We start from the raw sequence: 253,176 nt of genomic DNA, 5'->3' as shown, positions 1-253,176 counted from the left end.
AACTACGTGACTTTTACCGACAGAACCAAAGAGTACGACCATTTCCATTGATCATGTTATACAGAGGTGTAGTAGCTTACCACAATCTGCACACCCCCTATACTGTAAGAAAAAATATGGAGAATAGGTAGAATTTCTCACTCGGTTGTCAGAATCAGAATCTTAATTTAGACTAGAGGAATCCGATGAGCTATGAAGTTCTTCGTCACAGATGGCCTGGTCCCCATCCTCGAGGGTTATACCTGTGTAGAATGTGTTTCAGCCAGAAGTGGGTGGGATGTAGGGTACAGGGTGTGGTCACAGCTATCTTAAAGGGTGGTTTGAGGTTGCCTTGCAATCTGCATGGGATGTGTTGCATACCTTCGTGGACCGGACGCAGAAATAATCAGCCAAGTTCACCCAGAATGTCCAAATAAAGCAAGCAGAAATCATGTGTAAGCAGTGGGAACACTGAGCCATGTTGTAAAGAATTAAACTTTTTTTTTAAAAGCAACCTCATTCGTATTTAATGCCATTTGCAACTGAATACACAACGCCCGTTGATGTTGCAATATCGAGTGAGCCAGTGTTGGCGTGACAGCCGAGTACGAGGGTGCAGCAGGTCGCTTGTCCCGACGAGGTCATCTGCGGTCCGGTGCGTGGATCAACGTTGCGCAACAGGGTGGTCTCAGTCGAGCGTATGGGCGGTGTAAAGGGGGCTTGGAAGGCGCCGGGCACAAGCCGAGCTTCAGTGCAGAGGGCCTCGCTGGCGTCGATGTTTACGTGACCCCAGTCGATTCCGATGCCAGTGTTCTTCACTAATTTTCAGAGGGGGAGGCACTTTTGCCGATAAAGTATCATCAGTGTGAGGGCCGCCACACCGCCTGCAAGGGGTGTTTTCGCATGTGTATTGTCGGGGACCTCACTTAAGGTGGCCGCCAGTTTCCCACGGGCATTCCAAAGAATCTAGATTTGAAGTTTTCGTGACTGCAGGGATCCATACATATCCCAAAGAAAAACACTGCGCTCGGACTCTTGGGAAACGGTTCCCAAGCATTTCGAGTGTACGGATCCGTTTTTCAACTTCCAAACATTATTATTTCCATTTAAAGCTTTTGTTACTGCAGGGATTCATATTCTTGGTTCTTTCGGTAAAGTCACGTAGAAGGGAAATAATAAAAAAAATAGAAATATATTGTTTTATATTTATAATATATTGCTTTCTATTTATATTATTTTATTATTTCCCTTCTACGTGACTTTACCGAAAAAACCAAGAATATGAATCCCTGCAGTCACGAAAGCTTTAAATAAAAATTACGCGAAACACCAAATGCTAATACTTTTTTTTAATTGTACAATTCCTTGGTGGAGATATTTTTTGTTCTTTTTTTTAATTCACGGACCCACCTTTTATTGGCTACCACAAGGGAATCGCTGCCCCGAGGAGAAGCTGGCGAGAGTGGCGCTCAGTGGCTCTTCTTCACGGGGGCACAGCGCCACCTCGCGGGTCTCTTCACGCGGCGATGCTGGTTTCTTTGCGGGGTGCCGGTCTCTTTGCGGAGTTCGGACCTGGGCTTCTTTACGAGTGCTCTCGAAGCGATTACCGACCGTCACGTCGATTCGCAACAACGGTGGCGTGCCACAGTAAATGCCTCATTCGAGACCCAACCATTAATTTTGTCCCTCGTTGTGGCTTTGAGATTTCTCAACCATCGACCGCATCGGAACATTGGGCAGGCTGATGTGCAATAGAGCTGCTTTTATGTGATTAGTTTGTTGTCCTTCCACCCCATATCCGATTAACACGGTGCGATAGAAGTTCAACATACATATAATAAATGGAAAATTCAAGACAAGCCACCTTAGTGCGAATGTGGCCATGAAACCCAAACTATGGGCCATATACAAGGCGGTCCAGATGTCTTGTGACCCCGATTTAATTCTCTATAGCTATTTTTTTAAAGTAAGGTTTCTTTAAAACATAAATTAATAGGCAAAGTAAAAAAATGATGAGGGGTAAATTAATTATATTGTCACAAGGAAGGAGTAGCAAAACGACACGAACTGTCTCCCGAAGCCCTCTCGTGGCTTCGAGAGAGAGTGTATCCCTATGAAAATACCTCTTCTGTGTTTGTGCATTGCTTCTTTTTGAATCGTTATGCGTTGCACGGTCTGTTCTGGTGACCCCAGGTACACCGGAGAAATTTGCTCCGGGCAAATGAGGTAGATTGGCTGTGTCCAGGCGCGGCTGCAGTCAAGAGTCATAGCCACAAGTTGCAAGGGGATTCTAAGAGTGGGCCTGAGGCGACATCCTGTCAGGAATAGTGAGTGCGTATTACTCCATTACTCCACAAGGTTACTATGAGGAGGTTAATGAGGTTAATAATGAGAGTGAGACTTCTTTGGTGGGTGGGGGTGTTGGTTCATTCCGGAGCATCACAAAAATTGGATCAGTTTAAGTTGCAGGAAATTTACGGTTAAACCCGGTTTTCATTTCCAGTTTTCGATTCTACTCTTAACATAAAACTACCCAAACATTCCTGTAATTTTAAATAATTAATATTGGGACAGTGTGCTTAATTAACCAAATAGAGGATTCACGATTTACCCGGCTGCTCCCTAGGATTTATTTTACAGAGCTCCTCTTGTGCAAACCCTGAGTAAGTGTTTCAACATACCCACGCCAAACAATGTGAAACCTCATTGGCAAGAGCAACGAGCTTCTAATTATTAACCTATTGTAATTTCTAAACACTATCGTTTATTTGACCAAGCACCAGGTTTTTCTCCATTCATCGGATGCGCAATTCTCCATTCATCGGATGCGCAATTTGCAATTACTTTGTTTGCATTTGAATGAAGTAAAGAATTTAGAAAGGTGGCCAAGCACGGTGGGAATATGTTCAGCTCTCCCGTGACGTGGGTGTTGCTACAACTCATTTGCAACATAATGGGGATTCATTTGAAAGCTTTAATTAAATCAAAAGTCGTCTTTGACCTGTGGGAACACGCGACCTATATGATGGCTATTACACATCTCTCCATTATACCGATATATTTAGCACGGTATATATATATGTGCATGTTCTTGTACATTTTAAATCACTATAAATTACCAACGTGAAAGCTATACAGTACATAATGTACCGTAGCATGTGTGATTCGTGACCGGCATGTCTCAGAATATCACACTTAACAGTGATTATTTACAGCTCGTTATCATACCAATGCTTAATCAAGAGCTCCCAAAGCCGTCGCCAACTTTCACGGGTCTGCGATTTGCTCCTAATCCACCTCACATACTCACAGCTACACCCCAGCTGTGATTCACTCCATCCACTCCATGGACACCCTGTCGGAGATGCTTTGCAGTACATTAATTGTCCGGCACCAACTATTTTATTGACCCGTAATCAACATCCTCACTTTAAATTTGTTTAACTTCATTAACCTGCATGGGTGCATCACCTAATCCACAAGTTGCAATGTATTTGTGACCGCTATCAATACAGTAATCTTGTACACATCTCTCACACACACACACACAAACGCACCCAACGACTCTTGATGTTGAGCAACGGAGGAAATTGGGTGCGTTGTTATAATCGATATTCAGTGTCTTTATCAGCAGCGAGGCTTTGCTTGAACCAATGCTGGTGAGTGAACTTGCCAAATGTTTATACCAGCACTGGCTCACGCAAAACCTGGCTGTTGAATGTCGTAACCGGTCCAGGGTGGTTGTGCTTTGTGTTGTGCTGCTAATAATTAATTAGACGCGCCCCCAGAAGGCCGTGTGGGCCGATGGGATTTTTTAAAAAAATGTGCATATTCATGCGCTGCGAAGGGTCATTGCCCAAAGCGTCGTCTAGTACGTGTGTGTATATATATTTCAAAGCAGTGATACGGGGTGTTGGGATTGTTTGTTGTTCGTCCTAAACGTGAAAATCGTCGTGTCTGTTTAACACGTAGGCTTTCGCGACCAATATAATTCATAATCAAAGTTTTTGGGTTAGATCGCGTAATTATAAATGTGTCGTAACCCTCCACCACAGCCAGGTTTGTCATGTCAACAACGCGCCACTTAGTTACAACTTCAGCCCACCGGTGTGTTCGAGAGTACATCCACAACATTTACAATTTAAGTACGACGTTTCGCTGGTAATTACATCCAGCATCATCGGGCGATTTGCCAGAATAGTGAAGCAATCCACCTGCTTCCGGTCTTTCAAAAAAAACTTTCTTATTAATAGTGCCTGCTCATTTACGTCGCGAGTCCGCGCTACAATTAATTCTCCACCACCAAAAAAAACCCTACGGAGGTGCTGTTACATTTTGAGCCCCATCCCATCGCCACCTCTTCTGCTCGTGTCAATGCGGTAAACACGTGGACTCCCCAACGCAGCTGCCGTGACGTAGCACGCTGGACGAGGGTGACGTCACCGCCCCCCGACCACGCCCCTTGCCACGCCCCCCTCGCGGCACACCGCCGTGTAAACACGCGGCGCCCGCTGCGTGGCCATCAGTGGTGGCCGTGATATAAGAACGCGCTGGTTGGTTAGCGGGGTAGTTCGTATCTCGCACTCGGAGGAGGGAAGAAAACATCCCAGCAGCAGCCGTGAGACGATGAACGGTACGTGAAACGTTGTTCCGATCGGTGTTGTTATTATTAATAGTACGAGTGTAGTTTTCGTGGTGGTGGGGCCCTTTCGTGTGGTTCGTATCTCGAATTTGGAGGTCGCATAAACAAACCCCGCAGTAGCCGGCGAGAGACGTACATGACCGCCGTTCCGATCGGTATCATCGTCATCATCTTTATTATTGAGTAAGACGACGGCTGTTGTCCCGTGTGCTGTTGTGAGCGTGTTGCCACTTGTAATCGCGCTTGCCTTGCCTTACATACAGCGTGGCGGGGAGTAAACACGGTGCGATCGGATGGCCCCTTTCTTTGTTGATGTTAACTCGGGAGGATGATGATGATGGGGGGGGGGTGTCGTGCTGCTTCGTCGTCGACTGTTGTTTTTAACGGCCTCGTGTTTGTTTTGCTGTAGCAGTAAAAAGGTCACGGCGTCTTTCCCCTACCCCAGAGAAGCCACTGTTCTTGAGTTACAGGCGCTGTAAACAATTTCGCTGCCAGGGACTCAGACGTGATGTGTTTTTTTTTACACCGTTCGGTGTTTTTTGTTTCAGCTCCGAGGTTGTATCTGTGTGTAACAGTACTCGCGAGTACAGTATTAACATGCAATTAATGATTTGCTTGGATGATTTGCTTGTCCACTGCGTGTTCGCCACTGATATTAATCGGGACTTTATAAAGGTTGTGTCCTTGTGTTTTATTAAATTGTATTATAGTCGTAATGTGTTTTTTTACTCGTCTGCTGTATATATTGTGGTATCGAGATTATTTGGCTGTAAAGGCTCTTTGTGTTTCAAACATGTTTACTGTTAACAAGTCCATTAAAACTGACCCCCACCTTCACTCGGCCTGAAATTAAACACGTGTGTAGATAATAATAATACATACCGTAGTCATGGATTTAAAACAGACTTGTATGCTTGTATTTTTATGGACCAGGCCATAAAGAAGGGCTGAGTCTGGTGTAGGCCAATCCGTTTAAAAGACGATGCTTACATAATTTATTATCAGACCATGTTTTGTTTGCATGTTCACCACAGGTACGTGCGCTTAATGCAGACTTGATTCCTTGCAAAAGGTATCTCTGGTATTTTAATATATTTACACATTTTTTATTGCCAGAAATGGGAAAACGGCTGTTATTTTCCATAATACTCGTAGTGTTTGTTTGCCGTGTCCTATGGGATTTGGGGATGTGGGTTTCTTTGGGTCTATTTCTGGGTGGTGAAAAGAGAGGGGGGGCACTCAGTCACTGAGTCCACGTGTTGCCACAGTTGGGAATGAAATCCTGCGTGTAGGGTGCGCTTGGAAACATGCCTCTAGATTTCATATTCTTTGGGTCTTTAGGTAAAGTCACGTAGATAAAGTCCCCTATCTAAGAAACATTTTTTTGTTTATTTTATATTTATTCTTTTATTAATTTGTACCTATCTACGTGACTTTAGCGAAAGACCCAAAGAATATGAATTCCTGCAGTCACGAAAGCTTTAAGTCAAGATTTATGCATTTAGATTATTTTGCTGCTATACATCTCCCACACAATAATCCACTTTGTTGAGCTATTTGTGGCAAGCTAATCGACTCGGTGGGCCTTACTTGGTAAGATAAAACATAGTTTAGTTTTATTTGTATTTATTTATTTGTTTACGTTTCCTATACTCTGCACTCCTATCGTGTATTTTAGTTGTTGTGTAACGTTCTTATCCGCCCCGACTGAACATCTGTTTAAAATCCGATGAGCTCTGTAGCTCATCGGATTCCTTAAGTCAGAGGTGTGGACTCGAGTCATGTGACTTGGACTCGAGTCGGACTCGAGTCAGACTCGAGTCATGAATTTGATGACTTGCGACTCGACTTGGACTTGCATAACAATGACTTTGTCCCACCTATGAGATGTGGACTCGAGTCATGTGACTTGGACTCGAGTCAGACTCGAGTCATGAATTTGATGACTTGCGACTCGACTTGGACTTGCATAACAATGACTTTGTCCCACCTCTGCCTTAAGTATAAATGCATATTCTGATGCAGGCTTCGAGGGAGGGCGGTGGGGTGGTGGCATGGGAGCCTAAGCACCACGGGACAATGAGGGCATTTGCATTCGTTTGTAATGCACCGTGGCAACGTGCGTGTACGACGACTTGGGGGGTAATGGGCTGAAAATATTCTAAAGTACTGGCTTGGCAGTACTGTATGAGGGATTTTACGTTGAATACACCAGCAGTGTTTAAATGCAGGTTTAGCGTGAGTTGTATTTACATACAGTTAATTATTACCACTCACCTGCACACCTTGCTCGAAGCACAATGGAGGTTGTGCCAAAAATGCGCAATTTATTAACTGCTTCTAAGTGTACAAATCCCTGTACAGGAGTTCACTAATTACAATGGTTTAATATGTTAACCGTCTGCTACAAATCGCTAACGTACTACTGTGTATGCATATATTGTAATGCAAATACAGTATAACGGTGCAGCCATGCAACTTACTTGCGCAGGCAATACTGGGTAGACAAGAGGCAGGGAATAAAAAAATGCCGATGTAATTGTTTCAACTTCCGCGCCTGGAGATGATTGAAGCCGGGTGAACCTGTGGAGTTCGGTGTGCTCACCATTACACCATCACGTGGTAAAAAGTTAACATTTGTTACCTCGGAAAAAAGTCTCGAATTAAGTCTCAAGACTTGAAGGAAAGTCTGAGTTTTAGTATTCAGTTTCAAGACTTTAAACAAAGTCTTGCTGAATTTCAGCACTTATTTTCAACTTTCATACAATATTATGTACGTGGACATTCACGTTCGTCTTTCATTTAAGTCTAAACTGCTACACTACAATATACACACGTGCATACACAACGCCAAAAACAAGCCTTTGTGCTCAATTGTGCATATCGAAGTTAGAGGGTCTGGGAATGGAAGTGATTGTGTTATTTTTCACCGACCTTCAGATTCAATGGATTCAATGGATGCAATGGAGTTTCACAACATACAAGATGAGAGTCAAGTTCAGCGAATTACTCGCGAATTGCATGGTAAGTAGCACAAACTCTCTTGTGAACATATGTATCAGTCCCTTCAAAGTAACGGACATTACTTTTAAATGCTTCCAATTTAAATTCGTTGTTCTTTATTTGCTGGTAGATTGTGAACTATATAAAGAGAAATATTTCCTCCAACTCCATGATTACTTTATTGTTTTTGTTTAACTGTTTACAGAATAATGTATATTGGATGAGGGCCTCATGCCTCTACTGGTTTTGAGGGTTATTTGACCATACTTCGGTACACGGGTCAGTACGTGCTGGTGATTTTGGGGAACATAGAAGCACAATGCAATAATATTTTGCTGTAGTTTCTTCTACTGCCCATGAACTTGGCTCCACAAGCCTAGTGACCTGTTTTTGCATGGGCAGGCATCAGAGCAGTAGCAGGATAAAACCGCTTGGCTAACTTGGGATCGGGTGCATTGATGGTGATTTGGTTTTCGGTAAGATTTGCAGAATATAGTATGACAATGCCTAACATGCTTTTTACTCTAACGATAAATAAACTGTACTTCTTGTATGTGTGCCTAGATTGTGTGACGGAGCTCAGCAGAGAGTACAGAGAGTGTGCAGACCCTGTGACAGACGATAATGCCAGCCTGAACAAGTTGTGCACAAAACTCGAGTACATGTTACAGGTATCCCAATGCTTATCATACTTATAACACCGAGGTATATTTATAACCCGTAGAAAATGTCAGAGCCTAACTGGGACAATACAACAGTCCAGGACCATCTGTTAGGATATTATTTTTGATAAATGGATGTTGGCAGTACTTATTACAGTTTATAGTTATACATATTCTGCCATGAATCTCTGCTGCAAGCTGTAAAGATGTAGCACTGCTTTAGAAGGGATCCTCTTTAAATACACGACTTGGAACTTTTTGTATTTTGTATGTGCTCTTTCATAAACTCTTTAAAATAGTTGATTAACATTCTGTTTACATACATTAATGAATGCCTTTAAACTTTTGTGTTAGTGTTATGTTTATATTGAGTCTACATTGTTATAAAAATGGAAGCTGGGTTTTCCAGGCTTAGCTTGGTGATTATGCCATAGGTGTTGCATCTTTTCCACATCTGTTCCAGCCAACAACACACTGTAAATGCAAATAGATGACTTTGTATTACATAATCAAATTACTCACCTGGGTTAGTCCTATTTAAGAAGAAAACCCCATGGGCTATTTCCTTGAAATGTAATACTCTTATCACTGCAAATTTTAGATCCTTCCTGCAATACTGCAGCGCAGCCCAAGGCTTGTTCTCTGCTGTTGTCGAGCATTCCCGATTCCCTGTGCAGAATTTGAAGGAGGGAACCCCACCCCCATTCTCAATTAAAATGAGGTCACATTAAACTGCAGTCTGTATTTAATAAGGGGTGCAGCTGTAGCACAGCGATTTCCATAATGTGCTATAAACCCGAACAACCCGAGTTTGATTTCTGTCATTGCTGATGTCAGTGGCTCGTGATATCTGATCTGGTCGTAAGAGGCCCCTCAACTATATCTACCAGTGCGGTGAAATATGGTCAGCCCACTTACCGAAAAAGGCATGGGGAGGATATAATCTAATGGTGGATTCATCATTGATTATAAAATATAATTACGAATTATTATTTAACGATTAGTAGATATATGCCATTGTTATTATGGACTCTAATGTGACTGTCAATGTAAACAGGTAAAGTATAAATACAATTTACAGTCCTTTGTCAATGATTTGCTGGATTAAGGAATTGGGTGGTGGACTGAATCCGTCCAGATATCATTCGCCACTGATGTTAACCCTAGCGGGGAACTGCAATTGTTTTTCCAGGTTCAAAATACAGTGTGCTAACCGCTGCACCACTGCTCTACCCATAGATACAGCATATCAGAGGTTAAATTCATGGTCGTTTGAGCACGTTTTTAAGCTCGCAGTTAAAATGAACCGGAGTGCTCTTTGGCGTTTATTTCTTCTGTACGTTATATTGCAGCATTTTCTTTTCTACATTCCATTAATACCATGTTGTGTGCTGTATTTTCAGTTTGGTCAAAAGGAGAAACGGACCCTGATGGGCATTCGAAGGGAGTATTGGGACTACTTTAACGACTGTCTTGCCAAACAGAAAGGAGCTAATGATGGAATCCGTTTCGTCAAGTCGATCCCTGAGGTGAGAAGGCACATCTTTCATGCTACAACAGATTTAGAATGCCATACTTGTTAAGCCTATTGTGTTCAATGGGAGACTGGATTGTTGACCCAAGTGTCTGGCATTTATTAATCTTCAATTTTAGGAACCTGTGGATAATGTGACACTAACGTTTCCTTTCGTGGGATCAAACGAGAATGCAGTATTTTCTTTCACTGTGGGGAGTTCTCTTTCAAACAGGAAAGTTAACGGTGAAGATAGGTGTAAACGACTTACCAAACTTTAGACTGCAGTAAATAAAGCTGTTGCGTTTTTTTACAGTAAAATATACTGTTGTTAATGTATACATTTCTTAAAGTGTTCTTATTGTAATAGTCCATGTAAAATGTATTGTAAATTTATATTTCCTTGAATTGAAAAACCGTTCTATTTAAACATAGAATGGAACTTGATACTTGTGTTATTCCATTGCATGTGTGTAAGGTGAAGCAGATTTCAGTGTCCTTTTGCATCTATTTATATCAGACGCTTGGGCAAAGTCTCCACCATTTTAATGATTTACAAAAGTGTAGCGACTTCCTAGAAATCCTTATTTACAATTCAGGAATAAAATACATTAGCATAATCTAGAGAACGTTTCACCAAATTTCAGATGGGGGTGGGTTTGTGGATTCGGGGTTTTAATAGCGAAGAAAATAATTGGGCAGAGTACAGTATGTATAACGGATGCTTTTTAAAGCCATCAATTTGATGGCAGGCATTTTGTCAGATAAGATGATATACCTTGAAATTAAGCTTTATCTCTTAGGGGTGGAATGAGTAACCCCCTGCCCAGATTTGATTCAAGGATTACATTTTGGTGAATGGTAGTTACTGTTCCTCTTAACTGCAAGGGTGATGTGAACCCACCACATGTAAGTTGTATGAATTGAAAACATCGATTCTTACACGTGAAATTTTACGAGCAGGAACCCATGGAACTTCCACGAATATGTACGTTCTGTCCACACTCTCTCTCCGACTCCTCACCCGTGTCGCGTGACGTCATCACCCCCCCCCCCCCTCTTCACAACATCACTCCAATCTTGTGTGATGTTGGAACTCCTCTTCCCAACAGCCCAGTGTCTGAGGTCATCGGCCCCTCCCCTCCACCTCACAAGTGTGGTGTGACGTCATAACCCCCCATCCCCACCGGGCCAAACTTGTTTTTCGTCTCTTGGATGTACCAGTGCATTAGACAGACGAACGAGCATATAACATAGAGATACAAGTTTGACTTGACCATCTCGCGATATAAGTATATTCCTCCACTAAATTTTGACTTAACTTTCGTGAGTGCAGGAATTCATATTCTTGGTTCTTTCGGTAAAGTCACGTAGATTAAGATTTATTGTTTTTATAATAAAAGCAAAAAACCCACGACGTTTTGATCGCAACACAAACGGTCTTCATCAGGCGGAGAGAAAAGAGGGGGCAAGCCTATACATTGAACTGCTTATAAGGGTTTCCAAAGTGAGTGGTGGGGGACGATTGTTGGGAGGATTTTATTTTCTATCTACGTGACTTGACCTTTTCGAAAGAACCAAGGAGAATTATTCCTCCACTAGTTCATGAAGCCGGTCTTCGCCAGGCAAAAATGTTCAATAAATATAATAATTTACCTGATGTGATTTTTTTTTTTTGACGATCAAACACTAACACATTCCAAAAAATATATTTTTCCTCTAAAAAACACATTGTTGACGACTTGATTCAACTTTTTATATTTAAAGACGTACCCATCGGAAACTTAATACTCTGAGAGGAAGCTCCTATCTTTACCGTTTTCGAATTCAGTTTTTGAACATAAAATGCGTATTTTTTCATGAAAAACCGCTTGAATTCAATATCTAGTTTTGTTTGCTCTTTCATGCTCTATCGAACGAAAAAAACTGCAATCTTATATTTAAAACGGTTTCTGAATGACAGGCACAAACATGTGTGTAGGGCACTTAAAATCGAGATTTGGAGGCCTGTTGTTTGTCCTAAAAGCTACCTATGTGTACCAAATTTCAGCTTTCTACCTTGTCGAGAAGTACCCTGGAGGTTTTTGAGACATACAGATTAAGGTCTTTATTTATATCGATGCTTCCTTACTGATACTTTGCCTAGAGTCATTCAGACAACAGGAGCAGTCATTCATTACACGTGTTACTTTTGGTAAACATGATAATGAGGTCACATTGCTGACCTCCACAATGCTTTCTCGCACTTTGCAGACAGTCAGCAAACATTGGCACACACTTAAGGGCCTGAGCTTAAAATGCAATGTGTGGACCTGGTCTGGATGACACATTGGAATGGTGTTATCAAACTAACTAGAAAGGGTACCCAGTTGCCAAATGAATGGCTCAGATACATGGGACTTTAAATCTACTTTTAAAAATTTCAAAACCCTGCTTAATAAAATGAAAACTACGTTATGAAATTATACATTAAATTGGTGGCGTTCTTTGTACAATTGCCACATCCCATTCATATTGGCCCTTGAGCAGAATATAAATTATTAAACAAAAATCGTTATTTTTATTACAATAGTTATATTTTTAACATTAATTTTAGCATAAAGCCTCCCCTGGCTTTTCTTCTATTTGGGATTTTATACATAACTGCTGTTGTGACGTGAGTTTGGCTCCGCATGTTCCTAGACGTAGTATGGCAGAACAAAATACAACTATTCGCATTACAGTATAGAAAACATTCTTCAGTTGTAAATGCATCTTGTAGAAATGTATCTGCTTTTAAAGGTCACAGTTATATCATCTAGTGGCCAAGTAGAGTATTGCAAATATTACTTACGTTTACCGTAATGTAATGTAAAAAAAACATCTGTGGGAATTTTGTCCTGCGTTTTGTTTCAGATAATGTGTTCTTCATTTCAAATCACCAAGTCAGACTTTTGATAGTTTTGTAACCCATACGTTGAATGGTTGTGTGATTTAAAATATTAAATGATAATGTCAGAGATGTTCTACTTGTTAATTTATATACATTTGGCTTTTGGCATGGTTTGCTTTTATTTACAGCTGAAGACTGCGATCGGAAAAGGAAGGGCATTTATTCGGTACTCGCTCGTTCACCAGAGGCTTGCAGACACTCTTCAGCAGTGCTTCACGAACAAACCAGTTACAAGGTATAGTGTTTCACTATTGGCTCTCCATGTAATCTAAGTACGTTGAACTTTGTTTGCACTCTACGTGGCTAACTGCTAATATAATGATCATCATACTGTGCTAGTTTACAGCTGGGAATTTCGGTTGATTTCCTTTGCACAATATTGAAAATAAGTGCCCAACGATGCATTTATTAACATGGTGATTGTGATGATTATGGCAATGATGGTGTGGAATATTGTCTTTTCTGATGGCAGTGACTGGTACAGCTCAAAGAGCCCTCTGGTCAAGAAAGAGTTGGTGACAGAGATGATTAGCCACTTGTACGAGTTAAACCAGCTCCCTTTCGACCTCGCACCCAGAGGATACGACCTCGATGCAGAATGGCCATCATACGCACGGTGAGTAATGGAAGATCAGCATCAGGCATAGACATGTCCGCGACGAATCGATGTTGTGTTGCAGCTGTAAAGTGGTGTAATCTTGTGATGTTTTTTTTCCATCTAGGAGGACACTTGGAGCTTCAGCATCACCAGCTCAGCTCTGGAAGGCTCCAAGTCGTAGCTCCAGCATTAACAGCCTAGCCAGCAGCTTTTCACCAATGGTAATTGTGCATTTGTCTGTTCGCAAGGCTTTAATATAACATTGACAACAACATAATTGTATATGAAAGTATTAACTTTTCATATTTAATTTCTGCAAAATAAATAGTGTGGACCCTGTTTGTAGGTACATGGTGTGCTCCTGGCTGTCTGACATTGGTTTAGAACTTAATGAGAAAAACATTGTAATAACCTGGGTGAGTGTTCTGGTCATTGCATTGAGTGTTTTAAACTATGGAGTTATTTTACAGTGCTTCTCACTATAACCTTTTATGCTTATTCACGAAGAACAAATGATTGGATAGTCCAGGATATATATAGGATTATAGCAGTTGTGTTTTTTAAACAATTATGACAGTAGATAGACAGTTTGCTGATAACATTTACACCGATTAAACTTGGTTAAATCATTCATCAGCCACAGTCATTTCACTGTTGGTTGAATACCTCCCAAGCTGCCAGCATCTTAATCTTGTGATGTCCTCATCCATCAAGCACCCGCACACTCGCCAATTTCAATGCTCCACATTCCTATTTGAAATAATTCCGCTACTTTTGACACTTGCAGCACATGGAGGCCTATGCCAAGCACGACTCTGCTTTCATGCAGCCACTGGACATGCCCGGAAAGCTGGACGCTGCCGCTCACGGCCACCCCTACCTCGATCATCCCGTGCTCCAGCTGCACCACAACGCGGAGCAGCAGGCTCTGGAGGAGCAGGTGGAGAGCTTGCAGATCCACCTGGACCAGGCCGAGTTGCGGCTGAGACGGGAGCAGGATCGCTCTGACGCCCTGGAGGGCGAACGGCGGGACGTGCAGGCGACGGCGCTGCTCACCGAGCGGTCCTTGCTGCAGGCGGTGGACGACGCGCGCAGGGACAAGCAGGGGCTGTTGCAGGAGAACGGGGCACTCCAGCTGAGGCTGTGCGATCTGCAAAAGATGCTCGACGAGAGCAAGCGTGATGTCGTCATGCTCGAGGGGAAAGTGTCGAGCTTGGAAAAAGGTGTTGCGGCGTGTGAGCCGCGTGCCGATCGCGCTCGGACGGAGGCCGCTTTCCTGCAGGGCGGTGCTCCGATTCACCCCGGCGTTGCGGTGCGCGATCGCGAAGGTGAAGACAATGTCGGGGAACTTGCCTTGACAGCAGAGGACAAACGTCAGGGTGAAGTGTTGGAGGGTAATCAAAGCGACTTTAACCCGATGGCTCGGAGTGAAATTGCCAAGCTGCGCTGCCAGCTTGAACTGTCAGAGCAGCAACTGCAATGGAGGCAAGCTGACGTCACTCGGCTGACGACAGAGGTCGGTGAGTTGCGCTCCCGGCTTGGTGTTTCCAAGGAGGAGGTTCAGAAACTCAAGAGGAGTGCGACCGAACAAGCTCTTTCCAGCAAAATGCATAGGCAGGAGTTGGAGAGCCTAAAAGTGGATCTGGTGAATGTAAATAGAGTTCATGTTGAGCAACTCCTGCAGATGAAGGAAGAGCTTGGTGACCTCGAGAAAGAGAGGGAGTTTTTGCTGAAGAAAAAATCCGATTACGAGTTAAAGCTGTTGTCAAATGAGGAGGAAAATCTTCAGCTCTCTCATTGTTTGGAAGAGTATGAAAGGAAGAATTTGGAGTTGGAAGAGCGCTTGTATAAAGTTCACGAAGAGGCTGACGAGCTTCGTTCCCAAATCTCTGAACTGGCGTCTGAAAAGGACCTATTGGTGGAAAAAATCGATTCAACGATTTCCGAATTTACAATGAGCGTGCAGCAACATGAACAAGAATCGGAAGAGTTTAAGCTGGAACTGGAGAGACTAACCGAGGAAAACACAGCATTGATGGAGCACGTGCAGAGCCTGCAGTGTCTGAAGGAAGCAAATGATGACCTGCAAACTCACCTGGAGAAGACCAAGGAGAAAATCCACATTATGGAGGAATCCCAACGTCAAGAGCTGTCATCCATGAAGTTTAAAATGAGTTTGGAAATCATCGATTTCCAGACTCGATTAAAGGTAACATTTTATTTATTTCATAATGCTGGCCTTGTAGTTTTTATTTAACTGCAGGAAAACTCCTCATCCGCGGCCCTATTTTCCCCGACTCCTGTTATCCATGGCAGCTGTAGAGGCCACAAATACCCAATTATCTGCAGGTCCTATTCAAATTATCCACAGTTGTCCCTTACTTTTTTCCCATAAGTCTTTGCAGAATGGCATCCTGTTATTCTTGATGTTTTCTCGGACAAGAGGAGTTGGTTGGCAAATACACGCTCTTCACAATTTGTTGTTTCTTAAGAAATGCGCTGTGATGAAAGAGTGCACACGTGGTACTCTCTTTGATCACTCGCTGCACCAGACAACACTGGCACTCGCCGACACAAACACACTTAGAAACACACACACAGACGCACACAAAGATAAGGAGACCCACACAGTTTTATGCAGACACGGAGATGCGTACAAAGACAGTGAGACACACAGACATGGAGACACGAATCCAGATGTAGAGACAGACTGAGACATGGAGAGACATGGAGACACACAAGGAGATGCACAGAGACGGTTAGAGAGCCAAAAACAGACACTCCCACTAAGACGAGGTGCACACAAAGACAGACACGGAGGCAGACGAGAATACACAATAACAGGGAGACGAACAAAAACAGAGACAGAAACCGATACAAAAACGGACGCAGATAAACACGTATTGAGTGTATGTGTATATGTCTGCAGTATACAAGTCCACGCAGATACATGGACATTCGTACTTGTACACACTTACAAAGATTCCCCATATAGCCTTCAGGCTGCAAGAACAAGTGCGATTAGCGAGCACGAGGTGTTTGCACTCGCACGCAAACACACGTTGTGCTTCCTTGACCCCCGGTGCGCTTTGAAAACTCCGATTATCCGCAATGTTTCCTTGGAGACTTACATGGAGTCTTATTTATTTTCGTGGATAAGAGGAGTCTTGTGGCAAATTGATCCTATTATCTGCGAGTTATTCCCCATGCTTTACCCCACTGACTAAGAGTAAAATCACTGATAACCCCACTGATAATAGGATCCATGATATTGATGCCCCATATCACGAGTGGATAAAAGGTGTTCTGTTTCAGATCAAAATGTATGCTGCTGGGATGTCTTTATAGAAATGTTTTACTTTGATGTTTGTTTTGAAATTGCAGATCAACATACTGTATTGAAATCGATGTGTAGTCTCGCGTGTAAATGTGAACAAACAAATCTGATTATTTTTTCAGAGACACACAGAAGAGAATGATAAATTAAAAAGTGGCAACAGCAATAAGGATACGGTCATTTCCAATTTAAATGCCAAGGTGAAGACACTAAAGGTAGGATAATCCTCATGGCTGTGTAGCCTCCACTCCACACAAGACCCACACTATTAAACAATCACGTAATTTGATCTTCAAAAATGAGACATTACTCCATAAGGAATGCACATTTTTTCCCATAACGACTGGTAACTTAATGTATTTTTTTCAGATTAAACGTTGGTGTGTATAATTATCACAAAGCAGGCTTTGTGTTACTGTGCTGTGTGCTGACTAATGTGGTCTATTTCAAGGCTGATTACCAGCTGCTACAGGACCTGTCGATAGCTCAGGAAGAGAATTTCAACCAGCAGCTGCGGGAGCGGGTTAAGAAAGAAGAGGAAGGAATTGGCCTGAGGAAGGCACTGGACAGGTACACTGCAGAGCATGAAGTTCATGCACTGACCAAGGAAAATGCTCCTGATTCTCACTACAACACAACCCCCCCACCCCCTTACGAAGCGAGTTTGTGCATCATGAATGTGGGGCTACACTGCATGTCGATCGTACCTTACCGTTTCATACGGTAACCACCAACCTGGTGCAGTTTTTTTTTACTCGGTGCATGTTGTCGGTTGCATGCTAAATAAATCTGCTTGTGAAAATGTTGCTTGTATTAAGCTATAAATACTTGTGGCTTTGCCTGTTATAATATGTTTTTGCTTTGCATTGCATTGTTGTCTTGCTTGCCCATCACTGCTCCTTGTTTGCTTTTTTGCTGGGACGTTTTGCTTGCTTTTGTATCCGGCCATGCCAAGGTACCCTTTGTAAAAAAAAAAGAGAGACAATGGACCAAAATTCACACATTGGCCACTACTATTAAAACCCAGTTTGGGATAATAAAAAAAATAAGTTGGAAGCAATATTTTAATTAAAAAAAAGTTTTAACCGTAAGGAACATTTTGCTTCGGTGGAGATTTGGTACATTGCATTACAAAGGGACATTGCATGATGGCATTAATTTTTTTCTGCTTCATTTATTTTGCTTTTGAAACAGGCAATTCGGCTCCTGGTTCTCTTTCAGTGGTAACACGAATTTGCAACAAATCGACAGGTGTGCATAAGAGCTATCAATGTCTTCACATTTCATGCTGCTTCTAATGCGAGTTCTGTATTGTGGCTGCTGTGTAATTTGTTTAAACTCTCTAATGCGTGATGAAGATAACTACTTAACCTAGTTGTGTCCAGACTTGACTGTGCATGCTAAAATACACAGGGCTATTTTTTATTATCTTACACCAAGTAAAGGAGTGGCAAATGACTGATTAGTGTCCTGACACCAAAAGTCTCATCTCTTGGTTCATTATCGGGCGCGCGATGATGATATGGGCCCGGTCTGTAGCCCTGGCATGGTCATCTACGATGCACAACTCTTCCAGGAGCCGACAGACCACTAGATGCTATGGTCTGCGTTTCACCGCAGTGACACGTGTCGGTATCGATCGTAACACCTACGACCACAAATTATGAATGTGACTATGCAGCTTCTTAACTCTGCAAGTTGCAGTTTAACTCGTTTACATCCATCCGTTACCTGCGGAAATCCATAATGTAACTTGAGACCAGCAACTTAAACTAGACTTTTATTAAACTTTATTTTATTTTACCTGGTAAGGCCCACTGAGCTATATAGCTCCTTTTTATAAGTGACCTGACCACACTCAACAAAGTGGCCGATGTGGAAATTTATAGCAGGCAAATACTCTAAACGCACTTTGGTTCTTAATGTGGAGGGGAAAAACCGGAGGACCCAACCTCTATACTAGTTGAAGTAGTTAGCATCTCGCCAATTTAGAGAGGGAATACTGTTGAAGTAGTTTTATAAACTATTGCATTGATTGCTATTATTGCAGTTTGTAATGAGTGTTAAAACTCATGATAAAGCCTTTGGAAATCTTGGCTAAATAAGATATGGCCAGTTTAATAAATGAGAAAAATGCACTATTCTCCAGTGAATAAGTGATTTAGTTTGTTGTATATTTTTTGCATCATCATCCTTAATTTTGTTAATCGCCACTTATCATTTTGGCTAGGAAACTGCAGATCTATTTTTCGAACCCCAGGCTTCTTCATGTCAACCATTGCAGTCTCTTCACTTTCTTACTTGAACAGTCAGGATCACTCATTTACATGCATCTGCAGAATAACCAACAATGAATCTAGGATCATGTCTATTAACCTGGTGTTGCCCATCCCTATGGTGTGATGTTGTATTTATACTTTTTTGCCAAGCGCAGGTGTAAGGAAACACTTGAATCTGAACAAAAGGATCATAAGAATCTCATGAAGGAGCTGGCCATTGTGAAGAGCAGAGCGGAGGAGGAAGAGAAGAACCTCCTTTCAGAGATTCACGAGCTCAAGGAGACGATGGCAAACATGTCAGACCGACTCATAGAACTGCTCAAGTGAGTCATACACACACAGCACCTGCACGTGTCACCGAACATACTTTCGGTGTTTTACAGTTATACAAACATGCGATGAACCCTCCCGATAACAATATTGACACTCCTGGGGTACACAAGGGTTATTGATCCTCGTTTTTGTTTGCATTTAACCGTTCAAAGGTACAGTTATTATAAAAGCAGAGTAGTACGAACACAGTGTAAATTTGGTATTCTCTGCTGCTGAACATGTTTGTGACACGGCAAGCAAATTGATCGCATCATTTGTACATTTGTTCTTTGTGCCAATCTTATAGCGAAAGGCCATCACGAAGGCGCTATGAATTACACATTATAGTCTGCAGTAGTTTAACAGTAAGACGCTGATGTTGCAATTCACTATAAAATTTGGTAAATGTGACCTGTGACACCGGCTTGCATTGCTTACTCTTTTTTTGTGAAATAATATCGGATAGATAACATTCATTAGGGAGAAAACGGTGCATTTGTTTAAAGTTCACACACTCCTATAAATGCATGAATTCATCACTTAGCATAAACCACATTTTAAATAGATTTTTTGAACGTTTAAATGCAAGCTCACTCAATCATATGCTCCAGATTTTGTCACCATTAAATACTCATACATCTGTAGTTAAACATAATCTAAACTTAAATTTGCTTTTATAGCCTTTTCCAGCCAATTTAATTCCAAATGTGACATTTTAATAATGGAGTCAAAATTCAATAAAATCAATGTCACTCAAATTAATATTTTATACTCCAAAACCTACTTAAATTGTAATTGGTGTGTTTTTAATGGTTTAGTGTTCATTCGAGCAACAGGACATTTTGACTCAAACATAATTCCATGTATAATAGAGGTTTTTTTGGGTTAGATCGCGTAAATATATAAATGTGTCATTAAAACGCACCACCACCCAAGACCCAACACAGCCAACTAGTAAGGGTTGTCACATAAACAGAACGTGGCCAATTCGTCACTAGTACAGCACACCGGTGTGTTGGAGAGCCAAACCACAACATTTACAATCTGAGTACGACGATTCACCAGTAATTACAACTAGCTTCATCAGGCGACAGCCAGATTTGTGGAGAAGTCCACCTGTTTCGATCCTTCTATAGAGGCGTCGTAGATGTGGGCACCACACTTCTGCGCTCTTACGCCACGTGGTGGGGTTGGGGGATTACCGAGTCAACGCACATTATGCATGTGCATTATGCGAGCCCTTTGAACTTGTCCTTCCTATCTATTGTGTGTATTAAAATAGCCGTGCCAACGGTAATCCCTATTGAAGTATGTTGTCCTTTGTAGGCATGCATTTAAAGATATATTTATATAACGACACATTTATATATTTACGCGATCGAACCCAACAAACGTATGGATGATGTTGGTCGCGAAAGCCTGTTACGTGGTAATTCCATGTGTTACCTGCAGGTGGCAACATACTACCCTGGTCCTCTTTAGCGGGTGCTTCTCAACCTCTATCGTATGAATGAATACTGGGTAGTGGCATTATATAAGTGTCTGTCTATAGTAAAGCAGTGGAGTAGGGAGCCGAATATTGCATAGACTCTATCCTAGCTTTCATCCCTTTCCTATAATTCCGAAAATACTGCCGTACAACTGGGCCTTTGCTGCAACAAACCGGTTATGAACCGCTGTCATTCGGTGTGATTTCTCTGGCCAGGAACCCACATTTACCACTCCTTAACGTAACTCCGAGGCTCTTCGCATTTTGCTTTTTCATCTGTTAGAAACGGAGATTCGGCAAGCCGGTCAGTAGTGGGAGCAAGGCCTGTAATCCGGCACAGTGGACGGTGAGGGTTGGTGGATCGACCACGCGTGCTGCGACTCGTTTGCCAGGGGTGTCCAGATGCTGTACAGTAGCTTGCCAGAAGAAGGCGTTGTAGCAAACTGTGAACTGCACCTGTTCCATCTTTGTGGGATTGAGTGTTGCCCCCTCGCGCACGTGGGTTTTCTCCAGGTGCTCCAGTTTCCTTCCATATGTAAATTCTTATCAAAGGATGGTTTAAAACCCATCATAGTCGGTTAATTTTTAGTAAGCAATCGATGTAAAATAAATCATGGGGGTGAGATTGTTGGAATTTGTGTAATCATTTATTTAGTCACTTCTGAAAGATTGATTGAAATGCAGTGCTTCAGTTGACCAAGTTATCCAGGTCACCAAAGTCAAATGAAAAAAAACCCAAGAAGTAAATCGGAACCCCCACGTTACGGGCCAAATATAAAATAATTCGCATGCATATTGAGTGAAATACAATTTCCCGAAGCAAGCGGGCTCTGTCAAAATACTTTGCACTGTTGGTCGTTACAAACGCAGAGACAAGGACGTGCTGTGGCAGAAGAGCGACATGTTGGAGTTTGAGCAGCGGCTGCGTGCAGAGGAGCGCTTTGAGAAGGATGTTGGAGCGCAGCACTGCCTCGACTGCAAGAACGAGTTCTCCTGGATGCTGCGCCGCCACCACTGCCGGTCGGTCCCCTAAGAGAAGTCCCTTTGTGCCACCCCTGGTCCTGTCCCCCAAAGAGAAAGTCCCTCTGTGCCACCCCTGGTCCTGTCCCCCAAAGAAGTCCCTCTGTGCCACCCCTGGTCCTGTCCCCCAAAGAGAAGTCCCTCTGTGCCACCCCTGGTCCTGTCCCCCAAAGAGAAGTCCCTCTGTGTCACCCCTGGTCCAGTCCCCCAAAGAGAAGTCCCTCTGTGCCACCCCTGGTCCTGTCCCCCAAAGAGAAGTCCCTCTGTGCTACCCCTGGTCCTGTCCCCCAAAGAGAAGTCCCTCTGTGCCACCCCTGGTCCTGTCCCATAAAAGTGTCCCACTGTGCCACCCCTGGTGGATCCTTTTTAGAGTGTCCTGCTGTGCCACCATCAGAGAAACAGCCATCACAGTTCACGCAGCCGTCAAGTGTTGACATGTGTTCTTCACTTAATGTAAATTTTTACGATGGTTTGTAAGCTATGGCTTTCTTTGACGTATAATAACTGTGCTCTGGCAGCCAAATGTTATTCAGAATGATGCATAAACGTGTACTCGCCACCTCATTTCTTCCGTCAGCCTAAATGTACATTAGACGTACAGCAATTTGTCTAAATCCTCAACAATTAATTCTCGCGCACGTGATTTGATTCTTGTATCGTGAACTTGAGAATGGATATTAAGTGACGAATCGATGCATTGTTTTACCACTCTTCCCGCTCGCAATGCAGGCTGTGCAGCCGCTCCTTCTGCTACTACTGCTGCAACAACTGGGCATCGCTGAGAACGGGCGAGAAGAAGGAGCGCGTGTGTCGCTCGTGCTTCGCGTGCCACGGCCCGTCGGCCGTCGGGGGGACGCCCAGTCCCTCCGAGTCGCCCTCGACGGCGTCCAACCCACTGGTCTCGCCGGCCGGTACGGGCGCGCACCCCGTGATTCCCCGTGCGGTTAACTCACCAGTGAACCCACCGGTGAACCCACTGATCTCGCCGGCCGGTACGGGCGCACACCCCGTGATTCCCCGTGTGGTGAACCCACCGGTGAACCCACTGATCTCGCTGGCCGGTACGGGCGCGCACCCCGTGATTCCCCGTGCGGTCAGCTCAGTGGTGAGCTCACGGGTGAGCCCAAGGGTGAGCCAACGGGTGAACCCACGGGAGAACCCACGGGAGAACCCACGGGAGAACCCACGGGAGAACCCACGGGTGAACCCACGGGAGAACCCACGGGAGAACCCACGGGAGAACCCACGGGTGAACCCACGGGTGAACCCACGGGTGAAACCACGGGTGAGCCCACGGGTCTCGTCGGCCGGTACGGGCGCGCACCCTGAAATTCCCTTTGCGGCGGCCTCCATCAGCCGTGCGATTTTAACCGATGAACGAGCTGGTGCAGTGCCAAAGACTAAACCTGCCATGATCTGCATGCCTGTTGGAATAAAAAACATGACAAGTGCCTAAAATGTGAATATGAAATGCAGTTATGTCCTCTGGTATTTCTGTGGTTTTTTTTTATTCGGTAGAACGCGACACTTTGTTGACCACGTGGTTTTGGTGTCATTTTATTTGTTAAGTTTTTAAGTCTAGGTGTTTTTTAATAACTTGTCACATTGTGTTTTTATCATATAATTCCGTGCGCATGAAACTTGCCCCATCATAAGGTTCTGAATTGTTTCAAGGCTTGCCTTAGTAATATTAAAGATGAGGTCAACTCTCTCACATTATATTGGCAAAATGTCTTCCGAAATTTCATAAACCTACGCAAGCGGGGTCGAGCTGTTACGTAAATCCGCATGGAAATCTAATAAAGTGATTCATCCCCAAAATCATACCTCCTGTGACCTGTTCAGCTCATTGACGCAAAACGTGAAGGAATTTTATTTTGTACCCAAAGACGCACACGCGCGTATCTGGTTTGATGCATAACTGCCTAGAAAGGGTGAGGTGTCACTTCTGTTTCCCGACATTACCGTATCTTGCTCATGAAGCGATGGATAACATCTATCGAATTTTGTGCGTTAGCCAAGGAAAACATAAGGAAGGGAACCTAACATTGCGCAGTAAATCGTTTTGTAAGACCTTGTTTATTACGTATAGAACATTAAAATATTTTTTTACCTCAAATCTTGTTCGCACTGTTTGGTTGGCCATGATGTTTTTGTGTCAATAAAGTACTGGCAGTAACATTATAGTCCTTGATTTACTCAGGAAAGCTGTTTTGTTTATCTAGACTTTTTTTCAGCATGGTCCTGTTTGGGATATTTGACCAATTCTCTCAAACAATTTTTGGTATTGGCGCGAGGATGGAGTATCCGGTGAAACGCCACATACACGAGGAGATAGTACACAAATCTGCACGAAGGTCAGAATTCTAGTTGCTATACCGTCATCTGCAGGGTCATCTTTTAGTTTTGCAGGTGGGTATGTCACACACAGGTCACCAACTGTTTTATAGGCATGCACCACAGTGCCCTGACATGATCTCATTGATCATTGCTTGAATGATAAAAAAAAACTATAGCAATGGGTATTAACGTGATGTCAATTCTTTATTTACATCACATCGTAACTAAATGTGGTGTCTTAACACATTGTCTTGCAGGTGAACGACCTGCACCTGATGATTTAAATTTTGACATCATCACCGAGGAAGAGGTTGGTGAAAGCAGCCAACTGACATCACCATCTGAGAATGAGGAAGCGGAAAAAGAGTGAGTTTATACAATTGCTTTGTCTTCCTGCCTCACGTTTTGTGCCGCTTTGTTACTTATTTTTACACTTTTTCATGTTTCAACATTCATGCGGAGAAAACATTCACTTACCGTTGTTTCACATGGACGCAAGTAACATCCTCTTCTTTTTCGTTCGCATTTTACTCCATAGAATAAGTTTTGGCAATAAATACAGTTGACAATAGTGTTTATCGAATTGTATCTTTATTTCACGATGGGTCCATACAATGTAAAATGACATGCAACTATCTTCGTAACAAATTCATCATTGTCCTTTGTCAGTACAGCATTACCCAGTGCTTTTTTATTTTTTTATTTTCTGAATACCGTTTAAAATATTGAAAACCCGTGCAGTTCATTGTGAAAAGGGAGGTAAAACACAAGTACAAATTAACCAATCAAATCACATCAATTGATCTTCAGAAAATGAGTGTTTATAACTGAGGAATTATTGTTAGGGACTGTGTCCAAACATCAAACATAAAAAAAACTCTTTAAAAATAATATGAAGGCATTTTGCTTTTTAAAAGGTTTTTTTTTTTACCAAAGCTGTGGTCTGCATAGCATCCATATGCAATATATTCCGTCAGTGGTATATAAGCATGGGGAGCTCCGGTGGTGCAGTGGTTCATGTACTTGGCAATGGACTTGGTGGCCTAAGTTCAGTTCCTGCCAATGGTTAACAGCAGTCACCAGCTCGCAGCAGTCACTTGAGTTAGGTGTGTCAAACAACTCCCACGAGCTCCATGGTCGTGGGAGTTGTTCGGGCAGGCCATGATCCAGCAGTAGATTAACAAAGGGCTGTAAATGATTGGTCAATAACCACCGTTGTTCAATCTTCATTTTGGAGCTTTCGTGACTGCAGGAATTATTCTTTGGTTCTTTCGGTTAAGTCACGTCTAAAGATAAAATAATAAATTAAATGATAGCATATTACGACGTTTCGATTGCAACACAAGCAATCATCAGGCATAAAAGAAATAGCAACAAAAATCTAACTAGAAAACTATAGACAGACATACAAGCACAGACATCACAAGGACACACAGAGAGAGGACACATATCAGCACAAAGAGAGGGGTCGTTTCTGTGACGGTGCCTTAATATGCTATTATTTAATTTATTATTTTATCTTTAGACGTGACTTAACCGAAAGAACCAAAGAATAACCACCGTTGTACTCTTAAGTAAATTGTTATTTTCACATGTATACCAGCAAACATTGCCTGCAACTGATGTGGATTCTTGCATTTGTTTAATTCTGGTAACACTTGTGTAAAACCAAGCTGAACCATGGTCCTCAATAAAGTGTTGAACGGCGATGCTTTTGTAAAATAAGCTAAACACATTTGACGTAAACTTAAAATTGTACGTAACCAATAAATAACGTGAAAAAAAATGTAAACAGGTTTCCTAAAATTCAACTTCCATTCTGGCCTTCTGGTCCTCTCAAGGCATTGCCCAAACATGTCTTATCAGTGCCACCCAGGGCAGCATAAATCAAACAATGCTTTTCTTGAACCATTTTATGTCTAGATAACAAATAGCATGATAGCAAGGTGACCGTACTAGCTTTTTTATGAAAAAAAGTATTGTTAAGCTAGGGTACCATAATATGAAAAATAATAGAAGGTTTTATTTTGATACTGGTAAAAAAACAAGGTCCAATTGTTGTCTACCATAGTGTTTGAAAACTATTATTTTGGGGAGGAAGATTTATGTGAAATGCAACATCTACAGAATATGAAAATAAATAGGAATTGTGTACTGTATATGAAATGGTCGGTATATATACGGTCAGCATTCTGCTTTTTGTGGATACTGCCCATGGTGCATACTTGACAGCATTTGTCACCCAAAGTGCTGTTGACCAGCACTCATGGCCTACTCAGCTTGTTGTTAATACAGTGTGGCTTATTGCGTCTTAAAACCTTGCAATGTTACGACAAATCTAATATGCATTTAAATAAAGATATTTAAATGTATTTCTTTAAAAAAAATTAGATTTCTAAGAAAAAAAACAATAGAACATACAGAACTATATTATAAACTTCAAAGTAAAAAAACAAGTACAAAAAAATCAAATTTTATCTGCTCTGGTTTGTACACATAAAATCAACATGTATTTACACATTAAATCAATTGTAGCCTGTTTTGAACATGATTTACATTTCCAGAATCACTTCCTGCAAGTCATGTGTTCCTACTATGGTAAAATAAAATAGCAGCTCAAAGATGACACAGTTATAATACCAACATGAGTATTTGGAAGTCACGACCAACAGCGGCACTTGTTTTGAACCATTTTGATTGCCTGTTTGCGATGTTTCTAGCAGTATGTAGATCTTATTTTGGGTAGGTTGTATATTACTGTTATTTCTCCATGGTTTTAATGTACAGTAAAACCTTGGATTGCGAGTAACTTGGTCTGCGAGTGTTTTGCAAGACGAGCTAAATTTTTTAATAAATATAAATTTGATAAACGAGCAAGGTCTTGCAATACGAGTAGTACGTGTATACGCTTTGTCTGCCGAGCGTCACGTGATCACAACTGATATACGACTGCTTTGATATACGAGTGCTTTGGATTACAAACACGTTTCCAGAACCAATTATGCTCGCAATCCAAGGTGTTACTGTATTATGCATTGTGACTGGTAGTTCAGTTAATGTATTCTCTGAAATAAAAATGAAAGAGTACACACATTTTGCAACCACATCAAGGTGCAATATATATTTGATGCACAATAGTAGAGCTAGTGACAGGATGTAAACACAAATTGTAACTTGTGTAAATCGGCATTGAGGGTTTGGGTCCATTAGCTGCTCTTGACCATAGATATAAAATAACCATGTGATCTTTAATCCTTGTTGATGATGACCTTGCTCCATATGGCTTTAATCTGTGCTTGAAACCTCCTTTTGCTGAGCACATAGATGTAAGGAATGAGGCAGCAATTGATGGTGGCCAGGCTGCGTGTGAGTGGGATGGCGTATCTCTCTCTCATCTGCTCCATTTGGCACGAGGAATGTTCCTGGACCCAGGAGTTTGCCCTCCACAGGAGGCAGATGTTATACGGGAACCAGCAGTTGAAGAACATTACGACGATAATGGCGAACTTGAATGCGCGTCGTCGCTGTACGGCTTTCGCGTACGCCAGGGAGCTCGCGATGCCCAAATACGATGCAAGTATGATGACGAACGGGCACAGGAAACCGATGATGAGCTGTACGAACACCGTAGTGGATGAAAGCACGTATTTATCCAACGTGAATCGCGTGCATAAGTCTATTTGGGGGTTGTTGAAGAGAATGATGTCCGGCACCGCGAGCAATGCAGCGAAAATCCAGATCAAGGGGCATATGGTCGTCGTGTACATGATCTTGTGGTATTTCAGAATGAAGTTGGTGTGTGCTGCCGTTAAGTATTGATAGACGCTCAAGCAGCAAAGCGAGAGGCTGTGCACGTAGAGGCACGTGGTGAAAACTGCGTTCACGCAGACGCACGGTATTACACCCATGTATTCGGTCGTCATATTTTCCGCGGCAAAGATGGGCAGCGTCAAAGCAAATAGTATGTCCGAGATCACCAGATTGATGATGTATATGTCGACTGACACCACCCTCTTGATGTTTCGAGCAAAGAGCATTAAAACGAGCCCATTTCCAATTAAAACTGGAAGGAAAAGTAGGCAGTCCAATATGGGTACTATCGACGGCGGCTTTTCTGTGACGCAAAAATCTAAGGTGACTTCCGATGTATTGAAGTCCAGCGAGTTGTTGGTCATGTTGAAAGTTGAAATATAAGCGGTTGTATTGGAAGTCGTCTCTGCAAAGATGTTGGCATAAGTTTGATTGATGTTGGTGGAGTGGTTGTCATCCAGGTTGTTTTCCTGTGAAAAAAACACATTTGTTGTAAATTAAAGTTCCTAATGCACTGCATTGTAGTCTATTCGAACGATAGCTTTAGTGGGCACATTCGCGATTGTGCAATATGAGTTTGAGCAAGAGCAGCATCCCTTTGGTGTCCTGCTAGTCGTATGATCTATAAATATTGATCTATAGAAAACAGAATCTGTCATTCAGTGAAGTACTTTGGCATGCTCATGCTCGCGTTCAACAGTCGTCCTAACCTAAACACGTGTAGTGGACAAGCTTTTAACATCAAACACAGTTTATTTGAGAACTTTTTGAATTTTCATTGGGAGGAGATAATTCATGAACTTGGATGTCCCATGGTCTCCAATCCACACAACCACATTCAAAAGCTTAGAAATCTTGGCAAAGTTGATATTCTATATCCAACCTTCAACACGTTGGAGTGCACAAAAGTGCATCGTCGTCAGAAATAATATGAAGTAAAGGACAATTTTTATAAGGATGAGATGACAGTCACCACGGTTCGCTGCATACTATTTTAGATTGATTTTAAACTGATGTATAATTTATAGTTTAGACGTAGAAAGTCCCATTGTTGACTGTCGCGTTGCCAAGTGTTTTATTACAGATGCTGTTTGCTCTCGTGACTCTTGTTTGCTTTTTCAAAAAAATGTTTCCCAATTTGTTCTATTCCTGTCACGTGTTGGATCACTCGCAGAGCGGGTGCTACACTTTGTATTGGAGATCAGCCCATGGAAGCGGATATTGGAGAGCTGGCTCTGAGATCACCTTCGGGTGTCCTGGTCCAGACAGTAAGGGGGGCAGCACTTTTCCACCTTCCGTGCCACGGAGTATAACGTTTCTTTCATCATCATGATGCAAAGGTTCGACAAACCTATTATTGGAACGTTTGTTGCGTGACAGTCAAACCATGGTCAGTAATGGTCAAACAAGTACTTTTTAAAAATCCCATGCTGGAATTTAGCCAAATTGAAATACAGTAACAAACTTCTTATTTCGTATGGATTAATAACAGCAGATGAAAGATGTAATTTGTTATTTGTTTTCCATTTAATTGTCTGTTCAAAAGGAGAGTGGATCTCATCCATTCCTCCTTTCAAGGAGTGAATACAACAGCAGCGGTGGCGGAGTGTTTACAATGTGGTTGATGGTTTGGAATTTGTGGCCACACTCGCAGGCTGTCGAACCTTTGCATAATTTGAGCATCAGTTGACCGCATCGGCCATGCCAAGCCCTGAATCGAATGATGGTCGACTATTGGCGATGTTTGCTTTGTGGAATAATTCTTGAGTGGGCTGAGACCATAAACTCGCCACTCGAAACCAGTTTAATCACAGGTGGCTTCCTGGATTATTTCGATTATTTTGTTGCTACAATTTTCCACATGATAAGCCACTTTCCTTTGTGGCCAGGTCGCTTCTGAAAAATAAGTTAATACTTTGTTTGGCTTTACCTGGTAATATTAAAAAGATATAGTTAATTTTTATTAGTATATGTTTGTTTAAGAGATTCGTCTACCTTTAACTTGGCACTCCTATCGTGTTTTTGTATTGTCTGTTGTAACGTTCTGACTCGCCCATACTGGACATCTGAAAAAGAGCTTAATAGCTCATCGGATTCCTCCACTATAAATAAATATTCTTATTCTGAACCTTGTACTCCGTGGTGCCAGCTCAGTACTGTGGCCAGCCACTTGGCTTAAAGGCCACAGCAGCTGACTTAAAGGTTTTTAAAAAGTCCGTGTTACTTGTTATTAAAAAAGCTGAAGTCAACAAACATCTAAATTTTGTTAAAATAATGTAATTGAACACTTTTAAAATGTCATTTAACAGTCATGGTTGCACATTTATAGCTCATCGGATTTCTCCAGTATAAGTAAATATTCTGATTTCGATTTTTAAAAATATAAAGTAGGTTTTTAGCGAAATTACTCTTAACAGTTCAATTTGACATTTTAAATCATTAGTTGTGTGTGTAGGCGTTAGGTTTTTCCATAAGTTGAAGTGTTTTCTGGAATTGTCTTGCTTGCTGACATCACTGCTTACTCATACATATTGTAAATGGTAAGCAAAGTACTTTTTGGAAATTGAAGTTACAAAATAATTATTGCATGTGAACTAATTTTATAACAACATAGATACTTGGATATTCTAAAGCAATTAAGGATTACATTCTGCATTTTAAATGACAAACAAGCTTTTGTATTTTCATTGAGGTTATAAAAACACTCCAATGCTGTCGTAACTAGCATAAAAAAGCAAAAACTCACCGTTAAGTTTGTCATGATGCTCGCATTCATGTTCAGAAAATGTGGTGGAAATACGGACAGTCTTGTTGTTGTACGTCCCTTCAGAGTCTGTAGGGATGAAAATGTGTTAAGAAATGATGGTACAGTTTAACACGTAGGCTTTCGCGGCCAATATCATCCATAATATAGGTTTTTTTTTTGGGTTAGATCGCGAAAATATAAATGTGTCGTTAAACCAGCCACCACCCGACACAGCCAACTAATAAGGTTTGTCACGTAAACAGAACATGCCAATTCGTTACTAGTAGAGCACACCGGTGTTGGGAAGTAACTTGCATTATAATACAACAATCGTAGCGAGTCGTTGCGACCAAAATAACAATTTTTTTCATTGACATTTTTAAGTGTAATATGTTTATAGCTTAGCAGTCATAAACAACCCAATATATATTCTTGGTTCTTTCGGTAAAGTCACGTAGAAGGCAAATAATAAAATAATACAAATTAACAATAAATTTCTCACGACGTTTCGATTGCAACACAAGCAATCGTCATCAGGTGTGAAAACCACAACGTGAGAATTAAATGTTTTATTTTTATTATTTTATTATTTCCCTTCTACTTGACTTTACCGAAAGAACCAAGAATATTAATCCCTGCAGTCACGAAAGCTGTAAATCGAAAGCCAATATATAGTCAAAACATTTTAGATACTTTTTTTTACCAGGTAAAGCCCCCCCCCCCCACTGAGCTATGAGCTCTTTTTCAGAGGTGATCTGACCACACGTAATGATAGCTCATTGAAGTGGCTTATATCATCATCTTCACACGTGGAAATGTATAATTATAACCAAATAATCTAAATGCATGCATCTTAATGCGGAGGGAATAACCGGTGGACCCTGAGAAAAATCCACGCGACCACCACGGCATGAAAGAGAAAATACAAATTCTACTAAATATGCAGGCATCATCGGGATCGAACCCACAACCTCTCCTCCATACCGGGCCAGGGAGATAACTTATTACCACCGTGACACCCCACTTACCGAGCCATTCGTAAAGACTGTCAGAGTAGAAGATTAATTGATATATCACATGATATATCACATGAATATGAACAAGTGTATTAATGCATTCGGCACTTTATAATTTCAGTAAAAAAAATCTGTCGCTGAGTGAGTCAATCCACGGATGTTAATCAGCATTGTGGCTAGAGCTGTTGGGGAAGATAGCGCCAAAGTTTTTTTGTTGCTCTTTTAATCCTGATGGGAAATTCATTTTCTAGCACAAACACGTTTTTGAAGATATACAATTTTATTGTATTAATTGAATACATGTCCACTTTTATTAGCGTTCAATACGTAAACAACACGTGTAACCATTGGTTTACTGTAGCTCGAAATCAATCTGAGTTTATGCTCCGCAAATTATAAATAGGGCAAAATTCTCACGTTTTTTTCTCCATTGCATACACAATCTATTTTATATGGTATCGCTGTAAATATATAACGGTACACTTGACATTACTTTTAAAATATTAAATTACATTTCATATCATAGCTTAGTCATCTTTTCTGTAACTACATAAGGTAGGCCTTACTTTTTGGTTGTTGGGTCTTTCATGCTGCAGTTCACAATTTCATTTCCTTTGTCAATCCATTGTTAGTTGAAAGCCTCCCCTAGCCTTTCGGTTATGGACCTTTTTCGACCACTCCTCACCACGCTGGCCAGTGTAGGTTGTTGAAGGAGTTTCATCACTCAACTGTGGCCAGGAATTGAACTCCCTCTACCAGATTTACTGACCTGCGCTAACCGCCACCACAACACGAGAGCCGCTCGCCTTACAATAAACATAACCACGTAAATAAGCTGAATTGTAATACCGATTTTTGAAACGCGAAAAGCTCTTACCTGAGCTGTAGGAGTTGTTCTTGTCTGGCCCTTATGCACAGTAAGTGGGGACCCTCTGAAGTGGTGTGCAAGGGCTGGCCAGCCCCGTAAGCCAGGCGTACAGACGTGCCCATAAGAGTCGCGCGAAAAAAAACCCCTTGCGTGTGCCGCTTGACGTCAAACAGACGTCATCTTCCCGTGAACTCAAAAACAAATTGCCGTGGCGCTTTTTTTCCCCAGGATGCTGTTTGCCTCGTGATTATAAGTTGTCAGATGACAGATTAAAAAAAAGGGAAGTCGGAGAGCCCATTTGGGTTTTGAGAGTCCATGAAAATAGGTAAACTTTCTGAAGATAGCTTTTCAGTAAATTTTGTCAGTTTTTTTTATTTACACCATTGGTGTTTTTTTATTCCGGTGTAGTTAGATGACATGAAATATGATGAATGGGTAGATAATGATTGGCTAAGAGAGTTTGTGTGACATTCCTGGAGGTAATGGATATAAATAGTCCATAATGCAGGTTTGTTTGGGTTATATCACGTAAATATAAATGTGCCGTTAAACCCGCCACCACCCGATGGCCAAATAGTAGGGTTTGTCGTGTAAGCAGAACATTGCCACTTCGTTCCAAGTACAGCACACCGGTGTGTTGGAGAGTAGATCTAACCCAAAAAAACCATTGCTGCTCCTTCCTTTTGTTTATAGAAATCACTTTTCCACAAGAAATAGGTGTTCTTTAGACAGTGTTGAGCTATATCATCATCACACCTGATGATGATTGCTTGTGTTGCAATCGAAACGTCGTGATAATTTTTTTGTTTTATTTTTATTATTTCCCTTCTACGTGACTTTACCGAAAGAACCAATAATAGGAATCCCTACAGTCACGAAAGCTTTAAATCGAAATTTAAGTGTTGAGCTATTCGTGGGATATCTGTGGCTAAACTTGCGTTCGCTACTCGAGTATAGAGTAATTGACTCATTGACCGGAACCCTTATGAACAGAGAAGTAGCATCGAAACTTTTGAGAATATCATTCGGGTTAAGCTTAATATCTTCAATTGTTTTTACGAGATGTTCTTCGTTTTTAATGAACGAAGAGGTCCTACCGATGTAGAGCTTGTATATGTTTTGTTACGCGAAAGCCTACGCGTTAAACTGACGGTGTAGGCCTCGCTTTTCTTGTCCTGTAATGTTGAAGGGTTTTGGATTATAAGTTCATTTGGAAAATTATTCAAAAGTGGAATCGTTTTCCCCAATTAGTTTTTTGTTCTCAACAATTGTGGCAGGGGGGGGGGGATTAGTAGCAGTGTGAATATTAAAAGGTAAAAATCCTTCACAAGCTTTGTCATACTCTGAGAAATGTATTTTACCAGCTCGCAGGTGGTTAAGCAGCCTTTTAATCTTGAGTTTGTCTTCTAAACATTATTATTATTTGAATTCTTCGGCTCTTGAACTTCTCCATGTAACCCACATGATAGTGAAAGCACGTCGGTATCTACGAATCCACTCCAGACTAAACTTTCTTGACAGTCAAGCTGCTCACTCATGAGTAGATGGTGTAACAAGTACAGAACAAGTTTTATGCATTGTTAGCTTTGGGCATTTATGCAATTTCAGCCTGTATTTTAAACACTATAAAGATGATGTTCATTATTTGAAGTAAGTGGCTTTTTCACTTTGGCTTAGTATGTCAACCAATTTGCTCTTTAATTCGGATAGATATAACTTGTTTCCCTTGATATGCAAATATAATTATTCGGTGCCAGACACTCCGACTGATTTTCACTTTTTCATCCACTGATGGTGCGCATCCATTTTCACGTCTGACAAATCATTGAAAAAAATCTTATTTAGTCATATTTGATTAAAGCTTTAGATGATTACTTAAAAAATTACTCCCCACATGTATGATGAGGATTATTTTTTAATTGTTTACTGTGACATCGCCTAATTTGTGCAACTGCCACCCCCCCCCCCCCCTTTCTTAGTGGATGTGCCTTTAGTAACAGAGTCTTATAAGTCTTATCAGCCCATTAAATTATTATCATTTATTCTAGATTTGAAGCTTTCGTGACTGCAAGGATTCATATTCTTAGGTTTTTTCGGTAAAGTCACGTAGGTAAAACATTAAAATTAATAAAAGTAAAATAAAATAAAAATCACGACGTTTCGGAGGCAACACAAGCTTCCGTCTTCAGGTGGAACCGTCACAGCCACGACAGCTGTATTTACTTGATTACTTGATACAGCTGACGTGGCTGTGACGGTTCCACCTGAAGACGGAAGCTTGTGTTGCCTCCGAAACGTCGTGATTTTTATTTTATTTTACTTTTATTAATTCTAATGTTTTTTACCTACGTGACTTTACCGAAAAAACCTAAGAATATTATCATTTACAGTCCTTTGTCAGTCCACTGCTGAATGAAGTCTTCCACGTAACATAATTTGCCTCCTCCCCCCCCCACGTACGATTCCCACTTGTTTAGTCGCAGCTTGGAATTGAACTCGGCTGGGTTCATAGGGCTGTCGGCAAAACCATTGAGCGAATTCGTCACCCATGAGCCAAATAGTTTATCATTTGTGTGCGTGTATATATATGTAGCCGTTGGCGTGCTGCGCTATGAATCTTCGTTCGATCCCCTCTCATCCGTGACGATTGCTGTATCTGAACCGGTGCTGGGCCTCCCCTAGGTCGACTCGGCCTCAAATGAATGCCTGTTGCGATGTGTAAGCATCGCCACTGGGGTGACAGTGGCTGCGCATGGTGTTGGCCACACCACCCCCTCGTGTGCCGTTACGACTTTGATAGGTGTCGCTATAACAGCACTTGCCCCCAACAGTCTGATAAGACGAAACGGGGGATGTTTGTTTTTTGTGTATATACATAATGTGCTGTTTGGTAACAAGCCACTCAATGTGAGGATTTACCAGACTTGTGTTGATTGATCGGCAGAGGCGCTTCAGCGCCAGCTGTTGGTCACGTGTGCTATGGCAGGGAGTTTGGCTGGGCTTAGGAAGGTTCTCTGCAAACTCGATAGAGGGCATCATTTGCATGCAAGAGTATATTTCATTCCGTTTATTTGACTATTAAGGGGCCATCCATTTAGTACGTATGCATGGAGGGGGGAGGGGGGTTAACCCAAATGCGTACGCTTGCGTATGGGGGTCTACTGACAATGTACGTACGCATAGGAAACGTGGGGGGGGGGGGTGAAGCCTCGATAATAATTTGTATACATTGGCCTTCAAATGAGCCACAGTTCAGTTTCTTCAGCTGTCAGACAAGAAGTTGGACTGTGGGAGAGGTGTCACTTGTGTGCCACCGTGCCCCTGACTGCAGCTATCACGCAGCTCGGCAAAATAAGTGGCCAAGGTACGCAACTTAATTCTTTAATGCAGCCGGCGGTGGACTATCTGTTTTCTTAAACACGTTAATATTATTAATCCTTGATCGTTTCTGCGTGGATTAAATATCGGCCGTTCTATAGGATTGGGGGGGGTGCGTAAAGTGTACGTACACAGGTGGGATAAAAAGTTTGTGCGTACAGGGAGTGGGGGAGGGGTCAAGTTTTGACAAATTTTTGCGTACCAACTAAATGGATGGCCCCTAATGGCAGTGCAGTACATCAATATTGTTGCATAAACAAAACAAGGCAATACGAAACATGCATTTTTTTACTTGGAAAACGAATGCATTGAACAGTGATGTATTAACATTCTATCAATCATCACCCAGTGGCCCAAACTGTTTCTTCTCAACTTTTAATGCAAGATCACACAGCAAACGTATGACATATCTTGTGTAAGGTACGAGTAATATAATAAAAGTGTAAAACAAGCAGCATGTACTATATGCACAACATTCTGTCAATCCTATTACAGGCATGGGTTAGTTAGCCATGGCATGGATCAGTGGTGCTTAACCTGGGGTGCACGCAAACCCGGCGGGTGTGAGATGCCCCTTTTCTTGGGGGTGCCAGGAGTTTTTAAAGGGAGATCATCGAAACAAATTAAGCACGTAAGTCCAACAACTTTTCGATTTAAAGCTTTCGTGACTGCAGGGATTCATAATCTTGGTTCTTTCGGTAAAGTCACGTTAGAAGGGAAATAATAAAATAATAAAATGTAAACAATAAAATTATCACGACGTTTCGATTGCAACACAAGCAACACATGGTTGCTTGTGTTGCAACACAAGCAACACATGGTTGCTTGTGGTGCAATCGAAAGAACCAAGAATACAACTACTTAGTTTCATCAATCCAATGTGTTAACATACACTTTTTAACGCTTGAGAACCAATGGGGCGCAAGGCTGCTGTAAAGGTTAAGAACCACTGCCGCGGAGGTAGCCAATAGGGCCCTTTTTAAGCTATTGGAGTCCATAATTCGGTGCAAATGCCCATTCCACTTCTCGCCCTCGTATTTCAATGCTCTATTTGAGATGTAATACTTTTTGACGTACAATCATTTAAAAATGCACACTAACACTACGCTATACAAACGAGCTTCATGTCTCCATGTAAAAACGATTGATCTTGGTTCTAGTATATTTAAAAATTTGCTCTTGTAAAATCGGCTAACAAATATGAAATGTCATGCCTCAACTGTAGGTGGCACACACAGATAAACGTTCAAAGACCACCATTTTATATGTTTTTATAAACCTTTCTCTGTTATTTATATAATATACTTGTTTAAATAGCTTTCAGATATGGTAAACTTAACTCACACTTATTGTGCCTCTTATAAAACACAACACTCTTCAACAATTTATTGCATTAAGGTACATAACAGCTCGGAAAATATATATTTCTAAAGCCATACCATACAGGATTGTCATAATACATTGTATAATACTTATAAATTGCAGCGAAGTAAAAAAAAACGATTTTCACACTCAAAGGTGGGTGGTGTCCATCTCATTTATAGAGCTAAACCACTAGCGGAAATTCCATAGTGTTATGATGAGGCCAAGGATATGCATATGATAACCACTGTTGACTACCATCAAATGGTACTTATTTTAATGACCCTTGACTGGGATTTCAATTATTTGAATTAATTTCGTCTTTGTCTACAATTTTTGTTCACTTTGTGCTGTCAGTATAATGTCATGAGATGGAAAAAACAAGATATCCAGTCTGAATTCACTGAGCCCAGCGTTGTTATCACCTTGTGCTAGAGAGCAGTCCATGCAAGCAGATGTCACTGAACCGTTTCCGAGATTCCTTCTAACACTGGGGGGCAGCACTTTCCCACCCATCCTGTTGCAGAGGTAACGGTTAGTCACCTGACGGTCAAGCCCTATATTTTTAGTTCTCAGAGCTGGTAGTTATCCCAATGAAGTGCCAAACCGAATGTAATATGATGGGGTGTTTTGTCTAATCATTGTTCACCAGGCTAATATTTTTATCGCACTTAACTATACATTTCGGTTTGTTGGCATCGTGTTTAGAGATGTCATTTATATTCAAAACTTCTTCACAGTTGCAGAAGGGGTCATCACAACACTACTGACGTTCCTTAACTATGCCTCCCTTAAGCATACTAGGGGAACAACTTTTATTTAACCTACAAAGACGGTTCATCACATAACAAATCAAACTCTATTCTGTCAATTCAAATGTAATCCTGGATAACTCGATTTGAACCCATTATCTCACTGGTGCTCTTATATGGCATGATTTCCAGAACCACTGAATCCCCAATCACGATTTGATCTCGCCGCCTTCCAATGTAGAGCTGAACGCCTTTTACACAACGGCAAAACAATAAAACATCGTGAAAATGCCATCAATTTATATGGACATAATTTTAAACCCCTGTAAGATATGTTTATGAGTGACGTAGAGGTAATTGTTTACGACTTAATTCCATGGTTAATCACAGTTTTCTTTTTAAAAAAATTATTCTATGTAGCATTATGGATTGGTGAGGACGTATTACCTTGATCTGCACATGTATGAAAGTTGCAGTGAAAAAATATTTAAGTGCATTAAATTGCATTCACCGACTAAACATCGAAATATTGTTTCCGAGAATAACATTCAGAAAAGTGTATTGAATAATAAAATATTAGCGGTGCATGCTTCATCTCTCATAGCATCCAGTTGTATTGGGACCGATCACCACCTTAGTCCAATCCTGAGCTATTTGATTACATGTCTATGTTTTCTCACAAATGATCACTTGGCAAGAACATCCATTCCCAGTGGTACGTACGATGATACGTCAACACGAGCCCCCAATGGTGAGCACTGTTGTGGTGCTGAAGGTGAGGCCCCCCCCCACCCTCCCCCTTTGTTGAATTACAAAGTGGTGAATGTGATTACATTTATCAGTCAAAAGAGCGTTTTTGCAATTGTTAATAGGATTAACAGTAATCTTCAATCTTACAATTTTGAGCCCCTTATCAAGCACCGAGGTGGCAGGGTTTAAGCAGAATGCGCTAAACACCGTGCCACCATTCTCCCCAATTATTCATTTTGACCGATAAATGTAATATGCATTATTTCGTACCAAACAAAGATTACAATGTCATATCAAACTGAAAAACTAAATTAACCTCCGGATTGGACAATTCAATTCAGGATATTGTAATTCGAGAGGATGCCTAAGCATCACGACACCGGTGGTGTTTGGGAGCTACTTTTAATGGTCCAGCAGCCTAATTGGTCAATCCGGGTTGTGACCCAATCTTGGGTGGGTCACAACCCGATACAATACACGAAGTTCGATGCACGATCTGATTGGCTGACGAGATCCAAACCGACCGTACATTGCATCCTGTCAGCTACATTGTTACTATGCTCCGTATTTGATATTTGTAACTGATGTGTTGCTCTCGGCATCGGAAGCTTGCGATGACCGTGTAAAACTGGGCTGCCTGGTCCGCCTTCGCTGCTTCTGACTGATCAATCTGACTTCGCTGAGTAGCCGCACGAAATCATTTTTGAACTTGATGCCGATGAATGCATAGAGGAATGGGTTGAGGCAGCAGTGGCTGAAGGCAATGCCCTCTGCAGCTTGCTTGGCATACATTAAGCTTGTTTGAGCCTCGCATGTCATCGCATCATTGTATCCCAGGTACGCCTCTATGAACATGATGACATTGAAGGGCAGCCAGCAGAAGAAGAAAGCCAACACCACCGCCAGAATTACGTAAAATGCCTTTAACTTTTTGTAGTTTTTGGTATGCATGAGGGTAATTGTTATGCTGGAATAGCACGAGAGCATGATTATAAATGGTATCAAGAAACCAAAGATGTTTTGAACAATTGCCAGTCCCAATTTCCAGTCAAGAATGTTGCTGTCAATGTTGTGTCCGCAAGTTATTGTAATTCCATCATCAAAGGATTGGGCTTGACATAAAACGATATCAAAAATGCTCAGGGAAGATGCAAATCCCCACACAAATGCACATATATATTTCACATTCTGCAGCCTCCTTATTTTGTTGAACTTTGTGGCAAGGACCACGGCATTAAAACGGTCAATGCTCATGCACACCAGGAGAAAAATCCCGCTGTAAAAATTAACACTGTAAAAAGCGGTGACGAGTTTGCACATGATGTTACCAAAAATCCACGTGCCATTGGCCGATTCATGAGCCCAGAATGGCATTGTCGCTGCAAAGATTAGATCGGCAATGGCCAGATTTAAAAGGTAAAAATTGGTTACTTCTTTGTATCTCTTGTACTTGACTAATATCAGTATAACTAATGCATTGCCTATGAAAGCCAGGATGAAAACAATTGAATAGATGATTGGTAGAAGTGTCTTGCTGAGCTCCTCTGCATCAAAATTACATGAAGTTCCACTTCTTCCCGATGCGTAATCCGATCCATTATCTTCAGTGGACATATATTCAGTCGTCACCGTGAGCATATCGTCAGTGGTTGACTGTGTGACGTCACCCTTTAAAAGATAACAACATGGAATGGTTATTTCGAGAACAACTGTAATATTTATGAAATAATCAATTTTCCCAATAGTAACAACATTTTTTAAACATAAGTAATGTCCTTAGAGGCTAATCATGCTTTCAAGCAGTTTCAGTAAATACATTTATCATCCTTGGGTATATTGCAAGTATTTATACAGCACTCTGAACGAGGACTGATGTTAAATATAGCGCAAGCTCTTATCCGGCACTTTACCATCCGGAATGCTCTATTTACCGGCATTTGTCATAGACGGAAATTCAAATCTTCCTTCATTTGTGCAGAAAGATACTGACGGTCGTCCGGTATCCTTGCTGTGCCTCTCATAGCTCCGTTGTTGTTTACGGGAGCTTTAGGTTCGCTTCTGAGTGGTAAGCCAAGTGGCAGTCTGCACATTACAGTATTATACAACTGTATACTGTACTCTAAACGGCCCCGCTGATTCTCTACAATAATCCGAGAATGCTCTAGAACTGACCTTTTTAAAAAAGTATAATTTCTTATATCGTAGTTAAAATGTAGGCTCAGATTCTTTCTTGAAAAGTTTTGTGTACTTCGAAAATTGATGAGCTGTAAGTGTAACTCTCAGATAACCGGCTTATTTTATTAACCGGCACCCCGCCCCCCCCCCCATTTCGGATGGATTCCAGATAACAGAGCTTTTGCTGGACAGTACATAATGCTTAGTTTCATATAGCATCGTCGTTCACACAAATTGCATCTCACAATTGCTTCAGGACCACACAAACTGGAGGGGAACGAGATGGTGAGCTGGCGCCAACAATCGCCAAAGCTCTGCAGTCCACTATATATCAAGATATTATCGGCCAATTCATCTACCTGATAATTACGAAAAATACCTTTATAGTTCATCGGTTCCTGTATAAATAAATATTTTGATTCTCTGATATTTATATGCATGTGGGAGGAAACCAGAGCACCCGGAGAGAATCTGTGGCGTGTGGGGCGGCAACCTCTCATCCCATACAGAAGGGACAAATTGTATTAGTCTGCACTTTGCTGTGCTCCATTCTTTTGGCAAGCCAGGGTATGGCACCTCACCTCGACGCCCATGGTAAAGTAACCACCAACCCTTGCCTCCACAGTGCTGGATTAGAGGTGTGCGCACTTCCAGTGCCAGGCTACGTGGTGATGTGTTTTCAATGGCAACACTTGAGAGACAATAGATACGGAATGAGTGATTCATCCTATTTATATATTTCAATAGGAATAAAAGTCACTTTTTTAATGGGAACGTACTGCTATTCTGCCACATGAGTCCCTTTTTGAAATGTATACAACAAAAGGCCCAATTCACATCTTGATGAAAAGGCTGAAACACCTCGCCTTGGCGATTTGAATCATTGTTTGCTGATGAAGACCTTGGCACATTTTTCAGGGGAGAAAACACTGCACAAACAACTTTAGACGTTAAGCCAGAAATGCCGCTTGTTAGCTGCATCATTGAAACAGTTAATTTATAAGCTGACATTTCTCATCGGCGTTTAAAAACCCACAATGTATGCAAGATCACAATTCACTGTATTCCATTTGCCTCTTGTAAAATGCTCCAGATGTGTGGATCATTTCGGAGGATTAGTGTGAGATGAATGTGGGACGCGTGAAAGATGAGTCTGAGCATAAACGACTTTATAATTTGCAGTTTAGATACATGTGGCAATCATGATTTTAGCAGTATGTTGATTAGCTGTAATGCAGTAACTTAGCTTTAATGATTTCACCAATCTTCGTCAATACAGCAGTACATCTTCAGTATTATGTGCGTGTAAAAATAATGTGCAGTAACAAAAATAATCACCCCCATTGCAGTCTCCGATCGCCGTTAAATCTTCAAAATCTCTTCTGCAGTCTTGTACCGCCAGTTGGCATCTGCAAGAGTATCATATCGTGCCACTATTATATGGTGTGTTTAAATACAGCTGTCCAAATAATTACCAGGGCATGTATATCCATGCCGTGACGGTGCCGTGATGCTAAACACATTTCATCATTCATTCTCATTGGTCGTAGTAAAGACTGTCATTGGCAAATCTGAATTGGGTAACATTTTCTCCAATTGTAGTTATGCTTTTGTATCTCCAATTCACTGGACACGATTTAACTTTATAAAGAAGGCAGGACATTGTCTATAGATAATTATGAGCAAGATAAACAACATGTACAGCAAGTTTTTATAAGAATTTGAGATATTTATCAGAGGGACACTACTGGAAAATGTCAGTGTGTATACCTGTGCTAAGCAATGAAGACGGATCGCCACCAAACGATTAAATAGAGAGGCACGAGATAGCAGTGCTTTTGGAAAACTGAACTTAACTTTTGTAAAGCAACATACAAGTGGGCCTGAAGAAGAACGTTTAATTGACAAATGAAAGCTTAGATGTCTGCACATAAGCGTAGAGTGGTGCGTGTTTGGAATGCACCGACAGATTGGAAGAGTAACACCTGGTGATTAAAGAACATACGCAAGTTAAAGATAATATTGTTAGTTCTTTCGGTAAAGTCACGTAGAAGGGAAATAATAAAATAATATAAATATATTTTTATACTTATATTATTATTTCCCTTCTACGTGACTTTACCGAAAGAACCAAGTCACGAAAGCTTTAAATAAAAAGATAATATAGTTAACTATGAGAACTGGTAAGTGGGCTTGGGCACAGCATGTTTTCAGAAGGGATGATGGTTGGGTGGTCAAGGCTGACGGTGGAATGGTGTCTATCGCAGAGAAGATACAAAAAGGTACATTCAAACATGATGGAGAAATTAGATCTGCTTCTGTGCATGTACTCGATTGATTGTTACATTGCAGGACCGTGAAAGATGACAACATCTTGGGGAGATCTTAATCCAGCAGTGGATTGATCATGGATGGTGGTGATGCAATGAATCCCAAAACGTTGGTCCCACAATTGGTTGTTGAACTTTTGACCTCAATCCTGTGGTAGAAAGTGACTTACTCGGAATTGTGATTCAAGTTCTCCAGAACAAATTCAGCTGCGTTTCAAAGTCATATATGGTAATGTGGCAGCCTTGGACATTACTCACTGTTTAACTCGCTGTGATGCAGTGGAATATCCACACACTTACTGTGGCAATTTATTATTAGCTTTGCTTATCGCATATGATGTAGTTCATCAATAAAGTCTTACATTTAACTTTTGTAAAAAATATACCAGATGTTGGCTGAATAATTTGTAAATGTTTATACTGTAGAAGTTCTGTGAAAATGTGAAACTTAAGAAATACATAGGAACATTTATGTAAGAAGACACTTTTGGGCATGAAGCTACAGCTAAATATGTAACAGGATAAAATATTCTTTGTTAAATTCACTTATTACTATGTTTATTTATCCATAGAAACCTCAGTCTCACGACTCATTTCCCAGAGGGTTCTGGCAAGTTTTCACAGTTCAGAATTCCCTCGTTATTCACGAACTTGCTGTCCACGATTTTTGGCTCTCCGTGAATCGCATTTGGAACTCGACACGACTGCATCGAGAAAGAGAACATGATGAGAGAGATGGAGAAATAACTTATCGAAGCTTTCAGAGGCATCTGCGGACGTTTGCGCGTGTACGATATTCGTAGAGCCGATGTCGTTATCCACGAAATTTCATATTCCACGAGCATCTCCGGAACATATTTCTCGCGAATAACGAGGGAATACTGCAATGCCAATCAAGTGTATCTCGCACTTTTCGAATATGGACCATTACGCTGGCATGATGGGATCTTTCATCTTCTTGGTTCTTTTGGTAAAGTCACGTAGAAGTGAAATAATAAAAATAAAACATAATAAAATAATTCTCACGACGTTTCGGCCACAACGCAAGCAGCCGTCCTCAGGTGAAGAACAGGTCTGTCGGAAAGAGAGTGTCTGACACTGTCTTTCCGACAGACCTGTTCTTCACCTGAGGACGGCTGCTCGCGTTGTGGCCGAAACGTCATGAGAATTATTTTATTATGTTTTATTACCTTATTACTTCTCTTCTACGTGACTTTACCGAAAGAAGCAAGAAGATGAATCCCTGCAGTCACGAAAGCTTTAAATCGAAAAATGATGGGATCTCTTTAATCTGCGCCGTGAAGCCGGCGGCGCACCTCGTATTTTTAGGCTCGATGCAACCGCATTCATGACCACAACGGCTCTTGGATTCGAAGCGTCAACCTGCACAGCGAGAGCAAGCAGGGAACGCGTGCCACCGTTGGCCATGTAACCACCTGGGCTGCCGTTAATATAACAATATACTCGTTTTTATAAAGCGCCTTTAAAATTGGTAATCTCAAAGTGCCGTACATCCAGAGGTGTCCACTTTTTTTACCATGACTGAAATTACATTTGGTCATTCGCGACGTGCCACTCTGGGTTTTACCGCACATCTCAACAGATCCGGTAAAAAGTCAAATTCCCCCCCCAAAAATGTAAATACTGTAATTTCCACATACATTTTATTTACATTGAATTATGCAAAAGTTACATTTAATTCATACTTGTAGATGTTTAGTATTGGGGTTAAGGCAAGGTTACTTTAATTTCTATATCCCTGTATCAATGTTTTATTGTATTAAGCTTACAATGCACGCAGTAATTATCACATTTCAAATGTTTATCAATCACAATAAAGCATCATCCTTTTCATCAAAATCTTACCAGTAATTGGCCAAGTTTTCAACACCTTTTGCCTTGGGCAGTCTTTCCATGAAAAGACGTGTTTCCCACGGTGCAGGCTGGCTTTTTAAATGATCTGGGAGGGTCTTAGGCAGGATGCACAATGCAAGCAGTACCAAATTGTTGGTTTATCAGCAGGAACCTGTGGCACTCAGTTCTCTATCTAGCCACAGCAGAAATGTAACCAGGATTTTGGGTAAAAAGGGAACCTTCTGGATAAGGAGTGAGAACTTTGGAGGTGTGGTTTGTAATTAATAAAAAAAATTAAGGCTTTTTTGTTTTTTGTGATTGTGAAAAGGGTTTGGTTTTCAATTTTAAATTTATTTTGTGTCTTTGTTAGTGCTATAATTTTCAATTTCGTTAATGTATGCATGATTTAAAATTCAGTACAATGGTGTAGTACCACTGCTATATTTTTAGAACATGTCAACGTAAACTTAAGTGAATAACAAAAACTGGTAATGCCGTAACCATACACATTTACATATCAATTTATTTCATATTTTGCATGTATGTTTAAAACTATTTGAATTTACTCGCATAAATGAAGAATTAAGGATGCAGAGTGGGATTGAACCACAACGATTGTAATGGAACAATGCCTTTGTAAGGTTTTACCCAATTTAAAACAAATTTCATGGCCTATGAACATATTATCCCTGAAGCATCGCATGCATTGACAGAGGAGATCAAATGTTATTATTGCTACTGAACTATATGGCTCATTCTTAAAGTATAATTTTGTACGTGTAAATTCTAAGTTTTATATTTCTTATAGCAGCTCTCTACACTTTCAAAACTGATGCATGATCCGTTAGCTGCTTTATTTTGATGTTGCCAAAAGCCTTAATGTTTAGCTCCGCTGTTGGTGTGTAATTGTTCCTGCGTACAGATTTTGCACCACTAACCTGTACAAGGTCTTGAGTGTGCCAATCTTGGCTCTGCGGTTAGTGGACTCATGCCCATGACTGTGGTATGTGAAATGTAGATTATTTTACACAACCGCAAAGGTGTACACAAACGTGCGTGGCTTTTGATGATTGTTAAATTCTTCTGCGCTCTCACTTGGATGACATTCTTAAATGTATTCTCACGTAAAATGTAATGGTTATTGTAGCTTTTGCAACCCTTTGTCTATCCATTTCTGTATGCCGGCCTCCCGCCAAGCCTTTTACTGCTCGTTGTGGTTGTTTTTCCATACCTCACCACTCCGGTCAGCCTTTGTGGGTGGCAAGCGGGGTGCTGTGGCCGGTTTGAATACTACTTGCCACTGTTGTATGTATGTTGAACTTCTGTGCTCAGCAGAGGTGCGGGGGAAGGTTGGCTACGTACGGTGCGAAAGAAGTTCACTGTACATACAAACACAAAAAGCAGTTAAAAAGGGATTCGTTTTCAATTAAGATTTCAAAGTGCACAGGCTCCAGTGGCTTCCTAATATCGGAAGGAAAGAGCGTTCCAGGCAGCAGCAGCAGAAGCGCATCTGAAAGCGCGTAATGCATTGACCGTCTTTGTTCGATGATTCGCCAAAAGCCGCTGCTGCGAGGATGACCAGAGTTTGCGTGATGGGGTTATGCTCCTTGACGAGATCAGTAAACGTATTGTGGTTCATTTGTGGCAGGTACTTTGTGTGTAATGAGCGTGACCTTCTAGTAATGAGCACAACTACAGTTGTTAGCTATGGACGAAAATCTAACTTGGCAGCTTCATAGTTCATTGCCTGAACCACTTCACCACTGTGCCACCTGAATACAGAATAAACAGCCGACCATTGGTATAAAACTGCAAGCACATTACGATAAATATTTGTACGAGCGTGCATGCCACTATAACGCCGGTGCACAAGTCTCTCCACTTGTGTTGTGTCAAGTGCATCGCTCTGGCTTCTGTCTTCCACCAATGGGGTGGGGGGGGGTGCCAGGTTTGGGAAGCCCGAGTCGCGTGTTACACACGCAGAGACACTGCCATGAAGTGGCGGCGATGCACGCGGCCTATAGTCCAGCACTGGGGGGGAGCGAGGGTTGGTGGTTCGCACAAATGTTGTGACACTCTTGCCGTGGGCGTCAAAGTGGTTCCTCCATACCCCGGCTCGCCAGCAAAAGGTAGTACAGCAAGTGAGCTCATGGGCTTCCTTTACTATCTTTATGGGGATCGGGTGTTGCCGCCGCCTCGCACGTGCGCGTTTTCTGTGGGTGCTCCGGTTTCCTCCGACTTGTACAAACACTCGTCGTTAGTTGGCTGAAAACATCGTGAAATGAAAACTCAATGGCAGGACCCTCCCTGGCTTTTATGAATAATTAAATAAGGAATTATTTATAATTGAGGGTTTATCTGTTTACACATCTCCCATGTAGTCCACACAGGTTGTTGGGAAAAGTGTTATTAGCCGCTGCGGCCCGATTTGTGACTTACCGTTCTTTTTTTACCTACACCTCCATGCTGGGATCTCTCCTCCCTGGTGAATGATAGAGGCGTGACTGATTATTTAAGATCTGAAAAAAAATCACCTCCTAGGCTACATCCTTTACACCTATATCATTTACTTAGACTGGATTCCTCCAGTCTACATAAAGATTCTGATTTTGATACTTTATTTATTGTTTCACCCTTAACCATTATGCATTATTACTAACGTTGTAAATCAGTCAATCAGTTCCCTGGCTGGTGTGAGGAGTTGAGAATTCACCTCCCCGTCAATTGTTTTTATTTGTTGATTTTTGTACGTAATAGTTTTGTTCACGGGTTCCTTCTTTGGGATTTGGCTGCTTTGATGTCAATTTGTGATTATTGTTCAGCATTGTTTTGATGCAGTTTCATGAGTGATGCCACGTAACATTAATTGTTGTTAATATCAGGGCGGTGCAAAATTTGAGTTCCCCAGCACAACCGATAACCTGTAAACAAAAACATGTTTTCGCAATGTTTGCCGCCTGTTTCTTCGGTTGCATAGAAACCGTGCGAGAACACCTGTGTGCCATTTGCGTGGCTTAAGTCTTGTGGCTCAAGTCTTGTGGCTCATGGTTGTGGTTGGTATCAGAAGTATTACAGTTGTGCAAGAAGAGTTCCTGGACACATTTTTTTTTAAATGTATGCAGTTTGTAAATAGAAATGGTTGAATGTTTTCATTTCATTTATTTGATATAACCCTGTGAGCTATTCGGTCCTTGAATCCGGGTGCAACCGCAACAAACAAAAAACAAAAATATGAACAAGAAAACATCTTAAAGTGACTATGTGACGATGTGCAAACAGAAAATCCAGGAATGAAATGGCAAAATATTGCAGAAAAAATACCGTACACCAATGCTGTGTGCAAAAATCCCAGTGGGATGCAAGTCAAACAACAACCACAAAATAACTTAGATTAAGGCCATCGGTCTAACTCCGTACTACAACAAACTTCTTTTTACACTTTCCAACTGAGCTTGACATCGCCACACGAAGTATGATGTCTCCTTATATATGTTGTCTGTGTGTTTATCGTCACCTCTCGGTCTAATTCCAGGTTTCCACCTCTCCTGACGGTTCTTTGTCTACATTTCAGCTTTTGTTCTTTTCGAAATGCCCATGTTGCCAATTCATGTACCATAATATTCTCCACATAGAATGGCCCGGCTAGTAATACACAACCCATATTTGTGCCCCGTGCCAATTAAACTACAAATCATAAACACCTACCGAGTTACAAGGTGCATCCCCCCAACCTTTGCTTTAAAATACATGGAAAATTGTGTGTCTTTATAATCTGGAGAATACAGCAATTGTTTATTAATTTGTTTAGGTAAATTGTTGGTCAAAACTTGGAAAAACAAATCCTCATGATCACACACATTAATTGTTTTCAAACATTATTGGGAACAGGATATTGTATTGGACAATTTAGAGGTGAACCATCACAAAGGCAAGCCGGTTATAAGACAGATATACACATCTGGAGATGAATAATGAAGTAATTACTGTTAGACTGATAAATACATATCGGTAGGAAGATATGCTGTCATTTTGGAAGATGTTTTCTGAAAATATAATCGTAGAAAGAGGCATAAACACTAATAAATAATGATTTACCATCTCAGATTTGCAGATCATGTAGTTGATAGAACAACTAGGTTTGTTTTCTACCTGATGACGATTGCTTGTGTTGCAATCGAAACGTCGTATTCTATTATTAAATGTATTTTATTTCTACGTGACTTTACCAAAATAACCAAAGAGTAACTAATGGAATGACATACAGGAAATTGAGTAACATGATAAAGGCTCAAATCGTGCTCAAGATGAGTTGAGGAAGTTAGTTACAATGTCTATATTAATAAAAGTGATACATTAGTTTGAATCCTACAAAAAACAACATTTCCAAGCAAGCGTTTTTCATTAATGTTTATCTGATTAAAACGTACGTTCAGTCGCGTGCTCTGTGCTTAATGGTGGCAACGTCGCACTTGGAAATTAGTTGCCACGTGCACAGGTCTTTGGACTTCCAGGAGTTGTGAACAGTTAATTTACTTACCGCATTGACGCATGAGAGTGCTTTGGGGTTTTTTTTTGCATGCGCGTGTGTAGTGGGCACGAGCAGCACGTGCCCGTCTGTGAGTCAGTGCGAGCACGATTGCGTGCATTTCTTTTTACGCTTTCAAACTGAGCTAGACATCGCCAGTGCGCATTAGCTCCGTCCATCTGGCCTTATGTCTGTCTATCTCTGTAACGAGAGGTAATTTTAACTCCCACCAAAATAATTCATTATAAAGTAAACAATGGTTGGGTTGCTATTAGGGACTATTTATAAAACTAGCAAGAGTTTATATGTATTAAACGCTTAGCCGTTTTTCCGTGGTCGATGACGTTACATGTCGTGCCAGCTCAATACAAATTACGTAATCACATGACGTGATCTCAAGACTTTAACTGTGATATCGTCTCCTTATCAACCTCGAACACGAATGTTATTCATCATCAATGATCAGTCTACTGCTGTTCGGAGGCTTTCCCAATCCGTCGCCATATCTCACATATGTGTGCGCTGTTGAAATCCATCCCGACGCCTGTACACAAGCTGATTTCAATGCTCATTCTCCCCAGGTGTCGTACTCCTGGACACGTTCGCTATGTCGCCTCTGCTGTGATTCATATTTTTTTTTATCATTGGCCATCATCTCTCCTAGCGTCATGTCCGGCCCAAGCCCACTGGCTTTCTAATCTCTGATTGGTGCAAGAAAGATGTGGCCATTACTTGAGCATATTGGCACAAGACAGAGGAAAGTGGAAACAAATAATACAATGTGCAGTGGGGATACCTAAGGGCTAATCTGCCCATAGATCGTGATGATGAACCTTTTGACCATTTTAAAGAAAATCCAACAGTTTTAACTACAGTTCATCTCTACGTTTTATAACACTTGTCTAGATTTTCCACCCAACATAGCGCATCTGAAACGTATTGTTTAAATATAGTAGAATGTTTGTGGATATTTGCAAAGCACCACTTTTTTTTTCGACAGCACCGTATTCTCCAGATTATGAGAGCTTTCCCCCCCCCCCCCTGTATTTTAAATAAAAAGTTGGGGATTCGTCTTATAATTATTATAATCTGGAAGGTGTGTGGGTGTGTCACCAGATTTGAACAAGTTTAGTGACGCCAAGCATATATTTGGGGTGTGTCTTACTTCCAGGAGCCCATACCATGGCATGTATCTACCCCAACAACGAATCTCTAGTGTTCAAAACATGCGATTACTTTCATTTACAAACATTGAAAGTCCACCACTTCTCATAGCTGCACAACTCATAACTTCCCTTTACAAAATAAGGAAATTGTTATTACAGGTATCCTATGCAATTATAAAACAGCTTCACACTGTTTTTGTAAATGTGTAAAATATATATATACATGGGAAGTCTAAGAGGATGCAGCTGGTGATTGAAAACATGATACTGGTTTAGTTGTTAACTTGTGTGCAAACACACCCACGCACGCACATGTGACATCACAATTCAGCCCGAGAATATTGATTTTCCATCTTGGAACGTCCACGTTGTTGATGATGATGATGGAACTCGCCGTAACGGGCTTTGGCGCCTTTAGTGAACGATAACGAGTTTTCATTCTTGTCCCTTGTGCGCAGTATCTCGATAGATCGCGCAGCGGAAGAGTCCCCGCCTGCCCCCTTGGCCTTGGAACCAGAGGTTCTACTTCTCAAGAACAGCGACCCTTCGTGAGCAGTGCATTCCGCGTTCCGTGATCGTCAAAGTGGACACTGCATGACTGTAGTTACTTTCATCCGAATTCACAAGAAGGCGGCAGTAGCTTTCATCTGCATCTGGTTTTCAAATGTCAGGAATGATGTGCGATCACACATCTTTTGTGCAAATGCTTTAGGTAAACTTGTTCATGAGAGGCTTTGTAATTTATGAACCAAATCTAAAGACATTGCCCAGCCATTTGCTGGACTCGGTGACTGTAATTGCACATTTAATGCGCCGACATGTCAGGAGTATATTTGTCAATTAATATTTGTTACTTAGACTTATTATGCTGAGGGTTCATAATGCTGGCATATAAATGTCCCCAAGTTAAAGTTGAGTGCTTACAAGAATATTAATTTGTAAACGTACAGCTCTATTCGTGAAGACACTTGTTGAAGAGAGCCTCCCAACGCCATACTTCACCATGCTGGTCATGCTCGTCATGCAGGCGCATCTGTACTCCCTGCATTGCGGTCGGCTGATAAACTTCGCTCCGTGGCAGCCCACGACGCGCGATTTATGCATGGTGGTCAATACTATCCAGGCTGAAACTTGCTTATCTTGTGAGATATGATGAGATCGGCACACACTTGTGGTTTGGTTATTGGGTAGTTAAGTATTAATTTTATGTAAGTAACATTTTGCACTTACGTTTGATTTGAGGGTGCGTAAAATGTAACACAATTGACGGTTTTAGCATGCCAGCAATATCTCAAGGTGCTGCTCTCACTGGTGTCAGTAAACACATTGACATTAACAGGACAGTTTAGGTACAAATTTCGATTTAAAGCTTTCGTTACTGCAGGGATTCATCTTCTTGGTTCTTTCGGTAAAGTCACGCAGAAGGGAAATAATAAAATAATAAAAATAAAACATAATAAAATACAATTTTCTAGTGAGAAATTCTAGTGAGAATTGTATTTTATTATGGTTTATTTTTATTATTTTATTATTTCCCTTCTACGTGACTTTATCGAAAGAACCAAGAAGATGAGTTTAGGTACAGTTTATTTAAGAGAATTGGGTTTGTGAATCGGATGACATGTTCTTGCACACACCAACATTCCTCTGCTGGCCTTCGCGTGAACTCTGCTGAACTTTCATGAAAATGTGGAAAGATGAAATCACACTTGACATTTAATTATCCTAGGTCATGTTGAGTCATTGCATGTGAAGGTGCGCACTTGGTATAGTTTGCTTAGTTGGTAAAATTAAATAGGCCCCCTGACAACGCATGGGGAAGTAGAACTATTTCACTTTGTGCACAAGCCTGGTAATGTAAGTTTTGCTCATCGCTAATACCAGGCTGTGCTGTCCAACTTTTGCTCTGGCTACGTTGACGTTGGTCTCGCTCCTGGCTCCTGCCCTGGTCTTATCGGGATGCCTCGGTGGCAATGTTAACTACCTCGCCTGGTATACAGGAGCTCATGGGTTCAATTCCGACCCTGATGCCAGTATATTTGGAGTTTGCATGCTCTCCCTGTGGTCGCATGGATCTTTCTCAGGGTCCACCGGTTTTCCACCCATATTTAGAAACGTATCTAAAAAACTTGGCTACGATACATTGCCACAAGGTCATCCAACTTATTGAGCTATCATTCGTGACCGGGTCACTTCTGAACAAAGGATATATAGCTCAGTCGGCCTTACCTACTTTATCCAGGGCAGTTTTACCGCTTAAAATAAGATTAATTGATTGATCTGGAAAAAAATATAGTAAATCGTTAAATAGTTGTCGGGCATGGCTGTGACGCCGCAATGCCACATGGCTCTTGCGTCAGCTGCCCACTTGCTTCGTCCCTTTTTAGTTGCTGAATACATTAAAGTTGTAAGTCTAGTATATTCCGTTTCATTTGATCATTGGGTTATTTTAACTAGAAGCTATTGGCTCGAATACAAGGGCCTGCAATAGCATGTAAAGTTTATATAGCTTCAGAGGTCGCGATGGCGTGGAGGAGGCCGTGATGGTGGGGACGAGGCCGCGATACACTCACTTATCATACGCTGACTCGCACATCATACACTCATTCACACTACCCCTGACTCACTCACACATCATACGCTGGGAGTGTCACGCTGCCAGATATGGCTGCAAGTTTGGTCGTACATGTTATGTTTTTCGTTTATTGTTAAATTTGAATCAAAGTTCCTATGATTGCTGTTGTTACATTGTATTTTGTAGCTTTATTTTGGTGATTTCGAAGGCATACGGTTGAGCCGTGTTCTTGCGGAAGTGCGGAATTGGCCTAATAACTTGAATCTGGGTTGTCTTATGGTCGTTGTTGTTTGTCTTGCATCACACTGGGAGTTTTGCACACAGCCGTTGTAATACGGTGGTTTTTTTCTGTAAGATTTGCTGCATGGCTCACAGAGCTATACCTAATGAATGAAACTTGAATAGATTCTTGCACAACTGCATTAGGCGAAAAGGTCCAAAGGCTGATGGATTTTATTTTGTATTTACGTGGTGGAACCGGACCCTTGTTTAATCACCAAGTCATTGCCCACAATCAACATGGCTAATAATAATGGAACGTAAGAATAGCATGTTGCCTTTATGTTGAAGGTTGCGTTGATTGTAATACTTCTCGCGGGCGCGTCAAAGGCCTTGTGCCAGCGCGCAGGCCACCGCCATGGGTGGCACTAATCGCACGAGGTCAACACGAGAAAAGGGGTCGAGGAACCTTCATGAAGAACTTGCATCTTTTATCCCCCTCCTCCAAGGTTTCATGTGCCCCTGAGTCCCGAGGATGTGCGTTGCTTCGGCGAGTTCCGGCGCGAGCTGCACGTCAAAGCGGGGGCCTACGCGGTCATCACGATGAACGTGACCGAGAGCGGCCTCAGCCTGGCCTGGGAGTTCTCTTCCGAGAGCCGCAACGTGTCTTTCAGCGTGGTGTGGCGTGACGGGCCCGAGCAGCCCGTGGAGAGTTCCGTGGTATGGAGCAACCTGCTTTTGCACAGACACGCGCTACTCGATGGTGTCCGAGGCTAGTCATTGTGTTGAACCGAATTCTGCTGGTGTGAAAAAAATGCACCCCCCTTATAGAGGGCTATTTGGGCCGGTAGGATGTAGAACAAACAAAAAAAATAAAAAAATTATTTATGCAGAGACCAATAAGGGAGGGGGGAGGCATTCAAAGCTCTTGGGATGAGTTTTGTAATTAATTGTTTACATTTTTAAGGGCCACTTTTAGATTTCATTCAGGGTTTTCAGATTTAAACTCACATAATTTTAATTGTTCGCACAATGGAATAATTTTAATCATGTATCATTAATTATTTTTAATGTAAACTTCCATCAGTAAAACAGTCATTTAAATGTCATTTTTAAAATACTTTTTTCAAAACATTTCTGGTTTCTGAAAATCTATAACACATCCTTACCCGACTGGATAACAGAAGTTGCACATAATGATGTTTCTGTTAAACAACTGTATATACATGTGACAACAATGTAGCTACTGATATTATATCTGCCAAAATTATGTAGCTCAATGCACATATTCCATTGTGTATCAGTGATTTAATCGCTGTAATTCACAAGGCTCCCACACCACCTCGTAAGAGTTTTGCATGCAGCTGTGTTCAGGCTGGAGACATGAATCACACTTCTGAGTAAGCTACTTTCCACCACAGGATTGATGTCAAAAGTTTAACAAACATTTTTGTGGGACCAAACAACGTTGAACTCATTCACACGATCTTTATCCACGATCGATGCAGTGATCGACGAAGGCCTTCCCAAGCTGTCCCCCCCCCCCCATCTCTTACGGATCTTGCGTTGCCGCAATCAATCTAGCCCTTGCAGACGAGCTGAATTTCTTGCTCGATCTCCGCAGTAGACACATCCTCTTCGACTTGCTCCGTTTGTTTGGCTGTCGCAGTCTTGACCAACCAGTCATATATATAAAGTCTATACGGAACTCTGTCGCAACCACAGGCTGCCTGATGGTGCGTCATGCAGTCATGTTTATTGTCACATTTTTGGCTGTTTTTTTCTGCACGTTTCATGGACTGCAACGATGTGCCAACAACGTTTTGTGTAGTTCTGCAACTTTTAAGTCGGTTCAAAATTATTGGCCAAAATATTGTTGCAACGTCTCCTCGATTGGCCCGAGGGAAGACACATTGGTCTTTCTCATATGGTGCAATCATTTAACGTGGTGTATTTTCATTACCTGTAACAGCATACACATGTTCAATGTAACTAGCATTGATCTGTCATTAAATATGTAAAATAACACGACAGCTTAGTTATTTTTGAGACCAGAGCTATATTTGGAAAAAAAACATAATTTTACTTTGGCTTTGACAAGCAGCTTTAAAGGCAGCTTATTGCATCTTCTGGCTTGTAAGATAATATAATCAGAGAAGTCATGTCAACAAATGTTCTTATACTGTCTCATTGTGGATTTACTCAAAGTAAACGTTTACTAAAAGCAAACATCACTTATAGATGTGTGACCACTACAGCTACTTGCATTATCTTGGCACTGTCACAAACCTTTTTTTACTTTTGCTAAACAAACCTGGAATGTCACGCCTCCACTTGGTCCTGTCTTGGAAAATGCAATTTTACAATTGTTTTAATGTGTTTTTTTCTTCCGTTTACAACAGGAAAGTATATTTATATAAAATGTGATTGATTAAAATCCAAGTTTAAAGTTTTATTTTATTCAGCCAAGTGAGAGCTCAAGAGGCTTGGATCATTGCGTTTGTAAAGAGGACTTGGGTCACAAAAGTGACAAAACATAAACAAGTGAAATGAAGTAAAACAAGTATAAATCAACCGTGTCTCAAAAAACAACTGTCACATGAGAACTCACAGATATTGTGCAAACACACAATCAAGCGAAACAAATTCCCCCGGTAGCGCAGGTCGGCTCGGGCACTATCAGTTTTAGACTGATCGTAGTACAATGACAAATGAAGTTACAACCCTGGCACTGTTAAAATGAGCACCAACTAACAAGCATATTGTGTTATCTTCTACGGATTAAATTTGACTTAAATAAATGTAATTTACACTGCTGGATCAGGATTGTCTTAGGAGTGAAAATTGTCCAACACCAACATGTGTTTTTTTTTTTTTAAAGTGTCGCATAGATTTCGATTTAAAGCTTTCGTGACTGCAGGGATTCATATTCTTGGTTCTTTCGAGAAAGTCACGTAGAAGGGAAATAATAAAATAATACAAATTAAACAATAAAATTCTCACGATGTTTCGATTGCTTGTGTTGCAATCGAAACGTGATAATTTTATTTTATTATTTTATTTCCTTTCTACGTGACTTTACCGAAAGAACCAAGAATATGTCGCATAGATTGTTAAGATTGTGGTTTTATCTTTCACGCATCTTTATCTTTTGTATTCTCCAGGCATTTTGGGCAACACGATACGAAACACTGTTGATTGCACGTTCGAGGCGGGGAGTTTAAATGCGAAAGAAAATCGTGACAGACTCTGCTGAGCCTCCTTGGCTGCCCCCTTGGCACTTAAAAAACAAAGCGTGACGTCAAACGGAAGGGGGGCGAAGAGTGACAGATTTGCGTCGTGTGCTAAGCGTTTGGCGTGCGCATCTGCAGGTGCTGATTCCGCTGACGCGCTGCAATTCGCACCTGCAGCTGGTTCAAGGCCAGCTGAAGGCGAGGAGGCCTGGCCTTTATCTGCTGATATTCGACAACAGCTTTTCACGGTAAGTCCCTGCACGGCTTTCCCGCCACTACAGGATAAGCGGTTGATAAGTGAGCAACACGAACTCTGTGATTAGTACGTGCAGCCCGTGAATGAGTGGCCTTCGTATGACCCACGAGAAAAGCCCAATGAGACGCAATCTATTTTTTTTTACAAATGCAACTGGGTTAATTATAAGAGATATTAAATGTGTGTTAATTGTACAACCCGTTTCACTAAAAGTAGCCGGTTGTAACCAGCAGTGAATAATAAAGCCTACTTTGCATTTGTTATGGAGTGAAACATTTATCCCCCCCGCGCTATTAAAACAGCGTTTTCATCTTTTAGACACAAGCTGTGGTTCCAGGTGTTAGTCGCAGCTGATGTCATCCTTTAAAACCACACAAGGGCCCCCTGCAGCAATTTAAATTTGCAGGCGCACATCTTCCTGCTGGCGTCGGGCACTGACCACATATGCTTCTCAATGCCTGATTTAACAAACCAAAAAATTCCTGCCTCAGATTTTACGGGAAGAAGGTGTCATACCACTTGACGGTCAGCAAAACGCTCATGTACGATGGCACTGACGAGACGGAGCCCTGATGAGCGCCGTCGGCAGAAGAAGAGACCACCTGCTTAAGTATTCAACATCCACGCACAGGAAGTTTCCCCGTGCTCGCGACGAACCTGGTTGTTTTAAACGATCTCTTTATCTTCCTCTTGCCATATGTTTGCGTTCGCATTGGGGCTTGGCCCATGGTTTAATTTTAACATGTTGTTGTCACAAACACAGTCGTATGTGCAATTACAATTTTAACATCTTTTTCCCACCTTGACTTGTGGCTTCCTGCAATTGCATTCACTGGATTCGTTCGGTTAGCGCAGGGGTCGGCAACCAGCGGCTCCAGAGCCGCGTGCGGCTCTTTAAGGACTTCTTCTTTACGCTAGTTGCATGCATTGTGTTTCTTGAAATAATTAGGTCTTTTTTTCCCGAATTCGAAAAAAAAGTCCCTTGTTATTTTGTTTGTCGACCCCTGAGGTAGCATTTTAGGCATTTCTGTATGTCAACGCCCGTGTAGAAATGGGAGAATCGGCTTATGGGATAATGATTATAAGCGCATTTGGGTGATCATCATGCTGCTGCTCTTCAATATACCAGAGTCTCCGCAATAACAGGGATACGTATTTTTCCATACTGTCATTTTATCCATTTCGTGTGACCCTTGGAGAATGAAACCTACATCATTTAAAAATGACGGCATTTTACTCTGGTGAAGAACTGGAAAGTCAGCTGGTGTTATCACACCCAACAATAGGACAGCCACGTGTAAAATAAAGGAAAATACACTTTTACAAGTTTGTGTGGTGTTAACAATCCTGTATATGTAAAACATTTCTCGATACAATGCACATTTCAAATAAAAGCGTGGATATTCAACAGCTTGGACGCTTTTACAGCTGGTCCCACTGTTAATTAACACTTGTCCATTGATCAGCACTAGCCATGCGCTTGCCACATGATTCATACGAGGGAGGTTCAATCTGCGTGCAAACTATGCACATCTGTATCGCATATGACTAAGTGTACTAGTGTAGTGGTTAGCCTGCTACGAACCCAGCAACCCGAGTTCGATTCCTACTCATGGCCAACACCAATGACGAGTATCTGACTGGTCCCTGGCCTCCCCTAGGTCCACTCAGCCTTAAATGAGTTCCTGGTGTGATGTGCAAACATTGCCACTGGGGAGACAAAGGCAGCTGGGCGTGGTGCTGGCCACCCACCCCCTTCGTGTGCCGTGCCGGCCTTCATAGGTGCTCACTAACAGCACTTGCCTCTACAGTCTGTTCAGGCTATCCGGGGAATGTTCGTCTTTGTTTTTGTACTCTCATGGCAACATTGTGAAACTACTTGTGTGTCCATCACTACGTTAATGTTAAGAAATACTGCATCAGTTTTTAAACTAAATATATCCTTTGTGTGTAAAACAAATATAATAATACGTAGCTTAAAGCTGTAATCGTCTGGACTTTATGCTGCATGTTTTATGAACTGATGTTTTGTCGTCGTTGGATGATGTGCATTGTGTCAATGAGAGACGAGGCTCACGTGGCAAATCGGATGTGGCCCAATGGGCAGCCAGTTTACACAACTGCTTGCAAGAAGGGCATTTGCTGGTGGGGCATGGTACTTGGCCAGATCAAGGAGCGTACGCATTTGCTGCGATCGTTCTCACTGTTAGATAAGGCTCATCAGTCCTCGGCTCCGAGTCACACTCGGTCGTTGTACCTTGTGCATGCGGTTGAAGATACGAAACGGAGGCGTGGGGAGCCACTTGCTTTTCAACGTATGAAAACAATTCAATCGGTACAATATTCTTACGAAGAGAAATATGAGTAAACAACAAAGTACATACGTGCGTTTGTAAATGTGCAAACGGAATACGTATTGTATATAATTTATATCTTAGTATATCTGGTATTTTAGATACAGGCACGTGATATACTTTTCTACGTGTGGGACTTTATGGGAGTCATTTGCAATCATTTGTGAATTTTACATAGATACTTTTTAAAAGTACCGTTTCTTGCACTTGTTTGTGGGGTTATACTACCTGCATGATGGTCTGTTGGTGAAATATGTCTTTGTTGATCGTGTTATTTTTCTGTCACATAACATGTGTGCAATGACATTTTTTGCCCGTTTTACTTCAGTTTGTGTGCTGCTTCGAAATAAAGTATATCCATGACGTCGGTGTTTGGGCTTTCTTTGTGCATTTGAGAGTCTTAGCGTCACGAAGAAAATGCAATCGAATGTGACAACACAAAACATTCAATTTCATTTCGAGTTCGTGAGAAATGAGTACCGATTGAGAGTGGTGTCAAACTGTCACCGATGTTGCTACTGCCAGGGAGTTGCCACTTCCAGAAAGATCCTTTTCCTGACAGCCGCCCCCCCCCTCCCCCCCGGAGAGATTGTTCCGGAGATTCTAAGCGCAGTATTTTCTACCGCTTGGACAGACGTTATTTTTGCACTTTGGCCATGTATTATTTAGTCGGCAAAATCGGTCGTGCAGTCCGTCTCCCAGGACGATGACCTCGCTTTGCATTGGCGAGGCTAATCCGTCGGCATCTTGTATGGTTGTTGTGTTTGTTTCCCGTGAGTTCGGCCGTGACTCGCAAGACCGGGGTTTGTAGCATTCGGCTTAAATATTCCAACGAACTGGCTGCGGATGTTGCGAAAAAAGTTCAACATGTATGAAGTTCAACATACATGTATGGTAGTTGTGGGTATGAGACCCTATCACCAATTCAAACATGAGTTGAATTATCAGAAAACATTGCTTAAATATATACTTTACAGTTATTGGGCAGTGTTCGCAATGATGTAATACTCAAAACACCATCATGGAACATAATAGCTTTCCTTTATGCATCGAATTAACATTGTTCAGGTATTAAATTTGACAAATGTGTATTCATGCTTAAATAGATAAGATATTACCCATTTCCATTGGAAACCTTAAGCGAGTCGTGGAAGTTCAACATTAACTTCATGGGGGAACAGCCTCCTAAGAGACCCGGTTTAAATTCCCAACACTTTCATTATATTTCGATTTAAAGCTTTCGTGACTGCAGGGATTCATCTTCTTGGTTCTTTCGGTAAAGTCACGTAGAAGGGAAGTAATAAAATAATAAAAATAAAACATAATAAAATCAAATAATTCTCACGACGTTTCGGCTACAACGCAAGCAGCCGTCTTCAGGTGAAGACGGCTGCTTGCGTTGTAGACGGCTGCTTGCGTTGTAGACGGCTGCTTGCGTTGTAGCCGAAACGTCGTGAGAATTATTTGATTTTATTATGTTTTATTTTTATTATTTTATTACTTCCCTTCTACGTGACTTTACCGAAAGAACCAAGAAGACTTTCATTATATTTGAAAAATGTATCATCGGTGACGTTTTGGGCAGTAGCCATTCGAGAGCACCGATTTTTGTTGTGCATCGCCAAGTGATATGTTTACATTGTGTATGCTTTAGTAGGTGTATAAATAGAGCTGGACAGTTCTGATTCCTCACCTAGAATCACAATCCTATTAGAATAAAATACATTTCTTCACGGAATTGTGCAATCAACGGAATGTTGAATTTGGGTGGTGCAGTGGTTAGCGCTGCCCTTTGAACACGGCTGCCCGAGTTCGATTCCCGCTCGCGGCAAACGGTAACGATTATTTTAACTGGTCCTGGGCCTTCCCTAGGTCCACTTAGCCTAAAATTAGTACCTGGTGTGGAAACATCGACCACTAGGGAGACAAAAGCAACCAGGTGTGGTGCTAGCCACCCACCCCTCATGTGCCGTTTCTGCTTTCATAGGTGGTCGCAAACAGCACTTGCCCCAACAGTCTGTTAAAGGCTTTATGGGGGAGCTTTGTCTTTTGGGGGAGCACACAGCCCGATGTGGTGTTCAAACAAGGAGGGCCCGTTTGGCCTGGGCAGCCTTATGGAATTGCCGTTGAAAAGTATGGCCATAAATGACGTCACGCACCTAGGGGGGGGGGGGTCAGACATTTGTTACGATGTGTGACGAGGGGGGGGGGGTTGAGAAATGTGACGTTACATCAAAATGCGCAACTTTAAATAAATATAGAATTGTTATAACCACTAATTTTGATTGATTTTCATTATTAACTATTTGATTATTTAAATGTACTAAGGTCACCTTTTATTTATTCCATGAAGGTGCATTTTGCTTCTCCATGGGAGAATGGAGAAACATACATTTTGAAAAAAATTTTAATGATTGTTATTGAACATTTTGATTCTAATGATTTTACCAGGGCTTTTCATTCTGTGGAATGAATATATGATTGTTATAATTGTACTCTCCATTTTGCTTCGTTCTACTACAAAGTTTCAAGTATTTTTTTATAGTTATAATTACTTTTAATATTTTATAATTTTTAGGTCATTTCAATATAATATTCTGAACATCTGCAGTTTTGGTGAGACGTTGAATATTGTCAAGTTAATTTTATGCTTAATTTAAGATTTCCAACGCCTTTTTAATACGTGTTTTCTCCTACAACATCAGAGTGCAGCGCCACATTAAATACGCACGACAATGACAATAGTCTAAAGCGATTTGAAGCATGTTTTATTTTCAAAATGGAAAAATGGTTTTGGGGGGGGGGGGCAGAGCTTTGTGGCGTATTTTGAGGGGGGTCTGACTTTTTGTCACGCCGTGTGACGAGGGGGGGGGGGTCAAAAATCGTCCAAAATCGCGTGACGTCATTTATGGACGGCCCCTTATGTAAAGAATTCGCCAGACTCCACCACAATTCTGGAATGTTATGTGGTGCTGGACATCCTCGTGGCCACAGGCCTTGCCTGAGCGAATGCGTGGACGGGATTGCCAGATTTTCCCCGTGGCAAAATGTCCTGATAAAATCCCATTGAAATTTAGATTTTAATATGGAATTAACTCGTCGCACAATCGCAATTCCTGCAGGAATCTTACTGAGTGGAGTTGTAGGTATCAAATGTCTATTGATAACATTAACTTAACAAATGTGTTCTCTTCCTAGATTTGAAGCTTTCGGAGTGGTAGCTACTGCAATCTCTCATTTACTTGATACAGCTGTCGTGGCTGTGACGGTACCACCTGAAGACGGAAGCTTGTGTTGCCTCCGAAACGTCGTGATTTTTATTTTATTTTACATTTTAATGTTTTTTACCTACGTGACTTTACCGAAAAAACCTAAGAAAATGTGTTTTCTGGCAATATGATTCATTCTGTTTTGGGTTAGGCCACGTGAATGATTTTGATGAATCTGATTGGTTGTTCATGTGATATAGTGACACAAATTCAGGAACTCTGAAGATGCTTCGTGAAACGTCGTATCTAATTGCTTCATTAGGTTGTGTGAATCGTTCTTCAACTTACTGGTGAGCTGCACATTAAGTGCCTGTATACGTGAAAATGTAATTTGTTGGGCCATATCAGCTGTTGGAGAGCCTTGCAGACCAAAATGGCCAGAGTATTACATGGCCTTACCCGTACATAAATTATGAATTAAATTTAACATTGTTGAAAATAGCTTTACTAAACTAAACACCTAAAAGCATCGTTCTGACCAGGCTTACATTTTAATTCAGTAAGCATGTTGGTTAGAACTGCAGGTTTGTGGAAACTCATTTATTTGGACGAATCATTTTTTATTATCATTGTGTTCCAACACGACAGGAAAAAAACCATCAGAATGTGTGACAAGAAATGGAAGTGGTGCAGAAATGAGAGCCTTTATGCAAGAGATGGCTAAGACAAGGGCTGGGTGACGTGTGTGTGCGCGCGTGTGTGAACACAGACACTCAATTTAAAAACGAACTTGGTGGAATTTGCGTTTATGTTTCAGCAATGCCTGATGGGGTGGGTGTTCATTGCATGTGCACAGATGGGGAATGAGACAATAATTGGCAGTATACAGATCTATGAATACACGTTATCTGGACCTTTTTGAACATTAATCGCCAATTTTACAATTGTTTATTCTTCAGTGTTGTTTTCAAAAACGACTGTCGAGTTTACTAGTTGCTCAATATCACTTCCCCCGAGGTGAATTTGTTTATCGCGTTTTCAACACGAGTTTGACAGGTATTTCTATGGCGGGGAAAAAAAACCCCGCAGTAATGTGGGTGAGAAACTACTGAATCATACAAAACTTGTTTTTGTAAACTTGACTTTTCACCTACTCCGTATGAAAATACATCATTTCAAATAACGGTATGGGTCAGCGAGTTCATGCACTTTTGTCCCAACCTTTGTGTGCCCTCGGATTCTGCAAAAACAGACTTTTTTATTTTAAAGTGTTGACCTAGTCATCAGATACGCTGTTCAGGATGTGGTCTATGTGCGTGCACGCTTGACCTCATTTTGTTTTAGTGAAGAAGAAGGAAAAAAAGCACGCAGACAAAAGCACAACGATCGTTTCCCGTAACGTTTATTAATGCATAATCTTAGCGTTAAGCTGTGTATTGGTGCGATGGCACGTGAGCTGGCCAACTCTGCTGCATGAGGTTTTCCTGCCCATCCATAGCACCTTCCCGCCACCAGCACAATTAAAGCTGTAAGAAAGAACAAAGTGTATATGTTATGCATGTGACCTAGGGAACCAATGAATAACAAACATACTGTACATGTCTTATTGTGTGCAAATCGATGTGTGTATGATATTATAAAAAAATCATGTCGGCATATCACCTAATCACCTGTAATGTGCTCCAGCAATCTTTACTCATCAATAATGATGGTTCCTGTAAGACAAGGGAGAACGTCAGATTTTGATGGTCTGCAGCTTCTATCAGCATGGCTGACCTCAGCAAAACCTGTGACCTCGGCACAATGATATATGCACCATCGCATGTTCATACCGTAGGAACCAGTGCGTCATCATGTAAATCTGATGCAGTGGTGTTCATTGTTTGCATATTCCACTGTTGCCTTTCTAAGTAACCAGAACAGTAGGAATATGTGCTCTTAATTATTTTCATGACATGAGCTCAACGTGCTTCGTGCCATTCCGTATTATCGCTCTCGCGTGAAACCAAGCAAACGTCAATTAGCGTCGTGCCGTCTGATAGTCTGCTCGTAACTTACTTCCGCCAGCGATGCCGGTGCCTCCGATGATAGCTCCTGCGCTTGCCTGCTGGAACTGCGCACCGCTGCTCATGCCGCCTGCGGACATCATGGTTGCTGCCCCTCTTCCATCGGCACCAGCCATCACCATTCCTCCCTCACCGACGGTGCCGCCTGAGAGCATGGCATTGCCACCCTCGATCACGGTCATGCCGGTGACGACCTGCTGCTGCTGCTGCTGCTGCTGGCTGCTGCTCATGCTCATGCTGCTGCTGCTCGAGGTGACTTCGCCACCAGAGATGACAGTCGTGCCACCAACGCCACCTGCGCCAGCGACGACGGCACCAGTGCCACCAGCAAGCATGGCAACGCCGCCGCCACCTCCGCTAGCAAGAACCGTGCCGCCACCGCCGGCGAGGGCGGTCACTCCACCACCCGTCAGCAGCGCTGGTGAAGGTATCGTTGCCGACTTGCTGGAAAAGATTCCTCCTCCGCCGCCGCCGCCAGAGATGAAGGTGGTGCTTGCCCCGCTTGAAAGAACGGTGGAGCCCGCGCTCATGCTCTTGTCGGACCCGACATTTAGGAGCCTGGGTGCATGATTTGGAAAGGATATTTCAGCGGTGCACAGGACAATGCAATTAAATGATTGTATCATAGTCTTCGACTCCTCTTAGAGTCGAGACAGTGTGAAGGAGTAGGACAAACTCGGCTTGCAAAGGCAAATCCCCCTCTTGAGAACGGCAATGTGGGCAGTGTTTACAGGCTGCACTTTAATGTTTTAAACGACCCTGCCTGGCTGAATGCGATGTGAGAATGAAAGGGCCATGCGACACTGTGTTAGGCTATGAGTATGCCGGGTTAAAAATTTAATTGGAGCGAAACAATTCCCCTGGCCAATTTATGACCTGGAAGGTGATGACGGCGACGATGTTCTCAAAATCCACCGCACTCATGAGACCTTCAGTGCAGCCTCGTGAACAGCGAGCGTCGGGGGAAGAAATACGTTTGGCGACGCGTGACTCACATGGCCTCCTCGCCCTCCAGCAAGCGCCGGTAGGTCTGGATCTCGGTGTCGAGCGCCGTCTTGACGTCCAGCAGCTCCTGGTAGTTGACGAGCTGGTTCTGGAGCGCCACGTGCGACGCCTCGATCTCCTGCTCGAGTGATACGATGAGGTTCTGCACGTCCGTGACGCTCGTGGTGGAGTGAAACTGGTACTCCTGCAGTGTCGACTGCAGCGTTTGGTTCTGGATTTTTTTTTTTTACAGAAGGAGGAAAAATACAAAATCTGAATATTTGTTTCTACTGGAGGAGGAATCCGGTGAGCTTTCATGCTATTTTTCACAGGTGTCCAGTAGGGGCGGGTAAGAACGTTACCACAACAAGCAATACAAAAACGCGACAGTAAAGCAAAGTACAAGAAAGGTAAACAAAGCCAGAGGTGTGGACTCGAGTCATGTGACTTGGACTCGAGTCAGACTCGAGTCATGAATTTGATGACTTGCGACTCGACTTGGACTTGCATAACAATGACTTTGTCCCACCTATGAGATGTGGACTCGAGTCATGTGACTTGGACTCGAGTCAGACTCGAGTCATGAATTTGATGACTTGCGACTCGACTTGGACTTGCATAACAATGACTTTGTCCCACCTATGAGATGTGGACTCGAGTCATGTGACTTGGACTCGAGTCAGACTCGAGTCATGAATTTGATGACTTGCGACTCGACTTGGACTTGCATAACAATGACTTTGTCCCACCTATGAGATGTGGACTCGAGTCATGTGACTTGGACTCGAGTCAGACTCGAGTCATGAATTTGATGACTTGCGACTCGACTTGGACTTGCATAACAATGACTTTGTCCCACCTCTGAACAAAGCACCCAAAAACATCTAAATAAAACGAAACTATCACCATAATACCAGGTAAAGCCCACTGAGGTATTAACTCGTTTTGCAGACGCGACCTGGTCACAAATGATAGCTCAACAAAGTGGCTTGTCATGTGGAAATTTATAGCAGCAAAATGATATCAGCCCTACAATGTCTTGCTCTCATCACTGCTGGCAGCAGCGCCTGCGTTCTTGGAAGAGGTGGGAGTTACCGACACAGTTACCCCACCACGCGCCACCTGCCAATCGAACGACGACCCATTTATACTGCCGGATGGACATACGCGGTGGGGGGGGTGTGAATTGTTTTATAAGGAACAAATTCGACTTAAACATCCTGCATTGAATTTGTTATTGGCTCTTTTGTATCGCTGTTATTTTACAAGGGTTTTTGTTCTTCTATATTTGTATTAAAGGTTGTCAATGCTTGTGGTCTAATCAACCGATCATTACTCCAGGCTTGAAAAATGAAGTGTCACTTCATGAGAAGACCGGCCCCACATTGGAAATGTGGAATTTCCATCACTGGCTCAGGGCCTCCAACAGAGATGAGCAGTGTCCCATGCTCGTTTGAACCAGGCAGATACTCAGCGATTTTCACTCATGCTGAATACATTGACAAAAGCCTGTCTGTCACACAGCGCTTAGCAACTTAACGCCAATAGAACACGCAATAACTAACACATCCCTTGAATTAAACAAGATTTCCGGAACCTTTGAAAATGGTCGATGGGATGGAGATGCAAAGTCGAGCAGCACAAGAAAATAAGGATGAAGAGGCATGTTCTGTGTGATCGTTGAACAGAGAATGGATGAATGAAAACAGAGTATCAATGAAGGCATCGGGGTTCGTGAAAAGTTCGTGGGGAGTGAAGTGTGTGTGGTGACAGACTCCGCATGGAAATGTGCTCATTGAACAGCTGCAGACAATACCGTACCACATTGATGTGCTTGTGATATTCCACACTTAAGTCTTCGATTTCATTCTGCAGCGTCGTCATGTCTGTCGTTATGGTCGTGAGTTGTTCGCTCGTCTGTGTTGTTTGCTGCTGAATTTGCTCAATCTGTTGGAGCAAGGGGCGCACAGCAACCGTGAGCGTACATTTCAGATGATTTCATCACACGTGTGAGCAAATCTACTTGTACATTAGGCAAAGTTCCGATCCTCTTGTATCTTATCCTCCAGAACCACCAGTGAGATGTTAAGGATCGTGTCATCAAAAAAGGCTTTGCTGAAATTAACTAGCTATCAGCTGGTATGTTTTGACAATGTTGTATTTAGATAGCGTTTATTGCATCCACACGAGTTACGTTATTTCAGTGCCAGTTTCTGCTGTCCAAAATTATATTTTTTCTAAAACAAGTTCTGCCTTTTATAGTTGTGTGAGCGTGATGCATAACTACAAGAGCAGGGATATTATTGTGGGAACAACATTGGCGTGAAGTGTCACCAGTTAAATCAAGTTGCATAAAGTGATGTGCAGTGGTCGCACAAGTCATAAACTAATACACATTGCCCCTTAAGCACCTCAGTGTGCCCCAGATTCATGAAAAAAATATAAGTATAACAAATGTCAGCTCTAATTCAAAGCCTTGCAAAACACAGAGAAAAAAATTACATGTCATCCCTGTATTGTCTCTCATTTAAATCCATATTTTATCTTGCCTCCGCCTCTCATCGCACTACACGTCTGTCTTCCCCGGACCTCGTTTTACTCTCATCACCTTTCTCTTTTGTCTACATTTCTCTGACGTGACTACATCACTCTCCCTTGACTCGTCTTTCATCTAAGAGATTATAAATAAAAAATGAATGAGCGATGTCCGCAATGGGTCAGCACCACCAGCAGAGGAAGATCGAGAAAGTGATTCTCATCGTCTGGGTGGAGGAGGAGGGGATGGGAAGGAGGGGGGGCAGTCTTAAAATTTCAAGTTTCATTTCTAAAATAGGGCCCAAAATTTTCGATTTAAAGCTTTCGTGACTGCAGGGATTCATCTGCTTGGTTCTTTCGGTAAAGTCACGTAGAAGGGAAGTAGTACAATAATACAAATAAAACATAATAAAATAAAAGAACCAAGAAGGGCCCAAAAATGTTTAAAAATAATAATCAACGTATTTTCTTTGGTAATTATCAATAAAATACCAAATTTCAGTTCCGGGAGAGGGGGCAATCACAGCCCCCCTCCCCAACCTGGACCCCCACCGCCGACTGACCCACCCACCCACCCACACACCACCCTGCCACTCACTGGAGAGACGCGGGTTTTTCTAACATTGGTGGGGGGCGTTTTTGCGTCTCTCCGTTGCTGGCCCGTGCAGAGATGGACCAGAGCAGCGGCGTCGTTACCTTGCTGGTGCAGTAAGCGTCCGCCTCTTCGCGGTTGCGCTGCGCCGCCGTCTCGTATTCGTTACGAAGCGTGCTCAGCGCATCCATCAAGTTGATGGACTTGCCGCTGTCCACCTCGATCATGCTGCTGTGTGTGGTCGCGTACTTGCCGTACTTGGCCGACAGTTTCACCATTTCCTGCGCGTCGAACATTGGCAACCACCAGTTTGTCGTCGGTCGAGCGAGCCCTTCGTTGCAGCGGGTTCTTTCAGAATCGTTAACAGCCTCGGGTTATACATATAAGCGAGATTGGCTGGCGTTGAAAGCAATCTGCTTCAATCGGAAGGCAGGATATACGTTTGTCGCGGTATGGTCCTGTACACATCCTCTGATAATTAAGCTCATCGACTACGATGATACATAGTTGTATTATGTATGCATGTGAATAAGTATGTAGTGTATAATCTTGAGGGATGATGATGGTGTGGGGGGAGTCCTACTTCCAGCAGTGGATAGAAAATGATTGATGATGACGAATCGAAATGCACGTCCTGCATGTAAGACCCGTCCATACAGGACATCTATGGAAAAAAGTGCTTTATAGCTCATCGGATACCTCCAGTCGAAATAAAGTTTCTGATTCTCCTTAATTATGCAGGGCATGCATTTGACGTTACGTGCAGTCTGTGACGAATGCCTTACACGCCATCTCGCTCAAGTGAACTGGCCCTACTAAAATGCATGCGCGTAATGGGTGATATACTTCTTTGTGAATCGTGTTGTGGAAGGTCAAGTCTTCCTGCAGAATGGAGTACTTGCTCGTCAGGTCGCTCTTCATTTCCTGGGCAGCGTCAAGGTCCTTTGTGGGAACATGGACGGAAAATTAGAGCATAATATCGCTTATTTTTGGGTTAGATCGCATAAATGTAAATGTGTCGTTAAACCCGCCACCACCCGACACAGCCAACTATGTTAGGTTTGTCACGTAAACAAAACGTGCCAATTCGTTTCTAGCACAGCACCGTCGGTGTGTTGGAGAGTATTGATCGCGAAAGCCAACGTGTTCAACGGAAAGTTAGTGCCCCAACTCAACGCTTCCCCACAATGTCAGGCCCGTGCGATGAAAGCGCCGGAGCCGTGAGGCTGCACGGTGACCCCAAGCGTCGACAATGTCACAATGAAGGCAACATGTTCTAGATTTGAAGCTTTCGTGACTGCAAGGATTCATATTCTTAGGTTTTTTCGGTAAAGTCACGTAGGTAAAAAATGAAAATTAATAAAATTTATAAAAGTAACGGTTCCACCTGAAGACGGAAGCTTGTGTTGCCTCCGAAACGTCGTGATTTTTATTTTTATTTTACTTTTATTAATTTTAACTTTTTACCTACGTGATTTTACCGAAAAAACCTAAGAATATGAAGCCAACATGTGCCACGTTGCCGATGTCACCGATGTCACGCGCGCACACAAACCCGTTTCATGTTGCTGATGTCCGTTTCCAGTTGGAATTTCACGCCAGCCTCAAATTCATACCTGGACACAACAATGGTATTATGATAACAGGTGATACATTGTGCGTATACATACACACACACAAATTCTGTATTGACACTTGTGAATTGAAGGTTATTTCTTTTTTTTGGAAAACCACGTGTCCCTTTACGATAAATGTGTTTACGGCAGCTACACGTTGCTTTATTTCCTGCGAGGTCGGTGTTGAAGTATATGTTGTTTGTGCCATGTGGTTTGTGAGGTTATTGGTTTCTTAACTTTGAGATTACGCGGCCGTGTGCCTGAGCAAGTGGAGCGTGGGTGGGTTGGGTACCGGTGCAACGAATTAAATTGGGCCCCATCCCGATTCCCCCACCGCTCCCCCTATTTATAATTTGGCATCTTCACCCCCCTCCGGCTCGTTGGGCCCTGGCCCAGTTGCACCAGCGAGCTGCACACCTGGGAGCTGCTCACCTGAGAGCCACACACCTGAGAGCCAAGTCAGTGGGGCCGCTCACTTTATCGGCGAGGGTTTAAACCCAGGGGCTCTCAAAACTCCCCACGCACACTGCACCCTGGCACCCTGCACCTTCCGATGTGCCGTGTCGCGTATTGTTATTAAACATATAAAAACAGTAACTAAAATCGAACAATCTATCTTTAAGTTGTTCGCTTAAGATCGCCATGAGAAGCACACGTTGCATGGGTTATAATAATGTGATGAAGATACACTTGGTTGTTAGTGAACACACTGAATAATGCACCACTATATTTGTGTGTTCTGGCTTCAGACTGGACGCGAAATTTGACGACGACGACGACGACGCCGCTGATGATCCTCATTAATCCTCACTCCGTGCATGATCGTCGCTCAAACAATTTGCAACGTAACGCTTTGAGAACAGCAGCCCTTCTTTGTAATGTAGAGAGAAAACAAAACACGACGGCACGGCGACCAAACACGCGTCACGTGCAAACAAAAGAGCGCAAACCGACTTCGACTTGATCTCCTCGGCGGCGACCCTCAGGTTGTCCACCTCGATCTCCAGGTGGACACGCTCCATGGTGAACACGTTGATATTCTTGAGCATCTCGGTGACGGTCACCTCGTAGTTGTCCACCGTGATGGAGGGGTCTGGCATCACGGGGCTGCTGCCGGTCATGGCCTTGAGCTGCGCCTCGAGCATCGCGTTCTCGATGGTCAACTGGCGCACCTTCTCCACGTAGCCCACCAGGCGCGTGTTGAGGTTGTTCAGGATGCCCTTCTCGGTGAGGCGGTTGACCATGGGCGCAATGGTCTTCATCAGGTTATTCACCGTGCTGTGGAACCCGCCCTGAGTGATGGCTCTGCCGATGCTGAAAGCCGGGCTGCTGGGAAAGCCGGCCGGGCTGCTCACACCCCCCGGCCCCATGTACATGCCGCCCGTGGGACCCATGTACACGCCCCCGCCGCCGCCGGAGGGCCCCATGAGTTGGCCACCAACCACGGTGCCGTGGCCCATGCCCAGCTGGGACATTCCGCCACCCGCGCCGAAAGCAGAGAGCGGCCCCCCGCTGATGCCGCCCGGCACCCCGTACGTGCCGCCAGCCCCCCCTCCTAATCCAGAAGCCCCAAAGGACCTGGAATACCCGAGACCTCCCCCCGTCCCAAGGACTCCTCCTAACCCACTTCCCAAAAATCCTGCACCACCCCTGGCACCACTCCCCGTGCCGTAGATGCCCCCGCTGGACATGGATCCCCCTCCGCTATAAAAGCTGCTCATGCCACCACCACCGCCACCACCGCCGCCTTGTGCAAACATGGATCCTCCTGAGCCTACGCCGCTGATACTGCTCATGCCACCACCACCGCCACCACCGCCTTGTGCAAACATTGAGCCTCCTGTGCCTACGCCGCTGCTGCTGCTCATGCCACCGGAATAGGATGAGCTCGAGGACTGCATGATGGCTTGCTCTTGTTTCCCGATTTGTAGCACAGTGATACGGCAACTGGCAGTGGCTTGCAACGTACCTCGCGTCTGAACAGAAGCAAGCTGAATTCGGTCGCAGATTTATAGAGGGGATTTAACAACAAAAAAATCTGACAGTGACGCGGTTGTCAATTGCGAATTCAGAAATAAGTTGTATGTTCAGAAGCGCGTTGTTTGGAGACATGTACAGACTCGGTTTTCGGCATCGATTGGGCTGACGTGGTATTTATGAGCACGTGCAGTGAGATAATTACGTTACCAACTTGCGGTGGCGTTCTGTTTAACATAAACACGTCCTGGAGTATGATTTATGCATGAGCCCGTTAAGAGCGAATGCTATGCTAAAGTACCGTATAACGATGACCTGCTTAAACATGTAACCTATGGTGCGACTCAATATTTAAATGGAAAAAATAAGTTAAGTCTCACTTTTCTGGGATCACATCCTCAAAATGTTGTTACCTTTGAGATAAAAGTCAATTTCTGAGTGTCATTCTAATCTGTGCGTATTCACGGGTTGTTCACGATCCTGTCTAATTCTCTGAGTATATAACCTAATACCACGACCCGTGTTGTCGAGTCGAAGGCATCATTGAGCAACCAGTATATATTCAGGGATGTTATCTTAATCTTCCAGTAGCTTCGGTTTAACTGGCAAATTTTATACAAACCAAGAGGTCCGATTTTGAAAATAACAAACTGCATTTTTGAGTGGCACCCGAATCAGTTTAACACGTAGACTTTCGCGATCAATATTATTAATAATAATCAACGTTTTTGGGTTAGATCGCGTTATTTGTCAACGTGACACTTTTTTTGCTGATTGGCCGTGTCGGGTGGTGGAGGGTTACTACACATTTATAAATAACGCGATCTAACCCAAAAACGTTGATTATGAATGGCACCCGAATGTTGCCCTACGCTTAAAGTCTTCTGAGCTTTTTAAAACGCAACATACAAGCGTCGTAATGAAATATATTCTTAATGAAATGACCTTTAATGAAACAAGATATCGTAATTCTTGCAGATATGGCATTTACTGATTTATGACACGTGAATAGGATTGAGAATAGACAATTGCCATTTCTCTGGGCAATACGTAGTCGATAAGCAATGCATCTTTGCATTTATATGGCACTTAAAATCGTCAGCGCTCAAAGCTTCTGACACCACCATCTCAAACATTTAAAGGGCATCCCCAGTGTCAGCTGTCCCTGTGCGGCACACTCAGCACCGGCCTGAAAGTGGCCATTGGCCGGGCCGTGTCACACAAACCATTTGGGTTAAAGTTAGTGAATCGGGAGTTGATGTTGTGCAACTGTTCTAGTTCAGCAAACCCTGAACAAGTGACAAATGCAAACAGATGCTGTATCTTGCCTGTGGAGAGAATATCTTTCTGCTGTGCAAGAAACCCTGATAGAGAATTTTGACTTTGATCATAATAATAAAAGAATAACAATCGTTCACTCATCTGGCTGTGGTCTTTTGAGAAAATTGTGAAATCTAATTTTATGTCTAAAATTGATTGCCGAGGCTTGCTATTACGCCTGTGTCAAGAATCATCCTAGACATAGAAATGCATTAAATAGTACATTCGAAAGTATATCATAATCAACAGGTTAATATAAATCACATGTAAAAAATCGAACTGCACCATTAAATATGTTCTCATTGACATCTTAAATTAAAGCGGTACATATGAAGAACAAATGGTAAAATCACATCTTAACAAAGAATGCGCTGAGCAAATGCGAGTCTTGAATTACACCCGGTCACAGGCATGGTGAGCGCGAACTCCGATCGATGTCATTGCTAAACACGATGAATCATGAACGATGGGGAAAGGGGGTTTTCTAGCTGTTAAAAGGTGATTAGTCGCAGTGGTTATATTCAGAGAAATGTAACTCTAGGGTTGCATGTCATTGTAAGTTCATTTGAAGCGAACATTCGTTGCAACCTCGACTTAAAGCTTTCGTGACTGCAGGAATTAATATTCTTTGGCTCTTTCGGTAAAGTCACGTAGTTAGGTTCAAATGAATCAAAATAAAACAAAAAAACTACGACGTTTCGATCGCAACACAAGCGGTCGTCATTAGGTGCCTGTGTTGCGATCGAAACGTCGTAGTTTTTTTTGTTTATTTTATGTTTTTTTTAAATCACAATTTCAAGAAAGTTGAAGGAGCGTCAAACATGTACATTCATGCGATTTGCAGTTTACACATTTTGAGAAACTCAAGTAGGATACACACTGTATATAATAAGTAGGATGTAATATCCTACTTAAGTATAGGAAACGGTATATATATGTATACACACGCAGGTTTTCCCCTCGCTTTATGCCCGTTCGGTTTTTGCAATTTCGCGTGTATGCCGCTAAACACATTTCTTCTGTACACAAAATTCGCAGTGTGCCGTTTGAATCCACTCGTAGTGCGGCTATGCGGTCGGACGTGGGACAACACTGCGTGTACTGTTTGTGTACTATTTGTGTACTGTTTGTGTACTGTGTGTACTGTGCGTGTACTGTGTGTGTACTGTGTGTGTACTATTTATTATTCATATGAGTAACTATTGCCAGAAGGGATATTGCTAAAAAAAAAACGTAAGGCCAATATACTCGGTGATCCGTGAATAGATACCACACTCATTTCGACTTACCTTCTCAACAGGTGATTCAATGTGCATTGTGAAAGTGATTGTTCAATATTTCCAGATCGAATATAATTCAATATTTAATACGTACATTGAGAATAGTAGGGGACGTGTGTAGGGTTTTAAATTAAATGCGTTTTTGTCTCCCTATCATTTTAGTAGGGTAAATACTATAAATATATTACCACGTATAGTTGTTTATTTATAAGGCAATGTTAAAAACGAGGGTGGCCGTTGATTTGCGATATATGTACACATTGTAGGATGCACTGTATGCAATCAGCCGTATAGACGTACGCCTTGTAAAGAGCACACCTGTCAACCCATATGGTTTAGCCGTATTCTTGTCCTGAGAAATTCAGTTTTCAGGTCCAGACGGCGTACAGCCGTTTCAAAACGGGCAAAAAAGTATCTTTGTTTGTGTTTCTCCCTCGTGATGGGACTTTTGTAGGATGAACATTGAGATTTATAAGGGGCACGGAGTGACCAACAAGGTCTGGATTGGTCTGTGATAAGGTCGGCACTGATAAGGGGTTGACAGCTATGAAAGAGTGACGATCACTTGGAGAGTTGCGACCTCCTCCGCTAGGCGTGCTCTTCCCGATTCGCCCGCTTCTTCACTTGGCGAGCGCTCGCATTGTCACGCGTGCGCCCAACACCCCATTCCACCATAACCAGGGATCCTTTGTCCCAACGCAGTAGCGACACGAACATGGGGCAGAGGTGGTGCCTTGCCTCCCCCCCCCACCCCCGCCTGGTGGCCAAAGCTACGAGTTGGGGCCCACCTTGACAGCCGCCATGAGATGTGTTTTCAAGGGCAGTGTAAAAGAACGACACCGGCTTATTTCGTGAAGACGGAGCGCGCCCCGACAGCGTTAAATGTTCGAGACCGCGAAGCGTAACGATGACGTGATGAGGCAAGAGGAGACGCGATTTCTAATCGCCTCGGTGCGGCCGCGCAAGACAAATCAAATATCTGGGGGGCCCAACCTGATCGATTGCAGCACCCCCCCCCCCCCCCCGAGCTGATAATGTAGTCACTTACACCACGATCTCAACGGGTACTAAATATGGAAATTCCCAGAAAACGAGTGGGTGATGGCCCTCTGGGCGTAACTCTTAGGATGGCTTGGAGTCACTCTGCGCTGGCGGCTGGCTCAGGGCAGTGCGGTCGGTGTCTGCGGTGTTGCAATGAGTGCGCTGGCAACTGACGGAGACCCTGGTTCGTACCAGCGGATGCGGATCGACCCCGGGGTGAGAACCGCCCGGGCTCACGCTCTCCCACGCCGTCTCGCCGGAGCCACACACATCCTGGTTGCGCAGTCTGATCACGCGCCTGCTTTGCAACACCAAGTCCTGTATAAATCGGCACAGCATATAGATAAGCATGTATTTGTCTAGCCACGTGTAAAATTTATACAGGATTTTTTTTTTACAAAACCCCATCGGCTCCCAGGGCTGTATTTATTCCAAGAAGGCTGTGAGGCCAATGGTTTTTTTTGTTTTTATATGGACAGACAGATATATGAAGGAGACATTATCTGCTAATCTCGTCTGTATAGGCACAATCATCATCAGGACTTCATTTCAGCCAGAGCTGGCTAAGGATGAAGTTTTCGAAAATATCCCTCCCCACACCCTTCGCTGTCGGGGGGTCGTGGGTGGTCCAGTGGATTGGGAGTTAGAGGCTCTGGATAATGTCCCATGAGATTGTTAGCCCTGATTATCATAATCCTCAATCCACTACTGGATTTAGGAATCCCCACGTCGTAACCATATCTCACGATGCTGTGATGTAATAACCCACCTAGCCAGCATCTGTACACAAGCTGATTGCATTGCGCCATCTCCCCGGAGAGTTGAGAACAATGCGATGTGTGATATATATATTTCATCATCAGCAGCAGCAACTATATTTAGTGACAGGTAGTGGGATTTACCCACTTTTCGATTGGCTTTAGCGTCACGCTCCACGGGAGGAACATGACTTCACTGATTACGGGAATCATCCATTTTAAAGTGTTTGGCAGGAGACTGACAGCAAATTTTAGAACGAAATTTTTTTAAGACGAAAAATTTCTGCGCACAAAATTCAAGAAAACGTATTTCATAAAGGTTGCGCTCTGGTAAATGAAGATGGACTCGACAGTGATCATTCGCGATCTCTCCACTGCTATATGAAGACTTCCCCCACGTATTCGCCAACTCTCACGGCCTCTCGATGCAGCGATCCATCTCGCTAGCTCAGGGGTCGGCAATCTGCGGCTCTTTGGCTTCCTCCCTTTCGGGCAGCTGTTTAAAAAAAAAAACCTTAAACATATTTTAACGTAGAAATAATGTGTTGAATATAGCAGGGAATGGGTGACTATGGAATGTCATGGTTACAACAAAATGTTCGACAAACTGCATTGTTAAAGAATAACTACAGCTGGTGGAAACTAAATAGACGGCAGTTTATTCCATCACCTATTTAGTTTATTGTCACAGAATGTGTTGTTGTCATTCGTTGTTAGTGGCTGCTGCAGGTCCGTTGCCGCAGAAACTCGCTGGGTCACGGGGTTTTCCGAGAAACAAAACGAACGGGCGAGTTGAATTGAAGCTGCGGAAGAAGTCGCGGACACGTGACATAGCGACACCGACAAAGTGGAAGTCACGAATGCAGCAGACTGATGCGGTGATTCACGATTGCTCTAACGTTTCAATATGTGCTCCGACTCACGTGATTTTTTCGCCAGAATATTATTTAAATCCTAGAGTTATATATACTGTACAATGTATGTACAACAGCACAAAACATATTTTTATTTTGCCATTTTAATACTTTAAAAGGCACATTACTTGAAGTGCTCCGAGTCTAGGATTGTGAGCATGAAAATTACAGCTTTCCATTTTTTTCTCTCTCTCTACTCGTACTATAGAGAAATACAAGTTCAGTATGTTTTTCGAACATAGTAAGTTGTGTGTAGCCTACACTGTAGACAGAGGTAGAATTAAATAAGGGTTCTGGCCGATCTGAACGGATTGAACTCGAGTTATCCCATCATCGTGCGTGGAATGTTATCCTCGTTGTAATTACTCGCTAAAGCGCAAACTTACGCAGCAAGGTAGGGACTGTATTGGCAAAATACAGTGCCTACCTTACTCGAAAACGTGGTGCGACTCAGTTGAAAAGGTCCATTTATAAATAAACGGTAAAGTTGCCGCACCGCAATTTCCAGAGAGAGAGCTCCAACGAGCCCATCTGGAGGGTATTGTATTTGGCCTACTCTTCCACGTGGGCCAGGTGTCTTGACTGAGGTGAGACTGCCCGCACTTTACCCCACCACTCGCGACATGCCGATGGACTGACTGTGGTGTGTACCCATGTCGACTGCTGAGTGTGGACAGAGGTGGGCAGGGTGGGGAATTGAAGAAGCGTTCCCATTACTCCAGCTGTCGGCACTGGAAGAGTGAACCGATGACTCCTGAGTTGAAAGTCCAGCGGGCTAACCATTAACCCCATGCCGGCATCATCCCAAGAACATTGCAAATAGGGGCCATCCATTTAGTACGTACACAAAAATCTGTCAAAATTTGACCACTCCCCCCCCTATCCCTGTACGCACGCGTAAATTTTATACCCCCCCCCCATCTGTGTACGTACGCCTGACGCACCCCCCCCCCCCCCGAATCCTACAGAACGCCCGATATTTCATCCACGCAGAAACGATCAAGGATTAATAATATGAACGTGTTTAAGCAAACAGATAGCCCACCGCCGGCTGCATTAACGAATTGAGTTGCATACCTTGGCCACTTATTTTGCTGAGCTGCGTGATAGCTGCAGTCAGGGGGGCACGGTGGCACACAAGTGACACCTCTCCCACAGTCCAACTTCTTGTCTGACAGCTGAATAAACTGAACTGTGGCTCATTTGAAGGCCAATGTAGACAAATTATTATCGAGGCTTCACCCCCCCCCCCTTTCCTATGCGTACATTGTCAGTAGACCCCCCGTACGCAGGCGTACGCATTTGGGTTAACCCCCCTCCCCCCTCCATGTGTACGTACTAAATGGATGGCCCAATATACCTCATTATTCATGATGTGTATTTCACTTAAATTGCAATGCTTGAACTATTTATTGTTTTAATACTCACAGTACTCAGAATGTCTAAATACTGAATAAACTACACAATAAACTTAGATATTTTGTATTCCTCTCGGAACGTTGCAGGGATTGTGAAGTGTCCAAATGTGGAAGGTGTTACTTGCGTGTAAAATGTAAGCTATAAGAAGACAAGAATTTCATTGACAAACCGTGTATACGCTTGGGATAATAGGAATACCAAGATAACAGGAAGAGCAAGAGAACTAGTCATACATGGTGTTTGCAAATTAGAGCACAGTGAAATATAATCATTGCGTAGTATGACGGTGCAACATTCTACCTTCATATACATTGGGAACAATCACTGTCTTGGTGCTTTGATATCAATTTCTCGAGAGTATAAGGCACCATTAAGTGTTCGCATAATGCTGTAATCTTAAACGGTCAAAAAACGGGTGCAAAGCAAACTAAAACTATCAGTTAAATGTATAATCGTGTTTTGTATGTAATATAACATTGCATTTGTATTAAATCGTGTCCTCCTTATAGGTTGCCTGCGTGTGTGTAACCGCAAGGCAATCCTCTCCCGGTTTATTTGTTTATTAAAAAAGCAAGTTCTTAACAAAACGTTTAACCCACTTGATTTACAGGGAGAGCCGACTTTGCGCTCAACCGTGTGACAGTGATGCCCCGTGTGGTGACGTGTACACAGTGCTATCGCAAGCGAAGCCGTGCTCGATTGAAGATGCAGGACTCAGGACGCGTTCCGATCGTTAAGGGGCCAACACAGACGCGGTGCGCTCATCTGTCCGTTTCGGAACACGTGGCAGGCCAAACGAGATCGTGCTTCGTCATTCAAGAGCATCGCAAACCTCAACACCGCCCCCTGTTGGAGTGAACGCATATTAACAGTGGTTACTCTGGTTCTTTCGGTAAAGTCACGTATAAAGAGAAAATAATAAATTAAATACCAGCATACGACGTTTCGATTGCAACACAAACAATCGTCATCATTGGTATGATGTAAGGTTTTGGGGTTTAGAGAACTGTTGTTTATGAAACTGAAACCGGACTAATTTTAGGTACAACCAGTAGGAGGAGTGTCCACTGATTTTAAGGAGAAATTTATACGAGCTGGTTAAGTCTGAGATAATGGGAGCCAATAAAACGCTGGGCGTGAGATCAATAGAGCAATATGAGCTGGAATTAGGGGAACTGTAGAAGAATCCGTGCCAATGGCGGTGACAGCAGACTACTTGGCAATGGGCAAGAGGTTGGTGCTCGTGTACAGGTCGTCCAGATGTCTTGTGACCCCCCAATTAATTGACCCTTAACAATTGTTTTCCCTTTGCATATTCATTTGTTATACATAAACGTTATTTAACAAAATATAAAGTTTTAGAGGATTAAATGGGGGTCATCTGGACCACCCTGTATTTCAGTCTTCTCTAACAAATTTCAGAGAGGGGGCCACTTTTGCCGATAAGATGTCATCAGTGTGAGGGCCAGCCACACATTTGAAACCATTGGGGTCTTGTCACGTGTCGTTGTGTATTGTCGGGGGCCGCACTAAAGGCCACCAGGGCGCCGCCAGTGGCCCACGGGCCTTGCACTGAAGAACGCCGCTGTAACATCATGACGTAGAAGAATGAGTAGAGTACTCCAGGTGAGGTAGAAACGCGGAAGACGAGGATTGTCCTGCAGCATTCAGCCCCATCAGCAGAGCCGCCTTCTCCACCACGATCGGGTCGAAGGTCACCACCAGCAGCGGCTGCACCGGCAGGGCAAGGCGGGTCGCATCGGTGCACATCAATCACTCTGCGTGACCGTGTGTACATCACAAACACGGAGAGGGGACAGTATAACAAACATTTAAGAATCATAAGAACAAAAGGAGTTGTTCGCTGGACTTGACAACTCTGAATTATGTTGGTTCAAACTGGTTTAACATTCTGCAGCCAACATTGGGATCTTGTTACTGCAACGGCTTCATGTTATATTCAGGCTTGATTTAAAAGGTATTGTTTCTACCTATACGGCCGTTCGTTGTCTTGACTCTTTATATTCATAGGCACTGCAGAAAACTTGGTCTCCTGGTTGCACCCCGAGATCAGTTAATCCTCAACTTTTGGACGGATAGTCGATCCGATTAAACTGCAAAACAGAGGATGGGCATCTAAAAAAAAGCTTCATAGCTCATCGGATTCCTCCAGTCTAAATCAAGATTCTGATAAAGTGCCGCATTCCGTATTTGAATCGAATCTTAGATTCTTCTCGACAATTTATGTTGATCCAAAAATCGCTGAAATTTGTTCCGGAACCCGCTTTGGCTTTCGCTATCTAAATGATGTTGTAAGTAAACTTGGAAATATAATGCAATACAACACAGAGAGTCGGCCAACAAAGCAGTCAACACCCCTCCTCGGGAACCGATTCCCCCGGGTCCCTTCCATACCAAATATAAAGATCCCCCGTATAGCCTTAACAGACTATAGGGGGCAAGTGCTGTCAGCGAGCATCTATCAAGGCCGGCTCGACACACGAGGGGGTGGGTGGCCAACGCCACGCCCGGCGGCCTTTGTCCCCCTAGTGGCGATGTTTACACACCGCACCAGGTACTAATTTGCTGTCATTCCCCCGCACCTCCGATTCGCAGGGTTGGCTTCCAACGGTGTGAAAGAAGCTCAACACACATACGGGTCAGGCATGAACTTTCTTGTCAGCATAACCTTTATGGAATGTGCAGGCCTGCATGTGTGTATTTGTACAATTTCAAGCCCACACTTGAGCGTGTTTGCATGCACGCGTGCAGTCCCACAGTATGTATATATAAATAGGCCAAGGCGGTATTGAAAACATGTAATTTATGGTCTATATACTTTGGTTACCATAATTAATCTTTGCATAAATGGACCAGGTGGGGATGGAAAGAGGGAATTAGGCGGGTAACATTATAACAATGAATGCACTGAGTGTAAATCAGATATGTCGTGCACATTCATTGATGGTGTCTGTATTATTGGGACACACTTGTTTGCATAGGTAACCCCTAATTAAAGCAGACAAATGTTCATGTCGTGGGATATTCTCTCAAACAATCTGTCCATCATGTATATGGGGCTGACCGGGGTGTTTTTTGGGTTGTTGCAGTTGTGAATGGCGACAAGTCATATGGCTCCGAGTTTGTGTTCAGTGACTATGCCAAGGAGCTCACCGTGGGGCAAACATTCGTACAAGCCAACCCATGAGCAGCCCACATACTCCGTGGAGGTATCACATTTGTTTACGATTGTATACGCCTGCTTAACTTTCTATATTTCCTCTTCAAATCCTGCATTATGGCGGTGGCTATGAGAGACCCCTTTCTTGCGTAGTTTAATACATTTGCAGTTTAGTGCTCAAATTACAGAATGTCTGGAAATTAGCAATCAAATAAGTTCCAACTCAAAGTGTGAATTATTGCAAATGTCTGCAGCTATCGTAGTGTAATATGCATGTGAACATCTGCAGGTGGTCTATGCACTTCGATTTACGATATACGTACCCTATAGCACGTGTAAGTCACGCGGAGTATTTGGCTCAGAGGGAAATGTCAGTTAATGCCATCACACATATAATCAGATAACACATTTGATCACAAATGCTGTTATTGTCACTCTCTTAAAATGTGTTCTAAAATAACTCAAATACTAACATCAATACGACGCACATCAATGATCCATGCACGGTGGCACTTGTCTCTAATGCGGTGCTTTGGAGGGAAGGGTTGATGGCTGACGGCTTGACGAGCTTCTCAAAAATGTCTTGGTGGCCAAAGGTCAGCAGTAAATTTAGTGGGTTTTTTTATATTTTATGAAACCACCAGTATGTCGCGATGCCACCTGCTTTACAGTGGGCGTTAAAGAACATATTGATGTGATCTGCAAGACTCGGCCATTGTGTTCCAGCGTCAAGCGTCCAAATTTGCCAAATTCGAAAAACTACCCACAAAATACTAAATTGGGATCATACATGGCCATCATCGCCCCCGATTGGCAGATTAACGCCCGTTGTCAGGCCATGTGCTAATTCACCTCGTGCCCAGAAGTGACAGCTGCCACTGGGAGTGCCCTTCAAATGTTGGAGATGAGATGTGATGAACAGCACTCCGAGATGTATATAGCGTGCCAATATCAAAACAGGATCATTATCATGATTTCAGTAACATTAAACTTTGCTCACTTATGGCATGAGTAACGATTAATGGTGGATAAATGTACTTGTAATATTAGTGTCTCAATGGTGACATTTGCAAATGCATAGTCGAAAACACCTTTAACTAAAGAGCCACTTTACAGCGTTGGTTACACAAGAGATACGTTTTTCCTTCCATGTGCAGAAAATGGCAGCATTTGATTTTTATGGTTGCTGTTTCATTTACTGCCTTAGAGTGAACCAATCAACAGCCTCGCCTTCATCAGTGCAGCGTGGAACTGCCTGATTGGTAGGTTGGTTATTTAATGATGGGGGGGGTCAAGGGTTAGAAAGGAATTACGTAACAAGTCTCCTTGGACGACACTGTACCCCGCCCTTTTTATGACTACAAACTTTATAGGAGACAATACTGCTTTGCAATACGCAGAACCATTCTTAAAACACATCAATAAGCTCGAGTGCTTTTTGCCTTCTTGTCATTCCTGTTCATGAATGATAAAGCACCTGTCCGGAAGCATTTGGTAAAATAAATGAAAATGTGCATTTTTACTGCGTGTTTTTTTTTAAATTTAGTTTTGCACTGCGGGTGATTAATAACGAAGCCAGCAAAACAGGAATGTGTGAGCAGTGTTGCCAACTCGTTAACGCTGGCCAATCTGCTGCTGTCGCCGCATTCACTGCATTCAGTGAGTGACCACACGACTATGTGTTCAGAGCCTTAGACCATAACAACAACAACAACATCCAAAAGCGACATCTATGAAACAAACCGTTGTGGTGTAAGGTAACTCTGGGGCAAAACAGGGACCCTTTATACTATCTCTGACATGGCCGGAGCTGACAATAAACTGCGAAATGTTCAAACAATTCACGCCAGTTGGCCACTGCCCAATGTTGTGTGCACACCGCGAATGAATCATCGATAGTTTAAGGGTCAACTTGACGAACTCTACAAAGCATAACTGTTGCCGTTAACACCCATTCCGTGGTGTGGTTGAGCAAGTGAAATACATGCTGTGTTTTTGTCGTGTTGCCTTGGCAACTCTGTTTGCTACAGATTACAGATTAATAGGGAAAAGGTTGACTTTGGTAAGGCGGCAATAAATGCAGCTTCGTTGTGAGCCTCTCACCTTTACTGAGGGACACACTATACCAACAATTCCTAGTGGAATTAAATGATACGGCTGTCCACATACCCGAAAATAACTCGTATACCTGACATGTTTAGCAATTCCAGCATGCTTCTTCACAACCTGTTCAGGGCTCGTCACTATGAAAGATCAGCCACCCCCAGTGTTGTGTGTTTGGCGTAAAGGACACAATATTATGAAGCAGTTTGCCGTTCTCTGTGTGCTCTGTGTGTGATGGTCCCTCTGTGTGTTACCTCGCTGTGTGGTTTGCGCCATTTTCACCTGAGGACGAGCGTTTGTGTTGCGTTCGAAACGTCGTGATCTATTTTTATTTTATTTCTACAAACGTGACTTTACCGAAAGAACCAATGAATATTATGAAGCCAGTTTGTTTCAATGTTGTTTTCCCGCAAGCCATCAGTCTGTACGAGAAGCACCGACTTCAAATACCACAATTATCATAGAGGCGATGGCTAAAAATGTGTTTTTAAACAATTCACATTTCCTTGGGGTTACACAAACAAAAAAACGTGGCTTTGGCATTTGTACATTATTGACATGGCATTGTTGAAACGGGCAGCACAAGCATTTCATTGTTTTCAATGCTTGCCTATGCAGCCAAATTAGAGCACATACAAGTAAGTGCTAATGCCCCGATGATTGTTGCTTTATTCAGCTGGTCCAGAATGTGTTCTTACATCGAGTTTTACGTAATTGTATATTTGTCATGACTTTTATTCTGTGTTCTTAAAGTGAATTACCTTGCAACGTAAAATATGCACAAGTTTCAGGCAGTGTTTAAAAATTGTTTACGATTCATCTCGTGTTGTTTCCTTAAAGCTAGACGAACACGAAGCTTAATTCTCGATTGATTTTTCTTTACTTTTTCCTACATACATGACCTTTGAAAGTTCACGTATTATCATTCAATTATATCCCCGTGATACTGAAGTCTAATAGACCACTCTTTCCATGCTCGTCATGCGTGCGTGTTTTTATACAGACCAGTGAAATCTTGTCTCGCTTCACTCTGTGTAGCGGCCACAAAGACCAAAAAAACATGACAACTTCATTTCAGAAACGCAAACAGCAAGCTATCTCACGGGTAAGGTGTTGGGTGTGTATAATATATATTTATATAGTCCTGCCATTGAAAGCCGAGTGAAAATGCACACTGTTCAATAGGTAACGTGGACAACCATTCACTTACACTGATCATCAAGCTTCATGCTGTTTTTGTTTGTTATCAAATGTTCGTGACACCGTCCATTTTCACACAAAGATTAGGAAGGGTTGTTTTTGAAGATAACGGGGGGGCGAGGGGGGGTTTCTTAAAACTGCTTGTGACATATGCTCAGGTCATTGAGCCTCGCCAGGTTGACACCCAGCGCCCCAAACACCCCATCGATACGGAGAGCGCAGGTCATGGGAGGTGAATCCACGCAGCCACTCACATGCCAAGGAGGTGCAAAACCCTCTGCTTGTAAACCGAGGCGGGCGAAGTGCATTGGGGAAGTGCTGTTCGTGCGTTGTTGTTGTCGCCACTTTAAAATGGAGGAGTTGGTGGGGCCGCAGACGCGAGCTGCTGCCTGGGTCACCGGCGATTGTGCACCGTGCCAACTTGGAGCTGATCTGGGAGAAGGCTGCGCAGGAAACGAATGGCAAATGCTGCTGAAGTGCATGGGCAGGCATCAAACCTGGGAGATGTGGATTGCAGAGCAATGTTGTGACCACCCTCAAGCTCCATACACACCATACACGCCCTATACCCCTATTCTCGACAACACCATCCCACGCTTTAAGACAGTGCATTTATCAGCCCACACCCAATGCACATTAGAATATAAAAAATATATACAAAAGACAAAGATCCCCAGTGTAGCGCTAACAGACTGTTGGGGCAAGTGTTGATAACGAGCACCTATGAAGGCCGGCACGGTACACAAGGGGGTGGGTGGCCAGCACCACGCCCGGCCGCCTTTGTCTCCCCAGTGACGATGCTTACACACCACACCAGGTACTCATTTGAGGCTGAGTCGACCTCGGGGAGGCCCATTTCCGGTTCAGATAATCGTCACTGGTGTTGGCCATGAGCGGTGAATCGAACCCGGGTCGCCAGGTTCGTAGCGTAGCGCTAAGCGCTACACTACCGCTCACCACAATACTTTATAAAATAAGCGCACAACTTTATCTATCTGTGATGAACGCTGCACTTTCCATCGTTTTCATGCAGGGGACGCTGCAAACCTACGCACCCCCTGCATGAACGACGGAGGCGCAGGGACAGACGTTCGACTACGTTGGAATCGATCTGCAGACGGCGGTCTTCTCGCATGGCCAGCTCCATGTCGCCTTATCTCGATCCCGCAATCCCAAACAGGTGAAAGTCTGCATCGAACCGAACCTCCCAGCAAGGCCAACTAATGAACGACGAGATAAAATTCACACGAAAGGTCCTTTTCAATGAAGTCTTCCAGATGAAAAATGATATAAGCTTTTAATGAAGAAATACAATTATCCAATTCATAACATAATACAATTCAAAGATGTTTCATTTTAGAACTTCAAAACGGAGCATCGGGTGCTTGCGTGAATGCGTCGTTCGTGTGCAAATTTTTTTGTGACTTTCCTGGCCGAAGGCCGTAAATGGTTGTGAACAACCCTTCCCTAGTTGGAATATAGTTCCCCAAGTCACATGCAGAACTCGGCACTCACGCACACAGCTCACATACAACGACTAAAGCGAAGGGGGGGGGAGGAGGAAATGTCTGTCAAGGCACTGGAGCCCTTACCTGAGGTGCCCTCCGATCACAAAGTAACTTGCCGAGGTGGTTTGCTACCCAGCCCACACACCCGCCACTGCATCCCCCCACCTCCCACTTTCCCCGATAAACTAATCGCGGGTTAAATAGATATTAACGTGTAATAATAGGTTAAATAGGTACAAAAAACACACATAATCATAGGCTAAATGTGTAACCTCAGGATATTGTGAGCGGGAAGTGCTCTTTGTGGGTAACTTGTGTTGCCAATCGATGAGTTGGTGGGGCCAGGCTCGCGACGCTGCTGCCCGGGCCCATGACCTTTGCACGGCCGTGCCAATTGTCTGCGTGCGCCTACAAGCCCATAAAGTTACAGTACTTTTATTGCAAGTGAAGGTGTGAACTGCAAATACTCAACACACGAATCGATCTTTATAACTTACAAGACTTTGAGCATTTTACTAAATGCTGCCGTTGGCATTCATCATGTTCTATGCAACAAGGGTGTGGTTGGCAGTTGAGTACAAGGAGCATCCCACCCAGTGTGAACTTTGATAATGGACATTGTGAACAAAGCAATGCTTATTTTTCAGGTCGCTGCGTGAGTCAAACGTGTTCTGTCGTTCTCTGAAATGAGTTTCTGAAAGCGACAACTGCGAGTGTGATTGTCGTCTCATGTTGAGGTGAGCGGTGATTAGTAGACATCTGTCACCTCGCAACAATAGGTTCGAAATAAAGATGTATAAATCCACCCTGTTAGCTATTATGAAACAAAAATGTACAAACGCTACACGCTATGAGAAATGTATTGTGATTTGACGCACCAGTGAATGTTCTTACTGGTATTATTCTCAACAGACACAGACATAAACAATCTGCATTGCTATTTTTGACCTCACCGCAAGTTCACTTGCAGTCACTTTCGTAACAATCGCAATTTTTTTTGTTTATTACAAAAGCTGAGGTTGTCGTTGGTCAGAATAATAAAGAAAACTGCCACGGGGTAATAAATGAGCAGGTGCATGTGTTGCACAGCGGTGTTAGATAGCGGTCAGATAGAAGCCTCCCCCCCTCCCCCCCCATTGAACATCAGCATCAGGGTGTAATCTCATTCCTTGCCAACATGGCCAGTCAGTACGATATTTGTACAAGCTGTGTACCACTGAGGCTCTGTCCACCCTGCAGGCATGCGTGTCCTTCAGCCTTGCCTCTCTGATCTGTCTGGAACCAGTCAGTTTGCAGTGGGGCGCCATGGAAGCCGTATTTCCATGTCCTCTCCACAATGTGGACTGAGGGGCTGAGTGACACACTTCTTGCGTTTAGGCCTCGAGTTGGAGTTTGAGATTTGAACGGAACATTCCCGGAAGGAGCCTCCACGCCCATCGTTGTGCGAATGCCAACACCCACTAAATCCACTTGTTCTACCATCTTTCAAACTATTACATGTGCAGCCACCGAACTGGACGCAAGCTCTACAGTTAGCAAGTGCGACACAATTCAAGGAGTTGTCACTCTTTAACGTGGACATTTTAAGCAATGCAAATATCCTTCATAAACCTTGCAAATATTTTAAGCGGTTTTATTTGCGATTGACTTCAAACTTTGCAAATGCCTTGTCAATGAATAACTACATTCACAGCCCTTCGTCAATACACTGCCGGACGAAGACCTCCGCATATCATGTTGGGGGGTTTGACTCGACCACCGTGACCAGTTCAGGTTGGTTCTGATATCTTAAGTAACTGATGCTAGTTATGGTCTGGATATGAACTCCAATCTGTTCAGTTGCCATGTAGAAACCTCTTGATGTTTGTCAATTTATTACTCCCTCGCCAATATTTGTGCACAGGCATTTTGCTTGAGGGTAGCAAAAACTGCACCCTCCCATAAACGAGCAGACCAAGGATACGATCACTCGTGGACGATTTAAATATTAGCAGGGCCGGCCCGAGGCATAAGCGAACTAAGCGGCTGCTTGGGGCCCCCTGGCCACCAGGGGGCCCCCGAATCGTTTTTTTTTTACAATTAAATAACTTAAACAAGTGATATAAATGAATTAATGAATGAATGAATAAATGATTCAAGACAAGAAAATTCTGTCGACAACTGCTGCTTTGTCACGGCTCACGGATGTCACGGCTCATTATTTAAGTATCTTTTTTTTTGTAACATTCTATTTTTGATTAGATTAATGTTTGTCTATTTTGGTTTTATTTAAAAGATTGCACATTTAATGCACATTTGCAAATAATTTATTTAATATGTTTTTTGTGACCGTTTGTATTCAGAAGTTTTAATAAAAGAGTGAAGTATTTTAAGTGTTGTTTTTATTTTTTATTAATACATAACCTCACTGTATTCGTTTATAATATTCGCTATAACATTATAGTGTGACATTTGTGTCAATAATCTTCTAGCACAGATGAGTCTGCGTGGTGGGAGGGGGGCCCCCAAATCAAATTCTGCTTAGGGCCCCCAAGAGGCTCGGGCCGGCACTGAATATTAGCAGAGCTTATCCATGACCCATACTTATCTATCGCTATTACAGCGTTTAGCTGTTGCCCAACCCTATGTTTTTAATTATATCATAAAGTATACATTGACTTTACATGGTATGTAGCGCCATTATCTTTACATGCAAGGCAACACACCCCACATGCAGAGAATGCAGTAAAATGTGTAACCCCAGGCTAACATAAAAATGCACTAAGTCATCGAACATTGTTCATCCTGGTGGCTGTTTGACTTCCCGTGTGTTTGAAATTGTGACATATATCTTGTTCAATGGTAATGTATAATAAGTTAAATGTAATGCGTGCAAGAATGAAAAGGCCTGCTTTCATATGGATCTTGTTCAACAACAAAATGATTCACTTCACTATGATACGTATTGTGATTTTACAGCTATATATGGAAAACATGACCATATTATTGCATGCGTTTTTTTTTATCATGTATATATTGAAAAAAGGTATATTATTACATTTGGTCGAGAACATCTTCAGATTTCTGATGAAATATTGTGACTGACCATGTCGTCGTAATGTCAGTCAAGTTCCTTGGGTTACGGTCGGGGCAAGACAGACTAAGATTCAGGTCTTGACCGGAGAATGGAGGTCCACTGGTTGACATCCCCTCTTACTGTGAAACCACTTACTTGTTAAGCGCTGCGTTGTTTCAATCCACACTGCACTGCTGAGAAGCGCCGTCAATAAATAATTGTGATGGACATGTCGGTGACCAAAATATGCAAAAATATACCAATTTTTTAAAATGTTTAACACGTAGGCCTTCGCGACCAATATTATTCATAATAAAGGTTTTTTTTGGGTTAGATCGCGTTAATATAAATGTGTCGTTTAACCACCACCCCCCGACACAGTCAATGAGCAAGGTTGATGATTGCTTGTGTTGCAATCGAAACGTCGTGAGAATTGTATTGTTTTATTTTTATTATTTTCCTTCTACGTGACTATACCGAAAGAACCAAGAATAACGTTTGTCACGTGAACAAAACGTGCCAATTAGTTAGTACTTCAGCACACCGGTGTGTTGGAGAGTAAACCCGCAGCATTTACAATTTGAGTAAGACGTTTCGCTGGAGATTGCAACCAGCTGCATCAGGCGATTTGTCAGAATTGGTAAACATTATCTTTGGCTTAAAAAACTTTAGCTCTTACTTATGATTTCGATTAAAAGCTTTCGTGACTGCAGGGATTCATCTTCTTGGTTCTTTCGGTAAAGTCACGTAGAATGGAAATAAAAAAATAAAAAAATAAAACATTCTTTTATTATGTTTTATTTTTATTATCTAACTTATAATTCACTACATCTATCCATGTCTCCTTCACCTCGTAGCCACCTCCGCCCACACACCGATGAGCTTGTAGCGGAAGCAGCATGGTGTAAGCACATTTCTAAGTTAATGTTTACTGCGATGTGGGCGTATCTTAAATGCCCATCATTATTTTTGTCGTGCGTTGTAAACGTTTAGTGCCATCATAAGATCATTTGGGTTTTGCCTTTTAAAGATTAACCACTCTCTTGAAAAGGCTCCACGTTTTGTAAGTTTGACTAACTCGTGCAGAGGCGTTTGCTGCAGGCTCTGAAGTTTAAAGGGAAAAAAACACTTTACAGCAAAGCATTTTTTCACGGTTATACTTTTTAGAGCCTTTTTTGAAAGTGAACTTCAGGAAATCCCGGTCCAATAACAATGGTTGCAATAGGTAAAAAAAAAACAATTTAGTGCATTGTATTTTAAAAGGGAACTTATATTCTCCACAAATTGCATCAGTGAGGCTCTAAGGCATTCATTTTTCACCCATGAGTAAAACGTTGCGTAAAATTAAAGTCATGGAACAAATACAAGAATCTGAGTGGCATATTTTTGCATGCGGACAGCGCAGAGGATTACACATATCAGTGCATATGCTCTCTTTTGGCTCTATTGGTCACGCACTACAAGGAAACATTAACACCGCTGATAACGGACATCATTAGGGGCCGTCCATAAATGACGTCACACGGCGTCACAAAAAGTCAGACCCCCCCCATCAAATATGACGTCACAAAGCTCTGCCCCCTCCCCCCCAAAAAATAAAACATGCTTCAAATCGCTGTAAACTATTGTCATTGTAGTGCGTATTTAATGTGGTGCTGCACTCTGATGTTGTAGGAGAAAACATTTATTAAAAAGTATATTTAATTAAGTAGAACGTGTTGCCTATATTTATTTAAAGTTGCGCATTTTAATGTGACGTCACATGTCTCAAACCCCCCACCCACTCGTCACACATCGTCACAAATGTCTGACCCCCACCCCCCTAGGTGCGTGACGTCATTTATGGACGGCCCCTTAGTGTGTCGCACGATGAACTTAGCGACATGAATTAAATTTGCGGCCAGGGCTAACATGAGTGCCAAAAAAACATTTGACCGTCCCACAATGACAAGCGTTGTGTGTATGGTGTATGGTCAAACAACCACCATGACTGACTAAGGGCTTTAGATTGTTCTTATTAAGGACATCTACAGCAGCCTACAGCAATACGTGGATGTGCGATAATAGGAATGTCCAGACTTCAAATAAGAATTTCTCCTCCTGTAAGCGTTCTTGTGTACAGTATATGTTTTAAGAGAAGCAATCGCTTTTGCCTGCGAGCATGTATGCCTCTATGCTGCAGACCCGCAGAGGTGAAGGTTGTTACACACGTTCTGTAATGGTGCAGATTAGTGAAAGGCAGTACCAGCATTTGATTAATCTGCCTGGATTAATCATTACGTTGGGTACACTGCTGTGTGTGTGAGCGGCCTCTCCAAAGGGGCCTATAGTGACCTATGATCAGGTGTCGTTACTGCTTACAGTTTCTTCATGACGACTCATCCATGTGCCGAGAGGCCGCCTGATCATACATTGTGCCCAGGACAAACAAAACTCTTTTCTCCTCGACCTGTTTTAAGCAGACGTGGGTAAGTGTGGTGTTTGCCTCAAATGTATATGTCTCTCTCGTCACCATTCTCACATTTCCCCAACAATTTTTTACTTTGCAATTTATACCCTGGGTGGTTTCCCTGGCCTAAATGGGGGTCAAGGGAAAGAAGAGGCAACACGTGGCATGACACGATTGAGGGGTGTCAAAACATCGTTTCAGCCTTGAGTGCTGTACCCAATTAAATGGGAAACATTGAATTGTGTGCATCGCGGGCAACTTTGATGACGATACTGCATATTCTTTGGGTCTTTCTGTAAAGTCACGTAGATAGGTTTTTGATATTTTCTTTGAAGCTATCTACGTGACTTTACCGAAAGACCCAAATAATATGAATTCCTGCAGTCACGAAAGCTTTAAGTCAGGATTTAGACGATAATGCAATTTGTGATGCGTATACTATTTCACAGACACAAATGGACATCACTCTTAAGGCGCGAGGTCAACCTCAGGGTCACCTGAAAGCCAGGTGAAAGAGGCGGGGCCTTTAAGTGTCTCTTAAAAGTAATTTAATTGTAACGCTACTGGGGGTTGTGCAGCAGGTGGCATTGAAGCGTGGTGTTTAGTGGTGGTCGTATTAGCCTAAGGGTTTTAAGCGTGAAGAGTCGGTCCGTATATGAAAGTATAACATTGGTTCAAATATAATCTAATGATTTTTCCCATCTTGGATGTGGTGTATCTTGTCATATAATGCTGTTTCTTAGTGAAAGTGGTGTATGGGAATGCAGTGGCATGCTCGGCTGATTTTCGTAACCCTTTCAAGGTTACACTTCCCCCAGATAAGGGTTGCACCTTTTACGGCAAACGGGGTTGTTGACTAAGAGTTTATAGTTTAACGATAGGAACAGCAGTAAAATCAACTGAACTTTTTTTTCTGACTGCAGCTAGAAAACTCTGGGCAAATGTTTGATTTGAAAGTTACCGTGTAAGTGATAAATAGTGCCCCTCGCATTTGCAGCAGATACTCGTACAGACGAAATTCAAAAAACAAGCACTCGGGATATTGATCGAGTAATCCACAAATACATTTTCGCCAGCGTGTTATGCCATGGATTATCGGAGGAAAGCGCCACGCAATTGCGTGGCCATGCCACCCGTTCGCATATGCTATGCCATGTTGAATTCGTGCTCGCTAACAACATTTGCTGTACCAGTGTTTCAAGCTAAACGGAGGATCTGTGTGTGTGTGTGTTAGCGCGCTGCGCTATGAAACTGGCGACCCGGGTTCGATTCCCGCTCACGGCTAACACCAGTGACGATTATCTGAACCGGTCCTGGGCCTCCCCTAGGTCGACTCAGCCTTAAATGAGTACCTGGTGCGGTGTGTAAACATCGCCACTGGGGAGACAAAGACGGTCGGGCGTGGTGCTGGCCACCCACCCCCTCGTGTACCGTTCTGGCCTTCATAGGTGCTCGCTAACAGCACTTGCCCCTACAGTCTGTTAAGGCTATACGGGGGATCTTTGTCTTTGTATCTTTGTTAGTTAACATCTCGATGGCGAGATGTTAACTACCTCGCCTGGTATACAGAACATGGGTTCGATACGCGAAACTGAAGCCTGCTGTATATTTGGAGTGTTGTATGTTTTCCCCGTGGTCGCGTGGATTTTTGACTTGGTCCTCCGGTTTTTTTCTCCACATTTAGAGACATGCGTTTAGAGCATTTAGCTCCTATAAATGTATACGCGATAAGCCAAATATGATATACTACTAAAGAAATCAGGTCAGTACACCTATAAACAAACAAAATATCAAATGAAATAAAAATCGCGGTTTGACCCTCTGCAGCTCCACTCGTCACCCTGCTGCATCGCTTTGCTACCTTCAGCCCCATTTGTCTAACTGCATCTCCGCTTGTCTAACTGCAGCCCCATTTGTCGATCTGCAGCTCCGTTTGTCTCCTGGCACAGAGGGACGTGATTCAACAGCAGAAATCAAAGCGTTTCTTCTGTGGAGCCTCGTGCATACAGAGTGACAGGATCGAAGCTGTGTCGCTGAACACTGAGCCCCACCCTAGCCCAGCGAGAATGCGATTTGAGTGCGATTTGTATTAATCTTAAATTATACGAGAGGCAACAAGAGACACCAAATATATTATATATCCTAACTTTATTGTCACATATATGCAAACAGCAATCTTATTTTGTATTAAAACAAGGTGTAATGTTTGTGTCTGTGCACCACACATGCATGCCATATTGGAGAGATAGTCAGCTAAAGGACTACATTTCAGTTTCACAAAGCAAAGGAAAATTATCAATTGGGGGAAGATAAAAAAAAACATCACAGTAGCTATGTAGTGAAGGAGTTGGCCATACATTTAATGAATGCACCGTATAGCATGATGAACAACGCGCTTAATTTTTGTTTATTATTATTCATGCCATGGCCTATGTGATAATATATTTCTATCCACGCTAGGGGGCGCATGCTCCACTTCACTGTTTTCATGTCAACTAAAAATGCTAAATTTAATTTCGTTGTCTTGGCTTGACTGCAATCCAGAGCAGAGGTGTGCCTGCAAAACGAGGAACACAGCAAAACACATCGGTCAAGTTCCTTAATTTAAAACCAGGTGAGAACCAATTGAGACCAACATCCGACTCCAACATGAGGCGTGGCGTAATAGGAAAAAAACATACGATACACATTATATATATTTAAAAAAAGGTCAGAGCAATGTTAATCAATGTTCGACAATTAAGCAATATGAAACAAAACATTCAGTTTGACACATTCAGTCAAAGTTAATCATGCTGGATGAGGGCCTCCCTATGTGGTGGAGATTGTTTGACCATCATTTACTATGCTGGTCACTGCAGGTCCTACAGTTACTTTGCTCCGTTAGCCCATGATTCATATTCCATTTACAAATGTCAAACACAAAAACAGCAAAAACGATTTCTTACACACAAATCCAGCACATATTTGTAAATGTAGCAATCTGCTTTTGTTGACAAATCGATGCAAATTTGCTCTTGTACCTGTTGCATATGCTGCTTCAGTTGGTATGCTTGACGTGGGTAATGGTTGTTGTTGTTGACCCAAAACTAAAAACAAGAGGAGAAACATCATCATCATCATCACTGCTGTAATACGTCTTAACAATTAGAATACATGTAATTACCACTTCAAACGAGAATATATTGTGAATTAGGTTCATAGGTAGTTTTCTAAATATACCACGCATTTTTGCTGAACATGAAATGCCAACTTTTTGCTGAAGTGCATCTTCAAATCTCAAAAGTCTTCATTCATATTTGTCAAGTGAATTGTGAAATTAACAGAAACATACAGGCAGACTTATCACCCACAGTCACGTAACTAAATTATACCTGAATGCAAATTTAAAGTATTTTTTGCTCATCAACTAAGCATGAATTAAACCGGGAAAACCCAAAACATCAGGGCATATAACTACAATTAGAGATCGGAATTAATTTCAGGTTGCATATTCCTTTAAACGGCAATGCATGTTGGATTGTCCGTGTGTTTGCGTGGGTCGTTACGAAGTTGCACGGACTCGAGTACACAACTGCTGTCCCTCCTGCTACTCACTTCCTGCCGCTCACAGAAATCTGACCCTCCTGGTCCAGCAGACTGCTGTAGTAGGCGATCTCCTGCTCCAGACGCATCTTGGCATTGGTCAGCATTTCGTACTCGGACCGCTGCCGTTCCAGGTCCATGTTGACGTCCACCAAGATCTTGTCGAGCACGATCACCATGTCGCGCAGACTCGACACCTCCATTTCGTAGCGAGCCGACATGTCCCCATTGGCATTCTCAAGGCTCTGTTTCTGTACACGGGAAATCAAATGCCGACATGTGTGTGCACACACAAAAAAACACAAACAGACACACACACACAAAATACACAAACAGACACACACACACAGAGAACCTCCGTTTAGCATGAAAGACTGGTAGGGCAAATGTTATTAGCGAGCACGAATTCAAAATGGCACAGCATATGCGAAAGGGTGGCGTGGCCAGTGCCACGCCCAACTGACTTTCTACCCTGAGTGCTGATGTACTCATAGCACAATTGCTACTCGTTGAAGGCCGAGTTGGCCAAGGAGAAGCCAAGGATATGTTCAGATTCCACTTGCCACTGATGTGAAGCAATGGCTAGAATCGAACAAAACAGTAATTTGGTTTGTAGTGCAGTGCACAAACCACAACGAAATCAACATTACTTCTACAGCTTGCCGTGCCAAGTGCTGTGAGTGAGCCAGTCCTTGAGGAACATGGAATATTAAGAACTTCCGTGTCCATGTCATGCGCCTCTTAATCTCAACATCATTTCAATCTATTGCGGCGGTTCCCACCATGTGCTCCGTGTACTCCTGGGACAAGGGGGGGCAACCCCTCCAGCAATGAAAAATGATCGGAGTTGTTAGTAAGTAAGGATCTGTCCCTTGCTTTTTATTCGACACGTGTGCGGCGATGGCGCAGCCATCGATCGAGGGTCGAAATCGAACCGCGTTGTGTGATCGGCATCGCGCTCGCTGAAGGTGTTTGCCTTCAGGGGAGTCGTGTGCTGTATACGCAACTGCGCACAATTCTGAGTCACTTATAACTGCTTTGCCGTTACTTTTTGCCAATTATGGACTCAAGACTATTGTCCTATCATCTCATCGAGTCTCTGGCACGTAATAATATGGTACACCGATTGATTATTAATAAACCCCAATGATCCGATCGAAATTAGGGATTTCGATCGAATCATTGGGGAGCACATGCCACCCCACCCCCCTCCCACTGGTTCCGCCAGTGCCTGGGGGTACATGTAACATTTCTCATGCACACATCAGACGATTGATGCAGCGGCTGTGGTGCCGTGTGGTTCGGTCGAACAGGGTTACGACATGGTGATGCTCTGCGTGTACATGCGAGCTGGGCAAAGGCTTTTTGAGTCCAATACTGGGAAAGCTTGGATAAAGCTGTTGTCTCTGGGTACTTTGGGCTGAGTGCAGGATCTAAACAAGATGTGTGTGCATAATGGAATTGCCTTGGAGCGCATATTCTCCAAATCCAGGAAGAGGGCTTGAGTCGTGCGTCTCAGTTCGCTGAGTTCCACGCGGTATTTCTCCAGCGCCTGCATTTTCTCAGTGACCTTGGTGTTGGTGATGGTAATCTGCGCAGGATAGAGCATACAAGCATACACGCATATGCACATACACGTAAAAAAACTCAAGATAGAATTTACTATATACTCTTTGGTTCTTTCGGTAAAGTCACATAGGTATAAAATGTTGTTTAATTTTATACCTACGTGACTTTACTGAAAGAACCAAAGAGTATGGATTCCTGCAGTCACGAAATCTTCAAATCAAGATATAATTTACTGTATAGCTAATTTCACGTGAGAAGTTAGGTGGGTCAGAGGGTGGCTAGCTGGGTAGCTGGACAGGTGGGTGGGTGGGTGGTTGGGTGGGTGTGTGACTGAGTGGGTGGGTAGGTCAGTGGAATTAGTAGGTGGGTGAGTGGGTGGGTGATTGGGTTGTTGGGTGTGTGAATCCGTAACGCTAAAAAAGCTAACCATGTTCCTGATGGGTTAAAGCAGCAAAACTGTCCATGCAGGGGACAAAAAACATACGTTTCCTTAAGCTATGTAATACAACACATATTCAAAACATGATGTGTCAACGTCAGACGTAGACATTTTTTTTTACTTTAATAATTACCAATAATTGTTTTATATATTTACCGTCTCCAGGTAGCTGCTCTCCACCTGTACCGCATTCTGGCGGCAGAGATCCTCGTACTGCCTGCGGATCTCTGCCAGGGCCTTGTTGAGATCGATGTCTTTAACGCCGCTGTCCACCTCCACAGAGCCGACCTCGAAGCTGGAAATCTCCACCATCAGCTTCTTCACTTCCTGCAGCACCGAGGTCCACACACAGCTTCACAACGATGCCGATGCTAGAGAGAAGTTTGTCATCAGTATCCCACAACGGTACCAACTTGGTTCTGTATCTTGTCTCACATTTATTAAACCGTCATTTACTTAAATTATGCTATTCTGTCACGAGATGAGGAATCCATTTGGAAATCTCACAGGGCGGCGAATTAAAGCGCTGGGGAAAGGACACGCGGAAGGGGTTTTTTCACGAGACTTCACCCCCAAAAAAGTATTCAAGTGTCCTCTTTGTCACTTACGCAGCAGGGAGCGCACACTTTGCATGTATGTTGAAATTATCTCGCACCGTGCGTAGCCAACCGTGCTAATCAGAGGTTCGGGAGAAGGACAGGAAACTGAATATAAAAAAAATAGTTCTAAAGAAATTAGTTTTCTATCAAGATATTTAGTTTTTACTTAGCCACGTTCTCTGTAAACATCAACATATTTAATTCAAAAATAATCACGAGCGACGTTGTGGTGAATATAAATAACAATGTACAAGCAATGTCTCCACATATCCGTCTCCCCGAAAAAAGAAAAGACGTTCAAGTATTTCTGACACGACCCATCGGCCGCATGGCCCTCTGGGAGCGCGTAACCCCAGCAGCATAGCATGTCTATAATGTACCGCTGCAATGTTGTCGTATGCTATGTAGTCGTCTACATAATCATCATGTCATGCTGGATCGCCGGACGAGGTGAACGGACGGGGGTAGCAAGGGGGTGCACCTCGGCATGGGTGTACCGCAGCACGGACAGCTCCTCCTTGAGAGCCTCCACCCGGCTCTCGAGGTTCAGGCGCGACACGTTGGTGTCGTCGATCATCTTGCGGAGAGCTTGGATGTCCGCCTCCACTGCCATTCGGATGGCATGCTCGGTCTCCCACCTGCAAAGAAGCCGGTGTTTGATCGTCATTGTCGTCATCGTCGTCGTCGTCATTGTCCATGATTGATTCACTACCGGACGAAGGCCTCCCCAAGCCGCCATCAATGCCCGCGATGTGACGATCTCACGAGCACCTGGACACCGAGCCGATGTCATTGCTCCATCTCCTGGGCCCGACGTAATCTCGGACGAGGTCCGTTGCTTGGCTGCTATCTCTGTTGTCATTTCTTGACCGCCGACTCTTCTAAAGACGTGGCCTTGCCCAAACCCACTCACTTTTCATAACATCGAAACAATGCCCTATGTATCGAGCGTCATATAAGCGTACGTGGACGTACAAATGTCATGCAATAAAACAAAACATTTAATCTCTTGGTGCAGGTGCGTTGCACTGATAGGGCAGTGTTGCAGGCATTGAAATTCAAGTGAAGGCACACCGCCTCTTACTTCTCATAGTAGTCACTCCGTGCCAGGTCTGTGTTCTGAATCCCCAGCTCCAGCTTCGTGGTGTCCATGGTCAGCGTAAAGATCTGGGGAGCAAGCAGTGCACAGGGCACTTTATTCATTGAAATGTAACTCACTCGCACACGTGTATTACACAAACGTGATTATTTTGCAAAAAATGTATATGATACAAAAATATTGGTATATATTTTTTTTGGAATTAAGACACATCCATGTCCTCTATACAAATGGTTATTCTGTATATCAGTGCATTCTCATGCGCCTGAATAAAACCGCATCCACCCATGACCACCAAAAGCAGATCAACCTCTGCCAACCCTAAGATCCCCGCAACAATCGTGCACAGATGCTCAAAAGCACCCCCACCCCAACCCACCCCAACCCAACCGTAGCCGTGCAGGCGAACAAGCGATCAAGCAAGCAGGCACGCAAACCTCCTCTCGGAGTGCCCTGAAGATGCCATCCCACTTGGCCCAGTCGTGCGGTCCGCCCTTCCTCAGGCTCATGAGCTCGGCGATCTCCAGCTCGATCTTGTTGTTCTCCTGCTCCAGGGTGCGCACGCGTTGCAGGTAGCCCGAGAGGCGGTTGTTGAGACCCTGCATCTCCTCCTTCTCGTTGCCCGCCAGGCCGCTGGTCGACGCCGCCGAGAACGACGATGCCCGGGAGATGCGCGACCCCCGGCCGCCAGCGCCGCCGTAGACGCTCGCCGCGTTCGAGATTTTGACCTCGCGCGAGGACGAAACGACCGAGGTGGCGCGCCGTGGCGGCGGCGGCGGCGATCCACCCCTGCGGTTCCACATGCCGGTGGACACGTTCGTGCTCCGGGACGATCTCACGCTCTGGCTCATGGTGGTGGTGGAGGTTGCTGCTGCTGGTGCAGGAGAACGTCTGGACGCGCTTTCTTACAGCTCGGGTAACTCAACGAGAGTGCGGGGGGTGGCCCACTTGAGCGCTAGTATTTAATGTGTCTGAACCCTGGCCCCCCCCTGCACCCACCCACCCACCCACCACATCGCGGGCCACCAACCCCAAACGCACGCGCCGCCCGGACCCCAAGGGCGTTGGTTGCGTGGGAGGAGGGTTCGTCAAACATTCGAGGTTACTGTTTAACTCGGGTGCAAACATCGATGACTCTCCCGAGTCGTCAATAAATGGTACGTGTTGCGAAAGGTTTGCCCGTTTGTTGAGGAGGAGAGAGAGAGTAAACTCCATCCCACCTTTAATCATTGACAGCACCCACCGCCTCGCCCACGCCCACCCAATAGAACTCCGTGATCGTGTGTAAGGAGGGTGTGTGGGCTGACGGTGATGCAGGTATATATATGTGTGTGTGTGCAATATAGCAGCGCTTTGGGCTTTTGTACCAAGTCGTCTGTGCCGGTCGTAACGTGTGTGCGTGCACACCAAGCCCACCAGAAACAAACTCGGCCCCTTTGTGCGAAGCCAAGCTTATACTCCTTCGGCTCGGTGATCCGTCCAGCATGTCCTACTCCAGCATGATGCAGAGTTCGTCCTCATCCGGGGCTGTCTCTTCGCTCCAGTCCCCGATGGAGCGCATGGGTTTACAGGACCAGCGGAGCCCGTTTGCGATGACGGCGGCGGGAGGGAGCGGAGGAGGCTACTCGTCCACGTCAACCACGACCGTCCAGGGCTCGGCGTACATCTCGTCCGGCATGTCGTCCGGCATCTCGGTCGAGGTGGACAAGCTGCAGCAGGTCCGGCAGATGGAGAAGAATCAACTGATGGGGCTCAACGACCGCTTCGCCAACTACATCCAGAATGTGAGTGGCGCGCGGTTTACAGGAGCTTGTTGCGCGACAACATTGAAAAAGGCTGTTGTGCAGAATTCACTTATAAAGGTTGTTTATCGGATGTTATAGTTAAAAACAAACTTTCCCCTAGGCTCTAATGAGCAATTGGCAATGCTGACGTCCGTTTGTGGTCGGTCAGCCATTCGAGGAAATTCCACGTTCCTATGTTGGAGATAAATCCGTTTGGTAGCACACCTTGCAATGGAGCGCGTTGGAGGGTAAGGGTTGGTGGCTCAACGCGTAGCTGAGGTGCCTGGAAGATGGCATTACGGCAGACTTGGCACACCTACCAATGTAAGCGCCCGGCTGCTGATCGTCTAAAACTGTTTTACTGCGTATGGATTTTCAAAACTAATCATTCCGCTTTCAAAAAAGTTCCAAGGGGGGGAGGAGGGGGAATAACGACGCGTTTTTTTTTGCTTCGAGAAATCAGTATGCGGTAAAAACGTTGAAAAATTGGCAGCCTACCGCCTAAGTGTGCAGGGTTGGCAAATCTTTTACAGCTAAGTGGGTTGGTGAACCAGGCTGCGTGGACCTTTTGAGTGTTATGCCTTCCTAACTGTTGGTAATGTTTTCTGCCGCATGCAAAAGGCTAATTTGAAGGAAAAAAAGGATTTGTTCAAAAATGTATTTGCTGAACCTTGAGACTGAGAGAATTTCCCAGATACTAGAAAGTAAAAAAAATACATAATCACTGATGACTTTCCACCAAGTGATGTAGCTTCACCAGCTCGTGTTCATTCTAGCGAGCACAAAATAGAAACAAGATGTCCCATATAGTCTACACAGACTGATGGGTCAAGTACTGTTAGTGAGCACCTATGAAGACCTACGGCACACGAGGCTGTCTGACAACCACCATCCCCAGCAGCTGATGTATATGCACCGCGCCAGGTGAAAATGCAAGGCTGAGTCTACCTAGGGGAGATCAATCCTTGTTTAACTGGGGAGGCATATAGAATCTCAGAGGAGGCACGACGTAGTGTTAGGCACTTGCAATAAGTTTTGATTTAAAGCTTTCGTGACTGCAGGGATTCATATTCTTGGTTCTTTCGGTAAAGTCACGTAGAAGGGAAATAATAAAATAATAAAAATAACACATAATAAAATACAATTCTCACGACGTTTCGGCCACAACACAAGCAGCCGTCCTCAGCTATGTTCTTCACCTGAGGACAGCTGCTTGTGTTGTGGCCGAAACGTCGTGAGAAATATTTTTTATAATGTTGAATTTTTATTATTTTATTATTTCACTTCCACTTGCAATAAGTTTTGAACGCCAAGGAACGAGTCACGATTCGATCTGCGTTTGTCTATCGTGCGTTCTGCTCTAGCTCTCGCACCTGCGTGTTTTATTATTTTCCACGGTTGGCTACGTATGGTGCGAAAGAAGTTCAACGTACAGTATTCCCTCGTCATTCACCAACTTGCTATCCGCGATTTTTGTTCTCCGCGAATCGCATCTTGAATTTACACGACTGCATCGAGAGAGATAAAGCGATGAGGTAAAGTGATGCAATAATTTGCATGTATTTAATCGCGTATTTTTAGTCAGGCAATTTATATCCGCGAATAGCGAGGGAACACCGTGCAGACCTACAGGAGAGCCTACAACGCCCATTGATTGCCCTATTGTTCTAATTGCATCACGTTGCCTCGCCGCCTCCAACTATTGCAAACAGAATGTTCATCAAATTACTTTAGCAGGGGGGCTGAGCCTTCAGCAGTGGCCGTGGGGGGGGGGGGGGGGGTCGTCCCCCTCCAGTTCCAACACTACAGGGCTGTGGCAAGTCCAGGAGCGGATCAGTTTAACGACAAAGATCAATGTTGGCTTATAAAGTCTGTCGAGGCGGTTGAATGGAGTATTTTAACCAACACGCACATGCACTCTTGGTAACGCGGCATCTCTTGATCGACGTATCCTACGTGAAACCTCCCAGGTGCGCATTCTTGAGAGGAAGAACAAGGAGCTGCAGGTCAGTCTGAAGAGAATGCGCATCCACAGTGGCCAGGACTCGCAGCTGGACAACCTCTGCGCTCAATACGAGGTCCTGCTCAAGCGCCAGATCCAGGCTCTGATAGAAGAGAAGAGGCGCCTGGCAAACGATCAGGAGCAAGCGCACATCAACATGGAGCAAATGAAGATCAAGTAAGTCCATCCGTGCAGACTCACTCTGTAGTGTCGCCAAGCTGTACCTCAGATAGTTTTTGGATGGCCAGGTAGACCTTCTAAGGTCGTCAAATGGTCACAAGACAATTGAGTCAGTACTGTATTTTGCATAGTAAATGGATACAGGATCATCATTTGCCAGTAAAAATATGATAATTGGTTTTTTACCCTTCTATCTGGCAACAAAACTGACACCTTTTTACAAGGAGTCATGTTTGCATAGACCACAATACCTGCAGTCATAATGCAAACAAAAAACATAACTCTGATAATGTGCACTGTCCTTGAAGTTGATTGGTCCACACCCGAGACAGCTTTCCTTAGAGCCTAGTCTCACATGGGTTGGACCAGATGACGCCAAAAGGCGCACTTTTGGCGTCATCTGGTCCAACCCATGTGAGACTAGGCTCTAAGGAAAGCTGTCTCGGGTGTGGACCAATCAACTTCAAGGACAGTGCACATTATCAGAGTTATGTTTTTTGTTTGCATTATGACTGCAGGTATTGTGGTCTATGCAAACATGACTCCTTGTAAAAAGGTGTCAGTTTTGTTGCCAGATAGAAGGGTAAAAAACCAATTATCGGATACAGGATCCTTAACACAAACCTGGAATCATGTCACTACGTATGCATATATACATGTTGAACTTTCACACTGTACATAGCCAACCCTGCTAATCGGAGGTGAAGTTTTCCAGGTATTGTGCATCGTAAATTTACAGAGGGTTAATAATTGTTTTTTTACCCTTCTATCTGGCAACAAAACTGACACCTTTTTTACAAGGAGTCATGTTTGCATAGACCATAGGCCTTTTGGCGTCATCTGGTCCAACCCATGTGAGACTAGGCTCTAATGAAAGCTGTTTCGGGTGTGGACCAATCAACTTCAAGGACAGTGCATATATTATCAGAGTTATGTTTTTTGTTTGCATTATGGCTACAGGTATTGTGGTCAATGCAAACATGACTCCTTGTAAAAAAGGTGTCAGTTTTGTTGCCAGATAGAAGGGTAAAAAAACAATTATCATATTTTTTACTGGCAAATGAGGTTCCAATGGTGTTACTGAGGGTTTTTAATACACACCTGGGATCGCTCCTATGCCTTCATAACGTGCCTACCCCAGGAAGTGTCTAGATTTTACAACATTTTGTCAGTAGGGAATTTCAAAGAGCCGCTAGATATAAGTTACCAATACTGTGGGCCATAGCATACATGTCCCCAGTGATGCTTTGGACAGTACACAGAGAGGCAGCATTTGTCCAATGGCCATTGGTCAGTCCTATGTAAACATAAAATACATAATTGTCATCTTTTACTCGAATAATGGTGCTGCTGTAGGCTAATGCATTGACGTGACTTTAAATTGTCTTTGCAGGTATGAGACTGAGATCCGGGAGCGCTCTCAAATTGAGAATGAATTTGTTGTCCTCAAACAGGTCAGTGCTGCAATGTCATTGGCGATGTTTTCTGTATGACGTTGAGCCATAGTTCTCATCACGAGGTTGTTTTTATTTAAGAAATCTGGTGAGCCAACTAATCCAACTAACGTTCCACTTTGCGGCAGACTAACCCAATCTGGATGATGGCGTGACACAAACGAGTGTGCAAAATAGGGTACGGTCCCAACTCCTTCTTGTATTTCCCACTAGCCAGAGCGTGTGATATCCCGATCTTCTCAGTGGTCCGTTTGGGGTCCGTTTGGATTGTCTTGGGCAGTGGCGGCTCCTGCAAAATCTCTCAGGGGGGGCAAATGTCTGGATGATTGATAAGGATAAGGTCCACCCATGCAATGGATACATTAACAGCTTAAGCATGTAAAGGCAACTTCACTTCTTTAATATTAATGAAAAATAAAGTGACTCTTACAATACATCTTGTTTGTTTCTATACTCACTATTAAAACAAACCACTCAAGTTTCTTTTATTAAAGATTCCACTAGGTGGCGACAAATTATATTGTTGGATGAAACGTGCTTACGTATGATGACGTAAGCACGTATGATGACGTAAGCACGTTAGGGCGAGCCCTCCCGGAAGCCATAGAGAATGCATTGCCGCGCCCCCGTTCGAAAAAAAACATCTTTAAATGTAAGTCTATGGGACCACTCGGGGCGATTCTCAGCTGGAAGGAAATCGCCCAAAAAGAGGCGGTACTCCACAGAACGTAGCATGACGCTGATTGGACTATATCCAGAGGCACAGTGACGGCTAGCGTGACTCTGTGGTTGAATGACATTGGTGGTGCATCGCCCAATCGCCCTAATGAAGAAACCGCCCCTGGTCTTGGGGGTGCTTGGGGGTCAGAGACCAGGGAAGCCAATAGCACTCCCCAGTGAGGCCACAGCCTGGGCTCATGTTACACGCACAGCGGCCTTAAGCTTTCAAATGACACCTCATTGAAATTGGGTGGAGTAGCCCAGCAGAAGCTCTCAGGACAAACGCGCATACACATAAAACAAACGGAATATATAGCTGGAAGTCCACTTACAACTAAATGTTTTTTTCAAGTGAGACCTGGATAATATTTGCCAGTGGTGTACAGTATATCAAAGTAGGCACTTTTGACAGGGCATTTCTAGCATAGTGTACAATACAACAAAATGTGTGTGTGCGGCCTTCTCTTGCCAGCGAGAGCCTTATCAGTAGACTATTGGCTGAGTCTAAAGTCCATGCATGCTCCTACCTTGTCCAGCTCCTGCTGAGTGTGCACTCAGCAAAGATGACTATCCTGATGGTCGTCTCCCTTCTCTCCACACACTGCGTGATGGACAGGAGGCAGACCAGGTGTACATGCAGAAGGTGGAGCTGGAGGCAAGGCTGACTGGTCTGACTGACGACATTGATTTCTACCGCAACGTCTACGAAAGGGTAAATACCGAACACCCCTGCGCTGAGTTTCACCGTCACGCTGGACAGCTGTCCGTCACGGTGGCGAGATGTTAACTACCTTTTCTGGTATGCACAAGGTCATGGGGTCGATCCCGACTTTGATGCCTGTATATTTGGAGTTTGCATGTTCTCCCCGAGGTTTTTCCCTCCGTGTTTAGAAACATGCGTTTCGAGTATTTGACGGCCATACATTTCGATGTGATAAACCACTTCGTCGAGCTATCATTTGTGACTGGGTTGCTCCTGAAAAAAGAGTAATATAGCTCAGTGAGCCTTACCTGCTAAAATCAAAATTTGTTTAGTTTTGTGTTTTTGGGTTGTACGGCATGATGTCCGATAATTTGCTCCAGATGTTGGGATATTTTTCAGCAAGTGCATCAACGAGTTTATAATTAATGGAGAAAATTAATTTCCTGAAGAAACCTCCAGCGGTGCATATGTGAGCGCAACGTCAGATTTCATTCCGAATATCACATGGTGCAACCTATAAATACACGGCAGAGTAAACACTAAATACTCATAGCAACATCCACAACTTTAACAATGAGAGCTGTCATTCGTCGTGCATAGTGCAGAGTGCCAAATGAAATATCCACCACGTCAGCTTTAGTCGGGGTTAAAAAGTGCTACCTAAGTAAGAAGAAAAGTCTTGACAATTTAAGTGTAACAATAATATATCATTTCATATTTGAAATTAAGTAAATTTTTTTATGAGAAGAGCGCTTAATATTTATTCCACATGTCTACGTCAGGGTGCCAAACCATAGACCACAGGGGATTATCGTGAGCACTGTCGACAACCAACATGCATTGTGCATTACGACCCAGTTTACATTAATCAATCTGCAGTTAATCATTCTGATAATTGCTCTCTTACTCTACGAAAGCTATACTCACCTGCAAACAATATATATTAGTAATAGCAATCATAATAATACTAATCTTTATTTGCCCAGGAAAGCCTCATTGAGTATTAAGACTGTCATTTTCTGGGATATTTGTCGAGTTCCATAAATTAGTTGTTTGACGTGGTGGGAAAATGGAAATGTTGGACAAGATCAGATACATGGGTTGGTGGCAACACTCAAAGCTCCGTACGGATGAATTCAATATTTCATTCTTGTACCGCTAAGTTACGGCTGCCCCGCACGCATCTGTGCTTTTTCTCATTTGACCACTGGGATGATAAAGTAGGTAAAACAAATAACGATTGGGGCACATTCCAAACAAAGGTCACGAAGGATGTAGACTCACTGGACAGTTGTGCTTGGGTGCCCAGTCCACTAAGGCCAGGCTGCTGCTGCTGCCACCAGAGCATGGACGGAGTTTGGGGGGGCAGGGGGGGGTAACGCTGGTCCTAAACTGGGCAATTTTATTAATTTATTTTCAGTAGTTTACAATTAAGATAAATAAATAATATGCGCCTGTGATTCCTGAAGCTAGGGACAAAGCGAACCCCTGCTACCCCCCAAATATAGAAGTTAAACTCCACCTATGTATCAGAGCCAGACTTCAGGGGTATTGGGGTAGCCTGGCACAAGCACCGTGGCGATGTCACCGTGAGTGGTGAATTGCGGCCGTTGTTGTTGAAAATAAATGGGATGGAGGAGGAGGAAGTGGGGGGTCATTTTTGCTCTGGGGGGGGGGGGGGGTGGTTGTGGTGAGGATACCGGAATTTGTTCCTGGCTGCCGCTGCAATGACGAGGGTGCCCGTGCGGTGTGCGTGCAGGAGATCCGCGAGCTGGAGGCGCGCATGGTGAAGGTGGACATCGTGGTGGAGGTGGACTCCTCACCGGGGCTTGATCTGGACGCGTACCTGGCCGAGGTGCGCGAGCAGTACATGAAGCAGGCGGTGCGCATCCGCGAGGAGCTCAAGATCTCGTTCGAGACCAAGGTAACGTGCCGCTTGAACCACAATGGCGATAACAGATAACGAACTTTATTTATACAGAAAATGCCTAGCAAGAGTCTCAACGCTGGGAATTCGACATTGGCGTGCCGGGGACCAATCTCTCCGGAGGATGATCATGTTTGAGAACCCACAAAAATAGTACTAATTGTGACGTCTTTCTGAAAATTCTGTAAACAAAAAATGCATGCATCCATATCCACACTTTTGGTGTTTAACATAACTTGCTTTACCCCTCTTCAGTTATCCTCAACATAATACGGTAGCATTATAGTTGATTGAAAAAGCCTCTGTAGAATTTGTCATGTTTGATTTCAAATAAAATGTGTTACCTAAGTGCCACCTAGAGGGGTATGACGCTATAGCGGTGAGTGCAGAAGGTGGACACGGTCACCCCACGATGGACAAATATTAACCGGCGTCCTCACGAATTGAGTTAGTTCAGTTTTGTCATTTAACAAAAAAAAAGAATTGCAACGACATGCGTGGAGATTTCTACAACCGGATACCAGAAAAAACATTCCGGCGCAGCATGACCACGTGAAAGGGGGCAAAACAAAGGGGTATATAGACCGTTGTCGGTTTGATTACAAAAATAACTCACGTTTCATTTTGTAAATGTGCGACCCAGCTGGACGCGAACAGGTCCAACGAGGTCAAGATCAACGATGACATGAGACTGGTGACCGTTGAGATCAGCGAGGTGCGTCGGAACATGCAGCGCTACAAAGCAGAACTGGAGGCTCTCAAGCAACAGGTGTGTATTGTGTCGCGGGGTCTTGCCTGTTGGGCCTCTGCGTGCGTTCTTATTATTGTGCTGCTAGAAAATGGCATCGTTTTTGTTTGTTTGTTTGTGTGTCCTGGCCCCCATTATGTAAAGTAGGGGGGGGGTTGGAGCAGCGGCGCACTGTTTGGGGTGCTGCGCCGTGAACTCTCAAACTACCACGAGTTCCGTTGTGAGCCACGGCTGTGATGTCTCTTTTGTATTTGTGGGTCGGGCATTGCGTCGTTATGGTCTGTTCTGGATGACCACGGTCGCACACTACTGGAGAGTTTTACATTTTCTATTTGTGCATCAGGCTATTCACATCCACTGCCATGGTTCGTCCAGTGGATGCAGTTTAGGGTTGACCATGAGCTTGATAATGATCGATGGCGGCGATGATGATTGTTGTGTTGTCGTGGCACAGTGTTTGGCACTGGAGAGGGCCATTGCTCTTGCTGAGGAAAAGGGCAAAGACACCATAAGGCAACTCACGGAGAAGAGGCAGCTGCTGGAGGTGACCATCATGGAGCAGAGGAGCAAGCTCACCGGCCATCACCGCAGCTACCAGGAGCTCATGAATGTCAAGTTGGCCCTTGACATGGAGATCATCGCTTACCGCAAGCTCCTGGAGGGCGAGGAGGGCAGGTAGCTGCTTCCAAATGGGCTGGCCATCACACCGAGTTGGAGATTGTCATGCTAACCCAGCAATTCAAGAACTGCGAGGTGGCCAGGCCACGGTGGTGCTGTTATGGATTATTGAATATATGTGTGCGGCGCTTTAAGAGTTACCCACTAAGCGTTTGTGGCTTTTCTCTGGGTTAATCTGGTTTCCTCCCACCATCCAAACATCAGAAATGCAGCAATTGGTCAATCTGTCCAATGCAGGATAAATCCTCAGAAAGAGTCGAATGACTCATTGAGCTTTCCTTGGGTTAACAAAGAGCATTGTAACTATAGTAATACAAATGTTGATCTACAACCACAGAGCTGAATTGTTATTTTCCTCTGCTCTGGTTTCACGATGTTATTGCTCGATATTGAATGTTGTGTATGGCCAAGGAGAGAGAGAAGTGCTGCCAAGAGGCATGGGAGGAAACAGGATGATGCAGTGGGTTGGGAAGTTAATAGGAGGGAAACAAATAACGAATGTACAGTAAATACCATGCAAATGCTGTGTTTACCAAGGCATTCAGCATGTGCATTGGTCCTCTATAATACATAATAAGTACGGGGTTGTTAGCTGAACTATTTGGGAACAGAATAAACTAACAGATGTTGATGTTGCCCCTGCAATAATATATCGACTCATGTACATCTCATATTAGATAATGGCTGCGGTTCATATATTGCGATGATAGGGAGTAATCTTCTCACTGAGATTGCTTAAGTGGCCATCAATAATTTGGGCACTTAGTTCCAGTTGTTAGTGCGCGCTGTGGACGGGTGTCTCTCAGGTGTCCCGTCCTCACGGCAGCCCTCGCCCACTGTGCATCTCCCCATGATTCGCAAACCATCGTCAGGGTTGTGTGTGTGCAACTTTGTGGTCGCTTGGATTGGAAATATCGGCGGTGGCAGAAAACCGCTCCATCAGGGGGTTGCGAGGACTGGAGTTTGAACGATGATGCCTGCTTTGCATCAAAATAATCTTCGGCTTTTGTTTTCAGGATCACCACTACCAGGATTGGACCGACTGCCTCAGAATACAGTGAGTTAACACCACCCATCGTGCACATTTTTGTTTGCTTGTAAATTAATCAATCTTCATTTATTTTATTTTATTTTCCTAGAAAATAACATCTCGACATCACTTACAGAAAATTTTCATATAAATGATAATAAAACGGTTCAGATATTTGCCGGTCCTGGGCCTCCCCTAGGTCGACTCAGCCGCAAATGAGTACCTGGTGCGGTGTGTAAACATCGCCACTGGGGAGACAAAGGCGGCTGGGCGTGGTGCTTGCCACCCACCTCCTTGTGTGCCGTGCCGGCCTTCATAGGTGCTCGCGAACAGCACTTGCCCCTGCAGTCTGTTTAGGCAATACGGGGGATTTTTGTCTTTGTTGCGTGTACTCTGTGCACACGTGCATCTAATCCGTGGTACGTATCTGTGTGTCTAGGTCCGTCGCCGTCTCCACTTGAGACCAAACCGCAGTTTCAAGGGTACGCCTCGCAGCAGGTGCTGATCAAGCAGATCGAGACACTGGATGGAAGGGTGGTGTCAGAGAGTCAAGACATGCAGGTTATGCGCAAGTGATCTCGACCACTGCCGGCAGGTGGCCCTGCAGTTCAAGTGGCAGCTTGAGTGTGGTTTTTGGCCATGCGACTTGATTTAGTTGGTGGTGTTACTCCTCCCCGCCCCCATCGTGAGTGCTAATAAAAATGATCCTGGCGGTGCAGAGCCACATTTATTCCTGTATGCAACGAATGTACGACGCAGTCCTCCTCTCTTGGGTAAATGTCTGTCCTGCGCTTATGGAGGCGGCAGTCTGCACAAGTGTATTTCCATTCTGCATTCCTGATGACACTCCACAAGCCCCGTTCACTGTTTACCAATCAAAGTAGGGCATAAAACACGCGTGCGTTCATGAAAATGTGTTTGTGGAATGCCGGCAGAAATGGTGTGGGAATATTGGAATTTTAAGATCACTGTTCTGCTGCACATGGGCCTCACATCCATGGTAACACACCAAGTACTCAAAATGTATACAACATAACACTGTCACGTGGTGCACATGTTAGATACTCATTGCTTAAACGATACTGCAGACTGCATATACCACCTTTCAATTAATGTCGCAAAATAGAGTAGTGATTGTTATAAAAAAAAAATCGTGCGTTTAAAAATATATGAATTAGAATGTCTATGAGTGGTTTAATTTCAGAAAATGCTTTGTAGGGTTGATATCTGTCCCAAGTTGAGCCGAATCAGCATGAATGCGTCTTGGGTGGCATGATTATAGAAGCATCAAAAGCGTGCATGAAATAAAGATTACGCATGAATTAAGTGTTGAGTAGGTGTGTGTGTGTGTTACTGTGTTATAATCACTCTTTAATTCCATCAAAAATGTAACACGCAAGCGCCACACCTATTGCCATCATTAGGGGAAAGAACGGGAATCCGATCTCCGACCCCCAGTAACAGGTTTGCAGATTTGCTGAGCATTTCCGTGAAGTCCTGGGGGAGGAAAAATCCCTCAGCCAGAAAACAACGTGGGACAAAGTGGGGATGACCCTGCCGAGGCAGGGTGCCATCTGTTGAGGAAATACTGAAGGCGATCCAGAGCCTGAGACCAGGAAAGGCACCGGGCAGAGATGATCTCCCAAGCGAAATACTGAGGGAGGGTGGCATGCTGAGGAGAGGCTTGCGGAGCCCCAATCTGGTTTCAGGAAAGGGTGGTCCTACACAGATGCCATATTTTCTGTCCGTCTGCTACAGCAGAGGTGTAGGGAATTCCAACAAGACCTACATCTCTGCTTTATTGACCTGGTCAAGGCCTATGATACCATCAGTAGGCCTGGGCTCTGGGTTGTTCTTCGTGCTTTCGGAGTCCCTGACCCTCTGTTCACGATCATTAAGGACCTTCATGATAGTGAGCAGACCCGGGTAAAACTACGTGGCCGGGAGTCGGAGCCATTCCCTGTACACTTTGGGGTGCGGCAGGGATGTCCTCTGGCTTCCACATTATTTAACATATATTTTGACCACGTAGTTCGTAAAGCCTTCAATAGCTGTACCGGAGGAATTTCCATCTGGTACAGATACAATGGGAGGCTGATCGATGCCCGGGTGTGGTCAAGGGATGGCTCCCTATTGCTCAACCATGTTATAGAGCACCACATTGGTGACGTTTTGAAATGTATTGAGTATAACACCTGGGTTTTCAAGCTGTGTCCCAAAGGACTTTTTATTTTTATTCTTATCACCCCTGAAGCTCAAGCTGAGAAATGCAAGGCTTTAGCACTTATTGGTTGATAATCCACACTGTAGATACCCGGAGCAAGCCAAATATTTCCAGAAGTGTTCACACAAAATGATAATAAAACGACAAAAAGTTTGACTCATTTATTTTTTTGCAAAGATGCAAGCTATGCAGGAGCACATCGATGACAGAAGCAAAGAAACTCCACAACGCACTGACCCTGCCCCAGTGAAGAAAATGTTAAAAGATTCAATCACCAAGTTATGACCAAATCCATTAGAATAAGAAGATGTCTACCCATAGTGGATGTAAGCCAACACAAACATGCACGGCCCGAATTGATTTCACCGAGAGATAGTGCTCCGTTTTTTTTTTGAGCACCTCGGTTTAAGACGGAATCTCGGATGTTTTGGTGTTCTCGCTCTGCGAGACCACGACGCCGTCCTCCAGCTCGATGGTCTTGACGGTGACCACCTTCTGGACCGACTTCGCCGGGGTGGAGGCCGACACGGTGGCTGCGTCCAGCAAGCTGCTGCTGCTGTCGGCGACAGACTTGGCAGTGGTCACCGTGGTGGAGCTGGCGCTGGTGGAGAAGCCGGAGCTGCTGCCGCCGCCGCCGCCCCCGCTCGTGCTCTTCACAGAGCCGTAGCCCCCACCGCCTGCCGATTACGCAGAAAAAACAAACAACAACAACAAAAGACGCCGAGCTTTGGTGGAACATTCTGAGCATTCCGAATCTAAACCGGAGATGTCTTTGGCAGGTACGACTTGTTAACCAATCGTCAGGCACGTTGTGCATCGTGGAGCAACCTACAGTCGGTTGCATTTCACAGCGGGAGATTAGTAAATGAGTTTACTGCTTCTGTGTGGCTGATGCAGATGCAGAGCGACGACTACAACTGCACATTGAGGTGGTCAAGCCAGACAACTGCGTCAGGAGTAGCGGGAGTGTATCACCGCCGTGATGTCTCCTTCATATTTGTGGATCTGGGCAACGCGACGTTTTACGTTGTACGGTCTGTTCTGGATGACCACAGCCGCACACTGCTGGAGAGGATTTTCTATTTGTGCATCTGCGATGGTTTGTGCGGATGCGGTTTAAGGTGGACAATGAGCTTCGTGTAAAATCAAACCCATGGTAAATTAGTGGCCTGTGCTGAGTGGGAGCTGTGCGGTGACGGTTTTGTGGCCACAGGTGTGACATGCTGATTGTGATGTCATCAGCTATGTTTCCAGCATTCAATAGAATTTTGTCACTTCAAAAGCAAGAATGACAAACTTTAATTGTCTAATGAGTACACTGAAGTCCATCTTTCAGTTCTTATTCAGGTATTGTAACAGGTTTTGACACTTTATGTTTGTCATAGCAGGCTGGATGTGATTATATTGTGGAAGGCCACATTGCTAATTTATAAACCACGCGACATTAATGACTTACAGATCTTGTCCCTGTGTGGTTCATAGAGCAGCTGCTGTGGCAATGGGATTCAGAAATTCCAATTATGCTTCACTTTGCCCTGGGGCTGCACTCATGTATTGATCGTGAGTGCTGCATTCATACATCGCTCTCTTTCATGGGCATGTTTACATGAACATCCCTTTGATGTTGATGAAAAACAAAAATGCACATTTTTATTGACGTGATCAGGAAATAAAACAGACAGCAACATGGTGGTCGTATAGCGACGGTGGTGTCGGTAAGGACTGGCCGCTGTAGAGTGTGTACGGGTTTTTTTTTTATCTCTCCACATGTTCTTCATTGCACGATGAAATACGGAAGACACTCACCGCTGCCTTTGAATGTGACATTCCCAGAAATGGACATTGACTTCATTAATTCTTCCCAGCTGTGAAAAAAAGGAAACATAACGTTAGTCTAGCATGTAATCTAGTCTATAGAACAGCAATTTTAAAAAATGCTCTTAGACGTTCACATGTTTAAGCTCTTGTAACTAAAACCACCAGAAGTTACCAAGTGGCAGTTATTTTATATTTGTGTTCAACGTTTGCAGCATAAATTGGGCCTGCTGAGAGCTGTCAAAACCTATGGCGAAGACCTTTGAGCATAGTGGCGATAAACTAAAACTAAATTATGAATTTTTTTTTCTGTTACCAAGTAAGGCCCACTGAGCTATATAACTACTTTTCAGAAGCGACCTGGCCACAAATGATACCTCAACGAAGTGGCTTATCACATGGAAATGTATTGCAGCCGCATAGGCGAAAAGGAATGTTTCTAACTGTGGAAAGAGAACCCGGAGGACCCGGAGAAAAATCCACGGCGACCACGGGGGGAGAGCGTGACACGCAAGCTCGAAATATACAGCAGGCGTCAGGGACGGGGATCAAAACCACGAGCTCCCGTGTTGACACGGCGAGGTCGTTAACATTTCGCCACCAAGGCGGATGAACGCCAAACGCGGCAGGCGTCATACCCGACGTCTCCCCCCTCGAGCAGCTGCTTGTAGGTGGCGATCTCGGTGTCGAGAGCGATCTTGATGTCGAGGAGCTGCTGGAAGGCGACGAGCTGCCGCTGGAGCTCGATCTTGGAGGAGTGCAGCGTGCCGTCCATGTCCGCCACGCGGCTCTGCATGGTGTTGATCTCAAAGCGGTAGCGGCCCTCCACCTCGGCGAGCATGTTATGCAGCTGCCCGTTCTGGATGTGGAATAATGGTCGACTTATCAGAATCGTCAGAATTTGTATTTGAGGAATGCTTTGAAGTTGTTTTTTTGTACAAGTAGCATGGGGAGTCCCTTCATACAGCAGTGGATTGATAAATCTCTGTAAACTATATTTGTTTTCTATTATTAAATCATCATAAAGGGATCACTTTCCATGATGACGCCCACACACTAAGCTATAACTATTTATGTTTTACCAAGTAAAACCCACTGAGCTATGAGCTCTTTTTTAGAGGCTACCTGGCCACAAATGATAGCTCAACGAAGTGCCTTATCAAGTTTAAATATATGGCAGCCAAATATTCTAAAGATGGCAAAGTAGATGAGCCACAGTTCATTGTAAGAGTAAATATAAGCAAAAGCAATGGTATCTCTTTTTCCCGTCAATTAGCATAGCGTATTAGCTTTCCAGAGCGGTATTGTCCAGCATCGTTTATTAAAGTCAACAAAATCGGGACCAGTTTTAACATTCAGGGTCTCATCATCAGCAGTCGGGCTTGTTAATTCTCAAATGTCAAATTATTCCGTGCTGCCAGATTATGGGCACGAGCACTCTCTGTAAGACAGGGTTCTATTCAATGCACAAAGAAAGGTAAAATAAAACCCTGAAGCATTGTTGGAGGGAATTGTGGGGAAATTAATTTTTTACATTTATATTTTACTTTTTACGTTGCGAATTACTACGGCAGTTTCATTAAATCGAGGGACAGAGCTATATACTTTATTGTAGTGTATTTTTTTTACTTTCCACTAGATGGTAGTAGAGGGCCTTTAGCCAAGCAAGCTGCAGAGTTGAAATAAATCTAACTTAATAAGTCCTGTAATCTTAATTACAAAACATGTTACGTAGTCACACTCAACACCGGCGTCAAGCATGAGGTAGAGAGTAGAGCATTGTATTTCAGCTCCGTATTTCCGTGGCAGCGTGGGGGGTCCCGCTAGTTAAAGCCATGATAGAGCATGCGGTTCTCAGTTCAATTCGAGGGCAGGGTCGATAAAATGAGTACCACCCCTCTGAGCAAGTGATGTCGACGTTTAGCGAGTCGATGTTGAGGTTCAATGGCGAGGTTCAGTGACCCCCGCCCACCTCCTACGCATATCACAAGTACTACTAATCCCATATCTGCATTTCCCATAAATATGCTAAATTCCTCTTGATATGCAAATTATTTTGTCAAGGCGCTCTTCCCCCTCCAACCCAGCTTAAATATACGCTCCAAGCCTGGGGTGTTTCATTCAGACGCTGTCTTCCCGACAGACCTGTTCTTCACCTGAGGACGGCTGCTTGCGTTGTGGCCGAAACGTCGTGAGAATTATTTTATTATGTTTCATTTTTTTTATATTTTATTATTTCCATTCTACGTGACTTTACCGAAAGAACCAAGAAGAGGTTCAGTGAGTGATGAGGTTCAGCGAATTTATATGGAGGTGATCGTGCCTTGGACAAGAGGCCTTGCAGCTCCAACTGCAGCTCCTGCATGCTCCTCTGGACTTCCGTGATCTCTGACGTGGCGCTCTCCGTTTCGGACGAAGCTTTGTGATGGTCCTCCTCGATGGTTGCCATCTGCAGGGAAAGTCGAGCTGCGCATTAGGAAGAAGTGCCCCAGTACACTTGAGGACTTAACAATGCAACGGTATTTCACAGCTTCGTTGTCCATCTACTGGCGGATGAAGGGCCTTCCCACACCAGTAATGGGGTTGTTTGACCATACTTCACCACGCTGGTCAGTACAGGTTGGTGAACGAGGAGGGGGCCCCAGGACCGGTTCAGATATTACTGGCCACTGATTTTAGCTGTGGCCAGTGCAGTGCCCGCCCAACGCTCACCACCGCTCGCTCACCACCGCTCGCTCACCATCACACTCTCACCACCGCACGCTCACCACTCCTCGCTCACCACCCCTCGCTCACCACCGCACGCTCACCACTCCTCGCTCACCACCGCACGCTCACCAGTCCACGCTCACCACCGCACGCTCACCACTCCTCGCTCACCACCGCACGCTCACCACTCCTCGCTCACCACCACACGCTCACCACCACACGCTCACCACCGTCACCCTAACCTGGCGGTGTGTCGATGCCCCCCCCCTTTCCCCCGTCACCTGGTTTTGGAAGTACGCATCGGCGTCTGCTCTGTTCTTCTGGGCGATGGCCTCGTACTCTGCTCGCATGTCGCCCAGCATTCCCGCCAGGTCGATGGAGCGCGAGTCGTCCACGTCGATGGCGCCCGATGAGTCCACCTTGTCCGGTTTGGCGCCGAGCTTCAAGAGCTCCTGCGCAGGCGTCGAAGGGACAATAATTGGTGGAGGAACCATCGGGATGCGATGGCCTGTGTGTCGTAAAGCTTTGCTTCCTGCGTCCACGTAGGACTATACATGGTTAGGAATTGTGGAACCTTGTCGTGCTCTGGGTTGTTGAGAGTTGACCGCAATGAACTTTCGCATCGGGACTTAATTGCACGGAAGCAAACTGACAACCATTTCAATCTGAATATGCTCTATCGTGTAAGCCAAGCAGGGTTGAGCTTGCGTAAGGGGTGGATGGGAGACTGCCGTAAAAATATCAATTGGTGGCCAGGAGATGGAAGTTAATTGTGTTTATATATGCGGGACTGTGAGTGTCATTGCCTCGTTATGTGTGTGTATGTTTTCTCTGGGTGCTTCCTCCCACGTTCCAGACTCATGAATGCAACTCGTTCAACATCCCAATGCAGCAGCCTCATTTGAAAGAGCCTTGAGTGAGGCTTTCCTGGATAAATAAAACTCATGATTGATAATGCATTTTTTTATTGGCCGAGTCGTCTGATGCTGAGCTCCGATAGCTATCGAGTCACTGATCACAGTGGAGAGTTTAATTCCCATTGCCGCAAAGAAAGCTGTTGCTAGTCTACTTTGAGACACACATCAAAGACCCGTGTGTCCTCATTGATCAAGGCTCGCCCGATGACAAAATATCCAAAACCAGGCATTTAAAAAGTATGACTACCTCATTATGATTTCATAGATTTTCATTGCTGCTCAAAATAATTAGTCTCAATGGGTTGTTCACAAAAGTAAATTGATTTTGGTTGAACATAACCTTTATCTTGTTCGAATAAGTCCTTCCACCAACGTGACAATTCCTTTAACTTTTTCAAATGAGTTACATTTTTAATCTGAAATGTGCTGTTGCCAATATTTCAGATATCAGATGCCTACTTGTCGACAATAACAAACCAAATGTAGCCTTACGCGTCGCTGAGCTACGGGAGGCACTTATTGAGACATCTGATGTGGACGTTCATCTCCTCTAAGCACACTCGGCAACGTAGTGGCCTGCACCTGCCTGGCTGATAACACACGAGCACAGCACGTTCACTGCAATCATTATTTATTTGTGTTTAAAGCTTTTCTTTTTAATGGAGTAATATATTTCTTGCAAAAGGTCAGGCCAGACAAGTCTTAAGTCCTCATACACACGGTACATGCACCCTTGTCTGCACATGTAATGATTGCCTTCTGAGCTCATAAACTTCACAGCAGACCTTTCAACTTATGGAGCATGAAGCGGTGAGCTCGGTGGGCTGAAGGATGACCTTCCGTCTATCGTTCCTTCACGTTCCTTGTGTATCGCATTCATAACGACTGCCTCCTACCGACGGATGCGAGCACCTGTGAACCTCAGGCTGCTCCGAGCTGCACTCGGGCGCCATGGTGTCGGGGAGATGTTAACTACCTCGCCTGGTATGCAGGAGGTCGTGGGTTCGATGCCGACCCTGGTGCCTGTATATTTGTAAATTGCATGTCTCTCTCTCTCCCCGTGATCGTGTGGCTTTTTATCCAGGTACTCCGGTTTTTTTCCTCCCACATTTAGAATAAACACGCGGTTAGAGTATGTTGCTGTTATAAATTCCGACGTGATAAGCCACTTCGTTGAGCTGTCATTTGTGGCCAGTTCGCTTCTGAAAAAGAGCTCTAAAGCTCAGTGGGCCTTACCTGATAAAATACATTTGTTTATAATAAATTTCGATTTAAAGCTTTCGTGACTGCAGGGATTCATCTCCTTGGTTCTTTCGGTAAAGTCACGTAGAAGGGAAGTAATAAAATAATAAAAATAAAACATAATAAAATTAAAAATAAAACATAATAAAATCATGTTTTATTTTTATTATTTTATTACTTCTCTTCTACGTGACTTTACCGAAAGAACCAAGGAGATTGTTTATAATAGTTTAGTTTATCACTTACCTCTGCCTGAGCCCTCTTGAGGAACTCCAGCTCCTCAAGGAGCATGCTGTACCTGGACTCCAACTCCACCTTGAGCTCCGTGGCACCGTCCAAGTCCTACACGAGATTTGAGAAGGGCACGTGTCACTTTTATGTTACGTCCGAGCCTGTGATTGGTTAGTACGCTGCGCTGGAAACCCACTGGTCCGACTAAACTTCTTTGGCCCTGGCTAACGTTCGTGACAAGTGGTGTGTGAACCTTGTCCAGCACATCAAGTAAGTTAATTCAGCCGTGTAAAACGAGTCGCACGCGGGGCGTGTAAGAACACTACAGCTGGAGAGGTCGAGGTGGTTGGCGACACCCATGAAAAGCACCTTGCCACACCTTTGGTATGTTGCTTTACTGACAGCACGTGTCCGACAATCTGCCAATACGGGGGATCTTCGTGTGTGTAAGTGGATCGTTGTGGCAGGGTGGTTATAGCACATATCTGACTACGACTAAAACAATGTAATACTTTTCATTTTATGCAGCGTCGTTCATGCTAATAGAATCCCACAACGCTGTATATTAATTATATATAAGCACCAAATCCCATATACAGCCACTACCAAGCATATGAAAACCTTACTACAGTACTATAATTATCTACTATAATCACCCAGAAATGTCTGTCCGTCCCGCGCGTGTCACTCCACATAAAGCCCACCTCCCCGCGTGACGTCACTCCACATGAGCCCCACCCCCCTCATTAATATTCATGAGTGGGTGGATTTTTACACTAACGCAGAGGAAGGTCGAGCAGAATTTAATAATTTATTACGCAAAGTCGCTTCAAATGTGACGTTTCTTTACAGAAAGTGACGGTAAAAATGTAATCTACGCAGCACAGTGCTACATCTGTGCGTGACGTCAATGCAAAAGAGCCCCCCCCCCCCTCATTAAAATTCATGCCCGCGTGGAAATTTCCACTAACGCACAAGAAAGTCGCGCACTCCACATGCCGCACCGCCCCCCAATAACCATGAACTGGTGACGTCACTCCACATGAGGCCCACTCCCCCCTCATTAATATTCATGCCCGCGTGGAAATTTACACGAACGCACAAGAAGGTCGCGCACTCCACATGCCGCACCCCTCCCCAATAACCATTAGCGGGTGACGTCACTCCACATGGGGCAACCCCCCCCCCCCCCTCATTAATATGAGCTGAACAATTTTTCTATAGAATTTTTCAGATTTACTGCAACATACACCCGTCCTTGGACGGGCGAAAAAAGCTCGTGTAATATATTCCAGCAATGTACTTGGAACAAGGAAATCGACTAACATTAGGTGTTCCATTTAGAAGCACCATCATCCTCCAGCAGCTGCAGCATTCGATTAAATCTGTTTTTTTGTTTTAAACACGACTTTGAAAGTAATAACATCTGTGAGCAATTTGGCGACTAAGAAAATGCCGTGTGGAATTTAATGAGCAATTCGTGGCAAAGGCATTTACTTTTTTTTTTTAAATGTAGTTTTGTTTAGTAAGATAACTATATGCTAAAAAAGCCACACATTTCTGTGGTAGTCTTAAACAAATTGGAACGTGTAATAATTAAAGACAAACGTTAAAAGCCATGCAAATTCCATTCAGCTTCATATAACAGGATGCAGGATCCAAGATTTACAAAAAAAGCAAACTAATTTCTTAGTGCTGACAGATGTACAGGGAGTCTGAGAGAGGGCCTAAAGGGAGTGAAGAGTTGAATGTGAATTTTATTTTGTCTAACCCGCACTTAACATTGTTAACAAAGCGAGATGAAAATTCACGTAACGAGATTCCTTGCGAGCGTCAGCCTCCGGAACACATTGTCGGCGAACGAATGGGCTCGGGCTCGATTCTCGTAGGATGTCGAGTGTGCAGGCATTTGCATGTCAACTGCATCATTGCACATTCCCCGACCCCTCCCTGTGCTCTTGGTGTCACAGCTAGCACGGTGAATGGGTGGGCACGCTGGGTAAGGAACAACTTTTACGACATTTCCAAACGCGAGCACATCATGGCTTTTCACAAAATGCCACAGAGATTTGCTTCACTCGGTCTTTGGGATCGCCACTGCACGTGGACGAAGACGTTCATTAGACTGTAGCTTTTGTGCAAAGTGACTCCGTGGACAGCACATCCAGCACTGGGCTCACGACTCCTATTGTGGCTGATAAAAGTTCGTGCTATTCCCCTGAGCACCAGCCAGGGGCAAATTGAGCGTCATGTGATGCTCCGCCATATATTACCAGCGTGCCAAGAGGAAATGAACAATGTGGATAAAATACCTTTCTCATGTTTCCAATGTCGGTCTCCAGTTGATATTTTACGCCAACTTCGAACTCATACCTGTGTGCAAAAAGTGACAAGCATGAATACAATTTATCTTTGTGTAGAGCCTCAGGGTGACCTGGACATTTCAGATTACAGCTACCAAGGGGAGTTGGCTGTCAGTCTCATAAGACTGTGCTCAGTTCTCTAATTTGTCAACCAACTTCACACATTCGTCAATAGCACTGCTCTAAGAGGAACACTAATACATTCTAGGCAACGTTTCAAGCAATGGCCCTTTTTCATTGCCCTCAATCTCTCTGGGACCTATCAATTTTCACGAGTAGCTACAATGCTCTAAAGCAATTAAGTGAGTGAGATTTGGGACGTAATTTATTCAAAATTTCAGAAAAAAATTTGGCGGTCGCAACGACCTTCGCATTTGCATATTTTAGTCTCCGCTTGAGAATTTGATTTCCACTTCTAAATTCGCATCACAGATTTCTTTTTTTCTTCTTCTTTGTGAAAACGAACGTCGCGGTGTCTCTACTGCTGCCAACGGAGGCGCCGCCACGGGGTCTCTGCGAGATCTCCGGCACCAACGGGCGATGACTAAGATGGCAACGATTACCCAATGTGCACGAGCGACTGGAGAGGAAAGCAGAGGTAGTCAACACGAGCGAGCACAAGACACGCGGCCTTGACTCTCAAGTCGGTCGTCGATGGCAGGGGCCGCGCGCGTTTTGCTTCGTGCGTCTGTGTAACGCACAGCGCCTCGCTCTAATCCAACCAGCTCACGGGTGAAAGCTCCATGCATTATCAACGCAGTGCTGCTGTACGGTGGAAAATTAATGCGAAGTGCCATGCATGGTGGGAGGACACTGACTATGGTCCCAATCGCAACTTTTGCTATCTATAATTCGTCTTTGTGTCTACGAGTTTTATTACTTCCATTTATTTGTGTTCAGCCTCCATGGGTCTTTCTCTCTGATTAGTGTATCATTAATTACAACAAAACTGGGCTCGTTTTTTTGGTATCCTTCCCAGCAATATCAATGAGTACATCGTACAGAGTCGATCGACAAGGTCGCGTGTAGTGGAAAAGTAGGCCAAATACCCTCGAAAGAAAGCCGTTCTGCCAGCAGTGGCGTGAGCAAACAATTGGCAGGGCTGCACCTTTACCATGTGCAGTAGAGTACACGGGCAGTCCTGACTAACGAACAGGTTCCATTCCTGAGACCCGTCCATAAGTCGACCGGTTCGTAAGTCAGAACACAACAATGTACTCTATTTAAACGCACGTATTTGTTGTAAAATGTGTTACGGTTCAACAAAAAAACCTCATAAATAAGAAGAAATGTCGTAAATTTGCATGTAACACTATAAATCGTTCCGCTGTTCGGTTCGCAAGTGCGAGCTCACATTCTCAAGTGGGACGGTTACAAAATAAATAAATCTTATGGAAGCGCGTTCGTTAGTGCGGACGTTCGTAAGTTGGGGGGGGGAGCACTGCCTGTATATATATAGATTCATGCAGCACTGTGTACGAACGCACTTGGCCTTCATCTCCTGCGCGAAGGCTCGCAGGTTGTCCAGCTCGATCTCCAGCTGCACGTTGGCGAGGACGAGGGCGTCGAACTCGGCGCGCAGCTCCACGAAGCGGGCCGTGGGGTCTCCGGCCAGCTCGCTGGTGTCTACGGGAGCGACGCTCACCCCGCCGGTGAGGCTCTTGAGGTGCGCCTCTAGCTGCACATTCTCTTCCTGCAGGCGCTGCACCTTCTCGATGTAGCCGGCGAACCTGCGCAGGGAGGCGGCGCGTGTTGCGTCGCGGACAACGATGGGGTAATGTGTCGTGATTAGTGCACCGCGCGCGAGAGGTTCAAATCGTTTCTGACCGACTGAAACCGGTTTGAACCGGAGGGAGAGAAAAAGGGGACGTGTGTACAAGCCATACAGGGCGGTAGTGGAGGCGCAAATGCTGTTAAAGAGCAGCTATTAAGGCCGGCACTGCGCACGAAGGGGTATTTATTTAGGGGCAGTCCTCGACTTACGAGCATAAGTCGTTCCTGGGGACTCGTTTGTAAGTCGAGCGGTTCGTAAGTAGGAACACTATAATGTACTACATTTGAATACCCATAGGTCATGCGTAAAGTTTCAACAAAAAAGGGAAGCATTGTTATTACGTTGCATCGTGACGTTCCCCTGCATGAACTTGAAAACAACAATAAAATGTATACCTCTGATTTCGGTGGGGTATCTATAAATTATTCCATTAAACATTTTCGCTTTAATTATTTACATACGACTACGGGGTTTCAAAATGTTGTTTGCCATGGGATGCCAATTGTGAAATGCACCATCACTGGAATCCCACGGGACACCTGCTCCGCTCAGTGGCGCTGCGTACTTGACGTGGACCTTGACGCATGAAAATAAATGGGACCCCCCCTACCCCACGCCACATCGAATTGTCCTCGCTCATCGTAGCCTCGTCGCACGTTGCGCTCAAGATGTAGCTTCGCCGCCCGCGCACTCAACGGCAGCTACGCGGCCACACGCCGTGGGCTCCACCCAGGTGCACGCGAGCGCGTGTACCTGTCGTTGAGAGACCGCAGGACGGTCCTCTGTCCTTCTCGCGTCACCAGCGGCGGCAGGCTGCGCCCCCCCCCGAAAGCCGCTGCGGCGCCATGCAGCCCGCCCGACGCCATCGAGCGCCCCACCTGGAAGGACGCGCTGCTCCCAAAACCTCCTCCACCGCCACCACCTCCTCCTCCACCGCCGCCGAACTGAGCCAGCCCAAAGCCGAGTCCGGCGGCGCCCCCACCGCCCCCTGCGCCATAACCTCGGCCATAGGAAGACAAGGCAAAACCACCACCACCACCACCACCTAAGCTACCGCCACCACCGCCACAACCGCCTCCGCCGCCGCCGCCGCTGCCACCGAAGGAGAAGCTCTTGGAGCTGTAGGCGCCACCGCTAGCAGAGCCCAAACCTTTCAGGGTACTCATTGTGGTGACGTAGGGCCCTTTGGTCGAGATGTTGGTAGTTGTGAAGCTAGATGAAGACATGCTATGGGGAGATGTGTCTGCGTCGGACAAAGGCTCTCTCAGTTTGGCGGAGTGGGGGGGAGCTCTAACCAAGCAGTCGCCACCGACACTGGGATGTGTGCGTGGCGCACGGTGGGATTTATACGGCGCAGAGGCCCTCCGCTCAAGAGGTGCCGTCTGCCCCGTGGGCTCAAAGTGTCAGAGAGCATTTTCATCATATTCTCTGGCCGCCGGCGAAACTGACAATATGTCGATCATAAATCTCCATCGCGTTTGACATAATTATATATATATAAACCATGTCTGTGCATGCGTGTTGGATTCATCTGCTAAAACTTGTATGACTGCATAGCCACGAACACTCGATATGTTTAGTCCAAAATAGGTTGATAAATGGTAGACTGCTTTAAATGTAAATCCTGAAAATAATACGCGACTTACGTTGAAAGATCACTCAATGATGAAATAAAAAAAATAAAGTGAAAAAAATGCCTTATTTTTTATATAGCAAAAAAATTATTTGTTCCCAACAAAACTATCTGAAATGTTCCACTCGACAGCCGCTATCAACCACGTGCTGGGCGCAGGCCTCGGCCACGTCGCCACTGCCCTAAGGTCTTGCGGCGCTGTCATCCTCACTCCTCACAGACGCTAATCTCATGGCTCAGACTCGACGGTGGTCATCCTCTCCGGCATGTCTCCTTCTTCTTCTTGTCCATCACTCATCTCGTCCAAACGCGGTCGGCCCTTCTCACCTATGCCTCCGATTCGCACGGTTGACTACGTACGTACGGCGCGAAAGAAGTTCAATGTACGATGTGTCCCGTCAAAAACTTTTATTGAACGTAATTTTGATGTTAATTTGCGTTTGCTAATTCCCAGATTGAACCTCTTCGTGCTTCTTTATGCACTTTCCAGCTTTGGTTTCATGTTATAAGTGTAAAAAAAATGGGGTTTTAAAAATTATCACAGAGGGGATAAAAGATCCAGGCGTTTTGGCTGACTGTCCTTCATTTTCCGAAGAACTCATTTTTTAAAACGAGGTTCACTGAAGCATAACACATTCCTGCGGAGGGAGCTGGTAGGAACGTTGGGTTGCTCGGTCAATGGCCAGGGCCAACGGCGGCGTGGTGTATTCCGCAAATATGCCCGACTGTGAGGGCGGGCACAAGCCGGCGTGAGTAGGTTAAACGTTGAGTTTTATAAGGGCACCACGGGGTGACCAGCCCCTCCCCTCCCCACCCCTCCCACCCCTCACCCAGCCCCACCCTCCCCACCCAGCCCCTCCCCATCCAGCCCCTCCCCACCCTCCCCATCCAGCCCCTCCCCACCCTCCCCACCCAGCCCCTCCCCACCCTCCCCTCCCCACCCTGCCCCACCCTCCCGACCCAGCCCCTCCCCACCCTCCCCTCCCCACCCAGCCCCTCCCCTCCAGCTCCTCCCTGCACGACGGACACAATAATCCCCTGTGGGCTGGTGGAACCAGGAGGTTCCTACCAGTAAAATGTAAATCTTAATATCCACATTCATGTAAAATGTAAAGAACATTAATGTGTGTTTTTCTACAAATTGTATGGCAGTTAGCAGAGAGTCCAGACTTGTGCTGCGTGCCTTGTGTAGGATTGCGTGCAGTGAACATTGCTGTGATGTTTCATGTCTTTCCTTTGAATAAAAAAAAACAACCAAAGAGACACACCACTGCCAGTTTAAGCACAAACATACAATTTTATCCATAGAAAACATCATATTACCGACTCTGAACATGTTCCTCTTTTTTATTAATACTGTAACGTTATAATTATGAGTTGTATTATTCAGTAAAACACGTACTGAGTGGAGCAAATGAGATGGGAGTTGAAATGAAGAAGAAGAAGAGAGAAACTTCACGGAAAATTTTGGCACAGACGTGAACAGAAAAGAATGGTTCCTCACACGGCACCGCGGATTCAGGCAAACTGCGGCGACCGTGTCACCACCGTCCACACGTCGCGTCTCCACCGAGCTGCGTCCGCACGCAGGATGCGCACGTACACCTCTATGCCCCCCTCCATCACTTCCCTCGAGACAGACGCTGCGCTCGACTGCCCGCGGCCGTCTGGAACGATCTTTCTTCCGATGTTAGGGAGCCGCTGGAGCCATGGCACTTTTAAATCATCTCGATTGAAAACTCATTTCTTTAGAACTGCTTTTTGTGTTTAGTCTGTCGGTCTTTCCCTGCACCTCCGATTAGCACGCTTGGCTACGTACGGTGCGAAAGAAGTTCAACATACATACACACACTTAAATATTGTTAGATTAATCACCCGCCCCCCCCCCAGGCCCATTCACTTGTTACAATATTTGTTGAAATTTTACTTTGCGAAACCCATCTATCTCATAATAGGCGGCTGGTGGCTTTGATTTACTGCTTCGAGTATCTGTTGCTTTGAGTACCGGTACCTTCCTTAACCCTGCATCCCCGACTACTGTGGGTCCTCTTCTCTAATCACCCTACGGAGTGGCCCTGCTCCCTTTATCGAGAATGTCCGTGACTTTGAGCCGATGATCGCAGACATACTCCCCGTTGCTCAACCTCGGCCGCCTGCATACATCACAGCAAACCGTGACAGACACATATATCTCCCTGAAGAGCAGGACTGTGAAATATAATGCCTGCTTATGTGCACTATGAAAACAATATTTACATTTAACAGCTTGCTGTAAGGGGATATTTGTAAGTCACGGTTATGGTGAGAAACAGCTTAGGGACAGAGAAGACCATTCCTAGACTCCGCTGTAAAGCCCAGTGAAATGAGATGCATCCTCAACTCTAAACCACAACTTGCGATGCGATATCTGTCATCGTGTCTCCAAACAAATACTTTCCAGGTGCAAAGTCACTGTTTAAGTTCTGTGACGCAATTATGTCCAAACTGATGGGAGGATATTTAAAATATACATGTATCTGCTAATCAGCCTACGTGTTAAACTAATCGGCTCTATAAGAAGGGTTTTGTGTATGGGAATCTAGAAACAGTGCTCAGCAGGTCCTTTATTTACTTGACAAACACTCTTACCTAAGTAACTTCATGAACGTTAGTATGCAGGACTGGCTGTTGTTCTGTCATATTTGCTTCCCCTACTTGCTGCTACCAGACGCCCCAACAAGCCCTGTTCTTGACACACTTCCAACCTCGCCTGATCGCTAAACGTAACCACCGCCAATTGTGCGCACAGACAGAGACCCAGCAGCCGGGCGTAATAACGCGCAGCGGCGAGCATCGACCCCGGGGGCGCCCAATCCCCCCCGGCCGCGTGCCGCAAACCATCCCAGCTCAACAGTCAAACCACAAGGCCACAAGGGGGTCAATGTCACAGAATCCGTATCACGTGGACGCCTCTTCCCCCCCCCCCCCCGCGTGTGCGCACCACGTGCAGAGTCCGCGGCGAGCCCGAGACCCTGGTCCTAACCGCGAGCGACGCGCGTCCCTCGAGACGTGCATAGCTTATTGCTCCTGATATGGCTTCGCGTCTGCAGGCCGAGTCCCTCTTGCGCACTCCTTCCAGATTTGACGTCGAGCGCGCCGCCCCCCCCCCCAGCGTCGATCGTGGCGGGAGCGGCTCCTCGGCTCTCCCCTCTTCTCGGCCGACGAGCGAGCAACTTGGTGAACGCCGCTGCGGTACAGCGGCGGCGATAGCCTCCGGCCAAGTTCGCCGCTCAGCGGAGGCGACCGTCACTTGGCCCCGGAGGACTTTGGACTCCGCGGCGATGAAAGTAAAACGGCGCCTGAAGGAAAGCGAGATGGCTCTGCGATGTCCAGCTTACAGCTCCGTGCTTCTGTGCCCGTCCGCGAACGTCACTCCCTTTGCAAACGTGTTGATGAACGTGAGGCCTCCGTCTTCCTCTGGTAGAGCCATCTCGTCCAACGATATAGTTGCCACCTGATGTGCACACGCACACAAAACAAAGACAAGCAACCCCCATGTATAGCCTTGACAGACTGTTGGGGCGAGAGCTGTTAATTAACGAGCACAGGGGCGGCCCTAGACTAGCTGCCAGCAACTGGTGCCCGAGGCGAGCCGTGTAATCGGCGCCCCCACCGCCAAACCCCAAGGGCAGATCTAGGCTGAGGTTTTTGGTAAACTGAGAAACATTTTGCCCCTACTTTCCGTCTAATGTTTCTTTTAAGCGTATTGTTTTAAACAGAGGCACAATTACAATGGGACTTTTTTTTGCTAGTATCAATGTATTATTTTTCATACAGAGGCATCGTTATTCGGTTTTTCCATCCATCCGTCTTTTCAACCATTTATTCTGAGATCAGATAAAATAGAGACACTAAATTTTCAGAATATTTCAGTATTTTTTTTGCAGTAAATAAAATATTTTACGTGAATACATTCTCAGAAATGTTGAGAAATTAATTATAATTCATATTCCCACTGTACGCGCATGGGAATTGAAATAATGACATATTTGTTATTTTATTTGAATTTTTTTTTATTTTTTTCATCCAATTTGGCACCCCACTTAACTTGGCGCCCTAGGCGACTGCCGAGTTCGCCTATATGGACGGGTGGCCGCCCCTGAGCGAGCACCTATGAAGGCCGGCACGGCACACGAGGGGGTCTGTGGCCAGCCCCACGCCTGGCTGCCTTTGTCTTCCCAGTTGCGATGTTTACACACCACACTGGGCACTAATTTTAGGCTGACTCGACCTAGGGGAGGCCCAGGACCAGTTCTGATAATCGTCACTGGTGTCAGTCGTGAGCGGTAATCGAACTCGGGTCGCCGGGTTCGTAGCACAGCACACGCTAAATGAAACACGACCGCTCCCCACATGTACACATACACACGCAATGTGTGAGTCTTGGCGTTTGCTGTAATATCATGGCTTCAGGACCCAATCTTTTAGACTCACATGTCACCAAGCCTTGTGCAGACGAATCATGAACACTTATGAGAATTCGGTATGATTGTATATATTTTTGGCATGACGGAACAGCGAGACGTGAATGTTCGGAACAAACAAATCACACACTGTAGGGCTATAAACAAATCAGCCGGAATGATTTCATGAGATCTCGGAAGATTAGCAGAGTTGAGCTTGAATAGTCCACGGATGAGCGACCACCACGCATGTCAGGTTGTCATAGGTGACTGTGGAGCGATGGGGTGGGCAGCAGGGGTTACGGCAGTAAAATCGATCGTTGTACTGTACTTATATGCCATGAGTATTCTCCCCACCTTCACCAACCCTCACTGAGCGTGGCGAAGTATGGTCAAATAACCCCCACGATGTACACGGTATAGGGAAACCATCCAAATGTGGATTGGCAAAAGGCTATACGTGTACTTTTACGCACACACTTTACTTTTCTCTTGTGTGTGGTTGCTTAATATGTGACTTCTGTATCAGCTGACAGTAAAAAAAAACACACTCATTGTTCAATTACTTTTGGTGAGCACAAACCGAAAAGTATGAGACATAAACCGTTGTTTTTGTGCAAACTTCAGCTTGCACGTCACCCCGTTCAAATTTTAATTCCTTGCGCATTATCAGTCGCGTACAGTATGCACAGTCAAGCTGTGGAGTGGCACTAGGCATGGAATTTGCGAAGCCAAGGCCTGGGTTTTGGGAAGCCATGCCATAATGCACGGTGGCACATATCTGCCCTGATATTTGCAACAACTTGGGTCCTAACCACCGTTGATTTAATCAGCAATTTTGACTCTAGTCGTCGTCATAGCCTCGTTGATAACAACACGTGCAATTTGAGTCGAGCCTAAACCTGTGGATTTTACTCAGTCATTCTCTCTCTCTGGTCGACAAAGCAACCGTTTAGTCAGACACTCCGATATATTAAATGTTGGTGCGAGGGGCTTGCAATTCGCCCTCTCCCCAGTAAGAACATGTCAACCAAATCGCTAAATTCGGTAAACGTTTCTTGCACACATATAGAGCCATTGTCAGTCTTCCTCAATGTACCGCAGCCGCTCAAAATGCGGCTAAATTATCTCAGCCTGCGTCTTCATTCAGACGAGATAATTTTGTCTCGCCATAGTCAGCCGTAGTCTGCTTCATGCTTCATCCACTCGCGGTCATCGTTATATATATAATATATAAAAATAATCGTAAATTTTTTTTATTGAAAAATATAAAATTCACATTTATTTTTAACATTGCAGCCAACGATGACCACCCAAGATTTCGCGAACCAAAACGAACGTCGGTCAACCGGCCCTCACCGTGGGGTGCGTCCCGTAGGGCAGGTCTTGTGGGAGCTGGACCGCGTGCCGGAAATAGTCGAGGGTGATGGCCTCGTTCCAGTAGCTCAGGTTCCTCTCGTGAGAGGCCTCTTTCCTCCGCCGGGACACGCACAGCACGCCTCCTAGAACTGACGGAACGGCACGCGCGTGGCAGCGCAAGGCATTTACATTCTCGAGTTTGTCATATCCCTGCGCGTCAAACGATTCCGATTAGCGTCTCCACACCGCACGGTTGGCTACGTACGGCGTGAAAGAAGCTCAATGTGCATACATACATACAACTCGGGTTTCAGTAGCATGGACTAATGGTCACATATATATCTATACAGTACTTTCTTTTGATGTATTATTACTATTTTTTCTTTTATTATTTAGATTATTTTCATTTTTATTCACTTTATTATTATTTTTCTATCTACTTGACTTTACCGAAAGAACCAAAGAATATGAATTCCTGCAGTCACGAAAGTTTTCAGTCAACATTTAGTACTTAGCAACATTTGCTATTACATTGCGAAATGAAGGCCTCACTTCCGCCCATGTCTGTCAAATCTCAGATGTTGCTTGACAACACTTCACGACACTGGCTGCTTTGGGTTGGTGAAGGTGGGCAGCGTAGAAGTACAGAACAATAATGGAATCTTTCTAGATTTGAAGCTTTCGTGACTGCAAGGATTCATATTCTTGGGTTTTTTCGGTAAAGTCACGTAGGTAAAAATTTTTTAATGAAAATAAAATAAAAAATCACGACGTTTCGGAGGCAACACAAGCCTCCATCAGGTGGAACAGTCACAGCACGCTCGCTGTATCAAGTACTTTACTTTAAAAAATTAAAATTAAAATAAAATAAAAATCACGACGTTTCGGAGGCAACACAAGCCTCCGTCTTCAGGTGGAACAGTCACAGCACGCTCGCTGTATCAAGTAAAGTGCCTCCGAAACGTCGTGATTTTTATTTTATTTTAATTTTAATTTTTTACCTACGTGACTTTACCAAAAAAACCCAAGAACAATAATGGAATCTGTTGCACTGCCCTCTGCTGCCCACAGCATAGCCCCGAAGCAGCCTACAACACACGTTCCGTGCATGGTGCTCACCGGTGCAAGCACGATTCAGCCTCAACCCGGCACAGAGTTCCAGTTCTGGTTCATTCCACGTGATATGGTCACGAGAAACACTTAGCTCACCCCAATTGGTGCTCGATAACAGCACTCGCCACAGAATCCATCTGGACTAACACAGGAATCTTCGCCTCTGGATATGTATCCACGGTATATGTTTCACTGCAATTCAGACATCACTTTGTTCCAAAGTATTTGATATCGGAGTGTCATCACACATGCCGCGGGTAATAACACCGCATTTAGTCACGCTTTGAGTTGTGTTTTCAGTTTATAAATGGGTGCCTTAGTCACTGCCAGGTGATTCCCAGCAGGGGATTTGTCCCCATTTTCATTACAAATGTAACGACTGCACTGTATACAACATAAGCACACGGGCAAGTCGATGGATTATTTTCCACGTGAAAACAAGATGTTCACTGTTGTCTTCTTCTTCTTCTTCTCGTACAGGACAAGCTTCTCCTATTGGCCCGTGCGCGCAAAGCGTGTCACAGTCGCCGGAAATCTGCTAAGCCTCCGTGGTGTGACCGCTCTGAGATGTGGTATCCAATGGCCGAGGAATCTTTTACTTCCGCGAAACGATCGCAACGCCTGCTCCCGTGCTGCAATAGTTGTCAACGCCTTAAACCGAGAAGCTCCAATTCCCCTGCAAAATATTGTGCGAATCCATCGAGCCCGCACATCCCGCCTCTCCGCACCGACCTGACCTCAAGCCACGTCCTCCAACCTTGTGGTTTATTCGCAGAATACGAGCAAAGGACAGACCGAAGATTACACCTATGATGTGCTGTGTGTCTGATACCGTACAGGATGAAGTAGGCATGCGTAGTGGACGAGCGGGAAGCGAATTAATCTGTATTCAACGCAACGGCCGCGATGAGAGGGGGGCCCCTAGCATCTGTACAGTGCTCTGCTCTATTTTGATGGATTCGCGTTCATCTTGGCCCCTTTGTGCACTATGAGCTTTGTGTGAATCGGCACAAATCAATTGTAAACAACGCAGCAGCAGTGACCATAATCACATGGCTTACTGTGTTCCTTTTGGTTGTCAGGGTGCCTCACAGCAGGAAGGGCCTGGGTTCGATGCCCGACTCATGCATCTTTTTTTTGCGTGGAGTTTGTATGTTCTCCCCATGTTCTGGCATGGGTTTCGTCTGGGTTCTCCGGTGTCCTCCATTAGCTAAAAATAAACAATACAATGTCACTGGTATTGGCCAAATATAGCAATGCCGAAAAATGTACCTGTAAATTTACTCAGTTGGGATCACGCGTAGCAACATCGACTGCTGTAAAACAAAATCGACTCGGCAGGATGCTCCTGACAAATATTATTGAGACTCAGTGGGGCCTACTTGGGTAAACACGAAGCAATTAATGAACTTAGACACTGCACAGCTGTGAAGCTCTGTAGCCACTGCCAGGTAAATGTGCACTGCTCCATTTCTCATTACATCACACGTGCCGTGGCAATGAATAGTATCCGTGTCATGACGGCACCATGAATCTTAAGCTTTGCAGCTCTGATAGCCACGAACAGCTATCTACTGTGTTTCTCCACAGCGTCTACATCACGTGGTCCCGTGTAGATGCCGCACAACTATAATCTGTATTGTCTGCTTCGTTAAGCTGTGCACTTTTAAGCAGTAAGCACCTCACCAATGTTCTGCATGACAAACGCAAGCGTACAAGGGCTGGCTGTGACCTAGTAGTTACCCGACATGCTTGACAGGCGAGAATACATCAGCAACCTAATGCTGCACCGGAATCACATTGCCATACAAATTCACCATCTGGCAATGAAACTTGCAATGGCAATAATTGCAACGCTAGACCACTGCATGCCAGATAACGGTCAAATGTTAGAAATGAAATGTGCCGGCAGTTATTCCATTTAAAAATTGTACCTTTTGTGAGTGCAAGCCGTGGCCAGATTGTAGTGTGACGAGCCAGGAAGGAGTTCCTCCGATACAAACTGCCAAAGGGCTACGCTCGTGACGTGAATTTCGATCGCAGCGGTGATGACGGTACATCTGGGCGCGGAGGCATTCACGGCTCAAAACTATCGGCGAATAAATTGCTCACGCTCACCGGAGGTTGCTACGACAACAGTGATGGCCGTGACGATCCAGGCGATGTCTGCGCGCCGCAGGAGCCAGTGGAAGTGGGCGGCGGGCCCGTCCGTGTGCGCCGTCGCCGTCGTGATGAGCTTGGTGTCCGTCCACGACGGCACCGTGCCGCTCGAGAGCGACGGCGCGACGGGGGCCGCTCCGCGATCGTCCGTCGCCCGTGGGCCAACGCTCGTCCCACGGGGGCCCGCGTTCCCGTCGCCGTGCTCAGAGGTCCCCGAGACAGGCGACGACGACGACGACGACGAAAGGCTCGCCGCGCCGTCGGCATGGCCGTACGTCCAGGTGGTGATCTGGAGCACTGGCGTCGAGTCGCCGGCCTGCGTGGTCGCTGCCCCCCCGGCCATGGCCCCCGAGCCCGACGAGGCCTCCGCGGGCAGCGCGGTGCTGAAGACACCGTAATGTCCCCCGAAGACCATCGTGGGCTGGATCACGTCGCCGGGAAGCGACCCGGGCGACGCGTCCGCCCCCGGCGTCCTAGAGGCCGCGAGCGAGGGCGGGGCGGCCGCGTCCACGGAGGCAGCGGGCGCGGACGCCGGCAACGGAACGGCCCCTCGCTCACGCGGCGGCTCCGCCGACGGCTCGGGCGTGGGCGAGGCGGAGCTCCGCGAGGACGCCGAGTCGGGAGTCGTCGCGGTCGACAGGGCGCTCGTCCAGTGCGTGTGGGAACCGCGCTGGTACGTCCACGCTGACAGGCCAGCGCTGTCCGCCGCAGCGGCGCTGCGAGCCTCCTCGGCTGCCCCGCCGGGGGCGGAGTGCGACGCGTATCGGCTGGGCACCCGCGAGTCTCCCTGGGAGAGACGCAGCTCCGCGCCGCATACCCAGCCCCGGCACAGCAGCAAGAGGACGATGAAACCGGCTCCTGTGGATCGAGAATCGGAACGCGCGTGCGGTCGCGTCATACGGCACGTCCGTCAGAAGTATCGCACGTCATCAAATCGTTACAATTGGACAGCGGTTCGAGCTGGGTTGGTAAAATTACACGAAGATTAAAAAGACAAAGATTCCCCGTATAGCCTTAAGAGACTGTTGTGCGACTGCTGTCAGCGAGCACCTATGAAGACCTGCACGGCACACGAGCGGATGGTTGGCCAGCACCACGCCGGACCGGCTTTGCCTCTCGAGTGGCGATGTTAACACACTGCACCAGGTACTCATTTGAGTCGACCTTGGGGAGGCCCGGGACCAACTTACATATTCACCAGTTATTGACCGTGAGCAGGAATCGAACTCGGGTCGCCGGGTTTTTTAGCGCAGCGCGCTCACCACTGCGCCATCACTCCCCGTAAAATAACACACGCTCAAAACGGTGGATCATGAGAAGGTTTTATTGCACGAGTCTCGTCCTCTCAACCTCCACCACACGTCTGCAGCGGTGTTGGCGACACACCATGCCCAAGGGAGTTCCAGGTGCTCGCCAGAATCTCGAGTGAAGTTTCGAACGCTTCTGTCACGTGTGGTTGACACCGGTGTGGCAGCAAGAGCAGTTTATGCGCATGCTGTCGCGAGAGGTCACACGTTTGGCGCAATGATCCTTTGCTGGCTATACATGATGATCTTCTTCTTGGTTCTTTCGGTAAAGTCACGTAGAAGGGAAGTAATAAAATAATAAAAATAAAACATAATAAAATAATTCTCACGACGTTTCGGCCACAACACAAGTAGCCGTCCTCAGGTGAAGACAGGTCTGTCGAGGCGACAGCGTCTAAAAGAAAACACCACCACGCTTGGAGCGTCTATTTAAATTGAAATTTATACATGATGAATGAACGAATGTGTGGTTGAAGATCGCTTTTTTCTCCAGATTCAACATGTATTTCTTTAGAACGTCTTTTTGTGTTCAGTTTTATGCCCTTCTCCTCGCACCTCCGACTAGCACGGTTGGCTACGTACGGTGCGAAAGAAGGTCAACACACATTCATACTCAAGGTTTTAGATGTTTTTGGCATACTCATTATCCATTTATAGTCCACTAATATGCAACCACAGAGTTTAAACTGTTGTATAATTACTATTATTTATTCATGGATGATGCGTTTATGGACAAGCTGTAAATCACGTTCACTAATATGTATCGTTATATTGTTATTATCATGCCTACGTCCTGTTAAAACTGTGATTACATGATAATACACTTCCATCATCGTGCTAACCACATAATCGATTGTGGGACAGCAGGTATTCATCACAAGGAGTGAAGTGACATTTCCACTTTAATTTGTTTTCATTGTAGGAAACCACTGAGTGTCATGTAATGAAAGCATATCCAAGATGCCAATCTCAAACCTCCATTCACACTGAGCGTGATTTCAGGTGTGATTCAAACTTCATAAGAATCCTAAACACGAACAAACGAACGAAATCATCCTAAACAAATAAGTTGTGCACACTTTGCTAGCATGTTCATGCACCGAAATCCATAAGAGTGAGGACATTTATAACTATTGGTAGAATATTTAAATGTCAACAAGCAAACTTTGACAGCTGAATATTACATGGCCACATCTGTATGTGTCGCGGTACAATTTGAGCCGTGGAAAGTCTCACAAATAGGCAAGAAGTCTGTTCAGTCATTTGTACATCAATGGAAAGAGACTCAAGGTAATGGTAAATATTTCATTTCATAAAAGTTCTACATTGATCAGGATTGGTAATAAATAATTATATTCTCTTGCTAAAAAGTGTATGCGCTAATTCCCAATGGGTACTTTCATTCCCAAAGTGGATAAAATCTCAAAATAATATTATATAATCTATGGATTGTAAAAATAAGAGAACAGGGGCTTGCATTTTGGTTTTACTGTCCACGCAATCACTGGAACAGGAGCAGGATTAATAAAAATAGTTTTTTTACGGAGTAAAAGAGTCTTAAATAAACAATGAAACGTAATTAACTTGTTAATTAAGGGGCAGGAGATGCATTTGCTCATCTAAGTAATAGCAATGTGTTTTGCCCACGCGCATTTTAATACGCAAACCACGGCACATTTTTATTTTAAATAAAAAGCGCCCAACGTACGTTTAAAAGCATCCTTTCATACTCCTGTATCCACATCTCGAGTGTTTTACGTGGTAGGTATTGCCCACCGCATTCCGCTGCTGTCCATCGCAAAAAACACGTGCCACTTTTCTAAGTCCATTCACGTTGGGGTAGTGAAGTTCGCCTTAAAACGCACGTCTCCCCCTGAGTGGACGAATAGGTAAGCGCTTATCAACAATCCTTTGCGTTAAACTCTTGGCGGGGGGGGGGTGGAAACGAATGCCGTGCACACAACAACAACAACAATCGTGTAAAACGGTTGGCACATTGGACGTGGGGAGTCTAGACGTCACCGGTTCGATCTCCAGGTATGGCAGTTGGAGAAATGTATTAACACGACTCTCTTAACCTCCCCCACCCATCCATAACAACCCCGCCTCCGTTCACCCAGCCGCAGAAATTGGTGCAGCGCAGACGATTGGCAGGTCAAGTGTGGTGGGGTAAAATGTGGGTCTGGCCAGCATGCAAGAATAGCCCAAATTCGTTGCTTTGGTGAGAGGCGTGAAGAAGAGCTGGTCGCTTGCAATACATTTCAAATGACATACTACCTCAAATTAAGCGCAGAGAATTAAAAGCCAAAGCAAGCGTAACTCCGTTGAGTTATTTTGGAAGTGAATCTATAAGACACAACTCATAAAAAATACATATTTAATTTCACTACAATGCGTGAAAACGTAATTTAAGTAAAAACGATATTGAATATTTATGGGCTGCCCTTAGGAAAATGTGGTTTTATGTGTGTGTGTGTGTGTGCATGTATGCATGCATGCGTGTGTGTGTGTGCATGTATGTGTGCGTGCCCTTCGGACTTGGCGCGTACACTCAGCAGGTACATGCATGCCAGCACAATTATTGTCTGCCGACGTGTCCATTATTACTTCTGGTGCGAGATGAAAACGAAAAAACACACACACACACACTACCCACTTAAAGACCCAATAAAATGTTAAATTGGTAGATGTTAATATTAATGTCATTCAATTTTGAAAATGTGCAGATTACCGTGCAAGGAGTGATTAGTGTGGTCTGCATTTTATGGGAAAAGGAATAACGCAGGAGAAATATACATATTTACTGTACGTGTGAATACATTTGATATTTTATCAATGCAATTCACTCAGTACCTGCCTGAAAGTTGCATTCTCTCATTAATCACTTTTATTTACAACATTTACGAAATAATTTATTTGGAACTCTATTTCTTTGCTTGGGCACCGGAGTTGCACAGTGATAACCCTTGTACCTCACCGCAAGACTATCCTGGGTTCGATTCCCGATTCGGGCACGTTTCTGTATGGGGTTTGTATATTCTGCCCCTGTTTTATGTATGTTGAACTTCTTTCGCATCATACGTAGCCAACTGTGTTAATATGAGGTGCATTGATTTTCTTTGGGTCTTCCAACAAAGCAAAACTCATACGCTGGAACTGCTATTGGCCAAACATCCTGTTATATAAATTTACCGACTATGTAGTATACAATAAATATATTATATATAGGAGCAGGCAACAGAAGAGAAGCCTAAGCAAAGCAATATAATGCAAAAAAAAATGACATCGGTGGACGACATGAAAAGATATAATGATGTGGATTTCTACACAGATGGTCTCTGCCAAGTTTCGCCCCAGTTCCCACGACTTGCTTCCAATTCTACGCCCTCACTCCTGGCCAGATCGACTGCAACCACATCACTCGCCATGGGTGCATCGCATTTAATTGGGAGTGTAAATTATTCTGCAGGATCCGCAGCCTTGTCATGTGAATGTCACCGCAGTCTCTACACAATAATGTTCAGCCCTTTGTCATTCCACTGCTGGATGAAGGTTATCTCCACATTGTGTTGGTGATTTTTAAAAAATCATTTTCACCATCGGCACAGACCCAAAGGCCCACATCGCTCAGCAGCCAACGACAACCGGCACTATGTACTGAGTAATAGATCGGAGTTAATACATTTCTTGAATTGAACAAGGTTACCAGAACTTGTGAAAACAGAAGATGGGAGGCTACGCCGGAGTGGCGCCATGTGATGTAACAAGTGTTTTGTCCTGCATCGTTGTGGGTGAACGCCGTAATTGGACCATACTTCACCATGTCGCTTGGTGTGAATTGGTGAGGTGTGCTGACCACTGTGATTCCACTCTACCCAGTCTAAGCATAGCCTGAAACATGCCCTACCGCATGAAGTCACTCCCAGCAGAAGCTATACTGAAACTAAGAAAACTCATAAATAATCTACAACAAAATTTTCACAGGGAACGGACATTTAAATGAAAAATGTTTCTCTATCCTTGTCTCCCTAAGGAGAGCGTTACGTAAATCTACTCTCGCTTCACATGAGTGAATTGTGGTGCAGCACATGCAAAAACATGCATTGGCTTTTAATTGTTTTTATTTAAGTCATGTCCTGTAGGCACAACAAGACCTAGTCGGAACAACAAGACCTTGCCAAAAGCAAACCCAGCCTTTGCAATTATATAACGAAGCACGCTTATTGACAAACGTAATTAAACCAAGGATTACTTCTAAGCTGAGCTGACATTACCAGGTTATCATAAGCTGGTGAGAATGACCCACTGAGAATGATGACAGCCAATCCCATAGCACAATGCTGATGGTCAGTGAAAAATTGCACTCTGGGAAAAGCCCAATACGAGCCAGTTAACTCCCTCGCCTGGTGTGCAGGAGGTTGTGGGTTCGATCCCGACCCTGACGACTGTATATTTGGAGTTTGTGTGTCTCTCTCCTCGTGGTCGGGCGGATTTTTCTCTGGGTTCTCCGGTTTGTCCCTCCACATTTAGACACGTACGTTTTGAGTATTTGGCTGATATTAATTTCCACATTATAAGCGACTTCGTTGAGCTTTCATTTGTGGCCAGGTTGCTTCTGAAAAAGACCTATATAGCTCAGTGGGCCGTACCTGGTTTAGTAAGGGAGCCTCCCCAGCGCGCCTCGGCTGAAAAGTCACAATCACAGCTACGTCAGGTAATCCTGCCTCAAACTACATTCTGGTCATCTCCATTGTCCTAGTGAGGGTTAGTTATGGTATTATCGGTTAGCGTGCTGCACTACGAACCCGGTGACCCAAGTTCGATTCCTGGCTCGCGGTTAAAACCAGTGACGATTATTTGAACTGGTCCTGGGCCTCTCCTAGGTTGACTCAGACTCAAATGAGTACCTGCTGTGATGTATAAACATTGCCACTGGGGAGGCAAATACGGCTGGGCGTGGTGTTGCCCACTCAACTCCCCCGTGTTCCGCGTCGGCCTTGATAGGTCTGCTCACTAACAGCACTTGCCCCAACAGTCTGACAATGCTATATGTGGGATCTTTGTCTTTGTATGGTATTAACGGCCATGAATTAATTTGCTGCCACCTCGAATGATTATTTAGTTTGCTCCTTGAATGCCAAAGGTGTTGCATTTATGGCAGCCTTTTGTCATGTTTATTTTGGCAAGATATGGTTGAATTCGTTTTGCGATTAAACTCACATATTTTGTAGACGAAAGATCTCCGCAGCCTTGATTACGATGAACATTCTATCTCTATTCGGGAGGGAGGAGTGACTGCGTTGTGACTTTATCACCTAATTGTCGCTGAAGTCGTCCACCTTCCCACACTGCTCTCCGTCAGCTACAAATGCACGCAAGTGAAGTAGCAATGGAAACGTTCCAGCTTCGAATCCTGCATTTGTGTTGGACACGCAGTGACACCCCCCTCGCTAACAGCACTTGCCCCTACAGTCTGTTAAGGCTATACGTGGGATCTTTGTCTTTGTGTGTATGTTGAACTTCTTTTGCACCGTACGTGCTGTGGAGGTTCGTGCTGCTCTGTGCCCGTGTGATCATCCGTACCCGCTCAATGACTCTTCCGACAGTCTGATAATGCTATACGTGGGATCTCTGTCTTTATTTTAACCCAACATAAAATAGGAATTTACACTTGCCTGCACACATTCACAGAAGCAAGTCAGAACTGCGCCCGTGTGCACGAATCTGCACTGAAGGACACCATAAAGCCACACAGCATGCCGGCACACACCGCCTGTCAGACACAGCTGCAGGCATACTGCCAGGCACATGACGGCTGACGTGAGATACTGCATCTCACTTAACCCTTTCTCTGCCCAGGAGCGTACGTGCGCATCCAACCTCTTCAACGATGTTAGCCAGTGGCGGCACTGTGAATGGTCTTCTGCTAAACGCACAATCCGCATTGCTTTCCAAGATTCCAGGGCAATTCAAGGGGTTGTTCTATGCACAACGTCTCATTGACACATCAGAGGCCAGTCCACCTTTTTTTAATGAACTTGATCATCGTCTAACTGTGCTTGCTCATCTGATATAAACGAGTGCACTCCAACATCTGTGTTCAGATGTCGAGTAGTTTCGTCTTGTTTTAGCGCAGCATTTACTCACGTTCCCTTTCTTAGATTAACAACGTGTCTGGGAATGTTTGCTGGGATTAAGTAATGTAATAACAGTAACAACAATAATCAACAGCTCTTTGTCAATCCACTGCTGGATGAAGGTCCCTCCATACCGTGTCGACCCTGGCGTTGGTTTAAGCATCACTCCACCACGCCGGTCGGTTTGGTGAAGGGGGGACACCCAGGACCACAGGTCACTCGCCACTGACAGTCGCCATGGTGGGGTGTCCAACTTGGGGTTCTGAGCGCAGTGCTCTTACAGCTGCGCCATTGCCCCCCCCCACCCCCCAATGAGTGGGGTGTCTAAATCGATGAAGGTCCCTCCATAAATCGATGTGCTGTAATTGTGAAGGTGAGATTAATTTTCCTCTGTTTTAATCGTTTTTGAGTTCTATGGTTCTATCAAAATTCATCTTCAAGTAATGTTTTACACTGCACTTTAGAGATTCTATTACTTTTAAAATCGATTCGAGAATGCGTATTTTACACCGCTGTGAATGGTAGTTCCTCTAGTGGCTGCAGGGGTGACAATGTATCGATTATAGACGTGATACAAATCTGAAAACAACGATGTTTGCTCATGCGCGATGTAAGCCGTGTATTACGAGCTTAATAATTGTAAAATAAATGAATTGATGCATTGTTACACCACTGCTACCGTAATTAGGCGTTGGTACCACACAGCAAGACATGCAATTCCAGGTGATGTTCATTATTTTCGTTGCTTTATTATAAATGCTGACTATAGAGATGCAGTCTGAGAATGGCTCTGTATTAAAAACATAAATACCATTACACGGCTTTGAATATATTAAGTAGCCGGCACGATGCTATTATTAATACAACCACTGAAATAATTACACCAAAGATCAACGTAAATGCTGCAGGCGTACCGCTCAGAAAGGTCAATCACTTAATATCACCCAATGCAGTGTGGCGCTACAGGTTATGCACAAAGGTATCATCTATTATTAAAGAATTGTAATGAGAGAGCAGCTGAATTAGGGTGCTGCAGTTGGGAGATGTTAACTACCTCGCCTGGTATACGGGAAGTCGTGGGTTCGATCTCAACCCTGATGCCTGTATATTTGGAGTTTGCGTGTCTCTCTTACTGTGTCCGCGTGGATTTGTGTCCGTGTTCTCCAGTTGTTTCCTTCACATTCAGAATCAACATGCGTTGAGAGTATTTTGCTGCGATACATTCCCACACGATAAGCCACATTCATTGGGCTATCATTTGTGATAGCCAGGTCGCTTCTGCGAAAGAGCTACGTAGCTCAGTGGGCTATTACCTGGTAAGATAAAAAGGGGAGTTTTAGTTTAGTATAGAATCTAGGCCAGTAAAACGATACGCAGCGATACGGTAGATTAAATTATTATTCTAGATTTGAAGTTTTCGCGACTGCAAGGATCCATACTCTTTGGTTATTTCGGTAAAGTCACGTAGGTTAAAATGAAAATAATAATAAATAAAATAAAGTTTAGAATAAAAATAACTAAATTAAATCACGACGTGTCGGGCGCAACACAAGCGTCCGTCATCAGGTGGGGACAACCACGCTTGTGTTGCCCCCGAAACGTCGTGATTTAATTTAGTTATTTTAATTTTTATTCTAATTTTTATTATTTTTCTTTTTTTTTCACCTACGTGACTTTACTGAAAGAACCAAAGAGTATAAAGTATTATTGTTTATATCGTTTGAGTTTCATCCCTCTCCACCTCCACGTGTTCGTCATCGAGCCCCCCGGGGTTGTTTCGCAACAATCCGAGCTGTGGTCGTTTTTCAAACGCTTCTCTTATTTGCCAATAAAGATCACTCAATGCTTTCCCATTTAAAAAGAGTAAATTAAGTATGTTTGGAGTACCCCGGGAGCACTGAGTTCTGGCTTCAGTCCGCGGAATTTCTGTAACCCAATCCCTTATTACTCTCCGTGCATGTAACCGGGCTCTTGTCAACAAAAAACGATTAAAAAAATAAAAGTGTATTAGGAGAATGTTCAAAAACATTTCAACCACTTCGTTCAATTTTCTGGCTCACAATAATTAATTAACAATGGGTGGTCACCTTCACGGAAATATATACCGGCTTAGTGAACCCTTTCCCCCGCATCAATTTTTGTACCTTTTGTATCACTCATCGGATACAATTGATAATGTCTAAATGTGTGTGTGCCGTGGAGGGCGGCGGTGCAATGGCTAGCCCACTGCGCTCTGAACTCGGCGTCCCGAGTCTAATTCCTTGCCACGGCGAAGATTGGCGGTGATCGGTATCCGAACCGGTCCTGAACCCCCCCTTCCCTTCCCTTCAAACCAACCCGCGGTGGTGAAGTCAACAACGCGCCACGACTCTGCAGCGGCGGACTGACAGAAGGGGGCACCGCAAAGTGTCTGTTTACTCCTCTCTTTTAGCCGTGACTCCACGCAACGAATTTCGGAGTTGGCGGCCAAACAAACGAAAACAGTAAGATCATCCCAATGAGTTATTTTGACGGGGCGAGAGCGCGGGGGGGGGGGGCACGCGAGCTGAAGAGAAGTGGCCGCACCAATCACGCTTTGGCAGGGAACGAGACTCAATGAGAGCGACTCAAATGCACGGGTCTCCGAGCACAGCCGCGAGCGTGGCTGTGGCTCCGAGCGCCGCACGACCTCCAATTAGACGGACCATTTGTACTCCAGAGCGAAGAGGGACCCCCCTCCCCTTCTACCCACCTCTCCACTTCCACCCCCCACCCTCACCAGTGCCGGATGAAGCTAGTGCGGGGCCTGTAGAATATGATATTGTGAAGGGGTCCTAAATAAAAAAAAAACGCATAAATATTAAAACACAAATTTTTAACTTGCACAGTAAAGTAATCGTAATTTTTAATTTGCTATAAAGCCAGATAATACGACTAATCGCTAACCTTAAACACCCAGCCGTTCATAAAAGTTGAAGGCAGTATAGTACTATAGTAATAAAGCAAGTGCAGAATCACTGAACCGGAATTGATAGCTTGAAATCATTTAGCGCGATGGGCCCGTAGCATATGCTACTTTTGCTAATAGGATAATCCGGCACTGCCCCTCATTCTTGTGCATAATGGGACATCACGTTCACGCCGCCGATAAATGTCCTCGGATTTCAACGAACGAGCAGCAGCAGCGCGAGACGCGGTGCGCGCAACGAACAAACTCACCGGCTCATTCTTCAAAAAGTCGAACACACGCGTGGGCTCTGTACAATGGACATCTCACGTGACGCCACGCTCAACAAGTTCTATCTCATACTGAAACGTTCTGTCGTACTCAAATTATAATTGGTGTGGGTTTTTACTCTCCAACACACCGATGTGCTTTACTAGTAACGAATTGGCATGTTTTAATTACGTGACAAACCTGACTAATTGGCTGTGTCGGGTGGTGGTGGGTTTAACGACACATTTATATTCATGCCATTTAACCCAAAAAAACCTGGATTGTGAATATCCCACGTATATACTTGTTTTATGCACGTACAATACATTGCAGATTGTGTAACTTCACCCTAAAGGCAGAGGAATGCTGCTTGACATATACGTGAGCGTGTGTGGTTGTTGTATGTATCCGCTGGTATGTAGGCTGGTCAGATAATGATAAGTGATAGCTTCAACTGCCCTGGGCTCTCAAGCTCAGAAGCGGACCCAAGAATGACCACTTTGTAAAATAAAAAAAATGGTGATATGTCCATGAGTAACTGTAGCATGAGTGTAAATAATGCACCTGCATCTCTGGAAATTAGTTCCAAATGTATGAATGCAACTGATGAATACACGCGAAATACAAGCAAAGTTGAAGGCAGTATAGTACTATAGTACAAGCAAAGAGTAAATGTATGCGACGAACAGCGAAAACCAGACGAATTAATACAAGTTTAATTACTGGAAAGGACACAAGGACACTGATGTTGCCAAAAGGACAATCCAAACCACTGCAGATGCGCAATAAACTGAGACTGGGCACATTGAATATTCGCAGTATGCTGCAACTAGGTAACGTACAGCTGCTTGGACGTGAGTTAGATGGATTGGAAGTGGACTTGCGTGGAGCGTCTGAAGTGCGCTGGGAAGGTCAAGGACATTTCACAACATTGGAGGGACATGCCATCGTTTACTCTGGCAGCGATGTGCAGGGCATGTCTGGGGTGGCGATATGGTTTCACAGGAAAATTGCCAGAGCCCTCCTTGGATAAGAACCAATCAGTGACGTAAAAATTAATTAGTAATAATCTAAAAAAATCGATAATAACGAATTCTTAACAATTAATAATTGTTTTTGATTATTAATCATCAATTATTAATAAATAGTTGACGATTGATTGTTCATTAATAATGATCAATGATTGATTTATTGATTATTTTAAAAAAATTGCTGTGCGACTGAGTGCTAAGCCGCGAAACACCACTCTGACTCAAGTCTATGGACCTACAACGGCTGCCGAGAAAGAAGAAGTGGATGGCTTCTATCAGAATCTGTCCAGGGCAGTAAAACCGACTCCCAAAGCAGACATGTAGCTGGTCATCGGCGACTTCAATGCCAAAGTAGGGGAAATGGAGCCGTGTGCACTCACAGTTGTAGTGGGGCCATATGGACTCAATGAGGCTGGTGAACGACTGCAGGATTTTTGTTCAGAACATGACCTGGTATTGGCCAATACATTTGTAGTGTTGTAAGGACGGACTTCTAAACTTCTTTATGGCACACACTGTTTATTATCTTAATACACAGTCCCTATCACACTAAGGGGTATATGGTCCCCTCACCCGTTACCCTTAGAAGGTACAGCCTCCGGACCTTGCAGGCTATCTAATCTCCCTGCTCTCCCAGCGTCCTCTGGCTGGACCTAGGGGATCTCTCCCCGACCACTGGTTACTCTAAGCCCTAGCCCTGATAAGGGCTGGAGGGCTTGGTCTAGGGTCCTAGACGTCTTCGGCCGACTTGGTTCTTCGTGTAGCAGAACTCCTCCAGAGCTCTCAGCGCTCTGGCTTTTATACCTGTTCGTGGCCGGGTTGTCCAATCCCCGGCCACCTTGTGGGACCCTCTGACTGGTCCTTCCCAATCTGGCGTTTGGATCCTACATCACCCCATTTGACCCTGACCGTTTGATTGAGCAGGAAAACCTTGTTTACGATCTGCTCTCACAGTTTGCGAACAGCGAGTAGTTAACACCACTACACATTGTTCAAGCATCATCCGAGGCGGCTGTACACCTGGACCTCTCCAGACGGACAAACAATAAATCAGATTGATTATTTTGCGGTAACACAGCGATGGAAATCCAGCCTGATGAACTGCAAAACATATCCAGGGGCCGATTGTGACTCAGAGCATCACTTGTTGGTGGCAACCCTGAAGGTTAAACTGAAGAAGAAAGACAGACAGAGTCCTATCCCACCACTGAACCGTGAGGAACTTAAATAAGAGAAAGCAGCACAGTACATGGTAGAAGTAGCTAACAGGTTCAAGGCTCCAGAGTTATTGAAAGAAGAAGAAACACCTCGTGAACTTAGGAAAAGCACACAAACAGTACTCTTGGATGTTGCAAAGGAAACACTCGGATCCATCGAGTCTAGAAGATGGAAAACCTGGATTTCTGATGAGACCTTCTTCTTAATTGAAGAGAAAAGAAAGCGAAGAGAAAAGACCTCAAACAATATCAGGAGTTGAAGGCCGAGGTACAGAGGAAGCTACGAATGGATAAGCAGAAGCAGTTGGATGGTATGTATGAAGAACTTGAAGCATCAAACCGAAAAAGAAACACGAGGAAACCTTTCCAAGTAGCCAGGACAATCACAACAAAAGTTTCAAACGCGAATGCAATGCATCCAAAATCGACTGGAGAAAATCTGACAGAAGCCTCGCGAATTGTCGAGCGGTGACGAGAGTATTGTGAAGACCTATATGATAATAACGGGGTGGGGGGAATCTGGAATGAGATCACGAGGAGCGCGAGCCTCCTCCCCTTCGTTCAGAAGTTGCTCGAGCCGTTCATTGGACAGAAAGTCGCAAGTGTACGGGTCCATTTGACGTCCCTGTGGAATTGTTTAAAGAAGGTGGAGAGACGGTACTTGACGGGATGCACAGACTATGTGTGGCAATCTGCGAAACTGGTGAATGGCGAGAGGATTACACAAGTCCTTCTTCCGATCATCCTGGAACGGATCCGCTTGAAAACGGAATACGACATTGCAGACGAGCAAGCTCGACTCCGACAAGGGAGAGGGATCAGAGACCAAGTCACCAATCTCAGAATCATCATGCACAAGGCAAGATAGTTGACAAATCGTTTAGATCGGGTTCGTTTCAAGTTTAACCTCCCCATCAATGTGGACAAGACCAAAGTGATGGGCAGTGATGGAGCAGCCTGCAACATCTGGATACAAGGCATGCAGCTGGAGCAAGTAAACACCTTTCCATATCTTGGATAGGTCATCACTGACGATGCGAAGCATTCAACAGAAATTCGAGCTAAACTGATTAAGGGTCAGGCGATTGGGTCATCCCTAAATACAAATTTGGAAGAGTCACAGCATCCCCATGGGAACAAATAGCAGACTTCTGCATGCCCTTGTGTGGCCAGTTGTTTCGCATGGTTGTGAAAATTGGAAAATTAAGAAGGACGACGAGGCACGAATTAAATTAAAGGACTCGGGCGGATATTACGTGAATCGTGGACTGAAAAGAAAACAAATTAATGGGTTCCGGAGAAAGTTGGTGTTGAAAGAAAACTGTTAGAGGTGATAAAATCAAGTAAGCTAGCCTAACTATGGTCATGTCATGAGAAATAATGGAACTTGTTTGCAAAAGCAAATGACGCAATACCCGCATCACGTGCGCGAGGAAGACCTTCGATGGCGTGGATGGATAACATCAAAGCGTGGACGAGGATCACGCTGGGGGCAGGCAGTGAGGATAGCAGAAGACAGAAGAAATTCTAGATTTGAAGCTTTCGTGACTGCAAGGATTCATATTCTTACCCTCAACCAGTATATATAAAAATACGGTTTTCTTGGAATTTCTCTCTCACTTGATACAGCTGTCGTGCTGTGACTGTTCCACCCGAAGACGGAAGCTTGTGTTGCCTCCGAAACGTCGTGATTTTTATTTTATTTTTACTTTTATTGATTTAAATTTTTTACCTACGTGACTTTACCGAAAAAACCTAAGAAAAAGACAGAAGAAGTCAGTGGCGAAGGATTGCCCATGGTGCGGCCAACCCTCGGATCGAGGATGGCTGAAGCCAAGACGTCGAGACGGTGACTGCTGACGGGAGTGGGGGCCCCTGCTGGCGTTGTGGACTCGGGCCCCACATCTGTCTCGACGGGCCTCAGTGTGTGGGTGTATAAATCTGCACACTCCTGTGTTTAGACGCGTGTCATCTGTTTAGAACTGTTTTGTTTGTGTTTAGTTTGTCGACGACCTTCCCCCGCACCCTCCGATTAGCACCGTTGGCTATGTACGGTGCAGAAGAAGTTCAACATGCATGCATGCATACATGTTGTGTACGCGTGTATGCGTGCATATGTGCGCGTGTGTAAAGAAAACTAAACACACACACGCACATAGATGTGCCCCTTCGCAAACGAATTAACGTTTAAAAACGAATAGCCGGAACCAATTACTGCATTTGCTCAAAATTATGCAGGCTTTAATCAAGAGCACTGGTGGAGCTGCATAGATGGATAACATTTATAGGGGTACAGTGGCAACGGGTGGAGAATGAATGAGGTCGCCACGAAAAGCGACGCCGTGGAAGCCAACGCACTGAAAAGATGGAAACAGAGTGGGTTTAGGGCCAGGTGGGAAGGCAGTCGTCTTGGCGACAATGGGATCTACGATGACAACAACAGCAGAGAAGGCAGAAAAAAGGATCGCAAGATGTGGAGGGAAAGTCACGGTCGACAGCACGCGTGGAAACACCCAACGCTACCTGATAATGATTGTGGCACAGCGGCTAATGAGCAGATTAATCAACACAGCGACGGTGCTACGGAAAGAAGAATCGTCACAATCCCTACATGTTGAAAGCTTTCAGAATGCCACTCCCGTACTGTTATCAATCATTAATGTGAACCTTATGGCAGTACCCCGGGGTACCATAGTACCCCGGCTCTCGCATAATGTCCGTGATGTAGTAATTTCTAGTCTGTTGATGGTCGGCGATGCGGCAATCGACTCATCTCGACGAGCTGTACACGATGCACCACCACGGTGCCACGTACGAGCGTTCAGGGTTTCAGCACAATCGTCCTCGCTGCGTTTCGACATCGCGGAGTGTAGCACTGATTTAGGATTGATCAGTACCCCAGTCGCGGAGTCAAGTACACTCCTGCAAAAAATAAGTGTCCCAGAAATGAAATATTTAATTGCCACGGCCATAAGGATAATTTAAATGACCGTATTTATTCATAATAAAGGTTGTATTTACGTGAGTGAAGCAATGTTGCCTTGGCTCTTGCACTGCGCTATGAGCCCGGCATACCTGAGTTTGATTCCGGACCCTGGCTAACATCAGGAGCGAGTGATTTCTGGGCCGGTTCCGGCACTGTCCAGCGTGCTGAAGTATGAACAACCATCCGCATAACTTACACAGCGTGGGGAGGCCCTTCATTCAGCATTAGGATTGACAAAAGTCTGTATTTTTTCACATTAAACCATCATTAAGGGATGCCCACACACTAAACCGAACTATTTTTTATTTTACCAGGTAAGGCCAACTGAGCTATGTAGCTCTTTTTCAGAAGTGACCTGGCCACAAATGACAGCTCAACGAGGTGGCTTATCATGTGGACATTGATAGCAGACAAATACTCTAAACGCGTGTTCCTAAATGTGGAGGAAAAACCCGGAGGACCCAGAGAAAAATCCACGAGACCCACAGGGGGAACATGTAGACTCCGACTATACAGGGATCGAACCCACGACCTCCTGTATACCAGGCGATGTAGTTAACATCTCACCATTGTGGCGCCCACAGTGACTTGCACGGAAATAAAGGAATCAAATCACCGGCACGAATAAGTCATGTTTATTGTTCATTATCCTGTAACCGACAGCTGATAGGGCTGAATTAACCTATATCAATGATTTAAATCGCGAAAACGTAATAATGTGCAAATGTACCACTTCTAGGTTCTTGGCTTGTCCGGGAGAATGGCCGATGTTTCGCTCCATAGGTCAGTATCTCCAATGTTGCTTTTCGTGGACTAAATATATCGTGTTCCGTATAGTACAGATCGTAAGAGATTTTAAATCCTCCAGCATAAAATAAAACTAATACTGTATTTATTGTACGGATAAAGACAGAAACATGTTGATCGAGAAAAATGTTATAAATTAAGCAGGAACAAAGTAGGGATGAGCTTTGAATCACAACATTTTGTATTTTTAAAGGCTAATTTTGTATCTTTATCTGATTTTCTGATTTTTGGTGCGTTCACATTATGGTTCGCATTAATGTGTTCCCCTGCTAACACAGGTGATGCACCGATGCCATATGGCACAATATTTGCAGGAATATTATGCACGCGATGCTATATTAGTACCGTCACTTCTGTATTTTGGATTCATTTGAATCAAACAATATTTTAGGATCGTGCAACATTTGATATCTAAGTCTGATTTTTGGATAATTCAGATTGATGTAAAAAGTTGAAACACTCCCCTACAACAAATATACGTAAATCGTACCCTTACAGAACATAAAATATTACTTTTATATCAGAACGTGGGGCTTTTTGTACATCTCCATGGTGTCACTTACATATTTTTTTCTTTTATAGTTTTTTTTCGCATTACACCCAACCACGTTTTTTTCCAAAGAATCTATTTCCCCAACAATTATCGACGACGAGGGGTAGAAGTCTGACAATCACTCACGCCCAAGCAAAGGCGTGCGCGAGGTCTTCAGGGGGACATTAGCGAGCTGGTGCGAGGTTATACAACCAGATACTTCTCAAGCATCTGCCTCGTTTTCTCGCTCGTCAATCTCGCACAATTCAGCTCTGGCTCACGGCCGAGTTCATAAAAAATATATATATGCTGGCACTTGTTGTGGGCTCAGGAAGGGGGGGGGGGGTTCTGTTTACTCTGCTGCACATTCGAGGGTGGAGTGTTTGCGCAATCGATTCGGGGTAGAATGTAAGGGCGAGAATTCTGCTGTGGGGAACGACTGAAGCTGCCACGCTGCATTTTTCTCCACGTGACACCCCCCCCCCGTGGAGTGACCATGTCCTTTATTTTTTGTCGTTTCTTCGTTTAACAGAGATCCGACCTGAAAAGGTCAGCTCATTCAGCGGTTCACGTTAAGACTGACGCGTGAAAAGTATGCGCGACCGCAACGCCGCTGTATATCATGCTCTGATGCTGATAGCTCACGTAAATAATAACAAAATATTGTCATTACATTTGCGTACACATGTTTAGTAATTATTATTTTAATAGTTCGAATAAAGTATACCCAATTGTCAATCGATCATTGGGTGGAGGTCTTTTCAAGTATTATTTTTTGCATACTTCACCGTGCCGGTGTGGTAAAAGGGGAGACCAATGCCCAAGTTCAGATATCAATCGCCACAGATTCGCGCTAGGGTTGTCGCGTCCAAAGTGCAGAGTCGCTGGCCACTGCACCACTGCTCTACCAACATCGGTGATATCTGAACCGGTGCTCGGCAACTTCCCTTCACCAATTCTGTGCCGACGAGCGTGATGAAGTACGGTCAATCAACGGAGAGTCGGAAATGGTTGAGCGTTTCTCTTTAAAAGAGCGTAGTGTCAGAGAGGCCTCGAGATATCCATCGCTCACTGGTTTGCAATCCCACCGGAGGGCACTCGCCACCACCTGGAGTGAGATTATTGCACTGATGGGGATGGACTCCTCTTTCAACCTATTCCCTCGCATTGAGGCACATGCCTCCTTCACTCGTGAAAGAGTCAAGAATTCACACAATTATATATCCTTTTAATCACAATGATACTTTTTTTATTATTTTCAAGTACGAAGAGATAAAATGCGTGATGCCAATGAATACTTTTTGTAAATATTTACAGAGTTTAATGTGATATTGTCCTATGAGTTCCCATTTTTACTGTTTCCAAAACCTCTGCAAGCTATGGCTGAGTGGACCGGCACGCAATAATAGGATCTCAGTGAGATATTCGCTCCTCCGGGTTAGAGGTTCACCACACAGCCCTCTTTATCAGAAATAAATCACATCGAGTGGAATCCAAGACCAAGATTGGCCTCTCAAGTGGAAAGCCTCTTCTCGAGGTAGTAGAGGGTGCCATGGTGGCGATATGTTAACTCCCTCGCCGGGTATGCAGGAGGTCATGGGTTCGATCGCGACCCTGATGATTGTATATTTAGAATTAGCACGTTCTCCCGTGGTCGTGTGGATTGTTCTCCGGGCCCTCCGGTTTTTCTCCTCCACGTTTAGAAACGTGCATTTTGAGTATTTGGCTACAATAAATTTATACTTGACTCGCTTGACGACCCGGCTTCGCCCGGGACTTGGATTCACCACGCCCGGCCGCCTTTGTCTCCCCAGTGGCGATGTTCACACACCACACCAGTTACTCGTTTGAGGCTGAGTCGACCTAGGGGAGGCCCAGGACCGGTTGACATAATCATCACCGGTGGTGGCCGTGAGCGGGAATCGAACTCGGCTCGCCGGGTTCGTAGCGCAGCGCGCTACCCGCTACACTACAATGTGTTACGCTTCCACGTGCGCGGGTCACGTGACAGATTTGACGTCACAGCTCACTTGCCGTGCAAAAAATAGATGCATTATTGAGCTCCCCCCCCCCCCAAACAAAATAAATAACAAAAGTGCATTTTCATAATTTTTGCATGGTGTACAGTCTGGAAAGTACCCACATGGCACATTTCCAGTTTGTTGCATTTCGGGAAGCACGCTAAACATTTTGAACAGACACACATATTCACAACTTTGCCTTTTATATATATGGATATAAGCTGCTTCGTTGAGCTACCATTTGTGGCCAGATCGCTTCTGGAGAAGCTAGACAGCTCAGTGGGCTCTACCTGGTCAAATACAAACTAGTTTATAGTCATAGTTTAGTTTAGATGAGCTCCCTTGATGATTTCACAATAATTATTTCCCAACGGATTTATATCGCGAATGTGCCCAGGGCCAAATGCACAAGCCAGCGTGTCCTGGGTGTTCCTCCTCCGTTCAGCCAAAACAAGAACATGCCTCTTTGGGCATGCCCAGATGTTCACAATAAACATTCAGCCGATATTTGATAGCGCATGGATTATTCCTACTTTGGATAAATTGTCTACGAGGCCTTCCACCTCAAGTACGGTTTTGCTAAGATTACCACGGTTGGCTATGTATGGTGTGAAAGAGGTTCAGCATACAGTACATACAAGTACTGATTTACTGAATACCTGATACAGTTTCTTCACATTTTCGATATCATGGTCACTTTCCACGCTCCCAAGCATGTAAGGAACATAATCAACTCAGGTTCAAAGTTTTATTTTATGAATGAAGGGGAATTGAGCACATATGAACACACCTGATGATCCTCTACAGAAGCCTGGCACTGTCCCCCAAATGCATATAATTGTTTATTTCTCTTGTCTCTGACACAGAATTTCTACCCTGGGCAAGAACCCTGAAGGACATCCCGGCTTCAAGCTTAAGTTCACCTTGATTTAGTTTAACCAGGAGATAACGCTTGCATGTGGACATTTCAAGCGTGATGGCAGAGGTCATTATCATTATTATTAATGTATGACGGTGTACATTTTTTGAATGCTCCGTGACCTCTTCTCCATTTTTTGTGTCCCTGAGTAAGTCCGAGGTGTTTATTTTTTCATAACATGCCATGAGAATACGTCACCTTTTTTGTTTACTGTTTCTACACCTGCACGTCACGTATGATAATTATATGTAAAATCGCATGCTCTGAAAGATTTAGGTATGTCAGTAAAATTGTGGCATCCATTAATAAATACAAACATGTACTGCATCTTCTTGGTTCTTTCGGTAAAGTCACGTAGAATGGAAATAATAAAATGATAAAAATAAAACATAATAAAATAATTCTCACGACGATTCGGCCACAACGCAAGCAGCCGTCCTCAGGTGAAGAACAGGTCTGTCAGAAAGACAGCGTCTGAATGACGAGAATTCACCGCCGAGAATTCACCACCGAGAATTCAGACGCTGTCTTTCTGACAGACCTGTTCTTCACCTGAGGACGGCTGCTTGCGTTGTGGCCGAAACGTCGTGAGAATTATTTTATTATGTTTTATTTTTATTATTTTATTATTTCCATTCTACGTGACTTACCGAAAGAACCAAGAAGATGAATCCCTGCAGTCACGAAAGCATTAAATCGAAATGTACTGCATCATGAAGTTGGAGCTTTTTCTGCCGGTACTTTATTCACAACTCACAACGGCTAACCCACGCATGTGACAGTATAACTACGCGTGCCAGCAAGTTATGAAAAATCCATTTGCACACTCTATTTGAATAGTTAGCACCCACACCACTACAGGGAGTGGTTCAACGGTTTTCCAGTTTCCAGTTTGCCAATTACTATTTTCAGAATTCTTCTCTTCTGCAACGCGGTTCCGTCTCTGAACGGGCAGACAACAGCCTCAGCTTACCCACGTTTCCATTTCATAAACAACTGCAATTTAGTGGCTTTCAACCAATTACTCAACGTGAAAGTGTTTCACTTGCTAAAAAAAGCATTCCGGGTGCCTTTAATGTTCTTCTCGCACACAGCGAAAGATTGTTATTGGCAGTGAAATGTCAGAAACACAGAACAATCTTGTAACCCTTTGCGGTGTGTACCATCTGCACGTGCTTCTAAGGCACCTTGTGAAGATTGAGCGTGCACACGGCGCGTTGATCATGGGGAGTTGACTCACTTTGCAAAAGCACCGAGAGATAAAAAAAACGTATTTTGGTGTGGACTGTACAACAATGAAAGCACGGATGTGCGACGGGTGAATTCACATGTGCACAAATTATAATTGTCCCACTGTCTACGATGTCCAGTTGTTACAAGGCAAAAACGTGCGGCTGAATACGAGGTTATGTAACGCCCTGAAAAGCGCCATCATGCGTGCTGCCACCTAAGCAACGCCGATAATTCACCGTCGAGAATTCACCGTCGAGAATTCACCATCGAGAATTCACTGACAATTCACCGCCGAGAATTCACCGTCAAAAATTCACCGTCGATAATTCACCACCGAGAATTCACAGTCGAGAATTCACCGTCGAGAATTCACCACCGAGAATTCACCGTAAATAATTCACCGTCTATAATTCACCGTCGAGAATTCACCATCGAGAATTCACCGTCGAGAATTCACCATCGAGAATTCACCGTCGACAATTCACCGCTGAGAATTCACCGTCGAGAATTCACCACCGAGAATTCACCGTCGAGAATTCACCGTCGAGAATTCACCACCGAGAATTCACCAGCACGGTCTGCACAGTTTGCTCTTGATGTCAGTTAAAATTTAGAATTAATGTACTTTATACAATTATATACCCAAACAGTTGGTCATTTATATGTCAGCTAATGTGGAGGATGATTTTTTTTTATTTCAATCCGTTGAGCAAATATGAGCAAGTCATAACGTATCTGCGTCACCCTCAAAGCCATCGTATTGACGCTATAAATACCACCCCTTAGAAAATTCCGTCTAGGGTTGTGTCCCAAGTGTAATGAAGAAAAATAACCCTATTAATAATTTTCTCATTATATATACAGTGTTTACTCCTACCAACTGTTCTGCCAATGCAGAATAATTGCGTTCAGCTCTTGTGCTGCACACATTATCTGCCACTCAAACTGCTGTGTGTTTTTTTAAATATTGCTGTGAGCTGGGTGTGTTGCTCATTAAACGTTGTGCAAATTTGTTCCATAAGACAAGGAGGATGAGGAAATATAGGGCTGTAAATGCAAATCATAAACTCGGGATTGCAATTAATTGTAATCAATATTGTTTGTGAAAGGACAATTTGATTGCCATTTCTCACAATTGCATTATGGGATGCTTCTCAATAAAAAAAGCCAATCCAGCAAGTGAGCGTAAGCAGTATAAATGCCGCAGTATGGTGTGGATTTAAATTACTTATATTGCCGTATTCATATTGATAAATTGTAAAAAAATATGCAAAGAAACAATTGATAAAACGCTGATAAGCTGTAGTCACGGCTGTAAGTAAAACGATTAAAAACATTAAATCGAAACACCTTAAAGGTAGCTTTCTGAAAATAATACTGTACTTTGCTTGGACATTTACATAACGTCTGCAACGTCTTTTCTCAATATCACTTTAAATTATTGTGACTTTAGTAACTAAACTGGTGATGGGGCCCATCTTGACGGCCATGCTCTAATGAGCATGGTGAAGTATGGTCATACAACCTACACTAACCTAAAACTATATATTTTTTTTATTTCACCAGGTAAGGCCGACTGAGCTATGTAGCTCTTTTTCAGATGCGACCAGGTCACAAATGATGGCTCATCGAAGTGGGCTTATCAAGTGGAAATATATAGCAGCCAAATATCCGGAAAATAAGCCACACGACCACGGGGAGAGAGACGTGCAAACTCCAAAGATACAGCAGGTGTCAGGGTTGGGATCTAACCTACAACCTCCTGTATGCCAGGCGAGGTAGTTAACGTCTCACCACCGTAGTGCCCATGACTGATACAGCATGGGGAGGCCTTCATCCAGCACTGGATTGACAAAGTGCTCTGAAATTATAAATAACTGCTATTATTATTATTATTATTATCTGCTTGTCAGTCTTGTAACCGGGGGGGATTTGTTTTGGCACGTATAATCGCTTGCTGACGTCTCGTCAAAATTATAAGACTAAGTAGAAACGCACACACGCACATGCACAGCTGCACAAGCTACACAGTGTTATTAAAAATCCTCCCAGATACAGAGGGATCACTTGGAAAATCCGACATGACGGCAATCAAGGCACCGATCAATAATATGCAATTTCTTTTTTTGGCACATTAAGACAACGTGATCCTTAAATATTACGTGTGGGGGAGGCGGGCGGGGGGGAGGTGAAATACATTCCAGGATTGATGAACATTACATCTCGGGAGATCAGTGCAAAAAAATAATGAAAACTGTACGCGTCTGGCCACAAGTCAGCCGGACATCAATAGGAGACGAGACGGACGGACAGAGCGTGCACCCTGAATCGACGCGGAGCGATCGTGGCGCTGGATCAAAGTCAATCGTCATTATTTATTTATTTGGCATTGCTTCGCTGCCCTTAGGAGATGGATGGTACCCACACGAAGTGGCTCTATTGGGGTGGCGGGCAAAACACCCCGAGGTTGATTTCTTACCCGTCCCCACAAAATATAACCCCCCCTCCCCATCCCCAGGCAAACTAATTATTATTATTGCAATGTTGGGAAAGAAAACAATTATATAAATGCTGCCTTTGAGAAAGTTCATCATCTCAACATTTACTTCGATTTCCTAATAACCCCACCACGCTTCAAACAATGAACCGATCCATCATACGGTGGAGCGGTCACCCCCTTCTGGATAATTTGATGGTGGGTGCTTTGATATGGCCTCTAAAAGTGGAAAGTGTTTTTTTTTCATTGGTAGCAGACAGTCCTGAGTTCCACACATTATATTTTCCTTTCTCTTAACATACAATATATTAGAAATGTTTGTATTTTTTAATCTGGCACTTTTTTAAATAACAATAATGGCTTCATCGCAAAAATTGTTTAATTTGCCGGCGACGCTCATCCTATCGCGGTCCGTGCCCAAGAAGCTGTTACCGCGAAGATATCAACGGCACGACCGCAAGCTTTAACTACCGCGCCAAGAAGGGTGTCCGCAACTTCAAACAAACAGAATCACAGCAGCCGGCTCACAGCACCCCGCGACCAAGTGTCACACGTGGCTGTCAGATGCCAGAATAGTCACAGTGATCAACTGTGCCTTGTACTCCTGTCCAGACGTACGATGTCAACAAAATCATTAACGGGGGATGGGGGAGATGTGCGTGGCGTTGAGCATGTAGGCGAAAATCAAATCTGTAACAAGCGTGAATTTATTACTGCGTCGGGGAAGCACGAACCAGGCAGCCGAGGCAGCAGTGGTCCAAAGTGTGCATTATTGTCATCATCTCAACCACCACAGTCGTTTCCACAAAGTCAAAATTCGGAACTGTAATGTAGGCACGTGTTTCTTTTCATGCACACGTGTTGTGTTTTTGCGGGATGTTGTGGCGTGTGCTGCTATCCGTTCAAGCGAAGTCGTGAAATGTCCACGTGTGTGCCGATGTGGACGATGGTTGTGGACAATGGTGTATGATGGCTCAGTGGAGAATGTGCACCTGACAAGAGTGATTAACAAAGAGGCACAATCAAGAAGAAATAAGCCCATTAAACAAACAAAAAATCCCACGTTAAATTGTTATTTGGAGCCAAGCAGTGATTAAAAACAACAAATATAATAACCGTACGCTGAGCAGCAACACTCTTCAAAATGAGCTTGGAAACAGGTTTCTAACACAGTCGCCTCCTTCCGGCACAATTATGTAACCATCTCTAGAATGAGAAGTGGCCATTAGAAGTGCAATTACAACCCATAACCAAGAGAACATTAATTTTGATTGTACCTGAAGTGCCATTGAAAGTACGTCTCTTATAAAACTCTGGTATTTGGCAAAGGTAGAGCTATGATGTCTGGTAATATTGTGTTTCAAACATATTGGTCAGTGACCTTGGCTCCAAAATTAACATTTTGAACAAAATCATAAATTGCCACGAAATATGTTTTCTTTGAATAATTATATTCACCACTTGCAATCAACAGGGTGATTACAATCATTTCTCGATGATCAAGGTTGTCATATCTTACTCTCCTCGCCCCAACCGGTGGCTGGAGACATTTTAAAGAGGACACAGACGATCAATAAACATGTGCCAGCACCAAATGGGAGCACAGAGTTGCCTCCTGTCTACTGCCATTCCAATTAAGTTGCCCCGTGTGAAAAAAAACAGATCTCTTGCGTCATGAGGCCTTTTGTGTGCGCGCGTGTGCGCGTGCGTGTGTGCATGCCGGCGTGTACCGACCGATATATTTGTTGCGCATGCAGCTTTTGTTGGGTGGGGGCAATTACGGTAACAAAAATATAGCCACCGTGACGACTGAAGCAAGTGCAAAAATAAATAAAATAACAGACCCTGAGCAGCAGCTTCGGGAGAATAATTTCCAAAGGAGCTGCAGCCGTTCTGTGTCGTCTCCAGCAAACCTTAGCCACTCGCATCTCCTCAGCTAATATAGGCCACGTGGATATCTCCGTCTGATAGTAGAATTTAGCTGTGGGGCCTCGAGAGTGATGCATTCAGTGCTGGTTTAAGTAATAGGCAAACCAGCTTTGTGGCTAAAGCAAAACAATATAATGGTGATAGCTGAGGACTCTCACCAGGAGCTTTGAAAATCTCCAGTACTCTCCCCCCTACTACATTCATATCAAAACCATGCAGCATAACCCCTCTTTCCTATAAAGCTTGACAAATTCACCTTGAATACGCCCAATCGCATAAAGAGCTTAGAAGCCAAGCCCGGGTTGAGACTGATAACTGCTTGGAATATGGACCGTCTCGGATCACTCGGTATTTTATGGCTTGGGTTGTGAGCCAGCCAGCAGATGGCAGTACCGACATTTATTCTTGAATCCATCTCTGTGTGGCGCTTTGCGTGTTAATCTCCTGACACGTGTGATTTTCTTTTCTCTGGATATTACAAATTCTTCCCAACATGCACAAATACTCACGAATCAAATTGGCCAAAATCTCCAGGAAAAAAAGTCTTGAGCCTCAAAGAGGTAATTCTGGGTAAAGACAATTCTTATTATACATTTATAGTTGTAACAAACATTTCATGAAATGAATAGCACCAAGAGCACTGTAAATATATATATAAAAAAACAATATATTGTGAAAAGGCAGATGGACGAGCGTTCGTACCGGCAATTAAAACACAACCGCCAGCAAGCAATCCCAATGATGCCCAACCCGCAAGAGGCAATGAAAAACGTGCACCGCGCATGCCCCAAGTGCTCGAAGGAACAATGAGCTCCTCCTGATATCTTTAGCGCCGCAGCCACCCGCCCTTCCCGCACCGCACACAATACGGCCGCTTCTCATTTGCACCCCGTGAGATGTCAGAATAATCCGCCGTGTTTCTGCATCTCTGGCGCACAGCTGCGCTCCACGGGGGAGGTCTGAGTGTCATTAGGCAGCATCAGACCGCGTTATTCAGTCGGCTGAACCGCATGCAGACGCCGAGAGAAAAATCCATACACATACATCACCTTGTTGTAAATAAACATTCTAATTTATTCACTTATACAGTCCAGAAAGTTAGCTTTTATAGGGCCCGGTTTAATAACGGGCATAATTTGTATAATTCTCTTTTTTTCCCGTTGTTTTTTAGTTCTTGGTGATGTCAGTTTTATGTAATATCAATTCACTGCTGGGGGTTGTTTGACCGTATTTCATGCCGGTCAGTTGGGTTGGTGAAAGGGGGTGACCGAGACCAGTGCAGATATATCTGGCCACTGATGTTAGCTGTAGCCACGAATTGAACTCAGGTCACCGGGTTCATAGTGTGGTGCTGTTACCGGTGTACCACCGATCCACCCCCTAGGTTTATGATGTTAGACCCTACTGATCATTTTTCAGACGTGTAATGTATTGCTTTTTGGCCCAAGTCTCTCCTGAAAAAGAGGCTGTTATTGGGCTTTCACCTGGTTTATATAACAAAAGATGAAAAATAACAGCAATTTATAGGTGCGAGGGTATGCCTTAGAGCATTATAAAAGCATGATGTTCTTACTGTCGCCAGTAGGACACATGGATAAAAGGTAAATCATATGCAGTGCATCTACTGTTATCTGTGATCCTATTATACATTAACGATTCTCGTAATCGGCAGACGACATCTGTCCACTGTGTCCTGGTATCTGCCAGAAAAACTGCTCCTGCTATTCACGACCATTAATCTGTCGCTCGTTAAAGAAGCGTCACCGACGACTCCAGTTCTCCGTGGCTATTTAGAGGATAGGAGAGTCACTAAGAAGCAGCGATATATTGCTTCACGTATCTGCGTTTGTCCATAGCTGGGTTTATTCCCCCACGTACAATACGATCCCCAAACAGTACCACTCACCCCCCAACCCCCTACCATATCGACTTGGAGCAGAGGAGCTTCGGGTGGTTAGTAGGTATGTAACGATTCAGCGGCCTTCCCAATACAATGAATTATGGGTTCCGCTGTGGCGAGATGTTAACTACCTCGCCTGGTATGGTCGTGAGTTCGATCCTGACCCCAACGCCTGTATATTTGGAGTTTGCATGTTCTCCCCGTGGTCGTGTAGATTTTTCTCCGGTTTTACCCTCCACATTGAAAAACACGCGTTTAGAGTATTTGGCTGCTATACATTTCCACATGATAAGCCACTTCGTCGAGTTATCATTTGTGGCCAGGTCACTTCTGCGAAAGAGCTACATCGCTCAGTGGACCTTACCTGGTAAAAAATAAAAATACATAATACAAATAATCGTTGTTAGAACTAGACGTAGCTATTCAACTCAAGGCTTGATACATTGTTGGTTTTGCGTCTCGGTTGTTAAGTCTCATTTGTGCAATCTCATTCGCTTCATTAGCCTGAACGTAACACATGAATATGATTAGTATATCATTTGCGTAAACCATAAATACTATTTTCTTATACACAAGATTTAATTGTGAGGAGAGAAATACGTTTTAAGTGACGAAACATTATGCGGTGAGTACACATGTTGATAATGAAATACGCGAAATAAATAATCTTAAATATATCTGGAAATGGACATTTCAGCCTGATTAAATGAGTGGTTTCTCTGCCAGTTTGATTTTCGCGAGTTCTTCGGACCTGCACCATGGCATGGGCACAGCGAACTGCCCTCAGAAACACGTGGCACGTGCGTACAGGTCTGGCTCGTCACGAGTCATGGTGCTCATCAGAGATAGGTTGACAGAAACATTTCATTGACCATATAATTTACGTGGATATTCCGTATTCGGCAATCTTAGTGAGGCATGCACCTCTCTTAGGTTGACTCATCCCAAAGTGAGTATCCTGTTTAATGCCTCAATGTCAGAATCATGGAGACGGTGTCACATCTACAAAATTATTGTTCACTATGTCAGCCTTAATAGGTGTTCACAAATGGCATTAATCCCACCAATATAATTTGGTTCAATGAGCGCTATTTTTCTACGCAATGCATGTAATAAACAACGAATGTATAATGACCACCAATATAATCTACATAGACTGCTGGGGCTACTGCTGTTAGCAAGCACCTATTAAGGCCATACATATGCATAAACACGTGCTAGCAAATATCATGAATTCTGATTACAGTGGCTGCAAACTGATGGAAGACTTGATGCGTCAGAAAGAGTGGCCACAAAACAGCCGCAGGGACATCTGTGGCAGGAACCCCGAGGGGCAGAAATTAAACTGAGGACCTGGGATAAATATGATGAATAATGCACTGAAGAGGCAGAATTATATGCCAGGTCACGGTCAGCATCAAACAACAGATCCCAAAGCAGGGCCCATACGGAGGCAACAGAGGCTAGTGACAGCTTACATCCTACATGGCATGGCAAGCTCTAATATTCATAATGTAAATGGTAAATGTTTAAACACGAGTGGCATGCTCGTACGAATTGCCCAAAACGGACGCCTGCACCTGCAAGCAAACTACATCCCACCAACTGGGGCTCTACCAGACTGGGGGCCTTAGTGCACGATTGGACTTTTTTTTTTTTAAAGCTGTTGTGAATTATAATTGAGAACATGAAACAAACTTAACATTTATGCTCCTTTTATGAGCTTCTGGCTGGAAAATTGTGGAACTTTTGCATGCATCTATCTATGGAAACAGTGGTGCAATGGTTAGGGCACTGCGCCACGAACCCAGGGACCGAAATTCGATTCCCGCTCGCGACTAATGACGAATAACAGTGGCGAATATTTTAAGCGGTTCTGGGCCTCCCCTAGGTCGACTCTGCCAAGAGGGAGACAAGAGCGTGGTGCTGGCCACCCACCTCATCGAGTGCGGTGCCGACCTTCATAGGTGCTCGCTAACAGCACTTGATCCAACGGTCTATTACGGGAAATACAGGGGATCTTTGAGTGGTATTTTTCCTAAAAAAAAAATCTGGCAGCAATGTGACCCACCCAATATCTTAAAGTGGAACTTAACGCAGTGGCATTTTTACATAAGAAGCATCTTGTTTTTGATAAATTATGTGAACTTGCATATGCAATGTAATTATAAAACAACACGTGTGAAGTATTGGAAATGACGGCAGGAAACTCCTTGACGGGAACACACTTCTTTTATTAAATCTTGACTTGTAACAATACAACGCGTGGCCTCTCTTCTTCACAATGCGGTCACCATACAACGGTACAACTCGTGACCTCTTCTTCTTCACCCTACGCTTCTCTTGACTCTCTGGATTCTGTGCTGCTGGCTCTCTGTGCCTCGTGTAGACTCCGCGCCTCGGCTACACTCTTCTCTCGCCTCGTGTAGACTCTGCGCCTCTGCTACACTCTCCACTCGCCTCGTGTAGACTTTGCATCTCTCTCTCTGGCTACCCCGTATGCATACTCGGCTCGTGTAGACCTTCCTCTCTCTCTCTGGCTACACCGTATGCATACTCGGCTCGTGTAGACCTTTCTCTCTCTCTGGCTACACACTATACATCACTCAGCTCGTGTAGACCGTTCTCTCTCTCTGGCTACACACTATACATCACTCAGCTCGTGTAGACCGTTCTCTCTCTCTGGCTACACACTATACATTACTCAGCTCGTGTAGACCGTTCTCTCTCGCTGGCTACACACTATTACCTTACTCTCCTCTATTCTCCATTACTCTCCTCTACTCTCCATTACTCTCCATTACTCTCCTCTCCGGGCTCTATCTCTGCACCTTCGTCTTCATTCTTAGATGGTTCCACTTCTGCCTCCCGCTCCTCTGTGCATCACCTTATATACCTCTTCTTCCCGGGAGACGGAGCGGATGCGGACCTCAACGTCGGCACCGCTCCCCAGTTACCCAATCCCCACGCGCTATCCCTACGATCCGGTTCCGCTCAGCGCGTGTTTCCACTCCCCGACCAATCACACCGCGCTGCTACCCGATCACTCCCTCTGGGCGCGTCACCGGCACACAGCCAATCAGCAGCACTACCCCCACCCGCGCACTGACGCCTGCTCCTCCCCGTCAGCGCGCGTCACCACACACACACCCGTACATACGCGCCGGCACACGACATATACACCCAGCGCGTATCACCACTACACGTGCATAAACCATTGGGCTCTCTGGATAAGTGTCTATTGGGTATTGCATCCTTATGCTCCTCAATCATACACACGATAGCTGAACATGCTCTTTGGTGTATGGACGATTAATGAAATATATCATTAGGAGTCTATTTAGACTTATAAAGATCCTCCTCCCAAATGTCATGAAATATATTTAACTCTCGTTTAATGCTGACCACACATGCAATATGCGCAGTACACCGTGTGCTGAGCAATGCGTCGTCTGCAATACCTTGTTTTCAAAGGTCCTGAACCTCATTAACATAAACCAGCCGTGGACTTTTCGCCCCAAAGAGAAGCTCCAGGTGAGAGCTGGCGGGAGCAGAAACACACAACCCCTGAACCCCACTTATAACCGATGCTCTCGCAGATTCATGTCATCCATAGGCGAGAGCGTCTCCTAATAACATTCAGGACCGTACGCGTTGCAGGAGTGAACGAGAGTTTAATGTGTTTTTGTCTCTTTTTTTGCTTTTATATTAAACCCATCCATCTCACATTCAAGCGCTAACCATGGTCACAGGCCCAATTAAGCCCTACGCACGTGCAGCAGATTTCGGTCCGGGTGACTGCGCTATCGTCGGAGCACTTTATTATTGTTGTTGCTGTAGCACGTTCATGTCACACATGGACTAGAGTTCCTTTCAAACCACCATCCCTCTGCTTGATAACAACAATAAACATTTTGTGGAAAGTAAACAGCAGTTTCCTTTGTTCTAAGGCAGACTCCCGGGGGCATGGAAATGTGGCATTTCCATTGCCAGCTCAGGACCACAAACAGAGATGAGTACCAGCCCACATTGTGACTTTTGCCTTGAGTCTGCAAGATATAATGCAGCCACGTACGTAATGCATTTTTAATATACATGGATGCTCGCGGCTGTAATAATGTGCTGAAAAGCTGATTTTTTCTGTTCAAATAATGACAGGGCTTTATTTATAACAAGAAATATTCAGATTGCAAACTATTTTTTTGGGCCCTTTGGAAATTGTGGCCAGAGGTTGAATGGGTTCACTCATCGAGCAGGGTAAGCCTAAAGTTCTGAATTTATTTTAAATGTATGATCCTCATCATCAGTGAACCAAATAATTTGCCTCCCAGAGACCGAAGCTCAAGCAAATTGATGCTAATCCCCGTTCCCAGTTACGAGCAAACAACGTACGGCACAATGAGACCACATGCTATGGCTTTCAGCGTGAGCACCTGTTCAGTCATATCAAAGCTGTATTTAAATGCATTAAACACATACGTGGAAGTGTATGTGTATCTAACTAAAATTAAAGTTGTATGCATTCTACGAAATATATCCATAGAGATTTATAGATGCAGATATCGTACACAAGGTGGGCGAGAAGTTACTGACATCCCTGTTTCTAAAGTGTTTCTTACTGTAAAGAGGTCAAAAAGGTCATGAACAAGAGCACAACGGAGTGCTGTCGGAAAGCTAAACTAAACAACGAAAATAAGGGAGCCGTCGCTCTGAGTGAGAACGTTTGCAATCAGTAGATATTTGCAGCTGTGGCTACATCACAAGACAGACTGACGAAATGCAACGAACGGTAAAAAGGGTGCAAAGAAGCAATGGGGTGGTGGGTGCTGAGAAATACACTGAGAGACGCTTAGAGGAGCGTATGGATAAAAATAAACAATAACAACTGCATATGACAGACAGCATGCATTTACGTACGGTGAACTTATTTCGCATCGTACGTAGCCAACCGTGCTAACATTGACTGTCGGGAACTATATGAGGGCTTGGCTAGGTAACGCTGTGATTAATATGATGGCTGATGGACAAGACCAACCATGGAATGGAAGCCACAGGAAGAATCATATCTCCATGGAAATGTAGTGATGAGATTGGCTCGTGCGCAGGAGCGAGATGGATTGTAACAACGCAAATGTATGAGCAATGCAATGGCATGCAGAGGGCTTCATTTAGCTATGGGTAGAGGTCGGCTGTGATGGTGATAATAGGTAAAAAGGCTTCGGGACTTCGATGCGCACCCTATAGGACCTCCACGTGTTCAAACTGTCCTAAGCACTGCAGGTCACCCCCGGAATGCATGCTTATATTCAGGAGTCTTTATTAGAACCGTACATCTAAAAACAAATAGTCCCACATTCCATTTGTGATGAACACCGTGCGTGGTTCCATTGACTTTATTGAAGCCAAATTCACGGGTTAATGCCAGCGAGCACACGATTGTGAAACCTGTGTACTTGGTTCACCTTAATAACACCAAAGCTTCCTTCAATAAAGAGCATGGGTGTCAACAGTGGAATCCTAGGTGTACGCTCACCGAGGTTAAGACCCAGGCTACAGTCTACATTCTAGACAGCCAGTACACTCAATCCGATGAAAAACCAGACTACAGTCTACATTAGTGTTTTTTTGTTTTCTATTATTTTTATTCACTTTATTTTTTTTATTATTTTCTATATGCGTGACTTTACCGAAAGAACTAAAGATTATGTAAAGGAATCCACTAGGGATTAATAAAATATCCAGAACGGCCAAATCCCCAATACTGGATAGGTAACACATCCCTGTATGTGTCAATTCAACATTGTTGTGGTAGCGGCCCAAAATTGTAGATATCAAGGCCTTTAATGTAGATCTCAGTCTCGATAGATATTTGTGCAAAATATGTACCCGGGGGGGGTGGAGTTGTCGTACTGTCCTATGGATTTGGTGACTTGAGACTTGAGTTGGGTGGACAGCAGCGGGGAAGATTTTATAAACGTCCACATGTTTCAACTGCTGTACCAGGAAATTGAACCAGCGACCTCTGGATTGCAAGACCAATGTCCTAACCACTGCGGGAGCAACCCGTGAACACATCATCTACATACACAAACGCAGAGTATATCTGAAAAGGCTGGTCTGAATGTAACAAAGGAGTGAACGTCACAATTTTCCCCATAAAGATCACGTACAGTACATTTTTCTCGTGGGTTCTTGTCACACGCCGATTGTGTGACGAGAATTCATCTAAGATGCTATCCGCATTCGTGCCCGAAGGCAAGAGTGCTACATTGTTATTGATTTTTTTTTATATATATAGAGAGAGTGAGTTGTTCTTCGCATATCTCTTGGCCAGCTCTTTGAACATCAAAGTTATCAACGCAGAAACACGAACGGCCAATTCAGAGGGCCTCGATGTGTGCTGTCCCGACAGCGATAAAAAATTAACCCGTAAAAACAAAGTTTTTCACTATCAATCCTTTATATGCGTGGCATCGGTTTTATTTTATTATTCATTCCTGTTTTTCTTGAGTAAGAGTTTCATTTTTATCACATTGGTATTTTAAATTAAATATAAGGAAAGTCGTATATAAGGATTATAAGGTTTTCAGTTTTTGTATGATTGTTTATATTGTACATTTTTGTTGTTTTCTTGAATAATTTTCTGTGTTTAGGAAAAATATATGATTGTGTTAGTGAACTTTTTTTTCCTAAAAGTGGAAAATTTTGGAAATTTTTTTTCACGAAAATAAATTGTCACGCACGAGTCTGTGTGCAAAATGTCAGCTCGATTGGATCACGGGAAGTGGGTTAAAAAACGACCGAAAGATTTGCACGGTCGTAAGCGCGCAAGCAAGCAAGCAAGTGAACTTAATATAAAGGATTTAAAAAGCGACGAAATACAATGAGACATGAGTGAGCAGCGTATATTATAGTTAATGAAAACATGTTTGTTTTTATTTAGGTCCTGGCTTATGAGAGCTTGGATAACTGCATTAGCTTCCGCTGAATCAATTTCCTTTTCATAGTCTACAATGGTTAAGTGTATTGGTTTTGGAAATTCATAAAAAACTGGATATATACATGTTTTTTTTTAGATAAAGCAAAGTATCGTACAACAGTTTCACCAAACAACTGACGTTATCTATTAGAGGAACCCAACTGGAAAAGAGCAGAAATCTAGGCCCTGATTGGGATCAAAAGGAATTAAAATAATTCAACCAAAGGGCAGACGATGTATGTTGAACTTCTTTCGCACCGTACGTAGCCAACCACGCTTATCGGAGGTGCAGGGGGGATGACAACAAACTAAACACACACAAAAAACGCGTTTGCAGGTTTGAGTCCTTTTTAAAAAATGAAAGGAAGCATAGCAACATGCCTGTAGAATAACGTTTTTTTTTTATCAGTCTATATTGCCTGCTATAACGTATGCATCATAAACATGGACAATGACAAAACATATTGGGAAAACAGCTTAAAGGTGCACAAAAAAGCATGGAGAGATGCATTATTGGCTTACACTGAGATACGAAATGAGGATATAATGGACTAAAGAACATGTATGCATGCTGAACTTCTTTCGCACCATACGTGGCCAACCATGCAAATCAGAGGTGTGGGTAAATACAAGTTTTTAATCGAGTTTTAAAAGTGCATAGTTCACAGTACACAGCTCAAGTGGCTTCCTAATGAGTGAAAGTAGCTTCCGAACATACCCAAGTTAGAGACGTCGTTCTAACTGATTCGACAAGCAAAGAGGGCTTAGGCACCGCATGTTGCTGCAAAGGGATGATGGTGGCTGGTGGTGGAGACTAATGACAAAAGTGGCAGCCAAAGAAGGAAACACGGCCAAAGGGGATGTCCATAGTGGAGATGCCGCGATTAAACCATCTCGCGTGCAGGCGATAGATATCTTGAAACACCACAGAACTATATTGGGGGACGCCTTTATTCAGGAATGGGTTTATCATGGCTGATTATAATGATGAAAAACACTGCGGAACCATGAAACCAATGCCGTATTGTGTGTGTGTGGATGCACCCGCGGGTGGAGTAATCCATCCTTGTTTGGATTCCCAATGTCTTGCGTTAAATTTACAAATAACCGCAAGGCAGATAGATTCCTGTATGGAGCTGTTATTTATCTACTGGCGACGGGCCTTCTGGTAGGAACCATAAAGAATGATAAAGTCACCCCCCCACCCCGCGCCCTCTGCTCCCTTACTTGGGTTCTTCTTCCTCTACCTTCCCATCCCCGCGTACCAGTCAGTATGCCTCCACTCGGTGGGGCAGCGAGCCCAAGCTCCTCCCTCCTTGATGTATATATCTAAAAAAAAAGTTTCTGTTCCCCCTTCCCTTCTGTCGTGGGTCATGCTCTGTATCGGGGTCCCTACTGAAATATGAAAAAAAAATCATCAAGTCACAGGGTTTCCAAATCCGCTGTTCTTGGACATCACGGTGATCATGTTGACAAATCTTCCCGATGACCACGCAAATGAGGCGGTTATGAATTGCACGTGTCTGACGATTGATAAGCCTTCTCCCATGTGATTTGGAGGGCACCGATTTCAAATAGAGGGCTCTCGACATCAGCTAGGACATGCACATAAACACCAGATGGATATCTTAATTGAAAAAAACAAACCTCACATCTCCAAATATATATATTGGAATCTACAGACTTCCAAACCAATATTGTCCAGCCAGCGTTTGCTAAAACAAGCAAATCGTGGCCTGGTTGTGACCGTTTTGGGTGTCATCAGCATAACGTAGCCTTGCGAAACAAACGTTACCGCATGTTATTGATAGGGCCCTTTCCTTTCTTAATTTGCATCGGCACGATCTGCGTCACGTGGGACGTGTTTAGCAATCATCAAATGCGCACGGCGTGTAACAACCGAATGTTTTCATTCGTCCGGAGAACATCAGCGAGGGATGGGGCTCGAGGCCTGGGACGTGGGGAGCCCTCGACGAGAGAAAGAACACACGTGGCCCACGCCTCCCACGTGGCGTGCGCCACCGGAGACGCTGCGTCTTGCTTATTTGGAATTGCGCCCGCCTTCGGGCAATCACACGGGGCAGATACATCCATCGTTTTATGGACGCGGGGTGCGCGCGCGTGTACACAGAGAGACGTGGGAATCCGGAGTGCTATAACGACACATCACATTCCACACACATCCGCCGTGCTATCCCAGCACGAGGGCCAAGCGGGGAGATATTTTGAGGTGCGTGAGCAACATAAAGCAGTGGGGTGTGGAGTCCTTATTGGTCTTGCTGTAGCTAAGTCAGCGCATTTGTCTCAGGATAAATCACTGCCGTGCAGAATTACTTGCTTGCAGATATTTGGCGATCCACTGCTGGATGAAGGTCTCCCTACGCCATGTCGGTCGAGGGGGGTTGTTATACCATACTTACTTCACGAAGCTGGGCAATAAGGGTTGGTGAAGAGTTGTACAAGCACCGGTTCAGATATTCGAACACAGGTCACCGGGTTCACAGCGCGAGTGCATGAAACCTCTGCGCCACTGCTACATCCCTGGTATTCAGAACACCACATCTCATTTGGATACAGAGAACGTGCGTACTTCGGTTTACAAACCACATTTAAACACCTTCATATGTAGAGGACTGCAGAGCCGTGTCCGTGGTTTCCTCCTCGCGCCTCTGAGTGAGCGAACACTGCGCGGCGCGTAACAAGTTGACGTTATTACCATTACTGTTGAACAATACAGAACCATGAAGACGCTGGGTTTCCCAAGCACCAAACTTATCCAAGTAACCACGATTTGCCTTTCCACGTTTACCAATATATTCTCCATTGCAATGCACACACATGATCTCTCGTAATGTATCTATCAAAGATCAAACGTAAAACAAATATATTGTTTTTTTTTACGTCGCTATGTCAAATACATTTGACATGTACAGTGTTTGTCAGCCATCGCAATGAAGCCCGATCTCTAACGATGTCAGTCAAACTCTCTGCACACAGTTTTAAATAAGGCCAATGACCGAAAGGTTCCCCTTCTATAATGTATTGTCATTTTTATATGGCGTCTTTATTCGCATAAACCACAAAACGCCTTACGTGGAATAATTCCCTATCTCTTCGGTTACTGTTAATAATGAACACACGGCAAAATTAGTTCACCTTTGGTCTTCCGTACGCGTGGCGTTGGTGGTTTTATTAGCGTTGCTGCGAGCGCATGCGACTACCATAACAACGCCATGTGCGAGTGGTGTTGTGGCTAGCACACTGTGCTACAAACCCATTGACCCGAGATCGATATCAGTGGCCAGTGATATGGGAACTGATCCTGGGAAACTCCGAAATCGACCGAGACACCATCGTGGGGAAGCTCGTCTTGGTACGAGTGTGTGAGCGTGGCTCAGTCATTTGCGTGTCGCACTACGAATCCGGTGTGCATACGGCCGGCATGGCTTGGAATATCGTCGTCTCTGCTTCACGGACACTTTCGATGGCGCGTGGAGGGGCGTACGGAGGGGCGTGTGGAACAGACCGGGGTGGCATCATGGGACCTCCTTTGCCAGTACCAAAATATACTAATAGGGGTTTTCCCCTTTTTTCTGGCAACAAAAACTGACACCTTTTGCAAGGAATCATGCTTACATTAACCACAATACTTGCAGTCAAATGCAAACAAAAACAATACTCTGACAATTCATGCATTGTCTTTGAAACGGATTGGTCCACACCAGAGACAGCTTTCTTTAGAGCCTAGTCTCATATGGTGTTTGACCAGATGACGCCAAAAGGCGACCAGCACAAAGACAATGCCACCATTGTTTTTGTTTGCATTTGACTGCAAGTATTGTGGTTAATGTAAGCATGATTCCTTGCAAAAGGTGTCAGTTTTTGTTGCCAAAAAAAGGGGAAAAACCCTATTAGTAGACCGGGGTGGGTTAAGGCGCTCTTCCATCGCACACCCATAAAGGGGGGAGGTCTCGCAGAGGGGTGAACTTTTAATTTGGCGCATACGATTAAAGAGACGGCGTCTTTCTTCTCGGCGTGACCTGTCCGTCCCCTCCCCTCCAGAGGCTCGTATTTTACGGCTAATGCGCGCGTGCGCCATGCCGAGAGAGGCTGCGATTTAGCCGCATTAAAGAAACAAATAACGCGACTGCAAATGCACAGAGAGATTCCTCCTGCAACGCCGAGATGCACACTGCACGTACGTATGCGCGTGCACCCTTGGAGTGAGCAGCGTTACAAAACAATATGAAGAAAGATAACCACAGAGAGCCTCGCGGAATTGTTGTGTGTGTGTATGCAGAACTTCTTTCGCACCGTAAATAGCCAACCGCGTTCATCAGAAGTGCGGGGGAAGGACAACAAGCTACAGACAAAAAGGCAGATCTAAAGAAATACGTTTTCAACGTAGATGTTAAGCAAAGTGCTGTTCGCGTTTGACAGGGTGGGTGATAGCCAGAACCATGCCCGGCCACCTTTCCCTACCCGGTGCTGATATTTAAACACCGCACTGGGTCCTCATTTAAGGCTGATTCTACCTAAGGGGTAGGGGGGGGGGAGACCCAGGACTGGTTCAGATATCAATCACCGCTGATGTCAGCCACGACTGTGAATTTAAGCAATTTTGCTGGTGTCGCAGCACAGCGTGCAAACCGCTTGCACCGCCATCACACAAATGCATGCACACACTCGCTTGCACACACGAACACATAAAGACAACGAGTCTTGAACAGTCTTGCAGACTGACGGGGAAAGTGTTGATTGTGGGTGCCCATGAAAGCACACACGGGCACAAACAGGTTTAAGTGAATGCGGAACACGAGCCGAAATGCGCTTTTGAGCTCAAAATCGACACAATTGCAGCAGCCTCTGCCAGCGTGTGGTTGAGGCGCCACACTTGCACACGCGCACCCGGCAGCACAAGGGATGCGCCTATTGGGACCGGCAGTCCACCAGATGATTGATGTGGCCAGCACCATCACTGCACTAAATAAAAGTCATAATCATAAACACAAATGACAGCATCTTGAAGGCCTCCACTCGCAGCATCATTTATTCGGGGCTGTTTGACCATACTTCACCACGCTGGTCAGTTTAGGTTGGCGAAGGAGGTGAGAGAGGCGAAGGACTGGCTCATATATCACTCACCACCGATGTTAGCCACGGAACTACAAACCCCGAATAAACCGCTATTTATTTTTTAGCGGAGTCAGCCTAAGCACAGTAAAGGCAGAGAATGGCCACGCGGAGGATGGCACGAAACCCGTCGTCCGTGGGATTGCTCGCGGACGGGAACACACGAGCGCAAATCACGCGCACGGCCGTCTGTCGTCGGCAACGGCATGCGCGTGTGGATGTGAGGACGCAGCGTAATTCTACGAACACTTATCATCATTATTTTTTTATTACTAATATTATATAACAGCGTCGCTTCTGGGTAGACCGGAGTGTGCTCGTGCACCGTGATCACGCGAGGACCGATCGTGTGAATCATCACGGAACCGCGCACTTTGCAACGTCACCAAAGTCTCGTTGCGTGTTGAGTGTTTTAAACTACAAATATTTTTTTGTTTTTACGAGTTAAGGCTCCACTGAGCTGGATAGCTCGTTTTTCAGAAACGAGATGGCCACAAATGACCGCTCAACCAAGCAGGCTTATCACGTGGAAGTCTATAGCAGCCAAATAGTCTAATCGCGTGCTTCTAAATGTGGAGGGAACAAAACGGAGGACTCCACGCGACCACGGGGAAAACATGGAAACTCCAAATATACAATACGGTACTTGCGACTGTTGAGTTGCTTCTGTATGGGAAGCACCCAATTTAACCAACATCATCTCGACGATAACGAGAATTGCCATTGGCTAGAAAATAAATGTGTGTGAGCCCAAGATAAAGCATCGCGCTAATGAGGATGCCCTGACGCCCCTTCCTGTTAAGGGCAAACAATGAGATTAGAGAGAGAGAGAGAGAGTAGCGGGGTGAAGTTCATATGCAAACATAGACTCTCTTTGGAAAATCATTAAGTAGCTTCTGAGAGGGATGAATGAACGGAATGAAACGAAATGCATGCGAAACGCTCGACGGTGTTAGAGGCTGCGTGTGTCGATGTCGGTGGGCATCAGCAGCCAGAGAGACTCTGGGTCTCAGTGGGCTCTCACCTGGAAATAAATCAAGCACACGATGATGATGATGATGATGATCTTGACCTGTCATCATAATTATAATCACATCAATAGTGGGCCATTGGGGTCCCAGTGATTTTTTTCAAGTCTTCCATTTAATTTGTGACAGATTACTGTCGCGTGTATTTTACAAAACCTTGTTTTCGAATGCCGGTGAGAAACAATGATGCAAACAAAACGCAATTATGTGCTTAATGGGCCCCATGTGGAGAGGCCCTGCTTATGCAATGAGGCAACCCAGCAGCATTGGTCAACAGGCCACATTCTGCTTCAGAGACACAGAAAGTAGAACCCGTCGAGAGTTCTGCTTCAACAATGATCAAAAGAACATTCGCCAAGAAGGCCCCTATGCCGATGGACTAAAATGCTGCTTTATTGCATTTTCGTGAAACAGACCCTTGTCCATTAGTTATTTAAATTACTTTCAAGAATACCTTAGAGGATATATACTCTCTATTGGCTTCTCAGCTGATTATATATTCCACAAATTAGACATAACTCTCAGGATTCATGAGAGATCTCCAAATGCGTTAATAACCCAAACTAAGGTATTTTCACCATCAGACCTGAGCTAACAAGCTGACGCAACAGTGCGCCTGCACGGGGTTCGACGCACGTCGATCAATTCAGTTCTTGTACACAACAAAAAATAATCTCCCAGCGTGCGGAGTGACACGTCGGACATCGCGCCGCAGAAGGCACGACAGAGGTCACAAACGGGTTTTGATTCCTTACCCGTACCCGTACCCTACCGCACCAGGGTCGCAAAGAGGGTACCCGTACCCGGCCGGGTACGGGTACCCGTACGCTACCCGTACCCTACCCGAAATGAGTGACAAACGGTTACTCACCGGTGACTTACGGCCTACCCGTACCCGGCCGCACCAGGGTCGCAAACGGGTACCCGTACCCGGCCGGGTACGGGTACCCGTATGCTACCCGTACCCTACACGTACCCTACCCGAAATGAGTGACAAACGGTTCCTCACCGGTGACTCACGGCCTACCCGTACCTGTACCCGGCCGCACCAGGGTCGCAAACGGGTACCCATACCCGGTCGGGTACGGGTAGCCGGGTATCGGGTAGGGTACGGGTATCGGGTACCCGGTTGCGACCTCTGACGCACGATACAACCCGAAAAAAAACACACTTTGGGAGGGCCGAGTGTATCAAGTCAGAGAGGGCCGGGGGTCCGCTACGAGAGTGGCCCTGCACCTACGCGGGGTGTCCTGCATCATACATCTAACCCTCATAACCTCCGGCGAGCCGCGCTCTGTTTTATAATGAAAGCGCAAGTGGGCGCGGCGTCTCGCCCTCCGCGGATCACGGAGGTGACCCGGGTTACGGAGACTCCGTTGGCGAATCAAGCGCACAATCATCGCTCCTCTAATACTATGTGTAGGGATATGGATTATGTGCCACGGAGGAATATATTGAATCTATAAAAAAGCACAGCGGAAGACCACTTATCTAAATATATGGCTGTGCTTGAATTAATCAGACAACACCATTTATAGCGGTGCTAGCCCAAGGAAAGGAAGGGGATCTAGAGTGGTTGTATACAGGACAATTATTTTATATTTGTAACGGTAATAAAAATAGGAAGCTGCCGTGGTGTAACGGTTAGCAATCTAGAGGTAATTTTCCAGCGCCGCCGTTGAAACAATGTGGTGAGTTTTCTCCCCATCCCTCCCGCCCGCCTCTGTTTATCCAGCAGTATAAATGGGTATACCACAGCAAATTAGCAGCTCGCACGCGGTGGAGTAAAGTGTGGGTATTCCCACATCTACCAAATAAATATGGCCAGCAAGGAAGAGTAGGCCAAATACATTATGAAGGGGCCAATCTAGAGCTCTCTCTCCCTTTCTCTAGCGGAGGTCCATTCCGCCAGCAGTGGCGTGAGTGCGAAATTGCAGGGCTGCGCCTTAGCCAGCCATGTAGCAACAACAACAACACGATTGGCAAGGTGTGATGGAGCACGGGCGCTCTACAGCAAAGACGTCGGGTCGATGGAGATGGCGTGCGAAAGAAGTTCAACAAACATACGGTACATCATGTGCACAAGCTAATACATAGAGGGAGGCCTTTAAAGAGCAGTAGAGTTAAACATTTTTGTAAACCTGACCGATGTAGACTTTGGAGTGTTCTTGCCTCGTTCTGTATAAATTGTTTTTCTCCGTTGCCTCAAATGTGTACAAATACTCAAAGGAGACATTACTGAACTATCCAAAGAAAAATGATCTTTTTACGCATTAAAAAAACACAATAACGAGACTACCAAGTGAGGCTTTTCCGGGGATAATATGTAAATTAACGTTGTCATTATTATAGTAACACTGTTCAATGATCGACCACACTGAACCATAGAGAACCCATTATCTTCCTAATACAACCAATTCTATGACCTACACGTAAGTAAGTAGTCACATGATACGTCGCTAATAAGGTCATTTGGTTGCTGGAACAAATACAAATCAAAGAGATTACTCTAACGTCACCATAGATCAAGCCTTACTATTTCAAAGTGAACCTGGTGTAATCACTTGCAAATGAAATATTAAGTAATCAAAGCTATTTACATAACCACATTCCATACACACAAATCATGCATCTGCATAGTTCTCTATCTTAACGGTGCTGTTGTACGCTTGCAAATTCCACAAATGGAAGTCGTTTATTACGATTTTATTTATTTTCCTGATATCATCCACCCTCAGAAGCTGAGCATGGTTGAGCCGAGTTGAGTCCTGCACTTGGCTGGTTTAATGTACCACCAGATCTTGCCAGACATTGTAGGCATGGGACTGTGAAGGTGGTTCAGACCATGGCAACGCGGCTACCGAGTGTCACCCGCTCGAATGAGTGGTGGTTGCTGGGTGTTCTCCGTCTTCTCTTGGCGTCCTCCACATGAAGCCAAGCGCTCGTTATTGGAAGACGTGGCCACACATCCCAGGAGAGCAGGACCCTGTTTTGACAAAAAATAGTGTCCCTAAAGGCTCGGCGAGGCGTTCTTATGTTAATAATTGATACAATTGCTTTTAATACCTAGAACTGTATAAAGCAACGCCGTTCATACAACAGCGACGATGCTTGCGTCATGCTGCCAGGGTAAAAGGGGCAAAATGCAGGCCCACTGCACGGAGGGGAAATTCCACCACACACTGAACCATGCTTCGTGTCACAACAAAGTCCGCGCTGCACTACATCTCCAGTGCAGACTGCTGCAAGGGAAATAGGCGCTCCTGACTGAATGGGTGTCGTACGCTATGACGACATTCTAGGCAATTGAATTCGGTACAGATATATTCAGTCTACGATTAGAACAAATCAGAGCACACTTATTAGAATTTACATTCCAAATAATGTACAGCCCCAAGGGGTTGATCGGTTTCATTCGAGTCTCGAACTAAATTATTAAAAATATACATTCCCCATCATCAGTGAAAACCAAAGAAATGAATCTCACTTGGGGTGTGATGCTAAATCAGACAGACGATGGTGTCACCGTGGTGCAATGGTCAGCGCACTCGACTCGCAATTAGGAGGTTGCCGGTTCAATCCAACAGCCAGGCGCGATGCAGTTTGAAACAATAGCCGAGTTGATTGACCCCACACCTCTGTCCACCTCGCAGTATAGCTGGGTGCAGCACAATTAGTCAATCAGCCGGTCCCGTGTGGTAGGGCAATGTGTGGGTGTTTCCACCTCTCCCAAGACGATTGGCTAGCATGGGAGAAGGGTTAAACCAAAATACACTCGAGGAGATCTCTCTCTCTCTCTGTGCAGTGGAAGCCCTTCTGCAAGCAGTGGCACGAGCAAGCAATTGCAGGGCTGCACCTTTTCCGTTACTGTGTGAATAGATGATGGGACGGCAGCCAAGAGTGCATGGTCTGGTGGATTTCAAACAGACAGCGATGACATTACGGGCACGCGAATGAGACTCGTCCTGCGGAGTTAGACCGCGCAACACACAAATCCACAGTAGAGTCAACACTGCGAGCCCCTTTCAAGCAGTGGCGAATGCATCATCATCATCACCATCAGCCATGATCTATTCACTGCTGGATGAAGGCTTCCTCCACGTTGTTACTATCCCTGGGTTTTGAAATTAGCCTAAATATCTCTTACGTCTGTGCGTATTTTCCAACATTTTCTCAAATCCGAAGCTTACTGCCCATCCCACCCATCTGTACGTGTCTGTGTGTGGTCAGTCTGTGTGCCTTCTGTCATCATTGCCGTAACTCAATGACGGCTATGCAGCTTGTGGCAGATGCCTCCTGCAGAGTCTATAAGACAACTATTAGCCCACGACTGCACACACAAACCCACGTCATGCTAGTTAAGCCATGATCCTATAAACACCAGAAACAAAACGCATTGGAAAACTGAAATAAGCAAAACCATGTGATGCAATGACGAGGGAAGATGAGTTATAGTGTTCAGGCGAAGCAAAATAGTCAACCAAACCCTAATTCTAACCAACTAACCATCCAGATACTAGTACTAGCCCTACACCTAAGCAGATATCCAGCCTCTAGTATTAGCCTTACTCCTAAGCATCCCTACCAGCCACCAGAACTTTCCATATCCCTAGCGAGTCAACCAGCCTCTAAGACTCAGCCCCTCCCGCCTTTAACGCCACTTCGGCGTGTTGCCAAGCTCATCCTTTAAACTTTTCGCACACGGTGTTGGTTTACGGTGCCCACAGCGCCAACGCGTCAGGGGTAATTATGCAACAGGAAAAGCAACAGCCGCCATCGATTCGCGGAGAGTTGTGAGCTGTCAAAGGTTTCGCGTGCGTAATTGTGTCCGGTCAACGACGGGGGGGGGGGCAAGCGGGGAGCGGAGAGCGAATCCACGAAATCGATGCCGCATGCCGTCGACCGCCTCGTTCGACGCCTTCTTAGCCTCGTTAGCCCACCCCGAGATCACCGTCACTTGCACACACACACAAAACACGCGCCACGTGTATGTACAATGAATAGACTGGGTGACCCAAATTGTCAAGACGCATAGGGCGATTTAATTTCTCTTAACACTGTATGTGTGTTGAACTTATTTCGCACCGTACGTAGCCAACCGTGCTAATGGGAGGTGCGGGGAAGGTCAACACACTAAAATAAAAAAAAACATTTCTAAAGAGCAGTGCAACACTGGCATTCACACACATTTTAATTGGTTATTCTTGAAGTAAATTTGTTTTATTAATTATTAATACATGGTTTTCTTCTTCCTGCTCACGTACATATAACGAAACGTTTATATTTAGGCGATCTAACCGCAAAAAAACCCCTCTATTATGGACTAAAAACGTGATTGTAATTTAAAACCTCGACCAGGTATTATATCTATCGGTGCTTGGACAGGACACGTCGCTGTAATAGATGATGGCCGATGAGATCAAGACAAATCAACGATATGCAGCGAAGAAATGGAGGAGATGGAGCGATTAACTAGATTCGTGTGCTGGTGCTTGTTGGATAATTATTCCATCGCAGGAAATGGCCACGGATTTGGGAAGCCTCTCATCCAGCAGTGGATATATCGTGGCTGCTGACGATTTCTACATTAATACAATCAACCCTCAAACATGCCATATTTGATTCCCGAGGCAGTTGGCGGCAATAGGCAACTACAGTCCATTTGGAATAACGGAATGATAAACGGCACGGGGAGACGGTGTTCCTGGTAGCTTTGAACGTACCCACACAGTTACAGTTCAATTACACAGCAAAGTCAAAGATGGGCGGGCGCTAACATCCCGGATTAAACACGGCGAGAATGTGGGCCCAACTATGGTGACACAAATGACCCAGAAGAATCGTCAGATCCCCCCCCCAAAGCTAAGCCACGGGCGACCCTGTGGGATACGCGCTTGGATGGGTCAAAACGAGGCGCCAAAGACGTGTGTTGAAGAGACGACGTGGGTATAGCACACTGGAGCGTGCAGGGGGAAAATAAATCCACCGTTGCCCTGCATTCCACTCCCCACCTCCGTCCAACCGCACACTCACTTGGCGTGAAGTTGGAGCAAATATCCTCATCCAGCCCGTAAGCCGTCGGGGGGGGGGGGGGGGAGGCCCCTCATCCAGCAGTGGATTGGTACAAACTGGGCCGAACGTGCAGGGGGCACATGACGGCACGGACAGGCACCCCGGTATTATGAATAGCACACGGGCCGAGGATGAGACACACGACTTGGACTACGAAATAACGAGTGGCAGTGCAGCGCGCGCGCGCGCGCCACTTTGGATGCGATCCATGAAACGCGCCGCACAATCGCTCTCTCGTCCTGTCGCATTCACATCACGTGGCGGCACCTCTCGTGTTATGCAAGGCGCTGTTATGCCACGTGCCCCGTTGTCTGGCGAGAGTACTGGTGGGTGGGTGGTGGTGGTGGTTGGGTGGAGGGGGTGAGGGTCAGGTGAGTGGTTGGAGGGTGTCCTCTGGACGCGGGGGGACCCGGCGGGTAATGTCGGATGAACTTCTTTCGCACAGTGCGTGGGCAACCGTGAGGTGCACGCGCGCTGTTGACCTTTAAAGAGTGCGGCCGGGGGGGTGGCGGGTGTGCAGGTGTGACGGGTGTGCATACTCGATCGAATGATACGGATGATTGATCTGGTGCGTAGGGCGGGCTAAGTCATACAATAGGCGAACATACAATAGGCGGTACATTGTAAATGTCCCCGTGCACACGACACAAGGTGGATCAAACACACACACTGTTACTGTACACGAGTAACACGTGTATACTAACATGGTGTTTCCCATACGATACATATCCCACACTTACAATACACACACGTGTATACTGTATGTTTACACACGTGTATACCGTATGTGTATACTATACAACAACAATCGCCATTCGCCACCAAGTGGCGGTGCCGTCACCACGGCGCTTGTGCCAGGCTGGGTGCACGTTGAGGCCACGTGAAGTGTCGAACGCCCGCTGGCAGGAGGTCACGGCGCCAGACCCAGTGCCATGGGTCGACCGTGTATACGATACGAGATGTCACACACACACAAGACAGCCTACCACGCGTGTACTCTGGATGTGCATGCTTTGCGCTATCGAAACGCTCTATCGCCCGACGACACACAGTGCAGATGACAATCTCACATCGTCGCCATCGTCATCATCATAACGGTGGCTGTCATTACGCAATGCAAATGAATGATCGCTCTCCAAAAAATAATAATTACGCATCGCCAAATGAACATTAAAACAAAGCCCGGGGTACGATGCGATTGAAAATAACACGCCAGTTGTATAAGTACGCTGGCCTTAAGGCGTTTTATTCTTCGTCTTCTTCTAAATCAAGAGCAATTTACAAATGGGAATTGATCAGAGGCGCAGTGCTGGTTAAGAGAATGCCAATGAGCTCATCTCTCTCTGGGTGCCCTGCTACACCAGTAGCTCCGCGTAACGGACAACGGTGGTACAACCACACACAGAACGAACACAGAACACACACACACAGCAGCAGCAGCAGCACACCGCCATAGCGCGTATCCATCTGACACGATGTTCCGTAGCAATACAGCATGCGTGTATTTGTCATCATTATTCCGTAACAATGGAATATGCCACGGCAACGATTGTTCGACAGGTCACATAGCAATAGAATACGCCATAGCATGATTGTTTATCACGTTTCGTAGCAATGGGCATATGCCATAGCATGTGTCTATATCATGCTCCATAGCATGGGCTATAGCATGCAAGTAGCTGACATCATGTTGCATAACATATGCCACAGCCCCGTGAATTGTGTACCATGATCTCAAATATGCCTGTATGTGTTCGCTATTCGGTACGTATGTCACTAATATTACAATAGTGGTCATTTAAAAATAATTTCAATGACACACACAGCATACATTGCGGTCGGCTCTGCTGCATGAAAGCAATGCAAATGCCGTAACTACATTTATTGACCCTAAGGCTTTTTTAGAACACAAGCGAACGCTATATATATACACACACACACTCAACAACGTTGCTGTGAATCTTATTCCCGTTGCTTTTACCATCCGGCACTCACATCGCGTGGTGAAGTATGGTCACATAACCCTGACAGCAGCACCCCATGGCATGCGGGGGCAGGATAGCCTCATCCAGCAGTGTAATTATACATGGCAACAGACCGATACACACGCGCACAATAACCCCACCGCGTTGCACTCTGTCCATTGTCTAACAGAGAGCGCACACATGATAGCATTTAACACACACACACAGAGATTACACACGCACGTCCGGCAAAAAGGATAGCATAGCCGCTATCGACCATTAACAAGCAAGAGCGACAGCCTGCGCATCATCATCAGCAGCATCACACCGTATCAAGCGCCACACCAACATCCCCATAACGTACCTGGCGGCGAAGGCAAGCCGGTCTGCAGCATTTCTCCGCAAAGAAAACAATCATAGAGAAATGTCCGGCACCCACAGTTCCCGGAGCCAGACGCAGCCGCACCGCCGCTGCCGCTTCGGATGTCGACTTCTTGTTCCCCGGGTGTCGGACGCCGGGCAGCGCTGGCGAGCTGGAGGAGCCGGGGACGATGGGGTGGGGGTGGTTGGGGTGGGGGGAAGAGGATGGGTTGATGTTGGGGTGGGGGGTGATGTCTCAGCTGCCTACGGAGCCAGCTGTCTTGGTCGAAATCTCAGGCGGAGAGAGCAACCTAGCATTGCATAGGCATGATGATGAGAAAGGATGTGGTTACATTTTGATTTAAAGCTTTCGTGACTGCAGGGATTCATATTCTTGGTTCTTTCGGTAAAGTCACGTAAAATGGAAATAATAAAAAAAAATATTAACATTATTTTATTATTTCCCTTTTACGTGACTTTACCGAAAGAACCAAGAATATGAATATAAAGGATGTGGTGTTTGGTGGTGGTGGTGTATAGGTGTGGGCAGTGAGATTGACACGCAAAAATGGGATGTATTATTAATGATATATAGAGGGCGATCCATTTATATGCGTCTCACTAAAAATTAGAGGAATTCAAAAAAAAACATGAGTTCACGACCTCTCGACAAGTATTTCTACCAATCTCAAAGACACTTAATACATCTAGACACCCTCCTGATTCAGTTTGGGCCACATAGCCAGTCTGATTGGCTTACAACGTCTAATTATTGTGTAATCTTCACTCATAGCTATATCTCGGTGAGGCATCTATAAATGGATCACCATATATACTGCATCACATCTCATTGTATAGACTGTACTCTTGAGCATAAATTGTGTATCCTGTATAGGGTGCTATCGATATTATTAACACTGATTTACAACCGTTCTTGTCATCCACTGCTGGATGAAGTCCTCCCCACCACGTTTCAGTCACGGTGGTTGTCTGACCATACTTCACCACGATGGTTAGTGCGAGTGGGTGGCAGGGGAGTGGTTGGCAGAACCGGTTCAGATATTGATCTCCGCTGGTGTTAGCCGTGGCCTAAACTCAAACTCAGGTGGTTGGGTTGATAGCGCAGGGCGCTAACCACTGCACCACCGCTCCAATCAGCCATGTGTATAACCAGTGCAGGATTAAGCTAGTGCGGGGCCTGTAGCATATGTTATAAAGGGGCCCTAAATAAAAAAAACACAAATATGAAACACATACATGTTTTACTTGCATAGTGAAGTAATTGTATTTTTTCATTTGCTATACAGCCTTAAACATCCAGTAGTTCATGAAAGTTGAAGGCTGTATAGTACTATAGTAATAGAGCAAGTGCAGAATCACTGAACCGGAATTGATAGCTTGAAAGCATTTCGAGCGGGGCCCTTGAAAGTGCGGGGCCCGTAGCATATGTAGCTACTTTTGCTACTAGGATAATCCGGTACTGTGTATAACTAAAGCTGTGTATACTTATGATCAAGAGCCTCACCGAGTCTAAAAAGTCCTGCAAAGTGTTCGCGGTAGGGAGCGATGTTGTTTCCTGTAATCCCAAATGAATAATTTGCGGCCCATATATATATTTTATCGGCATTGGGATGATTGACAAATTTCAATGTGGGCCTTTAAGTGTGGATTTCCGAGCATTGCTTTGAGTTAAGTTCTGGGTCCAGGTAAGCCTCTCCGAGTCTGAATAGTTTTGCAGGACAATCCTGACTTGTTTGGTCAAATCCATCAATGAGTGCTCGGTATTGTGGGGGGGAAAAACATTGCGTACAAGGGGATAACACTCAATGCTCTCCACAGATGGATTTAATCCATTGCTCTACTGCCTCACAATCACTAAAAGTGAGAACAATCCTAAAAAACCCGATGAGTATGAGTGCCCTGTCTGTTGGCAATGCATCAACTCCACAGCACATGTGAGTGCGCAAACACGTGTAGATGATGCGTGTCATTTCCATGCACAAATGCGTGTGCCTAGCTCAAGCTCAAGACGAATGCAAGCGATGCCAACTTTCCGTCGCTTCCCTCCCCTAGATGTTGTAAGGTCCACAACCTCACCTTCAAGGTCCTCTGTTGCAGTTTCCCACTGTTATGGATTTAGGCCATCCCCTGAATCGCTTCTCCCTGGGTGCCACCAACAATGGCAATATCGGTAACCTGTCTTCATCTCGCACCCCCATCACAACCCCCTTATCCTGATTAAACCAACAACACTTTATTGCCGCATTCTTACGACGCGCTTCCAACTCGCTTATTTTCCTGCCACATATCGACACCATCATCTGCATGCACTTGTGTTCAAAGGCCATACGTTTCTTCTATACAGCTGCTTTTCTCAGCCGCATCCCATATTCTACAGCAGCGAGTGCCTATGCTAAAGGGACATATCTCTATTGTGGTGTTTATCATTGCCCCTTCCCATCCTGGGTTCGACTGGGTTCTGTCTGGAAGCTCCAGGCAGTGGGATGAGCAGTGCGGGCTGGATGGTGGGGGGGGCAAAAGCTAGAAAGGCCATTAGGAATAGGCGAAGATTAATCTCGGAGGAGAGGTGAGATGGGGTGTGAGGGTGTTGGTGGGAGGCTGGGTCGGCTGGTGGGGTGGGCGGGTAGGGTTGCTAGGAGCTTCAAGAGACAGAGAGCAATGGGTGGGGAGGTGGCAGAATGAGTCACTCATAGCTAGAAATTCTACACTAAATGATAACCCCCATGTCCGTAATTGCTGGCAAAACCTGTCTGCAGTGCAACGGTTTGCAAGCCTCCGGTTTTCACATCTATTATTCTCCTCCCTCAAGGCCACATTTTCACCATTGCCCATTATCTTGCATTTACATGTAAAGCGTTCCGCCTAACATGCAGTACATTTCACACATCTGGGGAGAACTTGGGGAAATAAGGACTATAATTTGAGAACGGCTGATGTTCGGCATTGCATCCAATGTGGCGAAAGGGCACTTGAGGCCAACACAGATCTACTGAAGCTCCATCAGCAAGAATGATGACTTTAATCATTCCTCGTACGCTCTTGAGCAAAATCCGGTAATACAACTCTTTTAATTTTAGAAATTGACACATCTGGTCTGTCGCGAAGTCACCCACACATCAGTAATCAAGATGAAAGTCTGGGCCGCCTGCTTAAACAGCTTAAAAGCTGGCTTAGGGACAGCCGGGCCAGGCGGCCAGACGACGAGCAGCCTCATCATGATGGCTTACGACCGCTGCTTTATAAAATCCCCTTCCCCCCGCGGCTCATGTGTAGACCACCGCGCGCGTCGAGGCCATGGTAACGCTAATGGGCTGTGTTGCAGGGCGTACGAAACGCAGTGTGCCCGGCCTCCTTTCCACGCCTGGCCAATTCCAACATTGGGCGATGGTTGAGTTTGCATACATTTCGCGAAGAAATGTGTCGGCGGTGGAGGTGAAACGCAACCGAGTTGTCCAATCGCCTCTGTGTTGCTAAGTAATGCCCCGTACATATAAATGAGCAGCTGGCAAAGAGTTTTGCATAAACATTGTTCTTGGTTTTTTGACAGCCTTTGATATACTGTATATTACAGAAACATTATACAAACGCGCTTGATATACAGATATGCGGCAAAATCATAAATGCTTTAGATAGTCCATCCGAACATATGGAGAATTATAAGCGTAATAATTATAATAATAATAAACACAACCCCAAATACAGAAGCCAACGGAGTCATTTTTTATATGGCCTCATTCCAGGCCAGTTAGAACTATGCTAATGAGGATGAAGTTTCCACTTCAAAGTGCACGGAATGAATTTAGACATTACCAATTATGTCAAGATGTCACACCGCGGACGATCGCAATGAGGACGATTATGAATGATCATAGGAAAACTCCAGAAAATGAATGCACAGTCCACGAACAGAAAAAAGTGTTGAAGATGAAATTGTCCCCTTTATTCCGTAATGCCCAGAGTTGTTTACACGAGTACCAGTTGCAGAAACAAAATAAACACAAATGTTACTCGTCCTTCCCTTGCACAGTTATTTGGATGTGCTTATTTCTTATATGAGCCCAAAGTCACACATTTACACTGAGGACTGGGGTACAGGCGAATATGTGAACATCTGTAGAAAAACATTTTTGTTACACCAAGCACAAATATATTACAAGGAGAGAGAAAAAAATCAAGTGCAAACTAAACGCGACGGGAAAATGCTTGACTGCAATTTATACACAAATGTACTCGAGATAAAAAAAAACATTACTGCATGCGAAAAGGTCAGCTTTGTGAACATCAATAGAAAGTGACAGTTAATGCTGCACTGGGGTGTTGGCAGTCGAATTGGTCAGGTCGGATATGGGATCGTCGGATATTTGACATTGCACTGTATATTTAAAATATAATCACTGTACCAACATATTATTGGAGAAATGCATAGGGCAGCCTTTCCGAGACGCATTCTCTCAACCAAAGTCCCGGCATCATTTGCGTAAAGATTAAATTAGAGGTAATTGCTGGCGATCGTGCATCGTACAGCCGGCAAAAATAATAACCGGTCTCCATACGCCAATCTCTTCATTTGCAGCATCCTCTTCCGACAGAGTCGCTTGTCACATTTACCCTCATCGATAGGAGTTACAAGTGACGAGGGGAAGAGTTTGTATTATTATTTGAAGTCGTCACTGCCTTTGCTCGTGTTGCCGTTGCAGACGTGGTAGGATGGCGTTTAACAAACGGTGTTAATCCGCAGTGACTAAGTGCTGCATAGCTTGGATAAAACAGCCACACTGCAATGTCGCTCTCAGATATTTATGCAGATAACCACGCGCAACGTACGTCCGGTACACACACACACAACATTTATTTTAAAACAGAGTGATGTGATTGTCGATTCTGGTTTAAGCAGCTCTGATCCACTGCAAGACTCCGTGTTTGTACTTCAGGTGGCCACATTGTGTGTGGTTTCTGAGTCGAGGCTTGACGCTGAACATGACACAACTGCACAGGGTTCTTCTCAAGCAAACCTTGCCACATTCGGCTTGAGACGCTGCGTGACCACGCATCGCAAACGACGCTGCATGGTCACGACTGACCAGTCATGTAAAATAATCGAATCGTTCTAAGCCCCTTGATCAATTTCACTGCTGGAGGAACTCAACATCCTGTGTCAGTCACGAGGGCTGTTTGACGATAGTCGACTCGACTACAATGGCCAGAGTGGATTGGTGATGGGAGAGGTGGGGGCCCAGGACCAGTTCACATATCACTCGCCACTTGGTGTTAGCCATGGCCGGGAATCGAACTCAGGCTCGCTGGGTTCATAGCGCAAAAAGCGCTGTCCATTGCAGCGCCACTCTACGCCAATGTCATACGTGGAGAGAGATAGGACAAGGGGCCTCCATTTCACCCCGTGGGTTGTCGCAGCACGCACTGTAGGAAAACACCTATTAAGGTTGGCACGGCACATTCGAGGGAAGTAGGGCTGCCTTTGTCTTCCCAGTGAATATAGCAACCACACGATAGAGTAGATGCATCACAATTGTCCGCCCCAGTAATTTTAAGCATTATCATGGGCTGGATTTGGGATAAAACATATATATATTTTTTTATCATTTTCCCCCTTTAACCATCTTATTTATATGGCGTCTCGGTTTTTTGGGGTCTAGTTTCTATGGTTTTTATTTGCTATTTTAGCATAAACGTTACAATCGTACATAATTTGCATAAATTGTAAACAATTGAATCTTACGCAATTATATGCATTTAATGTGCCGATCCAGGAATTGAACCTGTCCTGCTGATAATGCAGTAAGTACATCATAATCGCCACCATTTGCATATACAAAACACAAAAGTACAACACTCTCCAGTTCTTCTGACTGGAAGTAAACAATACGACGAGAGCAGGGGAATCACAGTGAAGGTTGTCATGCTGTTGTGCAAGCAGCCATGCTGCTTGCAGGTTAAGAGACAATGAAGGGAAAGCGACACACCTTGAGCACACGCACGCAGGGTGACCGTGCCGTTCAATCGCATGCGCGGAGATCCACACTCTTATCGAGATGAAGCCTCGGAACTGCACAGGACTCGATGACCTCCATCGCCGCTTGTGCCGAACGTCAGCACACAGCAGCGCTCGCTTTTAATATTTATGAGCTATTTTACGTGGGTAGGTAGACTGTTCTTTTAACCTTTATGCACACTAAGCTTTTATATGTTTAGTCGAGAGAAAATTGACCGCCTCCTCCTGTTGTCTTCAAAGTGAAATCCCACCTTGGGGACACCAAGCGGATGCTGCCGCAGTTCGAAATGAAATTGAAATAGACGTCAGAGAACGACATCAATAACAATCCACAGAAATCCCCACACCACCCAACATCACAGAAGCCAACCTACTTATCGGCAAGACGGAATGAAATACGTTTTTACCCATAATTCTCCATGACAACACATGTGTTTGCATACAGTTTTGATTTTTCCATTGAACAGAGTCCATATCATTCGATGGGAGAACTCTGCCAATTATCATCTGGTGACCCAGCCATAGGTGTTTAACCAGCCTGATTCTACTGATGAGAACCAGAAGGTCGAAACTACACGGAGTTTGCTTGTTAAACAAATGCTGCTGGATATTGGTCCAGAAAGGCAATGGGCAAATTTTATTTATTTACCTACAGAATGTGGAAACAGAACGCACAACAGATAGCAGCTGACCAATACGGTCTACGTTCGAATTACGGTTTATGGATGAGTTGAGATGTTACAGTTAATTAATTCACGCGTAATGGCATCACAGACTGTGATAAACAATGCCACTGTCGAGAAGAAGACCTGGATACTTTTTGCAGAAACAAATATTATTCATACTCCAAGGAGGAAAACTACAGCCTGTTTTATCAATCCGCTGCTGGGCCTTTCCTCGCCATACAGGCGAGGGGAAGCCCTCATATATTTTTTGGGGGGAGGGTGGGATTTGGCCCATTACACTGGCAAACAATCGCTTGTTATTGTCAGCGATGATGCTGCATGTTCCTTAATCTCCACTTGCAGCAGACTTGCTTTTTGCCGTCCCATTATATCGCCCTCGCAACAACAGCAGGCCCTCTCTCTGCGCGCGTGCGCTGGACTCCCAGCTGGTCCACAGTTGATCAACTTGGGGCGACGAAGGGTAAACTCACGGCAGCTTCAAATTAAACATACTGGGGAACGGCAGCCAAGAGCTCGTCCGCACGAGAGATGGAGTGATGAAATCGGTTCTCGTGCCGGCGCCGGGTGGATCGTTACATTGCAGGATCACGAGAGGTGGCGATGGCTTGGAGAGGCCTTCATCCAACAGTGGATTTTTCATGGCTGATGATGACGAAGCTTTGCCAGCACAACAATTCAGCCTTCTTTGTCCCTGTGTAATGATGCAAGCATGAATGTGGCAATGCCCAAATTTGCCAAATGTATTATGCAGCATTATTACGGTCGCATTTTACAGACCAATTTTCCTTCACGATGCACAGCGTTCCATCTTCATGAAGCAGCAGATAACTATTCTTCGGGTTTAAACATTCTCATCCACAGGAATCATATATTGTATACAAATAACAGGGTCTGTTTTTAAAATAATTTTACAGTTAGTTGATCGGCAGTTTTTGTGTCTGGTCAGCGTGAAAGAATAGACAAGAGTCGCTCAGTGAAGCGCCCTCTAGTGGAGGGCCTTCCACGAGCAGTGGCAGGAACAAGCAGTTTGAGGGCTGCACCTTTACCCAATTGACGTTAACATTTTATTTTAGTTACAACTCGGTTATTTTTGACGCAGGCGCAAGGCTGCTAATTTCGATTGCCTTCAACGTCCCACACGACGGATCCCCCTGCGTCCCCCCCCTGCACTTTAACCGGACCACATCCCCCCCACGCCTCCCCAGTCCCCTGCGCCCACACCTCAGCAACCCCCGCGCGTGCTCGCATTGTCGCCGAACAAAGCCACGTCCCCAACGGCCTCGACGTCACGCGGCACAAAAAAGGGAATTATCTGCTCGGCTGCAGGATGCACCGCACGCGCGACTGAGCGAGTTGGCATGGACGAGCAGCGTGCGCTAGTGCCGCGCACCGTCACACCGGGCTTAACAAACGAACCTTGTGGCAGCTGTTAACTCGGGCTTTTTTTCTCTCTCTACAAGAACAGCATTTGTTCTGAATTTCAATGTCGGCCGACGACTGTTCGTCAGCCTTCACTGCAAAAGTTGAAACGTGTGATTTTGGTATACGGCTTTCGAACGCTGCTTTTTTATTTTTAAGTGAACTGCTTCAACTTGTTCCAAAAATCCTGTGTTTACTTGCTTAACGTTTTCTTTACATTTCATTTGGGTAATGTAAAGAAAAGGGAAGGGCCAGTTATCACATGCATAGCAACCACAACGAAATCTATGAGCGCTCAGATTTTTCTGATTGAGGTGTTAATTTACGTCGCAGTCCTTTGCAGGTTGAAGTAGCAGTCACTGTTCACTCGTTGGTCGTTGAGTCATTCCGTCAAGTTTTTGGGTGTCGCAAAACCGACGCAGGCCAAAGCACGCGGGCTGCGACCACATCGTCTCTCTTCCAGGCTCTCTCAGAACCACCCTCACCCCAAGCCTTGTTTGTGATCGTAGGGTGCCACCCAACGCATTTCGCGACTCGCTTGTTCACCACCGACATCGCTGAGGAAGAGTTTGGTGCCGCCAGGAAAGAAAATGTAACAATAGCTCCAGGGATTGACTGCCATGGCGGTCACGCGATATTTTTTCGCGTTCGGATGGTGACAAATAAATACAGCGTTTATGGCAAGGTGTAATGAGGCATTTGTTATGCTTCACGCAGAAAGTGGAACGGTGAAGTAGATGGTATCAATGTTCGTATTTTAACTTGTAAAGCTTCATCCCGCAACCAACGATCCATTATTTTCTTTTGAAGTCCTTATGGCGTCAGTAGCAATTGATTAATCCAGAACATGTACACGCAAAGTAGTCAATTACACATTTTCTGTACTACCCTGGTGCTGCCATTGAAAAGAAAGCAAACAAACGGCAGTGCTCGTGTTCGGCTTCTCTCCGCCAACCGCACACACATTTGGAGAAACTCGGACGAACCTGTGGCGGCGAGTACCTGAGCGTAACCTTCGGCTTCCGCGCTGCAACTACCGTCGTCGTCGTCGGCAGGCGCCGGCCACTCGACCTCCGACCTTAGAGACGGGCCGCCCGACCTCCGCTAGCCTAGCCCCAGTGGCGAGTGCAGCGCCAGGCCGAGCGGCTCGCTTCCGGACGAGTGCAGCGACTGCGGCCTGTGACCCCCGCCAGTGACCGCCGCCGCCGGCAACGACTCCCCTCCCCGGATCTCCGTGGCGCGCTTGTACAGCTCGGCCGCCCCAGCCACGTCTCCCTGTTCGTACCTGGGCCCGGACAACGCGCGGCAGTTAAAGTAAATTACATGAATTCACGCGGCGCTCGGGGGGGTTGCCTACGTCACTATCGCTGGCATTTACAGCTCATTCATCATTTACGGGGGACACAAGTGACGTGCGAGTCCCTGCCGCAGGGCGGAGGATTCTGATGGCCGATCGAGGCCAGGTCACACTACAAGCGAGATGAAGTCTATCAGAGTGCAGAGCAAAACGGCAATCAGAAGCACGTCTTGCAAAAACGGCCAATGGAGCCGAACGCCAACAACGCAACCGCCTAGCCAAGCGTCGCCGGGTTTAAGTGTCACCGGGATTTGCAGCCGTGCATTCGGTGAATTACGCACTCCGAGCTCGAGGTGAACGACATTAAATTACGAAAAATGTCCGCAGCGCTGCCTTTTCCCGCAGTGCTGTAGAAACCTGCGGAGGGTAAATTAGGAGGCTGTAATTTTTCACATTTTAGAAAAGGATTACGCCATCACAATACCCGTTAGCCATAAATATTCCGAGTTAAGGTTCTAAGCACCATGGTTTTATAGTATCTTGCTGACCAATCGCTACGTATTTATCTAAAAAAAACGTTTTGATGTCCTTTACATAACATTTTTTTACCGCAGTCACTTTTACAAAGAGCTGCCAATTTTCAATAAATACCAACTATAAATACCAACTAAGTTATTACATATAAATATTAGTTCAGGGGAACAACATTGATATGTAGACGATGGCTGGTAATTATTTTTTTTATAATTGTACAAAGGTAGGCCTAATTAAACTTCAGAAAAATGTGAAAAGCATAACAAATATTCACACTGATTAGAACTCTACAAAGGTATGCGCCGATGCGCGAGTGCATTTTATTCAAATTAATTTTTGCCTGTAAAATACTAATTATTTCGTGAGCAAAAAAAAAAAAACGGAAATGAAATGTTATACTGCAGAGTGCGGAGCTCGGAGGCAGCAGGAGATGTGGCGTGCTGTGTGTCTACTGAGCGCGTAGAGGCTTTGCATAGTCTCTCTCGTCTGCTCGTGGCTACGACTGAACAAGAGTAAAATATAATTGAACAAGAGATTATAGAAACCGAAACACATCATCTGCGGCAATAAAGTGGGTACGCACGCGACTGAGCTAGTAGGAGAACAGGCGAGTGTGCATGGATGTTTGTCAAGCAAAAGGCAACCAAATGCGCTAACGAGTAAACAAGCCAACGAGCAGGTCATTAACTAAGTAACCAAGTGAAATATTATCCAGTCACTACTTTAGTAAGGGCTGGAGCAGTACTACGGTGGTCAGCGCACTGCACAAGCCTGGTGACCTGAGACTGATTCCTGGCTACTGTGGCTAACATCTGTAGTGAGTGTTGACCGAACCGTTGTTGGACACCTTTCCCTTCACCAACCCACACCGAACAACGTGGTGAAGTATGGTCAAACAAACCATATGACTGACATAGCAAGGCGAGGCCTTCACGCAGAAGTACAGTGAATAGAGGGGATGTGTTTGTCCCGAGTAAACAGTAAAATGGAACCAACAAAGCATCTATCAAGTGGAATAGTGAGTGATGCAATTGCGTAGCTTTGAGCGGTTGTGCCATGCAGCTCTCCGGCGACGTGTTTCCCGGTTGTGCCATGTGTTGTTTGGCACGGCGTCCGAACGAACATCAGCGCGGCACAAGCCGAGAGGTGAGTCGGTACTTGCTTTTTCAACATTTCGAAACATCCACTGAGGTGCGTACATCTTATTTTCAGGCATGTTCATCCCAAGAGGAGAATAACATTGAAATTAGGTCATCCGAGGGAGATTTACCCTACCCCAGGCATTTATTTACATGTATAACCGTTATAGCCGGGGCACTAGGGTTAATGCTTTTGCTCTTTGTCGAAGATCACCAGGGGATCCTACAAGTCCACTGGGTAGAGATAACTTATCCCCAGCCCTGTTTATCCCCGCTCTGAAGGCTTCATATATCAATAGACGCACACAAGGACCGACTGGTCAATACAGATGAATGAAAATTGCCCTTAGGAGTGTGTTGAGTGAGTGAGGCCTGTGCAACTGCCGCCAGAAGAATTTGCTGTAGTCGGGGGTTACGTAATAATTTTCAATGTAACTATGCGTCAGTGCATTGATTAACATTGATTCTTGCGCTGAGGATGCGCGCGACGAATCATGCATGTAAGAAGTAATTGAAGTAACCTGTGAACATTCTATATAGGTTAACGAAATGACTACAAATGCAGAAACTAAAAACACAGAATGTTCCAAACAAGTTGGTAAATGAGAGGCCAAAAAAAGTTCTTTACTCAAATCGCCATCCCCAATTGTGACAAATCGCTAAACTACTGGGGAAGTAAATCGTTCCATGGCTTATCCCAAACAGGCAATTCTCACCGTTGCTTTCCTCTCATAGCACAACTGGGGAATAGTAGCATTAGGCAAGATTTCCCTGGGATTGTAGGATGATATTATTGCCTATTATCATATTATAATTACAGTAATAAAACTGATCATGCAGGGGCAGAGCATGCGAACCTCAGCACGGCGAGGTTCCGCAGGGTCTCCGCCACGCGGGGGTGCAGGGGCCCCAGGCTGTCCTCGTACGTGCGGAGCGCGCGCTCGTACAGAGGCAGGGCCTCATCGTGACGCTTCTGGGGACACGACGTTTCAGACGCGCCATCGCCCCGCGAACCACTCGCACCATCGCCATGACAACCAACCGTCGTCATCACCATCATCGCCGCCACTCTCGTTATCACCAGCACCTTTATTCAGCTTTATTATTTGTTACATTTCACCTGTCTTTAAACCCTCAGAGGACAAGAAGCAGAGTAACAGCTCGCTGTTGTGCAAGGGTGCCACCATATTTGATTACGTAAAATGCCTACCATCTAGCAAAAAAATATATAGCATAATCACAACGTGGGTAATATTTGTTTTAACTGTGCACCGATGTAGATTACAGACATCGTACATGTTTCTTTATATGTTAAATTACACTGGCAATTCTATTTTATTTCGCCTATTGTATGACAAGAGTTTTTTCCATTTATATCGTAGAGGCCTAGACCAGGTTTAGACTCGTATAACGCCGGCCAATCTCACTGCAACTATGCAGCACAGTGCTAAAACCATGACTCAACTACTCAAAACCACACACACGTGCACTACACATATACAATTGATGTCAACCACACACTACTCACCAGTTGGGAATAGACAACAGCCAAGTTGACCAGCGCTGTGGCCACACTGGGATGGTTTGGCCCAGAAGCCTTTTCTCTGATCTCAACCGTCAGCTGGTAGAGGGGTAGAGCCTTCTCCAGTTTGCCCTGGGCGACACTCACAGTGGCACAGAGGCCGTTAGAAAAGCAGCTAGCTCCATCTGCCCTACTCAGGACGAACAGCAATGTGGTATAATGGCAATTCCCAACTTGATTTCCTGAGGAAGAGCTCTATATCTGAAGCATATGGTAGATATGTCAATTTATGCATAGTCGGTTGGCCATTTGCATATAATGATGCATTGACTCATCGTTTAAAACATATACATGTATCAAATAACACATGTGTGTATATGTTGTATGACAATATATGATAGGAAGTTAATTTCGAACACAACGAACTTACTTCCCCCGTCTGTCCGTTCATGATATTGTACGTTAATTTCCCATCATCCTCAGCGTGCTTTTAATCTTTACAGAGTTCATATGCCGTTGATTCGCGTGACCTCTGCAGCCACTAGAGGCGTTTTCATTCGCCACAATATAAAACAAAAATACACATTCTTGAACGGAATCGCGAGGGCGCGCCACCCATCTGTTGCGTGCGTAATTCACGCGCTCGCCTACCCCCCCCCCCCTCGGCGAATCCAGAGGCAGCCGTCTCTGCATCCGTACCCCCTTCTTGTAGAGCAGAGCCAGCTGCTTGACGGTGTAGGCGAGCGCCGGGTGGTTGCGGGAGAGGGCGCGCTGGCGGTTGTGCAGCGCTCGCTCGTAGAGGCACTGGGCTCTCTCGTTCTCGCCGCGTTCCCCGCACAGCGACGCCAGGTTGTTGAGGGACTGCGCGCAGTCCGGGTGGTCCGGGCCGAGCACCTTCTCCCGCATGGTGAGCGAGCGCTGGAAAAACAACTCTGCTATTCTACACACGCACACACACGCGCGCGCACGCACGGAAAGAAAACTTCAGGTGAAGCGCACTTCATTTCCCGGGCTAGGCTCTTGAAAATCCAGCCGCATTAGTTTTGCAATTTGTCACATGGCTCAACCCAGAAAAACCCAGCTACCCCCTCCCCATACGCCTTGCAAGTCCATCGCCAAAACTATCGCCATCCTCCGCAGGCGTCGAACTACTTTGGCTCGCTCATCCAAAGGGGCGTGGTTAATTCCAATGCTCGATGTCGGGCCCTCTCCTCCTCCTCCGCTTTACATCACGTCATCTGTCCATACCACGGGAGCCTCGTCACAATCAGCAGAGGGCATTCCTGTGTGGGCTGTCAAGTGGCTGGGCTCTCAATTTCGGTCAGATGTCAGCCTCCACCTCCCCCCGTGATGGTATTTCTCCAGGGATATCTGAAAATATCATGCCACTTGTTCCCTTCATGCTCCCTTGGCTGCGTGAAGCTCATTCATGGCCTCCAGCCACCTCAACTGCTCAGCTGCGGTTCATTTAATTTTTTTTGCAAAAGCAAGGAGGAGGAGGCCACGGGAAATTGAACTTTTCTTTTGTTTGAAATCTGAATTCCATCCACTTATAGGGCACACATCTTATTTTCTCACTGTGTTATCCACAATTAAGTTGCATTCACAGACAATATACAATGTAATGCATCGATTCATTAACTACATGCCAATTATTGATTAGCCATGGCTGTGAACAAGGGTGAATAGGTCTCCTAGCTTCAGCACAAGGACTTTACGTCCCAGCAAGCAAACAAAGGCACCTACGTCAGATATTTCAAAAGAATGAAATTACAATAAGTCATCTTAAAAATTTTGCTCACAAAATATCACGCCATGACTTCCTCTCTAAAATACACTGCAGACCCTTTACATTCCAGTGTAGCAGAGAAGGTACTTTGATATTTCCCCAAAGCCAAACTGGCAGTAGGCAGAATGTGAAATATGCATTGTATACAGTGGAGCTGAAACACTTCCAAGGCAGGAATTCCAAATTCTTTCCATTACCTTACTTTTACAAATTGGAGAATGGAGAATATACTTCATTTTATCACAGCACAATGAGCCAATGCTCGTACACCCAATGGCTCTGTCCGGCCTGCACTACCGCACACCCATGCCACCTACCATACCCTGCCATCCATTCTCCCAGTATGTGTACGACCCCAGCCAGCAACCAGCATTTTCATGATCATCATCACCATGATCTATCCATTGCCGGATGAAGGCTTCCCCGAGTTGTTGGCATCCCTCAAGGTCTCATGAAGCGACAATCCATCAAGCTCCATCTCTGTTGGCGGATGAACTCCATGGCGAGTTCCCTCCTTTAACTGCCACTCCTTCGTGATTGCCAACCACCAGCAGTCACAGTTCCGGCGATATGGCCTCCCCACGGACTTGTGGCCAATAATTTAGTTTCATAGCAAACAAATATTCTTTCTTACTCCTTTTTCAATCCTCGTTTCTGAAATCTTTTTTTAATCGGCACAAACTTTTCATGGCAGGATGCTCCTGAAAGAGAGTCTTGGTGCTCAACAATGATTTCCTGGATAAATAAAGTGTACTACCTATGTAGACATGACACTGGTCATTATTACACTGGTCATTATTATCATCACCATTTATTATTTACACCACGCCTCCGATGTGGTACATTTTGCGGCACCAGAGAAAAGGGGCATTTGAGATCATCACTCGGTAAGCGAAGTGACTGAAGACAAAATAAAATGTGAATGGTGCAGCGCTGCAGTTGCATGCTCACGACCCCTACTTGCAAAAGGGCCTCCGCTAGAGATGGCATTTGGACTACTCTTACACGCTGGTCAGACGTCTTGTAAGACGCATCCTTACTTTACCCCACCGCATGCGACTTGCTGATTGAATAAGTAATGCTATACTGCTCGGTGGGTAGGGGCGTTTAGAAAATTGACCATTGTTTGACAACTGCCGTGCCGGGAAATGTATGCAAGAATGCATGTTGAACTCTTTTCGCACCGTACGTAGCTAACCGTGCTAATCGGAGGTGCGGGAAAGGTCAACAAAATAGAACTGGCGACCTCAAGATTTGCTAGTCCAGCGTCCTAACCATTGCACCACGGCAGCATGCCCCCCCCCCCCCCAGTGTCAGCAGGTGTTGCTGGCGATGTGAGCGTGCTGGTGCCGATGGTGCCGGCTGCTACGGCGGGGCGGCTCACTCGGGGTTGCCCTGCAGGTAGTAGAGCACCCCCAGCTCGTTGAGCGAGCGCGCCGCGTCCGCCGACTCCCCGCCGGGGGGGCCCTCCTCCAACTGCAGCAGGCGGCGTCGCAGCAGCTCGAAGCCCGACTGCAGCGACGGTGGTCGCAGGAAGGTGGGGGGGGCAGGAGGGAGGCAGCGGGGAGGGGGCGGGGAGCGCGGGGAGGGAGGAGAAGACGGCGAGAGAAGGTTACAGAGCATAGGTATTAATTATAATAATTAGGTTGATTTGATGATCGCGCCATTCCATTAGCGCGAACGCTACTATGAAAGTGCGATGTTTTATGGACGGACGTAATCCAATTAACTAATTTGCAGGTAGTTTTTTTTTTTGGCACATTTGAACCCTGACGCCAGAGTCCACTTTTTTTTCCAATAATGTCACGGGATCTTTAACATCCTTCGTGAAGCGGACGGAGCGTGTTTTTATCGGTCAATACACGCACAAGTATTAACCAGGGCGGCCGCCGAGTCAAACCTCTGAGCTCAAACCACGAACTTTCTGCGACACGCGGCAAAACGCGTGACCGCTCGGCCATGCGACCGCTCCGGCGCTTGCTCGGGGTTCAAGGAGAAGGAGTTAGCGCCAGGGAAAGTGAAGCGGAGGTGGGGAGCGGGAATAAGAGTTCACGTTGAATGAGGGTTGACGAAAGTGACAAAAAATGTTTTACATTTACATTTTCAGAAAAGGCAGACGTCAGATGGGATGCAAAACAAGAAGATGTATAGGAGATTAATAATACAGGCAGCAGAGAGAGATGAGAACACAGCAGCACAGATACGATATGCATTGTGGAGCACAATGCAAGAGACAGCAATAAACAAATAAACAAAGGCTCTTGAAGCACACAACTGATGTTTTCTCGGCTATCATTATAGTGAAAGGATGGGCAGCAGTGGAGAGGGGGGTGGTAGCTCGTTTTAACTCTCAAATACAAACAAAAAAATGCTTTGAATCGTGGCAATTTCTGACATCAGACACAAAAATTATATATATAAAGTTGGTGATCCATTTAAAGGAGCCCCAGGATGTCTAATGACCCTCTGTGGGCTCGCCACAACAGGTGCCCAAGTAATTGTGTCAGCAATGGCTCCAGATCTTGCAGAGGAGAGTGGTAAAGCTTTAAGAAGTGGATTAAGATTGATGGGAGACGTGTTGAAGCTTTAAAAATAAATTGTTGTTTTCTCTCCGAATTCTCCCTATTATTATAGCGGGGTATCAATACATTGATTACCGTGCAATATGTAGCAGGATATAAAACAAGATTTTTTTTTAATGCGGTGCGCTTTCACAAGCACTTCTGGTTGTGCTGGAATTTAATTATTTGCAAAAAGCGCTCCCGTGACTACAGCAAGGGCGCCGGCCTAACTGGCGCACACCAAACATTGGAGGTGACATCGCGATAAAGCGAACACCTGCCTGTGTTGTTGCCTTCCAACTACGAACTGCCTGCACTGATCACCGTCTCTCCTCTCTCTCTCTCTTTCCTGTAATCTACAGTTAAACACGCACCCATGCTTGAAAAACAAATTAGACTTACCAGCTCATTATGTGGGTCAGAAGGTGCAAGTGATGCAAGTGGAATGAAAGAGATCAAGAGGAAGGCAGCAGAAGAGGTGCAGGGAGTGATTTGGTGCGATTGGACCACGGTGGCCCGAGGAGTGGAAAGAGAGACGGCGCAGGACAGGGCAGCGTGGAGAAGGTTGGTAAGGACAGCGGACCCCCCCCCCCCAACGTGAGTGGGACAAACGCGTGGAACAAGAAGACTTATCAGCTCGAGTGGTTCACCGTTGGTTGACGTGGAAACGCACTGCAAATGAACAAGCCACGTGACGTCCCCCCCCTCCCCCCACCTCCTCCCCACGAAACCACAAGGAGAGAATGAATTCAAGGTAAAAATCGGAGTTCAAGTTATATTCTCTTTGCATATTTATGCCACGGCGATCGCAATCCTTCCATTCACGTCTCGTTTGCACAAATTAACTTGTCCCGTTTGCCGAAATATGAAAGGTAGAATATTACGTGCATCTACGTGCAATTTAATGCGTGTATCGCGACGATAAGAATCGATTAGAATTGATGAATCGATGACATCACTGCCTCTGGAGGGTGGAGGGGAAGGCAGCGCAGAGCATGCAGGCCAAGAGAGACGACGTTAAGCCTCCTGGCTGATTGGCCCAGTGGTTGGGACGTTTTGGCTGATTAGCCTCATGGTTCCGACGTTTTTATCACTTTTTTTAAAATTAATTACTGGTTTAGTTCTACGGGGGTTTAACAAAGTGTGCCATCTGCTATGAATTGTATATTAAAGACTCAAGTGACTTCCTTCACGGCGTGAGGTTACCATGTGCAGATGCAAAGCAGTGTTGCCAATGCAAGTAAATATTTACTCTGTTACATTTGATGCACGGGTATCTACGTGCCCCTTTCTAATGACTCCGAATGGGATCTCACCTGGTGAAACAAAGGGAAAGGAATTGAAGACCGCTTTCAAAAATACACCTCTGCCCACTTGTACGTCTGCTAAATCGGGGAGCCAATTTGTTCCTTTGTCACAGCAAGATGGGGGAAATTATAAAATGAGAGAAAGAGGTACCCATTACCCCGTGTCACCATTTTAATAAGTGCTTTTAAAATGAATTCCGCGTCTGTGAGAACGAACATACCCAAGAGCACTGTGTCCAGGAACGCAACATTAATTAGTGAGTTGCATCTTGGATTCGGCAATAAGAAAAAAAAAAATGCTCTTTCAAAAATACAATAAAAAGCAAGCCATCTGCACCAATGTATAATTCTGTCATAAGATATATTCTCTTAGAACGATATTCTTCCCTCCCCGGAGGGCATTTCCCTGTAAATGTACGGGACGGCTTCAATGGATCGCGGTGGGCGGCTCGGTTACCACGTTGCCCCTCTCGGCTGCAGCCTTCTGGCGGATCTTCAAGGCTTGTCTCCTCAGGGACTCGGCCTGCTCCAGCCTGGAAATGTCACACGGCAGCAGAGATATCCCCCCCCCCACGCACTTTAGTGGTGGCCAAGCTGCGGCACCGTCACGTTTCCACACCAAGTGAGCGAATCCAACCCGGCAAGTGGGAGCGGCAGTTAGATGTGACCAGAGCGAGGTCTGTTGCGTCGCGTCACGTGTTACGTAAAGAGAGGAGCAGAGCGTCCATGAGCATCATCAGGTCATACGCGAGAAGGAATAGAATAATCAGGCCTCATGGCTGATGGTGATGGTGGAGGCCTTCATCAGACATAGATATCTCAACTCTGGTTCTGAACCGCCACCGCCCGCTACACTTTAACCAAGCTGTACGGACCAGCGTGGGGGGTGAGTTTGGGTTGTGAAGAACACCCACAAGTCGAGGGAGGTCTTCATCCACCAGAGGATTGATAGAGGGCTGCACATATTGTTTTAGTAATAGATCCCCTACTTTTTTTTAAAATCCTCATCGTAACAAAAATGTTATACATTGTTTCTGGTTTATGTTGTTATATATTGTTTCTGTCATGTGTTTAAATTCTATATTTTGAATATTTATTTTTACTCAGGGACATATATTTTCGGTTTATTTATTTTAACCAAGGTCTCCCTTGAAAAAGAAACTCCTGGACTCACCAGGCTCTTGCTTGGTTTAAATAAAGGCCATCAATCACTAAAGCAAAACACACACTTTTGTTATAATTATTGAAAGATGGCAGTACTGGCTCAGTGTTCCAGCATAACCACCACCACGGAGAAAAATCCACAGCGGCCACGGGTAAGAGAGAGAACACGCAAACTCCAATTATACAGCAGGTCGTCAGGGGTCGGGATCGAACCCACGAACGCCTGTATACCGCACGAGGTAGTCAACATCTCGGTGCCGCCACTCAAAGGTGCAGACGCACACCGCCTGCAAGCGCGGCAGCTACGCCGGGTGCGACTCGCGCCGCTCACCGTCCGTGCTTGTGGTGCAGCGCGGCGAGCGCGTCGAGGTGTCGCGCCACGCGCGGGTCGTCGTGCCCATGCGCGTTCTGCACGAGCGCCAGCGCCTGCTCGTACAGCTGCTGGGCGGGGCCCGGCTTGCGCCACGAGAGGTAGACGGCCGCCAGCCGGTGCAGCGTGCCGGCCACGCTCGGGTGGTCCGGGTCGAGCGCCGTCTCGCGCAGCTCCAGCGAGCGCTGCAGCATCAGCACCGCCTGCGCACGTGCAGAAATGCGTCTCTTCAGTCGCTCGCTCACCGGTGCTCAGTCGCCTACTTAGCACGCTTCCATCGCTACCGTCATGGGTACTGTTCCCGCGAACTGCACTCACCGATTCCCTCCAGTCACTCTTTAACGGACACTCAGTTGCCTCGTCATCACCCTCCTCCTCCCGAGGACGCGGTCTACCAGACTGACTGTTCAATCTCGGCCATACGGTGTTTGACCACCATGCCACGGGTTAACCAATTCTCTTTCTGCATCTTTCCTCGCACTGCTCGACTTTGGAATTCCCTCCCAATGTCTCGATGGTAAAACAATATAGTCCCCATGAACCCACGTAGCAAAAGGGAGGCACTCATCCAGCAGTGGATTGACAAAATGTCTGTACGTGTACTCTGAGTTCCTCCAAGATTCAAAACACCACTTTAGAAGGAACAAGATGAACAACCAAATGCAGACCCTTCCTGAAAATAAGAGGATAAGGCATGAGGCTTTCGTGGATAAATCATCCACTGAACACAACTATTGTATGGAGACATTATTCATGGTGGCTACGCATGCCTGTAATCCAGCACTGTGGAGGCAGCGAGGGTTGGTGAATCACACGAATGCTGTGAAGCTTCCTTTCCGTGGGCGTCGAGGCGCGATAAACCCTTGCTCGCCAGGAGGGAAGGGCGGTGCAGCAAAGTGCACGCTGATATTATCTGTTCCTTCTGTATGGGATGGAGTGTTGCCCTCTCAGATGCTTGGGTCTCCTCCGCGCGCTCCCTTCTCCTCCCATTGCTCGGCTGAAAACATCTCCCTGTGTTGCGGACCACGAAGCACTGTGCGATGTGGTTGCATAGATGACTATAAAAAAAATATTATCATTTTATCTTTACATACAGTATTAGTATTATTTTCTTACTGTTATAGTACTGTGTTGCACAACTCAATGGTGGAAGGGCCGGCTACTGGGGAAGCAGATTGCAAGCGTAAAGCAGTTCAAATACCGTCTCTGCATAGTAATGCGCGACGCAATCGCTAAAGTGACACCTACAATGGTTAAGCGGCTTGTAAACCATTTCCGATAAAATTGTCAGGCGTAGGCCGTTTGTGTACCTACGTCATGGTTTAAATTTGTCAAATTATTGAATGGAAACTCTCCGGTCGAGACTTCATATTAATATTGATCTCAAATATATCAGATGTTATAACTGATGAGAGGGTACAAGAGTCGGGCATCACAGTTAAACAAACACACCAATATCCACCCCCATGTAATCATCACTGGCATTACTCAAACGGCTTTCACAGGTCCATTCACAAAATACTTCACCCATAACCAATCACACTCAAAGCAACCAGTCCCATCAGCGTTATAAGCCAAGCTAGATTGAACCTGGATAGGTGCTGGATGGGTAATACCAGATGTTGTAAGCTGGGGCTGCCAAGTGGCCAGTAGATGGAAATATAGCAATGGATTATTCGATTTATCCGTGCGGTGTTTACAAAGTTTTATTTCTAGGCGGGTTGTCTCCAGGTACGGCGGGTTTCTCCCACACAACACCAACAATATTGGTTATGCCCGCTGACCAAACATCACAACGTAGCATGTCCTCCCTGAAAATAAGCCTTGAGACTCTTAGCGAGGCTTTCCTGGATATGTAAATGTTTTTGTTACGAATATAAAGAAAATCCTCTCCTCCCATTGCTCCAAACCACTCCCTCTGCTCCCAGGGAGGGTTCCCAAAGCCCACGTACAAAAACACCGGGACATATTGTGGGAATAAGACTATTTCACAACAAAGAGGGGAAAAACTAAATGCCAACGCGTTGTCTTGAGCGGAGCGTTAACGCACAACTGACAAAAAAAACGGAACTTGTTTAACGTCCTGGGAAGTCCTTAGAAATTTCCCAGGAGAGCTACCGCGAACGCACGACGATTCTGTCCAAAACCCAGGAAAAAGGTGGCACCCCGAGTTCCCTACACCTACCTGGCTGTAGAGGCCCAGGTCCCTGAGGAAGCGTCCCAGCGTCTCGTGCAGGTCGGCGAGCTCCGACACGCTGCGCTCCCAGCTCCCGTCCGAGCCCACGTCGCCGCCACCGCCGCTGCTGCTCGCCGTCCCGGCCAGGGGCGCCTTCTCCCGCTGCTTCAGCGCTTCCATGTAGAGGGCGGCCAAGGAGGTGCGGTCTCGTCCCGCCGCCTGCCAGTGGCTCACCAGGTCAGAGAAGCGGCCCCTGGGGTGGTGGCGGCGGCGGCACAGGCAATGGCGAGACGTTATGACCTGTGGCTGCGGGTCAGCGCTGGGGTATGTAGTATTGCATGGAGACTATATCTATGTATGTTGAACTTCTTTCGCACCGTACGTAGCCAACCGTGCTAATCGGAGGTACAGGGGGGAAGGACAACAAGCTAAATTCAAAAATCAGTTCGAAAGAAGTGAGTGTTCAATGTAGATCTAAAAGTGCGTGAGCTCCAGTGGCTTCCTAATGTCGGAGGGAAGAGCGTTCCAGACGGACGCACCGCTTGTAGAGGTCCCGGCACAGGTGCAGGTTGAGGAGGCAGTCCTGCAGCGCCGGGCGGCTCTCGGCGTCGAGATGCAGCAGCCACGGCAGCTCGTCCGCCACACGCCAAGTCACGCGGCCGGCCCTGCGACGCGGTGACGATCGTGATGAGAGATTTATAGAGCGGCTTCATACGTGGAGCGTGCTACGGACACTGTACGCATGCACGTATATATGCAAGTAGCCAACCGTTGCTCATCGGAGGTGCGGGGGAAAGGAAAACAAACTAAACACAAAAAGCTGCTATAAAAAAATGAGTTTTCAATTTCAATTAACATGTGTCAACCTGAATAACTGTGTACATCGGTGAATCCTGGGGGTGCTATAACAGAGCCGCGCTGCAGTGACTCGAGCGGACATGAACCGTAAAAGGTAGAATTCTAAAAGCGTCAACACTGAGATAAAGTATTGCGACCACAAATGTCACGAGCACCGCAAGGCAGGAGCAAAGTCATCCGGACCAGTTCAGTCCACTGCTGGACGAAGCGGTCTCCAAGCCACCGACAATCCCTGCTGTGACCGTGAGCCAACAGTGGACATTCCACATTTCTTGTTGTGGGATTATTTTGAAATGTATCTTATTTTTGATGACCCCATGTAAATACTGTGTGTGTGAATATGTAGCAACACACACAGGATTTACGTGGTGTATATATATGTACGTACGTGAGTGGCGTGATGTGGAGATGGAGCGATGGAATATGTTTGTGTGCAGATGCTAGGTGGATTACTACATTGCAGGATCATTAGAGGTGGGTAGCGGCTTGGGGTAGCCTTCATCCAGCAGTGGATTAACCATGGCTGATGATGATGTGATACACACACGTCTATATGTATATATACTCTCCTTATCCTTCATATTGCTGATGTTGCTGTGGAGCCACAACTATAACATTACATTGAAATGCTTGAGTCAGATAATATATACTCAGAATAAACACGTGAACATCAATAACTATGGAAAAAAATATCAATTTCGCAACGATAAAGAACGACTAATGTGGAATTCAACAGAATATGTACCTGTGCGCATTGTTGGACACAGAGAGAAATCCAATATGTTTGGGACATTATGTTGCGGTGCACAGCTGTAATGCAAAATGTCACATACAACAAGAAGCCGATGCTGGCAGGTAGCCAACCGGCCGCATTACATAAAGGACACAGCAGCGTCCTCACGGAGAATGACATTGGTTTTGTATGGAACCAATGAAAGCAAGCGACCCAGCAAATGCATGCCGGGGGAAATTGGCGTTGTTAGAAGCGGCTCAATTGAGGGTGGTTTGGGAAAGATTATCGCAAGTGGGACTGTGTGCGCGTCAGGTGAATAACGGCGACTTTACAGCATTGGGAAGGTCGTACCAAACGCGGAGCAGTAATAACACGTGAATCAGGAGTCTCTGTAATCAGGTCATACTACACAGTGAGGACTGGAGCCTGTGCGAGCGGGGTCCGTGTACCTGTGTGTGTGCGCTACAAATGTGTGCGTGCAATTAGCATGCTGCGCGACGAACCCGGTCACCCGAGTTCCATTCCCGCTCACGGCCACCACCAGTGACGATTATTTGAGCCGGTCATGGGCCTCTCCCAGGTTGACTCAGCCTCAAATGAGTACCTGATGTGGTGTGTAACATCACCACTCGGGAGACAAAGGCGGCCAGGCGTGGTGCTGGCCACCCACCCCCTCGTGTTCCGTGCCGGGCTTCATAGGTGCTCGCTAACAGCACTTGCCCTTTGAGTCTGCTAAGGCTATACAGGGGATCTTTGTCTTTGTGTATGCATGACTGTACATATCTCCGAGTATACACGCATGGACTACATATAGAATATATGCGGAGCGGTGGTGCAATAGTGAACACACAGCGTTACAACTGGGTACAGCTAACATCACTGGTGGGTGATCACTTAACTTGGTCCTGGGAGCCTCTCTCCCTAATTCACCAACCTGCACTGCCCAACATAAGTGACACGGCATGGGCAGACGCACATTCAGTATTGGATTGCCAGAGGGCTGGCTGAATATTATCAATGTGTGTGCGCACTAAACCGTGATAAACAGCGTTGCCCATTTTATTCTCGGTAAGGATTCCCTTTGGTACAATTTGACGGAGCAAAAAATCATTAACACGTGAAGTTTAGATCACAACTCAATGTAATAACAATGGCTAATATGAAAATGTATCTGTTGTCAAACAATTAAAGAAACCTAAATTAAGAAACAACAATAGATTGTACCCTTTCTGGCAATAAAACAGGTGTTAAGATGTTCAAACACCAAATTAGACCTTTTGCAAGGAATCAAGTCTGCATCAACCACACGTACTTGTGGTGAACATGCAAACAAACATTCCTTGCAAAAGGTTTCTCATTTTTTCCTACTTTGATGTTGGCAGGGAGGTCCCGTTTTGAACCTCAATTAAGTTTCTAGATTTTTTGTTTATAGCAAAACACTTCTCGTTTCCCTTAACAACCTTGGAATGTTAAATAATTGTTGTATCCGATGCTTTACGGTGCACTCTATTTCATCCAAACAGTTTCCCGATACAACAATCCGCAGAGCTCATAGCAGCCTTTGAGAGTAAACAACAAGTAGCTCGTTTTATTATAGACTCCTACTACATCAAGACATCGCAGATGCACTTGTAACGGTCGATGTCCATGGCGAACATTAAAAAAAAAGGCGCTGAGTCGTTTGGGCCACGGTCGAGACAGCAAGGCTGCACGTCCGTTACTACGCTCGCCCCACACGTGCGCTTCAAAGAGGTGGCACAGGGACGGAGGGTGCGTGACAGTGCTGGTGGTGCAATTTGGTGTGTGGTGGTGCGCCGTGCGTATCTATGGTGGGGCGTGATGGTGCGTGGTGGTGCGCTGTGCATGATTGTGTGTGGTGGTGTGTGGTGGTGCGTGGTGGTGCGTGATTGTGTGTGGTGGTGTGTGGTGGTGCGTGATTGTGAGTGGTGGTGCGTGGTGGTGCGTGGTGGTGCGTGGTGCTGTGTGGTGGTGCGCTGTGCGTGATTGTGTGTGGTGGTGCGTGGTGGTGCGTGGTGGTGCGTGGTGGTGCATGGTGGTGCGTGATTGTGCGTGGTGGTGCGTGGTGGTGCGTGGTGGTGCGTGGTGGTGCGTGGTGGTGCGTGGTGGTGCACTGTGCGTGATTGTGTGTGGTGGTGCGTGGTGGTGCGTGGTGGTGCGTGGTGGTGCGTGGTGGTGCGTGGTGGTGTGCTGTGCGTGATTGTGTGTGGTCGTGCGTGGTGGTACGTGGATGTGCGTGGTGGTGCGTGGTGGTGCGTGGTGGTAAATGGTGGTGCGGGGTGGTGCGTGGTGGTGCGTGGTGGTGCGTGGTGGTGTGCTGTGCGTGGTGGTGCGTGGTGGTGCGTGGTGGTGCGTGATGGTGTGCTGTCCGTGATTGTGTGTGGTGGTGCGTGATGGTGCATGGCGGGGCGATGTGGTACGCTGTGCGTGATTGTGCGTGGTGGTGCGTGATGGTGCGCGGTGGTGCAATGTGCGTACGCGAGGCGGCTGGAGAAGTGCTGTGCGAGCCTCGCTCGGAACACCTGGCAGCCTCCGGGGCCCTGCACCCCCACGTATTCCTGCCGCGCGGCTTCCTGAGCCTGCACACGCATCACGTGCTCCGCGCACGGAGCAAGAGCGGCGAGATTACATGTAGAACACATGTGCCACACAGGTGTTATGCGCTTGCCACACACGAATGTAATACACGCATGCCGCGTCCCGCGCACACTGCACACACTGCGAGTCTCACACGCTCCTCGTGTCCTTTACGCACTGCACACGCATCAGACATATCGCACGCACAACAAGTCACGTGTGTCCTGCACATTGTACATACCATGTGCACTCCGCGCATTGCAAAAAAGACAAAGACATAGATACCCGGTATCGTCTTAACAGACTGTTGGGGCAAGTGCTGTTAGCGAGCAACTCTGAAGGCCGGCACGGCACGTGTCTGCGTTCTCGCCCAGATGAAATGCGGAGTGAACATGGGCTGCGTTCAGAATGCAGAAGCGATAAACCCGCACCGTAATGGAGAGCACTCTGAACGAGGATGAAGCGTTGCGCAGGCACACGTCGATCAGCACGGGACACATGGGGAGTGGGTTAGAGTTAGAATATTGGAGTTTTGGCAAGGACCCTCGCTGCTGCGACAGTACGTTCTCAAGGACATTTGGGGGGCTGGTGGATTTCTCTGAGCAGACAGCCATGGTTGGGTCAAGGAATTGGTGATGAGGATGATGATGATGATGACAGTTACCAGTTATCAGAATTAGTGTCAAATTTATTTATTTTAATACATAACACAAGATTCATTACCATGGATATGGGGCCATATTCTCATCTTGACAAATGGTCTATTTAGCTCTCTGTGTTTTTTTTGGGGAACTTCAGTTCCTGAAGAATCTCTCAGGACGCGGAGCAAAACGACGGACATCACGTCGGCACAATACGCGGTACAACCCGCAAACAAGTGAAAGGGGTACACGCAGCACAACCGCATGAACCTACCACGTAATAAACGGTCTCTTTCGTCTGATTTCTGGAGGAAATGTGCCAATGCCTCCCCGCTATCACGCATGTGAACCTGTCCCTTGGCACAGTGGCCGCACTGGGAATGGCAAGAGTTTATTTTTTACTTAAAGGTTCGTTGTAATCTATCGCAAACTCCGAGAATGTTGTCATCCACCACTTTCAAATCAAGGCGGCTCACCTCTCTGCTTACCCCAAGTCGGGGGTCAGCAACCAAAATAACAAGAGACATTTGTTTTTCAAAATCGGTAAAACAAAAAAAAACTCGACATTTCAAGAGCCGCAATCAATGCATGTGAATTACAAGACGGTGGTCCTTAATAAATAACGTCATGAAGCGGTCCTTAAAGAGCCGCAGGCTGCCGACCGGTGCCCTAACCGCACCATCCCATTTTCTTACACAAATTCTCACGTACACTTTTTGTTTCCCCACCCTCACTCTCCAGCCACCCCCCACACGTTCATTGCCTACCCCACACCAAGCTGATTTGAAAATGACGAGCTGATTGAATCTGCCTCCGCGGTACTGTGAAGGTTACTCTGATAATCTACTACCCATTTGCGAAAAAAAAAGAATTGCCTCCCCTAATTCTCTGCAGCACTTCCATCCTCCAAAGCAATTTCTGCTCAAAAAAGTAAAGGGGGCTTCGGTCTGTGTCTGAAATGAGTTCCCTGGCCGAAGTCAATTTTACGCAAACGCGTGAAAGCACATGGTCCAAAGGTGGCCCACAAAAATCAATCGCCAGTCGCACAAAGTTTCACCATCTCTTAGAGCGATGGTGCCCAATCTGGCGCTGGTCATATAACCCCCCAGAAGACCTATCGCCTGTCAGGGGCACCCCTACCAGGGCATAGGTTTTAGATTTTATCAAGTAAAAACCGATATGTTTGAATCACATAATCAACACCTTTGAGATTCAGTTAACACTTGATAAATTCATCTTCTTGGTTCTTTCGGTAAAGTCACGTAGAAGGGAAATAATAAAGTAATACAAATAAAACATAATAAAATACAATGTTTTATTTTTATTATTGTCACGTAGAAGGGAAATAATAAAAGAATAAAAATAAAACATTTTAAAATACAATGTTGAATTTTTATTATTTTATTATTTCCCTTCTACGTGACTTTACCGAAAGAACCAAGAAGATGAATCCCTGCAGTCACGAAAGCTTTAAATCGAAACTTGATAATTTAATGACGATTAACTAAATATTTACAATTTAACCGGAGATCTGGCCGGAAGTGGCCTGTCACTGGTGCTTGAGTAACCTCGTCTGACTGCACCCCACGAGACCCCCGCCATGACGTCATCAGTCTCGCGTATCCCCTAGACGTGTCACACGTAACCCCCCCCCCCGGGGGAGACGCACACCACACTTTGGGAACCGATTGTCTTCAGAGCCTTGTGGCTTTTGTGTAACGCCGACCCTTTGTCTCCCAGGTCAGTGCTTCAAGGAGTTGGAAAAATATCCAAATATGGGATCACAGAGCTTGGGCAATTGCTGGCGCTGGTTCCGGCTGCCTTATCCGCTCGTCCGTGGTCTCCCGCACCTCCGTGCGATTACCGCACGTGTCGCAAATCCTTCAGCGTTTTAGAGATTCCGTTTGCATGAACGCCGCCGCCATAGAAAACAAATGATTGCAGGGTCACGAGCTCCTGACCTGCAGGTGACGGAACTTGATGAGGCCGCACGTGCGGGACAGCACGCAGAGTCGCTGCAGCGTGTGCAGCAGGGGCGACAGCAGGGCCCAGCCCAGGCCCGGGTCGATGTCCTGCAGCTCCGACTCGCTAACGCCGTCGCGCGCCACGCACGCCAGGCACAGTAGCTTCTCACGGCGGAGACGCGGCACGCGCGCAAGGAAACACGCGAACATTCACAAAGATAAAAACAAGGATTCCCCCCCCCAGCTAAGGCCCACTGAGATATACAGCTCTTTTTCAGAAGCAACCTACCTAGCCACAAATGATAGCTCAACCAAATGACTTATCATCACGTGGGAACCTATAGCAGCCCAAAAAAATGTGGATGCCAAAACCGGAGGACCCGGAGGAAAATCCACACGACCGTTGGGGGAGAGGCACGCAAACTCCAAGGGTCGGGATCGAACCCACGACCTCCTGCATTCCAGGTGGTGTAGTTAACATATCTATGGGGAGAGAGGCATGCAAACTCCAAATAAACTGATGTTAGCTATGGCTGGGAATTGGACTCAAATTACCTGGTTTCTAGCAGTACATTAGCCACTACGCCACAACTCCCCGACATACATTCAGAGAGGCACGCAAACACAGAGGAAATTATCAAGCTATGAAGCACACTTTTCACTACGAGGGTATAGATTAACCTCACCTACTCTCTCCAATCCAAATGCACACAAGCAGCCACACATACAAGTTGAAACACGTATAGACAAACTTCCCAACGTAACCTACACCGGCCCTTAAGGCAAGTGCTTTGAGCGAGCTCCTAGACACATGCATACACGCACGTGCGCAGCCACACACACTAGCAGACACGAAGGACATACACACGCACATGCAAATAAAGGCACAAAACACTGATTTCAATCAGAGACAAGCCTTCGTGGAATTACCACATTGTGCAGCAGAATTAATCGGGTGCAGCCAATGCTGTTCATTAAATGATTGACAGATATAGTTCACGTGAAAACTATTGGCCACACCTAACCGAGTGACTTGGATAATAGCCGCTGCATCTTTCCTTTTTCTCCACATTGTGACTGTTCCACAGGGGACCTGCACAACGGAATCAATCGCGGTCAATGTTGCCCCACATCCGACACACTGCTTGATAGCAAAGCAATGCATAGATTCATGGATTCAAATAAATTATTGCGGTCACAATACATGCGTTGAGCCATGTTCATTCCACTGCTGGATGAAGGTGTCACCTCTGACGATCCCACGATGTGACCAATCCACCTAGCACCTGCAGCCTAACAGATTGCATCATTCCATCTCCTCCCTGCAATGCGTTAACGCAATCCTTTGCTTCCACTAGAGGTCGTTGCACGTTCATCCCAAAGTAACAAAAAAATTCCTGAATCAAAATGTGACAATTCATTGAATCCCAAGGTTGCGAATGATTACAAGCCTGCTTGTTACTACTCGGGTATTCACGAACGCAATTCACCTAATCCAGTGCCAAATGGAGAAGAAACCCCCACTAACAATGAATGACAATAACACATTTGTTCAGCTAGAAATGTAGTCCAGAAATAGCACGTTTTATATTGCGAGCTTGTTCAATCAGGGACACCCAGCATGCACCCGTCATATTCCCAGCAGCAGGCGTCCTCCTTGACAGTGTATGCAGTGCAGCCCATGTTGCTTTGACAATGTGTCAGACGATCAATAGACTTCAAATCCTTCACAGCCCCCTGGGTTGGCTCTCTGCTTTAAGGGTTCCACAACAAACCCGTGCCTTACAGGTTCGGCAACTCGCTGATGCCTGCTATGGTTGCAGCAAGAACAAGAACAAACAATATTCGTTGATTCTTTCGGTAAAGTCACGTAGATAGAAAAAAGAAAAATAATGTGAATAAAAATTATAAAAAATTAAATAATAAACCAAAAAACCCTAATGTAGACTATAGCCTGGTTCTTAATTGGAGTGAGTGTACTGGCAGTCTATAATGTAGATTGTAGCCTGGTTATTAAGTTTGGTGAGTATAATGGCAGTCTATAATGTCGAATCTCGCAATGGTTATTAAGCTGGGTTAGTGTACTGGCAGTCTATAATGTAGACTGTAACCTGGTTCTTAAGCTTGGTGAGTCTATTGGCAGTCTATAATGTAGACTGTAGCCTGGTTTTTAAGCTTGGTGAGCATATTGGCAGTCTATAATGTAGTCTACATTATAGACTGCCAGTACACTCACTCCGATTAAGAACCAGGCTACAGTCTACATTATAGACTGCCAGTACACTCACTCCGATTAAGAACCAGGCTACAGTTTACATTATAGACTGCCAGTACACTCACTCCGATTAAGAACCAGGCTGCAGTCTACATTAGTGTTTTTTTTTATTTTAATGAACTTTATTCTTTTTTTTTTCTATCTACGTGACTTACTGAAATAACAACATAATATAAATTCCTGCAGTCGCGAAAGTTTTAAGTCAAAATTGAAGACAAAAAAATTCATCCTGGGGTCTGTCTTTGTGTGAAGTGTGGGGAGCGGTGGCGCGGTGGTTAGCACACTGCACAGAAACCCTGAAAACCTGAGTTCGATTCCCACTCACGACCAATAACAGTGGTGGATATTTGAACCCGTTCTGGGCCTCTCCTAGGTCGATTCGGCTTTAAAAATTAGTAACTGGTGCGGTGTGTAAACATCACCACTAGGGAGACAAAAAGCGGCCGGGTGTGGTGCTGGCCACCCAAATGGTCGTGTGCTGTGCCGGCCTTCATAGGTGCTCGCTAACAGCACTTGCCCCAAAGGTCTTCGAAGGCTAAACACCAGGGGGTCCTTTGTGTGTGGGAAAAGCGCAAGGGCGATGATTTGTATGCCCATGCACGCAGGACATACGTGGAGATAGAATATTCGCAAGCACCACCTCATTCATTATTGCAAGGGCATGAGTTGCTCTTAATCGGTAAAATTATAATTACACATTGAGGTTCTATCCCTCTGGTCAACACGGACTTTACAGACGGAGTGAAGAATTGTCCTCTCCCGAGCAGGATTTCATCATCATAAGGGCTTTTGTGTTTTTACAGTTTGCAGTTTCATGCTTTAAATTACATTTTCTTAATTGATGTTTTATAGTATTTTTATCGACTGTAAATCACCTTGGGATCATTTTTTTGCGAAAGGCTCAATATAAGCTCATACTTATTATTACATTTGCTAATCATCCGGCCAGGTAAGGTGGCTTGCAGTCAGAAAGTCGCGAGTCCAAATCCTCAGTGGGAATTTAATCAGCCCATCATCTCTACAGGGTCAATAAAATAGGTACCGCTTTGCGGAGAAGTTATTAGTGGGAGCAGCCTCGCCATAATCTATAGAGCTCTTTTTCAGAAGCGACCTAGCCACAAATGATAGCTCAACAAAAAGTGGCTTATGTGGAAATGTATACCAGCCAAATACTCTAAAAGTTTATTTCTAAATGTGAAAGGAAAAACCAGAGAATCCGATGAAAATGTCACGCGACCATGAGGAGGACATGCAAACTCCAAATATACAGCAGGTGTCAGGGTCGGGATCGAACCTACGACCTCCTGTATACCAGGAGAGGTAGTTAACATCTCACCACCGTGGCACCCTAAAATAATTGGGCATGCATGGTCCTGGCCACACCACGCAATCGTTTGTGCTGCCAGCCAGCTCGAGTGAGCGCTCGCTAACTGCACTCGCCCCGACAGCATTACCTGGCCTACAATTGGACACGCAACGTTAGCCGCTCACCTCTCGCAGGCGCTCGCGATCCCTGGCAGAGCGCAGGGTGGACTCTGTGACACGGAGCGCCAGGCGGAAGAGCGTAGGGGTGTCGTGGCACTGCAGGCATGGGTGCAGCGCTTCCTCCAGCTCCTGGGACGACCGTGCCCTGGCACCACGGGATGGGAGTGGTGGGGGCAGTGGCAAGAACATGGCACCGACTCACAAATCAAAGGGAGCTGTGCAATAGAAACATCTATTCTGACTTGGCCAGCTGGGTCAGGGGTCAGCTACAATGAGCCAGCACTGCTGAGGCACGAGGTTTGAATTCAGGTTTTCAGCCAACAGTGATTGAACTGGATTCATGAGTCTAGCGGGCTGATGGTCAACAATGACTGCACACATTTCCTAATACATTTAGGTTTTCTCTTAATTTGACGACAATTTCAGCTCCCAGAATTAAGATGGTCGGTTTGATTGCGATGCAATTAATAGCTCTATGGCAGCACTGCTGGTGTGGTGAAGACAGCAATCTCAGAAGTAGTTCTGTGATGTCACTTTCTGCGGGCCGTTCTTTAATACGGAGTGATGCACTGCTCTGTGAGAGTTCCAAATGTACATTTCTCTATCCATGACTTGATGGCAAGAGTGAAAATTTAAATAAAAATAGAAAAAAGACAAAAACTTTTCATAAAAAAAACTGAATATCCAAACCATTCTAGCATTAGGTCACAAAGCACCTGATACATAGAATCAAAGCATTTGAAAGAATCAGAGACTCAAAGCAGCCCAGATGTGGTGCTGGAGGAGGATGAAATGGTTAAGTGGACAAAGAAATAGACGAACAAAGAGGTGGACGCGCTAGAAGATAAAGGGTGGTGCGTAATGATGGTTATTGGAATTCGGAGACGGAATTGGATGGGGAATATCATCAGAGGCAGCGGTCTGCTAAAAGCCATAACAAAAGGGCACGTGGAGGAGAAGAGAGTCAGAAATGTCCTGGCCGTGTGAAGGAGGCAGGAGTGAAAGCGTGCAACTGAAGGCCAATTCACTCAAGGGAACAAAGTGGCAGCATGATGGACCACAACGAATGCAAAATTGGAATTGGTAAAAAATAAAGATACGGTTAAGTAAGAAGATTTCAGCAAGCGACAGTAATGTTTTCAGTATTAAGTACAAAAAATAGTGCTGGATTTATATGAAAATCAGATAGGAAATACACATTAGTCAGACACACCAACTTTGTCTCATTTCTATTCCAGCGGCATTTAAAGTCAATCTCAAGTCTGCACTTCGTTCAGTCGTGAGTCTATTTATTTTGTCAAAGGCAGATTTAATCTGCACAGTCTGGGTGCGTGGCTCACGAACGACGTCTCACGAGCCAAACATTATAATACCGAAATTGCTTTCCCACGCCACTGTTGCAGAGAAAGGCGCCTCTCCACTCGACATCCACATACATGCCAGCCACTCTGGCATGTATGTGGCCTTCTCTTCCACGCTCGCCGGACATCTTCGGAGAACCCCCACAAATATATGCAACCTGACGATCAACTAACTGTGGTACTGCTGGGTGGACAGAGAGAGAGGGGGGGGATTTAAAAAAATTGCCCCATTATTTCGACTTTCGCGCCGGGAGATCGAACCGGCGACTAACCATTACACCACAGGAGCATTCTGTTTATAATAGTGACAAACAGTGATAGATAATACGGGGTGAAATGGGGAATGCAGCTGAAAGTTGGCCATGCAAGGTGCAGTAACAGTATGGAAGGTGATTATGATGCTAATCGATGGCTGTCTGACGAATGTGCATGACCCATGTGTATTAAATATTATTATTAGAATATATGTGGAAGCTTCCTTAGGAAGCTACGTGGCTGCACATAGGGAACAAGACAACTTGTTTGCTGACAAGGAAGGCCAGTACAGTACCTGCTCACCATCCGCGCTACCAGTGTGGTGTAGAGGGCATTGCAGGTGGTGGCCGATCGAAAATGAATGTCCAGCCTCTTCACCTGTCCGACGACAAAAACTTCAGTTTAAAAAAAAAAGTAAGCCTTCGATTAAAGCGGAGGTGGCAAGTTACTCAGGAGGAATAACTCGACGGTGGCAGGACCTCACAAGCAATAAGCCAGAAAAACGGAGACTCTGGGTTTGAATCCATGGTTTCCACCAATACCTACAAAAAAATATTTAAATGTAATTAATCTATCATCTCCCGCTTGCTCACGATTGTACGGAAACCTTTGGAATAAATGAGCGCTTGAAATTAGCTGTGGACAGACCATTTAATAGCACTGTTATATGTAGGGCACATTTCACACAATGCACTTGAAAATACTCGTCATTCGCATCAAAAGCAGCAATGCATTTAATATTCAAAAGTATTTATTTAATTAAACAAAATCCATGAAGACGGTTTCTCATTTACATGGGCAACTGGGTAAGGTAATAATCACTTTGTTCACGGACCAGTGATATAAGAATTCATAACTTAAAAATACAAAATGTGTGCTTGTCTTGGACGGCTTGGCGTAGTGATCGGTATCACATCACACGGATGCACTGTGTGCTACATTGGCAGTTTCCTATAAATATACCATTCACACCAACTCCCACAGCCTTTTACCATCACCAACTGGTGCCTTCCCTGCGGACTAATGAAAATATCCACACCGCACATATTGATTCACACCATAAGCATACATCCCCCGGGTTAATGTGTTAAACACTCAATTATGGTTTTTTTTCCCTTTCAGCTGGCCCAACAGATTTTCACAAATGCGTTCAATTAAACACATCCACAACGAACGGATGCTGTCCCATTAAAGGTGCAACGGCCTCACACTGGGAGGTGGGAACGCTCAGCACACTCAGTCGACAAATTAATACACGAGGCTTAATTAGCAAGCCTCCGCCTAAGCAGTGGCTTCTGACAACCTCGTGGGAGATGGGTGCCGAGTGAAAAATATGAGTTGGTACACGAGCTGCAAAATGCTAACCGGCTTTGCGAACGCGGCCGTTGTCTCGCGCATCGACGAGACACCTGCGCCAGGCAACGGGGGGACGCTGCGGCGAGCACTTGCCGAATCGAAAGTTTTTGTTCGGATAACATTATCGAGTCGGTGCTGCCACCGGAGGACCAATGCTTGTAAATGTTTACGTACGCTGAATGATGGGTTGTTTATTAAAAAAAAGGTTGCAGGGATTTTATTTCCTGTCACTGAGTGCAAAGAATTGATCTCGATGCTTGGGCCAAGTGGCCTGCTTTCGGGAATATTGACGTTTGCAGGGAGAATCTTAAATATACTGGGAAAGACAGGTGGGGTTGGATTGATGTTGTTCATATTAAGCATGACGCATCTATTCGTGGATTAAAAATCAATTGTTAAGCTCACTATAATGAAATGTAATCGTGCATGTAAGAATCATTGAGGTTCTATTCACGTTGTGTGCAAACTCTGCAGCCACTAGAAATGCTAAATGTGCCACAGTTGCCAAATAATTGATTCTAGAATCATAACCCTAAATCATAACAAATCATCTGTGAGGGAGGCAAATTGTTAAATGTGTAATATAATACATTCTAAACAATCACATGTTACGGAACTTTGTCAGCGCACTGCTTGGATGAAGGCTTCCCCAAACCGTGCCAGTAATGAGGGTTGTTTGACCATCCTTCACCATTCTGGTCAGTGCAGCTTGGTGAAGGACGGCGAGGCCCGGGACTGGTGCGGAGAGCGCTCGCCGGTCACGTTCGCCACGACCATGAATCAAACTCAGCTCGCCAGGTTCAAAGCCCAGGGTGCCAACCACTGTGCTAGCGCTCCACCACAATATAGGACGAGCCGCCCTCCCCCCCCTTACTTCACGCGATCAGCTGGCAGGGCAAGGATCCGTTAGCAAATGCCAATTACGCTTAGCATGGCACTTTAGGGGGAGGTGGTGCCACCTTTGTCTTCCCAGTGCTGCCCCCTATAACACACTGGCATTGAGAGATTAAAAACTCATTTTTTTAGAACTGCTTTTTTAGGTTAGTTTTTTGTCCTTCCCTGCACCTCCGATTGGTACGGTTGGCTCCATACGGTGCGAAAGAAGTTCAACGTACACACATACAACAGGCATAACACGGTTGGCTACGTACAACATACATACATACAACAAAGTAGCTAACGACACGCCATATTCAAAGCGCAATGCGCTAAACGCTGAGCCACTGCTGTACCCCATGCTTAGTCTATGCAGCACTAATCGGCTGAAAGGTGGAAGGGGTTGTCACAAGCAATGTAAGTGGTGGGGGGCTACGTGGCCTACGCACGACGTGCAGAGCGAGCGAACATCGTGCACTGGGCCCTGTCCCACCTGGTGGTCGGTGAGGTTCAGTCCCACGGTGGAGCACTCCTTTTGGATGAGGGTCTTCACGTGGCTTGGGCTCAAGGCGTCCAGGTGAAGGGTGGGCCACAGCCTGCGGAGTGCGCGCACGCAACGTGACCGCACGCATGACAAACGTACGTAGGTCTTCTTGGTTCTTTCGGTAAAGTCACGTAGAAGGGAAGTAATAAAATAATACAAATAAAACATAATAAAATCAAATAATTCTCACGACGTTTCGTACGTAGGCTCGCGTCAGCCTACTTTTGTATAAATTAAACGTTTCGACCACCTTCGGAGGATTGTAGTCTCCATCAGAGACTCATGAGACACTGATCAGAGACTTAAAAAAACACTTAAAAAAATATGATATAAAAAAATTCAACTGGTGTGCCCCACGCCAAATTCCCAGCCGACTCATTCATGCTACTGATATGGGTGCAGATATATGGAGCACACACGAGCACCAGTACACATTGACGCAAGTCGGTGTCTTTTTTTTTAACAGAGCCAATTGGCTGCTTACTGTCATGACCAAGATGTTTTATATCTGCCCATATGTCCGTGTGGTCATCAGAGGGCACTTCGCATGCTTTCAATAAAAATATACAACTCCCTAACCCAATCACACAACTCATCAAGACCAATGGCCACGCCATGTGTATTTGTTAGCCAAGAGAAGCAATTAGTTCCTGAGGAGTATTTTCATTAAAATAAATTAACCATGAGCTGCGTAGGTTTTTCGAGGAGACCGCTCAACTGAAGTCGCAAACTTTCAAATGAGGAGAAAGTCCTGCGAGGACAACTTGATAGTTCACAAAATGTCATTGCCCAGAGGGTAGGCCTTTTCTTGAGAGTTTGCAGATTAGTGGATGAAAAGGGGAAATATTAAGTTCATTGTTGTGGCGATGCATGGGTAGATGGCACATTCAAACATTATGAGTGGATTTTTTCAAAGTAATCTGATGAATCTTCTTGGTTCTTTCGGTAAAGTCACGTAGAAGGAAAATAATAAAGTAATAAAAATAAAACATAATAAAATAATTATTTTATTATGTTTTATTTGTATAATTATTTTATTATGTTGTATTTTTATTACTTTATTATTTTCCTTCTACGTGACTTTACCGAAAGAACCAAGAAGATGAATCCCTGCAGTCACGAAAGCTTTACATCGAAACTTTATCTGATGAAGCTAACGTGGGCTATTTAAAACACGTGTGGACTCCGATGCGAGACTGAGTCCTCTAACCACAGCGCCATCCAGTCGGGGGTAATTTTTTTGATCAGCCCTAACGGGGGGCGGCTTCCGCCCACTTGAATCAGCGCCCGTGGCAGTACCTCCAGGGCTGAGGACACGTCTCCACGTTGACGGAGACCACCACCCTCAGGTTGACAGGCAGGGGGTCGATGAGCCACGGCAGGTGCCTCTCCGCATGCTGCCGCACAGATGGCAACACCGGCGAGCACAATCACGACATTGGTAACCGACGATCGACGACAAACCGCCATCGTCTCCTCGAGGCGTGCTGCTCTCCGAAATGTACCAACGGACTGGAAACGAGACTATTATTTATTTTATTGGGAATAATAAAACAAAATTGAACAGTTGAAGGATTTAATAAACAACTTAAAATGTCGATATGTTTAATGGACGAGGTATGTGGCATATAACCTCCTGCATCGTTAACATTCTCCTCCTACTCATCTGCCTCCTTCACCCCAGCTTCATACCTTCCACCTCGTTATTCTACTTCCTCCCTCCCCCTCCTCCCTCCTCGTTCCCCTCCTCCTCCCCCTCCTCCTCTGCCTCCTCATCACCCTCCTCCCTCCTCGTTCCCCTCCTCCTCCTCCTCCTCCCCCTCCTCCTCCCCCTCCTCATCCCCCTCCTCCTTCCTCGTTCCCCTCCTCCTCCCCCTCCTCCTCCCCCTCCTCATCCCCCTCCTCGTTCCCCTCCTCCTCCTCCTCCCCCTCCTCCTCCTCCTCCCCCTCCTCATCCCCCTCCTCCCCCTCCTCATCCCCCTCCTCCCTTCTCCCTCCTCCTGCCCCTCCGCCATCACCACGTTCCTCCTCCCACGCCTCTCCCCTCCTCCTTCCTCGTCGTCCCCCGTCGTGTCCCTCGCGTCTACAGCGGGGGGGGGGGGGGGTCCCCGCTACGCGTCTCCCGAGAAACCTGAATGCGGTCGATGGAGTCGATGAGGAGGATGATGCAGCCCTGCCTCCTCGCCGACAGCCGCTCCAGCCAGGAGGGCAGCTCCTCCAGCAGCCGCGCGCCGTCGGGGCCCGCCACAGGCACCCACCACATGTGCTGCAGCAGCTGCAGCAGCAGCAGCACAGCGCACACGGCGGCGGTGACGGCTGTAATGCCGGCCCGCTGATCACTACAAACTGCGGGCAGTTTCTCGACTCGCAAACGTGACAATTTGTTCCCGGGACCCGTCCGCGAGTCGGAACACTGTAATGTGACCATGTTTAAATGCACATATGGTCGGCGTTTTTGAAATGTGTTACAGTTCAGTAAAAAGGGAAGCATTGTAAAACTCATAAAAATATAAAATATTGTGGATTTGCATGTAACACTGTATCACTCACCTTGACTGTGAGGCTCACCTTGACCATCACTCACCTTGACTATGAGACTCAACTTGACTATGAGACTCACTTTGACCATCACTCACCTTGATTATGAGACTCAACTTGACTATGAGACTCACTTTGACCATCACTCACCTTGACTATGAGACTCACCTTGACTACGAGACTCACCTTGACTATGAGACCCACTTTGACTATGAGACTCACCGTGACTGTGAGTCTCACCTTAACAATGAAGCGTCGAACCATGAGTGCGGGGTCTGCGCTCGAGGAGAAGGGCTGTCCGACGAGGTGGTAGAGCACCAGGCTACTGGGGGAGTGCGTCTGGAGCGTCTCTATCCTGCACCAGAATCAGCAGCCACAGCATCAGCATCAGCAGCAGCTGCATCGCTCACGCTAGCAGAAGTGTTAGCACCAAATTCAGAGCAATTCCCTGCTCAAATGAGCTGTGACGTGTCCTGCCCAAGCCCACGTACTTTTACAACATATGTGAGCTAAAAATATATTATTCTTCCACAGGCACGTGATTCGATACAGGTATCGTGATCACAAGAAGACGCTTGAAGTTATAAAGCAATGCATCGCTACGGTCATAGTGAATAGGACGTGGAAAGGAATTTGAGAGCTAGAACTGGACAAAAGGCATCGCAATCATTGCCATCACCAATGTTATGAGCAGCATCACCATCATCAGCAGCAACATCATAGCCATGATATATGCCTAACCCCATTGTCACCATTATCATGATTCATTTATTAGGCACCTTCTCACGAGGTTCGAGCCGCTAAGTGATATAAATGCGACAAGCAGATAGGTGGGAGCCGGCGATAAAACAGTCAAAAAATCTGACTTACAGCCGCAAGAATATGCATTATTGTCCAATAACCAAAATGCATTGCACGACGCGAAATGGGAGATTAACTTCACGGCATAGGAAGTCATGATGGAAACATTATGACAAAACAAATGCTCCACATTACATTCGACCATTACCGATAAAAAAAACACCTCCACAGGCCACCCCGTGATAGAAGACGCACTTGAGAGTACGCCCCCACCCTCACCGAGGTAGCGTTTGCGGCTGCATTTTAAACGCGGGGCATTGTAATTATTTATGGATTTAATTTCAAGTGGAAGAGGGGCTCCATAAACCAGGCGCTTAGACGAAAGCAGTGGGGGGGGGGGGTGGGCGGTGAAAAGAAAGGTCTGGCGAGAAAGAAGGCAGAGAGAGCTACATCGTCACCATCATAATAATTTATTGATTAATAATATATATACTTCAAATGAAGGTACATGCCTGAAATAATGTGTGTGTGGGAGATAATTGATTATTTATGATCGACGCCAAGTTATATGCCTATGTTACGTTTAGCCTTACAGCGCAAATGAAACTGTACAGTGGCAGCAGACCAAACGCCAAATAACACAACGGAGAGTGCCGACGCGAGCGACGAAGAATCGCGACCACAACTCGTAGAATTGCGAGTGGGGGCGAGTCGTCATGCATCGGATCGCCAATAGGCCGGCACACGCACCACTTGGCGAGCAGCAGGGACTTCCCAGACCCAGGGCCCCCGGACACGAGCAGAGGAGGAGTGGGGCCCGGGGTGGCCACCAGGTCGTGCAGCCTCTGCAGATACTGTCAAGGGACACGCGCGCGCACGGGAAGGAATTTAATGGAACAAATAAAAGCCTGAGTGCAGAGTTTGGCAAAAGTCTCTGGAGATCCGTGCATACCTTTTCTGTACAATTTAGGGAAGGCTGTACACATTACGGAGACTCTGCAAAGAAGGGAAATTGCTATGTTTGTTTACGTGCCAAGTGCGTGTGTCTGTGCGTGTGTCGGTAAACACGCATACATATACATTTTAGAAAGGGATTTCAAAATCATGCAATGGGTTCGAACGTGTTAGTTTAATATTACATTTAAAACTGTCATTCCTCTAAATATATTATGACATTTTCAGAGGAATGTAAAATAATTCAAACATTAAGCCAAAGATAATTGCATATATATAGCAAATTTTCACAAGCCGTGTGACTATTCCTCCTCCTATTCTTGGTTCTTTAGGTAAAGTCACGTAAAAGGGAAATAATAAAATAATACAAATTAAACAATAAATTTATCACGACGTTTCGATTGCAACACAATCAATCATCATTGTGTTGCAATCGAAACGTCGTGAGAATTGTATTATATATTTATGATTTCCCTTCTACGTGACTTTACCGAAAGAACCAAGAATATGAATCCCTGCAGTCACGAAAGATTTAAATCGAAATGTATTCCTCCTCCCTTAAACTTTGCAGTTACTTTACGTCGTATACTGAATGGAACTCTTAGCATGAATGCGAAAGGGCAGCATAATCTTCAGCAAGGGAATGTATGATTCACAGAACCCAAGGCAGGCCCAAGAGGCAGTTTGGACACACTCAGCACAGGGCAAGGATGAAGCACATGGGCACACATGGAGCACAAAGAACTAGGGTTGCCATTCATTGTCGTCCTTCCCCCGCACCTCCGATTAGCACGGTTGGCTACGTAGGGTGCGAAAGAAGTTCAACATACAAAGCGTTTACTTGTAATTCCTCCCCTCTTCCGGTTTTGTGGGATATTCTTCATTCCCCTTATACGTCCCAGTTTCTTCTACCTCAGGAGTGAGGTTGCGATCCTAGGCATTGCCCATACCCCCACGTAGCTCCCCGAAGTGGGAATGGGGGGGGGGGGGCAATGTGGTTCCACCTGGAGCTGTGGGAGGGGGGGGGGAAATCCTACATGAGACGCATGGGGGGACACAAGGACACGCGTGGGAAGCACGGAGCACACCTTCTCGAGCCCGAGCGGGAAGGACGCTTGGGCCGCCATCTGCAGGGCCTCCTGCTGCTCCTGCTCCAGGTGGCGGTCCCACAGCAAGTCGCCTGGTCCCTCCTCTTCGACTTCCCTCTCCTCATCTTCCTCCCCCTCGTCACTCTCGCCGTTGCCACCACCCGCACCGTTCGCAGCGTTTCCCCCGTCGCCGTTGCTCCCCTCTGTCCGCCCCGGTGCGGGAGAGGATGGCGGCCGCCCCCCGCCGCCGCCGCCGCCGTCCGTTGCGGGGGCCTTCGAGGGGGTTCCGGGGCTCTCGCCCACCCGGATCATCTTGGCACCGGCGGAAACCTTGTCGACGCCGCTGCCGTCCCTCCACCTCCGCAGCTCCTGACGGACGACAGAGAAGCACGTGGTGGGTGGACGCACGCACGCACGCACGCTCCCAAGTGCATGGGGGGGGGGGGGCGTGGCTCGCAGGTGGAGGTGTGTGTGTATGTCGTTGGGAGCGGTCGTGTATCGATGAGCGCGCCGCGCTACGGACCCGACGGCCCGAGTTCGATTCCCGCTCACGGTCAACACCCGGTGGCGATTATCTGAATCGGTCCTGGGCCTTCCCTAGGTTGACTCGGCCTCAATCGAGTACCTGGTGCGGTGTGTAAAAATATCGCCACTATAGGAAGACAAAGGCGGTCGGGCGTGGTGCTGGCCACTCACCCTCTCGTGTGCCGTGCCGGCCTTCATAAGTGCTACTCGCTAACAGAACTTCCCCCAACAGTCTGTTAAGGCTATATGGGAGATCTTTGTATTTGTATGTATGTTGAACTTATTTTGCACCGTACGTGCTGTGGGTGTTCGTGCTGCTCAGTGCACGTGTGATCATCCGTACCCGCTTAATGACTCTTCCAACGTGAGCCTGCAACCTCTCAATTCCTTCTTCCGGATCGCTGTACTCAATAACCTGGTGGCAGAAAGTTACGATGCTTTTAAAGGCACATTTGTTCTCTGAATGCTGCAGCACTGCCAATGTTTACGATCATTGTTATTCAAGTCTGGTGTATTACAATCAATAAACACACTCTCTTTCAAAGAGCAAACGGTGCTTAGCTGAAAGAAATGTGTGTGTAGATTATATCTTGTGAACAATGTGTATATATATATAAAATAGGGCCTCAGGTCCAAGATGATTAACTAGTTGAAGAATGTTTTGCTCATTAAAAGGCCAAGTACTAACCAGCATTTTGGAAAATATGAATCCAATGTAATAAAAACACATTCTTACATACAATAAAACCATACAACATTTAAGCTACACTCATACCTTCATAATTAAAAGAGTAACATACATTACATGAAACCAGAATTAGTGGAAACAAGATTTAGTCGCAACTCTGACAATTCAACTTGGAAAATGCACATAGTATAAATGCACATACTGATGGGGGTGTGGTCGAAAGCCTATAATCCAGAGCTTTGGAGACAAGGGTTGGTGGATCAGGTCAATTTGCAAAGCTCCCAAACCTGCTGGGTTGTGAGACCATCAGCAGAAAGCAGCACAATCCTGCGTTTGATTCCAGGCCACAGCGCACATCAATGGCTCGTGGTATCTGAAATGGTTCTGGGCCTCCCCGAGGCAGACTTGGCGAGATGTAAACGGGCGTCACGGTGACAGGATGTTAACTACCTCGTCTGCAACACAGGAGGTCGTAGGTTCGATCCCAACCCAGACGCCGGTTTAGTTGGAGTTTGCATTAAAATCAACCTGAGTTCAGAGTTGTTGGCTGCTATAAACTTCCACGTGATGAGCTATAATTTGCGGCCAAGTCGCTTCTGAAAAAGAGCTATGTAGCTCAGTGGGCCTAACCTGGTAAAGTAAAAATAATTTAGAGTTTATGACCGAGTCAAAAATATGTACCCGGCGCAATACGTAAACGTCAGCAAGTGGCCGGGCAAGATATGTGCCACACGACATCCTTGTGCGTTCTACCAGCCTTTAAAGGTGCTCATTAAGAGCACTTATCCCAAGAGTATACAAAGGTTACATGGGGAATCTTTGTCTGTATAATGCTCTGCCATTATGGATGGTACGTCCGACAAATCTCTAACGGGGGGGGGGGGTGGACACTAGAATTATCGTAAACATGAGCATATATGAACTACACTGTAGTCCGTAGTTGTGCTATTATCTACACTTCCGATTAGCACAGTTGGCTACGTATGATGCGAAAGAAATTCAACATTCATACGTACATTCGGGACTTGAAAGCCGGCCACATTCATCAAAGAGTTACTCAAAACGTGAAGACACAAAGCAGAGCAAAAATGATTATCAGTAAGTATGCAAATATATTTTGCCCACACGGTTACCGATCGGTTCCACATCCAAGGACAAGTGCATGTTCGAAGGCGTCACGTAATTTATGCGCGTGCGTGGTTTTCCTGCGCTGCTTAAGTTTTTGCACGTCGCGCTTCGTCTCGTTGCAAGCGCAGGCCAGGGCCCCAGGGGCCTCCGCTCACTCTGACCTGCTGGGCTGCGTTCGTCGCGGCTAGACTCGCAACCAGAGCCCCGGGCGAGTCCGCGTCTCCCTTCGCCGCATCCCCCCTCCCGTCCGCCCCTCCTCCCACCCAGCGGGCGATGGCGAGCGGCCTCGACGCCTCCGCCTGCCGAAGGGAAGCCTCCTCGCAGTCCTCCGCCACGCACCTTCAGCGCGGCAGCAACCGGAGGAGAAAGGGTTATGACGAACCGAGCCAAGGAGGTGGCCGGGCAGGCTCAGAGGGTCAGGGCGCTGAGACGGCACCGCTGAGATCATGGGTTTGAATCAAGTCGGCCAAGTGCAATTTCACCGGTTCTCCGATGTATGTGTGCACTAAAATACATTCGTCGCCATTGTGTTGGCTCTGTGCAGGCACGGGGTCCGAGAAGATGTGCTCACCCCGACCCAAGTTGATCCCTCAAGGGGTTTTAAACCTACGACCTTACGAATGAGGATCAACTTATTACCAACGGCACAAACTGGCCGGATAGGGATGAAGATTTTTATGAAAATGTAATTCAGGGTGAGACCTGAGGTCAAGGATCAGGGTGAGATATAAGGGCAGGATGAAGGACAAGAGCTTAGCATGAAGAATTAAGCACACATTTGGGCATTGTATATAGTTCTGGGAAATAATTTGGCATATAATAATCGTTCCACACACACGTGACGCATTTTAACAACGGCACTGATTCGAAGGCAGTGCTCGTGGGGGACTCACGCCGGCACGGAGCGGCCCAGGAAGAGAAGGAGGAGCGCTGCGCCGGCGATCTCCCTCCTGCGGCTCTCGCGCAGCGCCTTCTGCTCCGCGCCGCCAAAGCTCACGGCCACCAAGAAGTGTCCCCGCGCCTCGCACGCGCTCTGCAGCTCGGGAACGGCTCGCTGCAGACGCACGCATGCAAAGACAAATGCCTTAACATGCTGCTCGGTCACGCGCTGTTAGCGAGCACCTATGAAGGCCTGGCATGGGGCACACGAGGGGGTGGGTGGCCAGCACCACGTCCGGCCGCCTTTGTCTCCCCAGTGCCGATGTTTTCCCACAGTCACACGCACACACACACACACACGCACGAATACAATACGCTCAATTAGCATGAACGGACAGTCCCTGTGCATGACCACAAACGCGAATATAAAAACTAATTCAGAATGAATGCACACAGGACGCACAAACGCTGAGACATATATATACACACATATGTATACACACATTCAGCCACGAGCACAAACATGAATATAACAAAGATCCTCCATAAAGCCTTAGTAGACTGTAAGGGCAAGTGCTGTTAGCGAGGACCTATGAAGGCCGGAACGATACACGAGGGGGTGGGTGGCCAGCACCACGCCCGACCGCCTTTGTCTCCTCAGTGGCAATGTTGACACACCGCACCAGGTACTCATTTGAGGCTGAGTTGACCTAGGGAGGCCCAGGAACGGTTCAGATAATCGTCACTGGTGTTGGCCGTGAGCGGGAATTGAACCCGGGTCGCCGGATTCATAGCGCAGCACGCTAACCGCTAGACCACCGCTCACACACATAAATAAATACAAAATGTAACAAACACAAGAACACGCATGCAATCAGATGCACAAACACGTGAACATATATAGAACACAAGGGAACACGCGCACACATATGAAAACAAACACACATGAATACGATCACAGCAACACAGAATCACAGTCGCATGCGTACACACGCACCCACATCGAATGGATACTCTCATAATTTGCATACGAATATAAAAAAAAACACACTCACACTTGTACTCACATGAAACCTCTAACACACAAACACTTATCACTTACCTCTCAATGCAACTGACAATGACACATGCATTAACGCTGCACGGGTTAATGCCGCTGGGTTCACGCGCATGCGGCTGCAGGGTACAATTTAACCAAGTAAATATAAAAACCCAATTCAGTGTTAAATGAGCCACACTCAAGTGAGAATCGAGAGAGCACCGCGGTTTCTGGAGCTGCCAAGCAGAGATAGCCCATGGACATTGAAGAGGTTGCGAAGTGGGGCCAGGCCGGGTCACATGGCAGCCCATAGTGCGAGCTTCCGAAAAGAATCTGCCTTTCTTTAAAAAAAGACTACGAGCCTGGAATAGAACGTTGTATTTAGATCTATATATCTACCTACTGCATGCAAATGAAAAGGCATATGATGATGTATACCCCTCCCCCCCTCTACTCTGATGCACAGAATTGTCAAAAACATTTATAATTTTATCCATCTCATTTGCATCACTTATCATTTGTTGCGTCTCGCTCATGCAACCTTGTTTAACCGAAGTGTAGCATTTCCATGCCATTCGCGCCCGCTGTGAATCATCGATTAGCACGCAAATTATTTGATGAATGTGCCGTGACTTTAATAGATCAATGCATATTAAATAGTTTCAATTATAATCAGTTCTACTGGGAAAATTATTTTTGAACAATCGTAGGTATCCTATAATTCTTCCTATTCCATTGCAATACAGCCTAGAGTCGCAGTTCCGATAATCGACATCAACTCACTATCTGATCTTATCCAAATGAACCTTATGGCGGTACCCCGGGGTAGCATAGTACCCCGGCTCTCGCATAATGTCCGTGATGCAGTCACTGTTAGTCTGTTGATGGTCGGCGATGCGGCAATCAACTCATCTCGATGAGCTGTACTCGATGCACCACTACGGTGCGTACGCGAGCGTTCAGGGTTTGAGCGCAATCGTCCTCGCTGCGTTTCGACGAGTAGCACTGATTTCGGATTGATTGGTACCCCAGTCGCGGAGTTAAGTGCAGCCCTGGACATAATAGTGTCCCAGAAATAAAATATTTAATTGCCTCGGCCATTTTGTATTATTTCGTACCCCAGGGTACCGACATAAGGATAAAATCTAACAACAACAAATTGTGACAAGGCGTTGGGCTTGGTGCACAACCACAATCAACAATGGCCATTCATCTCTCTTGAGACAAGACGAAGCAAAGCTACCGCCCAAAACGTCACCTATTATAGATTTCCGCCCGCCCCCTCCCCTCCTTTTGGGGCAGTGTTATTGATGAATGCGTTGAGTCTTTGTTATTTGAATGTGCCCTACGTGTGGGTTCAGAGTTGAGGCCTGAAGTGGCTTGTTTACGAAATGCTGCATGCAGGAGGGAGGAGCTATTGTCACTACTCTGCTTAACAGCGCCACTCTCACACATTGCGAGCTTCAGCTGTCCTCAGTCGACCTTATAAAAAAAAACGCACAAAAACCAATAAACCCCCAATGCCTAAGAGCAATTTTTTCCTTTTCTTATATATCCCATTTATACTGTGTACCGCTTGTTTTTTTTTGGTTCAATCTTATTTTTATTCGGCTCATTTTTCACTCCCAAAAGGCTGACGTCCTTCACACTTCACAGACTTTACACCTTAAGAGAGATTGATGAGTGCAAAAGAATTAACGTACAAATATTCAAAACTCTCGCATTTATCACAAAATCTGTCCAAGGAGGTGGCTGTTTTTTTTTTCGCAGGGTCACAATGTTGCACATGATAAGTAGCCGGCAGTTTGAGGGCCAGGTTACTGGCTGGTACAGAATACCGAGCGAACGCCTCCACCAACGGTTCAAGCCCCAAGTGGCCCCCAGGCTAAGATGGGTTTCATGTGCGGCATGTTTGATGGTGTCAACCCAGACGCTGACAAACGCACAACAACAAGCGCCCCCACCTCTCCCCGCTCTTCCCACTGCCCCTACCCCTCCCAACATAAATCTGCATTCGCACTTCATCTGACTGCGCCCAACAGCTACGCGGGAACAAAGACAGTGTCAGACCGAGAGTCGGCAGTGGTACCCGACAGCTAAAGCATGCCCTCTATAGATCAGATAAGAGACGCTTGCTGGGCGCGATAGTGGGTGAAGTTCAGTTAGGTCGCGATCGATATTTTCCTGCTCCCTGTGCCTTTGTTGACAATATGGGGTACTCCGATGAGACACGCAAAGAAATATCTACGTGACATTCCTATGACAACAAGAATAAAAAATATCGTAAGAGCCATTTGATTTATTTTTAGAACATTATTATAAAATAAAAACATCACCCGTGATGATGATAATGATTAGAGGTGTAACAATGCGTCGATTAACAGTGTTTCTTAAGCTCATGAGAACATGCATAAGATTTTCTTGCACAAGAATCAATGCTTTAAAATGCATATATGTTAAAGGTAATGGGTTCGCATGACCCCTCCAGCCACGAGAGACATGCACCGCAGTGTAAAAAAAAAATTGGATTCTTAAATCAATCGTGACCCTCAACTGTGACAATCATTTGTATCTTGACACCCCGAATGAAGATTCTATTCTTGCATATGGAAATATGGTCAGAAGCTAAATGCCAATGTCGAGGTCTCGGTGGGAGACAGTAGCCTTATTATGGCTCACCTAAAATGTGTCTTCGTGTTACCTTATACAAAACTAATACCATCATGTAGGCGAAATGGATGTTGCTAATTCAAATCCCAATGATGACAACAATTAATGGGCGACAGTGCTCGTGGTACGGGTTGAATGATGAATGATGGGTGCTCGCTTACGGCCACGAAGAGATCGGCGTGTTGCTGTGTGTCCGGACAGCTCATGATGTAGCAGCGGAGAGTGTTGTTGTGTGGAGCGTGGCTGCCGGAGGAGGGCCCATGCAGAAGCCCACTCAGCGCAGAGTTCCAGTCATCTGGGAGAGCGAGCGAGGAGAGGCAAATGTGAGATATCATCATTGCCATCGTACAACGGTGTATTGAAATATAAATATTGTTATAATATATACCTTTAACAAGGTGATTCTGACCTTCTGTTATCAAGGTGTAATGACATAAGTTAGACGATCATGGTAAAATGTAAAACATATTCATGAATAGCGTTGTGAACTGACGGTACTGAAACAAACAACCAATTTTATTTGGTGAACAAATTTGATGGCTACTGCTATAAACACATCACCATTTGTTCCATAAAACACCTTCCGCGTGTCAACAAAGGCTCCAGGTGCACACGGAAATCTGTGCCCATTGGCAACGATCATCTGTTTTTTATAAATATCATAGTGTTGTGACATGATTCACAATTTGCAACTGAGCACTTCGGCATAGCACGGTCAGAATAAATGCCTTAAACATGTTTTTTTTAATTATTATTTATTCAAATATTTGTAAACAGATACATTTGGCATTGATCTTAATATAAAGGGGCACACTTCAACGGTAAAATACATTTGTAATATTCTATCGGCAGCTTTAAGTCTCGGGTCATTTCCGTTACCATGGCAAAATCGTCAAGCTAATCATGTTGCTATGGCGACACGTTTAACATTTGCCTGCTGCCGTGGCTTTACGAGGCGACTCCTACAGGTCCACTTGTTTCATTAGGACATTAATTAATGCGCATTATTGAATGGCATGTTGTAATTTGACAGCAAGGCAGGCGTAGGGGGGATCATTGACTAGGCCCGCATACCTAAACGTCACGCAAGAGGGCTATTTCAATCGCCCGTTAACCGCAGACCATTTCTCGACTGATGACGCGAGTCAACGCTTGCCGCTACTTTTGTTCAGTGTTGATTGCGTCCATGGTTTATCAGTGTGCTTCACTGTGAACTGTCATAGATTTCAGAATGTCACGCAGCTCGCGACAAAATGACAACTTCACCGTGGTAATGGATATTATATTAGTCTAAAAGATGGTGGAAGGCTCTTATCAATATATTTTGCCGTAGGGTACAAGTGTACCCATTTGTAATAATTGTAATGCCTGAGGGATATTTTAGGACTACAGTTTAATCCAAATATATAAACAAACAACCAAAAACACACTCATCCAAGTGCAATCGTATGCAGTGGTCTAGCCAATACAATTGGCATATTTCAATATTTTAAAGAACACAAGATAATAATGAGTCATTATCTATTGACTGCTGGATACATTGCCTATACTCTCATTAGAACCAATAATTACATTTTTATACAATTCAAACTTAAATAAATGTAATCCCCAAACTCCAAAGCCACTAGAATGCATGTGCCTTGTACCATGGTCTCACAATATATTTTTAAGGAATCCCCACATACTTTGTAGTTAATTCTGCCCTAACTATACAGAGTTCACAAGTTATGAATTAAAAAAATGTGATGTGTGTGTCACAGTGTAGAGGCAGCCAGTGGGCGGGTGGGCAGGTGAGCGGGTGGGCAGGTGAGCGGGTGGGCGAGCGGGCGGGCAGGTGAGCGGGTGGGCAGGTGAGCGGGTGGGCAGGTGAGCGGGTGGGCAGGTGAGCGGGCGGGCAGGTGAGCGGGTGGGCAGGTGAGCGGGTGGGCAGGCGAGCAGGCGGGCAGGTGAGCGGGTGGGCAGGTGAGCGGGTGGGCAAGCGAGCGGGCGGGCAGGTGAGCGGGCGGGCAGGTGAGTGGGTGGGCAAGCGAGCAGGCTGTCAGGTGAGCAGACGGGCGGGTGGACCCGTGGGTAGGTGGATGGGGAGGGCTCACCACGGTTGACGCTGGTGAAAGTTCCTTCCAGGTCGACGAGGCTGTGTGCCAGCTCTGGCCCTCTCATGGAGTTGGCGAGCAGCACCATGCTGCCCATCGACGGATGGCTCCCCATCACCGCCGACCCTGCGCCACAAGACAGCTACATGTGAGCTCTAAGCACGTTTTATCTCTTTTCATTTTTCTACTTCCCAACCAAAATTTAAAGCATGTATGCATTCCCTCTGTCGGTCCATCCATGCGTAACGGAGGGGGGGGGAGGTGAGGCATGATGAAGCATGTAAAGATGATCGAATATTGACCAAACTGTGGTATAATGTTCTGCTGCTGTTAGGGATTTCCCCTTTTGAAAACCGGCCAAATTTATAAAAGGCTTTACCAAAACTTGCAGGCAAGCTACCTGTCAGCCTGTCCTGAATGCTTCCTGATGGCTTCTGTACTGCTAATGAAATACTTCTGAAGATACACATGTGTTGAAAAGCTTTAGATAAGCCATGTAAATGCATTATTTCCTTAACTTGTTTATCTTTTTTCCCAACCAATTTATTCCACTTGTGCCATAAGCAGCATGTCACGACAACAAAGAATCCATCAGAAAATCTCATAGAGAGGCATACTCCATAGGTCAGAAAAGAGGACTTATCTTAATAAATCCTTTAAGCAGCAAATGTATTCTTAATGCAGCAGTGGGTGCACTTTCATATGCTCTCTGCTATGGGGATTTCACGTGTCAGTCACACCAATATTTTATTTTATAATCAAAGTGGAAATATATCCATATCATGCACAAATCAAAATAGCATGTACAAATCAAACTTACTCTTTGGTTCTTTCGGTAAAGTCACGAAAGCTTCAAATCAAGAAATCTAACTTAATGTTTTTTTTTGTGCAGTTATTTAGTGACCAGATAGACCATCAATAATCGTCTTAGTTTAAAGCAATATTTGTGATATTTGCGTTCCTCGTCGCCAGCCTCGATAGTGGAAGCCTTCTCGCTGTAACCCCACAACAGAGAGCACAGCGGTAGTCTGGCAGGCAAGGGCTCTCCAATAAGACACCGTGTGACCGCTTTGCCAGTTGTCCCATTCGATGAACTTCTTTAATATTCTTTGGGTCTTTTGGTAAAGTCACATAGGTAGGTTCAAAGAAAATATTTTTGGTTAAAAAAAAATATTTTTGAACCTATCTACGTGACTTTACCGAAAGACCCAAAGAATATGAATTCCTGCAGTCACGAAAGCTTTAAGTCAAGATTGAACTTCTTTAAATTTCCCATATCCAAGTCACCCGTTCTTCCGTTGTTGACCGTATGTCCCCTCTGTCCTATGATACAATAGAATGCATATTCACATAGCATCCAGATGCGAGTACATCTCAAGACGTTGGATAATGGCGCTGATAATCATGCTCAGCCATTGTCAATCCACTGTTGGATGAAGGCCTCGCCAAATCGCCGCCGTCTCCCATGTAACGATCCACCTAGCACCTACACTAATAAACATAAACATTAAGGATGGGATTTTGTGTCCCAGCATTGGTGACTGGGCTGTGACCAATGTAACATGAATTTAAGTTCCTAAACGTATCAACTAGTTTACATTGTGTGCCACGTTTTCCCCTGCCTTTTAATGTTGTGCACCAGGTCAACGTACTCTATGTATATACGATGTGTGTAGCAAGCAAAGCATATCTAAAACCTAATTCATGGGAGTGACATTTTCAAAATTTGGTTCCGTACAGATTGATTAAGAAATCAAGGTCACAATCATATTAAACGTGTTTATCAATAATGAGTTCAAGATTATACATTTTATATATATAAAAATTCACAAATGCTCGCATACGCACAGCATTCCCTGACCTGAAATATAAGCTGAGAAAATGCAATGGCAAAATAGAACTTGCCTTAGGATCAGGTAGGTAAGGGGTTCATTAGATTCCGACTCCGATTATGACGTTATCAATTATTTATTTACTCTAAATCATTTTTCCCTCAGGATGTGGAGCCTGGGAATCCAGTTTTGCGCTGCTACTGTCACAGAAAAACAATGATTTTATTGCAGATAAGCAGATATTCTATCCATTTATTTCTTAATTTAAAATATTCCAAATTTGCATTGCCTCTTAAAGATGACTTTTTGAATAAACATTTCAGTCATTACATTGTTGAGTTTAAAATATAGGCAACATATCCCTCTACGGGATAATTCAGCATGTCATATATTTAATATATATTTTTTAATAATTATTTATAAATGAATGTGTGTTATCAGACCGATAAGAAAGTGATTTCAATGGTAGGCAGCTGTCAAAGTGAACTCAGATTAGAAGCATTTTGAAGTTGTCATCACGGGTAAATTATGGTAATGTGAAAGACAATGTACATTCGTGATATAAAGACAAGAAACATACAAATGTCATTCCATTTATTGTAGCATGTCATTTTTATATGCAGTAAATAAACAAATAACCTCTAAGTAGTAGCACATTCTAGAAACACTTCCAAATCACGTGCTTAAAAACGAACATATTCACACGTATTGAACGCTGCAAAAGACATGGTTATGAAGTCATGAAAATGCACTCAATGTTCAACGTAGAACCTCTAAAAAAAACAGGTCACCAGATGGCTCAGTGGTCAGAAGACCGAGATGGCACTGCTGAGACTTGAGTTCGATTCCAGGTTTCATTGCCCGTGATTATGTATTTATGTATTTTGAACTTTGTTCCCAACCGTGCGTAGCCAACTGTGGTAATGGTGCAGGGTAAGGACAACAAACTAAACAAATAAAGTAGTTCTGATAAAATTACTTTTCAATCTGGATTCAACGAGATTCTTAGGTGTAGTGAGTCGATGGCTATTACAATGCACAAAATACACATATCTATTACACTTGGTTGTTTGCTTAATTTGGCTATATTTATGTTCTAAATTAAATCCCACAAACAAAACATTTGTTATTAGAGAGAGAGAATTCGATATCGTGAGGGTGGAAAGGTTCAGCATCCATTTCTTGAAAGGATCTCGTAAGTAGCTGTGATATTTCTAACTCCGGGCTGTTCTCTAATATGGGGCGCGATGCACCGCTCTGCGAGAGTTCCGAATGGGAAACACGTCTCATGGCACGATGCCGATGGCGCCACTGGTATACGACTGTGATAAACCTGCAGCAAAGACAACAACAAAAAGCCACACGCGTATCGATCTCTCCATAATTAATCTCACCGGCCACATCCGTGCGAGTCTCGTCCCCGTCCGAGTCACCGCCCTCGCAGGCCGGTGCGGCGGAGCCGGCGCCGCCAACCCCAGTGGAGGCCTGCAGGCGCTGGAGCCGCCCCTCCAAGTCCCGCTTGGCCCTCAGCAGATCCTGAACCTCCTTCTCCTTGGCCTCGCGGAATATCTGCAGCGGCAATGGCGCTCGTCAGCCTACGGACCCCGCGGTCGCAGTGATCCAATCCAATGTGGGCCCACTCGTAAATGAGCCATGATATTTCCATTAGATACATTTTATTGATGGTATAAATACTGCGATTTGAGAAGGGGTGTCATTGTGTGCCACCGTCATGGGCAATTCAGAAATGTATGCACGATTGGTACATTTACATGTTATGCTATTCTTATTGCTCTTTTCATCTGCAGCTATACTAAGCTTTATTGTTAATGAATTAAAATTGATGGTTATGCCCATGGTAAATGCATTAAATAATTTTATAATCATTTACAATATATGCAAATTATATGTTCAAAGTTACATTCAGTCGAAATAGGCAAACGAGAAGGCACACATACGAAACTATGCAAACGAGTGAAGAAGTGGGATTGTTTTTTTTAATCAAATCTCCATTCCAAATGATGACACTTCCTCTCCCTCTGATTGGAGTAAATCATTCCATACCTGCAAAGCACCACAGGGCTGATCTCAGGTCAAGATGCTGAATTCCAACACATGCCGTGACAAGCACAGTGAGACTAACCTATCCTGGGCATTGACACAATCTGACACTTCAGTCAATGATGTCCATTTATCCCCACTATTCTCTGCACTGACATCAATATCAAATAAAAGCCATCTGCCGTGCAGAAATATATATGCCTCCTCATGACTATTGCACAAAGTGTTCTGGTTATTGAGGTCAAGAGTATGTGAAATGGTTTCAGGACTTACAGGCCTATTTGAAATAATAGCAATAATAAGGCATTATCTGGGACCTTATGAATATGATTCAAAGACTGAAATTTGCACAAACGATTCCACCTTGTATCTAGATCTCAACAGATAATAGAAACAATAATTCAACTTGGATTTGTATAAACATGACAGTGGCTGAGCGAAATTGTTCCCAAAGCAAGAATTACTGCCGATTAAATAATGTACCAATGGCAGGTCAAATAAGACGACAACAGACGCTTAGAGAATGGAGTTCCTCTCAGCATGAATTATTACTCCATACATAAATAATTGAGGGAAAATAACAACACTTCAAGAGACAAAATAACGTATGCATGACTTCTTTTCTACAACTTCTCCACCCCTTGTCACCGCTCATAATGAAAGGTTAATTAGCAAAGGGACAGTGAGATTGGGGCAGGAGTGACACGCAGGCAATGACATCACCTTGAACTGGCGTTGAACCTTGTCCCGGTCTTGCTGAAATGAGGCCGCTCGTTCCATGGCCTGGTCTCGGCCCTCAAGAGCCGCCTCCTTCTCCACGCGAAGCTTCTGGCAGCTCTTCTGCAGCGCCTGCACAGACAGGCAGGAGGCAGGCAGGCAGGTGCACATGTTGGGCATGTGGGTGGACAAGTAAGTGAACACTTGCGCATTCTCATGAATCCAGCCCATCACGAATACGCACACATAGTAAGCTCTATGGAATCACACTTTTTAAGTATGTTGCAAATCTGACTGGATTGATCCCGAACATCTGCCGGTAATTGATTCTGGGTCTTCGGGCTGGAGACCCCCGAAACTGCACTGGTCATCTCGCTGCACAAGGTATAGTAGATAACTATGGCCTGCAGATCGTATACAGCATCGATTGGCGTCCATTGAGGCTGGTAGACACTGATTAGAGAGATACGATGGAGCGGATTGGTGCAGAGTATTGTTGACGAGTAGGCATCCTTGTAAATAATGATAGCCCATGTAACTCGTCTCATATCGAGGTCCTGATCGAATACAATTTACACTTCCAAAGGTAGTCAGGCAGGTAGTTAGCTAGGAAGGTAAGCAGTTAGGTAACTAGGCAGGTATAAATGCTGATAGCTATGTGGCAGGCAGGCAGTCTCAAAGGTAGGCAGACAGGTATGCTGTACAGACAATATCAAGGTGAAATGAAATTGTGAATTCAGAGATCTTATAGTTAAACATTGAGTTGATCAAAAAAAGAGATGATGTGACATGTTATCAGCTCATGAGATGGCAAGACAGAAAAAATGTGAGACATTGCAATTAAAAAATTATGGAATTATGAGATGATTATTTAATGAGATGAGACATGACATTATATGATGATGACGTGAAGAGACAATGACACGATGGGCGAACGATACTGTAATAATATAATTAGATTTATTTATACGATGGGATGATGGCACGATTGAGATTATGATTTGATGCGATAATGGGATGGCGACATGAGGGAAAGGCGCTACAATGACAAGATGACGTGAAGACGTGGTGGGACAATGAGGTGACCGAAAGGCAAGTCCACTGAGACCGTTCACCTGCAGCTCCGCACGCAGCCGCTTGTTCTCCGAGTCGAGCTTCTCCTCCTTGCGCTTCATGTCGGCCACCTCATTGCTCTTCGTCACGCGGAAGATCTCGTACTCCTTGCGCAGGCGCTCCAGCTCGGGCGCCAGCTCCAGGTCCACGACGGAGGTCACCGAGCGGAAGGAGGCCCCCTTGAAGCGGCGTGCCGACCCCACCGAGCGGAGCCGCGCGTTGGGCACCAGCTTTTGCCGTGGCTTCATCTCGATGGGGATCTCGGTGCAGCCGCGGCTGGCCAGGCCTGGCGGGGCCAGCTCCGCGCCACCCGGCGTCAGCGACGAGCCCGTGCCCATCTGATGGCACAGCGCGGGGCTCAACGCCCACGCTGTTCCGATGCAAGAATAAAAAAACACAAAAACAAGGACATCACACACAGGTGACATTTATATAATTTCGCGAGCTTTGGCACCGTCTCGCTTTCGTGGCCGCATCCATAATTGTAGTCGGTTTTGCCGCGGTGGAGGAGGAATGGCCTGCAATCCACGCGCTCTCTCTTCACTTTGTCTGAACATGCACTGTTGTGCACTCTTCCTGCTGGTATTCGTGTGATATCTCGTGCGTCGACTCACCGAAGGAAGTGTGATGGTGACCGAGCTTTTACTTCTCTCCATAAAACATGTGTTTTTCACCGCTCTCCAGATCCGATCACACTGTGTGAAAAAGAAAGCTGCATTTTGTAAAGGGGTGTGAACCAATCAGATTCAAAGACAATGCATACATTATCAGAGTATGTTCTTTGTTTGCATTGTGACCACAAGTATTGTGGTTAATGCAGACATGATTCCTTATAAAAGTTTCAGTTTGGTGTTTTAACATCTTTACACTTGTTTTGTTGCCAGAAAAAAGGAGGAAACCTATTCTCATATCTTGCAAAGCAGTGCATCACGAGTAATAAGAGAAATGTTCGTGCCAGCGGATATCAAAGAAGTACTTTTTTATACTTTTCAAGTGACCCTTAAATCCAGTGGCGGCTCCTGCAAAATCTCTCAGGGGGGGCAAATGTCTGGATGATTGATAAGGATAAGGTCCACCCATGCAATGGATAAATTAACAGCTTAAGCATGTAAAGGCAACTTCACTTCTTTAATATTAATGAAAAATAAAGTGACTCTTACAATACATCTTGTTTGTTTCTATACTCACTATTAAAACAAACCACTCAAGTTTATTTTATTAAAGATTCCACTAGGTGGCGACAAATTATATTGTTGGATGAAACGTGCTTACGTATGATGACGTAAGCACGTATGATGACGTAAGCACGTTAGGGCGAGCCCTCCCGGAAGCCATAGAGAATGCATTGCAGCGCCCCCGTTCGAAAAAAAACATCTTTGAATGTAAGTCTATGGGACCACTCGGGGCGATTCTCAGCTGGAGGGAAATCGCCCAAAAAGAGGCGGTACTCCACAGAACGTAGCATGACGCTGATTGGACTATATCCAGAGGCACAGTGACGGCTAGCATGACTCTGTGGTTGAATGACATTGGTGGTGCGTCGCCCAATCACCCTAATGAAGAAACCGCCCCTGCTTAAATCCACAAACGATATGGAAAGCAATGTCCCATTCAACGTTCAGCGCATAAGAGTTTTGTCATTGTGGAAGCTAAACTTAGCCAAATTTGGTGCAGAACCAATTTAAAGTATGCTTTCTTTCGTACAGTCAATGGTGATTAGGCTGAGACCATCACAGGCAGCTGCATGGGTTCAGTAGTTTGCATTGTTTAACAACGTTTGAGCACATGATTGATATCATCACATCCCATATTCACAAACGCACAAGGGACCCGCGTTCACACCAGTTCATGAATGCCTAATGGATAAGCCACGTAAGGGAAGGGTAATTCAATTCCTAAATGTGTAAGAGTGGATAGGCATCTGTTACTAACCAGATGAGAAACCCAGCGAGACCGCATCTTTCAAAGAGTGACAAGTCTAATCCTACGGGTAAGCAGTAATGAGAAAACACGCACTCATTCGTCACTCTCAGTGTCCCATAACAGAAATATATATTTAGACGTTTCCGGCAAGGGCCACACTTCCAGACCGAGCAAGGTGCACGTTTTCACAAGAGAGCCCAGGGTTATTATGAGTAACCCTCACTGAAGAGGTGACGCAGGGGAGATGGTAGTTGCCGTAGTGACTACATTATCAGCTCAGGGGGCCCCCAACATTTGATTTGAGAAAAATGAAATTAAAACGTGGAATGTAAAAGAAAGCATTTCATTTTTGTAAAAAAAACCCATATTAAACTGGGTTTTAAATAAGTGTTGTTGTTCGTATACACTTAGTTCAACACGTAGCAAGCTTTCGCGACCAATATCATCCATAAGAGTTGTTTTGGGTTAGATCGCGTAAATATATGTGTCGTTAAAACCCGCCACCACCCGACACAGCCAACGAGTAAGGGTTGTCACGTAAACAGAACGTGGCAATTCGTCACTAGTACAGCACACCGTTGTGTTGGAGAGTAAACCCACAACATTTACAATCTGAGTACGACGTTTCACCAGTAATTACAACCGGCTTCATCAGGCGACAGCCAGATTTGTGGAGTAAGTCCACCTGTTTCGTTCCTGATATCGAGGCGTAGATGTGGTGACCACGCTTCTGCGCTCTTGCACAAAGTGGTGGTGGGGGGGGGGTTACTGAGTCAACGCACATTATGCATGTGCATTATGCGAGCCCTATGATCTTGTCTTTCCTGCCTAATGTGTGTATTCAATTACACATATTATTAGGTTGTTTCGGTAAAGTCACGTGCTGTGACTGTTCCACCTGAAGAGGGAAGCTTGTGTTGATTCCGAAACGTCGTGATTTTTATTATATTTTACTTTTATTAATTTTAATTTTTACCTACGTGACTTTACCGAAAAAAACCTAAGAATATGAATCCTTGCCGTCACGAAAGCTTCAAATCTAGAATCAATTACACATCTCGTGGGCGTTGACGAGGAGGGGGGGGGCGGGCAACTCGTAGCTGTGGCCACCAGGGGGTGGTCAAGGCACCCACCCCCCTGCCCCCACGCTCGTTACGCGACTGGGACCGGGCCACCAGTGACAGTAATTAGTAGAAGTTGGTCGAAGTTGGTCGAAGTTATTAGTCACCCCGAGTGAGGCCGTGTTGACACCACCACGCCGTCAGCGCGGTGCAGCGAACACGGCACCTGAGCGTTCACTTCCGCTGAACTGTACACTGCGCAGCGTGGGAAAAAACAAAAATGAACAAACAATAAACACGCGAACTAGGGTTAGTTAGCGTTACAATCCCATCGCGGGTGAACACTTGCCAGAGACCAACCCGTACAAAGTCAGAGACGCGCGCTGATGCACTAAGGGACGGACACGTGGCCTCTAAAGACGACGCGCGTGGCTGGAAGCTACAGAACGACACAACAGCAGCAGCAGCAGCAACTCTGCGAGTGTGTATGAGTGTATGTGTGTGTGTGGCCCTTGACTACCCCCCTGGGATCACCTCTTCATCGCCCCGAGAGGATGACCACGATGATTATGACGTGACGACACTTCCTGCGGTGTGACTCGCGTTTAACCCGCGCCTCCCTCCAGCCATTGTCCACAGACCTCGCGAGCTTGGCATCTCGCACCCACCCACCCCTCCCACTTCCGTCCACTCCCTCCCTCACTTCTGTCCCCCCACCTCTTTCCCCCCACCTCCACCCCCCACCTCTGCCCCTCCCACCTCTGTCCTCCCACCTCTGTCCCCCCCCACCTCCCCCACCACCGTCCACTCACCCCCACATCTGTCCACCCCCCCACCTCTGCCCCCCCCCACCTCTGTCCACCCCCCCCACCTCTGCCCCCCCCACCTCTGTCCCCCCCCCACCTCCACTCCCCCCACCTCTGCCCCCCCCCCACTTCTGCCCCCCCACCTCCGTCCCCCCACCTCTGTCCCCCCACCTTTGTCCCCCCCCCATCTCTGTCCCCCCACCTCCCCCCCACACCTCCACCCCCCCACCTCCCCCCCACACCTCCCCCCACCGCCAACCCCCCCACCTCCACCTCCCACACCTCCACCCCCCACACCTCCACCCCCCCATCCTCCATCCACCTTTGTGCGCCTCCTTGCGCATGAACATTCACCAGACGGCGCGTGGCTTGTGGCACGTGGCGCTTGTGTTGTGACCGAGACTGTTGGCGATCTCCCTGCGGGAGTGATCACGACGAGTTGTGAAGCTCTCTCTCTCTGTGCGTTTTGTTGTCTCGCACTTGTCCAGTAAGGGGCAGGTCAGCACGTGACAACAACAAACGATGCGAAAGCATGACGAGTGCAAAGCGTATAGGAAAGTTAAGGAAATCGTAACTTTGCTTTTTGTTTAGGGGCCGTTCATAAATGACGTCACGCACCTAGGGGTGGGGGGGAGGGGGGTCAGACATTTGTGACGATGTTTGACGAGTGGGGGGATTTGAGAAATGTGACGTCACATCAAAATGCGCAACTTTAAATAAATATAGACAACACGTTCTACTTAATTAAACAGACGTTTTAATAAATGTTTTCTCCTACAACATCAGAATGCAGCGCCACATTAAATACGCACTACAATGACAATAGTTTCAAGCGATTTGAAGCATGTTTTATATATATTTGGGGGGGGGGGGGGTAGAGCTTTGTGACGTAATATTTGAGGGGGAGGGTCTGACTTTTTATGACGCCGTTTGACGAAGGGGGGGGGGTAAAAAAATCTACAAAATTGCGTGACGTCATTTATGGACGGCCCCTAAGGGGCAGGTCAGAACGTGACAACAACAAACGCTGCAAAAGCATGACGAGTGCAAAGCGTAGGAAAGTTAAGGAAATCGTAACTTTGCTTTTTGTTGATCTCACCAGGTAAAGCCCACTGAGCTGGAATACCTGGGTTTTCGGTATTCCAGGGAGATGAAGGCGGCCAGGCATGGTGCTAACCACTCTTCCGTAGGGTCCACGTGTAGTAGCTTGATGGGTGACATGGGATGCACACATAGGTGAGACAGACGAGGTGTAAGAAGCGAGAGTGATGAGGCGGGGAGAGGTGAGCGGTGCGAGGTTTTGCATGCCAGGGAGCTCAGCCTTCTACGCCAGGTGGCGGTAGAGTTCTATTCGCTGAGCCTGGAAGAGGTTTAACACAAAATCGATATTCTTAGGTTTTTTCGGTAAAGTCACGTAGGTAAAAAATTTAAAATAATAAAAGTAAAATTAAAAAATCACGACGTTTCGGAGGCAACACAAGCTTCCGTCTTCACCTGAAGACGGAGGCTTGTGTTGCCTCCGAAACGTGACTTTACCGAAAAAACCTAAGAATATGAATCCTTGCAGTCACAAAAGCTTCAAATCTAGAACAAAATCGTTACACAGTTTAACACCCAGTGGCAGGATTTCGCGACCAATGTCATCCATGATAGAGTGTTTTTTGGGGGTTAGATCGCGTAAATATATAAATGTGTCGTTAAAACCCGCCACTACCCGACACAGGCAACTAGTAAGGGTTGTCACGTAAACAGAACGTGGCCAATTCGTTACTCGTACAGCCAAGCCACAACAGCCAGATTGGCTGTCGCCTGATGAAGCTAGTTGTAATTACTGGCGAAACGGCGTACTCAATTCATCAATTGTAAATGTTGTGGCTAGGCTCTCCAACACACCGGGTGTGCTGTACTAGTGACGAATTGCCACTTTCTGTTTACGTGACAACCCTAACTGATTGGCTGTGTCGGGTGGTGGCGGGTTTAACGACACATTCATATATTTACGCGATCTAACTCAAAACACCTCTATTAAAATTGTAGACGTTAACGCAAGCTCTACTGTCCGTTTAAAACGCAACGAATGCGATGCAATACTAAGTGTACACATGGACATATGATAATTGCTTATGAGGCCAAAGTGGGTTTATTCTGCATACACGTATAGATTATAATTTACAATCATTAACGCCGTATGCTTTTCTTAACCTAGAGGAAACGATTGAATTAGCTATTTCAGGCAACTGGTAGTATTCATATATATAAATGGTCACCTTTTTTTACTGAAGGCCACTCAGAGATCAGCCTCTTGAGAAAAGGTTATTCAAATTAACTCCATTATTTTCAGCCGTCATCTATCCGCTGCTGGATGAAGGTCTCCCCCTCATAAATTAATGTCATCACTACATGGCGGTACGTCCTCCTTTCGGGCGTGTTCTCTCCTTTAGATGATATTCCGTCACCAAATTCGTTCATCACCCATCATCATCATCATCAAACCCTTCTAGCCACGATGTGCCCTGCCCAATTCTACTTAATTGTATTAAAATGTCGCTAGGTACATTGGTATGCTGCTGCTTTGCACGATCACGTTCCCCGTCGTCACCATTATTATTTCGCTTGGACGGCTGGAGTCCGTCGCTTTGATTTCGCGCTGACCTCTGCTCTTTGACCTCCCCATCCCAAGCCTCACCGACCAGCAGCCAACGGTGGCGTTGGCGATTTGATGGTAGCCCACGATAAGGCGACTCAGGGCTGCCGCGAGTTCTGTCAAGTTGGCGAGGCGACGTCTACCCGATCTGCAGACCAGAGGTCGCAACCGGGTACCCGATACCCGTACCCAATACCCGGCTACCCGTACCCGGCCAGGTACGGGTACCCGTTTGCGACCCTGGTGCGGCCGGGTACGGGTAGGCCGTGAGTCACTGGTGAGTAACCGTTTGTCACTCATTTCGGGTAGGGTACGGGTAGGGAACGGGTACCCGTACCCGGCCAGGTACGGGTACGGAATCAAAACCCGTTTGCGACCTCTGCTGCAGACTGACCACGTCAACGACCAGAGTTAGAACTCCGTGATGTCAATGGGAGAACCTTGGGGGCTTTATTAGCAGGGATACATTTTACCACCGTGCGAAATGCGGATGTCTGCTTAACACCTCCGATTAGCACGGTTGGCTACGTACGGTGCGAACGAAGTTCAACATACATACATTGGAACAACGTCCTCAAGTCCCGTAATGTACTTGGCATCTTTGTTACAGTATTAACGCACACCCAAAAATGTCCGTGAAATTTCACGGGTTAAGCCCTAAGGACTAAATTTGTCTCCCGAAGATGTGCATGTGAACATATGTGTGTGTCAGCGTATGTGTAGTGGGGGAGCGGTAGTGTAGTAATTAGCGTGCTGCGCTAAAAATCCGGCGACCCGGGTTCGATTCCCGCTCACGGCCGACACCAGTGACGATTATCTGAACCGGTCCTGGGCCCTCTCCTAGGTCCTGGGCCCTCTCCTAGGTCCACTCGGCCTCAAATGAGTACCTGGTACGATGTGTAAACATCGCTACTAGGAAGACGAAGGCGGCTCGGCGTGGTGATGGCCGCCCACCCCCTCGTGTGCCGTGCCAGCCTTTGCTCGCTAACAGCACTTGCCCCTACAGTCTGTTAAGGCTACACGGGGCATCTTTGTCTTGTCTTTGTGTCAGCATGTGTGAGTATGAGTATGTGTCTATGTATACCGTCTATTTTCGTTTCGTTTATGAAGCTCTTAAACCCATGACTCATTTCAAAGAACGTGTGGACTCGTATCTGTTACAACTGTGATAGGACTGATTCTGATCATTGCTGGTCGATTCATGTTCTGGGCCTTTGCTCAGAACATGTATTTAAAAATATATATTTGTGTTAGTATATTCGGTGAGCGGTGGCGCAGTGGTTTAGTGCATTGCGCTATGAAGACGGCTGGACCAGTCCAGGGATTCCCACCTAGCACTGGAGAGACAAAGGTGGTCAAGCGTGGTGCTGGTCACAACTGCCCTCTCGTACCCATGTTCTGGCCTACATAGGTGCTATCCAATATATAAGAAATACGAATACGATCTAATTTTAGAATCCAGACGGAATAACCTTTAAAAAGCTATTATTGGTCAAAATCGGATGTCGTCAGGAATTGCAAAGAACTGTTGATTAAACATAACAGAAAGCTGTCAAACTGCATTATCGTTCCCTGCGTTTGCATCCTATTCCGTTTATTAAATAAGACACAGCGCCCAATCAAACCAAGAAGACTTGCGGATGATTAACCTAACCTCGCTGTAGGTCCTTTATGTACTACATCCTAACCCAAAATAGATTCTGTGGAATATTTTTGTTAATTCCATCGAATCCCATTTTAAAGGAAAAATTAGAATTGCACGTGAAGTAGAATTACAAACTCGGGCAAATATTAAACATTGCGTCTCGTTGCATAGCCGTGCCCTTTCTGGGAGGCGACTTGGAAGAAGTTGAAGTGAAACTGTCCGCGCTGAAGACGCACTTGGCCTCCGCACGCTTTCGTCTACAAATACGAAGCCGCTCGTCTGTGAGCAGCGCATTAAGTTGCGGTGACGCTGGATTTAGCCGAGGCTGGGAATCGAACTCAGGTTGGCCGGCCGGGCTCGTAGCACAACGTGAGACGATTCTGCTGACTCCCCGAACGCCTTCATCAACACGCACTGACCGGCGTGGTGAATGCATGTTAAAAAACACAACAGCCCTCATCACCAAACACGGTGTGGGTTTCATCCAGCAGTCTATTAAAAAAAGGTCTGTAAAAATAACAATGTATGAAAATGACGTTTATAAAGATGGAACGTATAGAGAGGTTGAACAGAAGCAAATATACGTAAGTGGTTAAAACCATATCGTAATTAAAACATTGGTTAAAGCACACGCTATGATTGCTTTACACGGTGCATAATTATTCCAGCACATAGAGGTAACATACCGATCCCTGGGGGAGGAGAGGAGAGTTGAGTGAAATAGGCTGTGAATTTAACTGAAATTATCGATTGCCCAATAGCAGTGTAACTATAGATCGGTTAATCGATTAATAGAGATATTGAAACTCCGAGATAGTAGCATCGAATCGCGCTTATTCGAATCGACGCTTTAGATTTATAAACGTTGCCACATGGAATACTCTCAAGCCACTAGAGGCCGCTACATTCACCACGATGTTCACACACAAAAATAATCAATTGTTGAATCGAGTCGCGCGACTGCGTGATTGAGACAACTCATTGAATCGCACCCCCGAGTAGCAACACCAATCTCGGGGGTTCAAATGGTTCAATGTGCCGTGGTGGGGTGGTGGAATGAAAATTGGGGTTCAAAGCAGCAAAGCGAATGCACGAACGAATGGTATGCACGTTGAACTTCTTTCTCGCCGTACGCAGGCAACCGAATGGCAGGGCGCACGCGAGTCGCCTCCGAGGTCTGCGTTTCAACAGGAGCCAGCCATTTCGTCTGGGCAGGAGCAGCGGCAGCAGCGGTGCTCTCTAGCGCAACGCGCGTTGCCAGACCTTGTCGATTGGGCCACGTTTCGCTCCGTTCCATCTGGCCCCTCTCCACCAACAGCGTACAAGCTCAGCGTGTGCACACGTAAGAGGCCGTCCACAAAAGACGTCATGCACCTGGGGGGGGGGGTCAGACATTTGTGACGATGTGAACGAGGGGGGGGGGTTGAGAAATGTGACGTCATATCAAAATGCGCAACTTTCAGTAAATATAGACAACACGCTCGACTTAATTAAATAGACTTTTAAAAAATATTTTCTCCTACAACATCAGAGTGCAGCGCCACATTAAATACGCACTACAATGACAATAGTTTAAAGCGATTTGAAGCATGTTTTATATTTTTTTTGGGGGGGGGGGCAGAGCTTTGTGACGCCATATTTGAGGGGGGTTTGACTTTTTGTGACGCCGTGTGACGAGGGGGGGGGTCAAAAATCGTCAAAAATCGCGTGACGTCATTTATGGACGCCCCCTAAGCGCAATCACTCGACAAGCACGAGCGCTCGCTTTCGCTTTGGTATGCGGACCTCTGCATTGAAGATAACGAACGCGATTTTGGGGGGGGGGGTGGGGCGGAGGCGCCCGTTGTTTGCAACTAAAGTAAAACTGTGTTATTTACCAGGTAAAGCCACCTGGGAGCTATGAGCTATTTTCTAGAGGCCACACGTGACGATAGCGCATAAAAGTTGCGTATATCATCGTCATCGCTGTCATAACGCAGCCAAATACATAAATCTGAAGGCATGATTTTCAGTGTGGAGGGCAAAACCGGAGGACCCGGAAAAGAAAAAAAACACACGCGGCTCCTGGGAGAGAGAACACGCGAACTCCAAATGTACAACTTGGCATCGTCAGGGTCGGGATCGAACCCACGACCTACGACTGCGCAGCAGGGGAGGGATGTAACATCTTGTCATCACGGCGCCCCTACTCTTACAACCGACATGGACTGAAAATACAATCGTTAATGCTATTATTTAGACCAGGGCTTAATTTCACACTGAATATGTTCAAAGTCGCTGATAGATTGGAGCAGGCACGGAACTAGATCATCCATAGCCACGGGTATACTGGATGTGGTGTGCCGAGTGCGAAATTTTTTTTTCCGGGTCGTTCACCACGGACAAACGCGGCAAAAATGAGTAATCCCTGTTCACAGACCCATGTGTCAATGGACTGATGGATGAACGCCGCTGATGTTGAGCCGTGTCCGGGAATCGAGCTGAGGTGGCCGGGGTCTATAGCAGGCTCGCCATACCAACGTGAGTATTCTACTGTCAGAGTATCGTATACTTAGCTCGTCGTCATCTGTAACATAATCCCCTCGTCATTAGATCACGGTGGCATTAGCGGAAGCTTAAGTCCGCAAACCAACAATGTGTTTCTTTATATTGGGAACATTAGATTGTAATCGTGGTATGATACCAATAATAATGGTCGTTGTACATCCACGGCTGGATCGAGTATTTCCCACGCAGTGTCGGTTATGGGGGTGGTTTGACCATACTTCACCACGAGAGGTTGGTGGTGTGCCGTGTCACCCTTCATAGGTGCTACTCGCTTACATCACTTGCTCAAAAAGTCTGGAAAAACGCTGTGTATTCGTATGGGTGGGGAGAGGACCATGATATCCATATATTTAGTATATTAATAATACAATTTAACATGTAAAACATATATATCATAATCCACAATTATGTCTAACTCCAAACTCACCACATGTTACGTTCAGACTTGTCGGCAGCACGTGTTGGCGCGTGTTGCATACACATCAATACACGTGCATTCTCATTTCTTCTCCTGAAGCAGAGACGGGGTCATTCATTATTCACTGTGTCACACGCGGATATAAATACCGAGCAGCATAATGACGGCGCACGTCTGTTTTCACTTAGAGGGTGTATAAAGGTATTTTATAACGGCCGGCAATGAGCCTTAACCGCACCACCACCGCTCCCCCAGCCTCTGCACGGAGACTCCAGACTTTGGGAGGAGTGGGAGGAGGAGGATGGAGGGGGAGGAGGGGTTCCTACTTCTCTCAAAAAAACATTGTGATTTTTTTTTCGGGGGGGGGCTGGTGGTGGTGGTGGTGGGGGTGAGATTCTCACTTCGCATTGGTTTCTCTCAGCCCACCGGTTACCGCCCCACAGAACACCCCTCCATCTAACGAGTTCACGGGTCTTCCTGATGAGACGTATACGCAATGAAGCGCTTTAGGGGATGTGGCTCGAACTCCGGCGTACTTACTTGTAGGTTAGTCGCCGTTAGTTGCCTTTTGGCTGCTAAATAACCGAGCGATGTCACCGAGCTGACTGCAGCTCCTTTTTGTTGTCGTTGTTTTTCTCG

At 45.3% G+C, this 253,176-nt stretch overlaps 8 protein-coding genes across 9 annotated transcripts; 2 read left to right on the top strand and 6 right to left on the bottom strand.

The window, feature by feature from the left end:
• Positions 1-4,450: 4,450 nt before the first annotated feature.
• Positions 4,451-59,838, top strand: LOC144934582 (FYVE and coiled-coil domain-containing protein 1-like). Its single transcript, XM_078860535.1, has 18 exons — positions 4,451-4,612; positions 7,562-7,645; positions 8,189-8,295; positions 9,690-9,815; positions 12,860-12,966; positions 13,204-13,347; positions 13,454-13,550; positions 14,117-15,538; positions 16,789-16,881; positions 17,118-17,236; positions 19,101-19,268; positions 21,617-21,766; positions 22,496-22,677; positions 24,364-24,472; positions 51,297-51,386; positions 54,142-54,352; positions 57,004-57,113; positions 57,613-59,838. The coding sequence occupies exons 1-18, from the start codon at positions 4,606-4,608 to the stop codon at positions 57,692-57,694; spliced, it is 3,408 nt and encodes a 1,135-aa protein (XP_078716661.1). The 5' UTR covers positions 4,451-4,605; the 3' UTR covers positions 57,695-59,838.
• Positions 24,697-32,768, bottom strand: LOC144934584 (C-X-C chemokine receptor type 4-like). Its single transcript, XM_078860537.1, has 3 exons — positions 32,556-32,768; positions 30,663-30,749; positions 24,697-28,386 (listed from the first exon to the last, which is right to left on the bottom strand). The coding sequence occupies exons 2-3, from the start codon at positions 30,690-30,692 to the stop codon at positions 27,355-27,357; spliced, it is 1,062 nt and encodes a 353-aa protein (XP_078716663.1). The 5' UTR covers positions 30,693-30,749; positions 32,556-32,768; the 3' UTR covers positions 24,697-27,354.
• ACKR4 (atypical chemokine receptor 4) lies at positions 39,344-45,179 on the bottom strand. The gene is made up of 3 exons (XM_078860536.1): positions 45,160-45,179; positions 42,302-42,372; positions 39,344-40,456 (listed from the first exon to the last, which is right to left on the bottom strand). The coding sequence occupies exons 2-3, from the start codon at positions 42,305-42,307 to the stop codon at positions 39,344-39,346; spliced, it is 1,119 nt and encodes a 372-aa protein (XP_078716662.1). The 5' UTR covers positions 42,308-42,372; positions 45,160-45,179.
• Positions 59,839-64,075: 4,237 nt separating the features above from the next.
• On the bottom strand, positions 64,076-100,883 carry LOC144934494 (uncharacterized). The gene is made up of 18 exons (XM_078860312.1): positions 100,411-100,883; positions 99,959-100,041; positions 99,356-99,512; positions 98,432-98,602; positions 97,733-97,858; positions 96,280-96,518; positions 95,164-95,239; positions 80,808-80,917; positions 76,288-76,393; positions 71,432-72,468; positions 70,417-70,477; positions 69,708-69,803; positions 68,966-69,142; positions 67,556-67,681; positions 65,746-65,966; positions 64,743-65,308; positions 64,355-64,399; positions 64,076-64,210 (listed from the first exon to the last, which is right to left on the bottom strand). The coding sequence occupies exons 1-17, from the start codon at positions 100,822-100,824 to the stop codon at positions 64,377-64,379; spliced, it is 3,789 nt and encodes a 1,262-aa protein (XP_078716438.1). The 5' UTR covers positions 100,825-100,883; the 3' UTR covers positions 64,076-64,210; positions 64,355-64,376.
• A 416-nt stretch (positions 100,884-101,299) lies between these two features.
• On the top strand, positions 101,300-112,466 carry LOC144934340 (keratin, type II cytoskeletal 8-like). Its single transcript, XM_078860021.1, has 9 exons — positions 101,300-101,757; positions 103,728-103,936; positions 105,333-105,393; positions 106,730-106,825; positions 108,576-108,740; positions 109,387-109,512; positions 109,946-110,166; positions 111,186-111,226; positions 111,639-112,466. Exons 1-9 carry the CDS (start codon positions 101,458-101,460, stop codon positions 111,773-111,775), a joined length of 1,356 nt encoding a protein of 451 aa, XP_078716147.1. The 5' UTR covers positions 101,300-101,457; the 3' UTR covers positions 111,776-112,466.
• Positions 112,467-113,569: 1,103 nt separating this feature from the next.
• Positions 113,570-125,832, bottom strand: LOC144934339 (keratin, type I cytoskeletal 19-like). The gene is made up of 9 exons (XM_078860020.1): positions 125,228-125,832; positions 124,188-124,430; positions 122,650-122,710; positions 120,353-120,448; positions 118,229-118,399; positions 117,562-117,687; positions 115,877-116,097; positions 115,230-115,288; positions 113,570-114,100 (listed from the first exon to the last, which is right to left on the bottom strand). Exons 1-9 carry the CDS (start codon positions 125,698-125,700, stop codon positions 113,829-113,831), a joined length of 1,722 nt encoding a protein of 573 aa, XP_078716146.1. The 5' UTR covers positions 125,701-125,832; the 3' UTR covers positions 113,570-113,828.
• Positions 125,833-127,413: 1,581 nt separating this feature from the next.
• On the bottom strand, positions 127,414-184,634 carry TMEM108 (transmembrane protein 108). Its single transcript, XM_078860534.1, has 4 exons — positions 184,434-184,634; positions 135,140-136,039; positions 131,909-132,057; positions 127,414-129,600 (listed from the first exon to the last, which is right to left on the bottom strand). The coding sequence occupies exons 1-4, from the start codon at positions 184,462-184,464 to the stop codon at positions 129,481-129,483; spliced, it is 1,200 nt and encodes a 399-aa protein (XP_078716660.1). The 5' UTR covers positions 184,465-184,634; the 3' UTR covers positions 127,414-129,480.
• Positions 184,635-192,351: 7,717 nt separating this feature from the next.
• Positions 192,352-245,106, bottom strand: NPHP3 (nephrocystin 3). Of its 2 annotated transcripts, XM_078860531.1 has the most exons (30): positions 245,012-245,106; positions 244,645-244,732; positions 242,108-242,188; positions 241,496-241,863; positions 240,387-240,512; positions 238,997-239,171; positions 235,771-235,896; positions 233,839-233,972; positions 229,983-230,143; positions 229,251-229,428; positions 227,617-227,688; positions 226,749-227,117; positions 225,457-225,560; positions 224,146-224,260; positions 223,499-223,642; positions 222,667-222,764; positions 221,317-221,419; positions 218,887-218,969; positions 216,982-217,120; positions 213,213-213,377; positions 210,512-210,612; positions 206,964-207,089; positions 206,434-206,677; positions 204,210-204,451; positions 203,172-203,247; positions 200,231-200,358; positions 197,757-197,997; positions 197,064-197,189; positions 196,393-196,508; positions 192,352-193,850 (listed from the first exon to the last, which is right to left on the bottom strand). In XM_078860531.1, exons 4-30 carry the CDS (start codon positions 241,829-241,831, stop codon positions 193,670-193,672), a joined length of 4,209 nt encoding a protein of 1,402 aa, XP_078716657.1. In that variant the 5' UTR covers positions 241,832-241,863; positions 242,108-242,188; positions 244,645-244,732; positions 245,012-245,106; the 3' UTR covers positions 192,352-193,669. The 2 variants fall into 2 exon arrangements, with proteins under 2 accessions (XP_078716657.1, XP_078716659.1); XM_078860533.1 differs by lacking the exon at positions 245,012-245,106 and having other exon boundaries at positions 244,704-244,722.
• Positions 245,107-253,176: the final 8,070 nt, after the last annotated feature.

The sequence above is a fragment of the Lampetra fluviatilis genome, chromosome 10, assembly GCF_964198595.1.
Source record: "Lampetra fluviatilis chromosome 10, kcLamFluv1.1, whole genome shotgun sequence".
NCBI classification, from domain to species: Eukaryota; Metazoa; Chordata; class Hyperoartia; order Petromyzontiformes; family Petromyzontidae; genus Lampetra; species Lampetra fluviatilis.
This window is presented reverse-complemented; position numbering and strand designations above follow the sequence as displayed.

Coding starts and splice junctions, on each gene's coding strand:
- TMEM108 (XM_078860534.1), bottom strand. CDS start 184,464: ATGCTGCAGACCGGCTTGCCTTCGCCGCCAG. Junction 132,058..135,139: donor TGTTGTCGTAGCAACCTCCG/GTGAGCGTGAGC, acceptor CCGTTCCGTCAG/TTCTAGGAGGCGTGCTGTGC. Junction 129,601..131,908: donor CCTACGGGACGCACCCCACG/GTGAGGGCCGGT, acceptor TGTGCACATCAG/GTGGCAACTATATCGTTGGA.
- NPHP3 (XM_078860531.1), bottom strand. CDS start 241,831: ATGGGCACGGGCTCGTCGCTGACGCCGGGTGGCGCGGAGCTGGCCCCG. Junction 224,261..225,456: donor TCCCTGCTGCTCGCCAAGTG/GTGCGTGTGCCG, acceptor ATTCTGGTGCAG/GATAGAGACGCTCCAGACGC. Junction 223,643..224,145: donor TTCGACGCTTCATTGTTAAG/GTGAGACTCACA, acceptor CTGCTGCTGCAG/CTGCTGCAGCACATGTGGTG.
- LOC144934584 (XM_078860537.1), bottom strand. CDS start 30,692: ATGAATGCGAGCATCATGACAAACTTAACG. Junction 28,387..30,662: donor GCATCATGACAAACTTAACG/GTGAGTTTTTGC, acceptor TTTTTTTCACAG/GAAAACAACCTGGATGACAA.
- LOC144934494 (XM_078860312.1), bottom strand. CDS start 100,824: ATGAGCCAGAGCGTGAGATCGTCCCGGAGCACGAACGTGTCCACCGGC. Junction 65,309..65,745: donor CTGGAGGGCGAGGAGGCCAT/GTGAGTCACGCG, acceptor TCATGCACCCAG/GCTCCTAAATGTCGGGTCCG. Junction 64,400..64,742: donor CACCGGCATCGCTGGCGGAA/GTAAGTTACGAG, acceptor CTTGTCTTACAG/GAACCATCATTATTGATGAG.
- LOC144934340 (XM_078860021.1), top strand. CDS start 101,458: ATGTCCTACTCCAGCATGATGCAGAGTTCGTCCTCATCCGGGGCTGTC. Junction 103,937..105,332: donor ATGGAGCAAATGAAGATCAA/GTAAGTCCATCC, acceptor TTGTCTTTGCAG/GTATGAGACTGAGATCCGGG. Junction 109,513..109,945: donor TGGAGGCTCTCAAGCAACAG/GTGTGTATTGTG, acceptor GTCGTGGCACAG/TGTTTGGCACTGGAGAGGGC.
- LOC144934582 (XM_078860535.1), top strand. Junction 13,551..14,116: donor CCAGCAGCTTTTCACCAATG/GTAATTGTGCAT, acceptor TGACACTTGCAG/CACATGGAGGCCTATGCCAA. Junction 17,237..19,100: donor CTGAGGAAGGCACTGGACAG/GTACACTGCAGA, acceptor TGCCAAGCGCAG/GTGTAAGGAAACACTTGAAT.
- LOC144934339 (XM_078860020.1), bottom strand. CDS start 125,700: ATGTCTTCATCTAGCTTCACAACTACCAACATCTCGACCAAAGGGCCC. Junction 120,449..122,649: donor ACATTGGAAACATGAGAAAG/GTATTTTATCCA, acceptor AATCTCGTGTAG/GACTTGGACGGTGCCACGGA. Junction 114,101..115,229: donor TGTCACATTCAAAGGCAGCG/GTGAGTGTCTTC, acceptor CGTAATCGGCAG/GCGGTGGGGGCTACGGCTCT.